The following is a 265,146-nucleotide window of genomic DNA, read 5'->3' on the forward strand; positions in this document are numbered from 1 at the left end:
CACCGGGCTCCTTCCAGATGAGGGCTGCACCCCTGAACGGACGGGTGCCTCTGAGGCAGCCCAGGCACAAACACTCTAGAATCTTCTAGAACCTTCCGGAACCTGCAGGGGCGCTTCCATCCCGGCCTTTGTTCTCCTGCGAGGGGTGCTGGGGATCAGGATGGGATCCTTCATGTTGTGTTGGGGTGTTTAGGGGACCTTAGCAGGCATGTGAACAGTAAATGAGTGTGTGTCCCCTTCCCTTCCCAAGCCACTTCCCTGAGGCTTTCCTTCTGTGGCCCAGCTGTCCCCGCTGACGTTCCCATCCTGGTCAGGCCTGCTTCCCAGAGGCCCACCACGAGGGACGGAAGGCCGGTGTGGCTGGCTGGGCACCCAGGCCTCCTGAGTGGGGAGGCCACTCGGGGTCAGCCCTTTGGCCTTCGCCCTGCCAGTGTGCGAAGGGGTGTGACTTTATCTCTGCACGAGGTCCCTCAGAGGTGGCCTGCAGAGTGGGACACACCCTGGCCAGGCCGAGGTCCTGGAGGGCGGGAGGTGTCACCCGCCTGCCGTTTACGCGGACACTGGACTGGAACCCAGGGACTGAGGGTCCGGCTGGGCGATTACCCTGCGGTGTCCACGGTGCGCCACTGGACGTGAGCCTCCAGCCCGTCCAGGATGTCAGAGGGCCAGCCTCGCGGAGCAGAGCCCGGCCAAGTCTGAGCTCTGACTCGGAAGGTGTCCCTCCTTTCCGCACCTGGGCGGCAGGCCCACAGGGAAGCAGGTGAGCCGCGCTCTGCGCCCCGGGGCTCTGGGGCCAGACTAGGGTGTCTCTGCGGGGAGAGCGGGGGACAGAGTGGGGCTGTCAGTCTGGCGGGCTCGCAGCCCGGCGCTTCCTGACATCCAGCCACGGCGACCCTCCCACACAGGCCACCAGGGGCCCCTCTGTGCCCACGGCAGACATCATTAATGGATGAGGGCCTGTTCCAGAGGCCTTGGTCCTCCGGGAGCGAGCAGATGTGACCAGCCCCACTGTCTGGGGGTCTGCAGGTCAGAGGACCCCTTTCCTTCACAAAGGAGGGCATGGGGGAAGGGGGTGGAGGGATCCCACACAAGTGGCAAGAAATGCATAAAAACCCGTGCTGGGTAAACTTCTGGGGAGCCTGGAGAAGGAGAGGCTTCGTAGCAGCCGCGGAGCCCAGGGAAGCTTCCAGAAGGAGCTGTGGGCGGGGCCAGGCCTCACAGGCCTTCCGGTGCCGAGACTCAGGCCCCTCCCACGCCTGCTCCTTCCTGCCTCCTTGTCCCCTCTGGGGTGCTGGGCGCTCGCCCGTGCTCTGTGCCAGCTCTGCCGCGGGTCTCCGCGTGCCCCACGTCTTCATGGGGACCCCCGCACTTACTGGAGCTCATCTACCCTGTCTTGGGCGGGAGGCCACAGGCACCCTCGTGAGGGGACTTGTTAGAACACCAGTGGGTCAAACCTCAGGACAGACAAGGTCAGAGCAAGCATCATCTCCCCGGGGAACACAGCGTGGATGGCTCTCACCTGCCCCCCGGGAAGCCAGAGGGAGGAGGGGCCAGAAGAGACTGCCACCTGCGCCCCCAGGCCATGCCTCCCTGCGCCCCAGGCCCCGCCTCCCTGTGCCCCGGGCCCCGCCTCCCTGCATCCCAGGCTCCACCTCCCTGCCCCCCAGACCACACAGCTGCCCGAAGTCCAGGCTTCCTAAATGTCACAAGTTCACAACGTCCGCTTGGGGTTGGCACTGTCACGGCCCTCCAGGCCCTCGCCCCCTTCCTCCTGGGGCCCTGGCGCTGAGTCAGACACCTGCTCACAACCCCCCGGGTCAGCAAACCCTTGTCTGCGCCCACTGGAAAGGCCGAGTCTGGCCCCCACCTGCTCCTCTGAGCCCCCAGGCCCGCACCCCACCGCGGGGCCAGCTCTGTCCCTCGGACTTTGTGGAACAACAAACGGTGACTTCCCAAATCATGCAAGTGCCTTCCTGCCCCTGGCGTTTCCTCCCGTGCGAGTTCAGCCTCCAGAGTTGTGTGCGTGGCCAGTGACCTGGCACAGGTCACCGGCGGGGGGCACGGCAGCCGCAGGAGCGCCAGAAGGTCCCTCGGAGGGGCCAGGAAGGTGCATCGAGCGGCCTGTCCCCCACATGGGGCCTGAGCGCGCACGCCAGGGCGTGTGTGCATGCACCTTAACCTGGTCGGGGAGGGTGGTCGGGTGGGGGCTGGTGGGGGAGGGTATTTCCACTAACCCGGCTCTGGGACCACATGGACCCGCCCTCACTTGCACGGTTTGAGGGCGCAGCTCTGCCCAGGCGGGGAAGGCGGCCGGTGTCCTGCGAGTGAACCGGGGGGGGGGGGGGGGGGCAATGGAGTTTGTGCGGGGGGGGGGGGGGCTTGCCCTGCTGATGTCCCTCCCCTCCCCTCCCCAGTGGCTCCGGATGCAGGGGCAGGGGGAGCATCCCCGCCCAGTATCCTTTAGTGGTGACTCAGGGGCCTGCCCTCCCTCCCTGCGGCTCCCTGTCCACCTTCTTCCTCCTCTCTAGCCCCCTAGGGCGCCGGGCTTCCGTCCCAGGGCCCAGCTGAACAGCGGCCGTGCCCCTTGGGGCAGGCAGCGTAGACCCTGCGCCGGCCTCCCTCCTCTGACCTCCAGGCCCGGGCTGTCCTGACAGGGTCCAGACGACTTCCATCTACCGCCTGGCCCCGCGGGCCGGACTAGGGTCCTCGGGTGGCGCCAGCGTCCTTGGCTTCCGGGCCCAGGCCGTGGACGACCAGGAGGCCACCACTGGTCCTGAGGGGCCCACAGTGGGGACTGTGGTCCTGGCCACCGCCCCTGCCTCCCTGTTTCCTGGGCTGCAGGCCCAGAAGCCGGTCTTTGCCGCGCCCTCCCTGCTTTGCTGCTAGACAAGGTGCAGGACGTGGGTGCCACGGGACGTCAGATGGACAGTGGGGGCCGCTTGTTTACTGTCGCCGAAACTCCTACCTCGCGGGGTGCCCTGCTCCTCCCCCTGTGGCTGCCCCCTCCTCCCCCCTGCTCGGCGAAGCGGCCTTGTCTACCGCCCCCGCCTCTCTGTTTCACAGAATCGTTGGCCCAGACGGCAGATCGCTTAATGTGACTGATGGTTTTGCTAAAGATGTAAATAATTGAAACTGCGTCTTAAATGACTTGAAAGATTAAACGTGCTTTATAACCCGCACGGCCTGGCCTTGTGCTGCCTGTTCATAAAAACTGGATATTGATGGCCCGGGAGTTAAGCTGCCCAGGGAGAGGCAGGTGTCCGGTGGGAAGGCTGAGGCCTGGAGATGAAGTGTCTCTGCCGTAAAACATTTATTGGGCCGTCATCCATCATTCATTCATGTGTCCTTCGGCGGAGGTGAGGTGAGGGCATTAGAGGCTGACCATTCCGTGTGTGGGGGGGGGGGGGTGTGCTCCTAGCTCGGTGGCCCGCCCACAGCGCCCCTGGCTTCCACGCATGGATGCCGGGAGCACGTCCGCCCCGGCTGTGGAGACTAAGAATGTCCCCAGACCGGTCCCCGCCCGGACCTCGTGAGTACCGCCCCCCGGGGGGAGTAGCCCACACGGGTTCCAGCGGCCCATCCGCCTTCCTGCCCGGGGTCCCAGCTTCTACCCTGTTCCTAACCACGCCGACATCTCACGCTAAGGTGCTCACTGTCTTTGGGCTCCGCATGCCTCACCCGGAAAAGGAATGGCTCGGAAGGAAGTCTTGGTTCAAGGAGCACACGGGACGGCCGACCAGGCTGCGGCCCAGGGAAGTGACCGATGGGCGGTGGTCCCCACACGCCGCTCGGTGTGCTCGTCCTGCAGTGATTCCCAACCAGGCGTCCCCATTTCCTCGGCTGCCCGGGGCTTGACATGCGGGCAGGTGGGGGCCGAGGGGTCATTTCTGTAGAAGCCTCCATACAGCGAGCGCGGACAGCTCGGATTTAACAAAAGCAGCGGCTAAACTAAACACAGTGAGGGGGGTTGGGGTGGATGGGAGGCTGGGGTGCCCTGCCGGGGGGAGACGCACTAGCCCCTCACGCTGTGGGCGTGGGACGGGCCTTTGACCCACGTGTTGGTGCACAGGTTCATGTTTTTAATTTTTTTTAATGTTTATTTTTGAGAGAGAGCGTGCAGGGGAGGGGCAGAGAGAGAGGGAGACGCAGAATCCGAAGCGGGCTCCAGCCTCCGAGCTGTCGGCCCAGAGCTGGACGCGGGGCTCGACCTCACGAACCATGAGATCACGCCCTGAGCCGAAGTCCGATGCTTAACCGACCCGGCCACCCAGGCGCCCCTTTCTGAAAATGTATTTAAAAGGAAGTAAAATAAGTGTGTTCCAAATGTTAGGGACCGCGCGGCCTGCGACACGCTGTGAGACCTGCCCAGCCCCGCCTGTCGTGCGGCCGAGGCCCAGAAAGGCCGCCAGCCCCGCAGCCAGGGCAGCAAGGACCGCCGCCCCGGCAGCGCCCGCCTCGGGTTCCGGCCGCGAGCAGGTGGAGGGGCAGCCGCTGCGCGCGTGGTCGCCAAGGGTGCGCAGCTCCGGCGCATGCGCACACGCAGGCGAACGCGTGTCGGTGCGAGCGGACGGCGCGTGCAGCCCCGGCGCCCCCTGCCGGCCACAGGCGGAACTGCGGGCTGGGTGCGGTCAGCGGCAGGTTGGGGGCGGGGGAAGAGGGCGGCGGGGTGTCGGCGCGGGCGGGGCGGGAGGCCCGGGAGCAGGCGTGCCCCCTGCGACAGCGCCCGCCCCCCACCCCAGGCTTTCCCCTTCCCCGCCGGCTCCCGGCTCCCGGGGGGAAACAACGCTACTGCGTGTCGTGGCGGGGGGGCAACCTACACCTTCATGGCCCCCTCCGCCCCCCTCCTGCTCCGCGTCCCTGGGGACCGAGTCCAGGCCAGCCGGTCCCAGCTCCGTCACAGGACGGCCACCATCCGGGCTATGTCCCCGTGTCCCCTCGGGGGGCCCGGGAGCACAGGCCTCAAACACGTTGACATCCTCGTAAGGAGTCCACTCCTTCTAGGCCCTGGAGCTCCTGGGCGCCGAGCCGCCGGCAGGCTCCCCTTCCTGCCCTCAGCGGCTCCCTCCCTGGGGAGGCCACACGACACCACGGTGCTGGCAAGGCCTGGTCTCAGGCGCCCGGGGTCTCCGGCCGCCCACCCTGCCCCTGTGTGCCAGGCCACCTTGTGCCTTCGGGCAGGTCCCAGCCGCTTTCCCAGCAGCGTCTCCTGGGTGGCCGTGGGTGCCACGGGCCTGACCCAGTGCTGTGGGTTCAGGGCTATTTTGTGGGACGTGGCCCAACCCTCTGGCCACAGGTGATTAGCCTGGGGCCACGTCTCAGCTGACACCGGCCGAGTCCTCCCCAAGGAGCATCAGACCAAGGACAGAGGGTGTTCTATTCTCTCCTGGCCCCAGGGGTCCTCTGGGAGCTGGCCTCACATAAAGCCCCCTTTCTGCTCCACTGTCAGTAACCTTCCTGTGCGCGATGCCCTGGGCGCCTCAGTCGGTTAAGCTCGGACTCCTGATTTCCGCTCAGGTCACGATCTCATCACCGTTCGTGAGTTTGAGCCCCGCGTGGGGCTCTGTGCTGACAGCTCAGAGCCTGGAGCCTGGTTTGGATTCTGTGTCTCCCTCTCTCTGCCCCTCCCCTGCTCGAGCTCCTTCTCTCTCCCTCAAAATAGATAAACAAAAAAAGGAAACCGTGCGTTTCCATCAGAGCCCTGATAATTCCCATCTCCCCCCAGGCACCCCCACCGTTGCATGGATGGAGCTGAATCCCCCTGCCCTGTCTGTGGACAGTTGTGTATCAACGGCTGGTCCCCCTGGATGTGGATGTGCTCATGTCAGGCCAGCCGGGCCTGCCGTTGGAGCTCAGACAGCAAGCCCCCCGCCCTGACATCACAGTCTGGCTCCAAGTTACACGGAAGCCATTTCCCCGTCTTCCTGTTCACCCGGCTTTCCTGCCAGGCCTGTGCCTCCACACCGCCTTCCGGGGCCTTCCATTTCGTGGAGCCTGCATGCAGCAGGCGGCAAATAGTTGCTGCGGCTCTGCTGGTGTCAGGCCATGGTTAGCGCCCTCCCAGACGGGCACAGGCTGGTGGGGGAGCCCCTCGGGAACTTTGGGAGCCACGTGGTGTCAGCGTGGGAGTATCTCCCCGTGACTGAGGTGAGCAGACCCTGTGCTGGGGCCCCTGCAGCCACCGAGGCCCAGGCCTAACCTCCCGGGACAACAGTCCAGGTCGGGTCCGTGTGCACGGTGCGGGTGCAGACCGGCGTGCCGTGGAGGGGGGCGTCCAGCCCCGCACGTTCCAAAGGTCTTGGGGACTGGGGAAGTCCGGCAGCTCTTGTCACGTCCTGCCTCCTAGGAGTGTCTTCTGTGCCTGCGGCCTCGGGCTGGGTTGACCGCCCGCCCGTCCTGGCAGGCCCTGGGGCACGTCTCTGTGTGCCCTGGGGCTTTGGGCCTGGCTGTGCCCGGTGGCCGTCAAGGGGACTGCAGGACGAGCAAGTGAGGTCAGTCATGGGTGTCGTGTGCCTACGTGAGCGAAGCCAACAAAAGCCGTGGACACGGGGGCACCGGCGAGCTCCCCGGGGCTGCCCTTCCCACCCGGCTGCTGTCGTCTCCCCCGACCCAGCCCACACGCCCTTCCTGCTTTAATCTGCGTCCTTCCAAAGGAGTGAGCCCGCACGGTGAGTGCTGGGGGTCCATCTTGTGAATCGCTGAGCCCGGGGTGGGGGGTCTTGGTGCCCCGAGGAGGTGGAGAGGGGAGATGAGGTGAGTGTGGCCATGACTTCAGGGGGAGGGAGGGGAGGAGCCCGGAAGGTCCCAGCTTGAATGTGGAATCTGAGATGCTCAAACGTTAGGAAAGAGTCAGTGAGTTCTAGAAAATTCCAGAAACTGTTGACCCCAACAGCATGAGGCCTTGTCTTCATGGTGACCTTTCAGTATGAAATATAATACTTATGTCTTTGACCCATAAACATGGAAACGATAAATTTCTCATCATACTTATCTCAAATATTTTGTCTTTTGTCCACACCTGACGCCCGTCTGCCTTCCTCCTTAGCAGTACTGGCGCTGAGCGCACCGGGCGCCGAGGAGCGCCGAGCCGGTCACTCTCCGGGCGGCACTGCTCGGCTAGTGGGGGACACAGACCCCGTGAGAGACGCCAGCGGGTGGGCGTCCAGCTGCGGGAGTCGCCGGGGAGGAGGCACAGCGCCTGGGTTTGGGGAGGCGTGGGGGACATGGGAGAGTGTGGTGGGACATCTGAGTGTGGGTCGGGGAGGCGCCCTGCGGTATCCAAGCAGGGTGCACGAAGCAAGAAGGTGGGGCACAAAGGGAGGTGTGAGCTGAGGACCCGGCCGTGAGTCGCCTGTGTGTGGACAGGACGCGGTGACCCCCTGGGCACAGAACAGAGGAGGCCCCCCGGGAGAGCCCCAGCCAAGCTGCGGGGAAGACACGGCTGGGGGACAGAGGACCCTGTGACCCGCTCAAGCCGCGGTGTCACAGAGCCCAAGGGAAGGGCAGGTGGCGCTGGGCTGGTGGCAGGAGGGGACGGGTCAGGGTCCCCGCAGGAGGGAGACAGGTTAATTTCCCGTGGCTCCAGCACTGGGGGTCCCAGACCACAGGGGCGGCGGGCTGGGCATCCGGTGAGCCTCTCCGGAGGGCTCCCGTCTCTGCCTTGGGCACCGGTCCCATCTCTCCGTGATGCCGTCTACGCGGTCATACCGCAAGGTTACAGCGGGTCCCCGGCTCCACACTCAGGGACAGCTCACGTCGTGTTTAACTTGGCTCCTGACTCGTTACACAAAACAAAGCACGAGACAGAGTCACGGGACAAACGCGGCACGAGGGGTGAGAAGGGGACCGAGCAGACGTGGAGGCGGCTCTGGGGGCTCGTGTTCGGGCGGGACGGGGTCCCTGTGCCGTGAGAGACGCGCAGCCTCGGGGACACCTGGTCTGCGCTGCTGAAGCCACTGCCCGGCGTGATGGCTCTGCCCTGGCGGCCGATCCCCTCCTGGGTTACGAGTTTGGGGGGGGGGGGGGGACGCGGCCGTGCGCTGGACATGTGGGTAGTGGTGCCAGAGAAGCGGCAAATCCCGCGTAAGAAGCAGCTGGAGTCGATCGCTGCCGGACCGTCTCCCGTCCTGGGTGCTGGATGGATCCTGGGTACGTCGTCCTGGGTGCTGAATGTGTGCGTCGGGTGGTTTGGCTTCGAAGCGAAAAGTGTCCGAAAAGGTAGTCTGTTTCAAAGGGAAAAGGCTGCGTCTAAGCGAACAAACATCTTGCCCAGATGAGAGAAATTTAGAGACCTGGGGTTCGGCCCCCTTGCGACGTGCGTAACTGTAGGCCTTTAGGCTCAGTCACTGGTGGTTGACGCTGGGGCTTCCCAGGCGCTGTGTCCTAGGGTTGCAGGGGTCACGTGTTAAGCCCTGCAGGACTGACAGCGGCGTCCCGAGCCTGCAGCGCCAGGGGAGGGGCCGCCGAGCCCCGAGGACCATGCAGGGCATCGTTCGTTTTTTTCGTTTTTCTCCAGCGTTGCTGTGGTATGATCGGCAAGAACTGCACCTGCTCGGGCTGGGCGTGATTTCACAGGCGCGCACGCGGTGCACTTGGAACGGCGGCCGCGCCCACGGCCACCACCCGGGTTGCTCCGTGTGTGGGGAGGGCACAGGGCGCCGCTCGCCGCGCACGGGGTGGCCGGCCCCCCTGCTCCACCAGGCCCCTGGCAGCCCCCGTTCTCCGTGCCTCCAGGAGTTCTGCTTGGTCAGGGTCCGCGTACAGGGGAGATCACGCGGCATCTGTCGTCGTGTGGGGGAATGCCTCGCCGAGCGGAGGGTCCCCCGGTGAGTCCGGGCCGCCACACGCGGCAGGCAGGGTTTCCTTCTTCATGGCGGAATACCGCCACGGCTCTGTCACCCGAGCCCCCCCATCTCGTCCACCCATCCATCCGTGGACACTTAGGTTGTTTCCACGTCTCAGCTACCGTGAAGGATGCTGCCGTGAGACACTGATGTCGCTTCCTTTGGGTAAATACCCAGAAATGGGATTGGCGGTATTTACACTTTTAACGTTCCGAGGACCCTCCGTACTGCTCTCCACGGTGGCCGCCCCAGCTTGCGTGCCCTCCGGCGGTGCAGGAGGGTTCCTTTTGCTCCGCGTCCTCGCCAGCACCTGTCGTCGCTGTGTTGCTGACTTCTGCCGTCCCGACCAGCGTGAGGTCACCTCTCGCTGTGGGCTTGATTCGCGTTTCCTGGTGATGAGCGATGTCGGGCATCTTTTCGCGTGTCTGCTGGCTGGCTGGACGTCTTCTTTGGAGAAATGTGTGCTCAGGTCCTTGGTCCATTTTTTAAGCTGGCTGCTTCTGCTCTGAAGCTCCTGGTGCACTTCAGATACCAACCCCCGGACGGATACGTGGTCTGCACGTATTTTCTCCCAACCTGCAGGCCACCGTCTCATTCTGTCGGTGACTCCTTTGCGGTGCAGAGGCTGCACACTTTGAGGCGGCCCAGCCATCTGTTTCCGCTTCTGTGCCTGTGTTTCGGGTGTCCTGTGCAGAGATTTGCTGTTCACTCCCCATCAGTCTTTCTTCTACTGTGCGTAATGTCGCTGTAAGAGCCTACGTACGAGCCTGGTTGAACGTTTCCACGTCTCGGTTTAACCCTGCAAGTGGAAGTGCTTGCCCATGTGCAACATTTTGGGGAAGGAAGGCAATGGGGTTTTAAACTTTGGGACTTAAAAAGAATTTGTTTATTTTTGAGAGACAGAGACAAAGTTCAAGTGGGGGAGGGGCGGGGAGAGAGGGAGACACAGAATCGGAAGCAGGCTCCAGGCTCCGAGCCGTCAGCACAGAGCGGGACGCGGGGCTCGAACCCACAAACCATGAGATCGCGACCTGAGCCGAAGTCAGAGGCTTAAGTAACCGAGCCACCCAGGCGCCCCTAAACTTAAAGACTTTTGTTAAAAGCCTTGCTTGGGGCTCCTGGGTGGCTCAGTCGGTTGGGCATCTAACTTCGGCTCAGGTCATGATCTCATGGTTTGTGGGTTCGAGCCCCAGGCTGCGCGCTGTGCTGGTGGCACAGAGTCTGCTTGGGATTCTCTCCCTCCCTCTCCCCCTGCCCCTCCCCCCGCCATCGCTCTCTCAAAATAAACAAACTTAAAAAAAATTATATCCTATCATCTTAAAGTCACCACGTGAGGACACAAGTCGGACAGTCCGGCTGGTTCTCTGACGAGGTTCAAGTTTCAAGACGACTGACTGGCTCCTGATGGTGGCCGGTAGGGAGCTGTCGCTAAGAGAAGCCAGGACAGACTGGGACTGGAGAGCAGGGGCTTGTCTGTCACACCGTTAATGCCACAGCCTCACGTGCGCCTACCGGATGGAGCCTGCGCGGGTCTGGGGACATAGGGAGGACCGAGGGTTAGCTGGTAACCAGCAGCGGGGAGGCTGACAAAGCCCCCTTTTCTCAGGACTGCAGGACCAAAGTCCCCAGTAAAGGAGCAGTGCCCCAGAAAGGGTCCGTTCTGGGGCCGGAAGGGCAGGGCAGGCCGTAAAGATCATCAGCTTCTCGTTAACTCTGTTCGCAAAAGGTTTCTAATCTGGGCCCAAGGAGTCACACTCTGAGCATCCACAGAGGCGTTCACTTGCAGCCTACTGTGGTTAGCAAACCCTTTCTTCCTTCGTGAAGCAAGTTCGTTCAACAATTACTGAGCACCTGTGCGCTAGGCGTTATTCTAGGCGCTGGGATACAGCAGTTTAGATGAAAATGAAGCCAGTGCCACTGAGGCAGCTATGCATCACAAAAGGTCATGATGGGGACAGAGAGGGGTTGGGGAAGGAAAGGGACACCGAGCCAAGAACTGCCTGAGGAAAGTGAGGGGGGAGCCACCTGAGTGTCTGTGGGAAGAACTTCATGCTTAGGGAGCGAGTGCAAAGGCCCTGAGGCCAGGGAAGGAAACCAAAGCCGCCGGTGGGGCCCAGTCAGCAAGAGAGAGGGATCTGGGTGTTACTGGTGGCTCTTACTGGGAGATGCCAGAAAGTCCCACCCGGACTAATGACAAAGACCGGCCGAGGATCCAGGGTCTTCTTTGGCGACGGAGTTGAAAACAGACTGGAGGTGAGTGAGGGCAGAAGTAGGGGGACGCCGGGAGGCACCTCAGATCCAGGCAAACCTGAGGCCGCAGCAGAGAACAGGGAGGTGGCAGAACATGGCAAGAGGTCCTCAGCTTGGCGGTTCTGGGAGGAGAGCTGGCAGGGTGCGTGGGGCGGCAGTGTGGGGAGGGGGAGGTGGGCCAATGATCTGGGGCCCGGCTGCGGGTTCAGCAGGTGTCCTGGGCCCACGGGGTCTGGGAGGTCGACCCGGAAGCCAAGCAGGGAGCCGCTGCTAGACACAGACACAAGGTCTGGCCCAGAATCCCTGGAGACCCTCCTCCTGTGTGCCTGCGGCGGGCGTGGGGGGGACACAGGGGGACCCTGCCCATCCTTCGGAGCCCTGGCTGGGGCCCCTGAGCTGGAGGGAACGGACCTGCCCCAGCAGCAGAGAGCCCGGTACTGCCCAGGACAGCGGACACAGACTCTACGCACGTCGGTTCCGACTTGCGGCGGCCCCAGACAGGAGGGTCTTGGCCGCTCAGGAGTGTCTGAGGCTGCGTAATCATTTTCCAACAGCCTCCCAGGAAGGACTGGGACCCTTTAAAAATGCAGACTTGTGGGGGTGCCTGGGTGGCTCAGTCGGTTGAGCGTCTGACTCCTGATTTCAGCTCAGGTCATGATCTCAGGGTTGTGGGTTCGAGCCCCGCATCGGGCTCTGCATGCACAGCTGGGAGACTGCCTGGGATTCTCTCTCTGCCCCTGTCCCGCTCACACTTTCTCACCCTCAAAATGAATAAACTAGCTTAGAAAAGATGCAGACTTGTGAGTTCCTCCCTGGATCACCTCGTTCCAGTCTGGGTAACACCGATCCAGTGTGACCCTGCACTCCCTGATGGCAAAGGATGGACTTGCGCAGGGCTCTGGGGGCCACGGCCACGCGGGAGTTAGAGGTTCCCAACTTTCAAGTTAAAGGGCACGTCCACCGTGCTGCTCCGCCTGTCGTACGGCGCGGCGAACTTCGCCTCTCGGCCTCCAACAGAGGCTCATGTCCCCTAGGACCTGTGAATGGACACTACTTGGATAAAAAGGTCTTTGCAGATGTAATCGAGGATCTTGAGGTCGCTGGCTGATCCTGGGGCCCGAATTCCACTGGACCAGCGTCCATAGAGGAGAAACGCAGACAGAGATTTGACGCGGGCAGAAGATGTGACGTCAGCCCGGGGGCGTCAGCAGCCACCAGAAGGGGGAAGAGGCAAAGAACAGATTCCTCCCCACAGGGAGCCTCCGGGCCTCCAACACCGAGAACAGATGTTGTTACGGGCACCCGTCTGTGGTCACATTATGGCAGCCACGAGAAACTAGCAACACGTGATCTTAATTTTCTTTAAACAGATCTTCCCAAGCTTTGGCCATCTGTGCAGCCATAACTCGGTGCCCTTTTGGGTTACCGGCTAAAATCCACCTGCAGGCGACAGCTTGTGAGAAGTGCCTGGCCTAACCCCCCGGGGACTCGACGTTCAGGTTCGAGCGCAGAGCTGCCAGCAGGGCGCACAAAGTACAGCAGAGCAAGGAGAGTGTTGCCTCAGGTATGATTTTTCTCAACAACGTCCTCTTCGGCCCACCAAGAGGCTGGGAAGGGGGCGGTCACTCCCAGGCAGGGGGCTGTGCAGTCAGGTCGCCGGGGGCCGCGGGAAGGGCCGTCACAGGTCCGTCTGCCAGAGCCTCTCGGTGCGTTCCGACGGCAGGCGCTCCTGCGGACTCTACCGGCTTCGCGGGAACGATCACAGGCTGCTGTCACGCGGGTCACCTGGCGCCATTCGAACGTCCGTGACAAAACCAGCGCATACTGAGGATCTTGGTCGTTTCAGCAGGGCAGACCACAAGTGATCACAATGACTTCGGTGGACTCCAACACAATCTTGGGGAAAATATTTAATGCAAATATGTAACCACTGGAACATACAAATAAATAAGTAAGCTCAGAGCAGCTGAGAAAAAAAACCCAAGGAAGTAGAACTGCCCATCCCCCTCAGTCCCAGATAATCCATTTTCAAAATACGGATAATAAAATACACAAATACGTAAAGAAGATACAGAACATTCACCATAAACCAACCTGAAATAAAAATAAAACCAAGGACAAACCCTAATTATTTTATTTCTGTATATCAAGACTACAAATAGCATTTAAACACTTAATTTATTATTCAAATTACGAAATTATACATTTTGTTTTGATAATGGTCATTGTCTTAAAAGTGTCATTCAGTTTCCCCGCATTTAAAAGCATATTGCTAATTCTGGTCACTTCCACAGCACGGCCCCCAGCCCCCGTGACAGGAAATGCTGGGGGGGGGGTGGGGAGTAGCCACTGGGCCCTCCACGCCCCCCCCCCCCACTCCCTTCCACGCCCCCACCGATCCCCTGCTCCCCTGGTTGGGAGGGAGGGCCGCTCTGACGCACTCCGTTTTCAGAGACCGGAATCACCCAGCAACAAGGAAGGTCCCGATAAAGTGCCTTTTTAAGAGACAGTTACAACGCCCCTCCCCCGGGCCCGCGTGGGACCCGCCGGTCTTTCTCCAGAAGCAGCACCTTCGAGAAGCGGAGGGCGCAGGGGAGGGCGTAGGCGGCGCATTACCCCACGCATCCGGGAGGGGGGCGCGTGCCCCGGGGTAGGAGGGCGGTGGGCCGCGGATGGCCCGGCCACAGGGGGCCACACTGAGTGCAAAGCCGCAGCCGCCCCTTTGGTGCAAGTGACTCCGATGCCAGTGTCTGTTCTCCCCACGTCGCCACTTCTCAGAGGCCACGCGTGCCGTGGGGCCTGGACGAGACCCTCCCCTCTCCCGGGAGCTCTCCCGCCACAGCGTGCAGCCAGGAAGGGAAGAGGGATGAACGTCCCCTCGCACACACCCACACACGGGAGTACCCAAGCCACCACGGAGCGGTCCTCGGTACCCCGAAACAAGCATGCTAGTCCCGTGCAGGGGAATGGCTTAAACAGCACAAATAAAATATGATCACGTTGTGTATTTTCCAGACCTAACCACTTTGGGAAAAGGCAGCAGGAGAGAAAATGCCTTTCGTTTTAACAATTAGGACTGTAAACAATTCAGCCACACGAGAAGCAGCGGGCCCTGAGAGTGACGTCTCCACGTCTCAGACCCCACGTCTCTGCGGACGGAGCACGCGCCGCCCTCCAAGAGCCCCGCCAGGAGCCCCGCCGGCGGAGGGAGGCTCGAGTCCACCAGCAAAGCCAAAGCTTCATCTTTGGTTAATTTCACTGAGTCGCCACTAGTCTTAAAACTGTGCTCTTGTTGGCAAATTACTAACGTAGCCGCATGGCACGTAACCCTTGTTATTCTAAGTTATCTGAAAAGCAGTGTCCGTCTAAGTAAGTGACTGTGACTTACTGGACCATCTAGACAATGGAGGGGGTGGAATGAGGGATGGGGGTACGCGGAGAGCTGCGGGAGCCCGGCCCCAGCGCCCTCGGCGGCCGGGGGGTGCTGCCTGTGCTGTGGGCACCGGTCGGTTCTCTGCAGAGGGTCAGTTCCGGCCTCCGCTCAGCTCAGCTCGAAGCCAGCAGCACATTCGATAGCGTAGAGAAGCTTACTGCGCAGAAGCGTCTCGTCGTAGAACTCGGGCAGCTTCAGCAGGTTCATGCAGGTGCTGGCCGTGGGGAGCCGCTCGAGGTCAGAGCCTCCGTTGTGAATGCAGAACGCGGGGTACAGCTCCTGAAAAGACAGGGGTGCACGGGGTGGCTTTAACAGGCAGGCTGTTGAATGAATGTCTTAAGAAGCACACAAAACTCACCTGCTTCAAACAGTAAAAAGTTGCTGTGGTCACATTTCCCCAAAAGACTTTCGGTGTTTCACCGCACCCCAGACTACACTCCGTGTAGGGAACAGGACGAGAATAGCGCTCATTCATGGGAAAAATAACCTGTTTGGTAAATAGGGCCTCTAAGGCATTGTGTTTCAGTTTTTTGAAAATCTGTTTAAAATTCAAGAAGCTAAGAGGGTGAAGACTTGAATACAGAGGCCTGTTTGTTTCTGTGGAAATGTGGGAAAGAAGGCACCCGGGGCAGGGAGGGGGTGGGGGGGGCGGTCTTCTCCAGACCAGCACACTCTGCAGGCAGGCGGGACGGCCATGTGGATGGGGTAACAGAAAACAAGGACCAAATTCACTCAAAAACAAAACAAAACAAAACAAACAAACCCCCAAGAAACAAATTCACTCAAAAGGGGAGAGAAAGGGGTGCCGGGTGGCTCAGTCGGTTGAGCGTCTGACTCTTGATTTCCGCTCAGGCCATGATCTCAGGGTCGTGGGGTCAAGTCCTGTGTCAGGTCTTCGATGAGCATGGAGCCTGCTTGGGATTCTTCCCCTGCCCACCCCCCACTCTTTCTCTCAAAATAAATAAACATTTAAAAAAAGGGGGGGGGGGGACAACGTCTAAATACCAAAAGCAAAATGAAACAATGAGCCTGTGCACTGACGGCTTTGTCACGCAGGGAGGCATCATCCCGAGTGTGGTTCCAAAGCCGCGGTCGTGTTACACGTAAGTAGTGCACAGGCACAAAGGACTGTAACTGTGCGGTCCTGGGACTCAGCAGGAGATGAAGCCAAGGAGAAAACTGAAACCAAGATCGTCAGTGGCAAAACAAGATGTAAATATAAAATCAAATACAAGCCGACATTTGAACTGGAAGTCTCAGTTTGAACTTGTGATATGTGTTTCTCTTCAGGGGAAAAAAAACACCATTTCCTAACTGTCCCCTGCAAAGGCCGCAAACAATCCCCACGCGTGACAAGGAACAGACTAAGCACGCAGGTTTGGTCTCTACAGTCCCATTTCTCACCGAAAGGAGCCAGGCCTCCTGGGGGAAATCTGGATTCCACGTGGAGCCCAGAAGCGCACATGACACATGTCACCATCTGTCACACCAGAAAGCAAGAAAGCCTCCCCGAACTCCGTGGGTTAAAGGGCCCACCTGGAGGCACCCCTGCCCACAGGAGGGCACTCTGAATATCAAAAAGAATGACAGCAACGGCCTGAAACGCAGAGCACGTTAAAGCCCGAGCGTTCACCGTGGTAGTGAGGGAACCAGAGGTACGCCTGCCTGTAGGAGATGTGGGCTCACCCACTCGATATTCCGAACACTGGAAGCTGAAGGGTGATCGTGACTTGTTCACAGGGGAACCAAACAGTTGAAGAGAAAAAATAAAGTTTTTCTTTATAGAAAATTCCAGCTAATAAGTGGACAGATGAGGCAGCGGGAACACAGCTGATGCAGTTGTCTCACCCCCGGTTACAGAGTAGATTCCGGGGCGCCTGGTGGCTCGGCCGCACCCCTACGCTACAGAGTGGATTCAGGGGCACCCGGATGGCTCGGCTGGATGGGTGTCTGACTCGATTTCAGCTCAGGTCGTGATCTCGCGATTTGTGAGTTCGAACGAGCCCTGCGTCAGGCTCTGGGCTGACAGCACAGAGTGGAGTCTGCTGGGATGCTCCCTCTGCCCCTCCCCCGCTGGCATGTGTGTGCGTGCTCTTCTCTCTCTCTCTCTCTCTCTCTAAATAAAGACACACTAAAAAAGAAAAAAAAAGCCAGGAATGGATCTAGGGAGTGTCCACAAGGGGCCTCTGTGACAGACGGCCAAACCAGCGACCCCAGGCGCGCACGCCGGTCTCAGCACCGCGCACCGCTGACTCCCCGGCACCGGATCCGTGGTGCTCAAGTCGGAAAACATAGAGCGGACGTCATCCATGCAACGTTACCGCCAAAAGAGGAAAGCTCAGATCTGGAAGCTGATGAGACCTCTCACGACCCCTAATGACATGCAGGAGGAACGACCCAGCTCCTCCAGTAATCACACCACAAAGTGCCAGACGAGAGGGAGACAGACAGCACAGGCCAGAAGGAGAAAAGAGCAAAGCCAGGCACCAAGCAAGCACGGCGGACGGCCCGGGGCTTGTTTGTACCGGGAGCACTGACGGTACCAGGGGATGAATGTGATTATTTTCTAGACCTGATGATATCACTCTGGTTATTTTTTAAGGCACGGTGTAAACATTCTCATCCTGCTGTCCCAGCTGCCCAGCCCCCGTCCCCTGAGCAGTAATATTTGGGGGTCTTAAGTATTGTCCCACAGAGATTAGTGCACATACAAGAAAATATTTTCTCCAAAATCTATAAAGAACTTTTCAAACTTAATACCCCCCAAAACCAAATAATCCAGTGAAGAAATGGGCAGAAGAGATGAACACTTTTCCAACGACATCCAGATGGCCAACAGACATAAAAAGATACTCAACATCACTCATCATCAGGGAAATACCAATCAAACCCACAATGAGATACCCCCTCACGCCTGTCAGAATGGCTAAAATCAAAGAAACACGAAAACACAAGAAACAACAGGTGTTGGTGAGGACGTGGAGAAACGGGAACGACGTTACACTGTTGGTGGCAATGCAGATTGGTGCAGCCACTCTGGAAAACAGTGTGGAGGGTCCTCAAAAAGTTAAAAACAGAACTACCCTGCGACCCGGCAACTGCACTAATAGGTATTTATCCAAAGGATACAAAAATACAGATTCGAAAGGGGTACATACACCCCAGTGTTTATAGCAGCACTATCAACAACAGCCAAACTATGGAAGCAACCCAAACGCTCACCCACTGATGAATGGATAAAGAAAACGTGGTGTATGTGTGTGTGTGTGTGTATACACATACACACACACACACACACACACACACACACACACAATGGACTACTACTCAGCCATAAAAAATGAAATCTTGCCATTTGCAACCATGTGGCTGGAGCTAGTGTTTCATGCTAAGAAAAATAAGTCCGAGAAAGATGCCATATGACTTCACTCCTATGTGGAATTTAAGAAACACGACAGATGAACATATGGGAGGGGGAAAGAAAGGAAAAAAAAAGAGAAAGGGACACAAACCATAAGAGGCCCTCCACAGTAGAGAACAAACTGATGGGTGGGGGATGGGCTGGATGGGGGATGGGTATAAGGAGGGCACTTGTGCTGAGCACTGGGTGTGGTATGTAAGTGAGGAATCACTGAATTCTACTTTTGAAACCAATATTGCACGGTAAGTTAACTGACTAGAATCTAAATAAAAATTTGAAGGGGCGCCTGGGTGGCTCAGTCGGTTAAGCATGCGACTTCAGCTCAGGTCATGACCTCACAGTCCATGAGTTCAAGCCCCACGTCGGGCTCTGTGCTGACAGCTGAGAGCCTGGAGCCTGCTTCGGATTCTGTGACTCCCTCTCTCTCTCTGCCCCTCCCCTGCTCAAGCTCTGTCTCTCAAAAAATAAATAAACGTTAAAAAAAATAAGAATACATAAAAATTTGAAAAAGAGTAAATAGAAAAAAAATTTTTCAGGGTGCCTGGGTGGTCAGTTGGTTAAGCATCTGACTCTTGATCTCAGCTCAGATCTTGATCTTGGGGTCATGAGTTCAAGCCCCATGTTATTAGGCTTCATGCTGGGTGTGGAGCCTACTTAAAAAATTATGTTCTCCCTCCCCATTTAAAAACTATGAAATGTTGGGTGCCTGGGTGGCTCAGTCGGTTGAGCGTCCGACTTTGGCTCGGGTCATGATCTCCCGATCATGGTTTGTGGGTTTGAGCCCCACATCGGGCTCTGTGCTGACAGCTCGGAGCCTGGAGCCTGCGTCGGATTCTGTGTCTCCCCCTCTCTCTGCCCCTCCCCTGCGCATGCTCTATGTCTGTCTCTCAATAAATAAACGTCAAAAAAGTTAAATAAGTACGTAAAAAATATGAAACTTTAGCACGATGCGTACGTACAGTGCCGTGTGTAAGTCTTCCCTTGAAAATGTGTCTTTACGATCTTTCTGTATCGATCCAGCTTCCTGCTTCTGAGGCTGCACAGTGTTGCACTAGACGTATGTAGCAGTTCGTTGATGGGCATTACTCATTTCCTTATTTTTACAAATACTGATGCTGTGAATAAGCACGTGCTTCAGTTATTTCACACCTGTGCAGGCGTATCTGCAGGCTAAACTGACCAGGCAGGCTGAGCGTGAGACCTCTGGAAATGCCAATCCTTCGCTGGCTACAAACGACCGGGGGCTCCATCCTTCTCTTATACACAGACATTCATCACACACAGGCCGGGCCTTCCGTGTTCTCTTCCAGCGCGGACGCGAAGACGTGGAGACGGTCTTCATCCCAAAAGCCTGAATCTGCTAACTCTCGGGCATGCGTGGCTTTCGCGCTCCATGACTACAGGATTCCAGACACCCAGTGTGCCGCACCCCCTGTGTCCCGGTGCAGAACACGGGGCCCAGAAAGCAAAACGGCGGCCTACCCACATGGGTGCCGGGGGTGGGGGGTGGGGGGTGGGGTGGGGTTATCCAGAACCAGGGTGGTTTCAGCTGCGGGTCAGTGCCCTTCCTCCCCAGAGCTGTGACAAGAGAGCCTGTGCTTCCAAAGCCAGCACCCAGGCAGACGTACGACCCGGCCCCTGCTCACGCGCACACCCACTGGCACCTTCTCTGAACCCTCCTCTCCAGGCCATGACCCGCGTAACTGTCCGTGAAGGGCAGTCTGGCGCCTACACACCCACATCCCATGACCTCCACCCCCAGGACTGTATTGTGCACCAGTGGTCGCAGACCTGGACGGAGGTTTATGCATGAAGATGGTCCCCACACCAGTAGGAAGGAAGGCTTGTAAACAACTGATGGAACAGGAAGTAAACTGTGGCAAATTCACATGATTGGACATTAGGACGTTTATTAAAAATATTTCAAAGATGACTTAATATGAGGAAAAATGACCCTGATGTGACGTTGAGTGAAAAAAAGGCCTACATGACTGAGCACACAATCAGCTTAAATTATATTTAAGAATTATGGTCAAACAGTATAAAAAATAATTACCTACCAACCACTGTAGTGGAAACGAGCGAGCAAAATTGGAACCAAGTCCCTCCTCTGACGGGGACTCCAGGAGACCATGTCACCCAGCACAACAGGCACCCAACTGGCCCAAATTGCGTTCCAGCTGGTTTTGTTTCGTTTATATGTTGAATTTAGTGTGTATTTTACGACGTGGGCAAAACTGGGTTAAGAGAACAGCCCACAGAACGCCGGATGGAGACTTACACGCTTCTTACCAATCAGCCCCTGGACATCTCTCCACTGTTCAATGAAGAACTTCGTTTAGGGAGCCTGGGGGGCTCAGTCGGTTGAGCATCCGACTTCAGCTCAGGTCATGACGTCACGGTCCGTGAGACTGAGCCTCGCGTCGGGCCCTGCGCTGACCGCTCGGCACCTGGAGCCTGCTTCGGATTGTGTCTCCCTCTCTCTCTGCCCCTCCCCTGCTCATGCTCTGTCTCTCTCTCTCTCTCTCTCTCAAAAATGAATAAACATTAAAAAAAATTTAATTTAAGCTCAGGTCATAATCTCACGGTTTGTGAGTTCAGGCCTCACACCAGGCTCTGTGCCGACAGCTCGGAGCCCAGAGCCTGCTTCGGATTCTGTGTCTCCCTCTCTCTCTGCCCTCCCCCCACTTGCACTCTGTCTCTCAAAAATAAATAAATGTTTAAAAAAAAAGCGCTTATTCAAACAGTATACGTGGCATACGGTATGTGCTAAAAACCACTGTCTTTTAAAACAATTACAGTTCAAAAAAAATAATAAAACAATTACAGTTCATATGCTATTTTAAGTGTCTCATAAAAGTGTCAAAACAGGATCCAAAAGAGAAACAGAAAGGATATTACATTTATTATTTAGCCTTTTGAGTGCATTGAGGACAATAATTTTCTGCAATGCTTGAATAAACTGCGATGAAAGCATCACACGGTGAGACAGGAGGGCAGGTGCGGGGAAGGAGGGCGAGCAACGGTCTGGGCGGGAAGAGCTCAAGGGCATTTGGAGTAAAATGTCCCGGTTTGGCTTTCCGTTCAGAATGCTAATTGAATTTCCCACTTGGAGTCTTAAAAGTAAAAAAAAAAAAAAAAAAATGAAGTTCTTCACTGCAATCTGAGTCAAGGGCACTATTTCGTGCATTATTAAATAGAGCACAACGGGAATTTGCATTAATTCAGAGTAAGAAAAACCATCAATTTGTTATGTGGCCTGATGGCAGCTTAACAATTTTCTACAGCGCTGTAATGACCTTTTTGTCTGTAGCCATTGCACTCATTGAACATATTAAACTTTAATTAGCTTTAGCAGGCGCTGTTCGCCGCCGCTAAGCCGGCGCTAAGGAGTCTCGTGACCTGTAAATCACGCACGTCCGCCTCTGCCTCGCGGTCCTCCACCCGCGGGCCGCCCTCCTCCCCCACCCGAGTCCCGCCAGCCTCCCCAGGCACGCAGCCCAACTGGAGAGCGCACACAGCAAGGTGACTTCTTCCAACTGTGGAGCCTAACTTATGATGGCTGCAAAGATGTTTGACAACTCTATATTAAATTCTACATTTAATAGGCTTTAGATCATTGAAAAAAATCCAAGATAGGAAGACTGTCTCCTAACTTCCACAAGTAACACTCATGTGACAGTGACAACTCAGTTATGACTGTGTGGGGTCCCCAACAGGGGACAAGAGGGTTTTCACTATTTGGGAATTAAACGCCGACATAAAGCCCACACTCCTCCCTCCAACCTGCAGCGCTCCCACAGGCCTTTTACACAGACTCCCGCAAAGGCTGCTAAAATGGCTGGAACCTTCCGAACCTTCCTCTTCCAGCAAGACCCCTAATTTTTACTGGCCTGGGACTAATTAACCAGGCGCTGGCAGAAATCTCTGGGTCCTCCACTCAGTTTTGATGGGAGCAGGTCCTCCAAACTTCCCTTCACGAAAGTAGGTGCTTAATATTTTTTTTTACCTCTAGGTGTGGGGGTCATTTAGAAACTGGAAGATACTAGAAGCCTGGTTTCTCATAATGAATGTTACCGATAAAACTACGTAACGGTATTACGATCTTCATATGGAGAATTTCGTTTATAGAACTGTTTCCATCACCAGATGATGATAAAACTCGGTCCAGTGAACGCCCTCTCCGGGGTCCGAGGGGTCCATGCACTTGTGCACCGCCCCCTGCATTCTTCCTGCTCTGTGGGCCCCCCACACGCAACAGCCCCACACTCCACGACACGCCCAGGAGGAACCAAGAAGCAAAGCCACGTTTCCTTCAGGCTGTTTGCCTGGTTTGGTACCTGGTCGGTGCTGGCGCATAAGGCCACAGGGCAGGTTCACACAGTTGTTTCGGGGGCAGGGCTTACACGCCGGGTCAGAAGCATCACTCAGTCTTCGTGAATCACTGTTTCGGTGTGTTGCTTGTGCACAGCAGAGTTTTTAAACCCTTTAACACATGGCGTTATTCTACGTATATTCATTGTTGGAAGGGGTCGGCGTTCTCTCATTAATGTTAAGTGTCTATTTTATGACTCTGAGTGCTGTTTTCTACATCTGGCTACATCTGTTTTCTACATGTGGCTGGTACCGTTTGCCTTGTTTTGGATGCTTGTTTTCTCCCTCTCTGATAATGTGGAAGACAGAAAGGTGATTTTAGTTCTGATGTCACTGACTATTACTCACAAACAGGTTTATCTTCATATCCTAACTCATCACCGCTTCCAAACTGAAGTGTCAACGACTCAGGTCCTGTGGACAGTAAGACCACTGTGCTCATGCCCGCCCCTCTCCCGTTCCTCCACTTGCTGGCTCCAGCTCTGACCGCACGATGGAGATGCTGTATGAAGCTACTGATGTCAAGTGTTCTTAAATATTTTTTAAGTTAAAAAAAAAAAGTTCATTTATTTTGAGAGAGACAGCACGTGAGCAGGGGAGGGGCAGAGACAGAGGGAGAGAGAGAGAATCCCAAGCAGGGTCTGCACTGTCAGTGCAGAGCCCAATGTGGGGCTCGAACTCACAAACCATGAGATCATGACCTGAGCCACAATCAAGAGCTGGACGCTTAACTGACTGAGCCATCCAGGAGCCCCAAAGATTTTTTTATTTTTAAAAAATAAAAATATTTTTTATTGGGTCAGCTCTATACCCAACACGGGGCTTGAACTCACAACCCCGAGATCAAGAGTCGCGTGCTCTAGACTGAGCCAGCCAGGCGCCCCTAATGATGTTGATTTTTTAAAAACAGCTTGACTGAAGTGCAATTTACATACCAGAAGTTCTCACTTTTCTACACTTTTGAAATAATTTCAAAGTAGACATTTAAAGAAAAGAATAACATAGGTTATTGGAAGGTGCAAGCCTGCCCGATGTCTCACAGCACGAGCTCACCTGATTGATACCCTTCTGTACTGCACACACACACACACACGTGCGCGCGCACACACACAAACACACACACCATTGTGTGTCTTAGACCACTGATGCTGCTTTAACTTACAACGAATAAGGGAAACATACTAACTGCCCCTTAACCAATTTTGATCACTAATATTAAGGTGAATTATATGAGGCAATCATTAATTGTCAGAAATGATAAGTAACAGTGAACAACCAGGGAGAAATATACCACTGACCCATGAACGATACTGGTCTGAACTGCATGAATCCACTTCTATGCAGATTGTTTTCAATAAATACAGGTCAGTACTACAAAGGTATCTTATCTTCTCTTACGATTTTAAATTTTCTTTTCTCTGGCGTACTATATAGTAAGTGTACGATGTATAATATATATGAGACACGTGTTAATTGGCCATTTGTTATTGGTAAGGCTTCTCGTCAACAGCAGCCTATTTAGTAGTTAAGTTTTTGAAGAGTCAGAAATTATATGTGGGTTTTCTATTGCATGGGGGGCGTCAGTGCGCCCCAACCCCGTGTTATTCAAAGGTCAAGTGCACTTTTACTCATACCTTATTCTTCCCAAATACACTACATCAACATTTTTAGCTCGTGTTTCCTTCAGTAGGAAAACCAGCTTACGACGCATCACAGATGTAGGACACTGGTCATTCATATTCCAGTGAGCCCACCAGCCTGCCGGGCCTGTCCACGGGCCATCATGATCACACCCACCACATCAACAGGTCAACCCTGGGCCCAGCACCTTCATATACAGTCACGGCCAATCCTTAGTTGATCTGGCTGAAACACCTACTAACGTAACAACACCCCGGAATCTGGGGTTCTAAAAGCACTATGCTGCCCGGAAAACAAAGGGCAGATGGGGCCTGCTGGCCGTCGTCGTTGGTTACAAGTTGGAGCTCAGAGCGCATGGCACAGAAGCCCTTACCTTAAACCCCAAGAGAGGGGGTCGGGAGCAGCTGGTTACAAACTTGAGCAGTTTGCGCTTCTCTTCATCCGTGAACCCTTCCACAACTCTCCAAAAGACTTTGATCACAGGATGGTCAGCAGAATAGCCTCCTGGGACAACGGCAATAAACGTTTTACTAAAAACAAGGTAACTGCAAAAGGAGGATTCTCCCAGAAACAGCAGCGCAAGACCGCTAAGAGTCATCCACCTTCGTCCGCCCGCTACAGTGACGGGCGCCGGCTTGTGGCCGGAAGCCAGCTCTAGAGACACCCTTCTTTTCCTCCACGTATGTTCCATGCCTGACAGGGGGCTTGAACTCACCACAACCCTGACTCATGCCTGAGCCAGCCAGGAGCAGGCGCCCCTGGAGACCCCGTTCATTCTGCCCCTGGGAGATGATGGACGAGTACATGAGGGGACAGAAACCTCCGGAAGGCCCAAATACCAAAGGCCAGAATGGGAAACACCCCGCCCCCCCCGGGATGGGCCCTGGCTGCAAAGGCCTGGGTTCTGACTCCTCTGCGGGTTGAAAACCCACCTCCCCTGAGCAGCAGACCCTAACTAACAAAGGATTTACCCAAGAGTCACAGACCTGAAAACAGCACACTCTGGGGTTTTTATTTCTCATAGAGATAGTTACTTGGCCGACATGATCTTAGGGTCTAAATTCATTTTATCACCCGCCCTTGTGACAAGAAGGCACAGACCACGGCTACCAACCCACCCCAGCCCACGAGTAGACCACTATTCTTAAGTGTACTATCTGCTACTTACAGCTTTTAATCTAGCTAAGTGCTTCCTAAAACTGAAATAATTGCTATATATTGTTCCCTCATTGTTAATATACTACAGAAATAACATCGATAAAATATCTTAAGTGCATTAATTGGCACCAAAATGAATATGATAATATTTTAAAACCTATTTACTGGAATAGCTAAGATCATTAAAGGTACAAGCTTCCAGAGCAGACAGGGTAACGCAAAACAACCCAAGACAATTTCTTGGCAAAGAAGAGGTTGCATTGATTTCATTTTTTTAAACTTATGACTTGATAGTGTGGACAAAGTGACCTTAGGTATTATGTGCCTTTACATAAACATTAGAGTTCAAATTTCCAGCAACAGAAATTAATTGTAAAGAGATACATCCATATATTTATATACATATGAACATGTACATATTTACATAAATATATGCATATTCATCCATGTAAACGTGTCCACAAATTTAGTTTTACAACCATGTCCACAGTCTACTTCTGGAACATTCCCATTTCCTCAAAGGAATCCCATGCCCCACTACAGACAGCCACCGTCCACCCTGTCTCTGTAGGTGTGCTCTTAGCGATGGCTCATCTACACGGGAGCACCAACCATGCTCCGTTTCCATTATCCCATCAGACCTACCTCGGAGGAAAGCTTAGGAAATGGCACTTGGAGGACAGAGAGGTCTGGGTAGACTGTGGTGAAATACCTGACATAAATTTCACCATTTAAACAAACATTTTTTAAGTGTACAACTCAGTGACATTAATTACATACATAACGTTGTGCAAGCACCTAAGTCCAACCAAAATGTCATCAGCCCAAACAGAAACTCTACTGGGCAGCAAGTCCCCATTCCCCTCCCCCAGCCCCAGTGACCTCCAACCTACTTTCAGAGTCCAGGAATTTGCCTATTCTAGGTATTTCATTGAAGCTGAATCATACAACAGATGCCCCTTTTGTGTCTGGCTTATTTCACTTAGCATCGTGTTTTCAAGATTCATCCCTACTATAACTTTTCAAACTTCGCTCCTTTTTAAGACTTCCTAATACCCCGCTGTATGGATGTGTTTACCGATTCATCTGTAGATGGGCATTTGGTTGTTTCGCCTTTTGGCTACCGTGAATAATGCTGTATGAACATGTATGTGCAAACAGGCTTCAGTTCCTGCTTGCAGTTCCTCTGGGTCTGTACTTAAGAGTAGAATTGCTGGGTCATATGGTAATTCTAGGTTTAGCTATCTGGGGTGCCACCAAACCATTCTCCATAGTGGCTTTTTTTACATTCCCGCCAGCAACGAACAAGGGTTCCAATTTCTCCATATCCTTGCCAACACTTGTTTTCTGTATGCGTGCACGTGTGTTTGTATGTGCTTAATAATAGTCCTCTTGATGGATGTGAAGGGTATTTCAATATTGTTCTGATTTGCATTTCCCTAGTGATTAGTGATATTAAACACCTTTTTGAGATTACTGGTTGTTTGCATATCTTCTTTGGAGAAATGTCAATTCAAGTCCTTTGCCCATTTTTGAATTGCTTTGTCTTTTTGCTGCTGAGTAGAAGAGTTCTTTATATATTCTGGACACACATATATATTTCTTCTGCATATTTTCTCTCCTTCTGTAAGGTTGGTCTTTTAATTTTCTTGATAATGTCTTTTGATGTACAAAGTTTGTGATTTTGATAAAGTCCAATTTTTATATATATATATATATATCACATATATATATATTTATATAATATATATAGTTGTTGTTGCTCATGCTTTTGGTATCATATCTAAGAATCCAATGCCAAATCTAAGGTCGTGAAGACCTACCGGTGTTCTCCTAGGACCTTTATGGTTTTAGCTCCTACATCAAGGTTGTTGATCATTTTGGGTTCGTTTTTATGTACAGTATGAGGTAGGAGTATAGCCTCATTCTTTTGTAAAATTCCAGGTGTTCTGCATTTATCTTTTTAAATCACTGTAAACTTTTTCAGAGAGGCTCTACTATTTTACATTTCTATCAGTGAAGAGGGTTCCAATTTCTCCATGTACTCCCTAACACTTGGTACTGTCTCTTTTTGATGATAGTCTTTCTAGTGGGTGTGTAGTAATATCTCAAGGATTTGATTTCTATTTCCCTAATGATTACTAGTGTTAAACATCTGTTCATGTGCTTATTTGCTTACGGGCCATTTATATGTATCTTCAGATATATATAAACCCCAAAACCTGGGGGTTTTTTTGGCCATGTTTTTAAATTCGATTGTTTGTCTTACTGAGCTGTAAGTGTTCTTTATATATCTACAGTAGACATAGTCCACTGTTACATGTATTACTTGAAAATATTTTCTCCCAATCTGTGGCTTATCTTTCATTTTCTTAATAGTAATTTTTGAAGCACAAAAGCTTTAATGTTGAGGAAGTCCAATTTTCTATCAATTTCTTTTTCCTGGATCATGCTCTTGGTGTACAATCAAAAACTCTGTCTAATCCAAAAGTCATGCAGATTTTCTGCTTTATGTTCTTTTTGAAGTTTTATAGTTTTGGTTTTTACCTATTGGCCTCTGATCCTGTTGAGCTAATTTTTACATACGGTGGTGTGAGGTAAAGGTCTAAGCTCATTTTTTCCCACGTGGATGTTGTCCCAGGGCTATTGTGTCATCAAGTGAATTGTCAACTGACCATAAATATGAGGATTTGTTTCTGAACTCCTGATTATGTTCCATTGATCAACAGGCCTACCCTTGTGCCAATACTACAATGCTTTGATTACTGTGGCTTTAGAGGAAGTTTTAAATCAGAGTATAAGTCCTATAACTTTGTTCTCGTACCAAATTATTTTGGCTATGTTAGGACCTTTACATTTCCAAATGAATTTAAAATCAGCCTGTCGATTTCTATAAAAAAGACTGCTGGGATTTTGGTAGGGGTTGCGCTGAATTTGTGGATTAATTTGAAGAGAACTACATCCTGACATACAGAGTCCTCTGACCATGAAAATGGACCATTTCCCCCACCCCATTTGGTCTTCAATTTCTCTCAGCAGTGTTTTTACAGTTTTCGGCATACGAGTCTTGCACGTACACTTGCTTTGCTAATTTTGTATTTTATTCTTTGTGATGTTACTAGGAATGGAACTGTTTAATTCCATTCTGGGTCTGCACGTAAACACAAAATTGGTTGGTGTGTACTGATCTGTGCTGCCACCTGCTGAAACTTTCTTAGTTCTAGTTGGGTTTTTTTCATCATGCTATTTGTGAAAAAAGTCTTACTTCTTTCACTGCTCCTTTCCAAGCTGAAACTTCCCTCCCTCCCTCCGCCTTACTGCACGAGCTAGGAAGCCCAGTCATGTGCCTCAGCCGCGGGCAGAAAGCATGTAGACCCTCGCCACCGTGTGCGGGCGCTGTGCGCGTCCTGAATTGGGCTGGGAAAGCTCCCCTCCTGTTCCTAGTTTCCTACGAGTTTTTAGTCCTCATTGGGCAGGAGATGCTTAGATGCTGAAGAGAATAACTTGCTTTTCTCTCCTTCCTTCTGCACCTGCTGACACGGCCGGGCCGGTTCTGTTCCCGTGCCAGCAATACCACATGTCCCATTAATACACTGTCACATGTTAAATTAACCTCGCATTCATGGGATAGAAACTACTCAGCGGCCGGATTCAGCTTGCTAATATTTGGAGGATTTTGCATCTATGTCCCTGAGGGATATTAATCTATAATTTCCTTTCCTTGGGTTATTTTTGTTTGCTTTTGACATCACGCTAATACTGATCTTTGAGGAGAGAAAGCCTCTCCTTACTCAGCTGTAGCTGGAACTCAACGTACAGGATGTTTTTAAGGCTAAATACTGTTCTGAAAGAAACATTCATTTCATAATATTTAGAAAAAAGAGAAGTACAATGAAAAAAATTGCCTGTAATTTCATTAATTGTAAATGACTGTTACTTTGTGAAAATGAAATGACTTTTAATTTATTTATTCTTATTAAAAAATTTTTTTAACGTTAATTTATTATTTTTGAGAGAGACAAGGTGCAAGCAGGGGAGGGGCACAGAGAGAGGGAGACACAGAATCTAAAACAGGCTCCAGGCTCTGAGCTGTCAGCACAGAGCCTGACACGGGGCTTGAACCCATGAACCGTAAGATCATGACCTGAACCGAAGTCGGATGCTCAACTGACTGAGCCACCCAGGCACCCCTTATTTTTCATTTTGTTAAATAAGCTCCAAGCCCAACGTGGGGCTTGAACTCACGACCCTGAGATCAGGAGTGGCAAGCTCCACTCACTGAGCCAGCCAGGCACCCCGAAACTGAAATAACTTTAAAATTTTCTTGGCTGTAGAAAGTAAATGAGGTAGGACATAATAGATAATAAAGAAAGGGAAATAAAGTTTTAAAACAAGCAGAAATGACTAATCATCTCACAACCACTGCGTGATTTTGCTCACATCTTACTCAATTTCATCTTTAAAGATGTGACGTCACATGGAGTGCACTGTTTCATCACCGGGTTTATTTATGGCTATGTTTTAAATTTCCTAAGATACATAAAATATTTTTTAATATTATAGATACATATTAAGTAATCTCTACACCCACGTTGGGTATGAAGCCTACTTAAAACTCAACAAACAAATCAATAAAATAAATTCCATTCACGTAATAAAGATAAGAATCAATGGCTCACAACTGTAGGTTTTTTACAATATGTATTTAAGATTTGGAGAGTTTTCCATAGGTGAGAAAAAAGACTGGAAGGGTAGAATTATCCTCAACCAAACTAAAAAATGTGTGCCACTTCCTAACTTGTCACATTTCCCCTGTGTACCCTATGCGTTCGAATTCCATCCCCCCAAATCTTCATACCCTTCAATAAGCAATGTAACTTCTGGGTTTCTCTCATTAAAAACACAGAAACATGCACAAAGTTGTTTATTACAGTGGGAGGTTAAATAAATCACACATATCCCAAAATGAACTACTGGGACCTCATCAAAATAAAAGCTTCTGCACGGCGAAGGAAACAATCAGCAAAACTAAAAGGCAACCGACAGAATGGGAGAAGATATTTGTAAATGACATATCACATAAAGGGTTAGTATCCAAAATCTACAAAGAACTTACCAAACTCAACACCCAAAAAACAAATAATCCAGTGAAGAAATGAGCAGAAGACATGAACAGACACTTCTCCAAAGAAGACATCCAGATGGCCAACCGACACATGAGAAAATGTTCAACATCCTCCTCATCAGGGAAATACAAATCAAAACCACAATGAGATACCACCTAACACCTGTCAGAATGGCTAACATTAACAACTGAGGGAACAACAGATGTTGGCGAGGATGCAGAGAAAGAGGATCTCTTTTGCATTGCTGGTGGGAATGCAAGCTCGTGCAGCCACTCTGGAAAACAGTATGGAGGTTTCTCAAAAAACTAAAAATAGAACTACCCTACGACCCAGCAATTGTACTACTAGGCATTTATCCACGGATACAGGTGTGGTGTTTTGAAGGGACACATGCACCCCCATGTTTATAGCAGCACTATCGACAATAGCCAAAGTATGGAAAGAGCCCAAATGTCCACCGATGGATGAATGGATAAAGAAGATGTGGTATGTACATACAACGGAGTATTACTTGGCAATCAAAAAGAATGAAATCTTGCCATGTGCAACTACGTGGATGGAACTGGAGGGTATTATACTGAGCGAAATTAGTCAGAGAAAGACAAAAATCATATGACTTCACTCATATGAGAACTCTAAGGGACAAAACAGATGAACATAAGGGAAGGGAAACAAAGATAATATAAAAACAGGGAGGGAGCAAAACATAAGAGATTCTTCAATATGGAGAACAAACAGAGGGTTACTGGAGGGGGGATGGGCTAAATGGGGAAGGGGCATTAAGGAATCTAGTCCTGAAAGCATTGTTGCACTATATGCTAATTTGGATATAAATTAAAAAAAAAATTAAAAGAAAAAAAAATAAATCACTACATATCTATCTAATATCAAAAATTAATTGCAAGAAGAATAACAGCTTGGAAATATCTTTTTTATTTCTGGTGCTAAACAAACAGAATGTATACTATAAATGACGTATCACTATAAACTAGAATAATACGCTACGATTAAGAAAAACTCGCCAAAATAACAATGATTGTTTTAAGGATGCTTTTTTTCTCTTCACTGTTCTTAAATACACATGAGGTTAATTTTAAAAAACTTACAAATACCCAAAAGATACACCAATTCGATCTTTGAACAATCTCATTATGGTTTTGTTATTTCTCTGACAACTAACGTTTCTGCGCATCTTTCTATGTGCTCATTGGCCATTTGTATATGTTCCTTTTGGTTTTTCATTTTCTTGAAGAGCAGAAACTTTTAATTTAATAAAAAAGTAAACAGGGGCACCTGGGAGGCTCAGGTTAAGTGTCCCACTTTGGCTCTGGTCATCATCTCGTGGTCTGTGGGTTCAAGCCCCACATCGGGCTCTGTGCTGATAGCTCAGGGCCCGGAGCCTGCTTCGGATACCGTGTCTCCCTCTCTCTCTCTGCCCTCCCCGCTCATGCTCTGTCTCTCTCTCTCCCCCGCTCATGCTCTCTCTCTCCCAAAAATAAACAAATATTAAAAAAAAAAAAAATTAGTTTAGAAACATCATCTGTAACATTTTCAGGAACAAATAACTAGTACTGACAACATACCTGAATAGTTTGTAAAGGATTTTAGGTCCTCAAGACTTATGGGAACTTGTGCACCAGAAATTAATACCTGCCAAAGAAAAAGCAAAAAGGCCAATTTGTGAAATTTGAGACGGATTTCAAGAACGCTTTCTCGCGTCACGAGACAAGTGTGGCTCCAGGCGGCAGCCAGAAGTACCTGAATCTCCTGCTGGTCAAACATTCGCAGCCACTCCAGGTTCAGCACGTTGGCCAGGCCCTGCCGGAAAGCCAGGCAGTGCTGGCGGATCTGGCGGTTCAGTCTGTAGTCCGCTACGAGGTGGATATACGCGATCCTGTTGGCGCTGGTGACAGGGATGTCTTTTCCACCAAACTTTAGTTCAACTACCTGTGAACATTAAAATCGGGGTCTGAAAATCCCAAGTATGACTAGAGTGAAACAATTTCTTCAAAGACACTTGCCGGTGCTGCTGCGTCGCGAGAATAAAAGCTGGGCGCCTGGAGCGCCCCAGTCTGCGTCAGCGCAGACGCCGCTCTCGTGGGACTCTCCGAAGCCCGGCATCTCACCGTTTCAGATCAGCAGCCACCAACGCTTTCTCCAAAGCACTAAGGAATGACGCGACAATGTAATCGTGGCAACTTCGTTCTCAAAAATTAGGAGTCACAAAGGGCAAAGGTATGAACCAAAAAATGAACTTAAATCAAAAGCGATTCAATCTGGAGAAAATACAGCTTAAGGAATGAAGGTTGTGGTAGAATAATTGCTCATATTTGTACAAACAGCACGTTCTTCTCTTTGTATTTCCATCATGTTGGTACTATGGAGTACCCTATTTTTTTTAAAAAAGATTTTATTTTTAAATAATCTCTACACCCAACATGGGGCTCGAACCTATAACCCCAAGATCGAGCGTTACACGCTCCACCGACTGAGCCAGCCGGGCACCCCTGAAGTATTTTAAATGTGACTCAGAGGACGGTGGCAACATCAGAGGTAAAAGACCAGCACGTTCCGCGTATCTGAACTGAATTCCCAAGAACGAGTGGTTACCGTCACGCGAGCACATCACAAAACCTGCAGGTCCGGCACACGGTCACTCGCGGACGCGCCAGGCAGGGGCAGAGGCCGGGCGCCGGCTCGCCCGCCCACTGTAACGGACACCCGCGAGTCCGCTGGGCCCTCGAACCGCTCTCGCCGTTGGCACAGTGGTGGTATTCTCAATAGCGTCTCACACACCAGAGGGGACGACAGAACACCACAGGTGATCACGAACACACAGGCCCGAACGCGCCTTCTAAGCTCCTCGTTTCCTAGCACTTAAACGGCAGAAATGCATTCTCAGGTGCATCCGGATGACGGGGAAACAGCGAATCCACCGTAAGTGAACGGAAACATTCCAGAGCCACCACGGAGGCGGCCCCCCTCCGGGGCAGACACGGCACCTCCTCCTCACGTTCCTCCACAGCCTGCGCTTCTCCTGGGGCCCGTCACGTTCCATGCGGATCGAGGACGGTGACACGTCACCCGGTGTCTCACCACTTGGCACAAGGGCCATTTAAAAATCTGCTGAAGACGACAAACTCGTCCCGTGCCTGACGGCCCCACGACCACCTCATTGGGTTTGCTTTTCCCATATGGCACGTTCTAGGTGACGCCCCCCTTCTCACTGATTCCCGTTCTCCGCGCTCCGCATGCACGTCTCCTGCACGTCTCCAGCCGGGGACAGGCCACGACGCCCCCCGTGCTCGCCGTCCGCTGGCAGGCCATCTGTGACCCGGGCCCCAGGAGCTCACTGCTCTGTTTTCATTTCAAAATCCCACCCGTTCCTTTAAGAGGACTGACAACAGGTAATAAGCGAGGGTGTACTGAGTGACTCGAAGACAAAGGACCCACGAAACCATCAGTTGAAGGACTCCCAAAGCCCCAGCAGCCCTGCCTGATGGGACGGCCATGACCTTTGCAGTGACTCTCTGGGCTACACCCACACAACTTCCCACGTTCCACACCGTGTCCGGCCTGCCCTAGGATCTCAGGTCTGAGGGCATATTTAAAGCTTTCAATCTGGAACCAGAGCAGCTCTTACAGCCAGAGCTATCTCCCCGCTTCGGAATGTCTGCGTTCACGGCGTGGCTGGGCGCACGGGCTTCCCTCCTCCCCGCCCCCACCTCCCTCCTTCCCTCCCTCCCTCACCGGAGCGGACAGGGCCTCACTCACTCACTCATTCACCAGAACGGCTCATTTTATCCTCAGCGCAGCGGACACACCCTCTGAAAATGAGGACGGGCCTCTAGGACTTGCCCAAGGCCACAGCACAGCTGCAAAGCCAGGGCTTCAACAGGGTCCTGGGACTCAGGTTCACACTCTCCCAACGTTACAGACGCCCATGCCGGGTCCACGTTAAGCCCTGAGCGCCCGCTCGGGAGAGCTCTGGGTGCAGACGGGTTAGCAGGCTGAAGTCTCACGTTCGTTTTCCAGCAGGCTAACAAACAGCCGGACTGATTATACCAAAGGAAACAAATTGGGGAGGAACGCTGTTATTTGAAAAGGGAAGATTAATTAACATAACCTGCCGATGTAATGAAGTAGCTGCATACTACAAATCTTTAACTTCGCAGTATTTTATAAACGGAAACCTGTACGAAGGACCACGTTTTTACATCCATCTCCGTGGGAATCCATAAGATACCCCCAAATTAGCTGCTTTACCAGTGACTTTCTAAATTTTTCTCATTTGACTCTTTCATATAATTATTCTTATGCACTGTCATCTATAATCTCTTTATCCAGTGGGAATTTCTATGAGTAATTGGAACATCTTAACTTCACACTTTTGCTTTTAATAGATTCCAATATTATCAGTGGTGCTTTAATGGAACTCTTACAAATGCGACATTTCAGTATTACCATCTATTTCAGAAGGAAAAATGGGAAATACTCCCATTAGCAAAGGCCGTGGACAGGTCATCATAAAACTGACTGCCCCAGCACTTTTATTTCGTTTTTAAATCATGCCACCAGGTGCAGGGAGACAAGAGTAGCCAGCAGCATTGACATCTGTATGTTCGAGGTTTCCTTATGCCGATAAAAAAAACCCCTCTTTAAAAAAAAATCTGAATATTGCAAGTTGAAACTTCAGGTCTATAAAATGGAAGAGCGGCACCTGGGTGGCTCAGTTAAGTGTCTGACTCTTCACTGTGGCTCAGGTCATGATCTCACAGTTCGTGAGCTCAAGCCCCGTGCCGGGCTCTGCACTGACGGTGCGGAGTCTGCTTGGGATTCTCTCTCTCTCTCTACTTCTCCCCCGCTCATGCTCGCTCACTCACTCTCTCGGAATAAATAAACATTAAAACAAAATAAAAAAAAATAAATAAATAAAAATAAATTAAAATAAAATAAAATAAAATAAAATAAAATGGAAGAAGAGATGGAAACAAAGCAACTAAGTAAGATGTAACCAAAAGAAATACGGTTCTGTATTCCTCATTCTTATTTTATCGCACAGTATTGGAGTTACTTTTCATTTTTCTAAGATTGATTTTTAAATACCCAAAGCTACACCCATAGCGGGGCTCAAACCCACAACCCCGAGATCAAGAGTCGCACTCTCTTCCGGCTGAGCCAGCCGGGTGCCCTGATAGTACGTTTCAAAATGCCTGGAGATGACCTAGTGAGAGAGGGAAGCAGGAAGCCTCAGGCAGGATCGTTACCTTTGTTTCCATTTAGGATTTAACCCACAGCTATTTCTTCAATACGTAGCTTGTTAAAGGCTAAGAAATAGACTAAAATTCGAGTACCATGACGATGAACATTTAAAAATGCCCAGAATTTAAACAGCAGGATGTGTTCATCCATGTGTGTGTTTTCAATCTTTGCTTTTGAAGACACCTCTGTGGCGTTGGAACCGTGCAATGTCCTGCAGCCCAGGGAGGAAGCCAATAAAGATCTTCAATCTCCTCGTAACTTTCTCAAAGAACCGTCAGGGACTCACACAGCTCTGTGCGTGGCAACAGCACAATGAAACAGTCCTTCACACTCAGCAGGACGGCTGCTATTTTTTTTTAAAAGAGAGAGTGAGAGAGAGAGAGACAGAAAAGAAGGCAGAAAGCAAGTGCTGGCAGGCGTGTGGAGGGATCAGAACCTCTGCAGAGCCGGGAGAAATGCACCGTGGTGTACCCGCTGTGGAGGACGTGCGGCAGGCCCTCGGAAAGTCACCATTAGAACCTGCACAGGACCCAGCAATCCCCTCTAGGTATGCACCTACGGGAGGGGGACGCAGGGACTTGAACAGATACTTTGACAGCAACGTTCACGGCATCCTTGTTCACGATGGCGGACACAACTCTACTGTCCATCAAGGGATGAGCAGATAAAGGGGAGGCGTACGTACGATGGAGTATCAGCCTTAAGAAGGAAGAAACCACAGGCGAACCTGGAGGACGTCGCACTCAGTGGCATAAACCTGTCACAGAAGGACAAATACTGTGTGATTCCACCTGTATGAGGTCCTTACAGCCGTCAAACTCACGGAGACCCAAAGGAGAATGACGGGCACCAGGGCACGGGGGCGGGGGACCGGGGCTCCAGTGCAACAACGTCCTGCCCGCCTATCCTCCTCTGACTCAAATAAAATCTACTTCGCTCAAGATACCTACAGAATTACTTTATTTTTCAAAAATTTATTTTAAGAGAGAGTGCACTGGCGAGTGCAAGTGGGGGAGGAGCAGAGAGAAAGGGGGGGGGGGAGAGACAGAGAGAGAGAGAGAGAGAGAGAGAGAGAGAGAGAGAGAGAGAGAGAGAATCCCAAGCAGGCTCCATGCTGACAGAGTGGAGCTCGACTCTGGGCTCAAACTCACCAACTGTGACATCATGAACTGAGCCAAGATCAAGAGTCGGATGCTTAACTGACTGAGCCACCTGGGTGCCTCGAGGACGTCATTTTTAAAATGAAGATTACACAGGCATGCTCTCATTAAAACTTGTTTCATTGCTTAACCCCCAGGTTGTGGTTCCTCTGAATTCTGGAAACACCTAACCCGAAGGCTGCTTCCAGGCCCCGCCCTGACTTACAGAATCAACATCTCAGGTTTCTCCGAGAGGAGGCTCCCGTATTTTCTTTGTTCTTTTCTTTCTTTCTTTTTAAAAAGATGTTATTTTCTTAAGCAATCTCTACACCCAACAGGGGTGCTCGAACTTACAACCCCGAGATCGAGAGTCGCATACTCCACGGATGGAGCCAGCCAGGTGCCCCTAAGTGTTTTCTTGTTATTCATTTTTCTATTAGCTCCAAAATGCACCTGTTGAGGCCGCCTTACCCTGATGCACTGAAATACTGCAAACCAGCGATGGATGGAGACACTGGTTGTCTTTCTGAGCGTAGGTCTAACCTTTCTAAAGCCCAAGGCCTCAGATTGTCCTCCAAGAGGACAGGAGAAGCTCAGACTGGTGTCTGTCTGCCTCCTCTCGTGCACCCCCAAACTTAGCCCCTTCGACATCTGCTCACCTACCCGGTGAATGCCTTTCCACCCAGCCAGCCTCTCTTCCAGGTAGCTCTCCCTGACCTACTTGGAGCTGAGCTACTAGTAAACTGATACCTCACTATCCTGTTCGTATCGGCCTCCCTTGTTAGAATGTGTGTGTTCTCCTAGTTTACAAACCGTCTCCCACGCCTGGCCCGACGGCTGGCTCACAGAGTGTCATTAACGTCTCATAATGAAAACATACGGACCAGGCACGGTGGCAGGTAGGTAACGTGATACGAAAATAACCAAAATTGCATTAGCGCAAATGTGTTCAATACATGTGTTTATCAAAATAAAATGTGAGAGCTCACACCTGGAGGGTCAGGTTGAGGAGTACCCTGTGTGGGTCAATGTACTCTCAGTGGTGGCTTCACCCAACGCTAAGTATCTATCTAGTAGGAAGTTACTTTTGAGCTGGCAAAGCCTCAGTCAGAAACCAAGTAATAACAGAAATTTAGAGAAACGAGTATGAAGTTCAAGGGTAACCACAGTTTTGTAGTTAAAATAACGACTACTAGGTTCGGAAAATGGCACGATCCATGTAGGAACAGCAGAAAAGCGGCCTTTCCCCACAGAAGAGATGTATTTGTCTGAAAACCAAAATTAAGTTAGACAAGCAAAGCTGGGTAGTTAAAATCTAGTAAGATCAGAGAGCAGCATCGAAGGTTCTTAAATGTTGGATCTGTCTGTGTACACTAACAAAGGCTTTGTGGATTACGGGGAGCACGTGAACACAGGCCGAGGCAGACAGAACAGTAGACGCGCGTCCATGGCGCAGCGCCCGTTTCAGCAGGTGTTGCCTCCTAGCCGATCTGGGTCATCTCCGCGTCCACCCGCTGCCCCTGCTCCCCTCATCCTAGAAGCAAATTCCGGATGTTACCGAGTCTTCCACCGCCTGGTGTGTTGTCCACGCGTGTGCACAGCGGTATTATCACCACAGCTGAGAAGTGGAAATAACCCAGACGTCCCTCAGCCGAGAAAGAAAACGCGGCACATCCGTACAATGGGACGACGTTCGGCCAGAAACAAAACAAAAAAAGCACCGGCTCTCCTGCAACAGGTGAACGAAGCCGGTCACACAAGGCCACAGGCCGTGAGATCCGGGTTATGTGCCACATCCAGAGACAGAACGTAGATGGCGCTCACCCACGCTGGGCAGGAGCGACCCGCTAACGGGCACAGTCTCTGCGGAGGGACGCAACCATCCCGAACTTAGCTGCTGGTGACGGCGGAGCACTCTGGGGGTACACTGACCCGCGCCATGCTCTACAGTGTGCATTTCTATGGTATGTACGTTATATCCCGACAATACTGTCATTTAAAAAGTTAGTTTGAATCATCTCTAACATGCACTTTTTTTTTTTTTTAAAGATAAACACACCAAGGCCAACCAGACTGATAACAAAGGCCAGCGATCCGTGTCCGAGCCACCGAGGCCCCCACGGTGATCAGGTAGGGAACAGAGGCGCACGGAGGCCCCTCGGGGCTCCTGTCGGGAAGGCGCTAACCCGCCACTCCCAGGGACCGAGAGCCAGCCAAGAGGCAGGGGTTAACCCCCGGCCCAGGAAGAGAGCCCCCGAGGACAGCCGTCACAAGGGAGTGGGGCGAGGGCCCGGGTGTCTCCAGCCCCCACCAACTGCCCACTTCCAACCCGCAGCCACGGCAGTTCTTCCGAGGGAGGTGCGGAGCCTCCCCCCGCAAAGAGAAACCCTCCTCGTCGCCATGTGAACAGCAGCCGGCGAAGGGCCTCCTCACCTGCGCCTCTCCCAGGTCGTTGTTCACCACAGTGAAGTTCAGCCCGAGCTCTTCCACGTCGCCTTCGTAGCTCTTGAGAAACAGCAGATTCTTGTACACTTCAGGGTCTAACGAAGCCAGATGGTGGATGTCCACGTCCGCACTGGTTCCCAGCAATTTGGACAGGAAGAAGCCGGCGAAGGGCAATTCTACCAGCATATTCTCATAGAGGGCCTTCAGATGAGAACAAGGAACAACGGTCAGTATGTCACAGGAATCCTTTCTCATACTTCCTACAAATAAAAAAAAGGCCAACTTGAGCCTGAAGAGAATCCTAAGACAGCAGATACATTCTCTCCGCAGCAGCGAGGACGGCGGAAGCTAGCGTTTGGCGAGCACTTACCAGCGCGGGGCCGGTTTGACCATTCGCCGCGTGCACTCCGCGTGTCACGACTCTCAAACACCTGAGGGCCGAACCACAGCACGTACACACCAAGGGGGACGTTCGAGAGCCACACGTGTTGTGCTGCAACGGCGGTCAGCACGCGTTTCCCGCAAAGGGCTCTGCCGGCGGAGGGGTCTCCTGGCTGCGCAGGCCGGGGTCTGACGCACGCTCTTGAAAGGCCTCCTGTCTTTCCTGGTACTGCTGGCCACAGCCGGTGGCCCGGGGCTTTGGGCTGTGTCACTCCCAGCCCTGCCTCTTCGAGAGGCTGTCGTCCCTGGGTGTGCCTGCACCTCCCTCCCCAGTCTCTATCATGAAGACACCTGTCACCGGGTTTGGGATCCTCTCTCACCCAGTGTGACCCCTCCTAGCTTGACCGCATAGGCAAATAAGGTCGGGTTCCCAGGTGCCAGGGATCAGGACGGAGCCTCTACCTTTTCTGGGGCCGCGGTTCAACGCACGACCGCAGGCCGGACTGGCTCGGTGGCCGTGCCTCCACTCTGCCTCTAGCAAAAGGAGCATAGACAATGCGTGGACAAGCGAGGGCAGCCGTGTGCCAGGGCCGCACTCAAGTAATTCCCAACGCCAAGAAATACTATCCTTCAGACTTTTAGCGACCAAAAGGAAAAAGCCTTCCGAGCACCTTGGCCACGCGACAGGCAGCAGGTGGGGCCTGGCCCACAGGCTGCGGTCTGCCCCGCGCTGTTCTTACAGGGGGAGACTGAGCGTGGGAGACGCGTGTGCAGACCCTGGGAGTCAGCGGCTGGCAGAGGTGGTGTCCAAAGCAGGTGCCCTGGCGCCCACACCAGGACTCCTCTGCTGCGTTCCTGTCTGCCCCGTGTCTGCGGATGGTGACGGATAACCAGACCGCACACTCGCGCACGTTAAAGGGTAATTTATGTACCGTAAAATAAAATGTGCGTGCGGCCTGATGAATTATTACATTTGATCACACCCGTGCAGCGGCCACAGAAGGCGTCCAGACACAGAACACGTCCCCCTCCCCGAGGTCCCGTGAGAGTTCCCTCCCGTTACCCCATTCTGTGGTCATCACCACGGCTGAGTCCCGCCAGGCCTGGGACTTCGTCGACGGGATTATACAGCACGCGCCCTCTTCCACACGCCTTCTCACAACATCCTGTTTCTGAGACTCGGCTATGATACTGTTCTTTCACCGAAGGCTGTGTGACACCGTCGCGTGATGGGCACATGGTGGACACGTGGGCGGTGTCCCATTTGGGGCTGCTGGACAGTCGGTCTGAGCCCTTCTGTGGACCCGTGCTGGTTTCTCCCAGTACAGACCTAAGACCTGTTAACAGGGGAAGCGCTGGGCCCCAAGGTGCGTTTAGCTCTACTAGGCAACAACGTGCGGTTTTCCAAGTGCAACCATTTTCCCACCGTGACCAGCAAGCAGGAAGATTCCAGCTGGTCCAGGACCTCACCAGCGATTGGTACAGTCAGTCTTTTCGCGTTTAGCTATTCTGGCTGGTGCAACGGGGTACCTCGCTGTGGTTTCAATCTGTAACTCCCTCATGACCAGTGGTGACGGCATCACTGTGTTAACCCCCAGATTCTCTACCAAGAGACGGTGCGGGTTTTCCAACATGATGTCAGGGTTCATCTTACATGATAAATATCACTACAGCTCAAGGCTGCAAAGTACGACAAGGAGTGCGAAACAGGCTGTAGACTTCTCAGGAACACTCTTATTATTTTATTCTAAGAGATGAGGGACTTGGAAGCCGCCACAGGTCTCGTCACAAATGTTCTACTGAGACTAAGCGAGCACATACTGACGCTGGCCTCGTTTTGTGCGGCCCGTCAGGAAGATCTCCTCAGTGGAAGGAAGGGAGGCTTACAGAAGTCAAGGGGAGTCTGGATCTCCACGACAAAGGCCCTTCGTGCTAGAATACTTGTGGTCTGCAGAGACCTGACACGCGATGAGGGGAGTCCCCACCCCCACTTGGAACGTGGGGAGCTGGGCGCACATCGTCACAAACCCTGGGACCCTTGCCTGAGACCCTGAGACGGAGTGAGGCCGGGAGGCCAGGCGCCAGGAGCACAGACAGAGCGGGATGGAGGAGGGAGCCCCACCTCGGAAAGTGCTGCCGTGAGCTGCGGAGCGTGAGCTGTGCTGGGATGTATTCACCGCTTTTCCTGTAAGGGAGATTCCAGTGCCACCACGCCACTCAGGGAACACCAACATAAAAACAAAGTTTAATCCCGGGGGGAATCTCTCAGCCACGAGGCCGCAGCTTTGGAAGCCCCTCTGCCGGGAGGCCGTGCACCTGACCACATCCACATCCACATCCACTAGGTGTGGGACACGAGGCTTTGCCGAGACACGCCCGTGTGAGTTTGCACACAGAAGACCACCAGCGTCCAGAGAGCAGGGGCTCTGCCCCTCCAGCCTTCCAGCCCCGACGCCATCCGTCAGCTCGGCTTAGGGGGGTCCTTCCCAGGTTACGGCTTCCGGCGCCCTTCCGGCGTCCTCTTGGCCGTTCCACATCAAGTGCCCGCCACTTCCGCACTAGTAACGACAAACAGTGGTCGTCTGTGAAAAACCACTGGTCCCTGAACACACCGAAAACTGAACACTTGTACGAGTGCCCGCTTCCCTCCTCCGCCGGAGAACGCTCAGGTTCACCTTGAGATGGACACCGGAAAGTCCCCCCACTAACACGACTGGAAGGAAGTAGAAGACAGCCATGAAACACCCGGAGAGCACTGGCTTGTTTCAGAAAGCCACCGGCCGACAATACGAGTGACACTCTCCCCAAGTCAGGTCACACCATCTGTTAACTACGTATTTCCTAATATTCCCCCTCCAGCTAAGACTCCAGATGTTCTCTGCCAAGGAAACTGAAGGGTTATGTCTCTGTGCTTTTACTTCTGATTTGAAGACTGATGATTAGCCGATTAATTCTAAAAAAAAAAAAAAAAAAAAAGAAAGAAAGAGAAAGGCAAAAAAGGACTTCAGAACGAGAGAATGAGCAGTACGATGGTGACCGGGCTTAACCCATCTACTGGTATCGCAAAGAAAGAGCTGTTGGAAAATCCACAGTTTGCTCAAAGTTAAGAATGGCTAATACTATTACCCCGGAGCACTTAAAACTCCCATTACTTCTAAATGAACGATGGCTTCAAAGCCAAGAACATTCTGCACAAGACGACATGATTGATTCCAGGTGTTGAAGAAAAGCCTCATTTGTACAGTGGACTTTAAAGTAAGCTGGAAGTGTAAATCATTTGATGTTCAATATATAAGGTCATTGTTTGCCATTTCTGCATTAGTAACAATAAACCAGTGAAATTCGTTAAATATATCAGAGCTACCTGAATTTTAAACAGAAATCCCACTGTGACTCATAAAATGTAAATGCCTAGGTATAATTTTTTACGTAAGGCAGGTCTAAACCGCTAGAGCATTTAATATACAAGCACTAATAAATGATAGCACTAAAAACTATGATTGCATCAGCTAAATGGATTATAAATTAAATTTCCATAATGTATGCAACTGAGATACGAATGTAAGCATAAATCAAGGTATTTTCTAAACACAGGTTAATTATACAATTTCAAGACTGCCTATTTTTTATGCAAAATAATCCACTTAGCATTTTCCACATTGGCCTTAATTCTCAGCCAGTTGCACACTTGTTCCAGAAGCACATCAATAACTACTTGTCACGAAAAAAACTGCACTAGGTATATGGAAAAAACCTGTAGCGTATTTTTCAACTGTCTGTCTTTTATGAGTGTTTATAGCTAGAGATTGTGCCAAAATGATTTGAAATAAAAAGGATTAATTACAGTAGAAGCCTTTTAATATAAGTGAGTGCAGTCGCAATGCAATTAATGCAAATCGCGGCGCTATCGGGAGAATAAATGCGAACCGCGTCACAGGCCATTTCTGTTTGTTGCCAAATAACTTCAGTAATTTACTACATTAAGAATCAATAAAAAAAATAATGCTTTTCAAATGCATCTCTATCAATCTTCAGGCAGTTCTAAAGTGAACATTTATAACTTAATCTAAAAACTATATCAGAGTTGTCTTGTATTAAAACCACCCTAATTGAGCAAGAAGATAATAATTTTAATTATTTCAGATCATGCTAACCTTGGAGTTTAAAAAAATAAGGAAGAAATGTAAAATAAGGATGTAAGCTGACAGTAATACGTTATGTATTAAAAAAATTTTTTTTAAGAATCTTTATCCATTTTTGAGAGAGAGAGAGAGAGAGACAGAGCATGAGCAGGGCAGGAACAGATAGAGAGGGAGACACAGAATCCGAAGCAGGCTCCAGGCTCCGGGTTGACCTTCAGCACAGAGTCCGACGCGGGGCTGGAACCCGTGACTCTTGAGATCATGACCTGAGCCGAAGGCGGCCGCTCAACCAACTGAGCCACCCAGGCACCCCAGTAATACGCCATCTAATAGTTGTGCTTCAAAATTACTAACCGGGAGTGGAAAACATGGTCCTCGCTGGGACTACCGTGGGTTTTAGGCCCATAAGCTCCCGCAGGGCAGGAAACACACTCCATCCTTAACAGGACCTGAGTCTACATGCAACATCCGGCATCCGGGCGCTCAGGAGACATTCATTAAATGCCAACTTATCATGTGCTAGGGACTACTTTGTACACACTGCAATTCTACAACCATAAATTTGTTTGCAAAAACCCATTTCTGCTCTTTGGAGACACCCCAGGTTATGCAAAACCACGTGTGCATCCACGTGTGTGAAGAGTCACTCCAAGCCCCTGGGCGTCCACAACCCTGTCCCAGGCGTCTTTCCAATGGCGCTCACCGCTTTCGTCAGCACAGCGGCAACGACACCGGGTTTAAAGGTTTGCGCCCCGGGTTCCCAGGTACCTCCCGTGCACCGTCACCCCCCAAGATGGTGAGGCAGCCCCCCACCCCCACACTCCCTCCTGCTCTCGGGCACCTCCAGTGTTTCTTTACACACTGACTCCGTCCGTTCAGGACTCGGCGAACGCCCACCAAGCACGACTGGGCAGGTGCAGTGGTTCAAGGGATCCCTGAAACCCGCAGGCTCCATGCGATGGTGCTGGCACCGCCTTCTCTTCCTACGGGGACTCCAGGTGCCAGAGAGCAGGGCGCTCCTCTCTAGGCCCCATTCCCACGCCTCCAGCCACGGCCACGGCCACTGCCAACACTGGAAGCCAAGGCTTTCGAGAGGACGGGTCCTTACTTGCAACGGACGTTACATGGCAACGGACGGTCTGGACTTCATGCTTTGACAGCTTTATTGAAAAAAACAGTTCAACTTTGGAAAACCTGTAGGGGATGTCGGGTGGGTGGGAGATGAAAGTTCACCTCTCCTAGCCTATTCTCCTCATCGGACATCCAGAAATCAACCTGTGACGTGGAGTAATTCTGAGCGGCGGGCGCCTCCCCTCTCTTCGCCTCCCCTCCCCTCCTCTCCCAGGTTCCCGCTCTTCCCAGAGGGCCGGTCTCTGCCCACAGAAATACTTCTGGAAGATAAACACCCAAAAGGGTCTGCCCAAGTAACAAACCCACAGTCCCATTTACAGCCACAAGGAGTAAACATCTGGGAGTTTTAGAACTGTTGTTACGTTCCTGCTTCTGAGAGATTTAGCAAGAGTTTAGAAAAACAGGGAGGTCCAGCTGAGGTACCCCACACAGCAGGTACTATTTTCACTAATGAAAAGGAAACATTTTTCAGGTTTAAAAGTTCTTGAGGCGCCTGGCTGGCTCAGTCTGTAGAGGGTGTGTGTGAATCTTGATCTCCGGGTTGTGAGTTCGAGCGCCATGTTGGTTGTAGAGACTACTTAAAAATAAAAATCTTACAAAAAAATTCTTTTACCACACAGGATAATAAAATATTAGACTGAGATCTGTCATACCACCTCCCTTGAAATTTGAGCATATGGGTGTCCCTCAAGGGCATTATCTCCAGGCACTGAGTACTTTCCCTAGCAAGACTAGGACCCCTGACCTCCAGACTCCCTCCAGCTTCCAGCAGTCACACCCACCGACTCCGCCCCATGTCAGTTTCCTTCCGCTAACTCCCCTGACACTTTCTGGCTCTTGCAAAGTCACCACATTACACTGCTGCTTCTTGAGCTTCGCTGAGACACAGGTCACGTCCCTTACAAGTCGCCCATTTACAGAGAACAAGCCAGCGGTCGTACGGGGAGAGTGGTGTGGCCGTCACCACAGCTGGGTTTTGGACATTTTCATCACCCTGTACTCCTTAGTGGTCCTCATTTCTCCCACGCTCCCATCCTGGGACAATCTTTCATCTACTTTATGTCTTCACAGATTTCCCTTTTGGGACATTTCAGCCATCTTCTGTGATTGGCTTTGCTCACGTAGCGTGTTTCGTTCAGCGTGCAGAGGCAGGGGGAAGATTCCGTCGCAGGGCTGGAACAGTTCTGTTAGTCGTGGTCAGCTGACGGCCGTTTGGGTCACGAATCCCCTCGGGCTGTTTCCGGTAATGCTGCGCGCACTTCTGGACAAGTTCTGCGCGGACACGTGCTGGCTGGGCCATGGAGCGGCCCTGCTGGACTGTGTAGGAGCGGCCGCCCTCCCCCGCGTTCGCGGCCTACTCCCACGGACGGGACCTCGATTCCTCCACATCCCCGCCAGACGTGTTCTTACCGGTCCCGCTGACTCTTCCCGTCCTAGTGGCGGTGAAGTGGTTCTGATGTGCGTTTTCCTGAGGACCGAGGATGGCGAGCATCCCTTCTGTGCTCGCTGCTCACTAATCTATGTCCTTTGGAGAAGCGTCTACTCAGGCCCTTTGCCCATTTTGAAATAAGTTTGCCTTTCCGTTTCTGAGGACTTTAGGTATCCTAGCACAAGTCCCTCACCCTCTTTAAGTTTCTTGATGGTGTTCTTTGAAGCAAAAAGGTTTTGGATGCAATCCGATCTACTTTGTTTCTTTCTGCATTCTTGGTTTCACTTCTGCGGGGCGCGATTCTTCCTGGCAGCCCGGCAGCACCGGGCACTGCTCCGGGACGGGATGCGCCCACTCTCCGTCCTCCTCAGCGTCCCTGTCCGCCAGCGGCTCTCTCCTCGTTCGCGCTCTCACACCGGTGGGGAAAGCAAGGCCGGGATCTCCGCCCCTCACTGCCTCTTCCATCACCCGCGCCGCCGTCCCTGCTGCTGGGCCACAGCGCCCACTGCAATGCCTCCCACAGCTGCCGGCCCCTGACGGTGACCCTGACCTAACTGCGTGGCCACTGCCCGCACACTGGGCCTTCTCTTTTCTTGCAAACAAGCACTAGGCTCTACCAGCCCCACACTTGAGCTACCGCTCAGATCTTCTTTACAGAACACCCCTCAAGAGCTGTGACTGTGCTACCCCTGCCCCCATCCTTCCTGGAGCGGAGAACCCCTGCCCTAGGCGTGCAGCCCGACTGGTCCTCATAAAGTGAACCGACTCAGTAAAAGCACTCGGTCCCCTAAAGAGGAACTGACCAGCATCCCAGAAACCCCCCGTGCCCCTCTCCAAGGATAAAGGACCTGACACCCAGTAACAGAAATTAGTTTTGCCGGAGTCCTACAGAATACACTCTGCTCTTTCTGGCTTCTCGCACTCAACATCATGTCTGTGCCACACCTCTGAGCTGCTGTGAATAGTTGTAGCTGGGTCACCCTGTGGTTCATGTGAATGTCCCACAGCTGATTTACCCGCTGTACTTCTGAGGGACGTCTGGGTAGTTTACTTCGGGGCTGCATAATACAGCGTTACTATGCACGGGTCTTGGGGAACACACACACACGTATTTCTATGGGTTACACCTCTAGGTACAGGACACAGCAGCTGGAGTACCCCCGCAGGTACAGGACACAGTACCTAATAGCGTACTTCTGGAAGACCCTGCTTCCGTACCTTTCAACCCACGTGCTAAGGCTTTGGCCTCCACCCTCCAGGCAAGCTTCTCGAACATGCGGTGCAATGCTCACTTCTCAGTCCTATGCTCTTGACACATGGACAGCATCTGACTGTTTCTCACTGTCTCTTCCCTGAAACACAGTTTCACGTGGCTTCCAGTCTGCTCCCCGCTCTCAGCTGCCTTCTCCTGACCTTCGGTGGCTACATCCTCCTCCAGCCTCTGAACTCTCAGCCTGGGGACAGCCCAGGACTCGGTTCCTCAGCGTTTCCTCTTCTCTAGCTACACTTACTGCCTGGGCGACACAGCCCCATCTCACGACCTCAGGCCTGTTTGAGCTCTGACGGCTCAGCTCCTACCTTGCCCCTCAAGCCAAGGCCCGCAGATTCAACCGCATGCTTAGCTGACATCACCACAGAACGTCTGACAGACCTCTCAGCCCTAAGGAAAAATGAACAGTTCATCATCCCTCCCCAAGCCCCTCTCGGTGGATGACACTTGTATCCCCCGGTTCTCAGAACAAAATCCGTGTGGCCCTGCTGTCTCTCCTCCTTCCCACCCCAACATCTGAGTTTTTAGCAAATCCCCTTGGGTCCCACTGCTTCCTCTCCAACACTACCTCCCAGGACGAAGATACTAACGACCACCCAACCTGAGTGCCTGTGACACCTCCAACTGGCCGGCTCGCTCGCGCTCCCCTGGCTGTGTGAGCTATTTATGATACCAGGGCAGGGAGACCCGCACAACGTAACTCATATCCCATCACTGCTCTGCTCAGACCCCTGCTGCCTCCCAAAGTTGATCACAATTCTGGAAATGAGAGTAACAATATGTGTTTCCTTGGTCTGCTTTCATTAAATTAAATTTACTAATTTCAAGCTAGTACGTAAATGTTCTAAAGAATTTAAATGGGCTACATTTTGTTTTTTAATATTTACTGTCTTTACTGCACAAATGAAGATTAAAGCAGTGGACGTTAAAGCAGGACGAGCAAGTCTGTGTTTCTAATTTTCATAGTGACCACTTAACATGGCTTAGAGAAACGAAGACGGTCTCGACACGGTACTGATCTGTGTTTGACTCGTATTTGGGAGTGCGTAAAAATTAGGAGAAGGGGCATCCCAACAGCAGGGAAGATCTACTTTATTCAGGAGCAGAAAGAATTTTGGTGAATATCTCCAAGTGGCTAAAACTAAAATAATACTTTTAGGTGGTGGAATCAGCTGCATTCTGGAACACCCTTGTCACTTTCACCATACAATCTACCTTGTTTTTATATCATGTTTAATTCTGAAGAAATAAACTTAGGTAGAAAACTATGACCTTAACTGACAAGAAGAATAATTTTCAGACTGGTGAACACTTTGTTCTTAAAGGAAAAGAATGTAAATTCTGTGTTATTAGAATGCTGTACGGATTTAAGGGAACAGTTCTCAGAGGGGGTAAGATTAAAACAAAATAATCCTCTGTAAATTACTATGATCGTTCATTGTTCTGCTTCCAAAAAAAGTTGAAGGTCAACAAGCAAACTCATAATGAACCGCCCACTGTGGATAATCGGGAGACTCAGAGAAAGCTTGCTTGTGAAATTTGCTGACACCAAAGCAAAAAAGTCTTTACACTGATTGGAAGGCTTGGATTAAGCACAGGATGATCAACTATTGGCTGAATGTTACGTTTAAAAAATCTAGGCGAAAAGATCTATTAACTTGAGACACAAGAGCACTTAGTTCGGTGACAATCAGATGAGGGAGCTCCGTCACTCTGACCCCTAATGAGCCTGAGAGTTCAGAACAAGATATTAGAAAAGAGAGGCTTTGCCATTTAAAGACCAAGGTAACTAAATCACTATACTCACTTCAGTCTTCACTTTTACAGGCTCAGCAGATTTGGTGAGCATTTTACGAAGGGACTCCAATGGTATAAAAGAATAAATTTTCCCAACTCTCAAAAATCTCAGGGTAAACCATTAACATTTGCATTCTAGGACGCATTAAACGCACACTGTATTCTACTAAAATACAAAATGGTAAACCACGTGTGGAAGGGTGTCTGCTAATTAGAAATCTGAAATATATGACCGAGATATTATCAAATAATCTGATTTACAGGCATCCTGTTCCAATTAAATCAATATTCTGAAGCAAGGGGAAAAAAGCCATTTTCAAATAGAATTCAAATATGATAAAAGATTTCCTTCAATAAATTTCTGAACTTAATTGGTTTAAATGGACCTAGGTGCTTCTATCTGTAAAAAAAAGTTCAAGATGACATTACCACATCCTTGAGCTGTTTATTTATTCCCTGTCGACAGCCTGATTTACAGGCGATAAAATGCAATCACGACCCACACCAGAAGCAGGAACCATCTGCTAATGGAACTTTTAATTGAGAAGTGACCACTGACATGAGGTAATTCTTTCTATGCAGGATTGCTCTTGAAGACCTCTTTGCACTTCATCACAGTAAACAATCACTAACATATGCATTAAAGAAAATTTAAATACATTATGACCCAATAAATATCATAATCAATCAATACACAATTTTCTTCTGCTAAGGATTTAATGTTCAGATACCATACTATTAGCCCTATACTATTACACTCACTTAGATCTCGACAATTTTTAACATGTTGGCACCAAGTTTAACCATTTGTAATCAGAAAATAATCAGATCTTTTAGAAACTAGCACTCCCTTAGGAATTTCTGGAAAATGCAGAAAATTATATCAGTAAAAACTTAACTATGTGAAACGAAATTATCTACCATCATCAAACAACTAGTTTTCTTACTGATTTTATCTAACCTTCACCACTTTAAAGATTATTGAACTACACTTGACATAAACTTCATTTCTGGGACAAAGTCTCCAGAGTCTGGTGTGAAGTGATGCACATTCCAGAGCAAAGGAGGGACAGCGATCAGTCATCCGCCCTGCACCTGCGTCTTCACGAGTGCCGTCAAGAATAGCGTGCCAGGGGATAACTCAGGGGAAAGGAGTCTATCCCCTCAAACTTACAGAACCATTGACCAGAGACTTTAGTGAACCAGGATGGTCCAATTTTCCTGTCTCTGTATTAATCAAGATGGGACAATTTATACACTCAGGAAGAAAAAATACAAAATGTTAGTAAGATCTCATTATGCAAATAAGATTACTCTGTCGTCTGACACCGCACCGTGTGAAAACCACCAAACTTAGGGGATATTTCAGGGGCACCCTGCTGGCTTGGTTGGTAGAGCACGTGACTCTCGATCTTGGGGTCGTGAGCTCAAGCCCCACACTGGGTGTGGAGATTATTTAAAAATAATTTTTTTTTTAAATTAGGAGGTATTTCAGGTTAGTCTAGCAACATAAAGCTCCCCTTCATTATTATTTTAGATTTTAATTTTACTATTATTAATTTAGGAGATTCTTGGGCTCACCTTAATAAAAAGGACTATGCATCATCTCAAAGATTTTCATGAAACGAGTTACGAAAGCCGTGTGCTCCAGAGGGAGCCAGAGAGGGGGGGGGGTCTGGTCTGGTGGACAGCTGACACCAAAGCCAGCACGTGGCGCCGCAGGGAGAGGCAGGGTGTCTCAAAATAAAATGAGAAAACGATCTGTTTGACACGTATGCTAAGGAATCTAACGTCAGGCCGATGTCTGAAGCTGGTCTCTGAAACGATAAGGAGAGCCTAAAGAAACATACTGGTGTAACGGTGAGGTCGAGCTGAGCCCATCAGTAAGCCTCTTCCAAGGAATCTGTATGATTACAACCGCACATGTGGAATCGGAGCAAACGGTAATGACCGGACCTCCTACTATGCATGTCAAAGAGAGATCCACGACCCACCGGTTCCTTCCGCTGCCCCTCTGCTGCGTTGGGTCCTGGGGCTTCATTACCGTTTGTCATTGGTAAGTACACACAGCACAAGACTGACGACAAAGGCACAGTAATCAAAGCGGTGCCACGCTGGCACAGACACAGAGATGAGTGAAACCGAGAGTCGAGAAATAAACCCTCACATTCACAGTCAACTGACTCTGGGCAAGGGAACCACGTAAGTCTTTTTAACAAACGGTGTGAGGACAAAGGGGTGTCCACATGCGACAGAACCTGCTGGGACCCCTAACTCACACCACCTACAGAAATTAACTCCTAATGGAGCAGAGACTTAAATGGAAGAACTAAAATGACTCAATTCTTAGAACACACACAGGTATAAATCTCTGCGACCCTGGATTAAACCACGTGACCACAAGTTTCTGACACAAGACTGCAAAAGCTCAGGCAACAAAAGAAAAATAAATGCATTAGAAGCCATCAAGAAAGTGAAAGACAACCCACAGAACAGGAGAAAATACTTGCAAATCACATGTCGGATAAGGACTTGAACTAGAATATATAAAGGACTTAATAATAGAAGACAAACAACTCAATTTAAGAAATGGACAACGTGGGGCGCCCGGGTGGCTCACTTGGTTAATAAATCTGACTTTGGCTCAGGTCACGATCTCACAGTCTGTGGGTTCAAGCCCTGCGTCAGGCTCTGTGCTGACAGCTCAGCCTGGAGCCTGTTTCGGATTCTCTGTTTCCCTCTCTCTCTGCCCCTCCCCTGCACACTGTCTCTCTCTCTCTCTGTGTCTCTCTCAAAAATAAATAAACATTAAAATAAAAATTTTTTAAAAAGTCAGTATTCAGTTAAAAAGAAAGAAAACCCAAATCTCTTTTTTGGACTTCATCTGTCCCGCGGGGAAGCAGTTAGCCACCCTGGATTTAAATGAAGTCTCCTGGCCTGCTGTCCCCACCTTTGGTACACTGGATGTTTGCGTCCCCAGGGCGGTGGCATTAGGAGGCTGGCTCTGGACACTGATGGGGTCATGAGGCAGAGCCCTCAGGGATGTGATTGGTGTCCTTCTCAAAGGGATCCTGGAGAGCCCCTCACCCCTTCCATCGTGTGAGGACACAGTGAGAAGGCACGGACGTGAACTGGGACGAGGGCCCCCACCCAAGGAGACCCCGCAGCTTGTTGATGGCGACCTTCCAGCCTCCCGAACCGTGAGAAACACATGTGGGTGGGTCCCTCAGAAGCTGCACGTCTGTGGTGCTCTGTTCTAGCCATCCGCAGGGACGACAGGCAGGGACTGACCTGGTTCCTTGACGAACAGCACTGGTATCGGGGGTGTCCTGGCTTTGCTTCTGACTTTACCAGTGGGGGGGGGGGGGGGGCAGGTCCTGTCAAAGTTTCACCAATAAACAGGAAATGTCCACCAGGCTACAGATGAAGTTTTCCTGTCACTTACAGTAAAGGGCAAACTGTGTGTGTGTGCACGGTCGGCGGGTGTGTGACGTGCTGCTCATGACAGCATTACCCTCACGTCATCCTTACACGGCCAATTTTCCTGGAGTTGGCACACGACACGTGTACCACTCACCCCATACCCAGTAACAATGGTCGTCTGCCTCGCAGCACTCTAAAAGTTTACGGAACCTTTAAAGACCACTTGTAACTAAATAACCACTTGTGACACTACCAATGAGAGCAACAGAGAGCTTTCTGGTATTTCTAGCACACAGCCAGACGGCCAACGGCCACTGAAAAGATTTCGACCAACAGGATTTTATCGTACATGCCCCCAGGTTCTCCATACTGTGCAAATACTTTATGCTTGTGACTACTGTGCATGTAACGCATAACGATGAAACGTTAGTTATTATACAAAGGAATACGATGCAGGGATCACCAAAATTACTTAAGCAATTTTGAATAAAGATCTTCAATGAAATAGACGGCAACCACACGGAAACACCACCCCAGCACCCCGTGGTCCCAGAACACTGTACCTTTCCAAGCATCCTGCCCAGGAAGTAGTAATGTCTGGCAAAGGAGTCTCCCACCAGCATGTGAGCAGCTGGGCTGGGGTACAGAAGGCCCTCGTTAGTAGTCTTAAAGAACCCCTGATTGGGGTTAAATCCCGACTTCAGCAGTTCATTGAGGAACTCTCTGAAAATCCCACCACCGTCGATGCCAGCTTCATCCAGGCCATGTGCGTTGAGCAGGTGCACGCGGATCCGCTTTTTCAAATCAGGCTCTGTTAAAACAAAGGGGTGATGGGGGCGAGGAGAAAAAAATTTTTAAATATGCTAGTATTGCTACAGGAAGTTTTGGAAGAGGAGCAAGAGTATTAGAGATATTTTAATGCAGGACTAAAAAAAAAAAAAAAATCAATGAGATTAAAAACAGATGATGAAATAGACCGACCAGTAATTCCCCCAAAATTGCCAATGGGAGAAAGAGAGAAAGTTCCTTTATGTTAATATATCACACGTGGAGGTGAGGGGAAACTGAGTGTTCAGGAGCAAATAAAGTCATCCCACATATTCTAAAGGACAGGATGCTCTAAAATACTAGGAGACTTGAACTAGGAGGGAGGGAATTAAGCACGTGAGAATACCAGGGGAACAGCAACTGTTACCAGGAAAGGTGAAAACCATAAATGGACAAAGAAGATGTCAGAGCAATTAACATTACAAAGAGTCTCTGAAAAAGGTGAACGAGGCAGGAGAGTCAGAATCCAAGATCTACATTATTGTTAAAAGCAGTAAGCGGCTGAAAAGGGTACAAGTCTTTTTGGTTATGGTGCGCCACCAAGATTAAAATAAAAAAAAATTGTAAAGTTGGTCAATTAAGCCTGGTATCTTAGAGAAATTTCCACACAGGTCCTCAGGAGGTCAGGAGTGCTGTCAGCAGGGATATGACCCTGGCCTCACCCACAACGATACACAGCCTTAGTTCGGTACAGGCCTCGGGACACAGGCCCCAAATACAAGCCAATGGAAGTGATTCTGCCAAAAGCCAGAACCAGGTGATCTTCACTGGACAGGCTTAATCAGGGTGCGCGGGTCTGAGAAAGCAACTTCACCCTTCCCCACCTGCATCCTGAGCGGGAGCAGGTGCGAGCAGGTGCGGCGGGGCAGGGGCGGTTGCCCCGGGCAGGGTGGGTGCGATGTTGAGAGCTCGGAGGTGCAGGCAGCTCGGCCCAGGTCTGCACCTGGTGCCACTTTGCTGCTGGGCTTTCAGGAGCCGCCACCATCTTTCAGGCTTCCTGCGAGGCCGACCTATGCCAAGGGACAGAGGACCTCCAGAAAACACTCCGGAAAGGGGTTTAGCGGAACGTGGCTTCGGGGAGCTGTGTCGATACTTCTGAAGTCCCAGAGCCTGGCGGCAGATACTCTGTAACACGGTCCAAACGGGGCCGGTACAATTTCTTATATGGACTGAGATCTACACCACTGTGGACAGCGGTACTGACACTATCTTTCACTGACCGGCAGGGGCGAGGGCCACCCCATCCTGCCAGCAGCGACAGAAAAACGCTGCTGGGTGAGCTCTGTGGTAAAGGCTCACATTTCCCCCAGAGTAAGGGAGACAAATTAAGCCACCTGGTTACAGCCTGCTCTCGTACTCCATAAAGGGATACCCATCGTTGATTATTTACCCCGAGCTAGCATTTATGTTAGAATTTTACACACATTACTTCAAGTCTTTTAACAACCTTCTGGGTTAAGAATTATCTCCACTCTGGAGTAAGAAAACCAAGGACAAGGAATTATTTATCTAAAGACATACAGCTAGCACTGTGGCAGGAGTGTTATAATGTAAAGATTTGTCTACTGTCTACAAAGCACAGGCTCTTGTACTAAACTATATTCTCTTCTTTATTTTTCTTTTTTTTTCTTAAAGGTTTTATTTTTAAGCAATCTCGCCAACGTGAGGCTCGAACTCACAACCCTGAAGTCAGGAGTTGCCCACTCTACCGACCGAGCCAGCGGGGTGCCCTCTCTCTTTTGTTTTTACAATTTAATATACTTACATGAGCAATCAGAACATGCTTTTCAGGGATGGTTAGATTCCACAATACGTCATTTGCATCTTTTTAAAAAAAATTTTTTTTTTAACATTTATTTATTTTTGAGACAGAGAGAGACAGAGCATGAACAGGGGATGGTAAGAGAGAGAGGGAGACATAGAATCTGAAACAGGGTCCAGACTCTGAGCTGTCAGCACAGAGCCCGACGCGGGGCTTGAACTCACGGACCATGAGATCATGACCTGGGCTGAAGTCGGACACTTAATTGATGGAGCCACCCAGGCACCCCAACATCTATTTTGATCAATAGGATTACAAAGTATGTTCGATCTCAAGATCTACGTAAAATGCCAAAAGAAATCTAAGCAGATAATTGTACGTGCAACACAAAAATAGTTGGGTATTTTTCACCTTTACAGATTCCTTTTTAACGCCCAATTTTAAGGATGAACTATAAGCATTTGTCATATATAATGTTTTTCAAACCGACTAATAGCAGTCAGCAGCAGATTCTGTAAAAACTCTAAGCGTACAAATGTTACAGGCGGGAGACACTTGGCCACGGCCCCCCTTCAACAGTCTCATGGTGGGCAGGGGGTGTGTCATGATTGCTTGGAGACTCAGTGGGCCATCGGAAGTCGCCTCTCTACTTTGGCTAGAATTGAGATTCTGTGGTTCCCTGAAGCTCATTTCTGTAAACAGTGATATGTAAAAAAAAAAAAGTAATAAAAAAAACATAATATAATTTCAGAATCAAATCCAGCCTTCGAAATATCTTGACACTACTTGTTTCTAAGGATGAATTGTAAAATCTCTACTTACACGCTAAAGTTTTAGTGGGGGGAAAAAACTAAGTAAAATGTTCCTTTGATTTTACTCTATTACCATTCCCCCTTCAGGAAAACAGTGTAGTAAATCCTGCCCAGTAAACAAACACCTCAAAACCAGCGAACACACAAAGGCTCTCGGAGCGAGCACAGCTCAGTCCAGAGCCAGCTCTGGGGGGCTCTCATCCCAGAAGAGCGATCATGCCCAGAGTGACAGCAACCCTGAGACTGAAGGCGATCACGGCTCTGCGCCCCCCCCCCCCCCGCCCCCATGGCGGCAGCACCGCCATGGGAGGGCTCTCCAGGACCGCCCACCGCCCAGGCCGGAGCCCCAGCAGCCAGCTCTCCCCCTACCAGCTGACGCCCACACTTGAGAAACCTGTTCCGAGATGACAGATGCCGAGCATTGGTGAAGGAAGGATTTGCTTTAACGACTAGATACACGGGGTAATCACATTAACCGATTATACATAGATGATCAATCAACAAAGCACTTCCCACCAACTTCCCCTAAGTAAATGAAACATTCAGAGATGACAGTTAATTTTACTCCTCTCGCTGGTGAGATACCAATTTTAAGCCATGGTTTGAAAACTCCTGTCAAGAAGGCCTGACTCAGAGCATCTGCAGAGATCTAAAGCATTATGACCAAGCATTATGGGAAGGTTTTTCCACATCCCTTGAACTCAGTGCAAGTATCAGAACACACCTCGGGAGGCAGAGTAGGGTCAGCTTTTGAACAACTTTAAGCTTCAGGGTTTATTAGGAAATTTGCAGTTTGTTCTAACTGGACAGTAATGTCTTTAAAAACCATCTACATGAATAGTTTTAAAGCTAGTTTAAAGTCGCCGCCGACCACATTTGGAGGCACCCCACCTGCAGCACGTGCAGGAAGCAAGCCTGCGAGAATGAGCGCCCAAGCGGCTGCGCGGGACCGGCCACGCGGGCAGGCCTCCCCTTCCCGACACCCTGCAGCACCGACCGTGCCTCACTTCTGCTCTCACCCACAGTCTTAGTGGCTGGCAAATTATCATTTTGTCTCTCGAGTTTTCCCCAGGTTCAATCGCAAATTCAACAAACATCTACTGAGCACCCGTGACTTGAGCCGGACAGAGGACAAGGACTCCGGGCCGCAGCGCGAGCGCCCCGGCCAAGTGGCAGACACACCACAGCTACTACCGCCGATTCGCGGGGACCGAGGAGCCCCCAGGTGGAGGTCCAGTTTTTCTCAAAAGTGTGTTGGGTTTGAGTCAGAGTTCCGGATTTTGCCCCGTTCGCAGGTAAAACTTACAAACGAACCATGCTGGCTGGCAGTGAGCTGGGACAGCGGCGGTCCGCCTTCAGAGGGCTACGGCACAGGTTAGGTGAGAAAACCACATTATGTGAACATCAAACCCTCACACACAAAACCTGGAAGAGAAGGGACCGGTGACTGACGCTGGCCGTCCGCCGTTATTCCCACAGCGTAACAAAATCAGCTCTTTAAGAAAAAAATCACTTGAATCGAGGTTTTGCTCCCCTCGGAGAGGCGACTGTTACTTCACTTCTGACGACCTCCCATCTCCTGCAGCCGTGATCCCGACCCTGCCTGCCACCTTCCGCTGCAAGCTCCCTGTACCGATCTAGCCCTGATTTAATGCAGTTAACAGGGATCCCATACTCTTGAAGGAAAAACTATGAACATGTAAACTAGTAATACAACACTTAATGCTGGGTGTCAGATACTCACAGGAGACAAAACGTGTCACTGACCTCTACGCGCGATCCAAAGTGCTGTTACGGGAGAAATCTCTCCAGTCTTTCTCTACTAGCACTGACACTGAAGCCCACGTCCTTTTATAAAGAAATCTGCACTGCACCGAGTTTATTCTGGCACGTTAAACAAGGCTTAGAGTTTATAACACACACATAATACAGAACGTAAATGGCGCCCACCAACATTTTCAGAATTCTAGGTCGTCAACTAAATTTTAGAAACAGACATCTGCAGGTAGAGTGGAGGGTTTTTTTTTGCCTTAAAAACAGAAATCACTATTTGAAAAAGTCTCCTGTTGCAATAATTATCTGTCAGTCTTAGGAATGTTATTTGATAATACACATCTACAGACCCGGCATACTACATTTCACTGTTAAAACTCATTACAGAACAAGACGACGGACACCAAGGTTTTAGTGAGGACCTTTTTCTAAAAGAATCCCTCAGACTCCCCCTGCCGCACGCATACACACAGACAGAATTATACATACCATTTTCTGGGGAAAGTTTGTCATAAGCATCTTCATAAATATAATTTCTTCTTATAGTGACATTAATTCCATCCAGAAACGGACCGTCTCCTTGCACCTCTTGCTTATCTGCATAAATCAACCTTTGAAAGATCTAACAAACAGAGGAAGCTGTCAGGTCATCTGAAATGAGACTTTGTTATAAACATAAGCAACAAAAAACTGCTACATAAATCTTCAGTCTTCTATCTCCGTGAATTCAGAAACAAATTTTAAAAGCCAAGGTATCGAATATGGACTTTCAGTAGACATGCCATATTTGTGTATTTGTAACCTTGCTCCTCTTCCCCATCTTACAACAAATTTTTAAAGTCCCATGCTGTAGTACTGTCAGTATTTTCTTTTACAAACCCTTTAGAAAAACCCAGGTACCAGAAAAAGAACGAATATCTTTCTTTGTAAAGCTGTGTATCACTAGTAGGAATATCTCCCTAACAATAAAACTCAACTGATTTTTTTTTTGATGCTAAAAATCCAGTAGAGGGAGCTCAGGAACTATGTAATATCATGTTGCATTTGTGCCTCTGTGTGTGTGTGTGTGTGTGTGTGTGTGTGTGTGTGTGTGTGTGTCTTAATAAAGAAACACCAACAGCTTTAAAAGAAATTCAATCTTTTGCTCATCCTATAAAGAGTGGGCAGGACTAAAATTACCCTCTTGAATCCACTACTTAAGAATAGAGCCTGGTAGGGGCGCCTGGATAGCTCGGTCCGTTAAGCGTCCAACTCTGGAATTCAGCTCAGGTCATGATCTCACAATTCATGAGTTCGAGCCCCACACTGGGCTCCATGCTGTCAGTGTGGAGCCTGCTTAGGATTCTCTCTCTCTCTGCCCCTCCCCAGCTCACTCTCTTTCTAACTAAGTAAACTTAAAAAAAAAAAGCCTGGTAGTTTTTAGAAATTTGCTAAGTTGATGAATACAAACAAAACATTTTAAAATCTCAAAACAGATAAATACAAAGTTTTGTACATTAGTCAAAAATGACCAGGCAAGAAGTTAACTATCCAAGTCTCTTTTATAAACTAGTATTTGTGATAAATAACTTCAACATAATGTACAGAAGCGTATCTTTTCAAAAAATATGCATTTTCAAAACCAATACAAAATTCAGTAGACAAAGGACCTCATCCTCCCATAAGACGACGATGGTGTGACAGGCCTCTGAACTCTAGGTACAACTAAGGAGAAAATCTTTCAAGTCTATATAAAGAGGTACTTGGTTGGACTATGCTTTCTAAAAAAAAAAAAAAAAAGAAAAGAAAAGAAAAAGTTTATTTTGAGAGAGAAAGCGCAGGGATGCACGTGAGTGGGGGCGGGGCAGAAAGAATCCCACGCAGGCTCCGCCCTGACTCGGGGGCTCGACCCCACCATGAGATCATGACCCGAGCCGAAATGAAGAGTCAGACGCTAATAACTGACTGAGCCACCTAGGCGCCCCTGGACTATGCTTTTATAAATCGCGCTCAGCTATTATCACCTAATGAGGAAAATAAGAAGTACAGAATCAGCTGGGCACCACACATCTTTGGAGACTTTCTGGCTGGTGTTAGTTCAACACTGAAATGGTGCTAAGTGACTGTGACACACACGCGGTCTATAAAGACACCAAACTGCTTACCTTGACTCGCTCCTCAAATGGAACCACAAAGGGCAATTCTGTCAGGATGGCGAGTTGTCTTTCCTCAGAGACAGACAGCGGTGGGGACTCCAAACCCACTGCAACACATTTTAAAGGCTTTGTGGAGTTACGGGCATGGACACACCCCACCCTGCGGCACCTGGCAGACACTGTGTGCTACGAACAGAAGGTGGGTGCTGACCCCGTGCCCAGCGCCTCCGTGGGCACCATTTCCAGCAGCACTTGCACACTTCGTGTCCTCGTGTCACATTTCGGTAATTCTTGCAACATTTCTAACTTTTTCATAATTACATTTGTTACGGTCATCTGTGATCCGTGATTCTCAGTCACTGAAACGACTCAGATGATAGCATCATTTCCAAAAAGTGTATTTTTTTTAACATGATAGAGAGCGTGAGAGTGCAAGTGAGGGAGGGCAGGGAGAGAATCCCAAGCAGGCTGCACACTCAGCATGGAGCCCGAGGCAGGCGTGGATCATGACCTGAGCCAAAACCAAGAGTGAGATGCTCAACTGACCGAGCCACCCAGGCGCCCCTAAAAGTTTCTTCTAATGAAGGTACATTTGTCGTTTCTTTAGACGTAATGCGACGGCACTCTTAACCTTTACATACGCTGGAAAACCAAAAAAATTCATTTGACTTGTTCTGCGACATACACTTGATTGCGGTGGTGGAGAGCAAAACCCACCATGTCCTTGAGGTCTGCTTGGACCCTTCCCTCCCAGACGCACAAGGCTACACACTACATGGTTCCATTTAAAGACGTTCTGGAAAAGGCAAAGCTACCAGGACAGAAACAAATCAGTGGTTCCCAGGGGCAGGGGCTGGGGCAAGGAGCCGGGGCGAGGGCTAAGTACAAAGGAACACGAGGTAATTTCCGGAACGATGAGCCTTTTCTCTATGATTGATCATGGTGGCCTATGTTTACCAAAAATCACAGAACAGTACACTGAAAAGAGTGAACTTCCCGGTATGGAATGGAAGTCCATAACCCTGAACGGAAAGGAGGCCTGCAAGGCCACAGAGAACTCACCGTCCAGGCTCGACTGCAGGGGGCCGATCCTCCCCATCCGCCGGTACCTCCACACGTGTCTGGAAGCCGGAACGTAGAGCTGGGTGACCTGCGGAGCCGGCAACGCTTGCTTAGTACATCCTTGCGCTGTGGCGCGAACTTTAACTTGTCACATGTGAACTAATCGTGCCTTACACGTACTGAGTCTCAGCCGGGTCCTGCTCTTTGATCTCATGTCCTTTCCATGTCCTCGTTCCCCCCCCTCTCCCCTGCTGGCTACCCTTTCACGCTTTGACAGTGTAACTGCTTCTAACACATCCCAGGGAACTCTCTGCTGCTTCTGGTTAATGCCGTGTAACAGGTGCATATGGTAAACGGTCATGTGATCACTTTCTAAACGAAAACGTATCACGCTTAAAGAATGAATTTCTTACTACTAAATATTCAGCATCTCATAATTACAGAATCTGAGTATCTAGCGAGGCTGGGGTCATGTGCACTCTGGAAGCCTCGCCGCTCTGTGCGCTCCCCCGGCCCTGAGCGGGCCGGGTCAGAGCAGCTGGGTGGCAGGCCCCCCAGCACCCCCCCCCCCCCCCGTCCGGGCTGTGCTGCCAGCTGAGGCCCCTCGGGGCTAACACGGGCTTCTGGCCCGGTTCCCACACACATGTGCAGCGGCATCAGGAGGGCTCCTCACATCCAGGTTCGGTTTCTGGCCAGGACGCTTCATGGGCAGAGTGTCCTTTCCTCAAGGCACGTGTCCGGTGACCGCAGGTCTGGGTACCCGTTGTTACAAAGCGATGAGGCCAAGAGAGGGACCAGCTGCGCTACCAGGCACGGTGTGGCGCAGCTGACGTTTTTTCCACAGCTGAGTCTCCTGGGGTAGCAGCGGCACAGCGAGGGGCGTCCGGCACTGGACCCTCATCTGCTGGGGTCTCCAGCCCGGTATCAGCAGGTCCCCTTGTGGCCTGCACCCCGAGGGCACCGCCTAGACCGTTGACTCATCAGAGCTGCAGACTGTGGGACTCCAGGTCAAAAGCGGCTTCTTCGTGCATCATGAGCCACCCCTACACCGAGAAGGGTCTCACATCACCACTACTCAGCCTGAGATACATGAAGTTCGTAAGGGAAAGGCAGACTCAGTGCATGATTACTTTTTTCCGAACCCGTCCTCAAAATAATAAGGTGGTTCCTCTGCTTATAAGATGGCCAATCACGTTCTTCATTTTCTAACGTTTAGAACACTTTTGAAAAAGTTTTATTTATTTGAGTAATCTCTACACCCAACGTGGGGTTTGGAACCACAACCCTGAGATCAAGAGTCCCATGCTTTTCCGACTGAGCCGGCCAGGCACCCGTAACTCACAGATTTAAGCATATTCGACGTTTAGTCCATTACACCTGTTCCGAAGGGCCGGGGCCTCCTGTGGTTCCCATATTCTCCAGTGACAAGACACTCCATCGTTCCAAAGGCGGTTTCCTTTTGGTGGTAAATGTTGTTCGGAGGCCCCATCCCGGGCCTTGGAGATGTCCATCTGCTACAGCGTTGGCCGTGGTTTCGCAGCCTAACCAGTGCGCACAGCTAGGCGCCACACGCTCCAAGATTCATGCAGACACAGTAATGCTTCTGAAACTGTTATAAAGCACCTCTGTTTTCTCCTTCTCCTTCTTTTTAAGTAGGCTCTACGCCCCGAGTGGGGCCTGAACTCATGACCCTAAGATCAAGACCTGAGCTGAGAGCGAGTCGGATGCTTGACTGACTGAGCCACCCAGGCGCCTGCTGTTTTCTTTCCTTTAATGCTTCTACAGTCCTGTTTCTTCTGTACCCTCCACCCCGAGATTTTGAAATGAATACAATCATGCCTTTCACTGACAAACAAGAACGAAAACGGTTCATAGACGTCTGTTAATGTTACTTAAATTTCTGAAAATATATTATACTACTGAATCTACTTTAGACCTAGGTTTTAGTAATTTTAGTAACATTCAAATTTGTCTGTTCCTTTAGAAAATCAAGGACATGCTCCATTTCCTCTAAGTACCAAATATGCGTCAATAATTATAATACCTTTCAATAAAAGCAACATCTTTTGCAACCCCAACAAAGAACCACTAGGCTTCAATATAATTTGTGGTTAAAGGAGAAAATCAGGATTAATAACAAACTCAGGATGCATGTTTAAGTCGATGGTACTGCTATATATTCTATCTTGTGACCTAAGCGTTAATAATAAAAAAGTTTACTATTAATATTTTGTTACATACTAAGTAATAAATGAACCAAATGAACCAATTTAAAAGGCTTTATCCTCCCTCGAAAGACAAAAGCTGAGACAATGTTTAAAGAAAACTATTTAAAAAGATCTTTCCATAAACCTTATCTGCTTTAATATCTTCCTGTTCTGACAGCCAGTGGCTTGGAGGACAGAAATTTCTTCTGGTGTCTCTGGACTTCAGCATCTTCACAAGGCTGGTGATAACCTGCAGAGGGAGAGCAGGGCCGAGTCACGTGAGCAAGCCCAGTAACGACCACCGCACAAGAGAGGCAACAACACGGCAGCCCCCCTGTATGCCTGTGAGTGCATGGGCTGGGCCGTCCGGGCCTCCCCTCGGCCACCACCAGTCAGGCCACAGGAGAGTACCTTATCCTGTGACCCCAAGAATGAGTCTGTGTTTTTTTAAGATAAATAATACAATTTTTTAAAAATGTTTATTTTTTAGAGAAAGAGAGAGAGAGAGAGTAGGGGAGGGGCAGAGAGAGGGGGAGAGAGATGATCCCAAGCAGCCTCCACGCGGTCAGTGTAGAGGCCGAGTGGGGTTCGATCCCATGAACCGTGGGATCATGACCTGAGCCGAAATCAAGAGTCGGACGCTTAACTGACGGAGCCGCCCAGGCGCCTCAAGAATGAGTCAAGTACAAAGTGGTTAGTTAAGTGCCAGTGAAGAGAGAAAAATTAACAGGAACATGTTAAAGGCTGTCTACAAAGGAGGTAGCAAATGAGTTTTGAAACACAAATTTGGAAAATGTATTAGCTCATTTGAGCTATAATGTAAGAAATCTCCAAGTACGGCAATTTTGTAAAACTTTTTCCTACAGTAATAGCATTTATTTTTTCTTAAAAGACGCTCTGTCAAGTGCACGGGCGGGGGGTGGGGGGGGTGGGGGAGAGTCCTACATGGACCTCTGGCATCTGCCAAAAAAGACCAACAATTCCTGTCTTTCCCTTATACACGTCTCTGGAGTCAGGCCTGCTTCTCACCATGATTCTACACACACTGGGCCCCACTCCTCTCATAAAGCCCCCCATGCTGACACTTTGCATTTCAGTACCGCTTCTGCAGTGAGCTTTGGTCCCTCTCTGGCTACGTAGGAAGCTGCCTCTGAAGAAAAGCCAGCTGAGGACCCGCAAACCTAGTAGGCATTCAATGACTGACTTGGGATCAATAATTAATTATAAATTTTAGACTATATGAGTAAGAGAGCTAATGGCACTGCCTATTTAAAAAAGACCCGACGGCGGGAATAAAAAATAAAAAATAAGACCTGACATTCTTTATTAAATACAAATGGACTTTGCAATAAGCCAAGATAAAACCAACATAAAATTGTAAATCCAATTTACAACCAGGATTTGATCATACAACTACTATGTAGTGAAAGTAAGGCTATGATGACGTTTTCCGAAAAAGTCAGCCAGGCCTCTGTCCACATGGCCTCTAATTAAGTAAAATACAATTTGGATAAGGAATTAGGATAAAATATAATTCGGGTAAGGAAAAAAATTAGGATAACATGATAAATTTCCAAATATACCCACAAGACAAATAAGACTGCATAATTTCAACTGTTAATAGAGATTTCTCTTTAAAATTTTACAATTCAGGGGCGCCTGCATGGCTCAGTCAGTCAGGCATCCGACTTCGGGTCAGCTCACGATCTCACGGTTAGTGGGTTCGAGCCCCGCGTTGGGCTCTACGCTGACCGTTCTTAGCCTGCTTGGGATTGTGTCTCCCTCCCTCTCTTTTCTGCCCCACCCCCCCAGCGTCCCCTGCTCATGCTCCGTGTGTGCGCGTCTGTCTCTCTCTCAAAAAGAAACAAACATTAAAAAAATTTTTTCTTTAATTTAAAATTTACAACCCAGCACGTATATACCATAGAAATACAAATGCTTCTTTCATGACGTGCAAACCCTGGCATCCAGGGATACCAGAAACTCCGTGTGTCCAACAAAAGCAGGTGAGAAAGGGCCCTCGGCTGACACCTCAGACGGCTATAATGTGGACACACGGCTTGGATGAGATGCCCACGGATGGAGCCAACAGTTAGTAGTTGAGCAGTTCGGCCGCACAGACAAAACCACATCAGCATAAATGTCTCAAGACCTAGAATACAGCCTTCTGACTGGCGGAATTTCTTCCCGGTTTGTTCTTCCACATCCCTTGTGGCAGGTGAAGGCCTATCCTAACACTATAGTAACATCCTTTCTGAATCAGCAGTAATTAGCTTAGGTGAGTCAGCCTTAACGTGTCGTCGGTCACCCCCCACTCCTGACTCTCTTATGCTTGCTCAGGGCTTAAGTCAGGCACATGCAACGCTCTATGAGCACGAAAAGACCAGATGGCGATGAGTTACGCTACACGTGTGGTCTTCTCCGGGACAACCGACGGGTCAGTGCACGCAGAGCACGACACAAGCACGTGCCCTCTTCCGAGAGCACAGACAGAAGCACCATCTTTTTCTTTGAAGTTTATCACATCTTGGGGCGCCTAGGGGGCTCAGTCGGTTAAGGGTCCGACTGTTGATTTCCGCTCAGGTCGTGATCTCATGCTCATGGGTTCAAGCCCCGCATCGGGCTCCGTGCTGACAGCGTGGAGCCTGTTTGGGACTCTGTCTCTGTCTCTGCCTCCCCTCTGCTCCGTCTCTCTCTCAAAATAAATAAATAAACAAACAAAATTTTTTAAAAATATCACAGCTTATACCTTTCCATTTTCATAACCAGCTATATTAGTATTTCACGTAAATTCAGACTGAACAGATACTGGGCCAAAATTTACACGATACACCACGACTGTTAGCAGAAGACATGCTTTCTGACACACGTTTCATGTATTTCTTTAACTGCGCCCATTTACTTATGGCTCACGTGTGGCACCCCACTGAAAGGTGGCATCCTCTTGTACTGACCTTCCCCGTTGCACAGCTGAGGAAACGTAGCTTTCCTGAGAGTGAGAGACTTGCTCCCGGGCCCGTGAGGGGCAGGGCCAGGGCTGCCTCACTCTAGAATAAAACCTTCTATCTGCCTCCTGGTAGTCATCTTTCAACCTCTGGTCATGAGGACATTTGTTTTCTGCAGGTCACAGACATGAAGCTATGTATGAGGCAATTAATGCCATAAGTTACTTTCTTCTTTTAAATTACTGTGAAATTAAACACTAAAAAGTTTCAATACAGGCAGCCACTGTCTTATTTTCACATCCTAAGTATAAAAAAAGAAGCAATCACATATTACTTCTTTTTAAAGTTTATTTATTTATTTTGAGAAAGAGAGTGCAAGTGGGGAAGGGGCAGAGAGAGAGAGAGAGAGAGAGAGAGGGAGAGAGAGACTCCCAAGCAGGCTCCACACCACCAGTGCAGAGCCCCACGCAAGGCCTGACTCTCACGAACCGCGAGATCGTGACCTGAGCCGAAGTCGGACGCTCAACCGTTGGAGCCCCCCAGGCACCCCAGTAATCGCTTATTACTTATACATGTCCTGGTATAATCGATCCTCTTTCAGAAACAAGGAAAGGGAGAGAGAGGGAGGGAGGAGAAAGCGGGAGGCACAAAGTGATGGGGGCCTGAGGAGGCTTGTAAAGGGCGAGATGTCAAGAAGGAGTCACTGTGAAAAAGCAGGTCTTACGGGTCAGAGCTGACGGCAGGCCAACCTCGAAGAGGAATCTTGGAGAGGATTTGGCCGAAAAAATAAAGACACCTGTTAAATTTTAATTTCAGGTAAATAGCAAATAATTTTTTAGAATAAATATGCTCCAAATATTGCTTTTTTAAAAAATGTAAGTATATCCAAAATACTGCACAGGACCTATTTTTATCTAAAACAAGCCATGACATTAAAATTTAACTGGGTGACACATTTTTATTTGCTAAATCTGGTAATACTAGCCCGGAACCAATTCCCAAAATCCTTGTTTAGAAATGTCGAATCCCATATTTTAAATTCGACTAAAAACACTTCCTCCATTTAAACTAGTCTCTTCTAAGTTTCACAGAAAAATGCAAATTTTAAGAAACCACAAAACTTTAACGGGGTCCATTTGTGATGCCTAATCACCCCCGATCACATTCCTGCTCCCTGCATGCATTTTCAGGGCCACAAACGCAACTGCTGTACAAATATTTAGTATCGGAAAGGAATGCGGAGGTGGCCATTAAAGAGCTACATAGAGCGACTGAAGACTGTGAAAGGTAAGGAGAACGGGGCACCAATTCCGAGCTGGATTAACAGCCACTGCTGAGATCAGAGGGCACTTTTGCCCTCGGTTGATTTTATTAAGTTTTCTGGTACAGACATGCACACTAAAGAAGCCTGTACCAAAACAGAAGGAATTTTAGATTTGTTTTAGTTTTTAGAGAAAGAGTGTGCAGGTACACGCGCGTGACGGGGGAAAGGACACAGGGCGAGGGAGAGGGGCTCTTAAGCAGGTTCCATGCCCAGTGAGGGACTCAATCTCACAACAGCAGGATCATGACCTGAGCCGACTGACCTCAAGAGCTGGACGCTCAACCAACCGAGCCGCCCAGGCACCCTGACTTAAATCTAAAATTTAGTTCCTGCTTAAATCTAAAATTCGTTGGGGCGCCCAGTGTCTCAATGGGTTGATCGTCTGACTCTTGATTTTGGCTCAGGTCACGATCTCACAGTTGGGGGATAGAGCCCATGTCAGGCTTTGCACTGACGGTGTGGAGCCTGCTCAGGATTCTCTCTCTCTCTGCTCCTCCCCCTCTGGTGCAATCCTGTGCGCCCTCTCTCTAAAATAGATAAACTTAAAAACAATCAGAGGGGCGCCTGGGTGGCTCAGTCGGTTAAGTGTTCGACTTTGGCTCAGGTCATGATCTCACGGTCCGTGGGTTCGAGCCCCGCGTCGGGCTCTGGGCTGACGGCTCGGAGCCTGGAGCTGCTTCGGATTCTGTGTCTCCCTCTCTCTCTGCCCCTCCCCCACTCATGGTCACTCACACTCTCGCTCTCTCTCTCTCTCAAGAATAAATAAACATTCGGGGCGCCTGGGTGGCTCAGTTAAGTGTCCGACTTCGGCTCAGGTCATGGGTTCATGGGTTCAAGCCCCGCGTCAGGTTCTGTGCTGACAGCTCGGAGCCTGGAGCCTGCTTTGGATTCTGTGTCTCCCTCTCGCTCTGCCCCTCCCCCACTCACACTCTGTCTCTCGCTCTCTCTCTCTCAAAAGTAAATAAACATTAAACAAAATAATAAAAATAAATACACAGGACCTACATCACAGTAAGCCCACTTTTGCTATATGAGATCAAAGGTTATATATATCTGCCCCAAGTGATTTCTTTACACAGTGAGGCCTATGGTTCTTAACCCTGGCTGCATATTGAAATCTCCTGGGTTTTTTTTTTGTTTTGTTTTTTGTTAAAGTTTATTTATTTTGGGAGTAAGGAGGGCAGAGAGAAAGAGAGGGGGAGAGAGAATCCCAAGCAGGCTCCTTGTTGTCAGTGAGCTGTCAGGGCTTGAACTCACAAACTGTGAGATCACGACTGAGCTGAAAGCGTAAGTCTGATGCTTAACCAACTGAGCCGCCCAAGTGCCCCAAAATCTTCTGCTGATGAATGCCTGGGCAGAGGTACCAGCAACAGTGATTTTCATTCAATTCTTTGAGGTAAAGCCAGTCAATTGTTTTTAACTGTTCCCCGGGAGATCCTTGACTACTAGCGTGTTAAGAAATAGGAAGTAAAACAGAACACAAACACGCACGTACTGGAATAACCAGGTGTGCCCAGCCCCACTGACACTCTCAGCAGGCTTCACAACAGCTATAAATAGAACAGCACTGTATTTATTTGGTATGTTTCGCTCTCGTCCACCATATCATGTCTGCCCATGCTAGATCTACACCTTAAATACACGCTCAATAACTAAAAAAATTATGTAAGTAAACCTTCAGAAATACACACAATTGTTTTTCATGTTCTATTACTTCCCATAATGGTGTTCAGATAACTGGTGGTAGCGGAGCCCCAACCCCGAGGTCACGAAGCATCCGCTGTGGACTGATGTCAGGTTAGCCAAGCTTTTATAAAGCCTTTAGTTACGACCTGCGAAAACTGGTGTATCTTTAAAGACAACCGGGTTCTCCAGGATGTCTAAAACACTACAAAATTACTTCTGAAAGTACCCATTTTATTCAGTAGTCAGGAACTAAACGAAAACCTTCAAAGACCGGAAAGGAAGTGACACTACCCTGCAAGAACAAAGGCGCGTCGCGTGCCTAACAGTGACAGTTCACGGCGGCACGCTAGGGCCGCGTTAGGGCACTGCTGTTGTTTTAATGTTCACTTCTTGAACGATTCTTTTTGAGCCTGAAAAATAAAACCAGCCACCGAGAAAGTGAACATCACTCGCAATACAGACCTCCGTCTCTCCACGCAGAGGTGTGCAGACGAGAGAGGCTCCGGAAGTCTCTTCCCTGCTCCCCAGGCCCCCACCTTCCGGGTAGGGGACTCCTATGTAGGCGACAGCTCCCCCAGAAGCCGCATCACACAGGACTTCCTACCTCCTGGTAGGGCTCAAGTAATTGGACCTGTAAATTACGCCTCAAGGGGAGTTTATGAATTTGATAAATGCGTAAACTGTTCTAGCAGTGTCAACGCGGGGCCTAGCAACTGACCTCAATTCTTAGAGTGACGAGGAAAGGTGATCTACCCACTCCAGGTTCCATGCTCTGTGGACCAGCCAGCAGGGCCTCTCACAGGAATCAGTCTGAGAGGCCCATCGTGAGACTGGAAAATGAAAATGGCTGCTGGCCGGAGGGTCAGGCCTCCTCATTTGCAATTCCGCCACCATGGGCGGAAGCAGGAACTCGTGGGCAAAATGCTTTTACCTTTCTGGTTGCTTCTACCTTGAATTCTTCAATTCAAATTTGGCCCTAAAATACCTAGGGGGTGCTAGCATTCCATTTTCGTAGTCTTCCGAGGGGGATGCAGAGTAGCGGCCGGGTTCGGATGCCGGTTCTATTCACCGGCGGCCATGCGGCCTCATCTGTAAAATGGGGACAATAATGGCATCTTCCTGGCAGAATTAATGTATGTACAGCTCTGAGACTACCGTCTGGGACACGGTATCCACCGGGAGGTAGGTAATTCTTTTGATCTCATGTTCAAGATAATTTTTTCTTGCACGGAAAAAACCCTTTTCTACTCAAAAACTATGCCCCGATTTTTCATCATTTGGGGGGCTCGGCTTAACAGCAGAGAGCATGAAGAAGGTTTCTTTTCCCCAAAGAACAGGAATCCTGTTCAAAAAACTGTCTTTCAAACAATTCTGTTCTAAACCCAGGTCTTTGTAACCACTCGATTTCAAACCTAAAACAATCCCGGACCACAAAAGTGAACCTTCACCCTAATTCCTAAAAACTTCAATCCTTAATCAAGTGGTAATGAGTCATTTTAAGGCAGAAGAAAAAATTCACTACAGAATTTTCATTTACTGCTAAAGCAAAACAAGGCCAGGGGGAAATATCTTACACAGAATTCTTAAATTCTGAGATTTCTAAGTCCTAAAGATAAGCCTGCCATGTGAAAATTATGAGGTTCTCAATAGGTGTTATAAAATAATGAGATTATCTGACCGTGCACACAAACCTGATATCCTACATAATGGAAAGCTTTATTAACAAAGATCCCAGACTTTAATTAAATACTTAAAGAAAAACACATATGCCACCGTAATACACCTATCCAGGAAAAGTTTACATAAGAATTTTAAGTTTTAAATGGGTTAGACAGCTTACTTTTAACTTAGAAAAGTTGCAAAACTGTCACTCCTTAAGAATGGATATATTAAGGGTTCAACATGTGACCTTTAGAGTTTACTTGGGAATGCAGAGATAGGTAATTAAAATAAATTGTGCAAACATATATTACATCAATCTGCACAAATTATAAATTCAATGATGCATTAGTACTGTGTTCAGTGCAATCAAAACATTATCAGTTACTCTCACTGCTACTGATGCTCATGCTCCTAAGTGAAATGTGTTGTAAAATCCGGCACAATGGGCTGGATAGAGACTATCGTGCACTCGTCGGATGAATAAGCAGTCCTTAATTAGCCCATCAGGTTAAGTGCGAGCGTTAATGGGCCTTTCTGAAAGTCTAGCTTGACATCTTTCTCCAAACATGGCCAAGAAGAAAGTTCCATTAGCAATATTAATACAAGCTTAGTTGATCATTTTCATTCAATTAACTTCTTTCAATTAAATAGATAGCTTGACAAAAGCAGTGATAAAAGACCTGGAGGGACAGCTGATGATTTGAGCCGCACATTAGTGCGCGAGGGGTCGCGGGTATCAAATGGACTGTAAATCCAGCATTCAATTTGGAAAATGCACTTCTTCTGCTCCCACTCCCTTAATGAGCGATTTTAGCTGACTGGATGTGTTTGCTGCAGAAATTTCATGGCAAGTCAAGCACCCTCTATCTTTTCTTTTTTTCTACCCTCAGTGATACTCGCACTGGTGGGGATTTCCTGCCAGCATTCCAGCCACCGCAACCCGTAACTTCTCTTTGGGCATGGGTGAAAATGAAGATAGCCTAAAACAATTTACATGCAACTTACATTACACTAAAGACTTTATCACACCTTTTTTTTAAATGTTTTTTGTTGTTGTTGTTGTTTTTAATTTTTGAGAGAGAGAGAGAGTGTGAGCAGGGGAGGGGGCAGAGAGAGGAGACTCAGAATCTGAAGCAGGCTCCAGGCTCTGAAGTGTCAGCACAGAGCCCGACGTGGGGCTTGAACTCACGAACCATGAGATCATGATCAGAGCCGAAGTCAGAGGCTTAACCGACTGAGCCACCCAGGTGCCCCTTATCCCACTTTTCTTAATCAATTTCTCAAGAGATTAAAAAAAAAAATCTGTAAGAGATCTTTTGGTGAAAAATGAAAATGAAAATATTTTAAAATTTTATTTATACTTCATCCGGTCACTAAAAGTACTTAGAGCAACTTAGAAATGATGCATGTAACAATGTAAACACAAGGTTTTAAAAGAAGGCAAAAGCAAAATTAAAATGCATTTTCTTCATTTAAAAAAGTTTTGCAAATTAAGAACGATGCCGGATGCAAACCTGTCCTTCCGTTTTTATGAAATGAATCAAGTCAGGACATGTTTGTACATTGTGTGACCTCCTAAACACACACACACACACACACACACACACACACACACACCCGCATATTCTATACCTTAAATAACTGAATCCATCGCTTCTGTTCCATTTGTATACACTGTTGCATTTCAGAATTAGTCGTAACCCCAATACTTTGAAATGCTGTAATATACTCTTCTCGAACTTCTGGCTTGGTTTCTGGATAAGCCAACTTGATGATCCCTAGGCACGCATCTCGAAGGCAGCGAGACAACATTATCAGCTCTTCTAGGGTAAAAGGCATCATTGACGATTGTCTCTGACCTACAACTGAGAAACACAGTTCAATATTCTATCATACTTGTTTTTTCTCATTTCTCAACACAGTGAGAGGCTTAAGAGGTTTAAAACTTTTCTATCATCTATGAAAACAGACAGGCAGTGAAGCCAAAAAAACCCAGATTCCTCAAAACTCTTACCTTCTATGGGGTCCCCAAAGAACTCACTGTCATGTATGGAAATTAGCGAGTGACTGAACAAAGAGCTGAACAGGTAGAAGAGAGGGATGATTCGATTGGAGTCTTCCAAAGACATAGGGGAGCCCCGAGATATCACCTGGAGCAGTGGCACCATCGACCTTGAAATGGGAGCAAAAAGAACCACAATGACTTTAAGGTCAGTTTTCATTTGGGAATGAGTTAAGACGGGCCGTCAGACAAGCATAATCAGGGAAAATAACATTCCCATTAGCAACTGAACTACTTCAAGGGAAGGCAAGTCCTTCTAACAACATGGGTTCGTAAATAACTCAAATTAAAAAGCAGGACACAACCCACCACTCCTTACTAATGTTCCTGCCACCGTGATCAACTGGACGAATCCAGTCACCGAGCGAGCCAGCGGTCCCCAGAGAGAGGTCATAGTAAGTAACGCCACTGTTAAAGACACAGACTTTATTTCTATGCTGAAAACTGTCCCCTTTCTCCCCTCTCTACTTAACGGATTTAACAAAGTATCAAGTTGGTCTCATGAAAAATTTACCCAGTGACTTACATTTGGGAACATTCAAAACGGCCGAGTATGGAACCCTGACCAGAACCTTCAGGAATAAAGGTTCCCCTCTTCTGTGCTGGGCCTTGTTTCCACTCCGCAAGTTCCCTCACCAGCTCTCGTTAGCGCCCCTGCTTGTACCAGGAGGGCTGATCTCAAGTAAGGCCGTCTGCGGGGCGCCCCAGAGTCTCTGTCACGGGTCAGGAGCTGAGAGCTATACATTTACTTCCGCCACCTGGAACCTGTCCCGTCCTCTCTTGGTCAAATGTGGCCCCTTGTCCTGCTGACCATCCAGGGAACGGAGGGTCACGTGTAAGCACCCCCGCGTCTATCGAGCCCCACGGTCCCCTCAGCGTGTCCCGCCAACCCTGAACAGGCAGGTGTCGTGCGTGATCACCGGCTCATCTTCATCCACGTACGTTTATACTCGAACACTTATTTCCACAAAACCACAGGTGTGAATCAGGTGAACTGTGACCAGGAATAAGGAGCCACAAGTTACCAACCGGTTGCCCACCGCTGCCAAGTTACGTGAGAGCCCGAAGCAGAAGGTAAGGCCAGGCAAATGTACTGTTATTCCTAGTGGGGCTCCGGTGAGCTGGCCTGAGCGGCCTGGAGCGTTAGGGTGTCCACGGGGCCCACTTCAGGGGACAGCACCGCCACCAGCAGGGCCGTGAGAACAGGGACCCAGATGTGCAGCGTGAACTCTGCTGTCCCGCAGAAGAAACACAGCCTGGGCGAGCCGTCCTGCTGTGTGTACCCACAGCACTGGACAGCAGCTCGGTGAAGTGATGGATGTAAGGGGTCTGTCCAAAATAAAAACGCAGTGAGGACGTGCCACAAGGGACAGAGTACAAGCACCCTACCTCGTGGCCAAAGCCAGATGACAAAGAAAGGCTCTTTATGTTAGGATACAAGAGGCGTGGGGGCGCCCTTTGAACCGGCCAGTCCTCCTCCTCCCCAGGGACCCCCCGCCCCCCAAACCTAGTCCTGGGCCATTCACACAGTAAAATCGTGCTGACGTACAGCAGGAAGAAAGTTTAACGTCACGTTTTGTTGTACTAATAAAAGTGGATTGTATCTTTTGGTTCCCTTGCAGAGCTCCCCAAAGAACAGATGACAGTGACGGGCAGATGCTGTTTTGGGGGACACGGGACAGGTCGAGTTCAGGGCTACAAGGTGGAGAAGGTATTTCCTGAACCTGGAAGGGTGAGACACCAGCTTCCAGCTGTTAGCCTGTCAGCAGTCCCCGCCCTTAATCGCCACCACCGGTCACGCACGTATGCGCCAGCACACGTAAGATGCTGACACGCGTTCCCTAAAGGAGAGGAGGGCGATTATTCAACATGAGCTGCTTTTTTCTCCTTGACCCCCATAAGGTAAGCAAAAGGAATGAATCATCTTCATTTTAATGACAGAAACTGTGGCTGGCAAGAAGGGTCAGATGTGTGCCTCTGGTCCCCTCCAGCAGACACGTTTCTTGATTCTCCGCTGACCATTCTTTTGGCCGTAAACACTGACTCAGGTATTCCTCTAAAAACAGGTCAATCACAAAGACTTATGTGCAAATAAAAAGTCCATAATTTACTGTAATGGAAAAGACACTGGTTCAGAACTTGGAGAGCTGGCTGCCACACGAGCATCGCTGGGGCCACGGGTGACCCCTCCCCTCTGGACACGCCCTCTGGACGAGGCTCCCACCCCGGGCTGCAGCAACCACTCCTCCTTGGATCAAGGTTTCTCTGCTACAGAAGTTTCTACTGAATGCTTTCCTGCCTAAAATGAGGTTGGTTTTTTAATATTTTTTTTTTATGGCTTTGGTGGAAGGTTTATTGTTGTTGTTTTCTTAACAGAAAAGGTAGGGAAGGAGCACCTGGCTGGCTCAGTCGGTAGAGCATGCTAAAGTATTTTTTTAAGTTTATTCATTTTGAGGAGAGCGAGAGGGAGAACATCCACGGGGGAAGGGCAGAAAGGGAGACAGAGAGAGAATCCCAAGCCAGCTTCATGCCGCCAGCGCAGAGCCTGACTTGGGGCTCGATCCCATGAACTATGAGGTCATGACCTGAGCCGAAATTGAAAGGCGCTCAACCAACTGAGCCACCCAGGCCCCTCACCTGAAATGAGTTTTAAGAGCAATACTTAGACTACTGTCAGTACTACTTACTACTGGTGTCAGTGTGACAAGAATTCATAATGAGAACAGTCCCCACAGAGTTAGAGACAACGAGGCACCACGCCAGCCTCGGGGCCAGAGAAATGACCGCCCAGGCCGTGACCCGGCAAAGCCCCTCCCGCGATGGTAAAGGGATGTCTCACGACAAAGACAAGCCAGCCAGCCACGTGGTCGTTTGGGGTCAGCTGCACCCCAATCACCCAGGAGCCTGTGAGGTCACAGACCCCTGGGCTTCTAACCCAGGCCGGCGAGACTCGGGGGTCACAAAGAAATGTACGTTTTCACACGCTCGTCATGACCCTTAGAACTCGGAGGTCCCAGCAGAAGTCTTGTTATGAAACGATTTCCAAGCTAACTCAATGCCAGTTTCAGGAAAATCAGGTATTTAAGTTTTAAATTTTACTCCAATGGTAAATTCAAGAAACTTAACAGATTATTAACACAATCCTAGTACGTATCCCATCTTAAGTTTCTTGAGGGACTTTAATTCAATATGGAAAATGAAACCCAAATTCTCCAACTGGCTTCTAAGAAATGAGTTTTAAAACTTTTGCGAAATTCACCAACTTATAAAGTAGTATTAGCAGTTTGCTGTAATTAATAACACCTCATTTTCCTTCACACCACGACCCCACCTCCTTACAAGCCAGACACTGTGCACCCCAGGCGGCCGTCAGGCACAGCGTGGGCTGGGGCACGTCGCTAAGCTGAAACACTCGGAGCCCGAAGATCACTTCCTGCCCCATCGATCCCTGATCTTTTGCGCTAAACAAACCTGTCATGCGCCAAGGCCGGCACAGCTGTAAGTGGCTGAAAGGCACCAAAAAACGAAACCAAACACACATGAAAGCCCTACATTTTTATCTGAGAAGGAAAGGATGTAAAAGAATTTCTCTAGACACTAAGGCATCCAAGGTTCTCTCCCATCTTGGCCGCTCCTCCCTGTTCATGTCACCTCTAGGAGTGTCATCAGCTGCTGCGGGATCATTATAAGCTCCCTCTGCTCACTCCAGATGCAGTAACATTAAACGAAGAAAACCAAGTATGTCACTCAAAGTAAAACTATCAACGAACTGACATCCCCTCTTATTGTAAGACTAGCTTGTACAGATGCCTCGCATACGGTCTCCTGCTGCCCAGGAGCTGACCGGGAGACAAAGGCAGCAAACGTGGTCGTCCTTTCTCTGTGTGTCACCACCTGACACCTCTCAGACCAGCCCGGTGCATGTCTGCATTTTGGGCACCTCATCCTCACTCACCAAAAACTGTTTCAACTTCCTGTCGAAGGGAGGGAGGGAGGGGAAGGGAAGGGAGGGAGGGGAAGGGAAGGGAAAGGGCAGGGTGGGGCGGGGCGAGAGAGGCGGGCAATGCCAAGGCAATGCCTTCCAAACTCTCGCCCTGAAGGTGAGATGTGTCTGTCCTTCGTCAGACAGGCCAGACAGGCTGCAGGCCGCTGTCACTGCCAGCACAGTGAGCTGCATTCTGGAAGTGCAGTCTCTGGTTGCCTGAGCCACACGCTTCATTTTCGCTGTTACGGCAGAGAGGGGTTGGCAGAGAGGGGTTAGCGCGGACTTCTGATGGAGGAGAGATTCGATGGGACGCTAGGCTACGTCAGCTCACCATGAAGGATGTGTGAACATTAAATTCTCTGCTTAGTACACATCCAATTAAAATGTGTATATTAAAGATTCTAGAACTTAAGTTACATGCCGATTCATATAAGAAAAACCATGGGGGAGGGGAAGGAAAAAAAGAAGTTAGGGAGGGAGGGAGCCAAACCATCAGAGACTCTTAAAAACTGAGGAAAAACTGAGGGTTGATGGGGGGTGGGAGGGAGGGGAGGGTGGGTGATGGGCATTGAGGAGGGCACCTAGTGGGATGAGCACTGGGTGTTGTAGGGAAACCAATTTGACAATAAATTTCATATTAAAAAAAAAAAGAAAGAAAAACCTAATTACACAAACAAAAGTTTCAAAAAGCAACTTCTCTAATATTTTACGTTTTAATGTCTGTAATGGTGTTAAATTTGCTTCAGCTCTATATTTTCACTACCAAAAATATATGAAAGTCATATGGAGCAAAGAAATACCAAGCCTGTGGTTGAAAAAAAATGACTAGGATTTTAAAAACAAATGTACTTTCAAATAAAGCCATCCGCTTAATATATACAGATAACTGTAAATTAGGCATTAATTTCTTTTTATAAAATTGAGACCACCTAGAATTTTTCTTACATAAAATAGTACTTTAAAATACCATCTTACAATATCTTTATTAGGTCACGACTTCCCACGTGCTTCAAGTTAAGCTCAATTTATAAGTCCACGCAGCACATACCCTGTGATCGTCCGTGTTGTCATAGAAGATATGAGAAACCACAGGTGTCTCAGAAACCTGGCATTAAAGGCTAAACTGTAGAGAAGCCTAAAAAGGAATGGGGGTAAAAAAGTGAGAATAAGTGCACATTCATTCAATATATTTCTTCAAAATTAAAGAAAGCTATAAACAAAAGATAAATGTACAATTCAGAAAATGTCTGTATTAACCCACAAACAGCATGCTTCCCACCCCGGGCTGCTTGCTGAGTGTGACCGGGAGTCACTGGTGAGTCCCAGACGCCATCGGTCCACGTGCATGCTCCAGAGCAACGGTCCTGCACCAAGAGAAGGACACGGGCTGCTTCAGAGCAAATACCATGTGTTACTAACATATATTTAACATTTTGAAACCGCTGCCTCGTTTTAAGTCATCATTCTTGAAACAAACATATAAATACATGTTTTTTAACGTTAACTAATATGTCAAAATTCAAATGGGGCACCTGGGTGGCTCCATCGGTTAAGCATCAGACTTGATTTCGGCTCAAGTCATGATCTGACGGTTTATGGGATCAAGCCCCACAATGGGGCTCTCCCTCTCTGCCTTTCCCCGGCATGTGCACATGCACACACACACTCTCAAAACAAGTAAACAAACAAAAATAAATAAAAGTATATTTTAAAGGTTTTTAAAAACCCTCCCGTATAATATCGACTTGATTAAAAAGCCTAAAAACCTTTGGGGATAAAGGCAGAGGCTTACCAAACTCTAACTCCATGGTGCACAGTGCCTGTGTGTAATAGGACATACTTGCTCATTACAGTGTTGTAATCAGAAAAAAACTTGCATAAAACAGTTTTAGAAGTGTAGGAGTCAAAAACTAAATTTCAAACTTGTGGAATTAAATGACAGTAAAAATGGTTTAGGATAGTAGGAAAACAGGGTTTTAAGAAAGGAATGTCACCTTACTTTAGAATCATCTTAGAACAAGAAAGTAGAAGGGCAAAAACAAAGGTGGTTTTTGCAGAACCAAGGAACATAAACGTGGTCAGCGGCATGAGAGGACACGTTAGGGAGGATTCTGGAAGGAGAACGTGCAGATGAAGCTCCTAGGAGAGCAGAACCCCACGTTTCAAGTGCCTGTGGACCAAGCACCAGTCCTACACCTGTTGGGTGGGGTGCCAAAGCTCACACTGAGTCACCTCCGAGCCGGAATCCGACCCCAATTTGTCAAGCCGGCTCGTGGCAAGAACCAGTGCCAGACTCCGGAGTAACAGAGGGCCCTTCGGTCTCCTCAGGGGTGTGGCCACAAGCCCCAGCGGCCCCGAGACCGCTTCTACTTCTCATAAGAAACGACCACGAACAATGAGGGGCGCCTGGGGGGGGGGGGGGGCTGTCGGTTAAGCGTCCGACTCTTGATTTCAGCTCAGGTCATGATCCCACGATTTGTGAGATCGAGCCCCAGGTCGGGCTCTGCGCTAATGAAGACAGCTCTCTCTCCGGGTGCTCCCTCCCCCCCGCCCCTCCCTGGCTCATTCTCTCTCTCTCTCAAAACAGATAAATAAGCTTAAAAAAATAGTGCCTGCTCCATCTCTGAGATATTTAAAATGCTTACCACACACCTAACACGTGAAGAGTGTTAAATGTTGACTTTCCTGCCTTTACGGACTTTCACAGACTATGAAGGATGTCCAAACAACCACAGGTAAAACAAAGAGAGAAAAAAGCTACAAAAAACCCAAACTTACAGCATAGAAGAATTCTAGAAGGTCATATTTGCTCGCCTTGTTAGTTCTTTCAAAAATACATTATCTAGTGTAATTTTACTGATAGCAACAAGATTACTTAAAATCGTGTTAAATATAAATACTGAAACTCAAGCACGTGAGAAATGCGAGAGATTCCGTATTTTCATCTCGTGTCTCCTTTGCTCTTCTCTCTTAAGAGCAACACAACGACACAGCCAAAGAGCACTGGCAACATTTCCTGCTATCTTCCCACAGACACCCAGACTTAACACCCTGGGACACATCTCCAGATACGAGGTGTGCACACACAAGCAGAAAGGCATCTCCCAGCACACCGTCTGGCAGCGCAGTCCCCCTTACGACTATCATTACCATCTTTCCACAAAAAGATCTATGCTTCTGAAACACCATTTTAATGGCCACATAGCAAACGTTGTATTTCAGATTTAACTTTGAAAGAACTGCATTACCTAAATTAATCAGTAGGCAAAAATAAAACAGATTATTAAACATGTTTATAAATTACAGAGGTGCCTGGGTGGCTCAGTCAGTTAGGCGTCTGACTCTTGATTCCAGCTCAGGGCATGATCTCATGGTTGTGAGGGCTCCTCGCTGACAGTGAGAAGCCTGCCTGGGATTCCCCCGCCCTGCTCACACTCTCTCTCGCGCTCTCTCAAAATAAATAAATAAACATTTTACAGAAACATTTTTATAAATCACTGAAGGTTATTTAGTTTGGGGCTTTACTGCTAAAAGGTAAGGAAGTAACATGTTCTTTATGTAAACTGGGATATATTCCAAATTACCCATGACGTTTTATTTAGCTGAGATAAACCTATGGGTTAATTAGTAAAGGGCAACATTTTCAACCCAGGTCATAAATTCAGGCCTGTTGTCTGCAGGACTATTAAGTTATTAAAGAGGACACGGTGGGGGACACCAGCTCACACACAGGCAGGAGAGGCATTCTCAGACACCTCCTCCGCACATAAAGGTGTCACAGGTAAAAGAAATATGACAAGTCACCACCCAGAGTCCATTCGCCTCTTGCAGACACAGGTACAGACGTAGTGCCTTTCCTGCTGAAAGTATCACGTTATTGACAAGAGTAGTATTAAAATACATACGTAACGTTTCACCCCCGAGAAAATATAAGATTGAAAGTAAATTCTAAATTTCCTTAATTACTATAAAAGTTTTAAGGCGTATTTCAGTTTGAGGCAACTGGCCAAAAAAGTTTTCTTCACAAACTGAAAACTCAGAATCAAGAGAAGCTTCAGGCATGCAGCTCTATTAACGTTCCAGTGCTAAGACCACACAGGTTTACACAGACCATTCCCCTCTTCCTGACAAGTGCTTTTATTTAAAATTGAACAGACTGAACTTTCCCTCATACTACAGTCTCATTAAAATGGGGGAAGGGGCGCCTGGGTGTCTCAGTCCGTTAGGTGTCCGACTTCAGCTCAGGTCATGATCTCACAGCTCGTGGGTTCGAGCCCCGCGTCGGGCTCTGTGCTGACAGCTCAGAGCCTGGAGCCTGCTTCTGCTTCTGCGTCTCCCTCTCTCTCTGCCCCTAACCCACTCACGCCCCGTCTCTATCAAAAAATGGATAAACGTTAAAAAAAACATTTTTTTTTAAAGATGGGGGAAAACACGGGCGCCTGGGTGTCTCAGTCCGTTAGGTGTCCGACTTCAGCTCAGGTCATGATCTCACAGCTCGTGGGTTCGAGCCCCGCGTCGGGCTCTGTGCTGACAGCTCAGAGCCTGGAGCCTGCTTCGGATTCTGTGTCTCCTTCTCTCTGCCCCTCCTCTATTCCTGCTCTATCCCTCTCTCAAAAATAAACAAACATCAATAAATAAAATAAATAAAATAAAATAAAATAAAACAAAACAAAACAAAATAAAATAAAATAAAATAAAATAAAACAAAACTGGGAAAACAGCATTAATGACCTTCGGTGCTTTCCTTATCATTCCTTAACACCACTCTTAAAAAATACACTCAAGTAGATCAACACAGCCTTCATGTGTGCTTTTGCCAAGCTGACTTGTATTTCCTGTGAATCAATTATCACTCATAAAAATCTAGAAAATTCTTAGAAGTTTCAAAACTCACTCACTGCTAAATGTGACCAAATCAACACCACTTTATTAACTAGATGTGTCTAACAATAACTACTATCAATTTCTTTATAATCTATACATGACTTCAAAATAGATTTAATAATAAAGTCATTATGTGCTGAAATGTTTAGAAGCTCACAAATCTTATCTGACTTTTACAACAGAAAATTTTAACATGAATCAGTAGCAAATTAAATGTATTGATTATACAGAAAATATCACTGATAATAAAAGCAAGCATGAAGTCACAGGCAAAAAATAAATTTGTTTCTCTGTAGGGAGATAACCTCAGTATTTTCAAAAGAAATGATAAAAATGTATTTACAAAAACAAGAACAGCATAATCTAAACTATAAAATAGAACACAAATCTGTTATTTTTTTCCACTGAAGTCATGTGCAGAATCATTCTATTTCAAATTATTACATATATGAGCTTATGAATCAGAGCTAAGGAGTGTGTTATCACACTCAGAAAACTGATGAGGCAACAGCCATGCATTTTCAAAGCACACAATTAGCTACATCACAACCATTAATAACATAAGACACAATTAAGCTGGCTCATTCTATTAGTTTTTCTTAGAAAAATCAAGCACAGGGGCACCTGGGGGGCTCAGTCAGTGGAGCATCCGACTTCAGCTCAGGTCATGATCTCACAGTTCATGAATTTGAGCCACACATCGGGCTTTGTGCTGACAGCTCAGAGCCTCGAGCCTGCTTCCCATTCTGTGTCTCCTCCCTCTCTCTGCCCCTCCTCCTTGCTTGTGCTCTCTCAAAAAAAAATAAAATGTTTAAAAAAATTTATATATATATATAAAAAAGAAAGAAAGAAAAATCAAGCACATGTTGCAATAAAATTGATCTGGGAGGCCTTAGGATTTGATGTCTTTACAAGAAAACCACAGGCAAATTATAATATCAACCTTTGTGATCTCTAAGGCATTAGCTTTAAAACTTCATTTCAAAGGTTTTAGAAATCCATGGAACAGGAGAGCTAAGCCCCAAGAACTAGCCCGTCTGCATACCCGGACTGTAAGCCCACCTCCTGACATCAGTACTTTACCAGAAGTATCGACCCTAAAATGAAAATTTCACTGCAAGCTGGAGTTACAGGTGACATCTCACTAAATAACTCAGGAAGGCTTCTTTTTTTAAAAAAAGGTTTATTTTATTCATTTTGAGAGAGAGAGAGACAGCATGGGGGGGGCAGAGAGAGAGAGGGAGAAAGAGAGAGGGAGAAAGAGAATCTGAAGCAGGCTCTGGACTGTCAGCGCAGAGCCCAATGTGGGGCTCAAACTCACGAACTGTAAGATCACGACCTGAGCCAAAATCAAGAGTTGGACACTTGACCAACTGAGCCCCCCAGACACCCCAAGAAGGCTTCTGACAGATGATCACCTTAGCATGAATCTAACAGACGATTCGGCCAGGAAAGATAAGGCACAGAGGGAAGAGGCATTCTGGACAGAGTCCAGCAGGGGCAAAAGGCGAGAGGCATGAAACTCGGTGGAGGCGAGGCCACACAAGCATGGTTGGGGCAAAAGCATTTTGTAGCTACAAATAAAGTTAGAGAGGTAACCGAACGTTCGATAAGGAAAGGATAACGAACAAATCCATAAACTAAGGAATGTGAATTTTTCCTGAAAGCAAAGGGGACGCCAGGCGGACACCTGAGCCGGAGAGTAACAGGGTTGTGTCTCTGGCGACACGGGGCACAGAGAATACAGCACCCACGCACCACGGGGACTGAATGCATGTGGAGGATTACCAAGAAAGGAGCGAATCCAAGCCCAAGGCCACAGCAGCGCGGTCCAACAGAACTTTCTGCGATGCCGGAAAGGGTCTCTGCCACGCGATCCGACGCGGTGGCCGCTGGCCAGCCACACGTGACTACTGAGCGCTTGAAATGTGGCAAGCGGTGGGGCCGAGGAACTGGGTTTGTATTTTTATTTCATCTGAATTGAAGCGAAGCAGCCACATTTTGCTAGTGGCTCCCCAGCATGAGCCCCAGATTTTGGAGAAAAATGCTCAACTCAATCTGAGGCAGTGTAGAATGCGCTGAGGACAGCCCCCGTTAAGCAGTTAAATAGGAGTCTGGAGTTCCCAAACGTGGCTGAAGCCACTTCTATCACTCAGAGAAGCAAATAAGTAGGACAAAACTGAGGAAGTGAAGAGCAAAAGAAGCGAGTCAAAGAAGTTCAGGAAACGCTGAAACACAGAGACAAAGAGCCGCCCGCGGAGGAAACGGAGAAAAAGCCCAGCAGCAAAGGAAACTTCCCGAGAACAGCATCTGCGAAGGTGATGGGTGAAGGAGGTTCAAGAAGAAAGAGGAGGGGCAGATGCCGTGCAGAAGGTCATGGGGGGGGGGGGGGACGCTGGAGGGGCACTGGGGTGTCTCCGCTCAGCGGGGTGAGGCGCGGCCACCGACGGGCAGAAGGGCACCGTCCTCGGCTCAACCCGCAACGCTTCCGAACAACAGAACTCCATTCGATGAAAACACTAACCCACTGGCCACCAAGCCAGGTTCGGAGTCAGCCAGGGTTAGAGCTGGGCGCTGGACACTGGCCGCCCCCAAGTGTCCACTTAATGCTCACTTTGCTGGGCTTAGTTCTCTGGATACTGGGAGACTGACTTCTTTCTTTTCCTTCTCACCACATGGCCACTTAGTATTTACTCATATTAAAAAGAGTGAATACATTTTCTTTCTTAAGATTTTATTTTATTTTTATTTTTTAATTTCAATATTTATTTTTGAGAGACAGAGACAGAGAGAGAGTGTGAGTGGGGGGGAGGGGCAGAGAGAGAGGGAGAAACAGAATCCGAAGCAGGTTCCAGGGTCCGAGCTGTGAGCCCAGAGCCCGACACGAGGCTCGAACTCACGCACTGTGAGATCATGACCTGAGACGAAGTCGGTCGCTCACCCGACTGAGCCACCCAGGCGCCCCAAAGATTTTATTTTTAAGTAATCTCTACACCCAACGTGGGGCTTGAACTCACGACCTGGAGATCAAGAGTTGCACACTCCACTGAGTCAGCCAGGCACCAAGAATACATTTTCTTAAGGAAAAACTAGTTTTACATCCAAATATTTATTCGAATTCCCAAGTCCACTGGTAAGATTTACAAATTCTCTCTCATAAAAGTCGGTGGCAAACTCATTTATTATGGCGCTGTTAAAAATTTAAGTAATTCACATGACCTGGAACTCAAAACCGTATCAGAAAGAAATGGCAAAAAGTCCGTGCTGCCCCTGCCTTGGTCCCCAAAGCACAGCCAGACATGTCAATACTCATTTTTGTGAATTTCCTGTGTACGCGTCCAAGACTTTTCATGCAAATACAAAAATACATTTCTCCTTTTTCCACATTTCTGACACAAAAGTAGGTTATTATTTATATTCTGTATCTTCCTTTTTTTCACTTGAACATATACCTTGGAAATCTTACCACATCAATGTAAAAAGGGCTTTCATATTCCTCTAACATCCTGACAATCAGAAGAAAAAGAAAAAAAAGAAAAAGAAGAAAAAAAAAAAAAACATCCTGACAATCAACATTAAACAGAAATTAAGACTGCAAATCCCAACCTTGAAAATAGGAGGGATTTATACAAGCCCTGGAGGCGCTGAGAGTGAGTTATCGGCCCTGGAATTTACTAATCATCTTTTAAATACCTTAAAACAACAACAACCCACAAATCCTGAAAGCAGTTAAAATCTACAACAGTTAGAGTAAGCCTATTTGCTTTCATGAGCTAAGAAAAACATTCTAAATACTTAAACCCTAATATATTTAAACCATAAATAAAATTCCTAGAGTAGTTTCTTAGAGGAAATAGGTGCTGTACTCATAAAAAAGGCTACGTATAAAGCTCCTTTACCCATTAAACACCTTTTGGAAACAGTTCACCAGCGAACCTCAGAGCAGGGCACTGGTGCATTTAGCTCCAGTAATTACTGTCCAAAGCAGTGGACTTTGTGCGACAATAAAAGCGAGCGTCCCAGTTCGGCTGCTATGATCCTCAGAACTCACATCCTGCTCTAATGCAATTAGCCTACAGAGAGCTAATTACCTAACCGAGGGGTGGCAGTCTCACTGCCCTCTTACTTCCTCCAGCAGTAATAAACACCGGGGCTAAGACAGCACCTAATTAGCTGGCTGTATTAGTGTTTACAAGGCAGTTTCAGCTGATGATGTGTTCTCTGCATACAGTTCATTTCAAAGAATGCTTTCCTAGCCAAAAGAAACAGCTCTTTTCATGTTACAGGACAGCATTTTACAAAACCAGAAGAGGATTCTTTAGGGTAACATAAATCATCTGACATAACACAAGAGTTACCAACAACAGACAGCGCCTTTCAGCAGGCCGCTGGATGACACGGGTCCCTTAGCTCCTACCGGGGCCGGTGCGGATTCCTGCCCCATGTGCTCTGTTAAATACTTTTCTGTTAAATTTTCAAGCAACCACTAACCTATCGCTCAAAGTAAAGAAAAATGTTTCCAGATTATAGGCACGCTTACCTAAACACAAATCAGCCACATTTTAATTTGTATGTGTTGTTTTGTCCCTTCCAAAAGCTTATTTCAAAGTTTAGAAAAACAAAAATGTCAGAGTGCTGGAGTAAGTTGTCAAGGGCAAGCTGGTAAAAAGTCCTACAGGGAAGCCGAAGAGACATGTAACATACCGGGTCTACAGTGCAGGCATGAGTCCAATGGGTTTGTCTGTTTGTTTGTTTGTTTGTTTGAAATAGACTTTGTTTTATTTTTATTTATTTACTTTTAAACCTTAGGTTCAAATGGGTTTTTTTTTTTGTAATATTTATTTTTGAGAGAGAGAGAGAGAGACAGACAGAAAGTGAGCAGGGGCGGGGCAGAGAGAGGGGGACAGAGGATCCCCAGCAGGCTCTGCGCTGACAGCACAGAGCCCGACATGGGGCTTGAACTCAAGAACCGCAAGATCATGACCTGAGCAAGTCAGACGTTTAACTGACTGAACCACCCAGGTGCCCTGATTTTATTTTATTTTATTTTATTTCATCTTATTATTTCATTTCATTTCATTTCAGAGAGAGAGAGAGAGTGCGTGAGCAGGGGAGAGGGGCAGAGGTAGAGCCAGAGAAGCCTAGGTAGGCTCCACACCTGGAGTAGAGCCCGATGTGGGGCCTGATCCATGACCCTGGGGTCATGACCTGAGCTGAAATCAAGAGCAGGACACTCAACTGACTGAGTCACCCAGGGTCCTTGAATCCAATGTCTAAAAAAGGTGGCTAAGACTAAACTCCACTTCCGCTGCCAAAATACTCTAAGAAAACAAGCTTATTTACAGGCCACTTGAAAGCCTCACAGGCCAGGGAAACAGACTCACAAAGGATCAGTTGGTTTAGAAAAGAAAAACAAACTTTCATTTTCCACAAAACGCCTGCACACTTGAATATTCTGTATCATATCTCATCAGAAAGTAGCCGGCAGGGGTGCCGGGGGGGGGGGGGGGGGGGGGGGGGCTCAGTTGGCTGAGTGTCTGACCCTTGGTTTTGGCTCAGCTCACGATCTCACGGATCGTGAGTTCAAGCCCCGCATCAGGCTGGCAGCGTGTAGCCTGCGTGGGATCCTCTCTCCGTTCTCTCTCTGTCCCTCCCCTGCTTGCTCTCTTTCTCTCTAAACGTTTGGTAGAATTCCCCTAGAAAGCCATCCAGCCCTGGACTCTTGTTTTTTGGGAGATTTCTGATTACGAATTCAATTTCTTTACTGGTGACAGGTCTGCTCAAAGTTTCTATTTCTTCCTATTTCAGTTTTGATAGTTTATATGTTTCTAAGAATTTGTCCACTTCTTCCAGACTACCCGACTTATTGGCATATAATTGCTCGTAATATTCTCTTATTATTGTTCGTATTTCCGCTGTGTTGGTTGCGATCTCTCCTCTTTCATTCTTGATTTTATTTACTAGGGTCCTTTCCTTCTTCTTTTTGATCAAACTGGCTAATAAAGGCTTATCAATTTTGTCAATTCTTTCAAAGAACCAGCTCCTGCTTTCACTGATCTCTTCTACTGTTTTTGTTTTTAATTTCAATAGCATTGATTTCTGGTCTAATCTTTATTATTTCCCGTCTGCTGATGGTTTGGAGTTTTATTTGCTATTCTTTTTCCAGCTCTTTAAGGTGTAAGGTTAACATTCTCTCTCTCTAAATAAATAAATAAATAAACTTTAAAAAACAGCAGATAAGGGGCACCTGAGTGGCTCAGTCGGTTAAGCATCCGACTTCGGCTCAGGTCATGATCTCACGGTTCGTGCGTTCGAGCCCCACGTGGGGCTCTGTGCTGGCAGCTCGGAGCCTGGAGCCTGCTTCAGATTCTGTGTCTCCCTGTCTCTCTGTTCCTCCCCAGCTCACACTCTGTCTGTCTGTCTCTCAAACATAAATAAAGAATAAAAACAACAACAGCACATAAAGCGGACACAGATGAAGCCTGGGCAAACCACCGGGGGGAGGAAAGCGCACTTTGGTGTTCACATGGTGACCACAGCGGAGACTTGCCTGACTTTGGGCACCGCCATCCGATGCTGCACCATAAGCGTGTGGCCGATGGACGCCATCAGAGCGAAGGCCTCCTCGCTGGCTGAGTCCCGCCAGACCAGGTTTAACAGGGTGTTGGTCTGCTGTTTCGTGTCCAACTTCTTCAGACACTCCTCTGTTATGTAAGGTACGGACAGCCTCCCATCCTCCTAAAACACACCAGATAAACTGCTCTAAGTGAACGACGTGTTATTAGAAATGACCCTCTACGCTCCCAACACACATAACATCTTACTTTACTTCAAGTAAAAATACGAAAGATCCATTACCTAAAAGTTACCCACATCACAACGAACGTATCAATCTCTCTCCGAATCAAATTCTCCAGAGATCCATAGTCACTGTCTATCTTAGGCACTAATTTTGCCCAGCATAACAACACAGGAACGGTAAATGCTCAGTTTTTGCCTACCGATGGGACAATATTTTCAGTACTGACATTTTAAGAAACGTTTATTTCATATTTTTAGATGCCATTGTACTAAGCATACATGTGTGGGAAAATATTCTCATGTGACAGAACCTCCACTTTAAATCATTTAGGAGATCACAGGTTAAGCAAAAATAGGATATCAAAGAATTTATTTTTTTCTATCTTAATTTCTTTAAAGATCTGATTCACCGATTAAAACCTGAACTAAGATGTTATGCATTTACCTATTTGGGGTATTAATCAAAGATATATCCTTGTTTCATAGATGTATGCATATATCCAAGTATATATTAATATAGACATATATACACAACACTGGATATTGTTGACTGCCCTGCTTGGAAACTTAGACTGGTATAATCTATGTAATTTATAATAATCTACCAAATAAAACATTGCTTTAGATAAAAGTAATAAATTCTACCTGCCAACCTCAAATCTGTAAATAACATGCACCTAATGAAAGGAGTTAGAACACTGGTACTATTTAGTAGTGCACACATTTGAAGTAAATTACACACAAAGAACTGAACCAATTACACAGAAACCCAAGAGTCTATAAACAGTGAAGTCTGGGGGCGCCTGGGTGGCTCAGTCAGTTTAGCGTCCGACTTCGGCTCAGGTCATCATCTCACGGTTCATGGGTTTGAGCCCCGCACTGGGCTCTGTGCCGACAGCTCGGAGCCTGGAGCCTGGAGCCTGCTTCGGATTCTGCGTCTCCCTCTCTTTCTCTTCCTCCCCTGCTCTCACTCTGTCTCTCTCTCTCTCTCAAAAATAAATAAAGATTAAAAAAAAAATTAAAAAAAAAAAAAAACAGTGAAGTCTAACTCTGGAAAAATCCTATTTGATCAAATTAGATTCTAAATAATTATCATAGGAAAGAAAAGGCAATGTATAAGCAGCCATCAGAAGATGTGACCCAAAAATAAAGATTTTAAGTCAGTCTGTAAGTACCTGGCCTACACCCGGGTCACTGGTTGTGAACCCAAATGTGGACAGGAAAGAAGTGATAATAACCAAGGCCAGGGAAAAATGAAGAGAAAAAGAGTGAAAAAGAAATGGAAGTACAAAGTTATATATCTAATAAAATAGACCTTGAAACCCTTGTGTATTACACAAGAGAAATAAAGTGGAGTAAAACTCCCCCCCCCCCCGAATGTAGGTAACAAAATCAAGCTGCACTTTTTACATATTATAAAACTGTAACCACGAGCAAGTGAGCTCAGTGTTTTCTGCTTCCTGTGTCTTCATATCCCACTGTCACGTCTGTGTCCCCAGTGAGGAGGGGTTTCCTAACATCCCTCCAGCAGACAGACATAGCCCCATCCTTCACTTAGGTACAAATTATATTGTGTATAAACAGCATTTTAATTTCACAGATTCTCTAGAAGGTAATTAAGCATTAAAAAAAATGTCTTCTATGGGGCGCCTGGGTGGCTCAGTCGGTGAAGCGTCCGACTTCAGCTCAGGTCATGATCTCGCGGCTTGTGAGTTCCGAGCCCCCCCATCAGGCTCTGTGCTGACAGCTCGGGAGCCTGCAGCCTGCTTCGGATTCTGTGTCTCCCTCACTCTCTGCCCCACTTCCACTCACGCTCTCTCCCTGTCACTCAAAAAATGAATAAACGTTAAAAAAAATTTTTTTTTAAGTGTTTTCTAGAAACAAAAGTTTTGGGGCGCCTGGGTGGCTCAGTCGGTTAAGCGTCTGACTTCAGCTCAGGTCATGATCTCACAGCTTGTGAGTTCGAGCCCCGTGTTGGGCTCTGTGCTGACAGCTCGGAGCTTTGGAGCCTGCTTCGGATTCTGTGTCTCCCCCTCTATCTGCCCCGTCCTGCTCATGCTCTGTGTCTCTCTGTCTCTCGATAGTAAATAAATGTTAAAAAAAAAAAAAAAAAAAAAAATTTTTTTAATAAAATAAAATTAAAATAAAAACAAAAGTTTTATCTACATTCCAGCTACAGAATCCCACTTTTTCTTTTTTTTACCGTAAGAAAAATTCACATTTTGGTGTGCAGTTCTGAGCTTGGACGGGTGCAGGAGTCCCAGCACCCACCGAAACATTCCGTTCGGCCCCTCTGTAATCAACCAGCCCTTCCCCCAGCCATAAGCTTAGGGCAATGACTAACGTGTGTTCTCGTACTGTTAGGACTGTTTTCATCTCTGCTAACAAAGCTATGTGTGTCCAGAAGGCAGTACTAACAAGCCTTTCACTGACTTCCCCTGGAAAACCCAACCACTCCTCGGTATATTCGTCCTGGGATTCCATTTGGTATTAATCAACAGGAAATTCCCTAACAAAAAAATATAACGTTTAATTGAAACCTATTACGGCCATATCTCAAGTTATTTCAATTCTGTAAGAAGAGCAAAAGAGGCCAGCAGCAGATATATCACTGAAGACATAAATTATGTGTATCATGCGAAGCTTTTTATTCCTTGGAAAGACACTGCAGATCACGCTGAGTAAGAAACAGGAGAAAAGGACTTACACTGCATGTGATGACGCACTCGCAATTCACTTTCAAATGAATCGTTACGCCTGCCATCCACAAAACTGGCAAAAATTAACAGGAGACGTGACTTGGCGTTCACAAGACAGGGTAAGGGAGAACTTAACCTTTTTCTTCCCCTTGGGGTTGGGCGAAGGGTGGGGGGCAGCAGCTGCTGATGGGCCGGGCTTCTGCGCAGACCATGAAAATGCTCTATCAGAGTGGTGGTGGCTGCACTTAGGTTAATATACTGAGAAATCACTGAACTGCACATCATTTTTTTAAAAGGGTAAATTTTATGGTAAAGTGTATCTCCATAAAGCTGCTATAAAAAAATTCTTAAAAATAAAACAGTGCTTGGTGCACAGTGAATGCCCTTCCTGAAAACTAGGAACTTAACCTTTCAATCCAACAATTTCAGCTCTAGGAAATATCTCCTAAGTAACAAGTTAATGCACAGTATGGCCTACTTTGCATGAAAACCCCACATGGACTTGTACGCAGGAGAAGGTGTGGAAGAACTATCCTGACTCCCTAATGGCCGGGACGGTGACCTCGGGAAGGACAGGGCGGCAGTGGAGGGGAAGGGACTTTTTCTGTAGCGGGAAGGTTTTACAAGAATGCTTCAGTGCAGGAGTCACACAGCTAAGAAGAAGGACGGACACAAAGCTACGAGTGACCTGAAAATCAGGGGGAGTGGTCTCCGATGCAGCCCCTGGGAGCTTACCGGAGCGCTCGGCTGCTTGTCCGCCTCTTCACTCTCGTCCTCCGAGTCGCTGGCCGGGTCCTGACAGCTTGTGCTGGCCGGCGACGCCGGCAGCCGAGACAGCGAGCTCTGGAGCACCCGCAGGTACACCAGCAGTCCTTCCTCAGAGAGGGTCCCTTTGGAAAACAGTCGATGGTAACGTTTTGGTAAAAGCAAGCAAAAAGAAACTAGAAAACTCAGGTATCATTCTTCTTACACTCAGAGAGACATTTCTGACCAGAACGTATTAACATTCTAGTAATTCACGTATAGATGTATGTATTAAGATACATCAGAAAAAGATGCTGTAATTCCAGAAGAGGCGCATATTAGGAAGTTTGGCGCGAGCGGGATAACACCCCTGCGCTCACGGTTCTCCCTCAACTTTTTTTTCGTGTTTTTCTTTGTTTTTGAGACACAGAGAGACAGAGTGCGAGCAGGGGAGGGGCAGAGAGAGAGGGAGACATAGAATCCGAAGCAGGCTCCAGGCTCCGAGCTGTCCAATGCTGGGCTCAAACCCACGAACTGCGAGATCGTGACCTGAGCCGAAGTCGGACGCTGAACCGACTGAGCCACCCAGGCGCCCAGTTCTCCCTCAACTTTAAAATTCTTTTTAGTCTGTGTGGCCTCGTAACAGGTATCTGAATCAGACACTTTTTGTAAAGACTGTGTTTTTTTAAGTTTATTTATTTTTAATTGTTTCTTACTGTTTATTTCTGAGAGAGACAGAGACAGAATGCAAGTGGGTTAGGGGCAGAGAGAGAGGGAGACACAGGCTCCAGGCTCCGAGCTGTCGGCACGGAGCCCGACGCAGGGCTCGAACTCACGAGCTGTGAAATCATGACCTGAGCCGAAGTCGGACACTCAACCGACTGAGCCACCCAGGCGCCCCTAAGCTTATTTATTTTGAGAGGCAGAGAGGGAGAAAGCGAATCCCAAGCAGGCTGCGCACTGTCAGTGCAGAGCCTGACTTGGGGCTCGAGCCCATGAACTGTGAGATCGTGACCTGGGTGCTCGACCAACTGAGCCCCCCAGGAGCCCTTTAAAGATTTTAAAATAATGTCTACAGTCAACATGGGGCTTGAACTCACAACCCCCAGATCGAGAGTCACATGCTCCACCGACGCCGCCAGCCAGGCGCCCCTGAATCAGTCTTTCTCCTGTGCCTGGAAATTTTCCCCAGGGACACTGTCCAAGCTACAGACCTTCAGCAAATGCGCTCTTCCAGGAAATTCCGCCCCAGAGGCCATCTTGACAACACACACCCGCCCCTGGACTCCCTTCGTGTGACTGGTCTGCTAGCACTACATATGCGTGAGGTCAGGTAAATCCTACGCTGTATCTCATACCCAGGTAAGTCTCGCCGACAGTGAGGACAAAGAAGAAGAGCCACGGCGCCCCTCCCCCCGTCTCGGGACACCTGCTCTCCGGCGACAACAGTGCGCTCAGAAAGGGCTCGTACGGGAAAACAGTCTGCGCGTCTGCTAAGGCCGGAATGATGAAGTGAAAAATCTGATCTGTAAAAGGTGCCGCCAAAAACGCCTCGGTGAAGGCTGTAAAGACTTGTTGCCTGAGAAAGGAAAATGGAAGCTTTCATCAAAACAGGTTATTCGTAAAATCCCTGATGAAAACTAACTTTCCAAATATTCCCCTCTGAATTAAATGAAGCTGAACATCCCAAACCAACTAGGTCGCCATGAAATTTACTTAACCGCTTTTGTGCCTTCCCTACTGAGAAAACTCTGCTGCGTCTTTCGATCTTTCGATAGCTACTCAGAGGCAGGAAAATAACCAGGTCATCAGAATTAGAAATTTATGTTAGGGCACAGGCCAAACAGATAGTAATTTTTTTTTAAACTGAGTCACATTAATAAAGTAAAAATTTGACTTTCAAATCTTTATGTAAAATAGCATACTATGTAAAAGTTATCATTAGATACAGAACTTGTGACCTTACAAAATCAATAAATTATTCCATTCTCACCTTGCACCTTCAGGACACGAGTTGTAAGTAAAGTGCAATGGTTTCAGAACATTCTCTAGCAAAATTTTTGCTATAGGAACTCGAGATATATCAGAATATTCAATACTTGATGGAAGCTTGCTGTTAATTAACAAATAGAGAGATCTATAATACCCTAAAAGAAAGGAAAAGCACATATTTAAAATTTGGTACCTTCATCATAAAGAGAGGGAAAAAAGCATCAATTTTTAAATGCTTTTGATAAATATATGTCCAAATGTAAGTTAATTCTTCAACTTTTTTTTTTTAGAGACGGAGAGGGAGAGAGACAGCATTTGTGCAAGTGGGGGAGGGACAGAGAGAGAGAGGAAGACAGAGAACCTTTTTTTTTTTTTTTTTAATATTTTACTTATTTTTCAGAGAGAGCATGAACGGGAGAGGGGCAGGCAGAGAGAGACACACAGAATCTGAAACAGGCTCCAGGCTCTCAGCCGTCAGCACAGAGCTTGACGCGGGGCTTGAAATCATGAGCTGTGAGATCATGACCTGAGCTGAAGTCGGACACTTAACCAACTGAGCCACCCAGTGCCCCGGAAGAGATAGAATCTTAAGCAGGGTCCCTGCCCAGCTCGAAGCCTGACCCAAAGCCTGATGCAGGCCTTGATCTCAAAACCAGGGGATCATGACCCGAGCCAAAATCAAGAGTCAGACGCTTAACCCACTGAGCCACCCAGCCGCCCCTCAACTTTTTAATAGCTCAGCTATTGGCTCCTTTTTTTTTTTTTTTTTAAAGTTTAACGTTTTTTTAAGTAATCACTACACCCAACATGGGGCTCGAACTCACCCCCAAGATCAAGAGTCACATGCATCACTGACTGAGCCACCTAGGTGCCTCTTGAACTTTTTATTCAGGAAAAAATTAATTACATAAGCAGCTTGAAATGGCATATAAACTCCATGTGCCCATCACCCTCCATCAACAATTATCAATTATAGCCCGTAACCCACTCCTCCATTCACTGGGAAGCGAATCTAAGATATAATTATTTTAGTATATCATCAAAGGACTTCGTTTTTCTTAAAAATACCATTATGACAGGAGAGCCTGGGTGGCTCAGTCAGTTAAGTATCCAACTCGATTTCGGTTCAGGTCATGATCTCACAGTTGTGAGATCAAGCCTTTATCAGGCTCCGTGCTGGGCGTGCAGCCTGCTTGGGATTTTCTGTATCTCCCTCTCTCTCTCTCTCAAAATAAACAAACGTTTAAAAAATATCATTACGACAGCTAAAACGAATTAATAGTCATTCCTTGCTATCACAAGTATCTAGTGGGTGTTCAAATCTCCAACTTTCTCATCCTAAAATCTTATTTAACTCGTTTGTTTGAATCAGGATCCAATTAAGGCCCATATATTATGATGGTTTTTATCTGCCTCTTAAGCATCTTCCAAGTATGCAGCTGGTTTTGTGACTTCTGAACCACATGTACTCACAGACTTGAGTACGTTGGTGTTATTTCAATCCATTGCAGTCATTACCTCAATGACTCTCAAATCGTCCTATCTTTGGACAACGGAGTGACCTATGGGAGGGGGGCCCTGAGCTCCAACGTTCGCCAGGAGCACCTCCAGATTCATCTTTCCCCCAGGGACTCTTAAGTTCCTTTTAGAGGAAATGACACCTTTGGAGACCGTAATACGGGCACCAGAGCATTTACGCAGAAGTAACAACTTTTATGACCTTTCTAAACTTCTGATGGGATTTCTGGGTGCAGTAAACATCAACTCTGGTATCACCAATGATCCAAATCATTCAGTCTTTATATGTATTTGTCACTTTTTTATAAAGCAATAGGGACAATCTTCAGGTGCAGATGGTGAACATCTCAATATTGTCCAGACACATTTGGTGGTGCACATTAAAAACACAATCTGGGGTGCCTGGGTGGCTCAGACAGTTAAGCGTATGACTCAGGTCACGATTTCACTGTTGTGAGATCGAGCCCTGCAAAAGTTAGGTTTTTGCATCCAACTTCGCACTGGGTATACAGTCTAAGATTCTCTCTCTCCTTCTCCCTCTCTTTTCCTCCCCCCCTCACTTCCTGTGCTCTCCCTCTCAAAAAATAAAATAAAGTAAAATAAATAAAATAAAATAAAATAAAGTAAAGTAAAATAAAATAAAATAAAATAAAATCCATTTGCTTGGTTTACTTTATGAAAACTGTCCTACATAGATCTGTACTTGAGTTATGACCTTATGACCATAAACACTGACAACTCCGTACTCTATCTTTAGACTTTTTTTTTTTTTTTGAAGATTTTAAGTAATCTCTACATTCAACATGAGGCTCGAACTCACAACCTCGACATCAAGAGTCACCTGCTCTACCAGCTGAGCCAGCGGGGCCCCCCTCTTTAGAACTACTTTGTAACCACACCCATTTCAAACCTCATATGTTTTGATCACTAGTGAAACAGGGAAGCTTGAAGCTCCTCTGCTATGAAACTAAAAGACCTAAGTGCGTGAAAGAGATTAAGGGGATTAAGGGATACAATTTTCCAGTCATAAAATAAGTCAGTCACAGAGATTTAAAAAAGTGCAGCATAGGGAATCTATCAAGAATTTTAAAAAACACCACGTCAAGAAAATTTTTTAAATATTAGAGCATTAATGTATCAACATCAATCTAAGTAAGTATTGAAGAGATTAACTGACAGTGTGACTAGAGAACTAAGTTCAGCTGCGTTTGTTAAAAAGCTTCACGTTAAGTCACAGCTCGTAATGTATAATAGAAACTATAATTAATAAATAACGCCAAAACTTTATAGACTAATACTGTGAGGGAGAATCAGGTGAATGGAAGTAAGAGGTACGAGCTTCCAGTTAAATAAAGAAGTCACAGAGGTGAAAAGCGGAGCATAGGGAACAGAAATGTCGCGTGGTGACGGCTGGCGATCGCCCTTATCGTGGCGAGCACTGGCGCTTGTTCAGAACTGTTGCACCTGAAACTAACCTAACTGTAGGTTAGCTGTAGTTCAGCAATGAAAGAAAAAAAAGTCAGGAAGTAATTTATCAAAACAACCAAGTGCCTTTACAACAGAAGATGCTAGAAGCTACAAGTGGCGGTTTCGGTGCGAGACTTGGCACCATTTTCTAGTTCTCGGCACAAAATAATGCAGTCTTAGTTATCTTCTTTATACTTTTGGAAAACAAGAAAACTAAAGATTCTCACTGACTGCTCAGCCTTAAATCAACATGCATAATAATGCATCGACTGGTACAAAGGACCATTTCTAATTACCATTAAGTTGTGTTTTCAAAGATCAAATTGCACAAATTTCAATTACTTTTAGTTGACTCCCTAATTTTTCAACAAATGAAGTAGGGTTTCTTTCTTTCTTTTTAACGTTTATTTATTTTTGGGACAGAGGGAGACAGAGCATGAACGGGGGAGGGGCAGAGAGAGAGGGAGACACAGACTCGGAAACAGGCTCCAGGCTCTGAGCCGTCAGCCCTGACGCGGGGCTCGAACTCACGCACCGCGAGATCGTGACCCGGCTGACGTCGGACGCTTCACCGACTGCGCCGCCCAGGCGCCCCACTTTCTTTCTTTTTAAACCAAACAGTAAGGTTGGGGGGTGTAAGAACTTAATGTTTACAGTTTTTGTACTGAGGATTCAACTAGCTAGATTTAGCCTAGACTGACCCATCACCTCCAAAAAGCAAAAGGAAACTTATTTATGTTTTCATCAGTGACTACTGCATTCCAGAATCACCTATAGCTCCTCCTACCACTAAAACCTCTGAAGTCCACACCCTGAAGGGTTTGACCTGCGAGAACACTGGGAACCAGATTTTTAAATGTGTGTTTCACACCCCGCTTCACTTGTCATAAAAGCTTTAGAAGCCATGGGTGTTTCATAGTCTTTCTCCGAAACAGAGTCACTGATGTGTCTGCACAAGAATTTCAGACCCAGGTCATCATATGTCACGTGACAGGCACGCTCAGAAGGGTGTCGGGGCATAAAAGCTCTCACACCCGGTCAGGAAGCAAATCCAAACCCGCGAAGTATCTTTAACTCTCCTCCACTGAAGCGACACGAAGACAAAGTGTGCTTTTTCCTGAGAGGCTTCCCGCTGCCAGGGCTCACGGACTCGCGGCACCGCCGCTCCTACCAGCTCAGGACGCGGGAGGACCGGCTGTGGGAGGACCCGGAGGGGTTTCGGACGGCCTGCGTCCGTTTGCTTCATTCTCAAGCAGCAGGCAAGTGTAAAGCCTGCTTTACATATCCAGTGGGCACATCCCCACTGGATATGTGGTGTTCGGGGCGGGTGGAGCCCAGGACAAATCGGGCACACACCCCTCAGCGGTGCACACCCCCGGTAGGGCACGGCGCCCGGTCCGTCCCATGTGGGGGTCCAGAGCCCGTGCGCAAGCCGCGCAGAGTACCCCACCGCGCGCACTCGCACGGTAACGCCAACCCACGGCCCTGAGCCTGGCTGCTACTTACCATTTTGAATCATGTAGTGCAAAATCTGTTCAATTATGGACACCACGTAGCTGGCGTCTCGTAAAACAGGCAAGTAAGTATTCTCAGACGAAAACACCTCGAGCATTCTCATTGGAAGCGCAACATTCAAACTGTCGTCATTACAGTTCTGCAATAACCTGTAAAAAAGAAAGAAGTCTTCACGCGTGTACTGGATGGTGAACGTCACCCTGAGCCCCCTTCAATTATTCTCGCTCACTACAGTAAGGCCCGAACCACTCTGCTCTGCTAGCGCGTGTCTCTGAACAGAGGCAGGACTCAAAGGTAGACAGGAAAATAATCACACGTTCTGTCACTCACATTTTTTTGCAGTGCTTATTATGGGCCAGTCAGCATGGCGGCATTGGGTTCACGGAGAGGAAAAATGCACAATCACAAAGGGAGAAACAGACGGAAAAAATCAACGATCGCAAGCATCGTGTAGGATTCTTACAATGCCTGGATCTCTCCCAGTGCCTATCATCTTCCAAGACGCCTTCAAGACATGGCACACCTGTAGCAAGGAGCTGACTAGATGGGATTTACCTGCAGCAGAGGCTCATCAATCTCTTTATTTGAAATAAGCATGTAAGTCTCTCAGATCCATCCAACTGCTGGACAAACAGAGAGCTGTGTTTAATTAAGTTCTGATACATCCATATCTGAAACAGCAAAACATACGTATAGGTCACTCTCAATCCATAAAGGCTCACTGTTTACTGCATTGCATAACACTCCAAATTTCCTGAATTGCTAAGGAGATACTTAATCAAACATGATAAAAAGTAAATCTTCTAGGGGCGCCTGGGCAGCTCAGTCGGTTGAGCACCCGACTTCGGCTCAGGTCGCGACCTCGAGGTTCGTGAGTGCGAGTCGCACGTCGGGCTCTGTGCTGACGGCTCAGAGCCTGGAGCCTGCTTCGGATTCTGTGTCTCCCTCTCTCTCAAAAAATGAATCAACAAACATTAACAAAAAGACTCATCTGAATCTGAAATAACAACAGTTCATTTGCAACAATCAGCAATCCACAGTGAAAAATAAGTGAGAACTATAGTATTAATCATAATGTACATAAGGATATCAGTTTCTTCTTTTTACTTTTTGCCTCTGTCTCTCCAGCATCCTTTCCTTTTGGATATTCCCCTTCCCTAAGTCCATGAAATTTGGGTAGGAAAGGCAATCACAGGGCCCCACTACTCCATGTGGGATGCCAGGCGATGGAGAAGGGAGAGATCCTTTCACAATGTCGGTATTCGTCCAATCATCATGGCGTACCCTTTAACTATCCTACAGCTTTACTTGTCAACTACGCCTCGGTAGATTTGGGGGGAAAAAAAGTCAGGGATGTGGCCAGAACTGCCCAGTCTCCCGGACACAACGACTGGTCAGTGAACTCCGCCGATGCTGAGTTGGATTTCTGTCTGACTTGCACCCCGGAGGCCTACCTACTATGGGCGTGGCTACCAGAAATGATTTCGAAAACTCAGGACTTAACAAGGAATCTCTTCTACTTTCTCTGCCACATTTTCATAAAACTGTTTTTTGTTCACTTCATGAGACCCATTGGAACGAGTTAAAATTAAGACGGCTTCTTAAATGTGGCTACTTATCAATGTGCCACATAACCTTCCCTCTGCCTGTTATCTTTAAGGCGTTTCTCCTCTGACAGGAACACTTATTTCATATAAAATTGTTATCAGACAAAATATTCACGCAAAAGCTTTTTTTTTTTAATTTTTTTTTTAACGTTTATTTATTTTTGGGACAGAGAGAGACAGAGCATGAACGGGGGAGGGTCAGAGAGAGAGGGAGACACAGAATCTGAAACAGGCTCCAGGCTCTGAGCAGGCAGCACAGAGCCCGACACGGGGCTCGAACTCACGGACCGCGAGATCGTGACCTGAGCTGAAGTCGGACGCTCAACCGACTGAGCCACCCAGGCGCCCAAAAGCATTTTTTTTTTTTAATGTTCAGTTTTGAGAGAGAGAGAGAGAGAGAGAGAACATGCAAGTGGGGGAGGGACAGAAAGAGAGGGGGACAGAGGATCCGAAGCGGGCTCCGTGCTCAGAGCAGATAGCCCGACATGCGGCTCGGACTCACAAACCGCGAGATCGCGACCTGAGCTGAAGTCGGACACTTCACTGACTGAGCCACCCAGGCAGGCGCCCCGCAAAAGCGTTTTATAAAACAAGAGCATGTCCTAAGTTTCGGGAAAATCATTTCTGTGACCCATTCCAAGTATGAACTTGCCTACACACAAGCTTTCTTCACGAGGTGTCTGGAGCTAACCTGTCCGTCTTTTCTCAGGAACTAATAGGATACAAGACTTTCTGCCAATCTGACATGCAGTTCATTCTCAATTATGTGCCGTCTAGTAACAAATAAAATAGCATGTACTGTAACTAAACATTAGAAAAATCTAAAGGGCAATTATAGAAACTTCAAGACTAAGGTGCAAATATATTAATCAAGTAATTATGATTCAAGTTGCCTATGAAATAAGAAAGCCCAAAGCAGTAGTGACACTTAAACACTCTGGACTGCGTTCGGATACTGTATTTTACAACCCTGACAAATGTACCAACGGCATCCGAAAGGCTGTACTATCACTACTTTAAACACTTAACTTTGCCTAACTTATTGTTATTATTTCCTAAACGCAGATGCGTCAAGTTTTAAAAACACCTTATTCACCCTTTCTTGGGAACCCGTCAACTGAGGATATGAAGGGAGTAAACCAAGAAAGCAAAAAGATAATGGAATCAGGAAGGAGGATCCAAAACTGAAGCAAAGCGAGTGACTTTCCCAAGATAATGAGAGGCAAAGGATCCAAACTGGTGCAAAGGTTTCGGAAATCCAAGAATAGCTCCGGGGAAAACAAAGCATCAGACTATCTGACATCTTCAGTCACGGAAAATTACACTGAGAAGCATCATAGTCCTGTCAAAAGTGGAAGACGACTTTATCAAGAGACCCCAAGAAAATTAAACAAAAGTGAGGCAATTATTAACTCCAGAATAATTAAAGAAAATTAAAACCAAACACCAGATCCACAATAAAGTGTCCCTTTGTCCTCTGTATTTACATTTCCTCTGGGGATTTTCTAGTATATATGGTTGGAGCGTGGAAGACTGACTTTTCATTGTGTACCTCGTTTAATATAATCTGAAATTTTTATTACAAGTAAACAAGAATTTCCGAGAATAAATACGTATCTAACTGAACGAGTTACACAGAAATCTCTTAATATGTCCTGAGAGACGACATAGTAACAAGTTACATTTTTTAAAAGTTTATTCATCTATGCATCCATAGGTATTTTTCAACACTGTTCCTCATCACTGATTACATCAGAAGCCTATAAAATTTTAAAGTACTACAATTATATTCTGAATTTGTTTTTTAGAAATTAACTTTAATTGTTTAAAATTTTTTTAATTTATTTTTTTTTTAAACTTACATCCAAATTAGTTAGCATATAGTGCAACAATGATTTCAGGAGTAGATTCCTTAATGCCCCTTCCCCATTTAGCCCATCCCCCCTCCCACAACCCCTCCAGTAGCCCTCTGAATGTTTTAAGAGCAAGGCCCTGTAGGTCACAGATTCATATTAAAGTATTTACAGGGGCACCTGGGTGGCTCAGTCCATTAAGTGTCTGGGACTCCTGATTTAGGTTCAGGTCATGATCTCACCATCTGTGAAGTCAAGCCTGGCGTCTGGCTCCACACTGACAGCACGGAGCCCGCTTAGGATTCTCTCTCCCTCTCTCTCTGCGCCCCCCCCCCTCAGTAAATACACTTTAAAATATTTACAGATAACATGCTATGATATTTAGGTGCGCATCACAAGAGTGACTGAAGGCACAGGTATGTGGGGCTCTGGGTGAGAGAGGTGTTGCTGACTACCAACGCTGAGTAATGGGTACGTGGAGGATGGCTCACCAGATTATTCTACTTTTTCTTATATTTGACATTTTCCATAATAAAAGAAAAAAACTACTGAAAATTTCTATCGCTCTCTAAGAGGTGAAACGCAACACCACAAAGATGACCTACCGTGGCGGGCTGAGGGAAGTTCAGAAAGACGTAGGCCTTTGCAGGGTCATCTGGCCCCGTTAAAAAAAAACACCGGAAAATCCATAAATAAGGATAAGTGAGAACACAGTTAACACTCACCAAACGTTTTGAGTCTTCGTTCTGTTTGTAGAAAAACAGAAGCCGCCTCACCAAAAGGGTAAGGTTGGGACCACTGGCAATGGAGAAAGTGCCACCGGACTGCGAGGCGCTGGCGTAGCGGTCAAAGGCGCTTCTCTGGATGGAGTGCTGGAGACGAGAGAAACCACACACGGGCGTGACGGGCGGGCGGGCGGGCGGCGCGGTCCACATGCGCCCTGGGGTCTGCACGGCGGGGGCGCAGTGAGGGGGCCATGATGGGGCAGCTCTTGGGAAAAGGGGAAATGAAACCCAGAAACCCTGGATTGGAATAAAAACCCTCCACTCCCCTAAAATGGTCTTCCGCCGCCTCCTTCCGCTTTGATCTTGAGCTGCAGCCCGTGTTTCTATTTTTATTATTTAAAAATCACCTCAAAACTCCCCTATCTGTAAATCTTTACGTAAATATAAACGAATACGGTTAATTTCTGGGGAAAACGCTATTATCAACATTAACTGTCATGAAACAGGTGTACTAAAATCCCCACAAAACGATTCCACTTCTAAGACTCCGAGGCCCTATCTGAAACAAACTCTGGCAGGCCTTTCCAATTCTTTCTCAGCTTGAAAGCAAACTTACTTGCTGTTTCCGGTCTCGATAGCCTCGGATAAATGACTGTATGATTATTGCATTTTTCAACCTTCGCCTTTCCTCCTGCATGACGAAGGGAGGAAGGAACAATTGGTCGGAGTGAATTGACATTTAGCTAGTAAAGACTTAAAAAAAAAAACAACTACAGAATTTACATACCACAAAATTCAATCTTTCAAGCGTACCGCTTACCAGTCTTTAATATCTTCAAGGTTCAACTACCACCACCATCTAATTTGAGAATACTTTCATCAGCCACTCCACACCCCGTTCCCATTAGCACTCGTCTCTCGTTCCCTCTCCCGGGTCCCCCCACATCCGCGGCGACCACTGACCGAATTTCCGTCTGCACGGGATTGCCTATTCCGGACATTTCTTATCGTGGAGGCAGATAACGCGCGGCCTTTTGTGTCAGGCCTTGTTCACCTGGCACGACGTTTTCAAGGCTGAGCCGTGTCGTGTCACGTGTCGGTACTCCACTACTTTTTACGGCCAGTACGTACGGTATTTCCTTGTGCGGCCGTCCCACGGTTTACCATTTACCGCCCGACAGACACTCGGGTGGTTCCCACTCTGGGCTGCTGCGAACATCGCTGCCGCACACACTCATGTCAAAGTTTTGCGTGGACACGGTTACGTTTCTCTTGGGTGCACGCCCACGACCAGGACTGGCACGTGAGGAGCTACCGGACTGTTTGCCAAAATGGCGACACCACCTTCCACTCCTCCCAGCACAGTGAGACTTCCAACAACAACTGCGGTTTTCAATACAGGAAGGAAAACGGACGACACGAACATCAATTTTAAAAGTCACTTTCTCATTTCAAAGCGGAAACTCTAGTTTTGACTGACCTAAGACTGTCTTGAAAATTTCCAGTGACCTAGCAAAACAAATTTTTTTTTCACATCATCGCAAGCAACGTAGCCACCACCGCTTGAAAGTCTACGACGCGCCAACCCCGAGACGCCTGACAACCTTAGATGAACGTCACTCCCGGTTTCATGATGCAGAAGCTGAAATTTCCATAAAGACCCCGGTGCCGAAAGACCTAAGGGGGTCAGGATTCACACTCAGGCGTGACACTAAAAGTTGTGCCCATCTTACCACGTGACACTGTCTCATGCTATGCCACCTGGCAGGTGAGTGCCACCTGCCAGGCCTGAAAGGCACACACACACTCACCCAGAAGACCAATCAGGTCGCGCAAGCGTGCTTTCTGAGCTTCAAGTGGTTACAGCGAAGGAAGCCCTGAGCTTAAACCTAGTTTGGGACTCTATTCACTACTACGATGATTCTAAGAGCACCTAATTAAAGACCCATATACTGTCCCAGGAGTTTTCTAACTATTTTTATGCATTCGGTTGTTCACCGAGGAGGAAGTCTTGGTGACATCCCAGTGTCCTGGCTGGGACGGGACCTAACGGCTGCATCACAGCTGGACTGGAAACAGATGGATCCTGACAAGGACTGAAGACCAGCTGTAGATCAGCTCGACTCTGTATTATTTAAAGGCGACCCATCCCTCTCCCTACTGCCGGCCAAAATCAAATGCAATGCTTTCCAGAAAGAAGAGATCATCATCGACAGCCTGCAGATCTCTCTTCATTTTGGAATACAGAATGTCAGTATTCAACCAAAACAATCGGGCAAAAGACAAGAACTAAAAATCAAGAGGACAAACAACAAACCCACAGGTGATCCAAATACTGGAGCTTAAAAACTATCTTTAATAATCTACAGTTATATTCACGAAATTAAAAGACAATTAAAATTAAAATGTTCATAAAATTAAAAGAATCAAAGAAAATTCTACAACTAAAATAAAAATCTGATCCACAGGTTAATGGATATTATGTGACAATCAGACACTGGTAAAGAGATAATCTGTAAATCAGAAGTTAGGTCAGAAGAAATACCCAAACCAAAGCCGAAATATTCAAAAGGATAAATATACAGAAGAGTACGGGATAAGGCCAAGGTCAAATACATAAGTAATCTGAGTCCAAGAAGAGGAGAGGAAGAATGGAGCTAAAACACTATTGGAAGAGATGAGAGCTGAGAGTTTTCCAGAAAAGATAAAAGACATTAACCAATAAATGGTCATTTTCAACTGTGAGCAATTTTACCACATTTGGTAACTTCTGGAGACATTTTTGGTTATCTCAACCAGAGGGAGGGAGTGTTGTGGCATCTAGTGGGTAGAACAGAGGCCCTGGAGGCTGCTACACACCCCTCGATGTACAGGATAAAGCCCCACAACAAAGAATTAATGAGTCCAAGATGTCAACAGTGCTGAGGGTGAGAAACCTGGCCTGAAAGTCTCCATATTTGCTGCTTCCTGCACCAAGAAAGTTCTTCCTCCAGCTTTCCATAGGAGCTTCTTTTTCCTCCTTCAGGAATCCTGCTCAACTCTCTACCCAGCTCAGAGAGTCCTTCCCTGAATGCCCTACCCGAAAGCAGGCCTTCCCAGTTATTATCACCTCACTCTACCTCACTCACAGCACTTAGCACCGTCTCAATAGCTTGGTGAATCTCTGTGTTCTATAACCACACAAGAACATTATCCGCCCTTTTTAAGTTTTTTTTTTTTTTTTGAGAGAGAGAAGAAAGTGTGCAAGTGCATGATGAGCGGGGGAGGGACAGAGAGAGGGAGAGAATCCCAAGCGCCCAGAACATGGTCTTATTTACTATCTGTGTCCCCTGTAGGCAGAGCAGTCCCTGGAATGTAACAAGCTCTCAATTAGTATTTCTTAAAGGAACAAATGAATTATTAGAAAACAAAATAAAAATCTAGAAAAATAGGCCTAAAATACCATAATTGCCGATTAATCAATAAAATAAAGCCACTGTCCCCAGAAAGATGAAATGTAAAATAAAGAATAAAACGGGCGCCTAGGTGGCTCAGCCAGTTAAGCATCTGACTCTTGGTGTCATGAGGTCATGACCTCAGGGGTCGTGGGACCGGGCCCCGTGTCGGGTTCTGTGCTGACAGCACGGAGGCTGCCTGGGATCATCCTCTCTCCCTCCCTCTGCCCCTCCTCCACATGTGCGCATGTGTGTGCACTCTCTCTCAAAATAAATAAACAGATATTTAAAAAGAGAAAGAATAAAACAACAAATGTCACAGCTCCTTTCATCTATTTTACTTGTTCACAAAGAGTTATGGTAACCGCCTTCAGAGTGAGTTTGCTTCTTCTGCTTGGCAAAAGATGAGCGTTATATACTAAGTCTTTCCAGATCTTCTGGAAACCATATCACAAGCAAGCAACTGAACTTTATAAAAGCCTGTTTTCCCCCTGTATTCTGGAAACTGCCCTTGTAGTCCATCTTTTCCACAGTGGTTCCAGAATAAATTACTTATTATAAAATCCAAAAAATCCAGAAATGTTTCTAAACTTTCATAGACGTAAAAATATGTATATATGCATATGCATACCATATATATAACAGCAAAATCAACCCTTATTTAAATGCTATGGAAAAATGTTTATCTAAAGAGACTATTATAAAACTGTTTTTACCTCTCTCTTTCTTCTTTCTTCCTGAGTACGATGTAAAAGAGAAGCCTTTTCTTCCTAAACACAAAAAGAGAAAAGAGAAAGGTTATAATTTCAAATTCTAAAATGCTCTCATACAAAAATCATAGAATGTTTTGACCCAAAAGGGATTCTAAGCATCATACAAACATTCTGACTTAATGAGAAATCTGAGCACAGGAGGTTATATGGTTCCCTCCTGCCAGATGACAGATCTAATTAAAGTTAGTATTTTAACTAACAGTAGTTTTCCAGGAATTCTGATTTCTTTACACACACAAGAGACTTCAAGTGAAACCAGAAATATCTGAATAATGTCAATGCATTATATCAATGTCAATATCCTGGTTGTGATTATCACACTAGTTTTGCAAAATACAACTCCCAGGGGAAATCAGGCACTGCAAACAAGAGAGCTTTCTGTATTATTCCTAACAGCTGAACATGAATGTACAATTATCTCAATAAAAATTTTGATAAAACAATTTCTGTACTGTTACTGAATGTTAAAAAAAATCTTTTTTCGTCATAAGTAAAACTAAATTTTGAACAAAATTACTCGGTATGTAGAAGGAACCAAAGCAATCAATGGGAAAGTTAAACATTCCTAATAAAATACAAATACATAAAGACAACTCTCCTCTCCCCCAAAGTGTTCCAGTTTACAGTGAATGGGCATTTTATTTTTACAAATGTAATTCAAACTAAAACTAACAGTCCAAGACATTATATATGAATCATTACAAAAATAAATACATTTCTTAACAAAAACAAACACACCATCAAAATAGTGTCAGAAGTAATTAAGCCAATTAAAAATTTTTTTAATGTTTTTATTTATTTTTGAGACAGAGAGAGACAGAGCATGAGCAGGGGAGCGCCAGAGAGAGAGGGAGACACAGAATCCGAAACAGGCTCTGGGCTCCGAGCTGTCAGCACAGAGCCCGACGCGGGGCTCGAACTCACGGACCACGAGATCATGACCTGAGCTGAAGTCGGACGCTCAACCGACTGAGCCACTCAGGCGCTCCAGTAATTAAGCCAATTTAAAATTATACATTGAGAGGGGCACCTGGGTGGCCAAGTCGGTTGTGTCCGACTTCGGCTCATGTCATGATCTCCTGGTTCAGGAGTTTGAGCCCCCCCGCCCCCCGCCCCCCGTCAGCTCTCTGCTGTCAGTGCAGAGCCCGCTTTGGATCCTCTGTCCCCCTCTCTCTACCCTTCCCCTGCCTGTGTGTGCACGTGCTCTCTCTCTCTCCCTCCCCAAAATAAATAAACATTAAAAAAATTATACATTGATATGTGAATCAACAGTGTGCAGAATGAAAAATTTCTCACCGACAAAATTGAAACCAAAGAAATAAATCCAGGGCACCTGGCTGGCTCAGCCAGTAGGCCATGCATGCGACTCTTGATCTTGGGGTCATGAATTCAAGCCCCACGTAGGGAGTAGAGCTTACTCAAAAAAAAGGGGGGGCGGACAGTGGTGCCTGGGTGGCTCAGTCGGTTAAGTGTCTGACTTCGGCTCAGGTCATGACTTTATGGTTTGTGGGTTTGAGCCCCGGGTCGGGCTCTGTGCGGACAGCTCAGAGACTGGAGCCTGCTTCAGATTCTGTGTCTCCCTCTCTCTCTCTGCCCCTACACCACTCATGCTCTGTCTCTATCTGAGCCTCTCAAAAATAAATAAACATTAAAGAAAGAAAAGAAATCCTCCATTTTCCACTATAGAAAATTTCATTTCTTGGGGTGCCTCAGTGGCTCAGTCGGTTAAGCACCCACTCTTGATCTCAGCTCAGGTCATGATCTCAGTTTGTGGGTTCAAGCCCTGCGTCAGGCTCTGTGCTGACAGTGTGGAGCCTGCTTGGGATTCTCTCTCTCCCTCTCTCTGCCCCTCCCCTGCACACGTGTGCACATATACTCTCTCTCAAAATAAACTTTAAAAAGATTTTTTAAAAAGAAAATTTCATTTCTTGAATTTCAAATAAAAAGCCTTTATCTACCACATGTTCAAAGTCAGAAAAATATTTTGTTTTAAATTTTAATTAAAAGGAGTAGGGAGAATGGAAACTCTATATAGTAAAAAGTGCAAAGTTATGATGCTCAGAATTATGGACAGCTTCTAGAGAATAATATAGACCAATTTCTAGCCATTATCCCTGTGTCCATAATTTCTTTTCCTTCTATCTCCATTTGTCCAGATTTAATATATGTTCATTATTTGGTTACAGCTAAAGAGCTGAGATTTCTTAAAATGGTATACCCTGGTACAACTATGAAAAAACATATTTCGTGTCTGAAATTAAACAAGCCAAAATAGTCCACGCTGGTGAAACAGGCACCAGATTTACTTGCCCACACAAACGAGCTCATCATCCTCACTAACCCCAAAGCCCGGTACCGCGGGCTCCAGGACTTCATGGTTCCCTCCACCTTGCTGCTCTCATTTACTTCCACATCCAGCAAGCGTATGTATCCAACAAATGCTTACGAGATGACTGATGAGCACTTCCTTTAAGCAGAACAAAGCAGTCTAAAAGACGCAGTGAGCACACCAGCTGAAAAGCACCTTTGGGTTCCAGCAACACAGTACCGAGGCATCGATAGCTTCGAAATCAAAACAGGTGCTAGCTATCAAAACACACAACTAGATTCTAACTCAATACTAGAATTTCTTACAAATTCTATTTAAGTCTGAAGCTTATGATGTGGGAGGCGCCACACAATCACAAGAGACAGTGCTGGCCGTGTTGACGGTTGAGTATTCTTAACTTCTCATGGCCTGTAGGTCAAATTCCCTGGACACGGGACATCGTATAAACATGAAGGTCACTCCTCCTACCTGTGCTCAGGGGCTATACAGTCTCCTACTCAAAAGACAATTCATTTAAAAATAATAAAGGAAGTATAGCAAGCAATCCAAAATACTGGATATACAGACACACACCAAAGCCTGATATGTAACTTCAACAATAAAATTGTACTTTGGAAACTGAAAAGGCCTTTCAAAGAATACTCATGCTCCTGAAATATCCTGCAGGAAAAAGAAAAGGGGCTACAGGGAGGGGTCAGCCAAACTCGCACATCAAGTCAGGCACACCACAAAGTCAACTCTAAGAACCGCACTGGCTGCCACCAGCACTGATTTGTCCACACCCAAGCACCGTGCCCTACACAGGAGGGACGAGGGGAGGACACGGGTGCAACACGCAGAGGCCAACATGGACGGAGGGCTTCCCTCGTCGTGGTGTGAAAGTGGAAGGTCCAGGACCTGAACACGGGTGGGCTAGAACTTATTAACCCACTAAGCAGTAGACCATTTACTTCAAAAAAGAACATTATTATTTTACATTTTGAGAAATCAAAAAAATTCTTTGTCTTCATAAGCCATAAGTAATTTGGAAGATATACCAGAAAGGAGGCTGATGGGGAGAAGGAGGCCACAGAAAAAAGTCTTAATCACCAAAATCTGACAGAGTTCAGAAGTTCAGAGTTCAGAGCACAGGATACAGAATGTCTAGAAAAGGTGAACTAAGTAATCAGAGCAGGACACAGAGGCTGCCGTAAAAAGCCAGCCCAGCACAAAGGAAAGGGCGACAGACCACACAATCGATGTCTATAAATTACGTAGATCATCCCTATGCAGCCCCTGAACAGTAACCAACTTCCAGATCAGGGCCAGAGCCGCTCGGCGTGGTCCCCATTCAAAAGACATTCAAATGAGGCACAGGAGGAATATCTATTCACTCAGCAGGTACTCAGCGAATCGTGTATCATGCTAGGCCCTAGATATTTTCAAAGTAAGTACGGCACCTGCTCCCCAGGAGCTCACAGTGCGGCGGGAGGACAAAGAAGCCTGCTTACTGAGGACGCGCTGTGTGCCAGACGCCGTTACTCAGCAGTAACCCTGAACAAGGCGGACAGTCCACCCCCGTGCACCGAGGTACAAACAGGGTCCAAGCGCGGGGAAAGAGGGGTGCTCTGCCTCAGCCACTGAGGGACCGCTAAGAAACGGCAAATCTGAGAGGCAAACCTAGAAGGAGGTGTTGAGCAGGACGACGAGATGGGAAACCGTGCGGGCGGAGGGACAGCGCACGAGACAGCTGAGCCGGGATGAACCGCACTCGGCGATGACCGTGGGAGAGTCCGCTCCGGGCCGAGGATGGGCCCAAGGGCTCCAGCTCTGGCTGCGGAGCCCACACCACGGCGGCAGGGATGGGAGGGAGGCGATGACACCCTCGCAATTCAGGGCCACGGAGACGGGGGTGCGCCTCGTGAGTTAGCAGGTAACAAAAGCAACAGTTCAGCTGAGACCCCTGTGACTCCTTCTGGATCACGTCACATCAGGCTGCCGGCCCTTTAAAGCCAACAAAAAACTGCAACCTATTCTCAATCGTTTCCTAAAAGATCACTGAAGGTCAAATATAAGAATCATCTCTTCTCGGGGCACCTGGGCGGCTCAGTCGGTTAAGCGTCCGACTTTGGCTCAGGTCATGATCCCACGGTTTGTGAGTTCGAGCCCCACGTCGGGCGGTGTGCCGACAGCTTGGAGCCTGAACCTGCTTCAGATTCTGTGTCTCCCTCTCTCTCTGCCCCTCCCTGGCTCGCACTGTCTCTCAGAAATAAATAAACACTAAAAAAGAAAAAGCAAGCAAGCAAGCAAGCATCTCTTCTCAATGCTCATTTAAATTAACCAAATCTATGTAAAACATTACTACACTGCCCTTATTTTCTATTTCGTGTTAGTCATCCTATCAGAGAACCTAGTCTGACAACCACCAATGTCCTCTGAGGGATCAAGTTCAAACACAGCCTTAGCATGGGGGTATCATGGCTAAAACACTTCTCCCGGCTCCTCATGGGCCATCTCCTGGTGCTGCCTCAAGCGCATCTCTCCCACGATCCCTAGGCCTCAAGCCCTGCTCCCTTCTGCCCAGGGCGGCCCCACTTCCCTCCTGACCCCAGCACGCACCCAAGCCGCGCTCGTCTCGGGTGAGACTCCGCTTAAACGTCCTCTCGCCCACGAAGCTCCCCCTCGGAGGCCACCGTCATTCCCGTTCCTCCACACCATCCGCCGGGAGCTCGCCGAGGCGACGACGGCCTCAGCGCAGAAGACGCTCGTGGAAGGGCACGGAGCACGCGACTATCTGCGCTAGTCAAAACCACGGAGGCAACGTGGGTGTCACCCACAAGGACGCGGCCTCCGCCATGGGCAGATCACCGTTCAACACGCCATGCCACGGAGCGCTAGCCACTGAGCGCTGGCGTGGGCACAGTTGGTCTGGGGAGGAGTGCACTGTCAGCCCTCCGAGCAGAAGATCAGAGAGTAAAACTTGAACTCCATCAGTTCCAGCCGCAAGTAAGGAATGATCCGAGCACAGGGAGGTACACGTTGGGCCCCAGTCTGGGAACGAGCAGGCGCAGACCGCGCGGCAGGAGAGGAAGCAGCCCTGCGGGGCCCAGAGCCACACAGGCGGAGGGCCCACGGCCGCGCCCCTGCGGACCAAGCTCTAACCACACAAGCCTGACAATGTGAAATATTTAGCAGGGTCTAGATTTACAGGGTTTTATCACTTATAGATAAAACAAAGTGTCTATTTAAAGAGAAAAATGTTTTTTATCTTAATGCACCTGCAGAGAGGAAAGAGTAAAGGTAACTTTAATTGTATGTTTCTCCTTCAATAAATTATAAATTCCTTCAGAACAAGGCCTGTGTCTTGGTGTTTATAATCCCGATATTTAGCACTGTGCCCAACTGAATGAATGAAGGATTAAATTTAGAAAGAATAAAGGTACAACTGGGAAACCTGAAACTGGAAAGATTTTAAAGTTGACTAGAATGCAAAATCACTTATCTATTGAGGCGGGTATTAGAAAGGCCCTGATCTGTCTACCAACATTTAGTGCCACCAAAATCGGAATAGTGGCCAAACAAATCCTAAATCCAACCAATAATTCCAATGTTCTAAACTCCCTCAGGAGGTCAACAAATAATTTCAAAATGTTGTAAGTATTATAAATCTCATCAACATTCCTTACTTAATCAATCACTCTTACAAATGTTGGTGAGCCCAACTGCATCTGGAAAGTATGACTGCTCAGGTGGACGGGCCAGCTCCTCTGACCGCCAAGCTGCCCTTCTGGACACGCTAAACCCGCCCGTAGAGACAAGTGTCTGAACACGTCCCCACAGCAAACCCTGACTGAGCCCACAGAGTAACCCACACCACGGTGAGTCCACGGTCAGTTACGGCAGAAAGCAGGGGTGGGGGCGGGCGGGGGAGGCGGCAAAGGTGGGGAGTAACGGCCACACATGCCACATCGTCCGCAGTACCCAGGCACAGAGGCTGGAAGGTGGAGGACGGCACAGGGAGGATCACGTCTGGATGCACCTGGACAGAGGGAAGAGTGAAGAAAGGTGACTCCCGGCACGGAGCCCCCTCCCCCTCCAGCAAGACCACCACCTACACCAGCGTCTCAGGGACACTCCTCTGCCACTGTCACACGCTTTAGCACAGCTATACCATCCGCATCGTTATTCACTTAGTATTATTCTTTAAACTTTTAAAACTTTGAACTTTGGACTAATTTTAGACAAAGTTGCAGAAATGATATAGTGAGTTCCCTAATCCCCTCGGTCTCTTACCCTAGTCCCCCTTCATAACCAGACTGCAATTAGCAAGAACAGGAAATTAACATGGGGCCAGTATCACTAACCGAACCACAAATTTCATTAGAAATTTACCAATTTTTATACTGAAGATCTCTGCCTGTTCTAGGATCCCATCCAGGGTCCTACACTGCAGTTAAGTCCCATTTTTTTCCTACTCCCTATCGATCTCTAACAGTTCCTCCACCTTTACCTTTTACATCTTGGACTCTCCTCCTCAATCTGAGCTTTTCCAATATTCTCGTACAATTAGAGAGAGGTTATGCAATGATGATGCCCTTAGACGTTACTGCATACGGTAAAATACATCAGCCATGCCTCCATACTTACATAATCAAATAAATATATAAACAAGACAGAAGAAAAATCTCTTCTCACAGAATGCAGTTAATAAAAGTAGGAGAGAGGAAAGGTATCACCAAACACCACAGTAGTAAACACTGCAGACAAGAGCTACCGAGGCATGCTGAAATTAGTGGGCAGAAGTTTGAGGAAAAAAAACAGGATTTGCCTGATCTCAAAGTACCTCCTCAAGCACTTTATCAACTACTACGGGACAGACAGCAAACGTGGAGAACCCCGCAGACGCCACCCAGGTGACCAGGCCCACCAGCGCGAAGGCACGAGGCCATCACGAGCCCTACGGTACTGCTGTCTTGAGCTCCAGTTCCTCCTAAAACTCAACACCATGAAAACAAAGCTGCATTCTTACATTTCAAATCAGCTAAATTAAAAAGGAAACACTGGATTACAATTATCAGAAACTAAGTTCCTGGGGCGCCTGGGTGGCTCAGTCGGTTGAGCGTCCGACTTTGGCTCAGATCATCTCATGGTTCGTGGGTTCGAGCCCCGCGTTGGGCTCTGCGCTGACGGCTCAGAGCCTGGAGCTGCTTCGGATTCTGGGTCTCCCTGTCTCTCTGCCCCTCCCCTGCTTGTGCTCTGTCTCTCTCTCTCTCAAAAATAAATAAACATCAAAAAAAATTTTTAAATAAACAAAAGATAAAAATTAAAAAAAGAAACTAAGTTCCTCAAAGCAAAAGAACAGTTTATCATCCCAATAAAGGAGTGTGAGGTGCTGTGTAAAGCTTCAGAGGAAGATAAGTCTATAATTTTATTTTTTAATTTTGATATCGAACACCACAGAGAACACAAACTCACATGTCCATCATTAGATCAGGCAAATGTTATTTATTCCCCTTCTCTGACAGAATTGGATTCTGAAAATGAATTCCTAACCAGAACACCAGGTGTGGCTATGGTTCAACAAACTTCAGTTTCAAGAAAGCGTCCAGGGCCCGACCTTCTGAATGCGCCCTTTTATTTGGTACTAGTCTCGGGGTGATTTTAGAAAAGGGATGGGGCTTGTGCCCACCCACTCACCCCGCTCAGGGTCACCTTCACTCAACTCTGTACGCATGGTATTTGAAGTACTTTCTTCAAGTTTTTCCCAATTCTTTCCCCCACAGTCAAGATGTACTTCCCCTGGCTCAAGGTAAAAGGTTTACATCACAAAGATCTGACGCTCCTCTTGAAGTGATGGACAAGAGGAGACCTTTCTGCTCTCAGGATGGAGAGAAGAGGGTGCTGGTCATGACTGCCCCCATCTTCACAAAGCTAGAGGACTAAATCCCCTACGCAGGAGTGACGAACGGACGCTCTGTTAGGTACTCCTCTCAAACACGGGCAAGGGACAAGACTGCCCTTCGGCTAGGAGAGGCTCTAGCTTCTGCTGCGGGACCTCGCTGGACCAAAGCCCCTACTGGACCACCACGGCGTCTGGCCCAGCTCTGCTTTTCCACAACACCACACATCACGTCTATGTTCCTGTCTGTCACAAAGTCATCGACGGATTTTAAAAGGTTAAGAAGATTAAAAGAGGAGCTAGACAAAAGTTAGACTTGTTTACTTATTCAGCTCGTGTTCATCTCAAAGCATCAGTGAGCACCTCAGTGTGTACAGACCAGCTCTGTCTTCCCTGGAGACTGAAAACTGGCCACACTTGTCTCTAAGTGATCCGCGAACTGACTCACTGGACAGTGAGGTTATTTGCTTTGTTACTAAAGTCACTTTTCATCATACCTTTGGCCAATTAGCAGCTCTAGCCTTTGTAATTAAATACAATACCCCAGATGAAGCGTTCTCAACTTTTCATTAATTTAATTCACCGTCCCATTCTACACTTACTTTCAGGCTGTTCAGAAATCTTTCCTGTTTGTTCCCCCAAAGTTTAATGGTTTAGGGGTGGTATGCCTTATGGTTTCAAAATAAAGCTTGAGCACGGTGGTTTTACATGGAGACGGGGCTCATAATGGGATAGGTTCACTCTCTCAGCCAGTGCATGAGAAACCACGTCTCAAAAATCTTATCATTTGTTTGATTTGTGCTTCCTCCTATGCAGGCTGTAAGCTTACGAGACTAAAAAGCTAGTTCCAGCGGCTCACTAACGTGGTCCTTATTATAAATGAAGACATATGATGACAATCATAATTATCCTTAGTGCCTTAATTTACAAGACAATCTTGACCTTCAGACTTCAAAAATGACATATTTTTCTGTTGTTATAAAACCCCAACCCACGTCAGGCACAGCAGTCAGGTGGGAAAAAATAAAGGCACAGACATAATCCCAATTTGCTATTACCAATACCTGTGTGTAGCTCACACTAGCAAAATAACTATCAATTTCTGAAAGTGAAATTCATCAGGTTGCTAGAAAAATAAACCCCACCACAACGCATAGGGAGACTCAGTGGACAGAAATGCACACTAGCCACACGGGCCGTGTATATAGTCCATACTCCATATGCCCATATTCCCAAACTGCAGCCACCAAACACTGACACCTGGCTGACAACCCCCTACTCTGACCTCATCGTGAGCAAGCATTTCAGAGAAATCACGGATCTGACACCCTAGTTATACTGAAATTAACACTGCTCAGTTTTTACAATGTTCCTTCATGTGCCACCTAAATCATCACACACCATACTTTGGGACAAACAGTGACCTACACTAATGAGGCTAAAGCATGATCAGACAGGTCAAATTCAGAGACTGACTCTCCAGGGAGACTCAAATGGAAAGAAAGATCAGCCTGTGATAAAGGTAGCATTTCAAATCTATATAGAATGTGTATTATTTAATAACTATTACTGGAAAAACTGGGTGACCTAAATAAATAACAATGTAGCTTTGGTCTATACGTCAAAATAGATCCCTAGGGCTCCTGGGTGGTTCAGCTGGTTAAGCGCCCTCAGTTTTGTGTCAGGTCATGGTCTCATGGTTTGTGAGTTCAAGCCCCACATGCCTGCTTGGGATTCTCACTCTCTCCCCCACTCTCTCAAAATAAATTAATAAACTTAAAAAAAAAAAAAAAAAACAGATCCCTAACGGATATAAGATTTATATATATACATAAAGGGCTAGCTATAAAAATGTGAAGGTAATATGAGCACTAAAACATCTCCATATGAAAGAAGACTTTCTCTAAGAAAGATGTATCACGTCAACACTAAGTCTTGTTACGGTTTGTCATTTATTTAATAAATTTGAGTACATAAAAATTAGAGCTTTCTACACGGAAAAATATAACACAGGTTAATAAAATAACAAAATAGGAACAACTATCTATAATAACGCAAAGCCAATTATTTGTAAAATCAGCAAAAGCTATATAAACAGTGCAGAGAGAACTAAAAATCTTCTAAACCTAAGAACTTCATTTTTACTCATTTTAGAAATATGCAATAGAAACCCAACGAAAGAGGATTTTTCCCTATCTGTTTGGCAAAGACTCAGGGAGCTGCTGTGAGTTACAGACAGCAGGCACTTTCGTTCGCTGATAACCCACCTCAGCAATCGAGGTGCATCTACTAACATGCCAAATGTGCATAGCCTTTGAGCTAGCACTTCTAGAAATGTGACCTATACGAATTAAAGGCATTTACAAAGCCATTTACAAGGCATTATTTACAAGGATATGCACTGCAATGTTGCTTAGTGAAAAACTGACCATAAACGGCCATTAAAATATAAGACAGGTAAGTTGTGCAACATTCACTGCACGCAGGATCATCCCGCTCTCGAAAAGAATGCAGCCAATCCGCCTGCGCTCATCTGGAACGATCTCCAAGATGGGTTATCAGGCGGTAAGAGGAGTGCTGCAGCCTGTTTCACATGCTCTAGCAGGTGTTTAAACGAGAGAGGAGCATGCCCCCGGGCGATTCCACGCGCAGAGATCAGTCTGACTGTCAGGACCCGTGACGGAGGCAGTGAGGGGTGGGTGAGAGGTGAGGTGGGAGGGACTTGGACCGCTTTCCTCTGCGTCGTTATTTTCTACCGCTTGAGTTATCACCCATGCCCATGGAATACGTTCTCACCTCTGTAGTAAACCAGGGAAGCCACAAGACGACATAAATTTTCAAAACCAGCTCCACGTAAACAAGTCCATACGAAGTGGCTGGGAGGAAAAGAACCCTCAGACCGTGACCGCTCCGATTTATTACGCGCATACTGGAAAGCACCGCTTGCGTTTTAAATCCCAGGGGCCTAGAAAAAGCAGGGGATTCTCAGGAGCAGTCCTACACCACTTCACAAAGCACACGCATCAAGTGTTTCTGGCATGACGAGTCGGCGCCCACGGTCCTTTCGACCCTCATCTTCCCTCCACAGCTGTGACACTGCATCTCTTCCTCAACATGGAAACAAGAGTGAACGAAGCAAACTTCCCTATTTGAGCCTTGAGCTTTAGACACATTATCTTGTCTCCTCTGAAAACTGAATGTGGCCAAACTTCAAAAATGCCGTTAACAAAGATGTTTTTCAATAGGACAAAAAACGTTTTTTGTTTTTGGCAAATACATTTAGGGGTAACAAAATGAAGTTTAAGAAAAAATCAGTCATATATAGTTTAAATCAGATTTCATTAACTATCCGAATTTAAAAATTTATGGTCGAAAATCGGAGTGGAAGTCAAAGTACATTTATATAATGTAATTTCCATAAACCAAATGCTCAGACAGACCGCTAACCATATAAAAAGAACTTCAGCATGCTTATTAATATCTTGATTTTTAAAGCAATTATGAAGCTTCCTCTGTTTCACTATTTGGGTTATTTTCCGTTAGCAATTTACTACATTTAACAGTGTAAACAGAATAATCAGTTTGACACCTGTTTTAAGTTGGTATTTTCCCACTCTCATGTACTAACAGAAGAGTAGTTTTACACAACTCAAAGAATAGTCAAGTAAAACACTTCTTTTGAGTTAATTAAAATGTTAAATGCTAGCAAAAGTATTATTTGTGAATAATGCACAACCTACAATTTGCAGGTTTTTCCTAAGAACCTCTATGAAAATCTAAGAGAAACTAACTTCACGTGCAAGCGAAAAGTATTTAAAGGTGCATCAAATACAGTAAGTGCTAAATATCATATTTATAAAACAAAATGTGCAAAATGATTCCTAATTCAAAAAATATATAGAAAAAGACTGGAAGAACATTTATCCATATATCAATAGTGTATTATTTCTAAATAGAGGGAAGGGTTCCAAAGAAGTAATTTTTCTTTACTTATGGCAGTAATTTAAAATTTTCTGTAATGAACATTATTTTATAATCAGAAAAGAGCCCACTTTAAAAAATAAAGTATCCAAAGCAAAATGCAACAGTTTAAATCCCATTCCGATAAACCTGGAAAGACTTACAGGATACAAACCATGTAGTGGAACGTGACGCACCTGGGAAACAGAGCGCCAGAGACCTACAGGTGCTGGTGTGGACTCATTACGACACAGTACTCAGGAGGGGCTTCTGGGGGGCTCAGTCGGGTGGGCGTCCGACTTCGGCTCAGGTCATGTTCTCACGGTTCGTGGTTCGAGCCCCGCATCGGGTTCTGTGCTGACAGCTCGGAGCCTGGAGCCTGCTTCCGATTCTGTGTCCCCCTCTCTCTGGCCCTCCCCCGTCTCACTCTCTCTCTCAAAAATAAATGAACATTAAAAAAATTTTTTTTAATAAAAAATAAATTAATTAATTAAAAAAAAAGACACAGCACTCAGGAGAACAGTAGTACGCTCTCTCCTTATCACTGAAAAGGTGATGGGCGGATATGTTTATTTATGTTTACACTAGTTCCAAACAGACACTGAGGAAACTGGTAACAGTGGGGAAATCAGGAGTCTTTAGATGGATGGATCTGTCTTAAATGGATCTCATTGTTTTTATAATTTTTTTCAATTAAAAAAAAAGTTAACACTGCTTTAAAGGCCCCTGACTGGAAATGGAAACATTATTAGAGCAAGGTAATATTAAAAGTAATTCAGTCTGACTTTCTGATTAACAAGAATTATCACTTTGGTATTACAAGTTGTGAAAAAGAGAAGCCCAGAAAAGATAAGCAATGAAACTGCAGTTGGTCATGGAGATAACATTTTTTCAGGTTCCCATCACGCTTTTCACAACTTCATGTTTTGTTTTGTTTTTTTTTAATTTTTTTAATGTTTGTTTATTTCTGAGAGACTGAGCATGAGTGGGGGAGGGGCAGAGAGAGGGGGAGACACAGAATCCAAAGCAGATTCCAGGCTCCGAGCTGTCAGCACAGAGCCCGACGCGGGACTCGAACTCACAGACCGCGAGATCACGACCTGAGCCGAAGCCTGACGCTCAGCCGACTGAGCCACCCAGGCGCCCCACACAACTTCATGTTTTGCAGTAAGGATGTGGTATGAATTGTGCTGCTCGCCCACACACCAGGGTTTACTGATGCCCCTTAAAAACATTAGAGCATTAAAGCTTCATTAAAAGGAAAATTAACTCAAAAGGAAGTAGGGTTTTTTGGAGCCACCTTCCCAGGGCCTGGGGGACGTGCTCCTGGACCTTCCACGGGAAACCGCAGCGCGGCGAGATGGCAGACATGGCGTGTGCAGGCCACACAACCCCAGCAGCGCGTCCTGGACCACAGACCGGCGGTCCGACACCCGAGCCCTGCAGTTTTTGCCAAAGTTCTGGACTCTCTGGCTCTGATTTCTTCCTTGGAAGAACTTCCAAGGAATGCTAACACATTTAAATTAAAAAGTCAAGAAGCGAGAGCACAGGGGCAAAGCACCCTGCCAGAGGACAAATACCGAGGACGGTGGCCTGCCTACCTGTAAGGAGGGAAGAGGGAAACGGAAACACCCTGGAGAGAAAAGGCCCGAGAGGCTGGAGAGGCTGACAGCGGGGCAAAGAAGCAAAGGCAGCACTGAACCCAAGCAACCAGGGAATAGAAACTGATTCCTGTTTTCCAGAGAACAAAGTGTATCAAAAGCCTTTACAATGTGCATACTTTGACCAAGCAATTCAACTTCTTTAATTTATCCTAAAAAATAATTACATTGTTGGCTCTACAGAAGTTCACGATAAAAACAAACAACCTAAATGTCCAAAAAGAAAGGATAAACGGGGGCGCCTGGGTGGCTCAGTCGGAGCCTGGAGCCTGCTTCGGATTCTGTGCCTCCCTGTCTCTCTGCCCCTCCCCTGCTTGCGCTTGGTCTCTCTCTCGCTCTCTCAGAAATATACATTAAAAAAAAATTTTTTTAAGAATAAACATAAATACTTCCAAGTCCACACAATGAGCATGTATTTTTTTAATTTTCAAATTGTTTTAAGTTTATGTTTTTTGAGAGACAGAGGGGGAACGAGTGGGGGAAGGGCAGAGAGAGAGAAGAGAGAGAGAATCCCAAGCACACTCCACACCGTCAGCTCAAGCCCGACACGGTGCTTGATCCCGCGAACAGTGAGCTCATGACCTGAGCCGAAATCAAGCGTCAGACGCCTAACCGACGGAGCCACCCAGGCGCCCCCATGTACGGTAATTTTTAAACATAAAACAAAATTTTAATTTTAGAAAAGAGATGGAACGACTTGACTCTCTGCTTTGGGATAACATCGAGTCTAAACACAAGGCAGAGAGGAATGGCTACAGCAAAACACAAAGGCCTCAAAATAAAGCCTCATTCAACAGGTCCGCAGTCCTCCACCAGTCCCTGCTTTTTCCCACTCTGCCTCCGCGCATTCCCTCATTAAAGCTACTGTCTGGGGGCGAGTGTGGCCACCCACACACGGACATCACGCTAGCCTTCCGCTCACCAGGTCCTGACGGCACGATCGCCTTTGCACGCCCCTTTCTCTGCCTCTTGTGTAAATGCTGGCAGCCGTGGGAGTTCTGTTCGGAGCCTTCTGAGCGAACCCTTTCTCCTGAGGACTCCGTGCATCGCACAATTTCCACCACCTGCTGATGGACTGAGGGACTCCGGGTCTCCACCCGAAGCTCCAGACCGGCGCTTCCTGAACACCCTCCACCACTCAAACCGAACAACTCCCTAGGAATTTAACGTCTTGGTTCACGGCCTCACTCTCCACTCCAGTAATCCCAGACGAACGCCTGAAGGGCCCCCTCTCATTGCAGAGCTCACCGGTTCTACCTCGTCCACGGCTCTCGAAGGCCCCTCCACTCAGGTGCCCACCACGGTGCGTCAGGCCCGCATTACTCGTCTGCACAACTGCGGCTGCCTCCCTCCCTCGCCTGGCCTCCGACCACCTGCACTGCCCCACACTCATCTCTCCAAAACCCGTTTGCCCACAGTCACTTTACTGCTTAAAATCCCTCACTGGCTTACCCACATGCCTGGATATGCCTGAGTGTGACCCACAGAACCTTTATGATCTGGGCCCTGACCACCTCTCACCGGCCTTCTCTCCCACACTGACTCCAGCCACGTTGAGCAATCTGTAGGTGATTACCATTTCTCCGCGGCTGGCCACTTCTGTCCGTGCTGTCCCTCCTCCCCGATGGCAACGAGGTCCATATATACATAGTAGCAAGGATCCCAGTCCAGCATACAAAAGCCTAGGGCACTAACCTTATGCCATTTGCTTGGGGTTCTGGAAACAGGATACACACAGCACAAAAAGGAAAACAAGCTTCGTCCCTCCCTTCTGGTATACCACCATCCAAAAGAGCTCCCAGATGGCCCAAAATTTACTGTGATACTCCCCTACTTCACTCACCTCTCTTCTATACCCTTACGTGACTGCCTCCTGCCCTACGGTTGTCATGGTGACAACCCACAGACACTCAGCCCAGAATTATCTACGCCCCCTGGCCCAACTGTGTGCCCCCCCCTTCTCCAAGGGTGGCTGGATCAAAGAGGTAAATGATCTAAATAAGTAAATTCCCACTGCTGCAAATAAATGACACCTGCTTACATTTCTAAGGCGCAGAGCTACAAAACTGTCTCTGAGTCAACTACATTTCACGAAAACATCTACTGAAAATTTAGTTGGTTGATAATCTTTGCTTTTTAACTGCTTCATATTTGCATAACAGTTACATAGCCAGTAACCACTGACTCAATATAGTAGGCGGGAAGGAAAGCCATAATATTTAAATCCTAATAGGCTGTCAAGACAGAAGAATGGCACATGTAAGTCGTGTGTTACTAGCATTTACAACTTAGCTGAAACAGATACCCCTTCTGCGGTGGCTTCAACATATTTCCACAAGGTCTCTGGGGTTGCTTCCCTTTAAGAGGTGGAGCGTGACCCCCACCCCCACCCCCGACCTTGAGTGTGGACCGGATAGACAAACAGAATCCGACAAAAATGTATGTGACTTTCAGGACCGCCTCGCACAGGCATGCCGCTCTCTCCCTGCACTCCCAGGTCACACGCCACGTCAGGAGGACAGTCAAGGAGTTCTAAGGAGAGGTGCATGTACCAGGGACCTGACACCTCCCACCAAGACCCAGCACTAACTTCCTTGCACGTGGATGAGCCAGCCCAGGAGTGGCTCCCCCAGCACGTGGACAAGCCAGCCCCCCCGGCAAGGCTTTAGGCACCGCAGCCCCACAGAGATCCTGAGCCAGAACCACCACCAACTGCTCTCAGATCCCTGTCCCACAAAACTGAGTGGACAACAAGAACGTACTGCTCCAAGCCACCATTCTACAGGAACTGTAAGTACCACATCCTTCATTCACTGGAAATTAAGAAAGGGGTGAAGCAGGTATTGTGACATTTAGATTAATGTAATTTAAATGCACACTGAAGTCCTGTTTTGTAATCTGCTTGTTTCCATTAACAATGAATCCTTTTAATACATATAAGACATTAAAATATAAATATTAATAACGGCTGTCTAGTATTCCGTTACACTGTTGTATTACCATTTACTTCACAAATTTCCTGCTAGACGTTTATGTTGTTTCCAACTGTTCAGTATTATGGGTGTCGCCGCAATCATCTCTTCCCCTGCGTCTTTCCTCTGCACCTGTCAGATTAGTTCCTTAGGATAAAGGTCTCAAAGCACAATAACTGGATGAGAAGGGATGTACCTTGTTAAGACCTCTGATGTTCAACTGCCCCCCGCCCCCCAGCCGGCAGGCTGAGACAACTTACAAGGCACCCACACCGCCAGCAGGCATTTCCGTCTTTAACCCGGTTACCACGGGAGGTGCCGGACCGCATGGACACACGCCGACAGAAATTCCTGCTCCTGCCTTTATGATGACAACCGGTGCGGGCACGCAGAGGCCGTGGCAGAACAGGAACGTGTGGAAAGCAGATACCCTTACGGTGGTATAAAATAATAAGGTGCCTAACTTCCAAGCTCCCAGCTGTCTGCATTCTATGAAAGTTCTAAGAATACAGGGAAAGTTACATTCGAAGAAAGCTCCAGACTGCTTTTGCAATAAACTCTTTTGAGGCTCTTCTGCAGTCCTATGAGGCTTCCTGTAATGCGCATTACTTTAGTTAAGAGACCTAGTTGGCAATTAACTGCATAACCCACGAAAATCAGCTTAAGTGTGCAAAGGCAGGCAGGGACTAGCGAGGCAAGCTCATACCTGGGGAACAAAATTTAAGGAGGTGCTCGCGCTCAGGGCGGTGCCAGTGCAGGGCCAGCCACGGTGTGAGCTTGACAGTAAGGCCACCTTGAACCCTCCAGTGGTACTTGAGGGGCCCTGCTTGCCTCACCCTAGGCCCTGAGTGCAAGTAGTACAAAGAGAATTAGACAAACAGTCTCAGCCCTTCTCTTCTGCTTGATTTCCCTAAGAACCAGATCGTGAATTCCCGACCTCTGCTACAGGGAACTACAGGTTTTTGGTCTTGTGTGTGAAGGCCACCAGTTAATTACACCCAAGAGAAGACACGCGGCACTGGCGGATGAAACGGCAGTGTGATAGACTGACAGAAAATTAACACTTTTAAATCTGACCTTAGAACGCATTTTTACTTCACTCACTGCCAGATCTGTAAGAAAGTTTTAGTTTCTACTGCAACGTACACAGAGTAGGCATGACAACACATATACCCAGTGCCAGCTTTTTAAAACAAAATAGCATGGGATTTTTTTTTTTAAGTTAAAAGATTTTACATAAGATCTTCAATTGCAGAATAGAGGGCAGTTTTACAGAGCCAGCCAATCAGAGTTCTACAATCTTAAGCGTAGTCCAAACCTAGGCGCCTGGGTGGCTCAGTCGGTTGAATGGTTGACATCGGCTCAGGTCACGATCTCACAGTTTCTGAGTTCAAGCCCCGCGCCCACTTCCGATCCTCTGTCCCCCTCTCTCTGCCCCTTCCCCGCTTGCACTGTCTCTCTCAAAATAAATAAACTTAAGAAGAAGAAAAAATTGTCTACACCTATCAAAGAGGAAAATTAAACTTGCAGTAGCTGGCTTTGGTAGGCCCTAGAGTATAATAACTCCTTCTATGAGCCCAGCATTACCCTAATGCCAAACCCAGAAAAAAATATCACAAGTAATATCAAAGACCACTATCTCTTACGAATATAGATGCAAAACTTCCCAACAAAATACTGTCAAACACAATCCAACAAGGTATAAAAATAAATACAGAAGACAGCCAGTGGTGGTGATCCCAGGCCGGCAAGGCTGGTTCAGCATTCAGAAATCATTGAGGGTAATCTGCCACACCGAAGGACTAAAGAAAAATCACATGACCACATCAGTAGATGCAGAAAAGCATTTGACAAACCCCAACACCCATTCATGATAAGAACTCAGTAAACGAGAAACAGAAGGGAACTTCCTCAACCTTGATAAAAAACATCCACAAAGTAACTGCAGTTAACATCAAACTTAATGGCGACAAACGAGCAACTTTCCCAGTAAGATCAGGAACAAGGCTAGGGCATTCCCTCCACACCACTGATTTACCATTCCTGAAAGTCGGAGCTAATGCAGAGTGCAGTGAGAAAAGAAACGGATATAACAGGTAGACAAATCAGGAAGAGAAAAAGAAAGCTGTATTTGATCACAGATGACAGGACCATCTATGTAGAAAATTCCAACAAACGATCAAAAACAAAACCAAAAACATCACTTCCGCTACGGAAAACAGTATGGACGTTCCTCAAAAAATTAAAAACAGAACAACCTGGGGCGCCTGGGTGGCTCAGCCAGTTGAGCATCTGACTCCGGCTCAGGTCAGGATCTCGCGGTTCGTGGGCTGGAGCCCCACGTCGGGCTCTGTGCTGACAGCTCAGAGCCTGGAGCCTGCTTCAGATTCTGTGTGTCCCTCTCTCTCTGTCCCACCCCTGCTCGTGCTCTGTCTCTCTCTGTCTCAAAAATAAATAAAAACGTTAAAAAAAATTAAAGAAAAAAAAGTCAAATGTCTGGAAACAGAGACTATGAAACTGGCTGCTGGGACCTGAGCTAAGGGTTAATACAAATCAAAACTCAACTGCTTTCCTTTATACCAGCAATGAACGGCTGGAATTTGAAATTAAAAACAGTGCCATTATATTAGGTCCAGAAAAATGAATCACTTAGATCTAAATCTAACAAAACACGTATAAGGTTTACACAAGGAAAACTATCAAAGTCTGATGAATGAAACCAAAGAACTAAACCCTGGAGGTACTTACCCCGTGTCGGATAGGAAGACTCAACGTTGTCGAAATGTCAGGTTTTCCCAACTTGACCTACAGATTGCACAATCCCAATGAAATCCCAGAATACCCCACACAATGCTGACGATAAAGAACAAAGCGGCACTATCCGACTCCAAGACTTCCCATAATGCTACAGAAATCAAGACAGGGTGATGTAGGCAAAACAAACACAACAAAACAAACCCCAAACAGATCAACAAAGGAAGGGCAGCTTTTCAACAAAACAGGCTGCAGCAACTGGTCCTCCATGCAAAAAAACGAATAACAACAAAAGCAGAAAACCAGACACTGACCTTGTATCTTTCACAAAAATGTCCCCAAAATGGATCATAGACCCAAACGTAAAACACAAAAGTATAAAACTACTGGAAGCTAACGTCTTATAAAAGCCACGTGACCTTGTGTTTGGCAAACTTTTTAGACACGACGTCAGAAGCGTAATCCGTGAAAGAAAGTATTGATAAAATTGGACTGCGTTAGAATCACAAACTTCTGCTCTGCAAAAGACAGTTAAGATAATGAGAAAAACAAGCTAGAAGAAACTGGGGGAAAATATATGCAAAAGACATATTTGAAAAAGAACTTGTATATTCGCAAAATATATACAAATACATAAGAAACGTATACAAAGAACTCTTGAGACTCAACAGTAAGAAGACAACTAACTGAAAAGTGGGCAAAAGGGAATGTATACAGATGGCAAATGAGCACGTGAAAAGGTGATCCACACCCCTTGTCATCAGGGAGCCGCAAAGGAAAACGACGAGGACATCACTGCCTCCTAGCAGAATGACTACAATGCCATCACTGACAACCACCGAGGCTGGACAGGATGTGAGGCAGCAGGACCGCTCCCTGTTCGTTGGTGGGGAGGCAAAATGGTGAGGCCACTGTGCAGGACACTTGGCAGTTTCTTACAAAGTTAAACACTTCAGGGGCACCTGGGTGGCTCAGTCGGCTGAGCGTCTGACTCTTGATTTCAGCTCAGGTCATGATCTCATGCTTGTGAGATGGAGCCCCACGTCAGGCTCCGCCCTGACGGCACGGATCCTGCTTGGGATTCTGTCTCCCTCTGTCTGCCCCTCCCCTGCTCACATGTGACCCCCCCCCCCCAAAATAACTAAAAACTTAAAAAAAAAAAAAAAAGATCTCGCCACTTTTTGACCTCCCGGTCACTCCCTGCATGCTGCGATCTGACTTCCAACCCTACCACCCTGGAGTCTTGTCACCACGAAGCCACCCAGGTCTTCCTGGTGGCTTGTTAGTATTGCCTCAGTGCCTCCCTGCAGCGCTTGGCACTGTGGTCACGCCTCCTCCCCGCCACCCCCACCCCGCCCTCCACCAGGTGTGATTCTTTCCTAAGTATTCTCCTCACTTATTAGATGTTAAAATACCCCGCAGGCCACAACCCATCCCAAACGCCAGGCCTTCTCCCTAGGGACTTCTTTCTGAGTCATCTATCTGCCCGTAACTACCAAATCTGCATGTCTGGCCCAGATTTCTCCCTCATTTCACACAGGTACAATCAACAGCCTGTTCCACATCTCCGTCTATGTCCATAGGAACCTAGACATTCCATTTAACAACCACTCCCCTCTTGGAGAATCCACACCCTACAACTCACACATCTATACTGCTCTATGTGGACCAGAGACCCCAACCTCATCCCAGACTCAGCTCATCAGGCGGAAAGCTGACTCAGACCAATCAGATTTCCTCTCCTGAGGAATGCAATTGAGATCCAACTGCCCCAGATGGACACCTAAACTAGGAAATCATACACTGCTGAGATCATGTGCCAGAAAAAGGGAGAAAGCCAGTGGGCAGGGAGGCAAGAATGAAGGAGACAGCACAGCTCGGGGAGAAAAACCGAGTAACCACCTGGGTCCTGATGACTTGGTATCTGGATTACGTCTGTCCTTACGTTCTTTGAAATAGCACCATATTCCTCCCATAGATTTTTCCCCCTACTAAGCTATTTTCAATGGATTTCTATACTTGTGATTAAATGGCTCCTAAAATATTCTTTTATGCACTCCAAGAAAGGGAAAAAATACTGCGCTAACTAGCTCATGCCACCAAGATGTATCCTGACTTCAGAAATACTAAAAATCAGGAAACTGTGTGACTTAGAATCGGTGGAATCCAGTATACACTTACTCCATGTATCCCCTTCCACCCACCAACCCTAATTCTATCCATCCTTCAAGACTAAGCCCCAACCAACTCTACCTCTTCCTGGACCAGCCCCAACAGAATTCTTGAATGTAATAATAATATTACTTCAATAGTTACAGTAACAATAGTTATTTAGCTTTTTTGTTGTTTATTTTTGAGAGAGAGAGAGAGAGACACAGAGAGAAGGAGTGCGAGTGGGGGAGGGGCAGAGAGGAGGAGACAGAATCGGAAGCAGGCTCCAGGCTCTAAGCTGTCAGCATGGAGCCCGATGCGGGGCTTGAACCCACGAACCGCGAGATCATGACCTGAGCCAAAGTCGGACACCCAAACGACTGACCACCCAGGCGCCCTCAACAGTTATTTAACTTCTAACTAAGTCTTGTCTCTCCAACAAGATTATAAGGAGGGCATGGACTTTTCCTTATGATGTTTCATATGCTACACAGAGCCTTTACAAATAACCACTAAAATACTCATTTAATTTGGGGAAAAAAGATGTATTTAAAAGGTGGCCATATTCAGTTTTCTACCCAGCCCAAGAAAGGAGAAACAATTACGAGTAATTTAATACATGGAGGAAAGACTATCATAACCTTTTGCTTTTTAAATGATGGGAAAGAATTGTATCATAGCCAAAGAAAATTAAGGAAAATATGCATTTGTACCTGCTCAACAGAATTAGTTGCGAGGAAACAAAATTAAAGCTACAATGAAACTACATCGCCACCAGAATTGCCAAAATTAAAAGGACTAACGATGATGAATGTTGACAAGGAAGTAAGGCCACCGGCCCCCTCCACACACTGCAGGTGTGTGCACTAGAGCAGAGCCTAAGTGTGTGCAGAACCCAGCACGAGTGTAAGTGCACACCTGACATTACACACACCCATAAGTACAGAATGCATCAACTATACTGTGGAGGAACGCGGAGAAATGCGGACCCAAAGAAGCCAAATCCGGAAAACGGGAACAAAGCGGATGTGACTCCACTCACACCAAGTTCAGCAGGCAAAACTCACCTACAGTAACAGAGATCAAACAGCAATTATCTTTGGGAGAAGGGATACTGACTGGAAGGGGGCAGGAGGGAGCCTACGGAATGCTGGGAATGTTATGTGATGGGGGTGGGGCGGTCACAAGGGTGCAGCGGACCGCAGACATCCTTCAAGCGGCACCTGCTGTTGACTCCCCACCCATCCCCCAGCCGCCATGTGTTAGCCACCGCCGGCTCCTAAAGGCTACCCTCAGGGTGACTGCCCTCAGCAGAGGGGCCCAGTGCCACACTCCCACCCTCACGCCAAGAGCGGCCTGCAGCCAACGACCAACTCATACGGGAGGGTGACAGAATTCCAGGTCCCTTCACTCAAGAAGGGGGCAGCCCCGTGATGCCAGCCAAGCTCCTGAGTTCCCCGTGGGGCTGAGACAGGCTGCAAGGAAGAAGACCCTTTCCCCTGCCCTCTCCTTCTCCCGCCTCCGTTTCACCTGCAGCGAGGTCACCTCCTCAAGCTCTTCTAGGGACATGACCTAAGACACATACATTGGATGTCTAATCTGCACCCCAATCAAAAAGAAACCGGTTCTGCACAGCTAAAAAGCAGGATATGCAGCCTCCCCCGAGACCGTGAGTGCTAGATGAGCACTTTCCTCGGGCTGGAGCTGTGCTCATAGTTGAGAAGACGGGGTCGGGGCACTGGCAGGGCATGCGGGGGCACTCCTGTCTGTAAGAGAAATCAGGAGCCCCTGCGGAGAAGTGACATGGGTTGTGAGGTGGTGACCTGCCACCAGCTCGCTGTGCGTGTACAACCAGCCATGTGCTCTCCACCTCGCCTGTACGCCAGATCTGGTCCGGAGGTGCTCCAAGGCCTCTTCTACCCTCCTCCATCTCACCTGTAATCTCCATGAATACCCAAGCCACGGAAGGTCACCCCTGCCCACCCTGCCACACGTACACAGTACCCAGCTCTAACACCTAGTCCTGCAGCCAGCTACCCTCAACCAATCACGGTCATGCACAACTCAAAGCCTGAAGATCATCAGCACACTTCTCTACCAACTCCCTACTGGGTTTCCTTCCTCCATCCTAGGAGGCCATCATACACACCCCTAAAGCACAATTTTATTTACATGTTTTTGAAATCTTTTTTAAAGTTTATTTTTAGAGAGAGAGAAAAAGAGCCGGGGGGGGGGGGCGGGGGGGGGAGGGAGAGGGAGGGAGACAGAATCCGAAGCAGCTCCAGGCTCAGAGCTGTCAGCACACAGCCCAACACGGGGCTCGAACTCACGAACCACGAGATCATGACCTGAGCCGAAGTCGGATGCTTAACCGACTGAGCCCCCGAGGTGCCCCTCCCAGAGCACAATTTTAAAGGGATGTTCCTACTTGGAGTATGCACTTAGGATTATGTGACAACTCAGCTATTTATTTAAGTGTAACATACAGAATATACTCAACAAGCAAAAACAATACGCAAAGCATTTAAAAGACATTTTAGGGGCGTCTGGGTGGCCCCGTTGTCAAGCGTCCCACTCTTGCTTTCGGCTCAGGTCATGATCTCATGGTTGGGGAGATCAAGCCCGGTGCTGGGGTCTGTGCTGACAGCGCAGCTGCTTGGGGTTCTCTCTCTCTGACCCTCCCCCGCGCGCGCTCTCTCTCTCTCTCTCTCCCTCTCTCAAATAAACATTAAAAACTATTTTAAAATAAGTAAATAAAATAAAAAATAAAGTAAAAGACGTTTAAAAAATTCTTCAGTAAATAATCAACTAATTCGATTCACTTAAACTTTTCAAACACTTCAAGCACGGGGGCCAGATTTTTATTTTGAACCTTTAAAACCTAAGCAGGCAGAAAAGGGACCCATGAACCGGCACAGAGGAGAAATGGTGAAAAACAAGGGAATGAAACAGCACTGGCACCTATCTGTCGGCAGTTCCGCTGAACCAATAGCCGCCGGTCATCAGAGAGGGCAGCAGGATGGCCGGAGCCTGCTCCCCCTCACTCTAAACAATTGTAAGAATAATGGTATGACCAACGGTCCCAGAGTGTCCCCGCACTCCTTCCAGAAAGCTGGTGAAGAATAATCCACACAGCCTCGGATCCAAACACGTGGCCGGCGAGGAGTTGCGCCTGGATTTCAGAGGTTGTTGACATTAACAGACACATCCTGGCCACTTCCTACAACAGAAACCACCCCTTAGGTGGTGGATTCTGAAAGCAACCGCTACCAGAAGTCAAGGGTGAGAGTAGCGAGAGCTCATCTTAAACAGAAACATTATGTCTTTTGCCCGAGTTCTGTCACCACCGGGATTCAAAGGGCTGTCCGCCTTCAGCATCCTTGCAGTGTCTGGAACCTAAGGAGCGCAGATCACCGGCGATTCCCGTCTACAAAGCCCTTTTCCTCATCAGACCCGCTTTAGCGCATCAGAAGCAGGTGGCCGCGCAGCGGGCCGGCCCCGCGGCCCCCCGCCCGCCTCCGGGGGCCCGGATCCCCGACGCAGGCCGCCCGCCCGGGGGGCCCGAGACGCCGCAGACACACAGGCCGCTCTTACCTTCCTACTGGCGCCTCCGAGGGACACCTTGGGCCTCGTTTTGAAATCCCCTTCAAAACTAAACATCTTTACAGCTTATCCCATCTGGGAGGAGCCCCCGACCCTGAGAGCAGCGGGGCGGGCGGGGCGGGCTCGGCGGGCTCCCGCGGGGGAGGGGCCTCTTACGGGGAGGGGTCCCGAGGGGAGGGGTCTCCCGCGGGGAGGGGTCTCCTGAGAGGAGGGGTCGCCTGCGGGGAGGACTACGCCGCAGCGGGGAGCGACCCCGAGCCCGCCCTGGGGGCTCTGCCCGCCCGGCCTGCCCTCGGGTGGGGGAGGCGGCGACACTGGGGGGGGCGGCTCCTCCTCACCTCCCCCCTCATCCACGCCTCCCCACTGCTCCGGCCGAGGCCGAGGGCGCCGGCAGGGCCGCAGACCCCGCACTTGCACCGGGAGCAGCCGCCGGGAGGAAAGATGGCCGCCGGCCGGGGCTGGCGTGCGCGGTCCCGCCTGCGCGCGCGCGCCCGGCGCCGACGCCCTCCGCCCCGCGGACCGCCGGCGTGCGCGCGCCCGCTATCGACGCCGCGGCGCTCCCCGGTCCCCGCCAGCGTGCGCGCACCCGCCGCCGACGCCGCGGCGCTCTCCGGAGCCGGGCAGCGTGCGCGCTCCCGTCGCCGGCGCGCTGAAGCGTGGGAAGGTGCCGCGGTGACCTGGCTCTGCGGCCGGGGCGCGTAGGTGAGGGGCGGGGCCGGGGGCGGGGAGGGGCGGTGGGGGCTGGGGCCGCGCGAGAGGCGCTGAGGGGTCCCTCGCCGCGAGCACTCCCAGGACAGGTGCGGGGGACCGGTGGGCGCCCGCACCCCGCGGCTGAACTCGGGGGTGGCTTGTGCGCCTTGCCGGGAAGCGGGCTGGTGGCTTTCGGTCTGAGGCCGGACTTGACCGATGTGACACCGAGAGAAACGGCCTCATTAGATACTTAATGCCCGCGCAGCGTGCACACATTTCAGGTTGTGACCAAGGTCACGCGTGTCCTTCATACGCATACGTGCAAGTACACGTCCCGTACGTGCCGTGTCCACACGTACGTACACATACACCTGTCACATTCACAAATGTATGTACACATACTTATACGTAAATCGAATCCTATACACACGACTGAAACCGAAAATCTACAAGCCAGTGGTTATCATTACTGTGTGGAATGTGGATCTTTCTTTTTTTTTTTTTAACACTGGCCACAAAGCACTAACTACGTTTCTCGACACGCTAATGGGCTTCGATAGCAGTTTGAAAAATCCTGCCACACGCGCACACACTGTATCAATGAGGTCACAATATAGTGTGTGTTTTTATTCTAAGGAGCGTTGAAAGCCACCGGAAGAATGTTCACTCTACCACTTACTGTGATATGTCAAGAGACCCTTGATTCATCAAAAATATTCTTTTACCAAATTTGAAATTTTACAGACTTTGTAAATAAAACATGCTTTTTTTTTTTTTTTTTGACCTGTCAGAGGAGAAAAATTTTAAAGTATTGGTGATATCAGTATGCACCCTCATTAAGTGTGTCTTCCCAGAGTTCTCAGGTTTGGCCTCAGATAAATTCTTCCAAGGTCTAGACCAAGAGTGAGGAGCAGACAAGCCCAACCGATGTGAACACCAAGCCTGGTTGTCCAGTGTCATCTTCGCTGGGAATTAAGGTGTGTGGCCTCCACCTGCTGGGTGTTTTTCATATTTTCTAGTTGGCTGAGAACGTGGGCACGGAAGAGGGTGCTCTTTAACAAAACCCCGCGTTGCCGTTCCTCATTTGGTCTTACCTTCCACCTACCACTGGCGGCGGGAACACCGCGGTTTGTCAGGTGGCCCATCGTGCGAGCCAACTACTTCGCCTGGTGCTCCGCTGGAGAATTAGTCATCCGCCCCACGCTGGAGGGAAGGAAACACAGCTTAGCAGGATGTGATTCCTCTGAAAGATTTTCAAGGATTTTTAGATTTTTTTTTTTTTTTTTTTAGAGAGAGAAAATCCCAGGCAGGCTCCACACTCCGCACAGAGCCCGACACAGGGCTCAATCCCACGATGCCGGGATCATGACCTGAGCCAAAATCAAGAGTCAGATGCTCAACACACCGAGCCGCCCAGGCACCCCTGAAACATTTCTTAAAAATACTTTAAAAAAAAGTTTTTTTAATGTTTATTTATTTTTGACAGAGAAAGAGAGCATGAGCGAGGGAGGGGGGGGGAGACACAGGATCCACACTAGGCTCCGGGCTCTGAGCTGCCGGCACAGAGCCCGACGCGGGGCTCGAACTCACAGACCACGAGATCATGACCTGAGCCGAAGCCGGATGCTCAACCGACTGAGCCACCCAGGTGCCCCCAAAATACTTTTTAAGTAGAAAATTTCAAGCCTACTGCAGAGTATAAAATGGTATAATCAGGTCTTGTTACCCATCAGCTAGCTTCAGTGATCATCACCTTATGGCCACTTGTGTGACTCATGCCCCATCCATTAACCATCCTCCCCATTATTGTGAAGCAAACCCCAGACATCATTTCATCTGTAAATATGTCAGTATGTATCTCTTAAAAAGGGGGGGGGGGTAAGACATCGTTATATCATTATCACCCTACAAAAATTAACAATAGTTTTCAAGGATAAACTGGACTGTGAAAGATTCCCCACCGTGTGTGCTGATCCTGAAACCTGACACCTGAGACAACGTGATTCTGGTTCACTTTGTGAACGGTCCTACTTTCTGTTCTAGACTGCACCTCTTCGAGAGCTAAGGAGCCAGTTAGCTCACTTGGGGGCCTAGTGTAGTGCTGTATAATAGGCTCCCAAATATTTGTGCATTAAAATTGATGATCACCAAAAGACAATGGAAAAAGGTAGGTTAAAATCACGTAACTGTTACACAGCTAACGTGCAAAATATTGACAACACCGGATACTGGCAGGGAGGTGGAGAAGCCCAACCTCCCACATGGAAAGTGTTACAGGCATTCTAGGAAAGAGTTCGGTCATTGCTTTTTTATTTTATTTATTTGGTTGTTTAATTTTTAAACTTAGAGAGAGTGCAAGTGGGGGACAGTGACAGAGGGAAAGAGAAAGCAAGAGAGTCTCAAGCAGACTCCATGCCCAGCATGGAGCCCGACCAGGGCTCGATGTCATGACCATAAGATCATGACCTGAGCCAAAATCAAGAGCGGGTCACTCAACCTGCTGAGCCACCCAGGCACCTCGATCATTTCTTTAAAAAAAAAAAAAAAAAATGCTTACCGTACACACCCAGCACTTGCCTTCCTGCACATTTATCCCAGGAAATCAAAATTTATGTCCGCGTAACATTTATACATAAATGTTCACGGCAGCTTTTTCTGTCAACCAAATCCAGAAACAACTAAAATATCCTCCAAAGGGTGGTGGTCAAACCGCGTGTGGCGCGTCTACACCCCGGATGTGACTCAGCAGCGATGAAAGAAGCCACTGACTCACAGGGCACCGGTGCTCTCGGGATGATGCTGGATGGAAAGGCCACTCCCAGAGATCACATGCATAAAGGATGATTCCGTCTGTTTGGCAAAATGACAAAATCGTGGAGCCAGACAGAGACTAGGTTAGTAGTCGTGAGGGTTGGGGATGGAAAGGTGAGGAGGGTGGGACTACACGGGGACAGCAGGAGGGAGTCTCTGTGGTGGCAGATGGGCTCTGTGTCTTGGTCAGTGCTGGTCACATGAATCCACGTGGGATAAGATGACACAGAGCCATGAGCACACAGCACACCAGTGTCAGCAGCCTCTTGGTTTGGCCATTGTCCTGTAATTAGGTAAGATACAAGCATGATGGGAAATTGGGTAAAGGGTGTAGAAGACATCTCTGTACTATTTTTGCGACTTCTTGTGAATCTGTATCTCAAAATAGAATTCTTTTTTTTTTTAATTTTTTTTAACGTTTATTTATTTTTGAGACCGAGAGAGACAGAGCATGAATGGGGGAGGGTCAGAGAGAGAGGGAGACACAGAATCCGAAGCAGGCTCCAGGCTCCGAGCTGTCAGCACAGAGCCTGACGCGGGGCTCGAACTCACGGACCGCGAGATCATGACCCGAGCTGAAGTCGGACGCTTAACCGACTGAGCCACCCAGGCGCCCCTCAAAATAGAATTCTTAAATACAGCGGAAAACAATAAAACTCTTGAATGACAAACAACGATCAGCGAGGTTTTCCGGTGTTTGAAAAAGCCCCGGGCGTTTTATACTCCATCGGAAGATACGTATTCCTCCCAATTTCTGCTTTCTTCTAGTCTCCTCCACATGAATCTAATGTAACATACGTGATATATTTTCAAGCTGTTGTTTTTGGAGGCTTATGAGGCCCTTTGCAGTTTTTCTGAAGATCCTAGTGGAAAATCACACGTTGTTTCAGAAGCTCTTCTGCAGCCTGCAGAAGGAGAGAAAGAAAGACCTCCTCCACCAGGAAGCCACTGGGAGCTTTCTCCCCTCGCGCACACTTTCCTGTCTCGATTACCTCACAATTCAAACGTTTGGTGCCCATCGGTTTCCTTTTCATTGTAAGGGTTTATTATTTAGAATAGTCACACGTTAGTTATTTAAGAAAATCAAAACAGTGCCAACGTAAGCAGAGGAATAAGTGAAACTTTCCATCTGCCCCACACTGTCCTGCTCCTACCTCTGAGACACTCCATCTGGCTTAGTTTCCTGTCACTGCTCTAACAAACTACCAAAGACTTAGTGGCTTAAACAACACAAATTTGTAGGGGTGCCTGGGTGGCTCAGTCGGTTAAGTGTCCGACTTCGGCTCAGGTCTCGATCTCGCGGTCCATGAGTTCCAGCCCCGCGTCGGGCTCTGTGCTGACGGCTCAGAGCCTGGAGCCTGTTTCAGATTCTGTGTCTCCCTCTCTCTCTGCCCCTCCCCCGTTCATGCTCTGTCTCTCTCTGTCTCAAAAATAAATAAACGTTAAACACACACACACACACACACACACACACACAAATTTATTACCTCACCGTCCTGGAAGTCAGAAGTCTCGCTGGGCTAAAATCAAAGTGTCTACAGGGCTGGTTCCTTCTGGAGGCTCCAGGGGAGAATCCATTTACCTGCCTTTTCCAGCTCCCAGGGGTGCCCACACCCTTGGCTGGTGTCCCCGTCCAGCAAGCCCATCACCCTGACCTCTGCTCTGTCCTCTCATCTCCTCTGGCTGACTGTCCTCCCTTCCTCTCTAAGGACGCCCGTGATTACGCTGGGCCACTCGGATAATCCAGGATACTCACCCCGTCTCGAGATCTCTAACCACACCTGCAAAGTCACTTTTGCCAGGTAAGGTAACATATTCACAGGTTCTTGGGATTAGGACGTGGACACCTTTGCGGGGAGGGCCATTAATCCGTGTGCCACACTGTGTAGCATTGTTCTGTTTTTGAAAGAGATCATATTACCCCCTCAGCCCCCATCAGCTTTGTTTTTGTTTTTGTTTTTTTGTTTTGGTACCAAAATGCAGCACGGACATCTTCCATGGAAGTACTTAGAAATCTGCCACATCAGTTGTATTGGCTACTTAGGGTTTCGTTGTTTGGATGGACCATAATTTATCAGCTGTCTCCCTACTATTTGATGCCAAGGTCGATGCCATTTTGTTGTTACAGATTCTGCTGCAAGAGCATTCTCACACACAGGGATGAGTTCTTTCTGTGATATGGTGTGGCTGAGTTACAGGTCAGCAGGCTTACGTCCAATAGGGTCAGTTCCTTGCTGTCCCCAGAGGATATCCGCCCTTTCCTTTGGGGTCATCCTGGGGCTGCCGAGCCACATAGATGTTGGCCCCAGAGACTCTGGAATGGGTCCAAGGAGAGCATTCATTAACACCAAAGGCATTGTGCACCCAAGGCAGAAAATTCACTCCTTTCTCCGTTTACCGTTCCAAATAACGTCCAACCACATTGTCCATAGAATTAACCAGAACTCATGCAATGAAGTGATCACATCAAGATTTTCCACTAACAAAATACGAAAAGATTCCAGCAAATAAAACTAGAAAGAAATACACAGAAAATTTTGTTGAGGTGGGGCGCCTGGGTGGCTCAGTTGGTTAAACATCTGACTCTTGATTTCGGCTCAGGTCATGATCTCCGGGTTCATGAGTTCAAGCCCTGCATTGGGCTCTGTGCCGACAACGCAGAGCCTCCTTGGTATTCTCTCTCTCCCTCTCTCTGCCTCTCCCCAGCTTGCATGAGCATGTGTGGTGCATGCCCTCTCTCTCTCTCTCTCTCTCTCAAATAAATAAACTAAAAAAAAAAGAAAAGAAAATCTTGTTGCAGAAGTAGAGATGGTCAGTAACTTCCCAGATACTGACAACATTTCTCAGCCTGCATGGTCTCCCCTGGGGTGCTTCCTTAGCTGTTATTCTTTTCTTTTTAAAAAAAAAATTTAATGTGTATTCACCTTTGAGAGATAGAGAGACAGAGCACAAGCAGGGTTGGTGCGGAGAGAGAGGGGAACACGGAATCCAAAGCAGGTCCCAGACTGTCAGCACAGAGCCCGACGCGGGGCCTGGACTCAGGAACCGTGAGATCACGACCTCAGCTGAAGTCAGAAGCTCAACCGACTGAGCCACCCAGGCTCCCCCTTAGGTATCATTCTTTAACATGTAGATATATATACTCTCTGTGCACATCATGATTTGAATGATAAATTTCTCAGGAAAAGCTTTGTTGTCGTACATCAGGCTGCTGTAACAGATACCACAGACTGCATGGCTTCCGAACCACAGAACTTTGTTTCTCGTGGTTCTGGAGGATGGATGCCCAGCCAGTTTGATGTCTGATAAGAACTGCTTCCTGGTTCACGGATGGCGCCTTCTCTTGCTCCCCCAAAGCAGGAGGGTGAGGGGCTCTGTGGTGTCCCCTTTCTGAGGGCACTAATCCTATCAATGAGGTTTCAGCTCTCCTGACTTAATCACCCCCAAAGGCACCACCTCTTACCAGCTTCACAGCAAGGGTTAGGATATCAACGTATGAATTGTGCAGGGGGGGGCGGGGCAGTCCTGGACATTAATGGCAACAATAAAATGCCCTACATTTGAATATACACTCCCCTTCCATTATATTCTAGGGGAAGTAAAGTCCAAAAGTTAAATTGCTTTGCAAGAGTAAAGTCCAAAGAAATTAAAGTATGCAAAAACTGACAGAAAATGCCCGTGGTTAGCAGCAGAACATGCGTTTTTCTCTGGTGCACGTGGAACATTCTCTGGACAGGCCATTTGCTAGCCATAAACATAATCTTGGTACATTCAGAAGGACAGAAATCATTCAAAATGTGTTCTCTGGCCACAGTGGAATGAAATTAGAAATCCTTAACAGAGAAGGGGCGCCTGGTGGGCTCAGTCAGTTGGGCAGCCAACTTCGGCTCAGGTCATGATCTCGCGGTTCACGAGTTCGAGCCCCACGTCGGGCTCTGTGCTGACAGCTCAGGGCCTGGAGCCTGCTTTGGATTCTATGTCTCCCTCTCTCTCTGCACCTCCCCTGCTCACACTGTCTCTCTCTGTCTCTCAAAAATAAACGTTAAAAAAAGAAATCTTCAACAGGGAAAATTTGGGAAAGCCACATATGTGGAACTTCAACAACACATTCTAAGTGGCTCCTGGCTCAGAGAAGTCAGAAGGGGAACCAGAAGGCCTGTGGAGATGAAAGAAAATCCAGAGTGTGCAGGGGACCACCGCAGGGGTGGATGGCATTGCCCACGCAGGTAGCTTAAGGTTTTAGGTTCGCAAACACGGGCCTCCTCTCTGCCAGCCTTCTGGAATCCGTGCCCAGTGTGCTCAGTTCTCATGGAGACCAGAACTGTGCCCTTTGTCTGCACCTCCAGAGGAATGGGAGTTTGACCTGGGCCCGCTCTCCCTTTCGGAAAGCAGCACTCAGGACACCGGCCTCTTGCAAACGTCACAAATCTGTGGCAGGGCCGGCCTGACTCGGGTGGCCTTTCTCTCCTGTCCCTTGTCTCTCTCCGCCTGAGCCGCGTCTCCCGCACCGGTGTCCCTGAGACTTGGGAGTTTTCGAGTTTGTGCCACAGCGGCCTTGGGTCCTGCTTTGGCCTGTGGCCTGTCGACTGGGGAAGTCTCCGTCTATCCCACGGTGGATCCACCGGAGATTCTGAGCTGAAGGTACTGGGAGGGCCGCCCTGGGATGGCAGAGTTCCCTCTGGAGGTACCCTGCAGCCACTGTCCCTCCACACCTAACATGTCCCCGCCTGGAAGTCCCCACCAGGACCCTCGATCACACGTGACATCTGCACCTGGGCAAACCCACCATAAGCTGCGATTACCCAGCAAGGCCAAAACTTCACGTGGCCACGGTGCGCCCCGGTGACGCAGTAGGTTAAGCGTCTGACTCTTGATCTCAGCTCGGGCCTTGATCTCAGGGTCATGAGTTCAAGACCTGCGTTGGGTTCCACGCAGGGAGGGAAGCCTACTTAAACAAACAAATGAATCATAAAAGCAACAACTTCGTGTGGCCCAGGACAGACATCGCTTCCCCTGCTGCAGGAGAGATGGGCACACAGCTGGCACGCGGTCAGCTGCACGGGCCCTGAGCTGAGTGCCATCCTGCTGAAACCTGCGGTCAGCACCGTGCGACGCCACGTGCTCTAGGCATAAAATCACTCCCCAAAGCCCTGGCTCATGCGTCTGGTCATCAGCCGTGACTTTGTACCTTAAACGTAGCGACCAGGAAGTGAATGCACAAGAGGCTGGGGCTGTAGGACCAGAAGCAGGCGGGGGCGCACAGAACGGGAGGCAGGTCCTGTGCCGAGCGGGGCGGGAAGCAAAACTTCTGATTTCATAACTGGGCTCTGCGTTCATCTGCATTTACCTTTCCTTCTCTTTATCAGAAAGCTCTTTAACATTACGGACTATGAATTATTCATGTATTTGTTTCTGCTAAAACCTGGACTGCCCCCAAGGCAAAATGGCCTGTATCTCACGCCTTCCAGTTGCCTTGCATAGATGGCAGTGTTCTTCAGTAAAACGTTCGTGTTGTCACTGACGGGTTAAACGGTGTGCACAAATATCCAGGCACGCTTTCCGCTTTCAAAGGAAAATATAATTTAACATGTTTTCTTGTAGTAAAGCGTGGTTCAGAAGCTGACTTGGGTCCAGCCCCACCCACTAGGGTCCTGGCCCCGCCCACAGGGGGGGCCTGCCCTGACGCGCTTGGGTCCTGGCCCCGCCCACTTTGGGCTCCGTCCCCGCCCATCCGGGGCCTGCCCCGACTGGCTTGGATCCCAGCCCCCTCCATCCATAGCTGAGTGACTTTGGGTGAGTCCTGTGACTTCATCAACTTCACCAGCCAAGCTGGTGAAAGGCCTCCGGGGCTGACGCTCAGGCCTGGCCCAGATGGCTCTTGAGATCTGTATTTTGGTGATTCGAGTATATTGAACAACCCTGGTTATTGTAGACTATTGTTAGTACTAAATATGTGTACTCCAAGGGCATTTCACTAAATCCGTAGGACAAAAAAGAAAGTTTAACAATAAGCAATATCAAAAGGCCAAGTGCTGATAATACACTGTTAACGTTTTAGTGGTACTATTTTCATGCATCATCATCATCATCATTTTAGTCATTTATAAAGGTTAGACAATTCAGAGTGTGTTTGGTAGCCCGTCACCATGTGGGAAACAGGAGGCTGCAACCGTGAATGCTCCAAATTGCCTTGGCCGAGCACCTTGTCCGGGCAAAGCTGAGCAAAAGTATTACATCTCCAAGTGCACTGTGTTTTGGAAAGAAACACAAACTTCTGTTCAAAGTCACCTACAAATAACTAAGTGCTGGAGTGTATAAACACAGCAGCAGAAAGTAAAAGCTATTATTTGTCGAACGTTCAGTCTCCGTCAGGCATTACACCGTGTGCCATGTGGATCCTTCTATGAACGTTCTTCTCACAGCAACCCTACGAGGTAAATGCTGTCATCCACGTCTTACAAGTGCAGAAACTGGAGCTTGGAGACTCTAATGGCACGGTTCACAGCTGGTCTGCACACAGCTGGGGTTCAGCTGTATAGTCACCGTGTGACTTCAAAGTCCTGCGTTTTACCCCTAAGATACATTGCTTCATAATCTGCAGTCAGCCAGGGTTTAATTTCTAGCAACATTGATGAGGCTTTGCCTCAGATATTTCCATTAAAATTTTTTGTTTACTCTGGGAAAAAAATGCTGTAAAACACGCCGATGTTGTAAAGACAATATTGTAAAGAGCACTTCACTTAAGTACTTTCCAATAGTTGAACATCGAGGCAGCCCCTGCTGCCAAAGAATGAAGACATTTCACTTAAAATTACACTGGCGCAAGACCATCAAAGTATCCTTAACATTTTCATTAAATTGAGATACAGATATAGTTAGAGTAGTAAATCTCTTCTGATACAAGGTGTTCATTTAACAGCCAAGGCTCTAAGCAGCAGTGAGCCTGAAGGAAAATCCAGAAACACGCAGGCCTTGTTCAGAGCTCTCCGTGTGCAGCCAGACCCCACAGCAGTCAGCTGTAACTCCAACAAGATCTAAGCAGGTGAGTCCTCCAGCTACCAGAAATGTCTGCAACAGCACGCAATGAGTGTTTGCAAGGGATGGAAAGAACCAGGCTGGGTGTCTGGTCTAGCGGGCTTTATTATTCAGGTGTGGTGAGGCCAACAGACCAGGAGAAAACCATCAAGTGAAAAGATAGTGTACTAGATCCCAAGAGGAGGGGGCTCAACACGCCATGGGGGCCCCATGAGAAGCACTAAAGCAAATCAAGAGGTGTGGGGTGGGTGGGGGTGAGAGCTTTTACTGTGGTTTCTGCAGGAAGGAGTGGGCAAGGCAGGGTGCATAGGCTTAGGATCGGCTGGTTTGAGTGACATAGGTGGGCTCTGAGAGGTAGGAGCTGCCCCCAGTTGTTGGGACCTTGCTCTGGGGTGGTTAGGGTAGGTGGGTGGTGGCCCAGAGTGTGAGGGCCCAGTAGAGCAGGTGATAGGGGTATGGGCTCCACACTGGTTGGTTTGCATTTGTGAAATGCGCTCACAGGTGGGCAAGTGTTCACTGTCGATGAGGAGTGGCTAACCCTGGGAGGGCAGTCCTCCAGGGTCACGAGGCCCCAGATGTCAAAGTATCAGAACACAGAGGATAAAAGATACGGTTAATACAGAGAACTGAGGCCTCTGGCCAACAACCAGAAGAGGGTGGCATCTTGGAAATGGCCCCTCCAGCCACGGTTGAGCCTTCAGATGAGAACCATCTTGACTGCAAGCTCCTACGAGACCCTGAGGGAGAACCACCAGGCTAAGCCATTCCCACATTTCTGACTCGCAGACACCGAGATACTAAATGTTCATCGTTTGAAGTCACTAGATGTTGGGGTAATTTGCCAGGCAGCAATACGGCACTGGTACAGATCTGGTCTGTGCAGCGTGAACAAGGCCAGGATCATGGGTCTGGCACCAGGCAGAGCTGTCAAGCTGGATCCTAGCACTGCCATTTACGGTACTCAGACCCTGATACACAAGCTCTCCAGAGAAGATTCCAGAGCCAATTTCTAGTCAGTTCCAGAGGTTTCCAGATGGAGGTGCTGGTGGGGCTGGAGGGCTGTGTGTCTGTGTCTGCTCTGCTACAAAGACATTCACCTGGTTTGAATTTTCTTAAATGTTTATTCTTGAGAGAGAGAGAGAGAGAACAAGCAGGGGAGGGGCAGAGAGAGAGGGAGACACAGAATCTGAAGCAGGCTCTAGGCTCTGAGCTGTCAGCACAGAGCCTGACACGGGGCTCGAACTCACGAGCTGTGAGATCATGACCTGAGCCGAAGTCGGACGCTCAACTGACTGAGCCACCCAGGCGCCCCTGGTCTGAAGGCCAGCGACTGAGAAGGGGCCGTGGTGCCCACGGTGCCCTCTCAACCCAGGGGCTAAGTGAGATGTAGCCACACCTCCAGGCCTGCGCAGGGCCCGGGGCCACCTTGGAGTCACGCGGGCACCCAAGGCCTGAAGCCTTTTCTTTCATGGGAGTCATTTTCAGAACTGCCCCACTCCCCCTCCACCCCCACTGGTCACAGCGGGGTCTGACAAAGGAGCAGTGGTGTGTTCGTGAACCCTCATCTGTCACACTCATGAAGCCACCCGAGGTCCCCGTGCCTGGCTGGGAGCAGGCACGCGGAGAGAGAGTGCGACGCGATGGGTTGGACCTACTGTAGCTTTTTAAAGTTCTACAGAAAAGACCACGTGGACAAGTCACGGTCACGGTTCGAACCACGCACCAAGCGCCCACACGCGCTGAGCGCTCAGGTTGCCGCGGGCACTCCGTCACCCCCTCTCTGTCACTGTCTTCTCAGACACTCAAGAGTAGTTGGGGGGTTTCTTCCTGGCTCAGAATCCAGGTGAGGAACAGACAGACATCCCATCGAGCTGCCGTGAATCTTCAGTCTCATTTTATCACAAAGGCCGTTTTGAAAAGACGGATCGGACAGCCGGCCAGAGTGCGGGAGGCCCTTCCAGAACCGCCGCGCGTGCCCGCCCGCGTGGTCTTTCCAGTCGCCTCACCTCCCCCACCCCCGTGCCGGACGCTGTTTGCTCACAAGTTGAGACGTGGCTGCGTGTGCCTCGTGTTGATGTGCTTTTTCCCTTCAAGTAGTGTCAGGGTCTAGAAGAAAAACTGTACCTTTCTCCCGTGATAGTCTGTGTCCAGCACGAGCAGGGAAAGAAGCCGACGGCCGAGTGAAGGAGTCCTTCCTCCGGCCGTGGAAGAAGCAGCGCCCGCCTCCGTTCCCCACCCCCCGGAGGCTTTGGGGACCGCGAAGAAAACGCTTTTCGTCGTTCAGCGGTGGTTCTGCGCTTGGGGGGAGAAGATGTCCTAGAAGCCCCGTTCGAACCTGGCACCTCCCGGTTCCCGGGGCCTCGCCCAGAAAGGTGCCTCCGCCGCGACCGGCCTTGCTCCCACTGTTGGGCGGATCCGGCGTGACTTCCCACCCGCTCCCTCTCTGCTCGAGTCAGACCTCCGCGGGGCCACCGGCAGGTGCGCCGTCCATCCCGCGGTTCTCCCCCATCGGCCCCTCGAGCCCCGTTTTGTGCCTGTCCTGGGGCGCGTGAGGTCGTCTGCCACAGAGCCTGGGGACTGTGGGTTCTCCTCAGCGGTGCCCTCTTTCAGGTGCACGGAGCCTCCCCCACCTCTGCATCCCTGAAAAATGTAGGAAATGCTCTTGACCGGTTCACGAAGTAAGCCAGGTCCTGCTCGAGGGAGCGACACGTTCCCAGCCAGCAGACAACCGGAGCCGGAGCCGAGTGTCCTTCCCAACAAGGGATTCTATCAGAAGTTCCTCCTGCCCCGACAACCTCATTTAAAAGCAAGACAAACCTTAGCTACAAGCTATTGAATGTCACAGCACGACGCCTTTCAAGTTTGAGGGAGCCTTTGTATCCTTGTGTTACGAACAGAAGTTAATGCAGACCACTCCGCCTTCCAAAAAATCTCTTCTCTCCTTCAGGACTTTGCCTCCAGGCAGGAGCTGGGGGCTGGCTAGTGGACTAAACCTAACCTGGTTCTGTACTCGTGAGTTTTTCTAACAGTGGTAAAATACCCACAACATGAAATTCACCATTTTAACCATTTTATTTATTTTATTTTTTAAACACTGATTTACTTAAGTGATCTCTGCACCCGACGTGGGGCTCGAACTCAGGACCCCGAGATCAAGGGTTGCTCGCCCTTCCGACTAAGCCAGCCAAGCGCCTTCCCCTTCATTGTAACCATTTTAAAGTGCGCAGTTCTGTGGCATTAAGTACATCCACACTGACGTGGATCACAGCCATCACTACCACACATCTCCAGAACGTTCCATCTTCCTAAACTGAAACTCTGTCCCCGTGAAACACTGACTCCCATCCCCTCCCACCCCCCGGTGCTCCCTCTCTACTCCGCTGCTACAAATCTGACAGCTCCAGGACCTCATGCAAGTGGGATCGTGCAATATTTGTCCTCTGTGACTGTTGTATTTCACTCAGCATAACGTCCTCAGGGTTCACCTACGGCGTCACAGGTATCAAGATTTTTTTTTTTTTTTTAGTTTTGAAAATTTGTTTTAATGTTTATTTCTTAGAGAGAGAGAGACAGAGCATGAGCACAGGAGGGGCAGAGGGAGAGGAAGACACAGAATCGGAAGCAGGCTCCAGGCTCCAAGCTGTCAGCACAGAGCCGGACACAGGGCTCGAACTCCCAAACCTGGAGATCATGACCTGAGCCGAAGTCAGACACCCAACCGACTGGGCCACCCAGGCGCCCTCGGATTTCCTTCGTTTTTAAGGCTGGTCATTTTCCAGCGTATGGATGTATCCCATTTAGTTCATCCACTCTTCTGTTGGTGGACGCTGGGTTGCTTCCCTTTTTAGCCGTTGTGCATTTAGCTCCTCTGCCTTCCGGTTGTTGTACTCGATGCAGTTACGACCGTTGGTGTGCAAGTACGTTTGGTCCCTACTTTCAATTCCTTTGCGCATACACCTAGGAGCTGAATACGACTGAACTTTTAAGACAGAATTTCCTCTCCGCTCTGGCAAAATCACAGCCACAAAAAGAGAATGTGGAATCCAGCACGCACCGAAGACAAGGCTGATTTCGTTGCCTTGCCGCCCAGGACGGCTTCTCCAAGGATAATCTCCAGGCCGATGGCTCAGGGCAGAGTGAGAGTCGGGCGCGGGCGTTGTCCTCTTGCAATAGGAAATTGTGATGGGATTCACAATCCATTTAAGAGCATTCACCCTGGGACTTTGTAACTGAAAAAAACGATAGAATTGACGTGGGATAGAAAGTTAAACATTTCGAATAACAACTTAATCATATCCCAGAATCTGGGACTGCCACACACCAAACAGAGGACGATAATAAATGCGGAGCCATGAACGTGCGTGCAGGGGCTGTGTCGCACCAGAAAGCCAGCCTTCTTGGTCCACAAGATGGGAGCTCATCTTTCAAATTAAATTTGGTAAGTAGGTTTATGATTATATTTTTCCCGAGGAAATGTGATTACTTTAAAATATTTAATGTATTTTTGAGGTGCAAAGACTGACATACAGATATTAAATAGATCAGTATTAACTAGAACAAAGATTGATAGCCAGGGATCTTGTCCAACCGTCTCATTTTACAGATTAAAAAATTTGGACTCGGAGAAGTCAAGAAAATTACCCAAGTAGGTGTAATTTCCAATTCTCATTCTTTACATTAATATCATGATGCTGTGTTTATTATCCTAAAATTATCTCCATCGTGTTTCAGAGAGAGGCTTTTCTCTCCCATTTCAGGACTGGGAGGGCATCGAGCAAAGCGCACCCAGGGCTGGCCCAAGCAGGCCTCCTGTCCCCCACTCGGGCGTCCTTTCCCCTGACAGGACTTCCCCAGCCGTTCCCTCCCGGGGCCCTGGGTTTGCCGCGCCCGGCTGGGGGGAGGCAGCTGCTGCTTCTCTAACGGCAGGGCCTGCTATGTGCGGTCTAGGGCCCCTGTCCTGTACTCCAGTCTCCTGTGTCCCCAGCCTCAGCTGCTGATCTGGAAATGAGTGGCAATGAATAACCATTTCTTCATCTGCCCAGGTAACATCATGGAAAGTTTACAAGTGTCTTACGGGAGAAAATTTTAAACACATGTGAAAGTAGGGGCGCCTGGGTGGCTCAGTCGGTTAAGCGTCCGACTTCGGCTCAGGTCATGATCTCATGGTTCGTGAGTTCAAGCCCCCCATTGGGCTCTGTGCTGACAGCTAAGGGCCTGGAGCCTGCTTCCGATTCTGTGTCTCCCTCTCTCTCTGCCCTCCCCTGCTTGCTCTCTCTCTCTCTCTTTCTCAAAAAATAAATAATAACATCAAAAAAATTAAAGCAAAATTACTTGACTCATCAAATATCCAGGTAGTGTTTGGATTCCCTGTCTCATAATTTTTTACTTGGTTTGAGTCAGGATTCAAACTATGTTCATAGGTTGCAATTTGTTGACATGTTTCTGAAATTTGTTTTAATCTCTAGGTTCCCCCTCTATTTCTCTCTTTTTCGATGATTCATTCCCGAAGACACCAGGCCCTTTGTCCCAGAGAGCCGCACAGCCATACAAAATGCATCCCACTGTGGGGGGGTCACACAAGTCAGATCTGGGGGCCTGGGCAGCTCCAGGGGCCACTGTCGGCAGGCCGCTTCCCCCGGGGGCGCCTCAGGAGGCTGGTCACACTGGTCGCCCTGTTGTCTCGTTAGCCGTCACCTACCAGCGCTGCCGGATCCCTGACTCCACGAGGCTGTGCCAAGTGGAGCAGTTCTGGCTCACGGATTCCAATCTGCTCCCTCTTTATTTACTAGTGACACATTAGTGACACACTTCTATTAGGAGGGACTCCCCTCATCGATATTTGGTAACCTGATCCAATAACGAAGGGAAAGGGGGACAAATGCTTCATTGGCTCTTTACCGTTATCCACCAGCACTGAAAATACGGCCTTGGGTCCCGCGCGTTCTCCCAAGGACCAGCTGTGTCTTCAGGATCGGCTGGCCATTGTCCCTGTCCCTTAGAGGCATGCTCTGAGGGATGGGCAAGGCCAGTCATTCATGTGGCCCGCACCTGATGGCCCATACTAACAAGGGGGGGTTGGGCCCCAGGGAAGACCCACAGCTTCCTCAGGGGGGTTTCTCCTGGGCCAGGGGAGCTGGAGATTTAAGAACCGGCAATGCTCTGAGTACGGTCGCACTGGCATGCCGGGAGGCTGACACATCCGTGACGACAAGGAAGCGGCATTTGAGACCTGCCTGGACCTCGCCCTGCATGTCCCCCTTTGGCTCGTTCAGATTTGTGTCCTTTATAAGAAAAGTGTCATTATAAGTATAGCTCCTTCCTGAGTTTTGTGAGTCTTTCCAGACGTTCTCATTTAGTCTAAATTGTGGAGCCCGAGGGTGGTCTGCAATTTGTAGCCAGCTGGTCAGAAGTGAGGGTAGCCCCTGGGGACCCCAAACTTCCAACTGGCATCCGGAGCAAGCGCAGGTTCGTGAGGGCAGTGCCCTTCACCTTGAGTTTGACTGACTGGGTACCAGTGAAGATTTTTTAAGGTATCGGTGAAAACACAGTTGATGTGCTTTAAGCCACTGTAGCCACTGTTTTTCTGGACGCTCAGATTGCCCGGCTTTGGCCAAAGGGGCATGTGAGCCCCGGCTCCCACACCCGTCTGGAGTGACTCTTGCCATCTGTGATAGCTTTCGTGATGACAAGACATCCCAGGCTCAACTCAGATGACCCCAGCCCCATTTTTGAAAGAGCCCGTCTTAATGTCTTTGCAGAAATGCACTGCAGACCTCACTGCAACTGGAAATGTCTCTCTCTTTTATTCTTCCTTGAAATATTTCAAACACAAGGAGAGAGGGTCTAGCAAGTACCCATGTACACATCACCTAGATTTAAGAAATAGTTCCCGCATTTGTTTCAGACCCTTTTCCCTCGAAATACATACATACATACATACATACATACATACATACAAGTGTCAGGTGTGAGAAGTAAGTCCTCCGACCCAATCAAAGGAGGGACAAGGAGACTCGGAGCACGGGGAGGTGAGGCTTTCATCAACCTTCTTGCAGGAGCGGGTGTCTGATGGACAGGCACACTCGGGGTGGTTACAGCAGACCATTTATCTCCTAGCACGTAAGTCCCTCCCCTGGTTCCTCATTGGCTGATATTACACAGGTCACAGCCTCACCCGGAGGTCGCCTGTGCCCACGTAAGGCAAACAGTAGCCTGACTGGAACAAATGAACATTCCCTGAGGTGACACAGAGGCTCCAGGTCTTTGGCGCATGCTGATTGCAAAGTCCTCAAAAAATAAGCTTGTGAAATGGAGAGGGGAGGAAGAACCAGGAAGTGAGGTGTCTAAGGGTTTGGGACTACATTGTGGGGGTGGGGCGGGCTCGCTCTACTCCTGACAGGTCGTGAACCAATTTTGACTAGACAGCACAGCTTTTATTTGGTATTTCTGAAAATGAATCGTCTCACTTACCTCTCACATCCAGCGTTGTTGAAGTAGTCCTACGTGTCCCGGTGTCCCCCTCTCCCTGCTGCCCCACAGGGAACTCTCTTAAGCTCGATGTGCCTTCCACGGCATCCTGTCTCCCATGTGTGTGTGTGGTGTGGCTCGGAACGCTCATTCTTCCGATTATTTTTTGGTTTTTTTCAAATATGCGGACATGGTTTTCAAAATCAAATTGCACTGCAAGGCTTTTAACAAAAGTAGGTCTCTTACAACTTAGCAGCAAAAAAAAAAAAAAAAACAAAAACAAAAAAACAAACAAACAAAAAAAACAAATCACCAGATTAAAAAATGGACTAGAGTTATTCCTCCAAAAGGGACACATGAATGGCTCACACAGGTTTATGAGAAGGTGTTCACCATCACTCATCATCGGGGAAATGCAAATCAGAACCACAGCGAGATCTCACCTCCCACCGTTAGGATGGCTGTTATCAGGAAAACAAAAGATAGGTGTTGGCGAGGATGTGGAGAAGAGGGAGGCCTGGTGCGCGGCCAGTGGGGATGTAAATTGGTGCGGCCACCGTGGAAAGCGGCGCGGAGGCTCCTCCAGAAATAGGACTGCCACATGATGCAGTGCTTCCCCCTTCTGGGAATTTAGCCAAATGAAATAAAATCCGGATCTCCCGGAGACGCCTGCATGCCCGCGTTCACAGCAACGTTGTTCACGACAGCCAGGGTGTGGAAGCAACCTGAGTGTCCTTCGGTGGATGAATGGGGAAAGAGAACGTGCCGAGTGTCTCTCACAAGGGACGACCCAGCCTTTGAAAAACAGAAGGAAATCTTGCCATTTGTGGCAACATGGCCGGGCACGAAGGACGTCGTGCGCAGAGAACTAAGCCGGTCGCAGAAGGACAAATACGGCGTGATTCCACCTGTGCGAGGAATCCAGACTGGTCAAACCCATCGAAGGACACAACGGTGTTGTAGGCATTTCTCTGGAAGTGGTCGAAGGCGCTCCTGCAACGTGATGACCGACTACAGCACGCATGAGCGTGGCAGTCGGCGTGTCTTTGAGAAGCTGTGAAGCGCGACACCGTGTGCTCACGTGGACAACGTCTTCCGTCTCTTCACAGACGCACCGACTGCAGTGAAGTCCGTGTACGCTGAACGAAACGAAACGAAACAAAACGAAAATCTCATAGAAGCAGAGCATGGCACGGTGGTCGCCCAGGGCTGGAGAAAGGAGGGCGCAGGGAGTCACCGAGACAAAGGCGCAGCCTCTCGGCGTGAATAAGTCCTACACAGACCGTACAGCATGATGCCCGGAGTGAACAATCCTCTGTCCTACACTTAAAGTTTGCTAAGAGGGTAGATCTTATAGGCGGTCTTATCACCAAAAACTAGAATAATTATTATCATCGGTAGTTATTAATTATTATTAATTATCCTTATTTACAGTGATTGAGTGATAATTGCAGTCGTTAATGATAGTAACAATATCAATATTATTATTTATATTATTAATCTATCATACATAATCATATGTTACATATCACATTATTTTATATTATATATGTAATACATAATTATATACCATGATAATAAGTGATTATTATTTATTAATAATTATTAATTGATTATTAAAATTATTATTATAACAGGGTGGGAGAAAACTTTTGATGTGATGGGCGGGTATATGCATCGATCGTGGCGATGGCTTTGTGGGTGTATACTCATCCCCAAGCTCATCAAGTTATCTGCATTAAATATGTACAGCTTTTTGTATATAAAAAATGGTTTTTTTAGTGAGGTCTCTACATCCCCTACCCTCAGTCCTCGAGGGTGACCACTTCCGATTCTTTTAGTCATTTATCCTGGTTATGTCCCTCCTTATTTCTATGTAATATACACAGTCAGCTAGCCCTTGATCTTGACGTCTTCAACACTTGGTTGCGTTTGACGACGTGAGGTTATAGATTGGGATTGCTGTGCCCCTTCCCTCCCCCACCTCCCCAGTACAGATATATCACAATTTTATTTTTTATCAGTTTTTTTTTTAAGTTTATATATTTATTTTGAAAGAGAGCAAGTGTGCGTGATCGGGGGTAGGGCAGAGAGAGAGAGGGAGAGAGAGAATCCCAAGCAGGCTCTGCCCTGTCTGTCGGGGCTCAGACTCACCAACCTGTGAGATCATGACCCGAGCCGAAATCAAGAGTGGGCTGCTTAACCAACGGAGCCACCCAGGTGCCCCATCACAATTTGACAGTGTATCCGCACTTAGCGTTTTCATCATTATGACTGCATAAATACTTTTCACTGCCGACCCGAGTTCTATGCTAGTGCTGTCCAACAGAATTTTCTGTGATGAGGGAAATGTTCTATATCTGAGCTGTCTAATACGGAAGGCCCTAGACGTATGTGGCTGTGAGCTTTTGCGACCAATGCAGCTGAGGAACTGAACTGTACTTATTCTAATTAATTAAAATTAAATAGCCACTTGTGTCTCTCGGCTATCATCCTGGACAGCACAATAATCTGTACTGTGATTGTGTTTCCCTTCTTGTATAACCTTTTTCCTGAAGTTAATACCTGTGTAATTTGGGGGGCTGGCTCAGTTGGTAAGGCATTCACCTCTTGTTCTCAGCGTCAAGAGTTCAAGCCCTTCTTTGGGTATAGAACTTACTCAAAAGAATAACAGTCTAATTTTTTTTAGTGTTTATTTATTTTGAGAGACAGAGAGCAAGAATGGGTGAGAGGGGGAAAGAGAGAGAGAGAGAGAGAGAGAGAGAGAGAGAGAGAGAGAGAGAGAATACCAAGTAGTCTCCATGCTGCCAGCTCAGAGCCTGACATGGGGCTGACTTCGCAACCCATGAGATCATGACCTGAGCTGAAATAGAGAGTTGGACGCTTAACCCACTGAGCCCCCCAGGCGCCCCAAAATAACCAATTTTTAATGTATTTCTTTTTCTTTGAAATGTCCATTTTTTCACCCCCAGGAGCCCTATAAAATGTCTCCCAGTGTTTCCAATGCTCTCTTTATGCAGTCACACCTGTCAGCCACACTTGTCCGTTACACCTGTCTCTGAGATTACACAGCTATTTCTCTGGAAAAGCCGTGATCTCCTGTGACTCGGTTCACCCATTGGGTGGAACACATCTGCCAATAGCTTGCTAGAAAAAATACAACAGAAGTCGATTTTTTGTGAGATCTTCTTTTTTTTCTGTTTATTTTTGAGAGAGAGAGCGCGTGAGTAGGGAAGTGGCAGAGAGAGAGAGGGATAGAGAGGGGGAGATAGGATCCGAAGCAGGCTCCACACTGTCAGCGTAGAGCCCGACGTGGGGCTCGAACCCGTGAACCGTGAGATCATAACCCGAGCCAAGATCAAGAGTCGGACGCTCGACAGACTGAGCCACCCAGGCGCCCCTGGTGAGATCCTTGGTGTCTCTGAAAGCCTTTTTCTATCCTCACCCGTAAGTTTGGTTGGATATAGAGCACTAGATTCATCATCTCGACGATTCTGAGGATTTTGAGGATTTGATGAGGCTCAGACTTCCAATCCTTTGTATACAACTTTGTCCCTCCCCCGACTCCGGAGATGTTCAAGATCTTCATCCCTGATATTCTGATACTTTACCCCATGTAGGTCTTCTTACATTCATTACTTCCGGGGTATCGAATGGGTGCCCTCAACCTCGCATCTGCCTCGTGTTCCCGTTTGATACGTGGTTCCTGAGCTCGGCCCGCGCCCAGCTCCTGTCTACACACAGGGTCTGGCAGTGACACGAGAAAGCAGGTGCCGGCTCTTGGGAGCTCTCCGGGCCCGGGACACGTCAATGACCTGAGCTCAGAGGAAAACAGGCCAGGCTGGTGTGATGCTGGCAGGAGGCAGGGTGGAGGGCAGCGGCTCAGAAAAGGTCAGGAAAGCCTTTTTGAGGAGGTAACTTGAGGGATGCCTGACTGTTGGCAGGAATCAATCAGGAGGGGATCTGGAACCCGGGGACCAGCCTGGAAGGAAGGCCCTGAGGTCAAAGGAGCCTTTGTGGCACGTTGTGACCCAAAGAGGCGTGGGGGGGACCCCGGCATGGAGAGAATGTGCGGGGAGACAGGCGGGGCGACCCTGGAAGGCCACGACTGAGACAGTAGACTGGCTTCTGCCTCCAAAACGGGAGGCCCTGGAGGACGCCTCTGACCCCGGACAGGAGGGTGTCAAGCAGCCGAGGACAAGATTCGGTTTACGACTGATGAAGACGCTTACCTGTGTTGTACCAAGTAAGAGCAAGGCTCTCTTGTGTTGTTTTGGTTTTTGTTTTTAAAGGCTTTTTTTTTTAAGCTTATTTATTTACTTTGAGAGAGAATGAGAGAGAGCCGAAGGGGCAGAGAGAGAGGGGCAGAGCCCGACCCAGGGCTCCACCTCACGAACCGTGAGGTCATGACGAGCTGAAGTCAGATGCTCGCCCACTGGTGCTCCTTGTTTTTGTTTTGAAAGATTTTATTTTTAAGTAATCTCGACACCTAGCCTGGGGTTCAAACTTACAGCCCCGGGTCAAGAGGGCTCCCTCCACCGACAGAGCCAGCCAGGCGCCCCAGAGCAAGTCTTTAAACTATCGGTTGAAAAAGTCACGGAATTTTGGAACATCATTCAGCCTTAAAGAGGAAGGAGATTCTCACACCAGCTACACCATGGATAAACCTCGAGGGCACCGTGTTAAGTAAAATAAGCCAGTCACAAAAGGACAAATACTGTGTGATTCTACTCGAATGAGGTCCCCACAGCCATCAAATTCAGAGGCAGAGAGTAGAAGGTGGGCGCCGGGGCTGGGGACGGGAGCAGTTAGGGTCAAATGGGGACAGAACGAATGTGCTCAATACCGCTGAACTGGACGTGTAAAAACGGTCAAGATGGTAAATTTTACGTTGTGTGTATTTTGCCACGGTTAAAAACAATACAAATGGATTTTGAAAAAGGCAAGGAATTTGAAGGGAGTTCTGCCAGTGATCCCCGGAGGGCTCCTAGACAAGCGAGGCGAGCTCCCCTCCCCTACAGCCCGTCTCGGTTTGTTTGCCTCCGGTCTGTCCGCAGAGCCCCTTCCCGCCCCTTCTTTCCCAGCCCTACTCGGCATCCTCCCTCGGGACCAGAGAGGGGCACACCCCCACCGTCCCCACCGACTCTCCCTGGGGGCACAGCTGAGGGTCCCTGGTTATTTATTGCCTCTCCTTCCTCCTTTTTTATCCCCCTCCCGGTCTTCTGTTCCCTCCTGAGACCCTCCAGGGGCGAGGCTGACGGCGTTCTGAGCCTCTTGGTCCTTGACCTTCTTAGACTCTTGCCAGAGAGGAGAGGGGCACCTCCCAGGGAGAAGAGGGACCCGATGAGGCCCTGGCCCCACTGCTTTCGAGGGGTCCTCGGGAATCCTGATCAGCGAGTGCGTGACAGAGCGCTGAAGGGCTGGTCAGTAAACACCCGGCCAAGATAGCCAGCTGGGACCACATCAGACTAAAAGGCCGCTGCACGTCAAAGGAAACCGGCAACAAAATGCCGAGGCGGCCTGCAGAATGGGAGAAAATATTTACAAATCATGTATCTGATAAGGGTCAGTATCCAAAATATCTAAGGAACACATACAACCTAATAGCAAAAAACAAATGCCCAGATTAAAAAGTGGACAAAGGACCTGAATAGGCATTTTTTTTTAAAGGAGACACACAGATGGCCAACAGACACATGAAAAGATGCTCAACATCTCTCGTCATCACAGAAATGCAAATCAAAACCACAACGAGATGTCACCTCACGCCTGTTAAGGTGACAGTCATCAAGAAGACGAGATGACGAATACTGGCGAGGCCGTGGAGAACAGGGAACCCTTGTGCGCTGCGAGTGACCGTGTAAATTAGCCCAGCCATTATGGAAAACAGTATGCTGGTTCCTCGAAAAATTAAAAACAGAAACTACCGTACGATCCAGTAATCCCACTTCTGTATATATCGTGTCCGAAGCATTTGAAATCGGAATTTCGAAGAGAGATCCGCACCCCCACGTTCACTGCAACATTATTCACAACGGCCAAGGTGTGTCCGTCCGTGGATGAGTGGATAGAAAAAGATGTGGCCTATATACCCAAGACAGTATTATTTAGCCTCAAAAAGGAAGGAAATCTTGCCAGTTGAGACAAATACCATGTGATTTGTGACAAATCCCACCAATACTCATAGGTGGAGTCTAATATAGTGAAGCCTACAGAGACAGAGAGTAGAATGGCATTTGCTGGGGGTGGGAGTCCAGTTGGGGTCCTGCTGGGGGTGTCTGGTTGGGGGAGGGTCAGGCTGGTGGGTCTGACTGGGGGGGTTGGGCTGGAAGGTCTGGCTGGAGGGGTCCAGCTGGTGGGGGAGTCCGGCTTGGGGGCAGTTCTGCTGGGGGGGTTCTGCTGGGGGGGGTTCTGCTGGGGGGGGTGGGCTGGGGGGTCAGGCTGACGGAGGGCAAACAGAGAGGTGTCATTTGTGGGAACACTTTCAGTTCTGTAAGATGAGTAAGTCGTGGAGATCTAATGCGCGGCAATGTGGTGACGGTTAACAGCACCATATTGTGGACTTGAAATCTTCATAGTGGACACACGTGAAATTAAAGCTTCTACTTCTAACCTCCCCCGACACACGTGGAAACTACATTCGGAGCAGCTCGGGCACACGCAGACAGACACGTATCCAACCCTCTGCGAGGGCTCGGCTCTGGACCGACACCCCGGCGAGTGCTTCCATCCGGTCAGACTCCTGCTGCCCCTGGCGTGTAACGGCCAGCGGCCTACAGACACGGTGCTGAGGGAGGCCCTGGGGACGGGAGCACGAGTACGGGAGAGGTGAGAGGTGCACATTTTACACGGCCGGTGGGGTTTTTTTAAGGTTTCAGAGGCATAAGTGACTTTTGAAGGAAGAGGGGGGACCTCGGATGCTCTGTTGTCGGCGAGACTGGAGCCTTCTCGAGCTACGCGGTAAAGTCAGTGACCCTAAAAAGAAATTCATTTTCAGAAATTATTTTTAAAAGCCGCGAGCCTTTCCAGGACTCTCAAAGCATAAATCATGCCTTTCACGAAAACCCATAAAATATACTCAACCTGCGAGATGAAATGAAATCAAGACAAACCTAATCTTTGCAGTGACTGGTTGTGTTCCCGAGGTGAGACAGAAGGTCGCTGTCAGGGTTCTCTGTTTCCAGACAAGCGATTCATAACCCAAAATAACAACCTTGGGTAGTTTTTCGCTCTAGAAACGGCCATTGCTGACATATTTCAACACATCCCTGCTCTCCGGAACCTTCTCCCTACACGGGTAATGTGACCGCTTCTAAAGCAACCTTCATCTCATTTCCTATGTGCTGCGAGGAACCGTTCAGACCCACCTTATCACAACGTGGACAGAATTCTGTGACCGCAGCAGCACTCTACATCAGGCTTAGCACAGCCTGGTACCGGATGGGTGTCGTTCCGTCCAGAACGAGCTGTGTGTTATGGCCAGTAGATAAGGCATGTGGTGACAGTCGCCCTGTACAAAAGCCACACGTCTGCTGTACCTGACATGGCCCTATGTCTGAGTTTGTGAAATCCTGGAACCTTCCCAAGGAGTTTAGAGCCTTAAAACAATTGAGCTGAAGAAAATCTCAAGAATCAAGTAATTCTTAACTCTTTTTGATTTAAAAGAAAGTACAGATGTCACATTATGTGGCTGAGTGAGGTTACTGAGCGTATTGTGAGGGTGTATTCAAATGAAAACTGAAGGGGCGCCTGGAGGGCTCAGTCGGGTGAACATCCAACTTCGGCTCAGGTCATGATCTCACGGTTCGTGGGTTTGAGCCCCGCGTCGGGCTCTGTGCTGACAGCTCGGAGCCTGGAGCTGGTTCGGATTCTGTCTCTTTCTGTCCCTCCCGTGTTCATGCGTGCTCTCTCTCTCTCTCTCTCTAATATAAAAAACAAATAAACATTAAAAACGAGAACTGAGAAGTATGGAACGTGAAAATCCAAAAGCAGAGACCGTCCCATCTCTGTCGCCAAAATGTATCAATTACTTTGAATAAGTGATCGGTTATTAACAGATTAGGCCATCTCAGGCCAGCCTGTTTGTTGCTTCAGCCGGCCTCAGCACGATCATTGAATACACCGGGGAACACTGGCGTTGTGGTGACGTGGGTGAAGAGGCGACAGGCTCAGGGGGCAGGGGTCGCCTTCCAGGTCCTCCCCCGTCAGACAGGCACTGGTGTATGCAGGTGTGCGAGGCCCAGCTGGGCAGGGAGGCCATCACTTCCCAGAGACGCTGAGCAAAGCTTCCTGATTCCATGGAAATGCTCTTAGGGAGCAAGGAAGGCTTGAGTTCGCCATTGTAGGAGATGAAAATTTAAGTGTCGTGTCCGTTTACCGTGGCGGCTGTAGCAAATGACCAGGACTTTAGTTGCTTAAAACGACACGTGTGTTCTGAAGCTCAGAGGTCCGACACGCTCCCACTGGGTGGATGTCAGTTGTCAGCGGGGCTGGCTCCTTCGGGAGGTCTAGGGGAGAATGGCTCTTCCTGGCTTCTAGAGGTTTCCAGAGGCCGCCACGTTCCCTGGCTCGTGGCTTCCTGGCCACCACACCACTCCCACTTCTGCTTGTCCTCACGTCTCCTTCTCTGGCTCTGACCTCCCGCCTCCCTCTCCTAAGGACCCTCCTGGTACACTGGGCCCACCCGGATAATTCACAACAGTCTCCCCCATGTCAACACCCTTAACACCATCACATCTGCATGTCTGTAGGGTGGGGTGTTCACAGGTTCCGGGACCACCACGTGGACCTCTTTGGGGGGCATTACTCTGTCTGCTACAAGTGTGTTTTTTCTTTAAAATATGTGGGAGACCTTGTGGGTTCGAGCCCCGCGTCGGGCTCTGTGCTGACGGCTCAGAGCCTGGAGCCTGTTTCAGATTCTGTGTCTCCCTCTCTCTCTGCCCCTCCCCTGCTCAAGCTCTCTCTCTCTCTCTCTGTCTGTCAAAAATAAATAAACACTAAAAAAACTTTTTTTTAAATATGTGGGAGACCTTCATATTGAACAAGGAGAAAGTGTTTTGAGGGCATCCAGGGAGCAGAATTCAGTATTTTCAGAGCAGAGTGACCAGCCTGGTGACACTGACTAAAGACAATTCACAGGGAGTCTATAATGTGGCCACGAGGCGGTAAATGACTCCAACCCCGACTCTGCACATTGTCCCGTAGCCGGGGCTTACTGACGAGCGTGTAAGGATCCCTGAGACCAGTACCTTTAGCAAGGAGAGCACTTCTTCTTTATTTTTTAATGTTTATTTACTTTTGAGAAAGAGAGAGAGAGTACAAGCATGGGAGGGGCAGAGAGAGAGGGAGACACAGAGTCTGAAACAGGCTCCAGGCTCTGAGCCATCAGCACAGAGCCCGACACGGGGCTCGAACCCACAAACCGTGAGATCATGACCTGAGCCGAAGTCAGATGCCCAACCGACTGAGCCACCCAGACGCCCCAACGAGAGCACTCTCTGAGCCCTGCTGTGTGCTGTGATTGCGGGGTACCCTGTCCCAAAGAGGCTCGGGAATGTCTCATTCAGGGAAACATCATGCCTCAAAGGCTATAGACTGGGGGCACATGACCAGCCTGAGAGGAGAGGCCAGGGAGCACCACATGGAGACGTCGGGGACAGCTGGGAAAGGGCAGCGGGAGCACGGTGAAGGGACAACACGGTCCTCGGGCTCTCATCATCCACCCACTAGACTTCTTGCTCACCCTCCAGGACAGCGTGGTCCCTCCTCCTCCTCCACGTCCACACGAGGATCCCCGACCTGCTCAGACGGGTCAGGGGTCCCTGCACGCTTGTCCATCCGGACACAGGTCTCCCGGGGGCATCATCCTGCATGAGGGCTAGCGGGGGCCAATCTCGGCGCAGGGAGATGTGCCCACCGGAGGAGCGCCTTTCTCTCATGCCCCCCACGCCCTTCGGACCGGCGACAGCCCCACTGGCCCGTCTTCCTCCTCCAGACAAACCCACATCAGCTGGTTGGAAGCCAATTCTTCCATTTCTCCCGCTCGCCTCCCCTGGGCCAAAGTCAAAACTGATGCATCAAAATGGCTGCCACCTGGAACAGGCAGAAAAAATGCCAAGCGCCATTAAAAATCTTTCATTTTAAAATAAATTTTCACCACGCGGGCAAGAGGAAACCATGCTTCTTCCCTCGTGAGCTTAAAGACGGCTGGGTGCCACGGAACACCCACCCTTTGTGCGTCTTCCTCCAGCCGTTTCTGGTCCAGGTGCTAGAGCATATTTCATGATCAGTTTCTAAACTGTCTGGGGCAAAATGATCTAATGACCCTTTATCGGTGTGATTTTGGGCACACGCTCGCAGCCCTCCCTTCGCGAAATAAATCAAGACCCTTAATTAACAAAGACTGCGTGATTGCCAAAGCCATGAATTAGTTTGTGCGCTACCTGCGGGATCACAAAAGTACAGTAGTTACAATTAATGGATTTAATTTTAAATGCGAGGGCCTCTGTATCAAAGTGCTAAAGAAGTCCATTCTGGCATTCTTATTACTCTTTAATTATAATTGATGTACCTGGGAAAGATGTCAGCGGCATCCATTTTGACACAGGTGTTAGGTTCCCCTTAACAGCTCCCCATTCTTGTTCTGATCGTCAGCGATCGCAACATGGTTTTGATGAAACCCAAATTTATTAGGGTTATTAAAAGTCATTAATTATTTGGCACCATCTAGATTTCATTTGCTTCATCCTTAATGAAAATTGACAGCTTTATATTTTTAGGTGTGAAAGTGGGATTCAGTCTCCAGTGCTTCCTGTCCTGTCCTACGCCCAGCCGCCCCCATCTTTCCCCCATTCCTCCCCGGCCTTTGCTCCCCCTGCCCCTCGCTCACCCAGCATTGATTTGTAGTCCTTTCCCTTTCAAACAAACAGGCAACTTGTCTTCCCTGCGCTCCTTTTCATGGGCCCCGTGGAAACCCCACCCCCCACCAAAGCCAAGGACAATGGTTTCAGTCCAGAAGCGGGCTCTGAGGGCGGGATCCAGCCACAGCGAGAGGAGAGGGAGCTGGGAATATCAAAGCCCAGCCCGCGCTGAAAAGGAACACGGCCTCTCCATCTGACGCTCTCCCTCCTGCCTCGGTAATGGATCTGGGTGCTAAGCAGCTTGGCTGGCGTGGAAAAAACGACGCCGTGTGTGGGGTCACTTCTACACACAAAAACCTGGCAAGCCATCTGTCCTCTGCTCCCAGGGTGAGTTTGGCAAATGAGGGCATAAATATTGTCAGGGGCGCCCTGATTCTAAGAGCCTGTCGCCCCGTACACGTGACCCACCCTGGGAGACCTGAGGTTACCAGCTGTGGCTCTGTGCTAATGTCTCCTCTTTCTTCCCCCCCCTGGCCAGCGAGGTTGCTGGTGGTGAGGCTGGTGACAATGCTGGTGGCTCCCCAGGAGGATGTGGCTGTGTCGTAGGCAGATGCTGCCTCTCACAAGCTAAGTGGGGACCCCATTATTCATTGGAGCCGATTCCTATACTGTGCATACCACACTCCCCGCACTCTGTATATTGTTTGGAAAGAGGGTTTGTGACTCATGATGTCAAACGCAGAGAGCACGTGCTTCAAGAGCTGGGCAAGAGCTGGGCGTTTCCCGCTATAATTAGAGGTTGATTTGGGGACAGGGGAGGGAGCTGAATCAGGAAAACAATCTTGACAAAGCTCTGTAAATATTCATTCTCTTACTCAGAAACTGTAAAGCTCCTGCTAAAAGTGCAGACTCAGGGGGCGCCTGGGTGGCTCAGTCGGTTAAGCATCCGGCTTCGGCTCAGGTCATGATCTCGCGGCTCGTGAGTTCGAGCCCCGCGTCGGGCTCTGTGCTGACAGCTCAGAGCCTGGAGCCTGCTTCAGATTCTGCATCTCCCTCTCTCTCTGCCCCTCCCCTGTTCATGCTCTGTCTCTCTCTGTCTCAAAAATAAATAAACGTTAAAAAAAATTGTTTTTTAATAAAATAAAAGTGCAGACTTAGTCAACACCATGCACTGGCACGATTGTTGCCCCTGGATGTGTGTAGATGCATCTGTGCATACATAGAGCAAGGACAAGAATACTTTCAAAGAAAGCAGAGTTTTCCCTCTGATTGTCTATGTAGAAAAAGGGAAATGAATGAAAAGGATGATTTGTATCATTTCGGCAGAAAATACTGCAAGCAAGGAACGAGAGTTCGAATCTGAATCGTCACGGCTGGCCGGCCACACTGACTGAGCCCAGGGACCAGCAGGGCCGACGTGTTCTCTCCCCACCAACACATCCCCCAGGAGCCCTGTGACACCCTTGATTGGAGGGACAGCCCCAGAATTAACGTAGTTGTCTCTCTAAGTTCTTACTTAAAATGCACACTACTTACGAATGGGATTGCAGGGTTGTACAGGACAGCAAGGTTTCTCAACCTCGGCACCAATGACGTTTTGGATCAAATAGTTCTTTGCTGGGCGGGGGGCTGCCCTGTTCGCCGTGGGGTGTTGAGCAGCACCCGGGCCTCTACCAGGCGATCAGGAGCACAGGGCCTGGCTCCAGGGGTGCAGGGAGCGAGGAGTCTGGGAGGGCCTCCTGAGGACACCAGCCCCGGACGGGGAGGGGGTAAGAGCCCCTCGTTCTTACCAGCATTCTTGGGCTTAAGTGTTAGGACACCGAATGGGCCCAGTCTGGGGGAGACAAAGATCAGTAAGAAACATCTTCCTGACTACAAGACGCGTGGTCCAACAGGAAAGGTGCACGCAGAACTTCCACATCTGGGTGTGGAAATGATGGGGGAATCGACCCCATGCCCAGGGCCCGGGGGCAGAAGGCCCGTGTTGCACACACCGGGGGCCACGGGCCCTCCTGCCTTGCCACAAAGCTCCCCTCTGGTTTTCTTCTAGGATTCGACAGTGAGTTTGCATTGCTCGGTCCTGAGATATAAGCCTGTGTTCAGTCAGCATTGCTAAGCTTTCGATGTTCTAGACTTGATTCGAAAGCCAAAGGCCAAGGCCGGTCTGCACACGTTCACTCTGAGAAGCGCAACGGCCCAGACCGGACCGCCTTCCGCACCTTCCCTGGGTCTCGTGCTGCAGTCACTCCGTCAGGAAGGGGTGCCCGCTGCCACTGTCCCCCCCGGACCGGGTCCAGGGCCTGGGGATGGGACCAGCAGCGGGGACAGCGGCGTGAGGGGCGCGCGAGCTCACTCTTAGCCCCCCGGGCCTGGTGGCGTCTGTGGTTCCACCGACTGTCCTGGCCCGTGGGCGGGTGGGCCTCTCCTGGAGGTGGATCGAGGACAGGGCCCGGCTGTCCTCCCGCAGGCTGGCCATGCGGCCACCTTCCCCTCAGAGGGCTTGAAGTGGGAGGGGCAAGAGCGGCTTCCCTGGGGAGGCCCCCGCTCGGCAGTGTCCACGTCAGCACGGTCCCCACTAACCAGACCCGGAGCCCACGCGGAGCCAGCCCGGAGGACACGGACATGAGAGCGGGTGTCCGCATTTCCTGCCACGCAGATGCAGCCCGCGTCCGCTTCGGGGAGGGAGGCCAGCCGGCCAGGCGCCCGTCTCACGCGCCTTCCTTGAGGACGTGTCGGCACTGCTGCCATTTTAGGGTGTTCTCCTGGGGAGGTGAGAACAGTCTCATCCATTCATACCTCAGCAAGGGTATCTTAGACACCTCATGGCAAATTAAGACTGTTTTCCTGAGAATCAGCAGGAATGAAATGTGTCTTTTTTCTATGTCTAATCAATGTAATGGTGGGGAGCCCCCCAGACACCTACGAAAGAATCAAACTGAAAATGTTCCAGAACATTCTGGGACATTCTTCAAGTCTGCATCATGCTGGACCACAAAAGAACACCTCTAGGGAGGCAAAGGCACGGGAAGGTACTTCATCCCACGAAAGTTAAGATCCAGACACCTCTCCCCGGCCAGTAGGCCCCGGACGCAGGCCACCATCCAACACTTGGGAGCAACGGAGAGAAAGAGCCTCACGTTTGCTCTTGGTCTCCAGACTCGGGACGTCATCACTCCTGGTCAACAGAGTCCAGGAGAACACCAGGTCAGTCTCTGCTAAGCAATAGGTCTCTGAGAAATTGTGCAAGTCCAGAACGATTTCCTTCTCTCTGGCCACTGCCCTCGGTGCTTCCATCAAACAGACGCCATAACTGTAGAAAGCGCTTCAGGTACATAGCAAATCCATTCCCCCAGTAACTTAAGGTCCTTCTGGGAATCTGGAGAAGGAAGCAAAAGGCTAGAGCAACTTACAATACTATTTCTTTACTTATCCTCAAGTATATTTTTAAGTTATTGCAGCTTACGAGACTGAAGACGAAAACTCGAATATGAATGTATACAAACTACGAGTTCCAGAATTTACTGTGGGCAAACAGTTGGCCAAACCCGGGCCTCACACGTGGTGCAGGTGACCCGCACAGTGCTTACGCCCCAATTTTTATTTTAAAAATGTTCGAATCCGCACAAAACTAAACACATAGTACAACGAACATGCACACATCCTCCAGCTACATTCACCAAATATTAACATGTTGTCACATCTACTTTCTCTCCCTATAGACAGGTGTGAATATGCGGGTACGTGTCTCCCTGTGAATGTGATGTGTGTGTACATGTGTACACGTAGATGGGGGTGCGCTGTTTATGTGGGTGTGTACGTATACATTTTTTGCTGAACCATTTGAAAGTAAATTGCAAACAGCATGACTTTTACATGTAAATACTTAAGCATTGGAGGGGGGCTCAGGTCATGATCTCACAGTCTGTGAGTTCGAGCCCGTGTCCGGCTCTGTGCTGACAGCTGGGAGCCTGGAGCCTGCTTCAGATTGTGTGTCTCCCTCTCTCTCTGCCCCTCCCCTGCTCATGCTCTGTCTCTCTGTCTCTCTCTCTTTCTCAAAAATAAATTTTTACAAAATATATAAATACTTCAGCCTGCGTCTCCTGAAGTAAATGTCCATTCCCGTGATGCCATTGCCTCCAAGGCAACAGACAATTCCATAACATCGTGTAATATACCATCACATTCAGATTTCCCCACTTGTCCCCCAAATGTCACTTAAAGCTGCATTTTTTGAAAGTCTTGATCCCTTCAAGGTCCATACATGGCATTTGGGTCTCATTCTGTGGGTCCCTTTTACACGAGAACCCCCCTCCCTTTGAGAACCCTCAAAGGGTTTTCACCAGCATTGAATTGTTGGCTGAGGCCAGGCCAGGTTTCCCCAACTCTGCCATGTGACCCCCTCTCTGTGGTGTCCTGACTGTTTCCTCCTAATTCCACGCAGGCCAGCCTCTCTGGGAAGAACATGGCTTTGGTGACGTTTACACGGAGAGTTTGTTTTGGCAAAATGCGTATGCACGGGACGGACACCACTCCCCTGTTTGCCGAGGCGCCCACCCCACGTCTTTAAACCAGGCCCGTTCCCTCATTCCTCTGCCCGCCTGGCCCCTTCATGCCAGATACACTTCTGTGCCTCATCCAGATCGCCCAGATCAGGAAGGCTGCAGTCTGGCTGCCCTGGCCCGGCCCGGGAAGGGGCACGTACGCGGACTGGTGATTAATCTCGACGCGTGGGGCCTGGCCAAGTCCACAGCTGCAGACCCCTCTCTGGGGGCGCGCGGGACCCGAGACACCAGCGTCAGGGGCCCCCCAGGCCTGATGGTCCTGCGGTTGGGGGTTCCCAGGAAAGCCCTGAATTCCACCAGAACTCCTGGAAACATCGAACGAGTAACACCACCACCTAATTTATGTGTATGATGCCACATTTCCTAGACCTTTTTTCACATACTATCCAATGTTCAAAACCGTCCTACGAAGTAAACAATATTAGTCTCATTTTACTGATGGGAAAGCCCTCAGGGAGGCGAAAGTGACTTCCCACAGACAGGAAGACAGGAGCCAGCACAAGGCCGTGAGAACCCGGCTGTGTGGACCTTGGGCAGGGGTCACACAGCAACTTCCTGTGATCTCCCACATACGGACAAGAGAAAGGTCTTTCTGGAGTGTCCCTCAGCCTGAGCGCGTTGATGGTCCCTTAGGGGAGCCCACGTTCCGGTCCTGAGACGGCCCACGAACAAGCACGCGAAGAACAATGTGAGGAGAGGGCCATGTGCACCGAGAGGGGCCGAGACTGCCCGCGGGGGCTCCCAGGGCATCGAGGGTGCGGCTCTGGGGTTCCCTCGAGAGGACTTGTTGATTCTCTAACAGCCCTGCCAGGTGGCGCGTCCACCCTCAAGTTACCTGTCGGGCCTTATCGGAAAAGAGAGAAGGGTGGGGCGGGGGGGAGGCAGGAGGCCGAGGGCAGGGCCAGACAGCTCATGGTTCCACAAAAACCCAAGGCCTGCTTGAGAAAGAAAATTCAAAGTTGCTATTCCCAAAGCTTTCCGGATGCCAAAGAGGTTAACCTTTCCGAGCCATTTGGGGGTCAGGCTGAACGCATTTATTCCCTCGCTCAAGGAGAAAACGGGACTTGGGGATGTCAGACCACAGCCCCGGGAGGCCAGGAACAGACACAGCAGAGAACGTGGTTACCACATTTTCCGTGTTCGGCTGCACCGATGAGAAAAAGAAAAACAAGAACACTTTCCCTGTGGCTTGGCTATAAATTTTGTGGTAAATAGGGCACCTGTTAAATTAATTCTAAGTGATATTAAAGTGATTAGGTTTGCAAAAAAAAAAAAAAAAAAAAAAAAAAAAAAAACCCATCAACTGAGATGTGCTCCTCGGTCGAGCCAGTGCCATGGCCTGGTTTTCATCCACCTTGATGTCCGGGCCAGGCTGGGACTGCTCTGTCACAGTTGGCTCCCAGCACTCCCGAGATTCTCAATTAGGGAGAAATTTTAGGAGCAACAAAAATTATGAGACGAATGTAGCTTCATCAGTCATTTTCCCGCAGAACAGAGGCAATTTGAAGAGTTTTAACACTCTGAAGGTCAACATTAAAAACCAAGTAATTTATTCCCACTGATTTAGGGATTAACATTGTGCCAATTAATCAATTACACAGCATGACGAATTGACAATTAATTGACGTTTCAGTTCCAATCTGGCAAAGCTTTTTGATTTCCATAGTGAATAATAGAAAAATCTCTAAATTGAAAGGTTATGAGCGTTTCTTGCAAGATCGAAATGAAAAGGTATAGAGGAGAATGCAGGAGATCAACCATTCACAACATTTTAATATCGTCAATACACGCTGCTGTCTTACCAGTGAGCAATGTCACTGATCAGGGGGCTGAAGCAGTAGGAAAACGAGGACCTTTTCTTACTGGCGACTTGTGTTTCTCTGTTGATTCTCTGAACAGGTGCCCATGAATTCACAAAAGCCTCTCACTGCGGGGAGCAGAGGAGGTGAGCTCAAGTCCTCAGCAACTGTTACAAACAAGGGATGTTCCAAGGGGCTCGCGGTGTGGGTTTAGCGCTCCTCCCTGAATAGCTCTTGGTGTTCCCTGCAGTGGGGCCGAATGCAAGGTCACGGCGACATCATACTGTCCCTCCGGGGTGGAGTGCCACCGGCGAGCAGCCGCCCCAGAACACAGCTAAGTCGCGGCACGGGGTCACGGTCGAGAGGTTCACTATGAACTCAAGGAGCCACCAGACGCCTGGAGCTTCACGGAGAAGCAGTCCATCCAGGAAGGTCGTGCGGGAAAGGGAGGGGCAAGGAAGCACTCAACGTTTTCGGAAGATCTTTCCTTTCTTCTTTGGCCTCCCTTCCTGTCCTGGTCTCCCTGTCCCCCAGCCTGCCAAACACTCCGACCTCTTGGGCTCCTGAGCTTGACTTGGGCCGGGAACACCTCCCCCCTGCATCTCAATCCTGTGTTTCCGTCTCCACCAACTTCTCTAGCACAGAGACGAGAGGCCCAAGACGCTGCAGAGAAAAGCCGTGGGGCAGGGGCCGGGGGCTGTCACAGGACAGCAGCTTCCCGCTGGGGACAGCTTTCTCAGGAACAGAAGCAAAGGAGAAGAAATCAGTGAGGCTTTGCGCCAGAAGGCTGTCACATCGGAACCACAACTGGAGTGACATCCAGCTTCCAAGAATCCGAACTATAATTAGGCAAAGGGACCAGTAACTCCATTGCGGGGAGAAATTAAGCTCTTGACCGAAAGAGCTGCAAAGTAAAATTACAAGAGATGACTGGAACGTGTGCCACCGTTAACAGAGACCCTCTCCCGTTCTAACGGTGGCCGTCTGAGACCCCACCGCGGCCACAGTCAGCAGGTGCTTTCTCCGCGAGACACTCTGGCTTTTGAAGACTCTCTCCTCCCCTTTGATTAGCTCAGAAAAGCTCAGATCCTGGACTGTGGGCTCGGAGAAGGAAGGAAGACACAGGAAGTTTGCAAAGTATGTTCTGCTCGGTGGGCACAGCCTGGGCTTAAGTCCACCCGCTGTCTGAGGTCTTTTCCTTTGCCCTCACCGTCCGCTCGGTCTGCAGGCATTGCCTCTACGGTAGCCAGCTTCTGGCTAGGCGGGCGGGGGGGCTTGTGTCTCCCTTGACTCTACAGCCCGGGCTGGAAGTTGTGGCCGAGGTGGGGACACCAGCTGAGATGCTGGGTGGGGAAGGGCAGAGGCCCCAGCAGGGGTCACGGGCGGGAAGGGCCTCCAGAGGCCGGCTCTCGCCAGGTACGCTCAGGCGCAGGGGTGACCAGGACGGGAGGAATGGAGGCCCGGAGGGCCAAGTTTATAGCAGAGACCAGCCTGCGCTGGCCAGAGAGCCCCTGGCCGGTTCCCAGTCCTGCCCAAGCCTCTAAGGCGACCGCTGCTCATCCCAAGTCTCTTCCCGGCGAGATCCCGTATTCGTGAGGAAGGCAACCAGCTGTGAGAGGTAGAAAACCTGTCCAACAGTGGCTCCTGTGCCTGGGGACTCTGTCACATCACAAGTCCCCAGGTAGACGACCCACAGCTGACCCACCCCAACCTTAAAAATGCCGCCAGAGACTCAGGCTCTTACAGTCTGTCTGCTCCACACTTCCTGCCACGAGAGCTTCTAGACTCAGGCCCGTTACCCAGGGGCTTCAGGGTGCAGGCGCCCTGTCCAGAGCATACCTGCCCTTCTGCCGGGCAGAGAGGAGGGACGGGAAGACGGAGGAGTGCTGCTTCCTAGGTCGGGCTAGCTGAACTTTCTAGAACTCACACCCATACTTCTCCTTGCATCTCATTGGTCAGGATTGCCACGCGGCCACACAGACTTTCCCAGGAGTCTCTTCCATGCTTCCACTCGCATCTCATTGGTCAGGACTGTGTCACACGGCCACCATAGCCGCAAGAGAGGCTTTGAAGAGCTGGTGGTTCAGTCGGGCTCTTTCCTCTCCTCCAGAGCCCACGCTCTTTTCCAAAGTTAGGCCCCGGGCCGTGGGTGGACGTACCAGACAGGTAGGGAAGAGTCTGGGGGGCAGGGGGCAAGGAGGCGGAGCAGAGGCTTAGACGCACGGCACACGGCGCGTCACCCCAGGCGTGCTGCTCCGGGCATGAAAGTCCTCCGTCAAGCCCACCACAGACCGTGACCTGGAAATCCTGTCTCCGCAGGGACGCTTGGCTTCTAGACCAAATTGTTCTTTAAGCAAATTGGAGACGGAGGCCAACTGCATCGCTCCTGTTAATGAGCGAACCAATCTCCTTCAGAGGCCAGGAGCCCAAACACGCGATCCGTCATCCCAAGTTCCCTTTCCGCTCACTCTCCAAGCAGAAAGGATGGCTCGGATGGGCCGTCCGCCCGCCCAGCACTTGCGTCAAAGCCCACCGCGAGGATGGGGTGCAGGACGGAGCATCAGCATTTAAGTAGCCTGTTAACGTCTGGAAACCTAAACAGTCACAGGACGGCAATAAAGGAGTTCTTCAAATGTTGCTGGAGAATGTCCATAAAGAGGATATAATGGAAAGGACTGCCCAAATGTGCAAGGATAATATAGTTAATGTATTACTTCTTTTATTATTTCATCATCTTTCATTAATTGCTGGCAGCGTGCCTGCGGGAGTTGGTTCTATGGAAAGGGCTTTTAGTTAAATGTCTTAAATGAAACGACCACTTAGAACCTGCGAACAAGGTTGAACCAAGGTTCACTTGACTTCAGTAAATCTTGTCTGAAGCGGGTACAGAGGAGGGAAGAAGGGGGTTCACTGCGGGAGAGCCTAGCAGTGCAAATGCTTAGATCCCCCAGAGCTCGGCACCGACCGCCTCAAGTCTCCGAGCACAGAGGCGTGATTTGAAAAGGGGCCGGGGGAGGGCTCGTCTACCATCTGCCCCCGCTGGCCGGCCCGCTGTGCGGCTCTCGCGAGGTGACCGACTGGTCTCTGAGCCTCTGTCTCCTCCTGTCTGCACCTCACTCAGCACTTTCCCCGGCACCGTGCTAATCGCCTGGCTGTGGAAGGGTCATGTTAATTACTGGGGCGGGTGGGGAGGAGCAGGGGGTCGAACCCCAAACCACAAGACGGCCCGGAACCCGGATGCCGCTTGCTCAGGACGGCTCTGAGGCCCCCAAACACCCACCGATGCTGCGGCCCCACGCTGCCCTCCGTCTCCAGCGGTCTCCGCCCTCCCTCTGTAGAAGCAGAGGGCCAAGGTATTGGGCGCACCCTGGGTGCCAAGATGTCCCTGCCGCGCTGGCATTTTGTGACCTGCCAGCCTCCTCTTCCTGCGAGCCTGGGCAAAAGTGTCGAAACGCTGCCAATGCCTCAACGCCTCATTTCAGCAACTTAACACTCCCCTCTTCTTTGCACGTCTCAGATCCAATCTCGTTTCGTCCCGCAAGCGTTTGTGAAGCATCTCCCGTGGGCCTCACACCGCGAGGGGAACCAGGGAGACGCCGCTTCCAAGAGGCAGGCCAGAAGGGTCGCGGGCCTGACCGAAGGCGGTGGCCACGGACAGGAGGGTGAGGACCTAGGCTGGCTTGTCGGGAGGTGGATGCCGAGGCCTGGGTGGCCACGTGGACGAGGAGGTGGGGGACAGAAAGGAGCTGAGGAGGCTTCTACGTTGAAGCTTTCTCTTCGGGCCTCACCTCTGGGTCTGCTGGACATTTCCACTCAGGCGTCCCATTCGTACCCACAAACTGCCAAATCCCAGACCGAGCGAATCGACTTTCCCCCAGAACCGACTCTCCTTCAGACACTCCGATTTCTTTCAATGACACTAGTTTAACTTCCTTACGCACCAGGTTTTCTCTGCCCCCCAGCCTCTGGCCTCCGTTCAATCCCGTAACTCCATTCAGGCCCCGAACTACTGGATTATATGCCAGAGGCACAAGTATGTGTTCCATAATGGTTTGTGGAATTTTAACTGGGCTGATATGAGTCCTTCCTGAATTAAACTCTGTCCTAATCGTCACTTCTGTCTCCCCGGTCACCCGTCTAAAGTGGACCCCCGCGTTCCCCAAGAACTGTTTATCTCATCATCTCATTTGGTTCCTTTTTAAAAAGTAATCTCTACACCCAGTGTGGGGCTCGAACTCACCACCCCGAGACCGAGAGTCACGTGCTCCACCGACTGAGGCCGCCAGGTGCCCCTCATCTGGTTCCTTTAATAACACTTTTTGCTACATGAAATTATCTGGTGCAGGTTTTGACTCGCACATTATATGTCCTTCCCAAGGAGGATCTAAATTTCATGATGGCAGAGACCGTGTTTATTCTGTCCCTTGCTGTATTTCCAGGGCCAAGAACAGGGCCGGGTGTCTGAGAGGAGCCTGATAAATACTTGTTGAATTCATGAAGTCATCTCCTCTGCTTTAAGATTCTTCTTCGAGCCATAGTACTCACACCGTCAAGTCAGACTTCACAACACGACACACTTGTACTCGTCACCTGCCGTCAGAAGACTTCCCACCATCAGAGAAATGAGGCTTCAGCTCAGCCTACCTCAGAACCCACGTGACCCCAACCAAGCTCGCCTTCCGCCTACAGCTTCTTGCACAGACACCACCATGACGTGCCCCCACCCCCCCCGCCGGCACGGTTCCGCGTGTCCTGGTGAGATCTCTGAACTGCAGGTCGTAGAAACCAATTGGAGCTGGTTGAAAGAAAGAAGGAAAAGAAAAGGCTAGTAAAGTTTCCTTTTCCCGATGAGAGCTATGGACGTGGCCGCTAGTGATGGTCGCACGCCTGGCTCCCAGGCCAGAGGCCGACGGCACCTTTTCTATAAGCGTGTGGATATCTAGGAACTCCGTAACCAAAGGCTGGCCGTCACCTGACTACCCTAGAGTGAACGCCACCATTGAAATGCCGTTTATGCACACAGATGGTGGTGTGCCACCCAAAACGCAGCGACTTAAAGCAACAATCGTTGCTTTTCCTCACAAATCGCGAATTTAGACAGAACTCCTCAGAGACTGCTCACTCTCCTTCCCACAGGGCAGTGGTTTCCAGAATGGCTCATTCACATGGCCGTCCACTAGGAGCTCCATCCAGCCTGCTGGCCTCAGTTCTTCCGTGCGTGAGCCCCTCCCCGGGGCTATTTGGGCTTCCTGACAGCGTGGCGCTGGCCTCCACCAATGCCGAGAAGCCTGGGCGGAAGCCACAAGGCTGCTGATGACCTGACCTCGGGAACCTCGGCACATAAATCAAGAAGAGGAGAAGAGAGTTTGTGGCCACCCTTAATCCATCACGTACACAGAACCCTGGACAGCTTTTGGATGCCTCGTTCCTAAATGTGAGCTGAGAGCCAAATATCACACGACACTGGAGGAATTCCAACATAAAGACAAAGATAACAGTAAGGAAAAAGAGAAAAGCAAAGATATTATAAAGAGCAAAAGCAAACTAAAAAACAAAGGGATGACCCTGGATCCCTGAAACAGTAGAAGAGAACGTTACTTTAAGCTGGGAGTGGTTACAAGCAACCAAATGTTCTTAGACACTAAAAATAGAGGCAACTGAATAGAAACTTTCAGTGTTTGGAAAAGAAGTTTGAAGAAATCTGTCAGAAAAAAAATATACAGAGACAAAGAGATCGAGTAAGAGGAAAAAAATAAGGAAATTAGAGAGGAACAGCCCCAAAAGTCAAACTTTGGACAGGTAGAGTTTCCAGAAAAGGAGAAGAGCAGGAAAGACGAAATCCAGAACAGAACATTCCAGAACATTCCCCAGGACTGAGGGACAGGAATCTTTACATTGAAAGGGGTCGGTAGACACAGCGCACATTACCATTTTTGAAAGAAAATTCTTTTTTAAGTTTTATTTATTTTGAAAGAGAGAGACAGTGCGCGCACACACACACACACATGCACACACACACACACACACACACACACACACACACGCACAAGCGGGGGAGGGGCAGAGAGAGACAGAATCCTAAGCAGGCTCCACGCTGTCAGCACGGAGCCGGAAGTGAGGCTCAAACTCACGAACCGTGAGCTCACCACCTGAGCCAAAATCGAGAGTCGGGTGCTGAACCGACTGAGTGGCCCAGGTGCCCCTGAAAGAAAATTCTTAACTGAAGTGTATTTGAGATGGCCCTCTATCCTATGGTCACAGGACACTGCAATTCTCAGGGCAGGCTGCAGTCTCACTGGATGAATAGTCTACCACTTGGGCATCCACTCTGCTGCTGGTGGATCTGGGCTACCCCCAGCTTGGGGTTGTTACCAATTTTGCTGCTATGGACATTCATGTTTGTGTCTTGGAGGAGAGGCAAGGAGAAGTAAAATTAGGGGTCATAGGCTAGAAGAGCGCCCTGCTCTACTAAATACTGTCAAACAGTTTTCCAAAGTGGTTGCACCAACTTATGTCACCACTGGCAATTCGGGAGAGTTCCAGCTGCCTCGTTCTTGTCCGCAGCAGATCTGTCTGTCTCGCCCATAGCCATTCAGGTCAGCAAAGTGAATTTTCACAGGACCTGCAATGAGGAGCCTCACTCCACGATGTCAGAGATCTTTACGTCTTGTTCTGGAAAGAATGTGAGCAAGAAGGTGGCCAGGTAGCAGAAGTCGCAGCGGCCGACTCTCGTGGGGATTTAGGGGCCACCTGATGGGTTTCAGATTTGATTCTGTGTGCACCGGGAGCTAGGGAAGAGCTTTTGGTGAATATCTGGAATGTTCTTTAGGCGTCAGCGTGGAGCACAGATTAGCGAAAGCCAAGATAAATGCACAGAGAGCAAGCTATGCAGCAGCAGTTTGCGGAGGCACCGAGGAAGGCTCGGACTGGGCGGCGGGGGGATGGAGAGAAACGGATTCAGGAGTGGTTTGGGTGCAAGACTTCGGGCGACAGATAGGACATGTAGACTGAGGGCGAGAGGGAGCCCCACGGTGCTCCCGTGTGCCTGGCTCAGTCAGCCGAGCGAGCGGGACACCATGACTGACGCTACACGGAACAGGGTGAGGAGGAGGCGAGCCCGGGCTTGGAGACGTCGAGCAGGTGGCGCCTGGAAGTCACCCGAACGGAGACCCCGAACGAGAGCCACCTGTTATCAGTCCGCAGCTCTCCAGAGGTAGAGGGTAAAGATACTGAGTCGGGAGTCAAAACCGTGAAATCAGACCAGTTGCGCAGAAAGCTGGCTTCCAGTGAGAACAGACCATGGGCCTGAACGCTGAGAAAATGCCACACTCGATATACGCGGGGAAACCAGGAAGCTACTGCACAAATCGGGGGAGGCGGACGAGGGAGGTGGGATAAAAAGAAGTAGATCCCCATGGGGCGCCTGGGTGGCTCAGTCGGTTGAGCGTCCGACTTCGGCTCAGGTCATGATCTCACAGCTCGTGGGTTCGAGCCCCGCGTCGGGCTCTGTGCTGATGGCTTGGAGCCTGCTTCGGATTCCGCGTCTCCCCCTCTCTCTGCCCCTCCCCGCTCATGCTCTGTCTCTATCTCAAAAACAAATAAACGTTAAAAAAAAATTTTTTTTTAATAAAAAGTAGTAGATCCCCGGGCTGTAGACGCAGAGACTCCGGGCATCCTGGTGAGGGGTGTGCTGTGGAGGCTGAGGGTGGGCTCTGGGGGGGCGGATTTGGGCCAGCACCGGGCCAGGGCTGTAGTCAGAGAGAAAAGAGGAAAGCCAGGGAGGGGAAGACACTGATAAAACTGTTCTTTAGAACTTCCAGATGGTCGACATTTTTGTCCAGAATCATCAAGAGACTTCCGTCTCTGTAACCCCCTCCCACCAACCCCACGTCTGCCCCGAGCACCCACCCTGCCCCTTGAAGGCGCCGGGTGGTGGTGAAATGCTTGTTCTAGACTGAAGATCACTAACGGACGCCCCGAGGTCACATTCGCTCTGGACGTGGGATAACCGGGCCTGGAAGAGAACGTCCTGCTCTCTTTCACAGACGCGCATCCCTGAGTCTCTGGGCTGCAGCCTGAGACCGTCTCACTCTGAGAGAAGCGAGGGCAGTTCGGAGGGCACTACCGGGGAGGAGAGGACCACCCCGCGTCCACCACCGAGGAGAGCTGTTCTGCCAGCCTCTGGGGTTCGCGAGGGAAACAGAATTCCTAAGTCGCCACAGTCATCTTCCTCCTCACAACAACCCCTTCTAGAAGCGTCCCGATCTCGGAACGGATGTCCACATCGCCCCACTCTTTCTTTGCCCGCAGATCAGCAGGGACAGCCGGCCAGCAGCATTCTTTATGGAAGTCCCTTTCCGTAGCCATCACCCACCTGAGAGAACCCAATAGGGGACCAATAATCAAAAAGACTCACGGTAGGAACCAGGCCAGACCCAAGAGCCAAGGTTAACTTCTCGGTTACCCGTGCCTGTTCCTCCCTGACCCAGAAACCCAAGAGGCGGCATTTCTGAAGCATCTGTCTAACCGATGGAGTCGAAAACTGGGGCAGGCTCATTTGTTTGTGTGATGTTGATTGCCAACGGTTAATCACCAAGGGTAAGTGGAAGAAATCATTCCTGTTCATTTGCAAATGGAAATCAGATGGGGACTGGGCTTAAATGCATCAGCGTTTTCACTTCCAAATGAAAGGGTTTCAGAAAGACAGCTGACCTTGGGTTGCCTGTCAGACACCTGCCGGCACTCAGGGCGTCCTGTGCCTGTTCCAGACGTTCTAGGGCCCTGTCATTCCTCTATCTTGAAGACAGACCCATTTAGTTTGGAAAGTAGGAAGCGTCTCAGGTGCTGTGAAATCTCAGGCACATACAAACAGCCACTTCTCCCTTTTTATTACTCTGCAGGGACCGGGAGATGCCTTTCACCTCGCTTAAGGAGCCTGAGCAAATTATGCTGAAATCCTTCCAAGGGTTGAAATATGTTTATAAATTCTCCTTGCTGAACTGTTGGCCCCAAGAAATCTACAATAAGAAAGCACTTACGTGTTGGGTGGGTCCTTTCTCCTCCACCCCCTTAAACGTGCAATGTTTTCTGTTTACGGGGCGGCGTGTCAATGCTGCGTTTTCGTCCCACATTTACCACCCTCAAGAGCGTGTGCATCAAGCCCTGAAGTAATAGCCCCGTGTATCAGATGTGTAATGAATTTCTCCCCTTGCCGGTGGATTCATTACCGTGATTTATGGCTGTTTTAATGTACACAGCCTTCTTAAACAACTTAGAGTTGATTGTTCTGGAACTAGGTCTGGGTCTCAGATAACTCCCTGGAGCTGTGCCATTGTTCGGAGAGTTATTGGTGTCCCCCGGGCAGGTAAACAACCTTGGATCAAAGGCTTTAGGTTACCCACAAACGCCATCGATTGAAATGGGAAGCCCTTATAATGGGGAGGGGCGCGGCTGTGATAATCCTTCTCCAGACCCAGGCGGCCCAGAGCCACGGGGAAGTGCGTCTCAATCCCGGGCAGAACTGGAGCTTCTCCATGAAGCCTGGGACAGATGGAGCTAGGTCACAGGGGCTCGGCCCTCCGCCGGCTCTCCCGATCATTCAGGGCACTTGGTCTTTGCCCAGTAGGCCTACAGGGACACGGGACCGAACCCCGACTGACGAGGACGGACCGGGGTTCCGTCAGCAGAAAGATGCCCCTTTCATTCGCAAGAAGCTTTGTGGTTTGGTTTTTAACACTTTTAACTTGATTATCCTATGAATGGCTTTGACACATTGTCCACAATTTTGACCTACACCAAGCACCTGCCTGCAGATTGGACATCAGGCCAGGGTTTTCTCCAAAGGGTGGGAAGGAGAAGCAGGGAGGGGGAACAACAGTTGCGGAGGAGGGCGGGCCCTTTGTTTCACGCAAAATCACCAGGGACGCCTGATGGAAGCCTCGTCAAACAAAGAAAGAAGGCTCTGGAAAGGAGTGGGAAGCGGGTGGGGCATTCCGAGAGGCACTGACCGGAAGGCAGGGAGCCCCGAGGAGCACCCCCCGCGGCCCGTGGGAGGCAGGGACGGTGCTGGTGCCCGGTAGAGACTTCCCACCTGTGCCCGGTGAGAGCCCTGGAAGGAAGCAGGGCCTGATCCCCAGGGCAAGGGGCAAGTAGGGCCCTTCCTTCCAACCACCAGGGGAGCCCTCGGCTTCACCGACTGCCCGGATGTCCCCGTGTGAATGGGACCTACCGAAACCCCGCCGACCAAGAGGCACTGAGTTTTCTTTATTGTTGGGACCGAGTATATGTCACACCCTCCCGTGTCTTCTTGTTTTTCTGTGATTGCTTCAGGCACCCCTGGTCTCTGCCCCGGGCACGACCGCCCGGGGACCACCACTCTTGGAGCAGCGGTTTCTACCACATCGGATTCAAGTCTCACACCGACCCCGGGAAGTTCTTCTCGGTACTGCCGTGCATTTCACTGATAAAGAAGCAGACAGTCAAGAGGCTGTCTAATCTGAAGAAATACAAGTGGTTTCGGGGTGCCTGGGTGGCTCAGCGGGTTGAGCGTCCGACTTCGGCAGTTCGCGGGTTCGAGCCCCTCATTGGGCTCCCTGTTGTCAACGCAGAGCCCACTTTGGATCCTCTGTCCCCCTCTCTCTGCCCCTGCCCCACTGTGCTCTCTCTCTCTCCTTCTCAAAAAATAAACATCAAAAAACCACAAAAAAACAAGTGGTTTCAAACCTATGAAAAGGTCCCCTTCCTCACTGATAATAACAACAAAATGCAAATCACCTCTAAAAGGAACCGATCCCTCACTCAGCTGACCGGTGAAGCCGAAGTTTGGGGCCGGTGGGGGGTGGGGAGCCACCTCTGTCACACACGGCTCTGTGCAGGGGTAAACTGATGCAATCTCTTCCGTGGGCAATTTGGTATTATCTCTCGCAATTTTAAATGAGCATACCCCCTGAGCCAAGAATTCCCGTGTAAACGTCCTTGTAAGTATGCACAAAGACATCTTTATGGGGATATCCATCACGGCATTGTGTTCAGTAGCATCCGGGGTCAAGGGCTCCGGTCTTTGCTCAGCATAAGAGACGCACTTGATAAATATTTAAGTTATGTAGCCTAATCACTGACTGTATCGGGTGGAGGGAAGGGTAAAAGCGAAGTGTGGGGACACTGAAGACGCTGCCCGGCTCCCTCACGAGGTTGCCCGGGGCGAGCTTCGTCACCGCCCACCTGCAGGACGAGCAGACCTCAGGGTCCCCATGCACCCGGACGGCCCCGGCCCAGGGGCACCGAGGCAGTGAGGAGAAACGAGCTGTCAAGGGTAACCCGTGCTCCCTGAAGCCCACGGCCAATTTTCTTCTGCAATCGCGACCACCATCACCTCACTCCCTTATGCAACCCCCATCTCCTCGCTGCCAATGAGTCCAGGTTCTTGCGGAAAAGGAATGTATCGGGAGTACAGCGGCAGCTCACGGGATGGACCGAAGGCTTGAGAACAGGCTCAGAGAAGGGCAAGAAGCTGAGGCGTGGTGGCCGGCTTCCAGCCCGGGGTCCGGAGCAGACACAGGCTGGGGCCACCTGTTGCCACCACTTGCTGGATCCTGGCCTGTCCCACCGGCTCAAGGCTCAGCACGGGTGGGAACATCTATGGGACCAGCCTGGGCACGGGGGCTGGGAGGAAGAGGAACTGGACCCCGCTGGCTTCCGTGGGGGAGGGGAGCCCCTCCCCCACCTGCCCGCAGGAAGGGACTGGCTCTGACTGCAATTACCTGCGCCATCGCTTGGGGATTCCTTTGTTCAGTGGATCGATAAACATTTCTTGAAATGCAAACGCAGGTGGTTCCCTCGGCCCCCCTCCCACGCTCCTTCCTAGAGAATTTGCTCCAGCCCCAACTCCTGTCCTTGCTTTTGAAATGTTTTCTCCCACATTCCTTCTACACCTGACGACACCAAGGAGGAACGCCTCACCCGAGAGAACCGACCCACGCCAGCCTGAACCGATCAATCTTTCCTCTCTCTCTAGAGAATGTGAATTGAGAGACCAGGAGGAGTCAGCAGTGGACGGTGGGTCCTTAGATGCAAGGTCAGGTAAAGCCAAACCAGTCAGCGCTGCGGCGGGCCAAAGGAATGGGTGCGTATGTGAGCGTGTGCACGTGTGCGCACGTGTGTGCCACGTTGCAGGCCACGCTGTCCAGTTCTGGGAGACATATGGCCCAGCTCCGTTCTGCTTCTGCCTTGGGCGTCCGTGAGACGGCCTGGGAATCCCCTTGGCAGAGGCCATCTACCCAAGCTAGGTCGGGGGGTGTCTCTTCCTTACAACCAGACAACCGTGTCTGAAGACAGGTGCATCGGGAGGCCTGGGCTGAGCAGACACCCTGCGGGGTAAGAACACAGCTGTGCCCCTGGCCAGTGTCCCTGGAACAGCCATGAAGACTTGGAGGAGGGAGCCTGGGTGGCTCAGTCGGTTAAGCGTCCGACTTCGGCTCAAATCATGATCTCGCGATTCACGGGCCCGAACCCCACGTCGGGCTCTGTGCTGACAGCTCAGAGCCCGGAGCCTGCTTCGGATTCTGTGTCTCCCTTCCTCTCTGCCCCTTCTTGTCTCACACTCTGTCTCTCTCTCTCTCTCTCTCTCTCTCAAAAATAAACATTAAACAAAATTTTTTAAATAGAAGGAATAGGAGTTCTCTTATCTACTGAATCTACGTCTAAATGCAGTCGCTTACAAATGTTTCTGTGACGTTAACACAACCCCCAGCAGGAAAAGCAGACTCCTTTCCAGTCTGTAATTTAATGCTCATCAAAGTCTGCAGTGCTGGGTGCCTCGGTGGCTCAGTCGGTTAAGCGTCTGACTTTGGCTCAGGTCATATCTCGCGGTGTGTGGGTTCAAGCCCCATGTCAGGCTCTGTGACGACAGCTCGGAGCGTGGAGCCTGCTCTCTCTCTGCCCCTCCCCCACTCACGCTCTGTCTCCCTCTGTCTCAAAAATAAATAAACGTTGAAAAAAAAATTAAAAAAATAAAAAGACTAGGAGGTCCCCGCCGATCCTTTGAGCTCAGGCCCTTCTGGAGCAGATGGGGAAACCGAGGCCCACGGTGGCCACATGGCATCAGCCACATCGCACTTTGGTCTGAACAGGACCCGGCCCTGAAGCTGACCGTGAACGGTAAAGATGAGCCGCGTGGATTGTCTGGGCTCGGACCAGCTCTTCCTCCGCCCTCTGCCCTCCGCCAAACGGACGAGGAGATCTCCACTGCTGTGTTGCCACTTCCCGTTTGGGACCTGAATCTACCCCAGGCAACACGGGAGGTAACCCGACCCAACAGCCGGTGTTAATCGGCCGAACCTGGCGACAGGCAGTTCAGACTGACCTACTGTCGGCCGTGACACTGCGGGGTTACAGCTCCCTGCCCAAGCCGTGACCCGGAGGAATCTCTAAGACACAGAGAAAAGCCGCTGGTTATGAGCATAGAGGGAAAGCACCTGTTTCCAGGTGAGCCGTTCCTGTCGGCCTCCAGCCGTGGGCTCATCGACCTGAGCACGGGTCCGAGGCGGGACCCGAGGTCCGTGTGAATTATGCTCAGCTGTGTGAATTTCCTGCTTTGAGATGCTTCCAATGCATCAAAAGGTGATATGTGTTATGAGTTGAATTATGTCCCCCAAATTCACACGTTGGAGTCCTAAGCCCCGCGCCTCAGAATGTGACCTTCTTGAAAAATACGGTCTTTGCAGATGCAAACAAGTGAAGACGAGGTCAGCAGGGTGGCCCCACTCCCATGTGACTGTGTTCTCACAGAAGGCAGAAATGCAGACGGAGACAGACGCACGCCGAACGCCGTGTGACGGGGGAGCCGGAGATGGGGTGACAATCCCACGCGACAGGGAACACCAGAGATGGCAGCAAATCACCAGACGCCAGAGAAAGGCCCGGACCCGATTCTCCCTCCCACCAGCCCTGCCAGCTGCAAGGCGATCTCAGCCCTCGGCCTCCGGAAGCGGGAGAGCATGCTGCCTTAGGACGCCACGACGATACCGGCACACCGTGTGGCAGGTGGCCACGAGCAAAGACCCAGGGCCCCATGGGTAACACCGTCAATATCGTGGCCACGGACACAGGTCACGTTGATCATTTTTTACCCGAGCAATTTCATTAAAAGGGGGAGAAAGACAATTCAGCCGCACCACTGGTTTCACCGAGTTTTATTTTTTGTCTCATCAGCAGGCTGCGTGAGCCTGCTCGTGGAGAAGTACTTCCGTCCCACGGTCCCAGCACCAGAGTGCAGGCCGTCTTTCCGCCAAGACCAGGGGTAGAGGCCCAGCCCCCCGCGCCTCGCACCGTCTCCCCATACCTGACCACTAAGACAACCCCGAGAAAACGTCTGCGTCTGACCCAGTTCCGAATTCTGACAAGGCCAAAGACACACGCACATGACTCCATTAGGTAAAGAGTCTGCTAACACCACAACTGACTAATGGTTTGTTTGGGGCCAGGAAACTGTCTCCTGGGCAGAAATATATTATTCTATAATTTCCCTAAAATATTAAAAGTGGAGTTCTGCTTCGCGAGTCCAACCTGCATTTATTCTCACCGCCCCCCCCCCTCCCCCGAAGGGCTTTGGAAGTTGAACGGAGGCTTTTGTCGTCGTGGAGAAGGTGGGATTTTGCCGCATCCAGGGGGCGGGGGGCTGCTGACGACACCAGCCTCAGACACCAAAGGACTTCAGCTCGATGAGGGGGCACAGGGGGGTGGGTAAGGCAACCGCGTGGCCAGACGTCTGCGGGGACAGAGAAAGCACGGCCGCCTGGAAGCTGGGTAACCATGAAATGGCCAGCTGGGGGAAGGATGGCACGGATCTCATCCCGGAAGTCCCAGGGGTATTTGCCTTGACCATGGTGAGGGTTGTCAACCTACACTTCACAGATCCCTGAAAGAGCTGTGGATAAAATTCAGCAGTCCGCGAACCCGGATAAGAAATAATTATACCTTTATTTTCACTAAGCTCCAACTAAAATTTGGCGTGCCCTTTAATTATGAATGTGGCAACTGTCTGTCACCAGTACAAAGCATCCTTTTTTTGAAAATTGAAATATAATTAACAGGGGTGCCTGGGTGGCTCAGTCGGTGAAGCGTCCGACTTCGGCTCAGGTCATGATCTCACGGTTCACGGGTTCGAGTCCCACGTCAGACTCTGTGCTGACAGCCCGGAGCCCGGAGCCTGCTTCCAATTCTGTGTCTCCCTCTCTCTCTGCCCCTCCCCTGCTCATGCTCGCTCGCTCTCTCTCTCAAAAATAAACATGAAAAGTAATAACAAATAAATAAACAATAAGAATTAAAAATAAAATAAATTGGGGTGCCTGGGGGGCTCAGTCGGTTTAAAGTGTCTAACTTCGGCTCAGGTCATGATCTCACAGTTCATGAGTTCAAGCCCTGTGTCGGGCTCTGTGCCGACAGCTCGGAGCCCGGAGCCTGCTTCCGATTCTGTGTCTCCCTCTCTCTCTGCCCCTCCCCTGCTCATGCTCTGTCTCTCTCTCAAAAATAAATTAGAAAAGCATTTAAAAACTTGAAATATGATTAACGTGTCATATTCGTGTCAGTTGTGTCAAAGCACTTCTCTGACGTGCAGACATCTCAGTAGGCACCACATCCGTGCAGGGATTTCACAAGGTTGGGGCCACACGTTAGTCCTTCAGAATGCAGGAGCGTTAGAGCCCCCGCGAGACTGCCACGTAACGCACTAACGAAGAGGTGTGTTTACTACGCTAGCACACGTTTGCCTAAATGTTTGGACAAGCGTGTCGCAACAGAATTGTCTTCCTTTTGACGCCCACATGTTTTCCGTCATGCACAGAAAAACTTCCTTCTAAGAAGCAGGCCACGGGCTCCAGCAAATCAGCAAAGCGATCCGTGGCACAAAGGATCGCGGACCCCTGACCTGGGATGGGGACTGGAGCCTGGTTCCAGGCAGAGCAGCAGAAAACACTTGGGAGTATTTAAAACGAGGCAGGGGAGGGGGGAGGGAGACCAGCTATCGCAAGAGGGCCCCCCCCCCTCCCCGGAGAGGCACACCAGGCATTTCAACGGCGGGAAGCCACCGCCGTTCCTAAAGCGGAAGGGACACCGGACAGCCTACTGGACTCCAGAGGAGTCAGCTGGGGCCGAGGAGGAGACAGGAGGAGATGCTCGGGAAACACGCCCGGCGCCTCCCCTCCGCCCGCCCTCCCGGCTTCCACCCGCCCTCTGCTCTCTGCCCCCGACCAGAAGCCCGCTGATGATGGAGGCTGCAGGGCCCAGGCCCACCGAGGCCCCGAGCCGGGCGAGGCTGAGGTTGGGGGTGCGGGGACAGGGCAGGGGTGAAGCAGGGATCGGAGAGCAAGCGGCCAGGGAGCCTGCAGCCTGCCCTTGGAGCCTTTCCTCCAGTCCGATCATCTAAGCGCACTCGGGCTCTTGGAGGGAGTTTGACAGGCATCAACCCGTGTCCCCACAAGGTCCACCCTCGAAGGGGCCGGTGTGCCCTCAACACAGGGGCCGCGAGAGGGACGATGAGCCCCGCGTCAGCAGTGTCCGCAGCAGGGGCTGGGCGGGGCCCGGAGACCCTGAGTGGTAGGGACCACACGCGGGAAGCATTAAATCAGAGCACTTTTGTTTATGAACGTGGAGTGCCTCTGACGTGCTTGTCCACGGCCTCCCCTCCCAGATTGTCACATCAGTAGTACTGTGTCGCCCTGGTGCCACAGACACTCCGGTGACGGGGACGAAATGAAATAATGAAGGCTCTTACTGATTTATTCATCGGCAGGCAAGCCGGATCTGGAGAATACAATAAATATCGGTGGTACCTACGTGAATTGAAACAATCAGTTACTTATTAGCATCTGGCACCAGAGACGCCGCCGGGATTAATGCCTCGGGATTCCCACCGCTCCCTCCAACCTTCTCTGTTTTACAAGTGAGCTCTTTGCCTTCCGAGCCGTTGTAAGAATTGTGCTGTTACATCAATTACGTTTTACATTTCCATTAGCACTGAGATATCTCCCTTCATACGGCATCATCCGGCTGCAGATACACAAAATGTCACTATTTCGTCCCACTACGTGACGCTAATCACTCCAAGGTCGGCCCGGCCTCCTAGAGGGCCCCGAGGTGCTTACACCGAGGCAACAGTTAGGGTGTCGCCTCTGGTCCCCCCGGGCTGTGCGCGTCCCACGTCGGCCGACACTCACCCCCGAGGCTGGCAGCGGGGTAGCGACCTTGCCCGCTTACGTGGGCCTCTGACGGCTCGTGCGTATTACGATCTGTCACGTATGCGCACAAGTCACCCTGCTTTTGTCTGCTTATTCCCCAGCTACCTTTCTAGCTGCAGTCGGGAAATGCTTCCGTAAATGCCTTAAGCAGACAGAAGACGCTCAATCATATGCGCGAACTTGTTTCCGGTTCTCGATCTGTTCATCCAGTGGCTGCAACCAGCTCTATCCGTGGAAACAGAAATGTAAGAACAGCCTGACATTCCCAACCAGCCACCCAATGGCCGCCCTCTGACAGATGAAATATCCTGTGTCTAATCTCTCTTCCGTCTTCTGCCAGCCAGGTGGACCAGACTTCCGGAGCTGGAAGCAAAGCTCAGGATGGGGGTGAAACTTGCAAGCTGTTGAGGAAGTGCAGCTCTCCAGGAAGTACTGGAGGGGAGGGAGAGGGAGGGAGGGAGGGAGGGAGGGGTGGGGAGGAGAGGGGAAGGGAGAGGGAGGGGAGGGGGGCTGCCTTCTCAGGGAAAGGCGAACCTGGTGTGATCCCGAGGAAAGCCCACGCCATAGTCTCGCCTGTCTCCAGACAAGGGTCTGGCCTCTGGCACCTGCTCAGCGCCCACATCGGTAGGTTCGGGTCCTGGGAGGATCTGGTCCTCCAGGAGCAGTGGCTGCTGCGGGTCCCACGAGGGACCCAGTTATGTCTCCTCCCAAGTGTGTGTCCCCAGAGTTCTCGCTCCCTAGGAGAAACTCTACTCCTTCCCAAACGCCTGATCCCGCTCTTCCTGAATCCCTGGCCCCTCTGCGTCCCACGTGCCGCACGCGGGGCTTCCTTCCTCCGAGGCTTTGTTGCACGAGAACTGCCCAGCCCGGCCTGTTCCACGCGGTTCTGCCTCACGCACATTACATGTGCATCTTCAACACACTCGCATTCCTTATGGTGGGTGTTACGGGTCGAATTGTGCCCTCAAGAAAAGAGGTAGGCTGAGGTCCTGATCCCCAGGACTTCAGAATGTGACCTCATCTGAAAAATAGGGCTGTTGCGGATGGAATTCGTTAAAATGAAGTCATGCTGGAGCAGGGTGGCCCCAACCCAGCGTGACTGATGTCCTTGCAGGAAGAGCAAGAGACACGGCCACACAGGAGACGACCACGTGACAGTGGAGGCGGGACTTGGAGGGCCTGACACCACCCTCAGAAGTCCGGGCCAACGAGGGTCCTCTGCTCGGGGCTTCCAAGGGCACAGCACTGACACTTTGATTTTGGACTTCTGGCCTCCAGAACGGCAAGACAGTACAAGTGTCCGTGGCTCTCGGTTTTGTTGCCACAGCCTGGGGAGGCTCATGGAGTCAGAACGTGAGGGTCACTTTTCTAACGCTCATCTCGTCGAGTCTTCGAGGTCCACCTCAGTGACTCCGTTTACTACATTCTGAGGAGGCAGCACTACGTCACGTCCTCCGTCACATGTCCTGGGGTAACCAGACACCCACGAGCAAAACGACAGATTCGGAGCCCTTCCTCACACCATACAAAAACACTAATTCACAATGGATCATAGACCTAAATTTAAGAGCTGAAACTGTACAAATTCTTAGACTGAAACACAGGAGCAAGTCTTTGTGACCTGGGATAGGTAAATACTTGTAAGATACGACGCTAAAGGCACAAGTGACAAAAGAAAAATAAATTTGAAATGTGACATCATCAAAACAAAACAGTTCCGTGCTTCCAAGGACACCCTCAGGAGAGTGAGAAGGCAGCCTGCTGCGTGCCACATATTTGCACATTGCTCATCTGAAAAAGGAATTTGTATGTAGAATATGTAAAGAGCTCTTATAATCCAACAACAGAAAGACAGATTACCCATTAAAAATGAACAAAGTTGGGGCACCTGGGTGACTCAGTCGGTTGGGCGTCCGACTTAGGCTCAGATCATGATCTCACAGTTTGTGAGTTTGAGCCCCGCGTCGGGCTCTGTGCTGACAGCTCAGAGCCTGGAGCCTGCTTCAGATTCTGTCTCACTCTCTCTCTGCCCCTTCCCCGTTCATGCTCTGTCTCTCTCTGTCTTAAAAATAAATAAACATTTAAAAAAAAAACCAAAACATAATAAATATGGGGCGCCTGAGTGGCTCAGTCGGTTGAGCATCCGACTTCAACTCAGGTCACAATCTCGCAGTCCGTGGGTTCGAGCCCCACGTCAGACTCTGTGTTGACAGCTCAGAGCCTGCAGCCTGCTTCGGATTCTGTCTCACTCTCTCTCTGCCCCTCCCCTGTTCACACTCTGTCTCTCTCTCTCTCTCTCTCAAAATTAAAAAAATACAAATAAACAAAAATGAGCAAAGCATCTGAACAGACTTTCTTCAGAGAAGATCTACAGATGACCAATAAGCACCCAAAAAGATGTTTGACATCATTAGCAATTAGGAAAGTGAAATCGAAACCACAATGAGACACCTTGTCATAGCCGCTAGGATGGCCAGGATAAGACGACAGGAAGGGAGAGTGTCGGAAGGGCGAGGAGGAGCCTCACACGGTGAAGGCGGGAACGGCAGAAGGTGGAGCCATTTTGAAAAACGTCCCTCAGCTTGTTTTCTTCGGTATGGTTGCCACAACACGACACCATCGACTGCCGGGATTAAACCACAGAGTTGTATTTCTCACAGTTCCAGAGGATGGGATGTCTAAGACCAAGGCACCAGCAGATCGAGTCCCTGGCTTGTGGACGACCACCTTCTCCACACGTGCTCACGTGGCAGAGAGGGCGCCCTCTGCTGTCTCCTTTCACAAGGGCATTAATTCCATCATGAGGGTCTGCACTAGAGTTCTCCAGAGCAACCGAAGCAGTCGGGTGTGTGGGGGTGTGTGTGCGCGGTGTGCGTGTGAAGAGACTCGTGGGAAGGAACTGGCCCATACAGTTTTGGAGGCTCACCAGTCCCAAGATCTGCAGGAAGCAAGCGGGAGGCCCAGGGGAGCCAGCGCGTGGTTCTAGCCCGAGCCGAAGGCCCAAGAACCGTAGGTCGGACGGTTTAAGTCCCAGTCTGAAAGCCACAGGCCTGAGACCCGGGAGGACCTGACACTTCAGTCCAAGTCCAAAGGCGGGGAGGACTCATCCAGAAACACCCTCTCGAACAACAGAGTGACGTCTGACCGAGTGTCTGGGTGGGCCGGCCAGGCTGGTACGTGAAATGAACCATCACACAGAATGTCATACGCGGAGTCGCCATACGACCCAGCACGTCCACCTGCGAGAAATTAAAACACGAGAACTCGCACCCGAACGTTCAAAGCAACAATTTTCGTAAGAGCCAGAGATGGAAACAACCCAAATGTTCACCAAGGGAATATCCACTCAACGGAATATTATTTGGCAGTAAAAAGAAGCGAAGCAGGATGGGGGGCACCCGCGAGGCTCAGGCGGTTGAGCCTCCAACTCTTGATTTCGGCTCAGGTCGTGAACTCACGGTCTGTGGGTTCAAGCCCCACGTCGGGCTCTGTGCTGACAGCACAGAGCCTGCTTGGGATTCTCTCTCTCTCCCCCTGCCCCTCCCCGACTCTTGCAGGCTCTCTCTCTAAAACAAACAAATAAGCAAACAAACTTTGAGAAAAAAGAAAAGAGGGGGTCTGGGTGGATCAGTTGGTTGGGCGTCCGACTTGGGCTCAGGTCATGATCTCCCGGCTTGTGGGTTTGAGCCCTGCATCAGGCTCTGTGCTGACAGCTCAGAGCTTGGGGCTGCTTCGGATTCTGTCTGTCTCTCTCTCTCTCTCTCTCTGCCCCTCCCCTGCTTGCTCTCTCTCTCTCTCTCTCTCTCTCTCTCAAAAATAAATAAACATTAAAAAAATATAGAAAAGAAAAGAAACTGTCAGAAGCACTCTAAAATGAGAATAGGTAAATAGATGAGAAGATGAGCTTTTCATGGGCTTACAAGAGGAACATGAGAAACTCCGGGTCGGTGATGGAGGTGTTTGTGACCTTGACTGTGGTCACGTTTCGCTGCACGTGTAAACGCAGGTCAAAACTTGTCGAGTTGTGCGTTTTGTTTTATTTATTCATTTTAAGTAAACGCTGCACCCGATGTGGGCCTTGAACTCTCGACCCCGAGGCCAGGAGTCGGGTGCTCCACCGACCGCGTCAGCCAGGTGCCCCTCAAGTCGCGCATTTTGAAGACATGTGGTTTGCTGCGTGTACTGCACCTCCACGAAGCTCTTCCGGACGGAAGGGAAGGACGTCGTCTTCCTTCCAGAAAACACGAAGACCAATGGTGTGTGTCTGCAAGCCGGGCATCAAGACAAAGTGACGAACTCCTACTGCCGACCCAGCCTGCTGACAAGGGTGTTGTGACGGCCCTGCTGGGTTTTGACGAGGTTCTGGCACGCAGGCGGACTCCGCACCGAGGCCGGCCTCTCCGGGGCGTCGTGTTCCCCCGCCTCGCACCCCCCACGCCTGCCATCGGGGGTGCGGTGGGGGCAGGCCTCCCAGACCCCCACTGGCCGTCGAGGCCCGCGGAATCCGGAGCCCCCAGGTCCCGGGAAGGCCGCTCCAAGGCAGAGCCGACAGGACAAGCCTGCACAACCCAGGACCCGGGGGCTCCCCGTGTGGAGGGGACACAGAAAAGGACCTCGCAATTGGGAAACGGGAAGGTCGGTCTCGGGAGGCTGCCAGAACACACATTTATCTTCCCACAGTTCTGGAGGCCCGGAGTCTGAGACGAAGGCCACCCTCCCTCCCTACGTGCCGGGGAAGAGTCTGCCGTGGCCTCTCTCCCGGCCCCGGGGGTTCCTGGACTCCCGGCAGCAAAGCTCCGGTCTGCGTGTGACATCGTCCCTGCGCTCACGGCTGTTTCCGGATCTCCGCTTTTCGTGAGGATGCGAGTCACGTTGGACGGCACCCCCCGGGGTGACCTCATCTCCACTCGGTCATCTGTGAAGGCCCGTCTCCGCACCAGCACACCATCTGGGGGGCCGGGAGGCAAGGGCTTCAGCGTATGCATTTTGTGGGGACGCAACTCAACCCGCAACATAGGGACAGCGAGCCTGCGTCAGGAGAAGTGTGAGTCTCAGACTTTTGCAAAAGAAATGCAGATAAATACGGCTAAATCCTCCAGGGATGAATACGCGTTCAAATTTATGCAAAAAGTTAACCCAAACCGGCGTGTGCACAGGAACGCACAGTGCACCCCCCGAACGCCCACACCCACCTACTGGGTTGCACAGTGAAGGCAGGACGGATTTACCTCATTCTTACCCCCCACAGTCGCTCACAGGATTGAGGCAATCGATTGGATATACAGCGTCAGGAAAGCTCAGTATTAAACTGTCATTTTGTCAATAAAATGTCATTTCATCAATATAACGTCTGTGTGCCTGAATGTTTCTGCATAATTAATTCTGCTGATGCATTAAGGAATGTTATACACAATATTAATCAAAAAGTAGTGTCAATAGAAGGGTAATATATAAACCTAGATAGAAAGATTACAAACCCCTCTGAAGGCTGAATTCCCACTGAGACATTTCTCATCTAGAAATATTTGGATTTTTTTTTTCATAAAACTGCTATTTAAAAAATTAGTTAGTCCAGGCAAAGCAATTAGAGTAATATAGAGGAAGCTCTTGGGAAATTAATTTTTTTACAAAACAGTTTTTAATAAATTGCACGTAGTGTTTGGAAAGTCCTCTAAAGATGAGAAGACCCCAGGCCACTGACACCTGTGCCCACAGACACTGGGACACTTCTCTGGCTGTGGCTGTCTCAAAGCATAGAAGGTGTCCCACCTCGAGGACAGGGCAGGAGGCGGAGCTGTGATAGCCCCGCAGGGCCCGAACTGGCTCCGACCTGCCCCACCACGGCCGTTCGGAGCCTCTGGAAGCAGCAGGGAAGGAGCCATGGTCCCCCCACAACTGCCTCCTCTCCGCTCCGACTTGGGTCTGCTCCGGCCCTTGGTGCATCCCCGTTTGTCTCGTGCCCTTCTAGTAACTTCTCAGCCCCTCTCCCTGCCCTGCTCACCGTGGCCACGGCCCTGCGAAACCTGTCTCCCTGCCAGGTACTCCTCACACGGGTCACAGCTCTTGGTGACAACACAGAGGACCCAGCCGTCCTCACCTGGCCTCACGCTGGGCAGGAAGGGTGGAGTGATGGGGGGCGAGAGCCCTAGCGGACGAGCAGGAGGGCTCGGAGCCCCTGAGGTGTCTCTGTTCTTGACACATCGTGAGTCCATTAGACTGTGGAATTGGCACCAGCCAGGTCTTGAGCCCAGAGTGACATCATCGAGAGGACCCTCGAACCACCCCCCCTTGGCCGGTGGGACCTGGACCTAGTCTTGCTGCCCCAAGCCCAGCTCCCGCTTGGACACAGCCTCCCCCCGTCACCGGTGCCCCACCAGGATGTCAGACCTTCTGCCCTCGATTCCAGCTGCAGCCCTGTCCCCAACCCGGGACCCAAAGACGCCCATCCGAGTGTCGCAGGAGATGGCCTGGGCTTGAGCCCCAGCTCTACCACCGCGAACTCTGTCACTTTGGGCAAGTTCCTTTTCTCAGCTTTCAATTCTGAAAATTAGACTTTTGTCGTCGTGAGCGTCAAACGAGACGAGATGTTACCAAGCACTTCAAACCATACTGGGCCCGCCATGAAACGTTCCTGCCTGCTGGTCGCCATCTGGGTCGGGGCTCGGACACCCTGGTCTGGCTCTGGCTCCCCGCCTTGTTCGGGGGACCCCAGTGCTGCTCAGGAGACAGACGGCTGTGATGCTCACGGATGTCAGCAATCGTCCCACATAAGGGACGCCTCGTCCTGGCCCCTGCCATTCACCGGCTCTGGGGCTGGAAAAGTCACCTCTCCAAGTCACCTCACTTGAAGAGCCCCAGTCTGCTCTGTTTCCTGTGACCTTCTGTGCCTAGAACATGCCTGAGCAGGAGCGCCTGGGGGGGGTTCTGTCGGTAGAGCATCTGACTCCGGATTTCGGCTCAGGTCATGATCTCACGGTTCGTGGGATCGAGCTCCGCATCAGGCTCTGCACTGACAGCGTGGAGCCTGCTTGGGATCCTCTCTCTCTCTCTCTCTCTCTCTCCGCCCTTCCCCCCGCTCATGCTCACACACTCTCTCTCAAAATAAATAAACATTAAAAAAAGGAAAGAAAATGCCTGAGGTTGGAAAGGGTGGAGAGTGGTGGCCGTTGGGTCAGCTTTCTGCAGATACACAGCCCCCCAGAATCTAGCTCACCAGTGGCACGAGAACTCACTCGCTTGCAAAGGCCCAGGAGGGGCTGATCAGGAGGGGGACTCGGGACTACGTCCCGGTCCCACCAGATTGGCGAGAGCCATGGACCTCTAGCAGCCAGAGAGGCTCAGCCTCCTGAGAGTGGGACTCCCCCAGGCCTCTCTGGGGCATCTGCGTCTCCAAAACGCAGCCTGCTCCTGACTGACAAGCAGCCACGAGGCACTGGAGGCCAGCAGCGAATCCGGACACATCAGAAAGGACGTCACGCTCTGAGTGTGAACCAGTTTAACAGCCAGGGGATTTTAGGCAGGTTGCTGAACTTCTCCGAGCCTCTGTTCCTTGATCTGTAAAATGGGGCGAGAGAAAATATCTCAGAGAGATGAGGGGATCACGTGAGCTAATATGCACGCCACAGCCCGCCGTGCCACAAGCACCCGAGTTTGGGTTCCGGTTTTCAGCGTTGAGTTTTAGGCACTTTCTCAGCTCGGGCTGCCGTAACAAAGTTATGGGCACTCACACAACAGGCACGTATCTCTCACGGTTCTGGGCACTGGAAGTCCAAGATCGTGGCGCCGGCCGAGTCCGTTCTTGGTGAGAGCTTTCTGGCTTGCTGACGGCTGCCCTCTCCCTCTTCACGTGGCACAGAGGGACCTCTCTGGTCTCTCTTCTTGCAGGGGCACGAGCGCCAGCATAAGGACCCTCCCCCATGACCTCATCTAAACATAATCACCTCCCAAAGCCCACCTCCATGTACCATCCCATCGGGGGCCAGGGCTTCAAATGCGAATTTTGCGGGGGACACAAATGTTCGGTCCATAACCGGTGCGCACACCAGTCCATATTCCTGCCACCACCATCGGTCACGATCACTTGATAGCAAATATTGCATATCCCACAGAGAGACTGAGTGGACCAGCATGTATTATGCACTTACTGTGTGCCAGATGCTCCAAACGTGTACTTTCATTAACGTTCCCAACATCCCTGTTAGGACGGACAGATGTTATTATCCCCGGTTTACAGATAAGATAAGGAAACACGGCCGAGAAGGACTAAGTGACTCGCCCAGGGTCACATAACAACCAGCAGGGAGGGAGCCGCCCGGCTCCTTCACAGGGACTGTGCTGCCTCCCCGACACCAATTACCAAACCACACGTCACCTACAAAATATAGATACGTGTTTTCGGAACTTCCCGCGGACCTGTAAGATCCTGTTCTGAGATGCGTTAACACGGTGTAGGTATTTTTACCTCCATTTTGCAATGGATTTCCAGAAAATTAAATAATATTTTTTAAAATGTTTATTTAGGGGCGCCTGGGTGGCTCAGTCAGTTGAGCATCCGACTTCGGCTCAGGTCATGATCTCAAGGTCCGTGAGTTCGAGCCCCATGTCGGGCTCTGTGCTGACAGATCAGAGCCTGGAGCCTGTTTTGGATCCTGTGTCTCCTTCTCTCTCTGCCCCTCCCCTGTTCATGCTCTGTCTCTCTCTGTCTCAAAAATAAATAAGCATTAAAAATTTTTTTAATGCTTATTTATTTTTGAGGGGGAAAGAGAGAGAGAGAGCGAGCGAGCACAAGTAGGGGAATGGCAGAGAGAGAGGGAGAGAGAATCCCAAGCAGGCTCGCACTGTCAGCACAGAGCCTGACGCGGGGTTTGATCCCACGAGATCATGACCTGAGCCGAAATCAAGAGTCGGAAGCTTAACTGACTGAGCCGCCCAGTTGCCCCAATGATATTTTTTCTTCATAACAGTAAAATAAGGATGTTGTTATGAACTATATTTGTTTTTTCTTTAATATTTTCAGAGACTACGCTTAAATGCATTTTAATCTAAAGGTTAATGTGGCATTAATAAAGGGCAGCTAGGTGCTGTAATTGTAGATGGCCCGATACAGTCTTTTAAAACCTCTTTAGCTGGCAAGAGGGATATTATTAGCTCTGTATATCATTAAAAGGCCCATGTTTGAACCAAGTAGTTCTTATTAATTTAATTATTTAACCAAATTTGCAATCATTATGACCCCTCTCAAAAGAAAAATTGTATTATCAATATATTTCCCATCAAGTATTCCTAGGAACTTACAATTATCTATAGATATATTCATGCTCTGAATGAGGTCCTTCCTGCCTGCTAAATATTTTATTTTCTTCATCTGATATCCTTTATCATCGAAAGATGTTTTACAATACTTTGGGAAATCCAAACTCTCGTTATCTCAAGTTCCCGGGCATCAGCTCAAAGGAAGGTTATTTTGATATATTTAAGACATGCCGATAATTCCCACGCATGTTTTTTGTCTGTGTAGGAGCCCAAGCAGACACTCTCCCCCTGTGGTAACGCGAGTGTAAAAGATTCACTAACTAAAAATAAGCGCGGCTCGGTAATCATCGAGAATGATGTGGTAAAAGCGGGAAAGGTTAAGGGACAGTGATGCTGATGAGGAGGATATTAATAAAATGTGGCCTAAATTGCTCTTTAACTAAATCAATAAATCCCAACCTAGAATCTCCAGGTCTCCAGGCACCGAGGAAGGTAGTCATGGGGGAGGGGAAGACAGTGTCCTTCGCATCATTTCAATACATTAAGAGCTTAATAGGTATCTTGCATTTTTCTCTCCATGAGGCTGCTTTCCCAAAGCCGCAGCCTCTCTGGTGGAGGAGGAATCCGCTCGGGGCCGCGGGTGTTAGCCCTCTCCTGTGGGCCGGAAGTCACGCATTTGACTACCTTTAAAAAAAAAAAAAGCAAGGCCTTATTTTTAATATGGTCAAGAATGCAAGTATAAGGTTTATAGAGTAAAATGAGAGGGACATTTCACGTTGCAAAGTTTAAGAAGCAATGGACTAAATAGGGACTCCTGGGTAGCTCAGTCGGTTAAGCATCTGATTTGGGCTCAGGTCATGATCTTGGGGTTCATGGGTTTGAGCTCCACGTCCGGCTCTGTGCTGAGAGCTCAGAGCCTGGAACCTGCTTCGGATTCTGTGTCTCCCTCTTTCTCTGCCCCTCCCCCACTCATGCTTTGTCTCCCTCTCTCTCTCTCTCTCTCTCTCTCTCTCTCTCTCCCTCTCTCCCTCTCTCCCAAAAATAAAAACATTAAAAAGAAAGGATCACCATGAATCAAAATTGTGTCTCCCTCTCTCTGGGCCCCAACCCACTCGCATTCTGTCTCTGTCTCTCTCAAAAAAATAAATAAACATTAAAAAAATTAAAAAAAAAAAAAGGATTTCCTGTGCAATTTCACCAATGAAGGGACTACGGCCTGACAGGTGGTGTCTCAGCACAGGGGCAAAGGAAATCAGTCCCCTTGTCAGCCTCCTTAGGATGAGCCTTCCAGCTGGTTCTACTGCAAAACCAGAAAACCCAAATAAAACGGATGTCTTTAAAGAGCTACCAGATGGTTTAACGACCTAGAAGGTTTCCATGTATTTCTTAACTTTTGAATCCCAGGAGCTGGAGACAAAACCCCTCCAAGCATCTACTCAGCTGTCTTTCCAGGACAGCTTCTATGCTCTTGACTCTCTCTAGAACCCTCCACGCCAGGTTCTTGCGGCCTGATGGCTTTAGGTGAAATGCAAGGTCGTGCTGGGTTGATTTAGTGTATTATTAGCTGTTTATACAGTACTGAAGCGGCCCATGACGGGTGAAAAATGACTTTCCGATCCCAGGGAATAAATCAGGGCCAGCAAGTGATCCCACTTAATACTTAACTTTAGCCAGTAAAATATTACACCTGTTATTATTCAGGGCAAACACAGTCCCTTCCATTTGTTTATTGAGGAAACAATTTATTTGAGGACATTTAATTGCAATAGTGGAGCCTGACTTGGGGGTTAATCCCAGTTTATCGATGCAATTAGAAGCAGTGTGCATTGTGTCTCATATTTATTATCTGGAGCTAGAATGTTGACAGAAACCGGGTGTCGGGCCCGCGTGCTTGAGCGTATCTGTGGTGTGTGAGGTGCGAGGTGGGGGCCGCCGGCTTGTGCCCCTCGGACATCACTCTTTGTTCTTTCCGTCAGCGTTTGCATAACCTAATTGGGGAAAGGCTCTAATTTGATTTTACTTGGAGTAATGTGGTTTCAAATTGTTACATAGATCGGCACTGTTTGGTTTCTTGTCAATGATTCATGGTATTTTAGCGCCCGGCAGACACACATCCTCGCCACACATCTGGCAGCGTCCCACAATGACCCGGGTGGCACTCCAGCCCCTTCTGCCTCCCCAGCAGCTGGATGCCTGGCCCCTGCTATCTCGGATTTTGCCAGCTCTGGCCTGAGTCAGTTCCCGGGTGCCTGCCCCGCTCGTCTGGCCACAGCCCCCTCACGGCTCGGAGGGACCTGTCTCCTGGGAGGTGTCCAGAGTGGGGAACAGAAGGTCTGGAGCCCGCGACCACCCGCCATCAGGGAGAAGCTGCGGGATGCGGGATCTGGGGCAAACCAGCCAAAGCCTCTGTTTCCTCACCTGTAAAATGCGCATAAGACAGCCCGTGGCAGCTGCTGTCCTAGGTTTGCCAACAATCTAAATTGCCACTTCTCCACTAAGCGTCTACCATGTTAAAAAGAAAAAAAAAAATCCCCAAGTTAAAAAAATTCCCTTATAATTGAAAATAAAATTTTCACAGGTGATGAAACGGAGACCCAAGGAAATTAAGCAAATCGCCAAGGAAACAGCTAATGAGGTGGTAAGCCAAGGCTAGAACAGGACTAGTCACCCTTCTGTGATGTAATACAGAGAAAAATAAGATTTGGATAGTTTCCCATGCGGCTGGACGTCCTTCTCCTCTGGGGGGATTCTGGGAAAGACGGTCCGTGGTGCGGCCAATTGGATAAATACAGGCTGTAAGTCTAATTCCCACAAAGCGTTATATTCTTCCTTGTTATTTTTTTTTTAATTTAAAAGCTTATTTTGAGAGAGAGAGAGAGAGAGAGAGAGAGAGGGAGCACACGCACGAGCAGGGATGGGACAGAGAGAGAAGGAGAGAGAGAGAGAATCCCAAGCAGGCTCTGTGCTGCCAGTGCAGACCCCGACGTGGGGCTCGAACTCACAAACTGTGACATCATGACCCGAGCTAAAACCAAGAGTCAGATGCTTAACCAACTGAGCCACCCAGGCGCCCCTCTTCCTCATTCTTATACATCATTATATATCATTTGATGGTGTTTTCTAATTGTTTCACATGCCCACTTTGTTCTCTTCCAAGAAGGAATTGAGCACAGAAAGGGAATTTTTTTTTTTTTTTTTTTGAGAGAGAGAGAGAGGGAGAGGGAATCCCAACCAGGCTCCCCAGTGTCAGCGTGGAGCCTGACGATGAGGGGCTTAGGCCAAGGAACCGTGAGATCATGACCTGAGCCAAAATTAAGAGTTGGACCCTGAACCGACTGAGCCACCAGGCGCCCCCGAACAGTTGTTTTCAACTGCCGCCTCCTCCTTCGGTACCGAGCTGGTCACACAAAGTGGCTTCGTGAGGGCTTGCCGCCTTGGATCCCGTTATACAGCCCATCTGGGGCGAGAGACAGAAAACCTGCAGCTGTCACTCCAAGCAGGCGGGCGCGGAGTTCCTCTGCCCCGAGCCCAGGGAGCTGCCCCCCACAGGCGGTGCTGCAGAGAGCGCAGTCCGAGTGCGCGGTCACTCATCGGCAGACCGCACGCTCTGGGGGACGTTGAGGGCTCCACGCGTCCTTGGCTGCCCACCTGAGGCCGTGGCTCTGACCACCTTCAGACCGGGCACAGCCCCGACCCCAGGGTGGGCGAGGGAGCCAGGCCGGCCTCGGCAGGTCTGCTTAGTGCTCTCCCGTGGGTGGCCGAGGACTGTCTTCCCCCTGACCCACGGTAGACAACCGCAGCTGATAACCAGAAAGAGGAGGTGAGCAGAGTTTGACTTCGGGCTGCCCCTTATAGCCCCAGGGGAAGCCGGTCTGCGGGACGGCTGGTGTTAGAGGCGCCTGGGGAGCCGGCAGAAGCGTTCGGATTTCAGGCTCCCACCACCCGGGTGTCAGGCAGAAGTGGGAGGGAGGGAGGGGGCCAGCAGCTCCACCCGATCTGACACCCTCCCGTCCCCTCAAAACACGCCACTGCACGGAAGACCCACATCCTCCCGTTAAAGAGCCAGCCACCTTCCTGCCGGAGAGCGGGTCCCCCGCAGAGGGCAGGCTACAGATGAACCGGCTGGGAGTCGGCGAAACAGGCCCAAGCCCGGCTCCCTACGAAGTCCTTGAGCGCCAGGCTCGAAATGCTGGGTTCTCCCGCCACCCAAGCCAGCTGTGTCCCCGCAGCGAGCAGGACGGGTCCTGGTTTGGGGGAGAGAATTTCTGTGGAAATGCGCCCCTCTCTGCCCAAGCGGAGGCGAGGGGCTGGGTCACCTTTCCCCTTCCTCAGTGGGTCTCATGTTCCCTCTTTCAGGACACAGGCCTTGAAGACGAGAGGGGGTCTCTCTGCTCTGGGGGGAGAAACCTGAGGTGAGCCGGGAGCTACCTGGAAGGCTTCCAGGTTTCCAGCCCCATCCCCCCCTTGGAAGGAGGAAGAAGGAGGGGGAAAGAGGGGGAAGGAGGGAGGGACGGAGCCGGGAGCCAGGCGGGTGAGTGGGCCTCCGGAGCGGTGAGCCCAGGGATGCGCGCAGGGGCGCCGCTGCCCGGCATTGGCGACGGCACGGAGGAGTCCGAATCCAGGGACCGTCCGACCACTGTCCCTCTCCCCGCTCGCGGGCCCTCCCTCGGGCACCAGGCCACTGACCCTCAGGGCAGCTGAGCAGGGGACCCCGGTGCCCACCGGGGGCAGGAAAAGGCGGCGGACGACTCGGGGGGGGGGGGGGGGGCCGGGGTGGGCTGGGGGCCCGCAGGCGGGGGGGGGGGGGGGGGGCGCACGGTGGGAGGCGCCCGCACGCACAGCAGCCCCCGCAGTCTTCCTGGGGGGAATTAGTTGATTGGTCAGTGAATTAAAGAAAGGTGGGTCCCTCCCGGGTTGAACCTGAGCTCCGTGACAGCCGTAGGGTGGCTGTGGGGGGGCAAACGCCGTGAGGGAAGGTCCCCCGCACCGCCGCCTGCAGCGAGGGGCGCCCGGCTCCCTGGCAGAGGTCGAGGGGGCCCTGGGGAGAAGCCTGCGCGAAGGCCATCCTTTTGAAAAGTGATTTAAAGTCTTGTGAGGCAGCAAGTGTGGGGGTGCGGGCAGGAGTGGAAAAGAAGGTGCCGGAGGGCCTGGCCTGGCGGCCTCGGCTCCGCCAGCACGGCGCTGGGCCCAGGGGGGCGTCCAGGGGCACCTGCGGGGACGCGCCCTAGTGCACCCCCGCAGACCCTACGGTGACGCCGGGCTCCCCTGCGCGGTGTCCTCACCGTCCTGCTGGGACTAGATGTAAAACAGAGAGAATCACAAATAAACGCTCCGCTCCGGGTGGCGGAAGGCGCCCACCTGCCCGGGAGGGGCGGCCAGGGGACCAGGGGGCGCATTCCGGCCAGATATTAAAGACGGATGAGGAGAGAGTAGTTAAAACCCACATTATATAGTTCTGTCGGGTATAAAATTGCATTGCTGACCCATATATTCTAACTGGAAACGGACTCGAGTCACTTAAAATATTGCAACGTCGATAGGACTAATTAATTGGAAATAAGAAACGAAAGAATACAATTAAACGAGAAGAGAATCATTTTCTAATTTAATAGAGGGACATTTATAAAGATCACAAGCTAAAAGGCATCGAATGATTCTATCGACATTCTATTAAATCAGCCCCCGCAGCCCCTGGCAGCAGGCGGGGGAGCCGGGCGGGCGCGGCGGCTCGGCGGGGTTCAGTGCCCCCGCCGGCCGAGCCCCAAACCCGGCTCCGCTTCCCACCCGATGCCGGCGCTGCCCGCACACCTGACTCCCTTCCCCCGCCACGGCCGGGCCCAGCCACTCGCTGCTGCCCCTGCCTGGAGCATCCCGCCCGCTGGCGAGTCCTGGGCTCGCCCAGATATTACAACACGATTACTAATTGGAAAATGAAATTGTCAATAAAGCATCCCCCCACTCGCGTACACAATATCCTTAAATATTAAGATATTTTATTAGACCCATTTCCTAACAATAATTTATTGCAATAAAACAGACACCACAGGTCCCCTTAAATTGTCTTTTCATAATGAATAAATTTAAGCGGGCTAATTAATATATAAACTAGCCCAATTTGTCAAGTTGATTTGTATTTTAGTTAATTGTGAAAGTAATTACCACACGGTCAAATTAACAGCTTTCTGGAAATGACCAAGCCTGAGGTTTTATTTCCTTCCTGGGTGAAGAAAATTCATTTTTCCAGGCTCTTGATGTGATGAATAAAAGTCATAAATCTGGGTGATTGGTGCAGGCAGAGACTAAATGGCTTCATATTTCATTTTAGGTTTAATAGAAATATTCATGCTCTGTTTTAATGAAATTAAATTGAGGGGGGATGGGGTCGGGAGGCGACAGGGGCCCAGGGCTTAAAGGGACAGCGCGCACGTTTTCCGCCCCCCTTCCCCGCCCGCCCAGGCCAGGGCACGGAGGCCACTTCCATCAGACTGGCCGATCTGCTGCTCCCGCCTGCAGGGAAAGGCCAGGCTCACCTGGCCAGCTCACCTGGGGCACAGGTGGGGGCTGAGACACAGATCCCCTACCCAGGTGGACCCCCAGGCAGCCCAGCTCCCTAGCCCACGTGCTTGTGGAGGTAACCAGGCAAGGTCAGGGTCAGCCTTGGTTGTAGGTGTAAACCCGGCCCACAAATAGTACCCTTGCCCTGTCAGCACTTGGACCCCCCCACACACACACACACAGTCTGACATCCGTACTCTTGTCCCTTCTGTCGTCTTGGGGGAATGCGTATGTGGGACATGCAGGCACTCTGAGGCCCCCCCAGGCCCCCCACTCACACTCTCTGCTTCCTCCCCCCTGCAACATCCTGCTGGGCTCAGGACTCCCTGCCTCGGGCCACCTCACCTGGCCTAGAAGGGGACAGGGCCCTCATGGGGACTGTCAGGGCCCAAGACATCCGACCCAAAGCACTGGGCTGCAGGGGCCTCCCATCACAGAAAGAGGAAATCTTCAGACCCAGCAATTTTGCGGTATTCATTTGTGTTGGTGCTTGGAGGTTAGGAGGCCATGCTGTCCGCCGCCCTGGGGGGGGGGCGTGTGGGGTCAGTGGGGCGTCCCTAGGCCCCCCCTGACCGTCCTGGCCCAGCAGCCCCTTAATGGAGCTGGTCTGTGACTTGTTGATTTCCCCTGAGCAAATAAGGCTTTGATGTAGTTCCAGCAAGAGTGGTTAGCTGATGGGTTGACAAAAACTAATCAGCTTTATTGGGAAACAGGTTAAGGGCACGGGCGTGTCAATAATTCTCAGCCTGACCCCCTCATGCATTAACCGAGGCAGGCTGATTAGAGTAAGACCGGCTCGCATTCTGCACTGAAATTGCTTTCATAAACTCACCATTATTAGCAGTCGATGCGAGCAGCTAATTTAGAGAAGACATCCCAGGCACGTCACATCTATCATCCGGGTTTATGTATCATTATCTCATTTACAGAATGTCGCAGTGTAATATGTGTTTTTGGCAATAGGCTTGGCCCCGCGCCTGGATCGCGCGGCTCTTTTTAGCGGCACCGCGGGCCTCCTTCCCCACGGCCCGGCCTGGAGCCCCGCGCGCTCGGGGCCGGGAGCCCGAGGACGCGTCCCGCGCGGGCAGGGAGGCCTGGGGGCCGCGCTGCCCGCCCCCCTCCACCACCACACCCACGTGCGCACACTCAAAACGCGCGTGTACAAGGCCCCGCACACACGCGGTCGCACGCGTCACTCGTGCGCACGCGGCCGGCGCGGCCCTGGAGCGCTGCCCCGGGTAAGCTTGTGCTCCGGCCTCCGGCAAGTGCGAGCTCGCCGCTCTGCCCCGCCGCCCCCTCCCCGGAACTGGCCCGGAAGGCCCCTCTCAGCCGCAACCCCCCCCCCCCCGCCAGGCTCCGGGGGCGGCGGGCCTGACCTCCCCTGCCCTCCCGTGGGCGGGCCGCTCCCCTCCCCTGGCGGCGGCAGCTCCCCGACCCAGATGCGCCCCGGCGGCCCGGAGTGGGCCACCTGTTCCGCCGTGTAATTATTTTAATGTAAGGGCCCAGCGTCGTCACCGGGTTCGCGCCTCCCGCGGCGACAGACGGCGGAGGCCGGGGAGGCTCTCAGCCTTTCAGTGGAATTTCCCAGATGGGCCGGGGGGGGGGGGGGAGGCCGGGGCGGGTCACCAGGGGCCCTTTAACGAGTTCATTAGCCAAATTATCCTGCCGGCCGCGCGGAGCCCGGGGGACTGGGGGAGGGGGCGGGGGCAGGGCAACGGGCTTTCTCCGCCCCGCCCCCCGCCCCCCCCCCCCCCCCGTCGGTCTGGCGGAGCCCGCCGAGAGGGGCCTGGGCGCCCGAGAGGGGACAGCCTCACGGGTGTCAGGGAGGAGGGACCCCAGACCCAGGGCGGCCGCGGCCAACGTTCCACCTCTGCCACCCTGATGTTCCACAGGCAGGAGCCCAGTGGGTCAAAGGCCAAGTGGGAAAAGCTTATTAGAACCCCGCAGTGAGGAGATTATAACGTAATAAGCAGCGTGGCTGACCAGGTTATGGCGCAAGGCCCCCCACGGGACTGGGAGTCAGAGCGGCCTTTTTGCTGTGGGGCTTGGAGCAAAGCGCCGTGGTGTCTCAGAGACTCGGTTTGCCCATCTGTAAGACGGGGACACCAGTACGTTTGCAGGTACCATCCCCGTCGGACGGGACGGTGCCAGAAGGTACACTGAGGCACGGTACATCCTGCCAGTGCTCGGGCGACCCGGCAGGACAGCGGGCACTGAGGGCCAGGCCCCCGCAGAGGCCACTTCAAATCTGGCCTGGGGGGACACTCACTGAGGGGCCGGCCGTTAGCTTCAGATTCATCTTGGGCAAACCGTCCCACGGGTTCACGGGTAGGGCAGGCGGTGGGTTCTTCCACCTGAGCCGTCGGGACGTGTGGATGGGGTGTGATGTGAGGCAGAGGCTGCTTGAAGGAAGGCGCCCTGGAAACGATGTCCTGGGCAAGTCGCCACGTCCCACTTGCACACCGAACCCCCCTCCCCCGCAAGTCCACCCAAGCCTGAGATCCGCCCTCGGGTCTTGCGTGTGCACCTGTGGGAAGACGCAGGTGCAGCGTGGGACAAGGAGAACTTGACCCCAACACCTGGGAACACCCCCTCCCCAGCTCTGGGAAATGAGAAGGAATTCATTCTCCTCTCTCTCTCTCTCTCTCTCTCTCTCTCTCTCTCTCTCTCTGTCTGTCTCAGCAGCTTCTGCTACCTCAGCACTCCTAAAGAGACCAATTAGTGACGACTTCCTGCCATTATCCACCGTGGCCGTGGACGCTACCGTGCTGCTATTCGGCCAGAATTGGAGTCCGAACGCACCAAACAGTTCATGTACGAAGCAGTATCTGTTGTTATCTGCGCACCTCCCTGTACCCCCTCCCCCAGGTCAGTAGTGGCAGGCCAGGCTGGGACGGACACCGGCCCGTGTGGGTGTGATCTTCTCGGTGGCAGATTTGCTGGTGTGAACTCAACCACCCTCTCCTTCAGCGGGGTGGGGGAGGACCTCAGGCAGCACGGTCCCCGACCTGCAGCGTGGGGTCTTTAGAAAGCGAGCCTTCGATGACTAGACACATTCTGTAAGGGAGCCAGGAAGGCTGGGCTCCTCCAAAGCAGGCGTGCGCTGTGTCCAACCCTAAAATAAGAAGGCCCCTGGGCCCAGACTCACTGCGAAGCGCGGGCCAGCCGGCAGCTTGTCTGGAGAGGGGTCGTGAAGGCGGCAGCGCTCTGGAAAAGCTGACTCCGCGGGGACGCGTGTTCTCTCCCTGGTTCCTGACACAGTGTGAGTGAACCTGCGACACAATGAAATTGAAATCCTCCAGCAAAAATACAGGCTACTTCCCTGGGGAAGTCTGTTGTCCCCCAACCTGATTAAAGGGCCTGCGGGAGCTCCCCCTGCTCCCCCACTTCTTGGGGGGAATTGGTTTCTCTTTGTAACGCAGAGCCCCCAACTTGTGCAATAGAGAGGCTGGAGACGCCTCCAGTGTTCCGGTCGGAAGGGAGCCTGCAGGTGGATAAGGCCTGCCTCCGCCCGCCCCGCCCAGGGACCAGCGCTTAGCCCTGCCCCCCACCTCACCCCTACCCCCAGCACCCCGACAGCCAAGCCCGTGCCTTCTCTTTGGTGTCCATGGACGCTGGGAGACTGCCCAAGGCCTGAGCGTAAAGCAGATATTTTTGTATCTGGAGGAAATTTCCAAAAATAGAGGGCCCTTGGGTTGCTGAAGTTTCAGGCATTGAAATGCTGCGGCATCCTCCTGACCTCTTAGCGAAACCCCAGCAGTGAGCCCCGCCCCGTTTGGGCCGGGTGTTTGCATCTAGGGCTGGGCCCCGTGGACAGGGTCAGACCTGTAAGGGGCCACTTGAAATCCAGGTGTAGAGGGCGAGGCCGACGCCGACCACGAGGGGCCTCCAGAAAAGGCACCAAGCGCCTCTGGCAGGCCCCACCTGTGGTTGGAGAGGCCGGTCGGCGGGGTCCCACCCTTTCCAGGCTCCTTTAAAGGCGGAGCGCCCCCGGGTCAGGAAGGCGGTCGGCAGATCAAAGGGCAGCGCTACAACGTGATACCTTTGGCCCTCGGGGCTCTGCTTGGGGGGGGGGGGGGAGGGGACACCTGTGTGGATCCGCCCCACCCCAACCCAGCTCGCCTTCCGGTGACCCCAGCCACACACATCCCCACGCTTGGCCAACCCTGGTGCGCCCCCCCCCCCCCCGGACCCCAGGCCTGGCGCACATCCCCGCGGAGGCTCTGCGCACAGGGACTACCGGGGAACTTCTGGCTGCACCCTGTGCTCCAGCGCCCAGTGCCTCCGAAGGCGAGGCGGTCTTCGGGTGGATTATTCTGGACTGGGCCCACTTCACAGGGAAGAAAGCAATATGTAAATGATAACGATGCCTGCCTCCCACCCTCTGAATATGCGGGTATACGGGTTTTACTCCCAACCTCGCATGTGTTTAATTCGGGAAGTGAACAGATGTGGATTAGGAACGCTTTTTCTTTTGCAATTGTTGATAGAAACCACCAATTCTCCTTTCTAAGTAGTGGGAGGAGGGCGGCCCGCAGGCAGGATTCAACGTCTTAGAGGGAGGCTGTGTGGAGGAGGCAGGGACGTCGTGCGGGCAGGGCAGGGGCTGAGAAGGGACACGGCAGAGGACGGTGTACCGGGTAGGCCTTGGCCGATCGGAAAATCGAGGGTCCCCCCAGGTGTCGAGGGCGGCCTGCCACCCCCCGGCCGCTGGAGAGGGGAGTCACCGGGAGACTGGGTTTGGGAGTATGGCCAGACCTTTGATCTCTCGCTAGGGCCCTTCACCAGACGCAAGCCCTGCTCCTGTCTGCCCCAAACCGTCTTCAAAGCCAGCTGGGCTGGGTCCATACAGATGCTGGAGACAGGAAGAACCCCAGCGGGCTCAGCTTCACACCTCATAAACCACACAAAGCCCCCACACTTCCAAGACCTCTCCCCTCTCTCGGTCCCTCTTTTCATACAACTGCACAGGAAACCTCCAATATGTATTAACTTTTCAACGTTCACAGAGTATATCATTTTAAAGCCCTTCAGCCCCAGAGAGACCTAACCCTGACTTTTCTAAACAAAGAAACAGAATCTATAAAAATAACAGAGCACTGACATCCAGAGTCACACTGCAGTGGAGCGGTGGCCGGGACCAGGACCCAGAGCAGGCTGAGTGCCACTTGGATGCCTCCCGGGCGCCCCCGTAGGGGTGTGGGCTCCAGGGTAAACCCTGGTGAACTTTTCCTGAAGGGGGGGCGGGTGCCCACCCCCGCATTCCCCGACCAGTCTGCTTTCAGGAAGTGCTCTCAGCTGGTCTCGGGGAGGACGGGCACCAGCCTGGGATTTTGAGGGGCTTAGGAGCGTGGTTACTGTAGAACAAAGAGGGGTGAAATGAATTCCTCTGGGAGTTCTAAACACCAGAATGATTTTGTTGAGGGAAACGGGGAGATTTATTGCGTATAGCCCGCACACCTGTCCTCAACTAAAACAGCCCTGGTGGTGGGTATTTCAGGGAGAAGAGAGGGCAGCAGGTTCTCCAAGATCAATCTTGGGGGAGTTTCATTAGTTTCATTCGCTCACCTCCCCCAGCCTCCTACATCACTGCCCCCCAAGCCCAGGAGTCCTGCCCCAGCACATGGAGGAGGGGAGAGATAGAGAAAGGCGAGTCAGACTTAGAGAGGGCCACAGTCAGAGGTGGGGGCCAAGACTGCTCTCTCCTGGGGAGGCACATCGACAGCCAAGATATTGTTACTGTCCCTCCAAGGGGGAAGGGTTTCCTGCCCAGGACAGATGAGAATCTCGAGTCTCCTTCGCAAACCCTTCTTCCCCGAGGGGAACGGATAGGCACGGAGAAACAGGGCTAGGGACACCGGGCGTGTTGAGGGCGGCCGGTGAGGACTGTGTGGCCCCTCTGGCAGACTCAGTCCCAAACAAATAACGGCTTGCAGGGGACAGGATTCTCACCTTCTTTGAACCTGTACTGAGTGTTCCCCTCTCTCCCTGTAGAGGCAGGACTGCATTCTCATCACCCAAAGAGATACCATCCAAAGACAAGACAAACACCACGTAAACGCTGTCATTTCTATTTACAAGTTATTATTGGTTTTTGCCGAGCCATGTAGCACTCAGTCCCACTGCTGTCCTCCTAATTCCCAGCTAGTCTGTGTGTCTGGGAACTACCCTGTTTTAATGAAGAACAAACTCGGCTCTTGCCAAGAGAATCACCGCAGTCCACTCTTGCCAAGGCGAGAAGCTTTTTGAAGGGAAACTAAGCGATCCCTATGCTTACCTTTAAAAAAAAGGCCAAAAAAAAACCAACCCTCTTGTAGCAACCTGATCTGCTAATTTTAAAGTTTACTTGCCCTGGTTTTTCCTTCCTCCTCTGCCCTTCCCACATCCCCCACCCTGTCCCTCACTCCCCTCTCACCTGCTCAGGAAGCTGGCTTCCCGAATGGAACCCCCCTCCTGCGTCCTCTCACCAGCTGGGGCAAGATAACTAGGTCTAATGGAGCTATTGCCCAAGCCTCGTGCTGGTGGCCGCTCGACTCCCCGACCTGCATGTTGATTCTTTCGGCTGCAGAAAAGCCCTTGGAAGTGCTTTGACTGTAAATATTTGAAGTGTGTGTATGGGGGACGGAGGGGGTGGCTGTGAAGTCTGGATTCTCCCTCCGCTACCTTGCTCAGCCAGGGGGGGCGAGGTTTCCGCGCGGTTTCCCAGGCTGCAGGTAGCAAGAGCACGGAGGCTGCGTTTTCCTGCCTGGGGACGAAGCGGGGGGCCGGGGGCACTGGCCTCCGGAGGACTCTGCGCGCCCGCGGGCTTTCCAGAGCCGGGGTGGGTGCTGCGTCTCGCACGCCCGAGGGTCGCCTTCCCAGAGAAGAGGAGCGCTGTCGCTGAGGATCCTGTCCAGGGCAGGTGGGCAAGGTCTCCCAGCGGATCCAGGTCCTGGAGGCCGCGGGCTCGCGGATTCCGCCTACTGCGCCTGGACGGGGCAGGCACTCAAGGCGAGGACTTGCGGAAGGCACACTCACGCGCGCACACACAACACCTGAGACGCACGGAGTAGAGAAAGTTCCACCTGCAGAGGGCTGGCGGCAGGGACACGAACCGCTCCTGTGCACCCTGGAGACCGGGAGCGGGGCTTGGGGACCCGTACGGCCTTCGCTGTGCTGCGGTCATTGTGCAAAGCAGCTAGATCTGCGAGCAACGTGGGCTCCCCGACGCAGGAGTGCACAAACTCAAGTGCGGGCGAGGAGGCGCGAGAAGACGCGGGCCACTGCTCTAGGTGACGCCGGGCCCAGAATGGGACAGCGTGTCTCGGAAGCTGGACTCGGGCAGCGGGGCCCACACCCGGACCCGGGGGTGCCACGCCCGCAGCCCCGCTCAGCGTTCGCGGGAGGGCGAGCGGGGTCCCTAGGCTGAGGCTCCGGGTCTGGCAAGCCCGGTCGCAGTCTCCGCCCCGCCATCGCCGCTCGGCGCCCCGGTTGTTTAGGACCCCGCGGCGCAGGGGCGGGGCGGCAGGCGGCCGGGACGGTGACAGGTGCGCCCCTCGGCCAATGGCGGGGCCCGCGCCCCTCCCCGAGCCCCCGCCGAGCGCGCCAATCGGCGGCCGCGCTGCGCTTCAAGTGCGCGGAGGGGCGCGGGTCCCCACTACGGCGCCAGCGGCCTCGGCGCGGTCGCCCGAGGGTCCAGCGCACAGAGCCGGGCTCCCCGGCCCGGCGCGTCCGGGCACTCGCCTGCGAGTTTGTGCAAAGCGCGTGCGAGCGCGGCCCGGGGCGGGGCCCGCACGGAGGAGGCGCCCGGACCATGGTCACCCTCGGCTGAGTTTCCGGCGGCGACTTTGATTATTGGCAAATAATCACCATAACAATACCGCACCCTGGGGCTCGCCACCACCACGCACGGAGTCCGCGAGCCCGCACGCGGCCGCGCCACCCGCCGCCCGGCCCTGCTCGCCAGCCCCACACAGGCCGATGGAAAAATCAAAAAATTTCCGCATCGATGCGCTGCTGGCCGTGGACCCCCCGCGAGCGGCCTCCGCGCAGACCGCGCCGCTGGCCCTGGTCACGTCGCTCGCGGCCGCCGCGTCTGGCCCCGGGGGCGGCGGCGGCGGCGGCGGGGCGGGCGGCGGCGGGGCGAGCGGCGGGGCCGGCGGCGGCTGCAGCCCCGCGTCCTCGGAGCCGCCCGCGGCGCCCGCCGACCGCCTGCACGCCGAGAGCCCCTCGCCGCCGCGCCTGCTGGCCGCGCACTGCGCGCTGTTGCCCAAGCCCGGCTTCCTGGGCGCGGGCGGCGCGGGCGGCGGCGCGGGCGGCGCGGGCGGCGGCCCCGGGGGGCCCCACCACCACGCGCACCCGGGCGCCGCCGCCGCCGCCGCCGCCGCTGCAGCCGCCGCCGCCGCCGCCGCGGGGGGCCTGGCGCTGGGGCTGCACCCCGGGGGCGCGCAGGGCGGCGCGGGCCTCCCCGCGCAGGCCGCGCTCTACGGCCACCCGGTCTACGGCTACTCGGCGGCGGCGGCGGCGGCCGCGCTGGCTGGCCAGCACCCGGCGCTCTCCTACTCGTACCCGCAGGTGCAGGGCGCGCACCCCGCGCACCCCGCCGACCCCATCAAGCTGGGCGCCGGCACCTTCCAGCTGGACCAGTGGCTGCGCGCCTCCACCGCGGGCATGATCCTGCCCAAGATGCCCGACTTTAACTGTGAGTACCGCGCAGCCCCCGGGCCCGGAAAGGAAGCCAGGGGAAAACGGGGGGGAGGGGGAGTCCTGGCACACGGTTTTCCCGCGCAGCCTCGGCCGCCGGCCGCCGCCTGCCTCTCGCTCTCCGCTGGGAGAGCGCGGTGGAAGCGCCGCGAGGCCGCCTCGGCTCCGCCCGGGGCCCGCGAAGACTCGTGCGGACGGCGCGCGGTGGGATCGGCGGCGAGTTACTAAAATGGCCACGCGCGGGCCCTGCTTTCTCTTCCTCTCCTAACGGGAAGGGGCAGCTGGAGGTGTGAGACTCGAATCTAATGATTAACCGGCAGGCTAGAGAAGGAAGTGGTGAGGGAAGGCGAGCCGAGGAGCACCCGAGTTAGGCTGGCCTGGGGATTGAGGCCCCCCGGAGCCAGGGGCTTCTCTCCAGGGAAACGGACTTGACTTAGGTACCGCATTCTGGGTTCTGGAGGGACCCCCGGTCCCTCCCAAGAGGAGAGATTCAGGAGCACAGAACAAGAAATGGGCTTCAAGAGGCCAGGGCCGCGAGGCCAGGTCCCTGGCGACGCTCTGGCCGTCTGCGGGGTTGAGCCTGCCTCTGTGAGGGCGCCTGGGCCGCCGTGTGATGCCCAGGAAGCAGATGGCCTGACCCGAACCGAGCGTCGAAGGTGCGCTCCTGCGGAAGGGGAGATACGTCTCTTTCAGTACCCCCATCTCGGGGACTCTGGGTAGCAGGTGCCCGCCCAGAATTGGAGGTCCCCAATACAGAGCGAACCCCTCCCCAGGGTAGGAGCAAGGGAGGGCTGGCCACCCCCACCCGGAGGAGAGCGGCTGGACTGTGGGCAGGTGGTACACCTCCAGGTGGCCTGGGCCCCCTCGTCTTTCCTGGCCCGAGGGCAGGCACACTGGGCTGGTGCTCCGGGGAGTCTCCTGTTGGCTCGCCCCACCGGGGCAGCATGCACAGGCTGATGCATAAGACTTCACGCTTTCAGCTGCAGAAGACCCAAACAAAGAGACCCCATTGTTTCCTTCTGGGTGGCTGTGTTTAGACTGGGGAGACGCAGGCATAGGAGGGGAAAAAAGCAAAAAAGAAAACAAAAATAAGCACTTGGCAGAATTGAGATCCCTCTGCTAGAAGCCATGGTTGTGACTAAACAGAGAAAAGCCAGGACCCTGAGGCTGGAGAAGTCACAGCCAGGTGAGAAAATCCCTGCGTGTGCACTGTTGGCCCACAGCCCACCCCAGGCGTTTCCCAGCTCAGCTCCCACAAGACCCTCATGGCCACCGAACGGCCGGCCAGCCAGCCGGCCGGCCGGCGGGAAGTCAGCTCATCCTGATCCCTACGGGGAAACCTCCAGCTCAACTCTTGTCTCACCTCATGTCTGAACCTGCTGATCCCGGGTCAGCCAAACCCAGGGCACTCTTCCCGGGCCTGGTCGCCAAAGCCTCCAAACCCCTGCTCACCGAAAGCCACCCCATGGGTTTCCCCTTATGATCTGCATCTCCCTCGGAGGGGGCTGCTGGCCTGCACACAGGCCTCCCCTGGGCACTGGGTCCCCTGACCGCGGCGGGGGGGGGGGGGATGGGGGTGTTCTCCTGGGCCTGCGTGGAACTCAAGGTCGCTCAGAAAACCGGTGAAAGCCACATCCCTTTGCCAACACACTTCACCCATCCCTGATTCCTAGTCTTGACCCAGAGGTAGCAGAGTGAAAACCCAGGCAGCTTTTAGAACAGAAATCTGAACGCCGAGTCCTAAAGGGCAATAATAAGCCGGCCAGGATGCCGGCGTCTGTTCTGAGGGTTCCTCTTCTGGTCGCTGGAAAACCTGTTTGGTTTCCTTAATAGGTTGTCTCTGCTGTTGGATGGCATGTCCCAAACGGTCCCTTTGGAGCCAGTGTTTTAATTAAAGTTCTAATGTATTGTCAAGTTGGGAATTGGGGCCTCATTTAACTAAAGCTGGGGGCGTGGGCCTTCCCGTAAAGCAAATTGCCCACCCCGGGGGCCTGAGCTCAGCCGCTGGACTGGCCTCTTTTCTTCCCTTCCCTTTATTGTCTAACACTTGTCAGGCTCCTGGGACATCAAGGCAGGTCGCATTTTGAGGTCACAAAATTCTCTGTGATGTAACCGTGTGAAATTATGTAAATACAGCCAAGGGACCTCCTTGAACACTGGAAAGCCGGATCCCGCCCCCCCCCCCCCCGCCCCCTTTGCCTAGGCCTTCCATTTGCAAAATGAGACTTGTTCTGAAAAGGCTTCCAGTCTCCCTGGGCTCTGCCCCTCTGCGACCTGGGTACGGGGCTGTCGGGAAGAATTTTCAGTGGGGGAGTCTGGTGAATTCACACGTTCGGGCCCAGGATTTGGTCCTTCTCCGGCCTTCCTCCTTTTTCCTTTCCCCCTTCTCCTATGTACTTAAGGAGGGGGCAGTGGGAATCCCACACCAGTCCTTTGCTGGCTGGGAAGAAACGGAACTGGTGATTCCTGGGACCTGTCTCTGAGCCTGGGCTGGGGGAGGACTCCGTGAGGAGTGGGAGGAGGAGTGCCCCTCTGGCCTCTGCTTCCGGCCTGTCCACCTTCTTCTACACCGCCCACCGGGTGCACAGGGCTGCTGTGTGTAAGACACTCTCTTTAATCAGAACGCCCAGGCCCTGGGTTAAAAAAATTTGGTCCCGTTAAACCCGACTTGCGTGGCTCCACCTGGCATTCGGAGCCTGGGCTCCAGGGCCCCCTCCAGGCACACCCGCGTCCCTGGGGAGAGGACGTCCACACTGAAGGCAGAGCGGTGACGCCCTGGGCTGGTGGGCCGGGCAGCAGCCTTGCACAAGTGGCACAGGGCGCATTGGGTGGCAGTGGGGGCGGGAGGCCTGAGCCAGACTTCCAGTGTCATGCCCCTCTTTGTCCCCAGCCCAGGCGCAGTCCAACCTCCTGGGAAAGTGCCGTCGGCCCCGCACAGCCTTCACCAGCCAGCAGCTACTGGAGCTGGAACACCAGTTCAAGCTCAACAAGTACCTGTCGCGGCCCAAGCGCTTCGAGGTGGCCACCTCACTAATGCTCACGGAGACCCAGGTACACAGCCCCCCCCCCCCCGAACAGCTCACCCCCTGCCTTGTCACCTGTGCACCCCTGGCCCTCTGCTGGCCTGAGCACCTGGAGGCCGGTGGGGGGGGGGCGGCTTTTGGACCCTTAGGGGGCGCGTTCCTGTCCCGGGAGAGTTAGCATCTCTGCCAGGGCTCACTTACCAAGCCCAGAGGTCCGATTCAGTAGGTTGGGCTGAGACCCAGAAATCTGCATTTGAAGGACACTTCACCGCCTCTTCCATTCCAAAGCAGTGGTCCCCAGGCCACGTTTGAGAAATTTTATTCCAAAAAGAGAGCAGGGGATGTGTACAGGTTTACAGATACGTCCTCTAGCTGCTCCGGTCCTATCTGGACAGTGCCAGAGCACCCCCAGAAAAAGACGGGAATCCCGAAGTCGAGGTCCCCGTCTGAGCCTCCTTGGAGCCCCCCAGCCCCACTCTGGGGGGTGCTGGTGCCTGGGGGGGGGCACCCCTTCCCCTGAAGCCCACTCCTGGGCCTTGTGAGGACCGGCGAGGTGCAGGTGCAGACAGGACTCCAGAGAGAGGACCCGTAGGGATGGAGTGGCCAGTTTCTCACGCCCTCTTGTGCCCTCAGGTGAAGATCTGGTTCCAGAACAGGCGGATGAAGTGGAAACGCAGCAAAAAGGCCAAGGAGCAGGCGGCGCAGGAGGCTGAGAAGCAGAAGGGGGGTGGGGGCGCCAGCAAAGGTGGCCTCGGGGAGGACAAGGGGGACGACGAGCTGCTGGGGCCGCCGGCTGCCGGGGACAAAAGCGGCGGACGCCGCCTGCGGGACTTGAGGGACAGTGACCCTGAGGATGACGAGGACGACGACGACGAGGACCCCTTTCCCTACAGCAACGGCACGGGAGCACACGTCTCCTCCGACTGCTCGTCTGAGGCCGATTCCCCGCCCCCGCGGCCCAACGCGCCCGGGCACCAGCCCCCGCCCCAGTAGGGGCCCCGCGCCCCAGGGCAGCCCCGCGGCCCCCAGGCACCAGCCTCCGCCCCAGGAGGGGCCCTGCTCCCCAGGGCAGCCCCGCGGGCCCCCGCCTCGAGGCCGCGCATCCTGGGGCAGGTTCGGCGCTGTGCCTGTCTGCTCTCCAAGGGACCGAGAGAGAGGGAGGTCCGGCGGGTGCACCCTTGAACTCCTGTCCTTTTTAATTTAATTTTGGTTAGTGTTGGGGGTGCTGTTTGTCAGACGACCTGAGCGCCACCAGGGGAAGGCCCCCACTCCTCCCCACTCCTCCCCACTTCCTGAATGGAGAAGGCCGGGACCTCTACAGTGTTGGACGACCTGGAAAACTTGAGTATTGATAAAGGGAAACTGGTTTGTGCTTACCTATCTGGGGGGAACTTTATGTCACGAGCTTTCAAACTGCTGGAAATCTCAAAACTGTACTGTCTTTATTTTTGTACATTGTATTTATATATATATAAAGAAACGACTACTTATGCATGCTAAATTATTATTTAGCTTCTCCCATCGCCCACGATGGAATGTAAAATAAATTGGTTTTTTACTGGATGAGAGCGCAGATCTTTGGGGGGGTGAGTTAGGAAAGCGGACTTTACTATTTTTGTTTTTGAAATGAGGGGTTGGGTGTTATTCCACCGACCGAAGGTGCAACTCAGACTTGCAAACCGGTGGGAGGAGCACCTCCCTCTGCGGGGCGGGCGGGGCACGGTCCCGGGGCTGGGGAGTCGCAGGTGCGACAGGTTGGTGAAAATACTTGCGACCAGGCGTCCGCCTGTCGGGATGCGGGGATCCCAGGAGGGCAACGGGACTCGGTGGGTTTACTTTCCTATCTGCTCGAGGATCTCGCGGCACTGGCGCTCCAGGAGTGGAGACGCACCATTCGAACGTTTCGGCAAATAAGCCTTACCACGACTGGACGATTTCACCGGCAGGCCTTTCGGGTCCGTGTGGCCCTGGGCCCCCCGGGTTGCCTCGCGTAAGCCCGGGCTCGTTCCGGGGCCTGCCTCCCGCAGAACCTTCTGGGTCCGGCCGGAAACGGTTTTCTGGGATCCGTGCAGACGTCCGCGGGGACAGCGGCGGCGACAGGATCGCTTGGCGCCGGGTCTGCGACGGCTCCGGGTCAGTAAACCTTGCGGCGTGCGCCCTCGGTCACCGGCCGGGCCCGCGGCCATGTGCTGCACACATGCCCCCTGCACCTGCGCCTGCCGCGCCGGCCCGGTGGCCCCTCCTGGGCCCGGAGGAAACAGGCGACAGGGCCCGCCCCGCGTGCCCTCCCCCGTCCTTCTGTGGCTCGCGCGGCCTCACTGGCCGCCGGGCGCGCGGGGAGCGCCCCTCCCCCTCCCGCTGATAAATGAGTTCAGGAGGGCCTGGCGTTTCATTTGGGTGATTACCGCGGGCCAGCGGGGCCACTCCTCTGCCTCAGGGCCGGGGTGAGATTAATATCCTCTCTGGCAGCTCATTATCACCCCGGGCTCGTTCCATAAAATGCAACGTCAGCCGAGGCCGGGCGCGGCGCTGCCGGAGCCGGGAGGGAGCAGCTGCGGGCAGGGCGCGGGCCTCGGCCGCCTCGGGGTCCAAAGGTGCTTCTGGGGACCGGGGACTGGGTTTGCAAGCGGTGGGGAAGCCAGAGGGCCCCGAGGAAAGGGGGTGGGGAAATTGGACAGGGGTGGGGGAGGGAGAGAAGGGAAAGAAATGCCTTTTGGGGCTTAAAAAAGCCCCCACAAACCCTCCGCAATCTGTGGATCTGGCGTCTGCATTCCTAACACGCTGGTGAGGTTCAGCCCGCAGCGATCTCTTCCCCGGCTGGCGGGCTTCGGCCTGGGGGTCGGGGGGTGGGGGTGGGCCTCCGCGCGCGGGGCTGAGCCCCCCGCGCCCGGGGTCGGTCCGCTCCCCCCACGCGACCCGGGCAGGAGGGGCGCTGGAGGCGGGCGCGCCCCGTGACCCCGCCCTTGCCCCCCCCCCCCCCCCCCCCCCCCCCCCGGCGGAGCTGCTCGGCCCGGGCGCGGGGACTCGGCGGCGGAGAGGCCCGGCCGCGGCCCCGGCGTCTCCAGCCAGCTGCCTAATCGCGGCGGAATTTATCTCGCTAATAAATTTAATGATCAATTCGTTCTTGTCAGCTCTTCCCCAAATCAATTATAGCAAATTTAAATATAATCACTGGCTCATCCTCACCCACTCGGGGCACCGCGAACAATTCGTTCCGCCTGATCAACGGCCGGCGGGCCCTGCTCCGCCCGCCTCGCGGGCCGCGCCCCCCACCCCGCTGACGGCGCGAGGCGGGGGAGAGACTCGGCAGCCCCCCCCACCCCCCCCCCCCCCCCGCCCAGGACCCCGTTTCCAGGACCCGCAGCCCAGGGGGAGACGAGAGCATTGGCTTCAGACAAGCCGGGCTTATGGCGCTGGCCTCCCGGCTTTCCACGGGGGCGAGGGCGCGCCGCGCAGGTCCTGGAACCCCGGGGCCCGGGCCCCCCGCGAGGCCTCCAGCCAAAGCGGACCGGCTCCTCCGGGAACCCCAGCCCGACCCCCTGCGGGCCGAGGGCCCATCGTGCGCGCGCTTCTCTCCACCCTCGTGGAGAAAAGGGGCATCTGCCCTGGCCAGCGTCTCCAGCCTGCACGACAGGATGCGGATAACCTCCTTTTTTGTGACAAAGAAACCGACGTACATGTATCCTCCCGGGACGGCCCGCGGGTCTCTTGTCCATAGCAGAGCTCTGGCCCAGGGTTCCAGGCCCCTACAGAAGCTTTCACAGCGGGAGCCTGACGAGTGCAGAATGTACTAGAACCTAGACGAACTAGGCCTGCTCCTTCGGAGGGGCGCCTTTCGCAGCCCATCCCCGGAGGGGGGTCAGCTCGGCAGGAGCAGCTTCCAAGACTTTGTAGGACACCAAAAGCACCCACAACAAAAGCAAAAATAGACAAGTGGGAGTACGTCAAACTTTCAAACTTTTGCACAGCAGAGGAAACGGTCCACAGAATGAAAAGACAACCTAGGGACGGGAGAAGATGCTTGTAAATCACGTGTCTGATAGGGGTTAATATTCCAAGATGTAAACAACTCACACAACTCGACGACACAAATATGAACCCACTTAAAAACAGGCAAAGGACTCGAATAGAGATTTCTCTGACGTAGACGGACAAGTGGTCCGCAGCACACGGAAAGGTGCTCAACACCACTCGTCACTGGGGGAGCACACACCAAGACCATGGTGAGATACTCCCTCACACCCTCTGGGACGACAGGTATAAAAACAGACCCAGAAAATAACAAGTGTCGGCGATGGTGTGGAGAAGTCGGAACCTGAGCACACTGTTAAACAGCACAGCCACCCTGGAAAGCAGTATGCAGCTTCCTCAAAAACAAACAAAACGAAAACAACAAAACACAACAACCCTGGAATTACCATCTGACCCAGCAGCAACCTTATTCCTGGTTGTGTGTCCAAGAAACTGCGCCTGGAATAGAGAATTTGCACACTCGTGACCATTGCAGAGCCACTCACGATAACCAAGACGTGGAAGAGGGACAGAGGAAGGAAACGGAACATGCGCACACACACTAGAATATTATTCAGCCTCTAAAAAGAAGCAAAGCCTGTCACCTGCCACATGGCTGAACCTTGACGACGTTTTGTGCACGCGATAAGCCACTCACAAATTCTCCCTGTATGTGGAATCTAAATCAAACTCTTAGAGTGGTGGGGCGTGGGGGTGCTAAGAGGAAGGGGAAAGTGAGTTTTTCAGTGGGTACAGGCTTTCAGTGTTGCAAGATGGAGAGATTCTAGGGATCTTTTGCCCAACCACAGGTAACAGTAGGGAGCTGACGCTGGCGATGGTTAAAACGAAGACAGGCCCGCCTTCCCCCCTTGCCCTCCGTCCCCTCTAAAGACAGGGCTCACTTGCTGTGGAAAATCCAAGGCACAGAGAGGGCGGGCCCCTGGACCAAAGCAAGAGGGTGTCTGGATGCCCGCCCCCCCCCCCCCCCCCCGCGCTGTGCGCCCCAGGCCCGGGAGCTCCAAGCGGCTTCCACGGAGCACCTCTGGGTTTGCGGGTTAACTCGGCCCTGCCGCCGCCCCTGCGCCCCCTGCCCCCAGGCCGGGGCGGAGACTGCGCCCCCAGGGTGGGGGGGGCTCGCAGGGAGGGGGCAGTGCGGGCTGCCGGCGAGATGGGGGCGTGCTCCCCGCAAAGGCGCGCGCCCCCCCACCCCGTATCAAAGTCCCGCGGTGCATTGTGTCTCCCTCAATAAAACTAATCCCACGGGAGGTGTGACCTGCAGCGGGGACCTGCACCGGTCCAGACTACAAGGGCAAATATGTTTTTCAGATTTGGTTTTTATGGTCGGATTAAAGTTTATTTTCCGTAATAGGGCACCTAATAAAACCCATAAAGCCGGGTCGGGCCTCCAGCTGGTGGCCTCGTTTAACACTTTCACTTCGTAAATCACCTTACTACGTGCCAGGTGTGTCCCAAACTGGACGCCGACGAGAAACGCCCCCTCCCCCCACAAATGCCAGCGACAGGGCAGGGGGGCGGGGGGGGGGTCGAGGGGCGGGGCGGGGGCGGGCGGGTGCAGGGACCGGGCGTCGTGGGAAGGGGGTCGAGGAGTAGGGGGGCCGGAGGGGCGGGGCCGGTGGAGCGAAGCCGGTCTCCCCCACCCCCCCACCCCCCGCCGCCCCCGCGCCGACCCCGCGCACCTGCCGCCCCCCAGGTGTGCACACGGTGCCGGACAATGTGCGGCTGCTCCGGGCCATTGTCCGGCCACGCTCGGGCGGGACAAAGGGTGCCCCCTCCCCGGGCGGCCTCGGCCGGGGGGCGGGGCGGCGGGCGCGGTTTACCCAGCTGGGGGGAGGAACAAAGGCCCGCCGCCTTATCTCGGCGGGGCGCGGGGTCAGGCCGGGGGCGCGGGGGGCGGGCGGCCCAGGTGGGGTCGCTGCCGCCCGGGGCTGGGAGAGGGGCGCCGGGGGTGGGGAGGGGGTGGGGGGCCGCTGGGAACCGGGACCTTCCGAGCGCACGAAGCGCCTGCGCTTAGGGCGCCAAGTCGGGCGGTTTTCACTGCCAGGCCTCTGGTCTTCCCGTGGTTCTTGAGCCATTCCCGGTCGCCCTAACCCTCCCTCTCCTTCCGTCCGGCCCTGAAGTCTCCTGTTCTGCTGAGAAGTTAGACCTAGAAAAAGGGAAAACTAGAATATGGGTCGTCTGGGGGAGGGGGCCACAGAGGGCAGAGGGGCGGCCCCCGTCCTCCGAAGCCGGTCCTGCGCCCCCGGCAGGTGGCGGGGCTCTCGGGCGGGGCGTCCTCGGCAGCCCGGGGCGGGGAGGGGGGGGTCTCAGCTGCCTCCTGCAAACCCGCGTCAGGCCAGAGGCCCCCACCAGCTGGTGGCTCTGCTCGGTGCAGCAGAGGCCAGCGCCGCGACAGGAAACTCGCGGTTTACTTTTTAAAATAGAGAAATCTGTGAAGGAAACGCGGATTGGTTTTCTTCCCGGGTCTGCAACCCGTTCTTCGCACCTTTCATCGCCCCGGTGGATTTACTTGCTGATGACTCTTTTCCAAGGGGTGTCACCAGAGCCCCCGGATTAGGTGCCTGTGTGACACTGCGGCCTTTCTGTCCACAAACTCGATGACAATAGCCACCTCGGTGCTTCATGCAACCAGACTTTCCAGAAACCTCCGAGCCGCCAGACGCCGCTCCAGGCACTGAGGTGCCCTGGCGCATAAGCCAGCCCCGAACCTCCATCCGCCTGGAGTGACGCTGTAGCGGGAAGAGAAGGACCAGTAGGAAACCGTGGGAACACACACCGCACAGCCGAAAGGGGCGTGAAGACATGAGGTCATACCCGGGCTGGTACATCATTGTAAAGTAAGGCCAAGTCAGGTCTAGAGCATGGAGCACAGTCCTCCGGGACGGTGGCCGTCCCTTGGGACGTCATCCCAGATGGGGACCGTGCCGACGCTGATGGGACAGTGAGGGAGTGGGCTGTCTCCCTTTCAGAGGCTAGGAAGGAAGGACCAGAGGCCTTCAGGAATCGTGCGGGACACCGACCCATCACACGCTCACCTTCTGACGCACAGTCTTCTTAGCCCTTCTGCTCGAGTAAAGACCGCACAACACAGAACAGAGAGGCGTGTGGCTGGTGCAGACAGGACTTTGGGGAGAGAAATAGATAACGTGGGGTTTCTTTCTGTTCTTCTATGGAGATATGATTGACAGAATACTGTATGAGCTTCAGGTACATAATGTCTTAATTTTAATAATTCGCATATTTAATTTTTTTAACATTTATTTTTGAGAGACAGAGAGAGACACAGAATCCGAAGCAGGCTCCAGGCTCCGAGCTGTCAGCACAGAGCCCGATGTAGGGCTCGAACCCACCAACCAAGAGATCATGGCCTGAGCCGAAGCCGGACGCTTCACCGACGGAGCCCCCCGGGCGCCCCTAATTCACACATTTAATACCACTCCAGAAAATAGAAGAGAAAAACAAAATTTCCACATGAAAGATTCGTGGTCAGTTTTAGAGGTGTGGGGAGATCTCTGGAGGAGGGAGCTCTGGAGCAGCGACCCTATGCCAGGCCTGGGCTCATGTGCCACTGAGAGTGGGGCCCTGGGACGCCACCCTCACCACACAGTCAGTGACCACAGGCCCCCTCTGCACCTGCTAGGCATCACGCAGCATCCCCTTCCCGCGGTGTGTCTGCGTCCACACGTCTGCACACGCTGTCGTCCCGGCTAGACTTGTGTCACCGGCACTGTCCTTACCACCCATTCTCCTGGATGGGAGGCAAGCCCATCCCCCCACGGGGAGTCGCTGAGCCCAGAGCAGTGGGGCCACGGAGAAGGGTGGGGATCCCAGAGCCCCGCCACCGGGGCCTGTGTCCTGCCTCACCTAGAGTATGGCTGGGGCGAGTTCCTCCCGCCCTGGGCCGAAGTGCCCCCCGCTGTAAAGTAAGGGCCCTCTCAGTTCCCATCTCACAGGGCACTTAGGGTTGGACGACAACATTTATAGCATGCCAGGGACCACATGCCAGCTCTGGGATCATTAAACCAAGAAGAATACCCCCTGCCCCCATATGCACCTCTCTGCCCCAAGGTCTTCAGCGCCCTGTGGCACACAGGACACACTCGCAGGGCCTGCCGGAGCAGCTGTAGGTCAGGCGAGTCTGGGGAGGGGTGTTGTGGAGGAGGGGGGGAGGGGGAAGGAGGGGGAGGAGGGGGCGCATGTGGCGGAGAGGGGGCTCTCCGCAGACACGGCTGGCGTTGGAGGTGTGGGTGACATCCTGGTCCCGGCACACAGGCACACACCGACTGGGTGGCCTCGGGCAAGTGACGTAACCTCTCTGAGCCCCCAGGTCCTCCTTTGGCAAGCGGGATAGCGGTGGCCGCGTCACAGAGTGGCCATGAGGAACGGCACCACGACAGCGCAGACGAGTGGCTGGTCACCAAGGAAGCAGCCCCCCCACACCAGCCCGCCCGCGTCTCCCGCGGGGTTCTGCGGTCTCCCTGCGCCACTCGCTGCCCTCCCGGGCTTGCCCGTCGGGGGACATCTGTGCCTGGCGTCACCCCGCCCCGACTCCGGCCTCCGCTGGGGGCCCCGCCATCACCGCCGACCTGGGCCTGTTACCCCGCGGCTCTTCCTAATCCCCGTGGCCTTTCCTCCACCGTTCAAGATGGCGCTTGGGCTCCACAACCCAGCGAACGGGGCCAAGGGCACAGGGCAAATGAGCGTGTATCCTTCCGAGGAGGTCAGAACCCGGCACTTTCACTTCTGCTCACCTGGCAGGCTCCGCACACGGCCACGGCGAGCCTCACTGACAGCGGGGAAATCCGCATTTCCAGGTGGCCTTGGGCCTAGCTGAAGATGGGGCTTCTACCCCGGAGGACAAGGCGGGCGAGCGAGCACTGGGAAACGACTCTGCCGCAGGTGTGTGTTTGGGTTATTTGTCTTGTGGCAAAACGTTCATAGCCAGATGCGTCATTGTAGCCATTCGCAGTGAGCGCTTCAGGACATGAAATCCACTCCCGTCAGCACTGTCCGCCCCAGACTCTTCCATCAACCCCCAAGCTCTGTCCCCACCAAACAATAACCCCTCCCTCAGCCCTTGGGTGCCTCTACTCTACCTCTATGAATTTGGGTTCTTTTTAGAATTTTTTTTAACGTTTATTTATTTTGGAGAGCAGAGACAGAGCATGAGCATGAGCAGGGGAGGGGCAGAGAGAGAGGGAGGCACAGAATCCGAAGCGGGCTCCAGGCTCCGAGCTGTCTGCACAGAGCCGGTCGCGGGGCTCGAAGCCACGAACCCTGAGATCGTGACCTGAGCCGAAGTCGGACGCTCAACCGACTGAGCCACCCAGGCGCCCCGTAATTTGGGTTCTTTTCAAACCCCTACAGTACCCAGCGGAGATGTGAACACATGAAAAGGGCCCATAAGTTGAGTTGGGTTTTTCCCCCCATTCAGCAAAATTAACACCACCCACCAACCCTCCGTCCCACGTGCGATGCAGCACCCAAGTCCAGGGTCCACGTTTCCCTTAGAGGCGTTAGCATGTCTGCATGGAGCTCAAGTAAGTGATTCCCGACTAGGATGTCCCCCAAGAGCCCAAGGGTTGGGGGGCATGGTTCACAGAGTCAGGAGCGACTGGAAAATCATCATCCCTGGCCAAACATTTCACCTGAAAACAGGGCCAGTGCACCAAAAAATACAAGTCTTCTGCTAAATTTGAAACCAGAGATATAGGCTGATTTTGTAGCTCTCAGAAATCCTTTCCTCGATTTCACAGGTAAAGAAAACCCCGGAAATGCCCCATGGTTCACCCTTGGCAGCTTTCAAAACTGCTGGAAAAATCCAGAGAGTTTCCAAGAAGCCGCCAGGGGAGCTCACAACCTGCCCGGATCTCTGGCGGCCGCCTGTGAGCTTTTCTCTCCGACCCCCCCTTTGCAGGTGGACTGGAGGGTCCCTGTGTGTCCGGCCAGGCGCCCATGGAAAGGCCCCACCTGCGAGGCCCTGGAGGCCTTCTATCTTCAAAAAACAAAGTAATTCACTTTTAATGACCGCCAGTGTTTTCCTTCCCAGTTCTCTTTGAGCAGATAATGTGTCTGAGGCCTTCCCGACAGGGTTAAACCACCGTGACCTTCATAATCAGAGAACAGAAATAAATTATATTTACTCATAAATGTTACTCACTCTCCAGTGCCAGCTGCCCCCTAATCACAGGCGGTGTGACACGATTTTGCTTGTACCAGGCCCCACACTCACAGGTGACAAAGTGCTGTATTTTCCCGCCCAGCAGGCTGGGAGCCCTCGGGCTGGCCAGGCGTTTCCCGAGGACAGTCCCCGGCCTGGCGGGCACACGTGGTGCCCCTGAGACCCCGGAGCCTTCCGACTGGCCGAAGGGAGGGTGAGCGGGGACCAGAGGCCCCGCAGGGCCCCCTAGGATCCAGGCACCACGTGGGGACCGGAGACCCTCTGACCACCATCAGATCTGTCAATGGCCTCGCTCCTGACACGGTCCCTCCAGGCCCCCGTCCTCTGGTGGGGCAGTGGGGGGATGACCCACCACGGACTCTCACCCGAGATGGCCGCCAAACACACACGTCTCCTCACGACGAGTGGCCGCTGCTATTTGGCTAGATGGTTCCCAGGCGCTCGGTCGGGCGGCCCTGGCACCGCGGTGACCCGGCCGGGCAGGGGCAGGGGCAGGGACCGAGCTCACTCGGGGGGAGGGGGGTGTCGTGAATCGCACCCGAGGGGAGCAGCTCTGGGGCTCCCCCTCCCGCGGCGGGGCTCACAGACTCCCCCGCGGGAACACAGAGCTGGGTTCACAGGACCGAAGTGCACGGATCCACTCGCACACGCGGGAGAGGAAACAGCAAGCCCGCCTCCCAACGCCCAGGCTGTCTTCTGGGATTTTCTCTGGCACGGTTCTGGGCGGATTTACAGGGTGTGTGAGGCAGGGCCGCCTCTGGGGACAGTGGGGCCGGGGCAGGCCCGGTGTCCCCAGCCCTCCCCAGGCCTGGCCTCTGCCGCAGGGGGAGGGCTCCGCAGCCTGGTCTCTCGGCCTCGGCCCCACAGGTGCCCAAGTAGAAAAGCAGACCCTGTCGGCCCTGTTAAACCTGATCTAGAAAACAGAGCGCTCTAGCAAGCTCATTGTCTACATGAGTCAAAAGTGCAAGGGTGCTAATGAGCATTCGATGGATTCCACCTGCTGGTCCGGGGGCCCGGATTGAAAGGCACTTCCTTCACTAATCCCAAGGTTGAGGGCGAGGCTAAAATAAATCTCAAATAATCACGTCGTATTTCTGAGGCGTTAAATAAGCGGGCTCTATGCCCTGAACACAGGAACCCGCTTTCCCGCACGCGGTAAGCACAGGGCGCGCTCCCCGGGAAGCCCGCGCTGCTCGCGCACTGCTTCTGCGTCTTGTCTGACAGTGACGCCCTCGGGCACATCTGCTCAGGGCCGGGTGGCTCTAGGAAATCAGAGGTTTGGCCGAGCCCGGGCGAATCCAGTAATGACGAGAAGAGAAATAACCTCAGCCCTCGGGGTTGAGGCGCGTGGTGCCCGGGCGGGGAGGGGGAGGGGTGCTGGGATGGCTTTCAGCACCTGCCGTCATCTTGTACTTTTCTGCGAGCCTTACTTTGCTCTCATGAAGGATGATTTTCCCAGAGACAGCAAAAACGTCGCGAGCTGTCCATCGGCTTTTCAGAAGCATGATAGTGATACAGACCTTCGGGGTAGGGTTCGTGGGACACTGGGGACTGAGAAAGAAGAATGGCTTTAGAGCCCATCCTCTTTGTCCTGAGAAGCAGTACCGCTCAGTCAACAGGCCCCTCCTGGGTCTAGATAAGAGCCTTCCTGGAGACGAACAGTGCTGGGTGCTCCGAAGGACACGAAACTCGTGACAGGTTGTAAAATCGGACTCCGGGAGTCAGAAGTGCCCTTACTCCTGCCCGTGTCAGGCTGTCAGCAAAACTGACACGCGCACTTTCTATCTCAGGAGTCACTGCCAGAAAGAAACCCTCCGGGGCTCAGGTATGGCTGTGGGTACCACAGGTGAGGCCACCAGAGAGCTAGGGAGTCCCACTCACTCAGCTGCACTCCCGGACCTGCCCCCCGTCTTGTCCCGGAGATTTTACCCGAGGTCTTGTCTGCTGCTGCACTTAGGGTGACCGTCCCCATCACGGTTTTCTGGGACTTTCCCGGTCTTAGCACCAAAAATGTTCCATCCTAGAAGTCCCAATAATATAAAAACAGGGAGGGGGACAAAACGTAAGAGACTCTTAAATATGGAGAACAAACAGAGGGTCACTGGAGGGGCTGTGGGAGGGGGGGATGGGCTAAACGGGGAAGGGGCACTAAGGAATCGACTCCGGAAATCATTGTCGCACTATATGCTAACTAATTTGGATGTAAATTTAAAAAATAAATTGGGGCGCCTGGGTGGCTCAGTCGGTTGGGCGGCCGACTTCGGCTCAGGTCACGATCTCGCGGTCCGTGAGTTCAAGCCCCGCGTCGGGCTCTGGGCTGACAGCTCAGAGCCTGGAGCCTGTTTCAGATTCTGTGTCTCCCTCTCTCTGACCCTCCCCCGTTCATGCTCTGTCTCTCCCTGTCTCAAAAATAAATAAAAACGTTAAAAACAAAAAAAAGTTTCCATCCTGAGAACCCCCCGGATTCCTGGACAAACCGGGACAGCTGGTCACCTTGCCTGCTCTACTCAACGCTCAGCATGAGGCAGACATGAGAAGAGTGTGACTTAAGGAGCTGCCGGTGAACCCGTCCCGAGTCCCAGAGACCTCGCCGACGTCATCACAGGTGTTCACAAACCCACCTGAACATCAGAGAAACACAAATAGCAAATTGAGTTCATAAGCAAAGCAGTTCCAAGACGGTCAGTGGAGGAGGCTGGCCTTGAGTTGGGCTGGTGGCCGTGCTGGCCGGGCCTGACGCACCTGGTCCCTTCTACACCTTAGGACTGACCAGGCGGCATGTCTACAGAGGGTCATCATTGCCTTGTTAGAATGGGATTGCATACTGTGATGCCCGATGTTTTCTTTAATTTTTTAAAAAGTTTACTTATTTTTGAGAGAGACAGAGACAGAGTGTGAGCAGGGGCAGGGGCAGGGAGAAGGAGACACAGAATCTGAGCAGACTCCAGGCTCTGAGCTGTCAGCACAGAGCCCGACGCGGGGCTCGAACTCACGAGCGGTGAGATGGTGACCTGAGCTGAAGTTGACCACCCAACCGACTGAGCCACCAGGCCGCCCGATGTTTGTTTCCAATAGCACACAATGTGACAAAACTGTGCTCCAGGCCTAGACCCTGGGCCGCGAACAGTAATCATACTGGAGACTCAAGGCCACACAGCTGGGAGTTCTGGAAGCTTGGCAGTGCACCCAGGGCTTCCCTCCTCCACCTGGTGGGACTTCACTCACGACAGGTCCCTGCCACCAAGCTGGGGAGGCTGCAGGACCATGCTCCTCGGACCCCACTCCCCAGCCTGATGACCTTTGCGGGTCTTGCACTGGCCATGGCCAGTAATAATGTGTTCAGATGCACAAGTCAGAGAATCGCTTGTTACTACGTCAGCAGACTAAGAATGGGTAGAGTTTCATCCTTCCAGGGAAAGGGGAGAGGACTGTACGAAGACTTGTGTTTTGTGCCTTTAAGTTTATTTTTATTTATTTAAGTAATTTCTACATTCAACGTGGGGCTTGAACTCCCAACCCCGAGATCAAGACTCGCGTGCTCTACTGGCTGAGCCGGCCAGGGGCCCCACTGGGAAGACTCATTTCAAAATAAGAATGCCAGCTGATAATGTAGGAGGAACGGCAGAATTAGAAGCTTACCATTTTGCAAGCCCAGTGGCCTTGACCTTAATGGAGCGATGGAACTTAGCACTGGCGGTCACAAGCAGCGGGCTGCCCCCAAAGGGTTTACCCCCGGCTCGCAGGCACATCCAGGATTCCGCGGAACACTTGGCCGGGCCTCTTCAAAAGCCCAGCGTCACGGGCTTTTTTAAGAAACAGAGAGGAGGGGAGAACCCCTCCTACCTTAAACGAGAAGTGACAAGGAGGCGTGTTCGGGCCTTGGCTGTGCTCCTGGGGTAGGAAACAACAGCTCTGGAAGATTCGCTTCAGCACCGGAGGCTCGAACACTGGCTGGAGTGTTGGGGAGTCCGGAGCTGCGCTAGCGTCCCTGCGCTCGGGGCGCTCACGGCACCGCGGCTGCTGGTGGAGGTACAGGCTGATGCTTTAGGCGTTGGGTGCCCTGATGTGTGTGTTTTCAAATGACGCCAGCACAACACGGGGTGAGTATAAACGCACGTGGACGTATATATAAAGAAGAGAAAGGGCAAAGACGGCAAACGTTAACTGGCAAACCCAACACACAAGTGGAAGAATTTGCCCTCTTCTTTGGAAACGCTTGTGACAAAGCAGAACGAGGGGAATGGTCCACTACCAATGACTCTCTAGAGAGAAGAAAATGCCAAGCCCCGGCCTGGTTTTGTACCTCCTGCTGCCCACGAGGGGCGCTCTCGAGCGCAGGTGCAGGTGGCTACCTGGCTACCTGGCTGAGCGGCAGGCTGGGGAGGGCCCTGCCGGAGCAGAGGGCGTGTGGGAGAAAGAGAGCACGTGGCGGGGGGGGGGGGGGGGCAAGCTTCGGGGGAAGGGGTGGGAAAGCGTCGCCTTGATAAGCCTCGAAGGTCAGTGGCCCATACATCCTTGTTTGGACACACTCAAGGTCAAAACCACTCGGCCCCGGTGGCCCATGGGCACACACACGGCATTGTTTCCCGAGCCCGCTCAGCCCTCCCTGCTCCTGACTCCACCTCTGCACCCTTGGAGCACTGGACACTGGGCCCAATTTCCCTTTCATCATCTTATCGCGCAAACATAACTTTTCATCATTTATCCTGCTGTGCTCAAGAGAAATGTCACCTTCTTGTGACCTCGACCTCGCAGTGGCCAGCCCCCTCCCGCCAGCGTCCTCAGTGTGGCACAGGATACAAAACCTCACCGGTGGGAAAAAGGAAAGCAAAGATCTCTGCGCCTGGATGACTTTTCCGAGAAAACCCAAGTCCCCCCGACCTCTGGCGTCCCTGTCTGTCACGATGTACACGAGCACCACACATGCACCTGTTCACGCGTCCTCAACCCTTCATGCTCGGGGATGTGTCAGGAGGGTCTCAGGTGGCTCTTGGCTGCCTGTGGTCTCTGCTCAGAGCGCCAGAATTCCGTGCTCGGGTCACCGGACTCCCTGCCACAGCTCCCGCCTCCAGGTGGCGTGTCTGAGCCCTTGACCCTGACCTCTGTGGGGTCCAGGGCCCCAAAGGTCAAACCCCCCCTCTCTCGCAAGTGTCTGTAGAAGGGCCCCGGCTGCTGCTGCCCTGACCCTGGTGCGGCACGCCCGGCCGGGCAGGTCACAGGAACCGGCCCCCTGGTCTGTGACCAGTACACCCCCCTGCCCTTCCAGAGCCCTGATTCGTCAAGGCCTTTGAAACCAGCTTCAGCGACTCAATCTTGCCAATAATCCTTCCATAGTTTGCTATCACTGACCGAACCCCCACCTCCTCAGTGTGGACACAGGGACTCAGGATCAGGCTCCGAGCACACCTGTGGCACTGCTGCCGGGTCCTTGGCCAGGCCACAGCAGGGATCTGGGCTCAGGGACCTGTGCCTGGCGGCCCCCAGTGTCCCCAGAGTGCCCTTCTCAGCTGCTCCCTGTAGAAAGCGCTGGATCCCTGTCCCTCTGGGCAGCGCTGGCTGCCCCCCCTCACAGGTCCGGGGCACTTCCGCTATCGGGCCGTTGGGTCACACTTCAAGGTCCCGGCACTCAGACTACAGCCCGAAGGGCAGCCCCGGGCAGGCCCCCCCCGGAAGTGCTTCACGGAATCGACCGTTCCGGTGTCCCTCAGGACCTCCTCAGAAGGGGCTTTGAGCAGACGCAGGTCAGAGACAGCACAGCCACACGAACAAACACATCCACGCACACAACACCGAGCAGGAGGCGGGCCACGGAGGGGGTGAGATCCGAGAGGAATCCCCCCTGCTGCTGGGTCCCACACCAGGTCGCGCCTGAAGCACACCACTGCCATGCCGTCGCCAGGACCCTGCGATAGGGATGCTGTTTGTGCTCACGGACTCAATGACAAGATGCGTGCCCTGGGTCCAGGGACGGGGCAGCCGGACGAGGGACAAGGCCAAGGGAAGGACTGCAGAGGCCCCGCGGAGAGCTTGAGTGTCAGGCAGGTGTCCTTGACGCCCAGCATCTCAGCCTTCGGTGCAGGAAACAGAAGCCACTCTTGCTATTTCCAGCGAGAGGGGTGCCGCGAGCAGATCAGATGCCGGCGGGAGCCCCGGAGGGCCGGCAGGTCATGTGTCGGGAAGCTCCTCTCGCTTGACCCGGAACCGGCCCAGCTGCTCGTGAACGTGACCCAGAGAACCCCAGACAGCAAGTGACTGCTGCCTCACCCAGGTGGTGGGGTGACTGTGGATGCAACGCTAGGTTAGCACAGTTCCCCCGCCCTGCTCACAGACTGGTCAGCTGGCCGGTGTGGACCCCAGCCGACATGGCCTCCATCAGCCCCAGCTGTCATCGGTCGGACAGACTGACGTCACGTTCTCCTGACGGGACACGGGGAGAAGGGAACGAGAGTGTAGCTTGAGTCATCATGGAACAGCAGAAAGGCCCACGCAGACGGCCGTCCTAGCCTCCCATCGACGTTCACTCCCTGACTCTGGCAACTGGAAGGCGCCCACAGGAAATACAGAGTCGCTTAGCGAAACAGGACGTGACGATGCAGCTTTCTCTCAAGCGGTTCGGGAAAGGACCCTGGGCCTCGCTACCTGGCCAGCCACGGAGAGGAAGCACGAACCGCCCGCTCCCGTGTGGCAGGGTGGGAAGGGTGCTCAACTCTCGGGACTGTGCCCACTGCCACCCGGCCCACGTGCAGGCTCCGAGCACGGCTCACCATGATCAGCGAGTCAACCGGGCCTCCCCGCCAGCCCTCCTCCCCCCCCCCCCCCCCCGGGCTCCTCCGAACCCAGGCACCAAGTCCGAGGGAACCCACACACAGGCATCACTGTTTTACCCAGTAAGGCCTAATCAGCTTACAAAGGAGGCAAAGGTGATTTGTTAGCTTAATTTTGTGAAAAAAACACCAGGGTATTTTAGAACTTTGGAGGATGAGATCTGCATTATGAACGCCTTATCAAAATTCTGTTTTAAAACAATTTAAACCTTACGGAGCAGTTGCAAGAATGTAATAGTTGGTCTGTATAAACTTCACCCAGATCCACTAATGGTTAACATCTTGCCTCATTTGCCTTATCTCCGTCTTTGGGCTCAGAGGGAGGGAGACACATGTATTTTTCAGGCGGAGTCTAAACCATATGCTAAGTAGATTTCGTAAAAATGGAAAGATAAGGTGCAGACCTTAGTATACCAGGAGACCTCTTCTTTCAAAATAAACCTTCACAAGCAGTCTAAATACAAAAAAAATATTTTTATTTACACATTTTAATACATTAAAAAGTTCGTTCCTTATGTCTCTACTTTGAAGATAAAATCCCATGCAGGCACCTGGCTGACTCCGTCGGTGGAACAGGCAGCCAACCCTTGATTGCGGGGTTGTGAGTTCAAGCCTCAGGCTGGATGTAGAGAGCGTTTACAAAGAAAAAAAAAAAAGACAAAACTCCCTACAGACAGCTTCTTTTCATAAATTCCATCAATACAATGGCAGTTCTCAAACTGCATCACCAGAAGTCCAAGAATTCACAGACACCCAGCACTGGCTGCATTCTTTTCAAAGGCAGATTATTGTACTGCATTTAAAAGACCTATACATTTAAAGCAAATTTGAATTCACAGCTTTTGGTCAAGATACAATCATTTACTTAAAGCATACTGACACGTGACAACCCATATTTTGTTAAAAAAGGCGTTTATACTTAAAAAGGACAGGTTTATGGATAATCTGCCATAGTACAAATTCAACAACTCAGACATCGGGGATTAAGTCATAAATATATTCCATGGAAAAGAGACATTCTTACTGTTTTAACAATAAAAGACAATAGAAAAGTGGGATTCAACCTGCACAAGTTTATCTTCTACGAAACATCAGCTTGGGCTCATCCACACCTCCGAGGTCTGGGGCGCGTGTCATGGATGAGGGGGGACCGTTCTGTTGCAGAGAAGCTTCTCTCAATCTTGGCAGCTGCCCCCACAGAGAATGGCCTCAGGTCAGTTACGGGCGTCCTCGGGGAGGCAAGAGCTGGCACCGAACGCAGATCGACTGTGCGTTAAGCACACAGTTTAGTTCGACGGGCACATTTCTCTTCGGAGCAAGACCTCTGGACACGGGTCGCTGTGTGCAGACAGGTGGCGTGAGCGGAACGGACCTCGTCCAGCCTGGTCACCGCCCAGCAGACGTTCTGTGAAAAAGCCCCTCGGTAGAGTGGAGGCTCTCAGCACGCTCCTAACACAGGCTTCTTTGTCGTGCAGGTTCAGAACCGGCTGCGAGACACGGGGCTGCGGGGCGGCTGCTGACTGTGGGGCTGACGAGCACGAGAGAGGCCAGAGCACCAAGTCTCCCGTGTTCCCTGCGCATCTCAAAACTGAAACCACTAGTTTAGGGACGCGCACGGAGACACACGGAGACACTTGGGACTTCACGCGGTGACTTCCAGACACGAACCGCTGTCGGGTCACGTGGAGACGATGTGTGAAAGTCTGTGACAAAAGGGGGGTTTGCACAGGAGTGGCCTCGCTCGGCCGGTGCAGCCTCCCACGGGGACCACTCTGAAGGACAGTGCGCTGCTGGGGTACGTGGGTTTATGGCACATAAAACACTAGTCTATACACACGTTTTGGTGACTTTTCAACAACTGAAGGTGACGTGTAAGTCAAGTTTGCAGCATTTAAGACAGTGGAGCAGATCCTAGGAGCTGGAGAAACGACAGACACTTGCCCTCCGAGGACACTCACTTCTTCAGAGGATCGGCCGGAGTTTGCCATGTGAGCGGGGGTGTCTTTTCTGCAGAAACGTTCACTCATCACACAGCGTCCCTCCTAGAACCAGGCTCGAAAGCCACACCTGCTAGGTGTCCACTATCTGGTGACGTCAAGGCTGTTTAGCAAAGTGCTTTGCCATCTGGAGTTGATGAGTAGAAGTGACAGACACAAACAGGAAGAGCGTCCTTCACCACGTCACAATTTTAGGCCAAGTGCTGGTGGGAAGCTCCACACATCATGTCATACAGATATCTGCAAGGCTTACGTCACCTGCTGACTTTTCCAAAACATCTGCATTCCCAACACTTGAAATAGTCAGATATCAGGTACCACACTTAACTGATGGTTTTCGAACTTTTAACCAATATATAAAGACAAAAACACGCATCAACTTCTTTGTAACTGCACCCCCTAGTGGCCTACTTTGTCTATTAAAAGAGACCATCACCCCCATGCCTGCACACCCACACCCGACCCAGTCTCGCGGCTCGGAGAACAAGTCCAGGGTCTGTCTGTTCTTCCCTCTGTCTTCTCCCAACTCCACCGTATATACATATACGTGAAAATGGGTGAAAACGTAAGTACAATATAACCTTAAATTAAAAAATTAGCTAAAATGCAGTATATTAAATACGACAGACCGTGGCATATCTCCACCAGGATTTACACACGGTCAGTGGAGTAACAAGCCTTTTGGGTTTAAAAGGGACATTTTCAGACAAATGACCACTCACTTGCCGTCCTTTGGCAGACTACATCCTCAGGGAAGCCTGGCCTTGCAAACTCTTTGTGGAGAGGTCGGCCCTCTCTCTCAGCACGCTGGCTTCCTCCGCACTTGCGTGCGTCTGCACGCTCTTCACCAGGAAGTGACTGATGAAGAGTTTCAGACCTTCTCTCAACATGCCCAGCTTCGGGCTGTCAGCCACTCTGGAAAGGAGTCGGAGACACGTGTGTCAGCGATGAGCTGGCCGCTCCCAGACCACAGCTCTGGGATCTCCCGTCGGGAGACACAACCTAACTGCTTTTAAAGAACAGAACTCTCAGGTAAGAGCTTAACGACCTATTCTACATGTCAGAGGTTATTAGTTTGCCCCTGGCAGGTATCGTGTTCCCCAAATCTAACGTGTAAGACGTGAGCTGAAGGCCAAAACGGAAAATAATTTATTACGCAGTGTGTTGGAACAGAACAAGCTGGCACATACCTTGCAAAAATTGAAGCCAGGTCTTCAACTTCAGTTTCCATTAACAGCATATATAACACTTTTCGTAAAAAGTGGACTCTGGGTTTATCCAATTCGCTGAATTCAACTACCTAACAGGAGTCAGGACAGAGAGAAAAAATTGCATTTAGTCCATTTCTTTCAACGATGTCCAAACATAATTAGAGTAAAAAATTACCTGCCGCCTGTAAGTAACCTACTTCCAAGTTTTATAAGACGAAGAGCTGTTAGCAAGGGTGGGGTCGCGGGCCTGTTACGTACTGAGGGCAGGAGGCTGCACGCCCTCGTCGAGTGCAACATGCCGCTGGGGGTTTATATGGGCGCAAAAGTTATGAATCAGGAATTCTAGAACTGAAGCATACTTGTCTCCCTGCCTTAAAGAAACCACACCCAAATTAAAACCATACATACAAAGTTTAGGTCTGGAGAGAATCGCTCACATATACGTATACATACTCCCTGAGAAATAGACACAACTTTCGCTACACTTACAAGACAGAAAGCTGTGCAGAAGGAAATCAGAGAACAGAATTACAGATATAAACGTGCATGAAACGTCAGTTTCAAACTCATGCTGACTTAACCACAAAGAACTGTAAAAGGATACTCAGCACGGGGACAGGACAGTACTGTCCATGTGCAGGACTCGGTACGTGAGATGACATTATGTGACACCCGCAGATACACAGGCCCAGTAAGAGTTCAACAGCACACCTGAGAACCGGAGAGGTCCCAGCGAACGGGGCTAGGGGAGGACCCCGGGACAAGCTTCAAGGACATCTCTAGGCGCCACTGAATCCAGGGAAACATCGTACCCTACTCCATTCTGAGCTCAAAAGTCGAGCAAACCGAAGGCAAGGTCTCTCCGGCAACGAGAAGGCACGTCCTCGCCACACTTCACAGTATTCCCATTTTCGGAATATGGTAGAAGGCTCCGTGCCTGGTTTTCAGTACAGTGGCCTAAACCTAATTCCACACCCGAAGGAGACACAGTCGACCTGCCTCGGTGCCCTGGTGGATGGACACGTAAGCACAACCAGGAAACCGCAGCGGCCGTCTGTCTGCGGGTCAGGGAGCGGGAGGCACGAGTCCAGGCCACGAACACCCTCTCTGGCCCTCAGGCTCCCTCACTGTCCACGTTTCTAGGATGCCCAGGCCCGGTAGCCACCTCACACTCCACGTCCTCTGTCTCGGTTCCCCTGTCCACTCTAGACATCGGGGCACCTGCACGTCACTGGCTCGGACGTGACCCGGAAGGAGGGCAGGGCTGGGGCGCCCTCCGCTTTAAGAGACGCCGTCTGTCCGTCGCAAAGGGAGAAGAAGCGGAAGCCCCGCACGGCAGCCCGCCAGCTCCCTGCCGCCCCGTCCTCCTCCTGACTCGACAGCAGCCAGTGCGGCTGTATCATTAGGGCCTGCGCGGGAACCCGAACTCCAGACAAGATTCTCTGAGAGGAGCAAGACCGTAACAGCGCCTTCCTCTTCCGAGTGCACTCACACCGCGAGCGACTCCGGCTACTTTTCACAGCGCTATGGTGTTATAAACACACTTCTCAGGGCCGCCGGGGGCGGGGACTGAGTCGGGTGAACGTCCAACTCCTGATTTTAGCTCAGGTCTTGATCTCACAGTGTGTGACTCTGAGCTCCGCATCTGGCTCCATGCTGCTGGTGTGGAACCTGCTTGGGATCCTCTCCCTCTCTTTCTGGCCCTCCCCTGCTCATGCTCTCTCTCCCCAGGATAAACATTAAAAAAAAAAAAATGGAACAACCTGGGGCGCCTCGGTGGCTCCGTTGGTTAAGCATCCGACTCTTGATTTTGGCTCAGGTCATGATCTCACGGTTGTGGGACTGGGCCCTGCATTGGGCTCTGTGCTGACGGCGTGGAGCCTGCTTGGGATTCTCCATCTCTGTCTCTCCCTCTCTCTGCCCCTCCCCAGCTTGCACACGTGTACTCTCTCTCAAAATAAATAAAATTAAACATGTTTCAGCTAAGTCAGAATCTAAGGAGACACATTTTCTTGAGGTACCAAACAAAAGCAACTGTGTTATTACTTTCACTGCTTTCAGCAATTCCACACGTGATACACACCTTTAAAATGGAAAGTGGAAGTGACTTTGTCTTCAACAAGTGGGCTACCAGGTGAACCAAATTAGAGAAATTAGTGGCTGGCAAGTTTTCTAGGTCCCGGAATTTATCCCATATGCTGAACTGGAAAGTCATCTGATTGATTGAAAAAAAAAAAAAAAAAAAAAGAACAAAGTCAAAACGCAAGAAACTGTTAGTACAAGTCGCTAGGATAGACTCAAAGGCGCTCTACTACTCATGTGTCTGCAGTATCTTACAAGGTGAGTCGGGACAAGCCAGGAGCGACACGCCCTCCTATCCCACACATGGTCTGCACAGCGTTTTCCCTCAAATCGGCAGAAACGTTAGAAGGAGGAGAAAAGGTCGGTGCAGTGCAGCATCCAGGAGGCCCTCCCCAGAGACGTGGGCCGCCAGACGCCCTCATCTGCAGCAGGAAAAGGCAGCATGGCAATCGTTTCCCCTTCACTCTGCCTCAGCGATGTCCCCTGGCTCTGCCCCAGAGGGGCCTGGCCGTGGGACCGGCTCCCTGCATACCCTGTGGCCCCAGCTGGGCCCTGACTCAGGGCGCTTGTGCCCGCTGGGCTGAGCCACACAGAAGGTCCGGGTCCAGGAAGACAGAGCGGAGCAGAGGTTACGGGCGGCCTGCTGACGGAGTTACCTGGAACCTTCTCTCGTGTTCACAGAACTTGCCGGCCAGGAACGCGTAGAAGGGGTTGTAGCTTTTCTCCTGAAGGCAGCAGTCCATGAGAACGTGAACGATCTCCCTCTCCTGTTGGTCCTTGAGCCCAAGCCTGCGAACAGAGACGGTGATGAGTAGGAAAGCGTAGAGGAGCACAGCCTGCCGGGCAGTTTGGGTAAAGGAGAGCTGAGGAGAGGAGGCGCGAGTCACAGGACAGGTGCCACGGACAGGCCTGTCCTCGCACCCGGGAGTTCCATTCCGTGTGAAGCAAATAAAGGAAGGTTAACTCCTATCACGTCCCCTGAGAAGGGTTTTGTAAGGGTTCACGGACACTTGAAGACTCTTGCCACAACCAATTACAGAAACTACGCCAGGATGTTTTTAATTTAGAAAAAATCAGAAAGACAACCTCGATAGGAAGATTCTAAGCAATTTACGACAACCAACAGTCACTGAGAATAATCAGTTGGTCACCCGACACTTAATCAAAATATATCGAACATGTTCCACTCTGGAACCACTGGCGGCCGGCGACGCCTGGAGCCAGGCAGGGGAGGAACGGGACGGCCCGGCTGCCCCGAGCGCATCTGCTCTGACCCCTCCACCCCGTGACGTAGACCTCAACTGTGCGGCTTCCTTCCACAGCATCTCAGCAAACTGCACGTCCAAGTGTTCACACACACACTCACTTCAGAAGCTTTTCAAACGCGTCCAAAAAATCTTCACTTGTCATTATTGTGCAGAATATGTTTCTCCTGACATCGGTGTTCATTCTCTGCTTCCTGGCGAGTTCTAGTATCTTCCCGCTAACCTGAAAGAGGGGTAATTAAGACACAGACCACACATGTTTTAAGCAAAAGCGAATTTCATTCACTGTCTTTACTAAGTTTCTAAAAGATAACATGTACGTCTTTGTGACTTTACAGAGGATTAACTTAACTGTGAGTTATACGTAAATACGTATGTGTGAGTGCCAAATCTTTATCCCTGGGTGAGCCCCACAAAGAGAGAACGGCAGCAGGAGACCTAGAGGGCCGCAGGAGGAGAAAAACTGCCTGCTTTGGGGGGCTTCTCAGAGCGCCCCCATCTGTCAGTCTAGACGATAACGACATAAACTAGACAGAAGTGGCCGCAGCCAGAAGAGCCGGGACGATGAAGCAGGACATGGGATCCTGGGACAAAAAAGGGTGTTAGGGGAAAGTGAAGGAAATCTGACTAACACGTGAACTTTAGTTAATGATAAAACACAAAGAAAATGGAAGATTTCCGACCATCTGAAATGCAAGCTTAACGGACCGGTAGCCACCTCTCCCGGGAAACCCCTGCCTGCATCTCAAGTCTGGTATCTGCAACGTGAGCGTTCGGCCTTCGTGTTTCCCTCATTCAACTTTTGAGTCCTTAATGTAACGTATTCAGGGACTTGAGAACCAACAGAAACGGAGTTAAATTCTATCAGCAAACGGTAACAGTTTCTGTAAGGTTTCTGAATGAACCCAGGGGTCTCGTACCGTCCCCGTGGGCCGCCTCTCCGTGACCTTCTGCTGGCTGTTGTCAATCATGGGGGCCCCGCTCCACGCGGACCCCACAATCCACCAGCGCCCGGTCTGCTCTGCGTTCAGGATGCCGTCCCAGGAGACGCGGAGCTGGGTTTCCGTGCCTGAGCCGGTGCCGCGCACCTGAGTGAAGAGAGGGAGCTTGTAAAACACTTCAGCTGGTTCAGTCTGTACTTTCATCACCCTTGGCTTTGCCTGTTGTTCATAACGGGATTTCTGATTTGTATTGTTTTTTTGTTTATGTTTGTTTATTTTTGATAGAGATAGTGTGAGCGGGGGAGGGACAGAGAGAAAGGAAGACACAGGATCCCAAGCAGGCTCCAGGCTCCGAGCTGTCAGCAGTGAGCCTGACGTGGGGCTCAAACTCACGGACCGTGAGATCGTGACCTGAACCGAAGTCAGACATTCAACTGACTAAGCCACCAGGTGCTCCTGGTTCGTGAATATTGTGATGGGTCACCGACCAATGGGATAGTTGACCAGTTTGGAATGATGCCAAAGTGAGACGTGAACTCTCACACTGCTCCGTTTGGAGAGTTGTCACGCCAGGAAGACGCTTCCACTCAGGTCCCAAGGACAACTGCACGGAGCTGGCGGTGAGAGCCGCTCTGTGCCTGGGGTCTGCGAGTCAGTGATTCTGGACCTGCCCAGAGTCGGGGCCGAAGCACCCCCTGGCTGCGGGGGGAGGTCAGTGGGTCTCAGCTGTGGCCCCACATCTGGAGAACTTAGGGAGCTTCAACAGCCGACTCCCACCTCCATGGTGTGACCTCACTGGTCTGGGTGGGACCGTGGCCTGAGCCTCTTTCAAAGCGATCGGAGAATTCTACTGCGCAGCTGAGTCGAGCACCACAGGCTAAGTGTCGGGGACGCTTAAGTCACAGGGACGCCTCGGCACACAGACCACTCAGGGGGTCTCACCACAGAAACACGAAGCTTCCTTCCAGGATCCTGAACTCTTACTAACCGGATGTGGCACCTAACAGCCCCAACTACCGCCCAGGTTCCACGAGGAGTTCAGGCAGGCACAGGAGCTCTGAACAAGCAAGAAGTCCAAGGGCCTCACCAGAGCTCGTTGTAATTTCCTCAGCTTCTCCACAGGCTCAGGGTCGTAGCCGGGGATCTTGCGCAGGTCATTGTTCTTCAGCGCCAGCATGGTCTCCAACATAAACCGAACCTTTAAGGAAAAAAACGAAAACAAAAGCGACCCTTCATACAGTGCAAACCCGAGATGGAAAGAACTAACCCAGCCGTGCACACCGCGGACGGTGAGCCAGCATGGTCCTCAGGTAGACGGTCTCCACTAACCTGACCCTCCTGCTCAGGACTACAAGTTTTTTTCTTGTTGTTTTCCTTTTTTTTTTTTTTAAATGTTTATTTTTGAAGGAGAGAGAAAGAGAGCGCTCGCACGGTGGGGGGGAGGGGAAGAGAGAGAAAGAGACAGAATCCGAAGCAGGCTCCAGGCTCCTAGCTGTTAGCACAGAGCCCAACACGGGGCTCATGGCCCACCAACCATGAGATCATGACCCGAGGCAAAGTCAGACGCTTAACCGACTGAGCCACCCAGGCGTTCCAGGACTACGTGTTTTAATACCCGACGTCCTCTGGGACCCAACCACCCCCCTAAGATCTCACGTTCTTTCCTCCACCCCCACCACCTCTGACCTGCCCCCTGCACCTCCCAACCCCACAGTCTTAGCTATTCTCTCTCCATTACATTTTAACGTCTTCCCCACTCCTGGTCTTTTTCTTTTTCTAACTTTTAAATCGGAAATAATGTCATAGAGAAAAGTTTTTCATGTAACTTTCTCTGAGATTTCCCCCGATACTACCTTTTGATCGAGAGAGTAATTCACACACCATAAAACTCATCCACATAAAACCGTATGAGCACATTCAGGGGGGTGCAGCTATCCCGATCAATTTCAGGACATATTTATCACCCCCAGAAAGAAGCTCCAAACCCATATGAGCACTCCCCATCCCCCCCAGCCCCAGGCCACAGAGCCTACTTCCCGCCTCCAGCGACTTTTGTCTTAAACTTGACCTCTGAGCGTTCAACCCAGGGACAAGTGCTTCCTTGGGAACTCTGGGACCCGGCCGAGGAGATTCCTCACGCTCCTCCCTCAACAGCCCAGATGAATGCTGGTCCTCTGAAACCATCAGGCTCTGTCCACTGCCCAGCAGATGCCAGCACCTCTTCATAGCTGACCCAGCACTTTCATTCGGGACTCCCAAAGTGGGCCAGCCTTCCCTCCTGCGTCTGTCTCCTCTCCTACTGTCCTGCTGTCCACTGGCAGTGACCCCGGCCCTTCCTTTCCTTCACACTCGCCTTCCCCCTCCAACCCACTTCTAACCCCTAAACCCACATCTGCTGTGACCATGCTGCCGCTCCCCACCGGACCCTGCAGTGGTGTCTCCCTGCCCTGACCACCTCCCCCTTTTCTTTACATTTTTTTATTTTTTGAGAGACCGAGCACAAGCAGGGGAGGGGCAGAGAGAGAGGAAGACACAGAATCTGAAGCAGACGCCAGGCTGAGCTGTCAGCACAGAGCCCGACACGGGGCTCGAGCTCACAAGCCATCAGATTGTGACCTCAGCCGAAGTCGGACGCTCAACTGACTTGAGCCCCCCAGGCGCCCCACCTCCCCCTTTTCTACGGGGTAGTGAAAGTGGCATTAGCACACTCAGAACCCTTCAGGTGCCTCTAGGATAAAATCCCAAGTCCCTGAAAGGTTTACAAGCCTCCCGAGGCCAGCCTCAGCCCTTTCCTCCTGCCCCGCCCTCAGGAATGCTCCCCTCGATCACTTCTCTCTGCCTAAGTCCACAAGGGCTGACACCTGAGCCCCAGCCACATGGCCTTCCTCAGGAAACGTTTTCTCAGTGGGTAAATGTTAAATAAGCCAACTCTGAAATTCACAAAATACCTGAGTTCTCAGTAGGAAAAAAGTCCATTCACCTATTGAAGATAAACCACAAAACCCGGTGGGGCAGAAGACAACGGGGATCGCTAAGAAATTAAAAGCAATTTTACCCAAAATACTTGATTTTAAGCTCTGGTCAGTGTGAGCAGTTAGGCACTTAGGAAGCAGGCCAGGTAACGCACTCGTACCCTCGTCTGGTCCCGGAACTTGCCACCTGCCTCGCTGGCTTTGGCCTGGGCCTCCAGGATTAGTTCCTTAAGCGACAAAGCATCATCTTTTCTCAATGAAAAGCCCACGTTTTTCAGCATTAACAGGATCAGTTCAATATCTTTTTCTGTGAAAGTTCCAATCAGTTTTTTCAAAATGTCAAAGACAAGGAGAGACTGCACCACGTGGAAGTTATACAAGTGGGCGATGACAGTGAACAGGTTCTCACACTCTCTGTCTTCGCCTCCGTTCTTGTAGATGGTGTCAAACCTCCTCACCACGGCCTCCAAAAAGTGAGCACCGACCTGGACAAGGCAGAAAAAATATCACTGCAAACATGCAAAAATCAATGTTGGCAAGCTCTTCTCAGGGATCCTTCTTCCTCCTGCAACGAACTTAAACGTCTAGTGCTTTTTAAATTAACACAGAAAATATACAGCTACTAAGTTACAGACTCTATTGCAGCTTGAGCTCGGCTCCAGCTAAGGCTGGAGGGGGCAAGAGAAGCAGGGACACAGAGCCCGTGGGGAGGTGTGTCCACACAGCAGCCGAGGGAGGACAGCCTGGGATGCTGACGGTGACCCCGAAGGGGCACCCCGTGGTGAATGCTACATTCCATTCAAATATAATCCAAGACAGAAAGTAGAATTCTGCAGACATCAAGAAAAATTCAGGCATAAAACATATTTAAGTATGTCTTCAATTACACAAACAGAATAATATCAACATTTGTCAAAATTTTAGATTCCATTTAATATCTTCAGAACAAAATATAACTTTACTATAATATGAGTAACATTCATGTGACTAAAGTTACTTAAGAATATGCCTTAATTCTGACTTAGAGACGTAAAAAAAATTTTTTTAATGTTTATTTATTTTTGAGAGAGCAAAAGCAGGGGAGGAGCAGAGAGAGAGGGAGACATAGATTCCGAAGCAGGCTCCAGGCTCCGAGCTGTCCACACAGAGCCCGATGCGAGGCTCGAACTCATGAACCATAAGATCATGACTTCGGATGCTCAACCGACTGAGCCACCCAGTGGCTCCTGATTTGGAGATTTTAAAGCAAATCTGCACAAGCCTGACTTTTATTTTCAGTAACTGGCAGCAGGGGTCTGTGACAGACTCTTCTCCCACGAATTCCTGCGAGGAGGTCCTTCTCAAGAACTGAAAGAAAAGCTAACGGACCCAGTCCGGACAGCTGGTCAACCGCTGGCAGAAGCGGACACTGTCCACTAAGCATCGTGACGACTCCCCGGGGACGAGCCATTCCAGGTGTCCTCCATACCGTGCGTGGGGGTCTCAATGACACGTGGGACCCATCGCCTCATGTCGTCCGACCCAGGGGTCCTACATGCTGTGGCTGCTCGGGGTCTACGGCTGTTACCGGAACTCCACTTACCGTCTGCGTTAAATCCTTCTAGTTACGAAGGGCACTGGTGTGACCCCGGGAGGCCTGGGGCGCACTAGAAAAGCCCCGGGGGCACCGCGTCGCGGCACACACAGGGCACTCGGGAGTGGCGTCCAGGGAGTCCAGCACACTTCACCGTGAAGAGAAGGGACTCACGGCGTCTTATGTGAGGACGGCCCTTACAACACAAACGATTACTTCTGGTAGGTGATTCTCCAAGTAGGTGGGAAACGGAATGCTACCTGGGAAGGTTGTGGCTTTACCGTAGGAGGTGACCCAAGAGGACTTCTCAGAACAGGAGCAGTCACCGCACGGCCTCCCTGAGGCTAAGGCAGAGGGCCAGGGGCAAGGACGCACCTGCGGGCTGCCCGCAGGTGGCCCCGGGGGCTCCGAGCCTGGCCCGGTCCCGCGTATCCTCACGTCATCAAACCCGCCGTCACTCCCAGTCTGGTGGCCTCACGCCCAGTACGAACACCTGAGCAGATAGACCACACGGACTGCCGTGCTCCGAGCATCTGGGGCAAGTCTCTGTTAGAGCGGGGAGCACGATGGAGGCAAGTCCGAGACACCAGGCCCGAGCAAACTAACGGCGACGGGGGCCATCAGAACGGACCGGACACGAAACCAAGTATTTGGGAACGCGGTTCGGACGACGCGGTGGCGACAAAGCAGCACCTGCCTTCCGGAGCCGCCTGTGGACACAGCCATCACGCAGGGAGAGGGACCCTACCTCCACGCCGACCGTGTGGTGAAGGACGCTGAGCAGGAGCACGTGCTCCATCACCAGCCTGCCTGGCATGGCCGCGCCTGGGGCACAGGCGCTCAGGAGGACGCCCGTCAGAGTGTCGTTCATGTCCTTCCTGCTGTGGGCCATGTACAGTTCCTCCAGCTGCCCGCTTATGGAGGCCACGCTCGGCTCGCTCAACCTGCAGGCAGTTGTGAAGGCAGAGCGGCAATGACGCTTCTCATCAGGAATTACTTTCTAGGTCCGTTTAAACAAATTAGAGTCATCAGTACCACTCTACACCCTATCCACGTGCCCGTCTGACCCACTAACAGCTTTTGGGTGGCCCCGGTAACGCGTGTATCCGTACACGGCACGCGATCCTCTGGGAGCCCGCAATGACCTAACCACTGTCTTCCTGCCTGCAGGAAGCATACACGGGACTCGAAGACCCCGGACACTATGCTGAGGGAGCTTCACTGCTGCCCTGATCCAGTGTCCCGGGCACAGGCAGGGAGCTGTCCTTACTTAGCATGTGGGGACGCACTGTTGGGAAGAAGTCCGTTTCCACCTTGGGCCAGAGGCCAGCGTAACGATTTCCACTCCTACACTGAGGAAAGGCTGCTCTGTGTCCTGGGCAGAGGGGAGGGCTGGACGGGTACATGAAGATCATGCACCATTCCTGTGCTGCCCCCGAGCGTTAAAATGGCACGTATGGTAGAATTCCAGAATTACCGTGGAAACCGTGTTTTGTTTTTTTAATTAAAAACAAAGCAATGAGGGCTCCTGGGTGGCTTAGTCTGTTAAGTGTCCAACTCTTGACTTCGGGTCAGGTTATGATCTCATGACAGCATGGAGCCTGCTTGGGATTCTGTGTCTCCCTCTCTCTCCACCCCTCCCCTGCTCAATCTTTCCCTTTCTCTCAAAATAAACTAAGAAACTTAAAAACAAAATAAAACAAAGCAGTGAGTGCAGGGGGAGGACTGGGTGTGACCACAAAGGCTAGCATGAGAGCTGTGGGGTGCTGGGAGGGTCCCGCCTTCACTGTGGGCAGGACCTGGAGCTCCCTGCGTGAGACCCTGCAGAGAACACACACTCTCAACCACGAGTAACGAGCAAGGGGACTGAAGCCCGCATTCCGGACCAGGAGCGCCGGTGCAGGGGGAGGCCCAGTCCTGCCAGGCCCGGTCCTGGGACTTCTTAGAACGACCATGTGGCTTTCAGAGTCTGAAGGGTTCAAAGTACCAAACAGAAAAGGCGGACATCCTGCTTTCCAAGGCACAGATCTGGCTGCACTAAGACAGGAACCGAGAGGGGCTGTTGTGGTCGATCAGCTTACGGGTTATTGCTGGGAAAGTTTCTACGTTCTCAGAACACAGACGATCTCTTTTCATGTCACAGGGTGACAGTGTTGCCAGGTTACCTGTTGATGAGACCTTGGACGTGTCTCTTCAGTCTTTCCAGTCCCTCCTTTTTCTGACCACTCACTGTCTCCTCAGCATGCCTCACGTGAGGTGGGACGTACTTTCCATCATTTTCGCAAACACTCTGCTTGAAAAGACAGAAATAAATGACAAAAACTTTACACTGAACAAGTTCCACCTTTCTGTCTTCTATGCTCGCGTTTACATATTACAGTCCCACGGAGCGGCAGGGGCTGGCCCACTGACCACTGCTGCTTAATCACCATCAGTAACGTACTGCATGCCGTGGGGAGCCCTGAGCCCCCCCACTCCCCAGCCTGGTGGTGTCGCCACTGACGTTAGTGTCGGCACATCTCGTCCCCTTGTTTCTCCCTGTGACTCTTCAGAACTGGCCGTGACCCTCCGGCATCTGCCCACCAGAGCTCCACAGTCTACATACACCTGCTTGGGCTTAATTTACGGTCAACACAGCAGGATACAAACACCGAAATTAAATGCACCACCGGTTTTGGAGGGAGACTGTTCTAAAATAACTTCAAAAAGAAAAGAAAAGAACTTCAAACTTGTTCCAAACTAGTGTCTAAGTATACACGACCAAATCAAAATCAGTCCATTGCTCACTATTTCCCAGATTATCAACTGGGAAGGTTACAGATCATCACCATTGACCAACACTCTCCGGGTACCTAAGTGAGGGCTTTAGGGGACAAACATTTGTAAGGCATGATTCCTGCAGTCAGGGAGCTCAAACTTAGTTGGAGAAAACACATTTATGTACACAGAAACTGTTACTCTTGAGACACCCATCGGTTCAGTGTGTCAATTATACCTCAACAGGCTGTGAAAGAACAGTTAGGGACAGTCCAAAAAACCAAGTCCTGAGAGGGGAACCGACAGCAGTTAAAGACTGCTCACAGAGCGCCAGGTGCTAAGGTTCCGGGGACAGACACGAGAGAGAGTGTTAGCTCCTACACTTAAGATGGGGAAAGACGCCCAGGGAAGTCTACGTGGACAGACGGACACGTTGAGAAGATGAAGACAGGCCCTGCAGGCAGGAGGGAGAAATGCACTTAGTTAGGCACAGAACGCTGTGACAGCGACACGTGGGAAGAGTGCACGCCCTCCACTCATATGCTTGCCTTCAAGGTGCACGCGGAGGTGCCCCCCTCCCCCAAGGCAACTTCTGGGTGCTGGGTTCCGAACTTGATCTTCAACATAGGACTTTGTGGAAGGGGGTGCTGTAGATCAGCTTTATGTTTTAAAGATTCACTCTGGAAGCAGCGGGACAGGAAAATGACCAGGGAGGGCAGAGGTGAGTCAGGGATGCTAGAGCCGTCTCTCCCCCCCCCCCCCCCCCCGCCAAAATGACGGAGGCCCACAGGGAACAGAGCACAGGGGGAGGGAACTCAAAGTCAGGTTTAGAGACTGAGGCAGTAAGCTGAAGATATCATCTCAGAACGACCAGTGGGAATGGCCATTAAGCTTCTGATATAAAAAGTCTCCAGAAAGGTTTTCTCCCTTAACTCTTCATTATGGAAATTAAAAAACATAATAGACATAATAATCCGATTTACCCACACTTGGCTCAGCAACTACCAATAGATCAATATGTCACTTCTGTCCCACTCTGGCCACCGCGCGTCATTTCAGGGAAAATTCCGGAGAATTTAGGTTGTCCACACGATACCTGATCTGTGGCGTCTGTGCCCGCGTCCTCAGAGGAATTTTCACTCGTTTCTTCTGCAAAACGGACTCTCTTTTTGTCCCTTTTCCACTTCGCTCTCCCCTCTGCCACTTTTTTTGGCTTAATGTCTTCCACGTCGTCCTGCTCACTGTGCGCTCCCGCTTCCACCTTGTTCTTTTCCTCTTCTTCCTCCTCCTCCTCCCCCCTTTCGTCCTCGGTGTCGCTCTCTAAGTCACTTTCGGGGACAGTCTGTCCGACATCCTCCTCCTCCTCCTCCTCCTCCTCCTCACTACTGCCTTCGTACGAGCCGCCAGTTCTTCCAGACCCCAGGGCTCCCAGGATGTAGTCGAGCCCATCGCGAGCAAAGCTAAGTGGCACGGAGCCACCGTCGCCCTTCCTTCTGCGCTTGTTCAAGCCGAGGCACCGCTCCAGCTTCCGGATCTCCCGGTCCTCCTCCTCGTTGGCTGCCAGAAGGGCCCGTTTCCGGGCGGCGGCGGCTGAGCCGGGTCTGATGCTCCCGGGGAGACCCCTGGCCTCGGGGCGGGCCCGGGCGCCCTTGGCCGGGGGAGGTCGCGGCTCGTCCGGGGGCGCCGGGACCCGACGAGGGGTCCGCCGGCCGCCCTCCCCCTCCGCCCCCTCCGCCCGAAGGCCACTCGCTCCCCCGGCTCCGCCGCCGCCTGGGCCCGGGCCCTTCGCCGGGTCCGCAGTCCTCTGCAGCCGGCGCGCCTTCTTCAGGTGCCGCTTCTCCTTCCTCAGCTCCCTGCGGCTTTTCCTCCCGCCCCGGCGCAAGCGCCCCTCCGCCCGGGGCCCGGCCGGGCCGCCGGGGGTCTCACCCTCGGAGGTCGCCTGCACGAACTCCTCCACCGCTAGCTTCAGCCGCTTCAGGGCCCCCTCCGTGCCGCCCCCCGGCCGGCGGCGCCCCCCGCGTCCGTGCTGCCCGCGCCCCCTTCGCCCACGCCGGCCCGTCACGCCCGCACTTGCGGACGCCGCCATTTTCCTGGATGCTACTCCAACTTCCGGCCTGGGCGGGACTTCCGGGCAGAGCCGGCGCTGAGCCGGACGGGGCGGTGTCCCCTGCTGGCGGGAGGGCGGCAGCGCAGGGAACGTCGCTTGCTCGGCAAATGCTGGAAAATCTGTGTGCTGAGCACGCAAGTACATTCTCATTTAATGAATGAAACCCTACGGCCTATGTCACAGGAGTTAAGTGTGGTTGTCTGGATGGCGCGACTCTTCAGACGTGCTTGCCTTTCATAGATCCGTAGGGAAAATGTTAATGTCGTTTCCGGTGGGCATTTTACAGGGGAAACGTATCCAAGCTTATGATTCTGACACTTGCTTATTTCACTCCAGCTCAGGCCTCCCATCCCTCCACTACAGTGGAATGGCTCACCTCCGTATTTATTAGGGTTGCCTGGTACTTCATGGGGCGATGTTCCATTATTTCTCTCTCAATAGCGGTGTCCTGGGATGAAAGTATTCGTGTCTACCAGAGACTGGGAAGGTGAGCTTATTTGGAAATAGGGTCTTTGCAGCTGTGATCAAGAGGAGGTTACGCCTGAAACTAATCTAGCACTGATTGGTAGTCATACTTCAGCCGAAGGAAAGGTAAGAGGAGGTCTTCGCGGATTTCCCAGCCTGTTCCGGGCTCACACACAGGGAGAGGGCGGTGAGCTCCTCCTGGTCGGCCACCGCCAGCAGCTGGGAGAGGTCTGGGACAGATTCTCTCTGGGAGCCCAGAAGGAAGTAACCCCACCCACACCACCATTTCCGACTTCCAGCTTTAGGAATGAGCCTGTTTCTGTTGTTTTCAGCTGCCCAGTTTGTGGTACTTTGTTACTAGGTGGTTTATAGTAGGAAACAGTGCAGTAGAGGGGAAGAACAGTACTCATGGCTTAAAGGTGAAGAGAAAAAAACTTCAGGAAGGACCAGAGACAAGCAAATAAATGTTCAAAACTCAGAGTGTTCAACAGCCGGGGCTCTGGGGCTTGGGTTCAGATCCTGACCTCACGCTTTCATGCTTTCAGCCTCACTGAGCTCAGCTTCTCTATTTGAGTCTCAGTTTCTCTATCTGCAGAATGGGATGATGATCGTGCCTATCCCACGGGGCTATTATAAAAATAATGAGGTTTAAGCAAACACCTGCTGTCTTTGGTTTTGTAGCAGAACGTATGCTCTTCCTCTCTCGTTCTCCCTCAGTGGCCCTGCCAGGCGGCTCTAGGCTCTTGGTCCGTCACACCCTCACTCTGTGACCCATGTTGCTAGTTGTCCCCTTTCTCATCTGTATTTGGGGCTGCGGCGAGGGCTTTTTTGCCGGGACTACGAGCGCTCTGGGAATGAGTAGTTCGGAGGCTGAAGGTTGGGGCCGTGTCTGACGAACTAGCTCCAGTGTGGAAAGATCCAGGCGCTGTCCGCCTGTCCACATCACTAAGTTCCCGGAGAGAAGCATCGGGGGAGGACGGGCCTCCCGGGGGCAGCCCCCGCTCCCTGGTCCTGGGGCTCTGGGGCTTTGGAGCAGGTGCTGGGGTGCCGGCCTAGCTCTGCCTTCCAGGGCGCCTCCCCTCCCAGGCCCTGGCCGTGTGCGGGGCCGTGCGAGGGAGATGAGAGAAAGCTTGTCTCCACCTGTCCTCACCTCCTGTCTCTGCAGGGCTCTCGCTTCTGCTGTTATGCCCTGGGGTCCACGCTTCTCTCTCGTTCAGGCATGTCTCTGCTGCTAATTGTTTCTAATCCGTTTTGACAGAAACCAGATGAATTACATTCATTCACTCATGCAGAGTCTTTAGAAGGGGTGTGACACATCGTAAGTGCTCAGCAAATGTCAGTGACCTCCCTAATCGGCTGGCATTCACGGATCACTCTGAACCCTGGGCTGGCAGCGTCCAGGCCACCTGGCTGGCTCTGCCTTCCTGTTGGTGGAGGTGGCTTTGCTCCGAGGCCACGGCTTCGAAGACTCCGTGAGGGATGGATGTGGGCAAATCTTGGGGGTAGTTTTCAACCCTAAAATCCTAAAGCGAGGGAGGCCTTCTGCACTTATTCCGACGACTTCTCACTTGGAGGAGCTCGGTGTCTCCAAACCCGCAAACCGCCATCACCCCACTGGCCAGGCGTTCAGACAGTTGGTGGAGAGGGAGTTCTGTTTCCCTCGTGAAAGCAGCTGGGGGTGGGAGAAAAGCGCCTTTACCATCTCGTCGCCAAGACAAGCAACGCGGACGTAGAACAGTCCGTTCATGACACAGGGGCTGGGGCAACAGAGGGCACCCGGCCAGTAGCAGAACCAGAGTGCCGGTGTGTGCACGTGGGGGTGCATGTGCAAACTACAAGCCGGCCACGTGGGCAGGGGCCGGGCGGGCAAGGTGTGGCAACTTGCGCCGCATTTCACTTTAATTCTGGGCGCACAAGGAAACCAGGGAAATGCTTCCGGTGGAGGGGTGGGCAGACTGTTCGGGAGTGACCCAGATAGATTTGCACTGTGAGAGACTCACCCCACTGCCGGCAGGACCGACCCAGGCTGGTCGCCTTGAAGGGCAGACGGAAGCCTGTTGCCTCAGACACTTGTCCCCTGGCCTGGAAAAAAATTGTGGGTTGGGGCTTTGCCTGACAGCTTTTTAAAAATAATAGCATGGATGATCTATCACGAGGAACATGATGTACAATTTAAAGCATAGCCTTTAGCTCTGTGTCTTAGTGCGAGTATAACAGAACGCCACAGACAGGGGTGGGAGTGGGGGTGGGGTGCTTAAACAGCAGAGATTTATTTCTCAGAGTTCTGGGGGCTGCAAGTCCAAGGTCAGGGTGCCGGCACATTTGGTGTCTTGTGACACGCCCCCCCACCCCCCAACCTGTTTCACGGATGGCCTCTCCTCTCTGTGTCCTCACTTGGGGGGAAGGTGAGAGAGCTCTCTGGGGTCCCCTCTGTAAAAGCACTCAGCCCACCACGGGGCTCCACCCTTCTGATCTGGTCACCTCCCCAAGGCCCCATCTCCGGACACCATCACACTGGGGGTGAGGACTTGAACACATGGATTTGGGGGAACAAAAACATTCTGTCCGTAACACTTAGGCTTACAAACTTTTTTGTTTCAGTGCATCAATTTATTGATTCCTTTTTTCTCTGATGCAAATTAATTCATGCTCACCGTAAAAAAAGGAATCATTATAGTTATACATGTGATGTAGAAGGGGGAGTCCACCCTATGCTTAACTTTCCAGAAATACATTTCCTTCTGGATATTCAGTTTATATACCAACTTGCATTATGATGATGATGATGATGATTTTTTTTTTTTTTTTTTTTTTTTTTTACCAAAATGGGATCTATTGTTCCGCAATAGATGATTCAGCTGAGGCTTCTCTCCACATCGGTGACCTGGAGCCTGGCAGCATCATTACTGGAGGGTTAGGAATGTAGTAACATCCACGGCCCTTTCCAGACCCACTGAGTCAGAATCTGCATTCAGCAGCCTCCAGGGTGATTCTTGGCATGGTAACATCTGAGTATCGATTCTGGATCCTCCACTCTTTCCAGTGGCTCGATGGGCATAATTTTTGTAACCAATCTGCTAATGAGGAATATTTGATTGCTTCCTGTTAAGGACACATTTTTTGCACTATTAAAAATGCTGTAGTGAACATTGTGTGTGTGTGTGTGTGTGTGTGTGTGTGTGTGTGTCTGCAGGACTGTGCACATGTTCCACAGATTGTCATCCTAGAAATTGCTTAGAGAAAGTATACACACGTGTTTTAAACATTCACAGATAAATGGGTCACCTGGGTGGCTCAGCCAGTTAAGCGACCGACTTCGGCTCAGATCATGATCTTGCGGTTCATGAGTTCAAGCCCCGCTTCAGGCTCTGTGCTGACGGCTCAGAGCCTGGAGCCTGCTTCGGATTCTGTGTCTCCCTCTCTCTGCCCCTCCCCTGCTCATGCTCTGTCTCTCTCTGTATGCCAAAAATAAATAAATATGTAAAAAAATTTAAAAATTCACAGTGCCAAATTTGCAACCCCAAAGCTGGGCCTGTCTGTGCTGCAGCCGAGAGTGTGAGCACCTGTGTCCCCCACCTCCTTCACAGACGCCTCTGGGGTTTCCTCTTTGCCATCTGGTAGGTGAAAGGTCAGCATACAGAGAGGCCCTCGGCTGCAAGGTCAAGGTCAAATGCACCTCCCTTCTTCTGCCTCCTGCTACTAAACGGCAGCCCAGACTTCTCCCCCAGCATCCATGCCGTAGCCCCTGATGGAGAACATCGGGCCAGACCCAGAGCCTTCTCCCCATCCTTGAAGCCGCTGTGCTGCACAGGCCCCAGAGTCTCCACCCTTTGACTCTCTCCAGTCCACCGGCTGCCAGAGCATTTGCTCTAGACCTAAATCTCCCCTTGCCATTCCCCTGTGTAAGATCTTTCATGGCTCCCGGAAGAACCAAGTTCAAAGCGTGGCCTTTCAGCCCATTTGGGTCTCCCCGATCCCAGCCCCCCCCCCCCCAGCCTCTCTTCCCACTTGTCCCAGGTTTGGCAGGATGCTCCGTCTTGAGCCTCTCTGTCTACCCTCTGGCTGGAGTGCCCCTTTCTGCTTGATCACCCCCCGCTTTGCCCAGAGACAGCTTCCTGCCTCCCTTTACCACTCCTACTGCACCCCTTACCCTATTCTGTGCTCACCCCTGTCTCCCAGACTGGAGGGGAGAGCTCAGATTCTGTGTTCTTCAACTTTCTGCAGCCATGTTTCTACCTCCAGGACCTACTTGTAGTCCTGGCCGGCAGCAGGCACTCACTCACTTGCTGGGCAAAACGCACGACCGAGTGGGCTCCCTGGGACGCCCAAGTGCAATCACATGGAGGCAAAAAGGAACTTTGAGAGCCAGCGTCCTCAGTCTTTTCCTTCTGGTATATTAATTAGCGAGGGAACGGCCGAGCCAAGAGCCACAGGTCCAGCTGTCCTCTTGACAGCAACTCAGACGGCACCGGGCTGCAGCAGCCGGGTCAGACTGGACGTGGAAGAGGGCACCTTCACGGGAGAAGCTTCTGGTGCACCGTGGCTCTGAGCTGCGGGGTGTCCACAGGGCCTTGAGTGTCGCGTTCCTTAGCGGTTAGCCGCAGGGTAAGCGGCCATCTGACACCACTCATCGGATGACGAAGGAGCTGTCCCGAGTCACGGACCTGCGCTGACATCTCTTGTGCAGTAAAGAAAAGGAACAAAAGCCACGGGTCTATGTTGCGGTTTTCAGTATTTTTAGTTTACAAGCCAACTGTTTATCACATTAAGACACTGATCTATAAATAAATTTGAAAGCAGTGATACATCTGGGCCTTTGCCGGCTTCAAGTTGAGGCAATGATCTGTAGATATATTTGTCTGTGTCACTGATCCCTTTATTATTAACGCCGTGGCTTTCATCCTGGTTATCAATCACATTCCTGATTACCAAAGTCCTTATCAAACCTCCGTTCCCGGGGGCGGGCCCCGGAGGTCAGCTCTTGCGTTTGAGTAACGTGAAGCCACCTCTGCTTGTGGCTGTATTTCGGAGGCGTCATTGGTTTTCATTAGCAAATCGTGTTCTTTCTGAGGCTCTCCCCGGGTTCAGGGTTCTCCTGGCTCAGGAGATGCTTCCCGGTCTGCAGCATGTGGCACCTGCACGCTCTGGGATTAGAGCACTTACGGCTTCCGCGGGCGCTTTTCCCTCTCCGCAGAAGCTACGCCTAGTTCACTAGTTGTGTAGGGTTTCTCACTGCCGCCTTTGCTTTGCCGTTTCTTTATCATCAGGCAGTCTCGAGTCCCCGCGGGGCCACCACACCCGTGTTTGTTTCCGTTCAGTGTTCCCGCACGAGCCCATGGATCCCGACGCGCTGTTTGCCATGCTTCCGGCCCGCAGTAGACCCAGGACGTCTGTCTTCACGTGTCCTGGTGAAACTCTCAGCTTCCCACACGGCTGCTTGATCTTGTTCACACTGCATCTTGCTTACGCCAGAGCAAACTAATACAAGTTGAATTTTTTTTTTTTTTTAACGTTTACTTCTTTTTGAGAGAGAGAGCGTGAGCCGGGGAGGGACGGAGAGAGAGAGAGGGAGACACAGAATCCAAAGCAGGCTCCAGGCTCCGAGCTGGCAGCCCAGACCCGACGTGGGGCTCCAACTCACGGACCGTGAGATCATGACCTGAGCCGAAGTCTGATGCTTAACTGAGCCACCCAGGCGCCCCTACACTTTGAATTTTGAAGTAAAAATGTTCAATTAGCATAAAATTCTACTTAGTGTCATCACTGGCTAAAGTGACCAACCCTGTAATATCGCTCAGATCACAGGCTAAATTTAAACATGGTCTTCTCCATTCAGAAACTCTGGCAACGTAACGGGCATGTATATTTTGCTGTTTTCTGAGTGGATACAGTTTTTCTTATAAGAAGTTCAATGTACAAATTTCAGAAAATATCAAAAAGTTAGAAATGTAAGAAGAGGTTCTTGTCAGTGCCCCTGTGTCCTCCACACGGCACCTGCCAAAGGTCTCCTGGAACAAGTGTCTTTCTCTGGTCCGGCCAGGGGCAGGGAGAAGAGCCACGGGCGGAGAGCTGGTACTCCTGGGAGCATTAAAATCCTTGACTTAAGGTTTGCTTCTGGAAGAATTCAACGTAACACGGCAGTTAAAAAATAAATAAAAATCCTAGGAAGAATAACAGAGCAATTATTTAGAAGTACCCAGTATAGAAAACTCTTCCTCTTTCTAAACCCAAATTTGGTTGTCTCCTTGTTCAGCACAGAACTCTTTCCTACGCGCGCGCACGCACACACACACACACACACATTTTGGGGGGGAAATGGGGGGATCACATTCCACTATTTAGTTTCCCTGAAGTCCTTGCTGTGCCGGGAGGGCTGTGAAGGTGACAGCTTGTGGGGATGGCAGAAGCAGAGGACAGTGTCCCCGGAGACCAGCAGGTCGCAGGCAGGTGGCTTCGCTCTATGGTTTTGGGGCTGCTTCTTGCCCTGCCATCCCCCAAACCAGCAACCCCATCTTGCTACTGACCTGCCCCTCGGCCCTTTCTCCTGGGCACACCTTTCCACGCAGCCAGCCCCAGCCACACACGACCTCTGTGTTCTGACACGGACCTTCCTCCTCTCAGTCAGGATTCCCTGGCACCCTCTCTAGGCGCCTTCCTCCTGGTGGTCGAGCCTCCATGGTGGCCCATGCCTGGTGTTCACGGTTTTATCCGAAGAAGAGGACCGGGGTCACTTGTTTGATTTCCAGGGCCTGGCATAAAGGTCTTTAGAAAACAGCTATCTGTCGGTTGCTTAGTATATGTGCGGCCAAAGCGAGCACTCTGTCGGTGGCTTAAAGTGGAGGTTTTACAATAGCAGAGTTGGGGGCCCTGGTCTAGTCGTTTGGGTTTTGAGGTTCGTATAGGACATTGTGGGCTCACTTTGGTTATTTTAATTATTCACACTGCAACATACTCAGTTTTTTGGAGAATCTCATTTAAAAAATTTTTTTTAATGTTTATTTATTTTTGAGGGAGAGAGAGAGTGGGGGACAGGGGAGAGAGAGTGGGGACAGAGGATCCGAAGCAGGCTTTACACTGATAGCAGGGAGCCTGATGCTGGGCTCGAACTCACGAACTGCGAGATCATGACCTGAGCCCAAGTCGGACACTTAACCGACTGAGCCATCCAGGAGCCCCTCTTTGGGGAATTTTAATGGGTTCTTTAAAGATTGTTTGTAGGTCTTGTACTCAAGTCTTTTTTAAGTTTATTTATTTTGAGATAGAGTGTGAGTGAGCCGGGGAGGGGCAGAGAGAGAGGGGGAGAAAGAATCCCAAGGAGGCTCTGTGCTGTCAGTACAGAGCCTGATGTGGGGCTCAGTCCCATGAACCATGAGATCATGACCTAAACCGAAATCAAGTCAGACACTTTTCAGAAAAAGCATTTGACAAAATATAGCATCCTTTCTTGATAAAAATCCTCAAGAAAGTAGGGGTAGAATGAATATACCTCACGATCATAAAGGCCATATATTAAAAGCCCACAGCTAATATCATCCTCAATGGGGAAAAACTGAGAACTTTCCCCCTAAGGTCAGGAACATGACAAGGATGTACATTCTCACCATTGTTATTCATCATAGTGCTGGAAGTCCTAGCCTCAGCAATCAGACAACACAAAGAAATAAAAGGCATCCAAATTGTCCAAGAAGAAGTCATGCTTTCACTCTTCACAGATGACATGATACTCTACGTGGAAAACCCAAAAGATTCCACCAAAATGCTGCTGGACTGATCCATGAACTCAGCAAATTTGCAGGATATAAAATCAATGTACAGAAATCGGCTGCATTTCTATACATCAATAATGAAGGAGAGCAGAAAGGGAATCAAGGAATCGATCCCATTTACAACTGCACCAAAACCCATAAAATACTTAGGAATAAACCTAACCAAAGACGTGAAAGATCTATACACTGAAAACTATAGAAAGCTTATGCAAGGAATTGAAGAAGACACAAAGAAATGGAAAAATATTCCATGCTCATGGGTCGGAAGAACAAATATTGTTAAAATGTCGATACTACCCAAAGCAATCTACATATTCAATGCAATCCCTATCAAAATAGCACCACCGTTCTTCACAGAGCTAGAACAAACAATCCTAAAATTTGTATGGAACCAGAAAAGACCCCGAGTAGCCAGAGCGATCTTGATAAATAAAACCAAAGCAGGAGGCACCACAATCCCGGACTTTAAGTTGTATCACAAAGCTGTAATCATCAAGACAGTAAGGTACTGGCACAAGAACAGACACTCAGATTAATGGAACAGAAATACAAAACCCAGAAATGGACCCACAGACGTATGGCCAACTAATCTTTGACAAAGCAGGAAAGAGTATCCATTGGAATAAACACAGTCTCTTCAGCAAGTGGTGCTGGGAAAACTGGACAGCAACATGCAGAAGAATGAACCTGGACCACTTTCTTACACCAGACACAAACATAAACTCAAAATGGATGAAAGGCCTCAATGTAAGGCAGGAAGCCATCCAAATCCTCGAGGAGAAAGCAGGCAAAAACCTCTTTGACCTTGGCCACAGCAACTTCTAACTCAACACGTCTCCGGAGGCAAGGGAAATAAAAGCAAAAATGAACTACTGGGAACCTCACCAAAATAAAAATCTTCTGTACAGCGAAGGAAACACTCAGCAAAACTGAAAGGCAACTGACAGAATGGGAGAAGATACTTGCAAATGACATATCAGATAAGGGGTTAATATCCAAAATCTATAAAGAACTTATCAAACTCAACACCCAAAAAACAAATAATCCAGTGAAGAAATGGGCAGAAGACATGAATAGACATTTCTCCAAAGAAGACATCCAGATGGCCAACTGACGCATGAAAAAATGCTCAACGTCACTCATCATCGGCGAAATACAAATCAAAACCACAATGAGATACCACCTCACACCGGTCAGAATGGCTAACATTGACAACTCAGGCAACAACAGATGTTGGCAAGGATGTGGAGAAAGAGGAGCCCTTTTGCCCTGCTGGTGGGAATGCAAGCCTGTGCAGCCGCTCTGGAAAAGTGTGGAGGTGCCCCAAAAAGTTAAAAATAGAACTACCCTACGGCCCAGCAATTACACTACTAGGTATTTATCCAAAGGATACAAAAATGCTGATTTGAAGGGGCACATGCACCCCCATGTTTATAGCAGTCCTATCGACAATAGCCAAATTATGGAAAGAGCCCAAATGTCCACCAACTGATGAACGGATAAAGAAGATGTGGTATGTAGATACAATGGAACAGTACTTGGCGATGAAAAAAAATGTCGCCATTTGCCACTACATGGATGGAGTTGGAGGGTATTATGCTAAGCGAAATAAGTCAGTCAAAGTATCATGTGATTTCATTCCTATGTGGAATTTAAGATACAAAAAAGATGAACACGAGGTAAGAAAAAATAATACAAAAACAGAGAGGGACAAACCATAAGAGACTCTTGAATACAGAAAACAAACTGAGGGCTCCTGGCAGGGTGTTGGGTGGGGGGGATGGGCTAGATGGGGGATGGGCATTAAGGAGGGCATTTGTTGGGATGAGCACTGGGTGTTATATGTAAGTGATGACTCACTAAATTCTATATATAATAACACACATTAATTTTACACTATATGTTAACTAACTTGGATTTAAATAACAACAACAACAAAAAAGAGTCAGACGCTTAACTGAATGAACCACCCAGGAGCCCCTGTTGGTCTTGTACTAAAGTCTTGTACTAACAATATTTAGGACAAAATGAGCTTGCATAGAACTTAATATTTCTGAGTTAAAAAGAATGGCTAACACTTACTGCACGTTTGCCATGAATCAGGCCCTATTCTGAACTTTTTAAAAATATCAATTCGTGAGTTTCGCCCCGGATCCCAGCAGCCGCTGTGCAAGTGGACGGGGGTGGCCGACTGGGCTGCCTGGCTTTGCTGGGCGGGGAGGCAGGCGGTTTCCTCATGCAGGCGAGGAAGGTGCTGATGGGTCTATCCTCTGACCCAAGTGCATCGAATAAGCACAAATGTTTCTGTTCTTGCCCGTAGAAGGGGCCCCTTCAAAAACACTTGCTGTTTCATTCACCCTGAGCGCTGTTGCTATGAAGCACCTTTCTTATGTAGTGTCTGCAACATTCGGTAAACTGTATTTCGGGGGGGGGGGGGGGGGGGGAGGGGGCGGGGGATGGAGACAAAGAAATAGTAACTACAGTAGAAAACCGATGTCTCTCACCTGACAAGCAATTTTGTTGGAGGTTGGATCACACAGCGCGGAGACGTGGGAATAGCGCAGACGCAATAGTTTTCTTATTAGCACCGAGTGAATCTTCAGCAATAGTCGGACGGGGCCTACACACTAGCTTTTAAATTAGCTGTGTTTTAAATAGCACGGTGTAAAAATACACAACAATGAATCAGGAGGCCATGGTAAACGGAGGTCGCACGCTGCCGAACGTTGCGTCTCCTTTGTGAAACGCGTGATTAACCTTTCCGTTGCCAGGAAAAGGATTCTTCCCGTTTGGGGGATGGCGCGTGGGTCCCGGAGGCCCCTCACTTTGGGGACTCACTTTTAGGCCCTGCATTCACGGGGCCATCTTTACCGGATTTCAAGGGAGAACAACTACCCCGAGACACAACTGCTTCTTCTGCCTTCTCTCCGGTCCGTCGGCACGAGCCGATTTTCGCCGCGATAAAGGCATTTTTCTGATCACAGACTCTGTACCGCCTCTAGAATTGTGTCAAGTTGAACCCCAACAACGCGAGAGGAAACCTCTCCAGCGTCCACCGGGGGAGGAGAAAGGAGACGGCCTGTCTGTGGTTGGTGCAGACTAGTAGTTCCGTCAGAACTTTATCCTGGAAAATGAAGCGAGTCTCGTATCTCACTGGTCCACTGATTTTCGCAAGAAAATAAACAGAAAACAAATTCTTTTATTCGAGTAAATTGTATATTTAATACTGGCATTACGGGAATGCTTTCGTCTTCAACGAGTGAGCGTTCACTTGTACTTTATAGAGCAGCTGGTTGGGAATATTGTAGAACTTTTTACAGCCTTTATTGATCTGTTCCTGGCGTGTGAATCCCTAGACAGGAACTGTCTCTGGGCGAGATTTTATGACCTTAGTATAGATCCAAAGCTCTTAATGCACCTTTTGCCTCTATCATAATGTCACTGAGAAAATCGGAGTGGGCTGGATTGGCCTTCTGACATAAAAGTCCATGTTTAATTATGTGGCGATGGCTCTGTTTTACACAGCCCCCACATGTAAAGATTTTAGAATCCTTCCTAGCCTATGTGGTCACGTGGCCTCTGAAATTAAATAAACAGGAGACGCTCTTCTGGGTTGATACGCTCTTCTGCTTCCATGGCTGTGCTTCACGAGGACAGCGACATAAGTCAGGGCTTTTAACATTTACAGCCCGACCTTGGTCTTGCTGTCTGAATACCGATACTTGGTTTGCTGGCATCTAAAACACACGAATCTCGGGGCACTTGGGTGGCTCAGTCGGTTGAGCGCTGGGCTTAGGTCACGATCTCACGGTTCGTTGGTTCGGGTCCCGTGTCCGGCTCTGTGCTGACAGCCCGGAGCCCGGAGCCTGCTTCGGATTCTGTGTCTCCCTCTCTTTCTGCCCCTCCCCCGCTCACGCTCTGTCCACCTCTCTCTCAAAGGGAAATAAATATTAAAAAAAAAAAAACCCGAAAAACACATATATATGTGCATACATAACACATGTGTGTTGATGTGTCTACAAACACACTGTACTTTTTTCATTTTTTATTTTTATTTATTTATTTATTTATTAGAGAGAGAGAGAGAGAGAGAGAAAGGTGAGGGGCAGAGGACGAGAAAGAGAGAATCCCAAGCAGGCTCCACGCTCGGCACGGAACCCAACACAGGGCCTGATCCCATGACCCTGGGACCATGACCTGAGCCGAAATCAAGAGTCAGTCGCTCAATCGACCGAGCCACCCAGGCGCCCCACACTGTGTGTATTTTTAATTGAACTGGGACCATAGGTACATACGGCTTTTTCCTTCCCTTTTTCCTGTTTCTCTTCCTCTTTCTCATTCATAGTTCTGGTTTCCTGGAAATGTCCAATCCTTCTCTGTTGAACCTCAAGCTACGAAAAAGGCGATACAGTGTGTTGAGAGAGGGCTTTGTATCTCTGTTGGGGCTCATCCTTGTCAGGCTTCGCTTCGAAGGGTGGGCGGGCGGGGGATCCAGTGGTGGCAGAAGGGTTTGCTGGTTGCTTTGGAAACGTTTCATTTCTCTAGAGAAGAGCCCTCACTAGGAGCCAGGTCCCCGCGCTGTGCATGACGGGGTGTGGCGGTGACGCCATCATACTCCCATCTGAAGGCAGCGTTTCTGAGCTCTGGACCTGTCCCTGGTCCTATGCCTGAACTGTATACTACCCTTTCCGCTTCTAGTTCCTTGTGTTATTTATTTATGAAAAAAATTTTTTTTTCAGGATTCCTATCCGGCACTAAATCCTGGCCTTTGTTTTTCTTGGAGATTTACTGCTGCCCATAATCTGACATAATGTCAAGGAAAAAAAAATATATATATATATAATGGAAGGAGGGCCTTTAATGACCTGGTTTGAATTACCCCCAAACTTTACTTCTCTTTTCTTTTTTATTCTCAGGAGAGACAATTCATTCGTTGATTCATTATTGACTACTCAGTATTCCAGGTTGAACTGTGTCCCCCGAAAGGCTGTGTTGAAGTCTTAAACCGAGCATCTGTGATTGGAAATAGGGTCTCCCCATGTCATCAAGTTAAGATGAGGTCGTCCTCAGTGGGGATGGGCCTTGATCCAATATGACTGGTGTCCTTGTGAGGACAGACAGACGCAGACACACGGGAAGACGGCCCCATGCAGACGGAGTTTACAAGTGAAGGGACGCCAAGGGGCATCCGTATCCTCCTGGAGCTACTGGAGAGATGTGGGAGTTTCTTTTCTAGAGTCTTCCGAGGGAGCGCAGCCCTACTGAAATTTTTATTTCAGACGTCTGGCCGCCAGAACTGTGAGAGAATGTGTTTCTACAGTTCTAAGCCCCCTCCTCCCCCATGCAGTACTTTGTCCTGGCAACCCCAGGACACTCACACCTCCTGTGCGCCAGTAGGGATGGAGGTCCAACGGGGGACAGACCTGACTTCCCTGTGTGTCACCGTGCAGATTCCACCGCCCCCCCTGCACCTTAGCACTGTGCCCAGGGCCCCAGCTCCAGGCTCCGCTTGGGGTGGGTGATGTGGGGCAACCCTGGAGTGGGGGGGTGCTTGATCGAGCCACCCTAAGCGGAGGGTCAGTGGCTGTTGTCCTCTCTCACATCCCTGTCCCCGGGGCTGGGTCACTGCCCTCAGGTGCTGCCTCACCCCACGCTTCCCTACCTCCTTCCCGGTCTTGGGAAATGGCCCTTTTACTAAACTCTCCTCAAAGAACCCAGTTCAAGGTTCCCTTTTGTTTTCTGCTTGGGCTCTGACTCATCCTCCCGCCCTTATGGAATTCACCTTTTAGGGAAGAGATGAAAATCAAGATAAATAAAGTACATTGTATGTCAGTGACAAGCCCTGGGGCAAAAATCAAAGCGTAGAAGGGGCAGCCCCCCCCCCCCCCCCCCCCAGTGGGGGCTGTGACTTTTAGCTTGCGGCCAGAGGAGGCCTCCCGAGAAGGTGTTTGGTCTCGACCCTTCTCTCTCTTCCAGATCTCCCTGAAGGAAGTGCTGCCTCAGGAACTTCGGTCTGGGAAAGGCCTGCGTGTGGGAGAGAGGCCAGGAGGCTGGAGGGGCTGCATGGAATGAGCAGAAGTTGAGGCCAGTGAGATACGGTGGTTCTACCACATTCTTTCTGAGGTTGCCAAGTATTGCATTCTAAGGTTGTATCATATATGTGTTTTTAAGAATGTTTCTTTACTTCTGAGAGAGACAAGGCAAGCGAGTTGCAGGCGGGGAAGGGACAGAGAGGGGAGACAGAGGGTGGGCTCTGTGTTGACAGCAGAGAGCCCGACGCGGGGCTCGAACCCACGAACCGCGAGATCATGACCTGAGCCCGAGTCGGAGGCTTAACCGACTGAGCCACCCAGGCGCCCCGTATCGTGTATGTTTGTAACTGGCCCTCTGTCCCGCGTGTGGTGGCTTCCGTGAGGGTTCTGACCACCTCCCTCCTCACTCGCTGGCCACACTTCTGCCGTCGGTGACAAACGCTGGGCTTATCCCTGAGGTCAGTGTCTCCGCGGCTCAGTCTCTCCAAGCCCTATGATATAAACCCGTCATGAGGAGTCCTCAGTTGGTTTACTGCAAGGCCTTTTTGAGCCATAGGTTAATATATTAATGAAGACTGTGGCTGTTACCCCGCATTAAATAATGGCTGTGAATGATCGGAAGAAAAACATCTCCGTTGTCCCGCAGAGTGCCAGATGGATTACTCTGCCAAGAGGACTCAAAAATATGACAACCTTTTATTCCTCTGCAGCCCGGACGCGTGCGGATTCATTTCTACGCTATTGCAAAAAAACGCCTCACGACGATTCTGAGCGAAAAACACATTAAATCATCCCGTTAATTATATCGAAACGGCACACTGAGATTTTGTTGCTAATCTAGCTTAAACTTGGCATCGCCAACTCATCCAATATTTTATTTCTATTCAGGTCATATTAGTCAGTTGGGCAAAAGCAGCCATGTTTATTTATCTTATTAGTTTATTTTGGTCAAGTAGCAAATTATGACGGAATTATAATAATTCCTCTATTTATGTCTCTCTCTCACAATTACACACAGACTTGACATTTGACATGTGGTCTCACTGCGGTAGAAATATTAACACGTCCACAGTGTCCCTGCTGCTTTCCCGGAGGAGCGTAAGTGGCCCCCAATATTCTGGGTTCTGTGTTTTTCCCTGATTCCTCCCGTTTAGTGTTTTATTTGTGGTATTACGTCCACGTGCAAATAGGTACAAAGAGCCAAATATGGTATGACGATGCGCTGTCTGGCTGAACACACAGGTGCGGGCGGGTGCCAGGGCTCTTGTCACAGCTGGCGGACTTCACCTGGCTGGTCCAGGGAGGGCAGCAGGGGCCCAGGCTCCCGGAGCCCCCGGGATGTTTCCTCCTCTCCAGGATTTTCCGGGATGGCGGGGGGGGGGGGGGGGGGGGGGGGGGGGGGGGGGTGGGGGAGGGGTGTCAGTCTCATTAACTCAGGAGATGTTTCGTAGTTGGGGTTCAGAGCCTCGGTTCCAGCAGAAGACCTACAGGAATCTGCGTGAGGGCACCCGCGGTACTGTTGTTGTCTCGTTATCACGGCTGCCTGAGCCGGAGGGCGGAGGGCAAGGCCCGTCCCCCACTCAGGAGGTGGAAGGGGACCCCGGACTGCAGTAGAACCTTCTGGTGGGAACGACTGAGCGTGCTTCCTGTGGTCACGCTTCTCTCTTCCACAGCACAATGCCAGGTGACAGGTGGCAGTGACTGTCCCAGACTCGGCAGAGCTGGGATCCCCAGGGGAGAGGCGGGGCCAGAGACAGGACCTGAGACAGAGGCAGGCGAGGGCCAAGGCTGGTCAGGGACACGTGGGTCCTACCGGCGGGAAACAGCTCACACTGTAGGGCCCAAACTGCCAAGTCGTGGGTATGGGGAGCCCAGGCCTCGCGGAAGTCGTAGAAGGAGTGAGGGCAAGCAAGAGGCGTGCGCGGGGCCCAGAAACACAGGGGCTGAGACCACCCCAGCCTCACCAGGGTCCCCTCCAGGCCGCCTCTCGGGGGAAGAGTCCAGACATGCCAGTCTGTAATCTGAGGGAGCGGACCCTCGTCACAAGACCACGGTGAGTGGGCTCTGGACTTCAGGGCTGCTTCTCTGCTGTCCGTTTTCTGTTAGCGTCCCCTGTCTGGGTTTCCAGTCCCCCATGTGTAACAACGTCTCCGCTGCTTGACCACCAGCTTAGCAGAACCCACTGTGCTTTCTGATGGTAGCCCATACTCCTCAGAGCCACCGAGAAGGTCACTGCTCCTGCTCCTGCAAAAGAGGAGATTATGAGCCACTTTCCATGCTGGCTTATTAGGCAACGGTTTTTAAAATCCCAGCTGCAAACAGAGGTAGTCGTCATTATGCAAGGCACCTTCTTTGTAATCACTTAAGATTTTATGCATTTGCAGGTCTGACTATTGCTAAATCAAGGGAGAAATAAGCAAGAAGAATTTTTCTGTACGCACATGTAAGTGCTCATACATTTTAAATCCTGTTCAGTCAAGCGTTGAGTCCTAGTGATACAGTGCTAATAATGCAGATTTCAACGTGCTTTCCCCAAATTTGGTATTAGCCTGCTATGTTGCAGCTCAGTCAGTTTCTTCGCATAAGCATTCAGGGAGCGTTTTACTACGCGGCCGCCCATTTTCCCATTTCAAGCTAAGCATCCAAAGCCTGATTGCATTTGGCAACTTTGATTTCCCCCGCTCTTACATATCATGGTCCTGAGTATCAAATGGTGTTACCATTTCTGTTTCGATCATCAAAGATGATTTAGGAAAATCACAAGGAAAAGGCAGGCCTGTTGTACCTGTTCCTCCCGTCGTCTTCCTTGCTGACGCTCCTTCATCGTTGCCCTCAGGTCCGGAGGACTTCTTTAGCTGTTCTTGAGGAGTAGGTCCGGAAGTGACCAAGTGTTTTAGTTTTTCTTCTTTTGAGAACGTCTCTAGTTCCCCTTCACTCCTCAAAGATAGCTTCACGGAGGACATAGAATTTGTGGCCGACAGCTCTCTTCTTCCAGCATCTGGACCGTGTCATGCTGCTTCCTTCTGGCCTCGGGTTTCAGATGAGAAATGCGCCAGCATTCGAACTGGTGTTCCTGTATTGGTACTTTGTGATCTCTCTCTGGCTGCTTTCAACAGTTTTTCTTGGTCTTTAGTTTCCTGATGATGCATCTTCGATGAGGTTTTTTTTTTTGGGGGGGGGGGTCCTATCCTAAGGTAAACTGTACTTGCATCTGTAGGTTTATGCATTTTCCCAAATTTTGCAAGCTTCTAGCCAGTGTTGCTTTGAATGTGCTTTCAGCTACCCCCTTTTCCCCTTTCCTTCTGGGACTCCGATGACATGGATGTTGGATGTCTTGTTACGGTCCCACAATCCCTGAAACTGTGTGGGTTTCTATTTTCTCTTTGTTGTTGAGATGGTGTAGATTCTACTGATCTGTCCTCAAGTTTGCTGATTCTATCTTTTGTCATTTCTACTGCACTAGGAACCTGTCCCGTGAGTTTTCTTTTTCGGTTACTGTATTTTTTCAGTTCTGTTGTCATCCTTTACTTACTACGAATCCTTTTTAGGTAAAAACCACCCCACAGCATTTATTGTCATCGGGTAATAACATAAAGGTAATCAAACAATCTCAACAAATGTTTTAGAACTATCCTCCCAAAGAAGGGCACCTAAAAAAACAAACTACTTGGCCTTCTCAAGAATTTCTCACTTCGCTGATCATTTCTAGTTGGAGAGACTTTGGAGCAGGGTAATATTATCCCTGTTTAGCATGATTTGACCCAGCTGTTTTCTTGACTTTCAGAACGAATCTCTTCTGCATCATCTGGGGTCATGTTCTCGTCAAAACCTAAGATACACGGGAGCGTGGGTGGCTCAGTCCGTTAAGCACCTGACTCTTGATCTCAGCTCAGGTCCTGATCTCACAGTTTGTGATTTTGAGGCCCACATCGGGCTCTGTGCTGTCAGTGCAGAGGCTGTTTGAGACTCTCTTTCTCCCTCTTTCTCTGCACCTCCTTTGCTTGTGCTCTCTCTTTAAAAAAAAAAATACATTAGAAAATAAAAAAAATACATTAAAAATAATAATTTTCAGAGATTTTGAGGAGCTATTTTGCTCTACTTCCTGTCTGGTCCTGATGGGGCTCCCACAGGTTCCTGAGCGGGTGGAGGGAACTTCCCCAGGCCAAGCCGCCTGGTGCCTTTAGAGGCCTAGAATGATTCTGGGGCCAGATGGTGGATTCCTCCTTGCTCGAGCCCTGGGCCACCCTATCTCTCTAGCTGGGGGAGGGCGTATGTCCCCTGGCTTCTTCTTGTCAGTGGGTCAGCACTCTGCTGGTGCTGCTGGGTCACCTGCTTTCGGTGGTGGGCAGGACTCCTGTTTGATGTGGGGGAGGGGTGAGCCTACCTGGGCCACCTTCTGTTCAAGGTGGTGGGTCAGGGGACGCCTGGCGGGGGCTGGAGTTGGGAAGATGTCCCGTTGCTCTGGGTCCTTGGGTCCTCCCTCCCCTTTCCACCTTCCAGAGTCTCCACCTTGGGTCTCTCTAACCTCATCTGCTCAACCTATTTTAATTTTCTATCTAGCACTCATCAGTCATTACCTAATATTTTCATTAATTGATTAAAATCATTAATTACGTTTGTGTCTCTCCTAAAGTGCACGCATAGGACAGCTGAGGCCTGTAAGTAACTCTCCGTGTTTATGTGAGGGTTCATTGACAAATTCTGTGTAAGTAATCTCAGTTCCTCGAATAGTGCTGAGCCCAGAGGACTTCAA

General features: G+C 50.9%; 4 protein-coding genes, 2 long non-coding RNA genes and 1 other non-coding gene across 19 annotated transcripts; 4 read left to right on the forward strand and 3 right to left on the reverse strand.

The window, feature by feature from the left end:
• Window positions 1–12,987: 12,987 nt before the first annotated feature.
• Window positions 12,988–132,701, reverse strand: UBE3C (ubiquitin protein ligase E3C). Of its 4 annotated transcripts, XM_027051260.2 has the most exons (23): window positions 132,217–132,700; window positions 106,861–106,914; window positions 103,327–103,401; window positions 102,711–102,857; window positions 99,081–99,196; window positions 98,517–98,674; window positions 94,027–94,180; window positions 93,392–93,612; window positions 92,025–92,179; window positions 88,340–88,527; window positions 77,954–78,040; window positions 72,873–73,030; window positions 72,491–72,723; window positions 63,387–63,491; window positions 61,035–61,122; window positions 59,982–60,079; window positions 58,327–58,459; window positions 53,226–53,473; window positions 39,078–39,290; window positions 32,002–32,190; window positions 31,827–31,893; window positions 24,333–24,463; window positions 12,988–14,802 (listed from the first exon to the last, which is right to left on the reverse strand). In XM_027051260.2, the coding sequence occupies exons 1-23, from the start codon at window positions 132,280–132,282 to the stop codon at window positions 14,632–14,634; spliced, it is 3,255 nt and encodes a 1,084-aa protein (XP_026907061.1). In that variant the 5' UTR covers window positions 132,283–132,700; the 3' UTR covers window positions 12,988–14,631. The 4 variants fall into 4 exon arrangements, with proteins under 4 accessions (XP_026907061.1, XP_053073774.1, XP_053073775.1 ...); XM_053217799.1 differs by lacking the exon at window positions 77,954–78,040 and having other exon boundaries at window positions 132,217–132,701; XM_053217800.1 differs by lacking the exon at window positions 32,002–32,190 and having other exon boundaries at window positions 132,217–132,701.
• On the forward strand, window positions 114,322–114,403 carry TRNAQ-UUG (transfer RNA glutamine (anticodon UUG)). The gene has a single exon. It is a non-coding gene; the product is annotated as a tRNA-Gln (tRNA).
• Window positions 132,702–132,801: 100 nt separating the features above from the next.
• LOC106980112 (uncharacterized) lies at window positions 132,802–146,656 on the forward strand. Of its 4 annotated transcripts, XR_003417572.2 has the most exons (6): window positions 132,803–132,927; window positions 133,770–133,892; window positions 135,588–135,809; window positions 135,917–136,019; window positions 142,646–142,768; window positions 143,263–146,656. It is a non-coding gene; the product is annotated as an uncharacterized LOC106980112 (long non-coding RNA). The 4 variants fall into 4 exon arrangements; XR_008296519.1 differs by having other exon boundaries at window positions 142,646–146,656; XR_008296521.1 differs by lacking the exon at window positions 133,770–133,892 and having other exon boundaries at window positions 132,802–132,927; window positions 142,646–146,656.
• A 61,431-nt stretch (window positions 146,657–208,087) lies between these two features.
• MNX1 (motor neuron and pancreas homeobox 1) lies at window positions 208,088–213,754 on the forward strand. The gene is made up of 3 exons (XM_027051255.2): window positions 208,088–209,166; window positions 212,059–212,219; window positions 212,825–213,754. Exons 1-3 carry the CDS (start codon window positions 208,446–208,448, stop codon window positions 213,182–213,184), a joined length of 1,242 nt encoding a protein of 413 aa, XP_026907056.2. The 5' UTR covers window positions 208,088–208,445; the 3' UTR covers window positions 213,185–213,754.
• On the reverse strand, window positions 212,495–215,001 carry LOC128314667 (uncharacterized). Its single transcript, XR_008296522.1, has 2 exons — window positions 213,960–215,001; window positions 212,495–212,900 (listed from the first exon to the last, which is right to left on the reverse strand). It is a non-coding gene; the product is annotated as an uncharacterized LOC128314667 (long non-coding RNA).
• Window positions 213,929–222,883, forward strand: LOC113596755 (uncharacterized). 4 transcript variants are annotated; one of them, XM_053217804.1, is made up of 5 exons: window positions 213,929–214,324; window positions 219,489–220,352; window positions 220,548–220,940; window positions 221,035–221,119; window positions 221,977–222,883. In XM_053217804.1, exons 3-5 carry the CDS (start codon window positions 220,596–220,598, stop codon window positions 222,231–222,233), a joined length of 687 nt encoding a protein of 228 aa, XP_053073779.1. In that variant the 5' UTR covers window positions 213,929–214,324; window positions 219,489–220,352; window positions 220,548–220,595; the 3' UTR covers window positions 222,234–222,883. The 4 variants fall into 4 exon arrangements, with proteins under 4 accessions (XP_053073779.1, XP_053073778.1, XP_053073776.1 ...); XM_053217803.1 differs by lacking the exon at window positions 213,929–214,324 and having other exon boundaries at window positions 218,539–219,705; window positions 220,289–220,352; XM_053217801.1 differs by lacking the exon at window positions 213,929–214,324 and adding an exon at window positions 218,539–219,057.
• Window positions 222,884–229,682: 6,799 nt separating this feature from the next.
• NOM1 (nucleolar protein with MIF4G domain 1) lies at window positions 229,683–246,124 on the reverse strand. Of its 4 annotated transcripts, none has more exons than XM_053217807.1 (12): window positions 245,120–246,124; window positions 243,432–243,559; window positions 242,015–242,210; window positions 239,855–240,178; window positions 237,809–237,919; window positions 236,701–236,868; window positions 235,882–236,003; window positions 235,172–235,304; window positions 234,517–234,648; window positions 232,413–232,522; window positions 231,945–232,137; window positions 229,683–231,564 (listed from the first exon to the last, which is right to left on the reverse strand). In XM_053217807.1, exons 1-11 carry the CDS (start codon window positions 246,107–246,109, stop codon window positions 231,963–231,965), a joined length of 2,589 nt encoding a protein of 862 aa, XP_053073782.1. In that variant the 5' UTR covers window positions 246,110–246,124; the 3' UTR covers window positions 229,683–231,564; window positions 231,945–231,962. The 4 variants fall into 4 exon arrangements, with proteins under 4 accessions (XP_053073782.1, XP_053073781.1, XP_026907055.2 ...); XM_053217806.1 differs by having other exon boundaries at window positions 229,683–231,753; XM_027051254.2 differs by having other exon boundaries at window positions 229,683–232,137; window positions 243,432–243,556.
• Between the last annotated feature and the right edge of the window lie 19,022 nt (window positions 246,125–265,146).

Source organism: Acinonyx jubatus, chromosome A2 (genome assembly GCF_027475565.1).
Source record: "Acinonyx jubatus isolate Ajub_Pintada_27869175 chromosome A2, VMU_Ajub_asm_v1.0, whole genome shotgun sequence".
In the NCBI taxonomy this organism is placed as follows: domain Eukaryota; kingdom Metazoa; phylum Chordata; class Mammalia; order Carnivora; family Felidae; genus Acinonyx; species Acinonyx jubatus.

Coding starts and splice junctions, on each gene's coding strand:
- UBE3C (XM_027051260.2), bottom strand. CDS start 132,282: ATGTTTAGTTTTGAAGGGGATTTCAAAACGAGGCCCAAGGTGTCCCTC. Junction 103,402..106,860: donor AAGAAAGAAGAAAGAGAGAG/GTAAAAACAGTT, acceptor TTCGTCATGCAG/GAGGAAAGGCGAAGGTTGAA. Junction 78,041..88,339: donor ATGGCGGTGCCCAAAGTCAG/GCAAGTCTCCGC, acceptor ATTCCTTTTTAG/GCTTCTCTACAGTTTAGCCT.
- MNX1 (XM_027051255.2), top strand. CDS start 208,446: ATGGAAAAATCAAAAAATTTCCGCATCGATGCGCTGCTGGCCGTGGAC. Junction 209,167..212,058: donor CAAGATGCCCGACTTTAACT/GTGAGTACCGCG, acceptor CTTTGTCCCCAG/CCCAGGCGCAGTCCAACCTC. Junction 212,220..212,824: donor TAATGCTCACGGAGACCCAG/GTACACAGCCCC, acceptor TTGTGCCCTCAG/GTGAAGATCTGGTTCCAGAA.
- LOC113596755 (XM_053217804.1), top strand. CDS start 220,596: ATGAGGAACGGCACCACGACAGCGCAGACGAGTGGCTGGTCACCAAGG. Junction 220,941..221,034: donor GCGTGTATCCTTCCGAGGAG/GTCAGAACCCGG, acceptor CCGCATTTCCAG/GTGGCCTTGGGCCTAGCTGA. Junction 221,120..221,976: donor GGGAAACGACTCTGCCGCAG/GTGTGTGTTTGG, acceptor TCGATTTCACAG/GTAAAGAAAACCCCGGAAAT.
- NOM1 (XM_053217807.1), bottom strand. CDS start 246,109: ATGGCGGCGTCCGCAAGTGCGGGCGTGACGGGCCGGCGTGGGCGAAGG. Junction 243,560..245,119: donor GCACAGACGCCACAGATCAG/GTATCGTGTGGA, acceptor TGTCTTTTCAAG/CAGAGTGTTTGCGAAAATGA. Junction 237,920..239,854: donor AGTTCCGGGACCAGACGAGG/GTACGAGTGCGT, acceptor TTTTCCTTAAAG/GTTCGGTTTATGTTGGAGAC.